General features: G+C 41.7%; 8 protein-coding genes and 1 long non-coding RNA gene across 12 annotated transcripts in view; 3 read left to right on the top strand and 6 right to left on the bottom strand.

Annotated features, from left to right (window-relative positions):
* Positions 1–39031: 39031 nt before the first annotated feature.
* On the top strand, positions 39032–40649 carry LOC120802627. Its single transcript, XR_005709249.1, has 3 exons — positions 39032–39781; positions 40175–40216; positions 40293–40649. It is a non-coding gene; the product is annotated as an uncharacterized LOC120802627 (long non-coding RNA).
* A 5430-nt stretch (positions 40650–46079) lies between these two features.
* On the top strand, positions 46080–164990 carry gria4b (glutamate receptor, ionotropic, AMPA 4b). Of its 3 annotated transcripts, none has more exons than XM_040150636.1 (16): positions 46080–46170; positions 51196–51354; positions 100165–100404; positions 111524–111708; positions 116438–116491; positions 118370–118528; positions 122072–122239; positions 123743–123847; positions 126033–126143; positions 134580–134786; positions 138435–138808; positions 151306–151504; positions 153294–153541; positions 156764–156878; positions 159756–159893; positions 164543–164990. In XM_040150636.1, the coding sequence occupies exons 1-16, from the start codon at positions 46080–46082 to the stop codon at positions 164705–164707; spliced, it is 2718 nt and encodes a 905-aa protein (XP_040006570.1). In that variant the 3' UTR covers positions 164708–164990. The 3 variants fall into 3 exon arrangements, with proteins under 3 accessions (XP_040006570.1, XP_040006572.1, XP_040006573.1); XM_040150638.1 differs by lacking the exon at positions 156764–156878 and adding an exon at positions 157563–157677; XM_040150639.1 differs by lacking the exons at positions 134580–134786; positions 138435–138808; positions 151306–151504; ... (2 more) ...; positions 159756–159893; positions 164543–164990 and adding an exon at positions 127238–127312.
* A 5909-nt stretch (positions 164991–170899) lies between these two features.
* On the bottom strand, positions 170900–186143 carry LOC120802438 (14-3-3 protein epsilon). The gene is made up of 6 exons (XM_040150265.1): positions 185871–186143; positions 181082–181281; positions 178574–178680; positions 176689–176895; positions 175344–175480; positions 170900–171867 (listed from the first exon to the last, which is right to left on the bottom strand). The coding sequence occupies exons 1-6, from the start codon at positions 185932–185934 to the stop codon at positions 171815–171817; spliced, it is 768 nt and encodes a 255-aa protein (XP_040006199.1). The 5' UTR covers positions 185935–186143; the 3' UTR covers positions 170900–171814.
* Positions 186144–190382: 4239 nt separating this feature from the next.
* Positions 190383–198316, bottom strand: LOC120803007 (adapter molecule crk-like). Its single transcript, XM_040151263.1, has 3 exons — positions 197760–198316; positions 194967–195571; positions 190383–192793 (listed from the first exon to the last, which is right to left on the bottom strand). Exons 1-3 carry the CDS (start codon positions 197977–197979, stop codon positions 192659–192661), a joined length of 960 nt encoding a protein of 319 aa, XP_040007197.1. The 5' UTR covers positions 197980–198316; the 3' UTR covers positions 190383–192658.
* Positions 198317–200242: 1926 nt separating this feature from the next.
* Positions 200243–210916, bottom strand: LOC120802848 (smoothelin-like protein 2). The gene is made up of 13 exons (XM_040151019.1): positions 210334–210916; positions 205723–205786; positions 205499–205648; positions 204626–204784; positions 204172–204345; positions 203026–203241; positions 202673–202822; positions 202453–202515; positions 202245–202302; positions 201971–202180; positions 201752–201866; positions 201051–201202; positions 200243–200884 (listed from the first exon to the last, which is right to left on the bottom strand). Exons 1-13 carry the CDS (start codon positions 210877–210879, stop codon positions 200758–200760), a joined length of 2184 nt encoding a protein of 727 aa, XP_040006953.1. The 5' UTR covers positions 210880–210916; the 3' UTR covers positions 200243–200757.
* Positions 210917–219956: 9040 nt separating this feature from the next.
* On the bottom strand, positions 219957–248072 carry LOC120803132 (TLC domain-containing protein 3A-like). Of its 2 annotated transcripts, none has more exons than XM_040151484.1 (5): positions 247748–248072; positions 237829–237915; positions 232671–232890; positions 227170–227265; positions 219957–223419 (listed from the first exon to the last, which is right to left on the bottom strand). In XM_040151484.1, exons 1-5 carry the CDS (start codon positions 247867–247869, stop codon positions 223114–223116), a joined length of 831 nt encoding a protein of 276 aa, XP_040007418.1. In that variant the 5' UTR covers positions 247870–248072; the 3' UTR covers positions 219957–223113. The 2 variants fall into 2 exon arrangements, with proteins under 2 accessions (XP_040007418.1, XP_040007419.1); XM_040151485.1 differs by lacking the exon at positions 247748–248072 and adding an exon at positions 242322–242364.
* Positions 248073–256867: 8795 nt separating this feature from the next.
* On the top strand, positions 256868–260889 carry LOC120802863 (integumentary mucin C.1-like). The gene is made up of 3 exons (XM_040151038.1): positions 256868–256982; positions 258523–258954; positions 259792–260889. The coding sequence occupies exons 1-3, from the start codon at positions 256937–256939 to the stop codon at positions 259833–259835; spliced, it is 522 nt and encodes a 173-aa protein (XP_040006972.1). The 5' UTR covers positions 256868–256936; the 3' UTR covers positions 259836–260889.
* A 4332-nt stretch (positions 260890–265221) lies between these two features.
* Positions 265222–275408, bottom strand: LOC120802995 (ubiquitin carboxyl-terminal hydrolase 2-like). Its single transcript, XM_040151234.1, has 12 exons — positions 274933–275408; positions 270116–270163; positions 269826–269949; positions 268308–268419; positions 268083–268193; positions 267816–267880; positions 267612–267715; positions 267355–267435; positions 267156–267234; positions 266047–266154; positions 265815–265935; positions 265222–265381 (listed from the first exon to the last, which is right to left on the bottom strand). The coding sequence occupies exons 1-12, from the start codon at positions 275083–275085 to the stop codon at positions 265276–265278; spliced, it is 1212 nt and encodes a 403-aa protein (XP_040007168.1). The 5' UTR covers positions 275086–275408; the 3' UTR covers positions 265222–265275.
* Positions 275409–285805: 10397 nt separating this feature from the next.
* Positions 285806–288358, bottom strand: part of tecta (tectorin alpha) — a 21361-nt gene continuing 18808 nt past the window's right edge. The window contains exon 23 of the mRNA XM_040150296.1: positions 285806–286239. Coding sequence (XP_040006230.1) covers positions 286136–286239 — 104 coding nt within the window. The 3' untranslated portion in view covers positions 285806–286135. The remainder of the gene's footprint in view (positions 286240–288358) is intronic.

Below are 288358 nucleotides of genomic sequence, written 5' to 3' on the forward strand. Positions count from 1 at the left end.
GGACACACTAACGCCGCACCCTCCCTGCTGGACTTTGCGCGCATCCGTGTTTTGTGGAGATAGTTTTGCTTTTGCTTGCTGCAGTGCGAAGGCTGACCGAGATCTGATGGATAATTTATGTTGTCGAGGTGAGCCTGTAATTTCCAGGGGAGCATCAGTCTCCGTGCCTGGCTGGCCACCATGAATGATTAATACGTAAACATTATTCATAACTTTCCGTCGTAAATTTGGCTGGTCGTTAAATTGGGCCCACCTCCACGCCGGCCGGGAGGGGAGGGCAAGGGGGTGAGTTTCAGGCTGAGGTGTGAAACGGCTAGAGAGTGTGTGCAGACTGGAGAAGCCCAACGGAGGAAGGGATATCACGTGATTCTCACTGTCCCCTGTTCGGTTCAGCCTCATCCCCTTTTGTCTTTGTGTTGTTTTTGGAGCAGCAGTCTAATGTGGTGGTTAAACATGCTGTTGACATTTTCAGTCCAGCAGTTTGAACTAATTAGGTGCTAATTAAGCCCGCGTCTGTGTCGTCCTCTGAGAGATGCTTCTCTGCGGTTTTTCCAGAAAGTTCCTCAGAAAGCGGCTGATCAGAGGTGAGAGGCTTTTTGACGGAAATAAGAGGAGATTGATTGTCCTGGGTAATGAGTGCAAGAAACACACTGTGTCTAGGGCCGAGAGTTTGATTAGGCAGCTATTCTGTACACACAGTGAAGGGAAAGTGTTTAATTGTAATACACTGGTAAGGATTTTAATTATTTCTCCTTTTTTTTTTTTTTAACATAAAAAACATAAACTACTTTCCTGCACTTACACAGCTGTTATTGGAGAAATAACTGCTGCGGGAAGATGATAATACTGACACTACATTCACACGTGGCGCTACGTCATTAGCCTGTTTCAAGGCTAAACAGGTTCAACCCAGCTGTGTTTTAAACCTGTCAACGTTCTGGTCAAGATGAAGATTTTGGACACATTATGTGTCATATCCTCCAATGTTCAAATTATTGGGATGTTTTAGAACATCTCTTTTACTATTTTCATGTCAACGTTTAACGCTTTGCCAGAAAAATACGCCGCTGTAAATCCAGCGCAGAGCTTATCTCTAGACTGAGAATTAAAATACCGGCCGCTTCGATTTTGTCACGTCAGTAATGGTCTTTTCACTGCGGGTCTGTAATGTTTCTCAAAAGCTGACATCATAATTCTATTAGGGAGAAGTTTTGCTTCAGCAAAAATGAAAAAGCCTGTGTTTTCACAATGCAGATCTGCTCATAAAAGATAAAGCGTCCTCCTCACCAGCAATGTTACGTCTTGAATTGAGCTTCGAGGCCTGTTCTACTATTCTGACGTTTCAAGCAATTTAATGCATGGGCGGATTATGAGACACCGGCCCGCTGGGCATAGATATGCAAAAGCCCCCCCCGAAACTTTCCTACATAGGAACTAACCCCCGAACTAAAAGAGATAGAAAAATGACTATAAATGAAGCGCCTGTGTGCAGTCATCTCTTTCTGGTCATTTTGTGTCTCCTTGTCACGGTTTTGCGCCTCTGTGGTCATTTTGTGGTCATTTCGCATCCCTCTGTGGTCATTTTTCTTTTTTTTGTCATTTTTCTACTCGTTCGATTGACTTTCCGACGAGAAGTGTCAACAGTCCCTTTAAACAAAGACTCCTCTGGGCAAATTCCCAGTAGGCCCGTTCAGTAACCCTTCCGTGATTTAATGCTCCGTTTTCTCAGTGAACATGTCGTTAATTTCTGAAAGCGGTCCGAGCCACTGACAAGATCACTGTGTCGGGGCACACACTTTGTTGGTTGCAGCAGTGACGGAGTTGAAGAGAGTTGTCATTAACAACTGGACAACAGAATATCCTGTGATATACCAAGATTTGGTTGCTGATATTGCCAATATAGCACACGGGATGATTATCATTTGTCAAACTATACAGTCTGTCCTTAAGAATCTTCCCTTTCTCATAAAATAACTCCGATGGACTCTAGTCTTAAAATCCTGATTTATCTTGTCCTGGTCTGAGGACAAGACTTGCCTCTACATCGCTGTGGTTTTGAACCTTACCTGAATTTGTTTTCACTATCGTCAAACAAGATTTATTATCCTCCCATCTAAAAATCATGCGCCGGCCACAGTCGGGGGAATTGAACCAGTGAGCTACTGGTGGTGAGGCCAAAGCTTCACCACCAACCTATATGACCCGCCCTACAGTAATGCTCAGGTGCTGGGTATTTCATTGCAGCGTTTCATTTGAAGTGTGGAATAATAAAACCTATTTCAATCTATACAGAATCCTATACAATCTGAAATGTGAACTATAACACTAAGTGTGTCAGAAAGCTTGATTGTCATCATCACTAGAAAGAATGCCTCAAGAGACCCACTTTTATGTGGAGTACTAGTGGGCGGGATCTCAGACTTCGTTGGCTAGTGGTCCTGTGAAGAAATGTAATCTAGTATATAGCAAAGAAGGATTTGTTTTGAATGTGTTTGTGCGACAGTGTCGAACGTTGAACTGACTGAACTGAAGCATTGTTGCCAACCAATTTAAGAGATGAATATGTTTGTTTGTTTTTTTTTTACCTTTTCAGGTGACTTCTCCAGAGTCCTGAGCCGATTGGCCAGTTTAAACTGGGAAGGCGGGCTCCCACACAAGATATATGAGCACCAAGGGGCCGGGCAGGGTTATAAGAAATTGACTCTTTTGAAGAGCAGCACCAAGGGTTCTGTTTCACCTGCCAAGGTTTTATATTTGAAGACTCACCAAATTTTTTTTCCCCCTCATTTGTTTTGGAGGGAAAATGTCTTGATGCCAGAGTTCATGTTTGTTTTTTTCCTCCCCATGCCTTCCCCATATTAGCTTTCACCACAACCTACAACAACCAGCTACGCAAATCAAAAGCGAAGCTGAACTTGTTCTGGACTAACAGGTAAAACTGATGGTTCATTATTATGACATGCTGTAGTTTCAGGCGCAGGTATCTGGCTGCAGTTTGTGTAATGTTATTGCCTACTGGGTATAAGCCATGTGTGATTAGGTTGCTGTGGTTTATTTGGTGCTGAGATGTAAGAAAATACTGCCATTGATGAGATATTACCTTTATTTATTTGTAAGGAAAGTTTCTATTTGTCTAAGAAAGCATATCCCTTTCTTACTAGAGGGAAGACTGACTAAAACTTAAAGCCAGGTCACATGGATTTCAAATTTTGCAATATGAGTTGAACTCTTTCGAATTGTGGTGTTTCAGATCTGGCTACAGAACAAATAAGGTCTCATTTTCAATGCAAACCTCAAGTTATTTCCTCCAGTTTTTATTTTGAATAAAGAGTGAGAATGGGACCAGGGCAGCTACAGTATTCGATCAGTATCACATGACCTTTTATAAACACTGTTTTAGACACATTTACAGTAAAAAAAAAATACTCCATGACCATAAATGCATATCTGTTAAATTAGGACTTTTACTATCCAATCCCTGCAGGTTCTAGTCCAGGACAGGTTAAAGTGCACTCACTTTCAAGGATAAGTTCCACTTTCTGTTTAAAGTAGTAAAACATTATGGTTCTAAACTGTGACTCCAGTTGATGATGATACAGGCTAACTGCCATAGCACACATAGTATAATCAAATCTTCCATGATAACCAGCCAAAACAATGTGTCCTGTTTTGCATGTTGGCAGTTGAGAGGATCCTAGTGGAATTTTTTTGACTTCGACACTCTACATCATATACATTGAGAACTGCCAACAAAACGAAGGCCCATGTTTTGGCCCCGCAGAGCCAGCCCACAGACTTTGCTTCACCGGTCTTGGACGATTCAACGGGCATTAAGACAGTTGTAAGGTCTCACAAATGCTTGAATGACAAAGTCCTTTCCATTACCAAGACATTGGCTTCGGGTGCCTGATTGGACAAACAAAAACTAACCCTTTTTTTTTAAAATTTGGTTTACTTTTTTTGAAGCTGTGAAAAACATGATGGATGTTCTGGAAAAAGTCAGTTATCTCTTAAGTTATCCATCGTGCTTTCTGAATTCGTTTGAGCCGAGAAGTACTCCATGCAGCCGCTGAAACATGCTTCACTTTATACAGCATATGCAGTGCCTAGTCATTCCAAACACCACAGCAACCACATAGTGGCCACATGGCAACACCATACAAACCACCTAGTAACACATCAGCAGACAGATGACATCTTTGTACCCCTGTCGCAACATGCCAGTCTAGTAGATGTAAGCAAAAACTTACTGTAGCAGTCATTGGGAATATGTTAGTGACTTGAGCTTCAGTTAGAAAGCACTAATGCTAATTTAACGAAGCGTGCAGCTGCCGCTGTCATCTCCACAGTCCCTAATGTAAACACATCAGCAGCTGTGTCTCTTGAGTTACGTGTCGGCTGCAAAAAAGGGACGGTGGGGGGCAGCTCTCGCAAACACACAAAGATTATTTGCAGGCAGTGTCTGAGATGATGATGGTTGGACGTTTTTCAACTCGCGTCTGCTGCTTGCAAAAGAATCATCCCGTGAGTTACACACCTCTTCACACACATCAGTCATCAAAAACAGTCTTATAGCTGCATTGGCTCCAAAGTTTGGTCATCAAAGGGACTTTAGTGGTTGCTCATTCAGCCTGTACAGGTAGTTCCTGTAGGCCCCAGCTCCAAGTTACACCAAATGGGATAAATGGTTTGCTAAATGGATGAACACGTATATTTTTGGGGGTTTTGGGAGTCACATATTCTGAATCAGAATGTTTCCCGTAGTTTGTTGTATTGGTAAGGCTCAATCAAGTCTTTCTTTACTGAGACTTGACTTCACAGGGCCACTCATGTTTACCAACCTGGCCGGGCTTTGACGCTAGCTACAGTGTCAAAAAGATTTAATGATGAGGTGACTCCAGCTTTCAGAGGTTGTTTTTAAAATTTACTTTATTTTAGATATACTTGGTAAATCATACCTGTTTATGCACCTGAAATGCATTTTTTTAATATTCTCTTATTGCATCCTAACTGGATAATATTTCCTCTTATTATTGTTTAGTGTGTGACAGATGTTATTATATTTGTATTTACTGTTGTAACATTTTTTATGTTAGATAACAGATGTTAAATAATAGAAAATTAAATGGAGGAGTCATTTTGATGTTCGGTCCTTTCAGTCTTTTTTTTTTTTTTCCAGGCTTTTGATTGATCATTCCCTGTGTGGAGAAGACTTCCCATTAGTGTGCATACCGACAGCAGACTTTAATTTAGGCAGACAGGGCAAATTTACAGGGTCTCAGTTCGAGTTTGTGGGACACGCTTCACTGTCACAGCCCTGCTCTGTGATTCAGGGCGTCGCGGCTGGTGTGTTCAGTAAAAGTCCTACCTGGATCAGTTTTGACTGCAGTACATATGGTGAACCCACCTGAGTGGATCCACCCCCCCCCCTCTGCCTGCATCCTTCAGCCACAAGGTGTTCCCCTGGCACCGATCTTGATTAACCATGATGCAATTATTTTTGAGAATGAGATCCTGAGGCTAGATTAGTGCATTTTACTATGGAGAGGTGGCAACAACGCAAAAATAGCTGCACCTTAGCTAAGGAAATGGATTGTTTGCGTGTCAGTATGTTGTGTGCTTATTTGCAGTGTATAAAATCACCCTCACTCACACACAAATATATGCGCAGACAGACACACACACACACACACACACACAAGCTTGGTTAAGGCTTTTTTCATTGGTTGATCATTATTGCAGGAGCGTGTGTTTCTCCTGGCTGTGAATCAATACAGGTTTAGGCACATGCAGCGCCTACATTGGATGGCCTATAAATAACCCAGTTTGAGGTTTAGCCCATGACTGGATGCGATGATGGATGGCTGACGGTATTTTTCGATAGTGGGAGCGATATAAACGCTTCAAAAGGCCAACTCTTCGGGATATTTTGGAAAGACTGGGCACTTTGACCAGAAGGTGCATTATTTTACATGCCTTAAGGAGCTGCCAAAGTGTCCCCCTTCTTCCCTTTTTCATTTGCTCTCCTTTAAAGTGAGCTGGCCCCGACTTCAGATCAGCTGCAGAGCCAACACATCATTACCTGGAGAAGCTTCTCTTCTCGGTGCGAAACTGAAAAAAAAAAGAAAAAGAGCCTCTGCTGCCATTCATTTGAAGTTTTCAAAGTTTCCCTAAACAACACTGATTGACTTTTCACTGACTTTGCGCTGGGCTTGTTATCAGGCTGGATGTGCTGACTCCAGCTCACATTCCTCTTGTAACAACTCAGCTCTCTCCACTTCTGCATTAGCACTTTAAAGCACATCTGTTGGCTGCCTGGGCAATTACTGCCATAGATACGATGATTTCACATGAAGATTTTCCCCAATCATAGGTGGAAAACGATGACGGAATTTTAAAATGAAGAAACTAATGATGGAAGATGTTTAGGATTGGGGGAAAAAAAAAAAAAAAAAAAAGAAGCTGCACGGGGAGAAAAAAACCCTCAAGATTGTAGGGAGGGAAGATATCAGCCAGTTTGAATCTTTTGTGCTCTTTTCCTCACTATGTACTTTGTTTGTGCTGACCCACATTTCCTGTTGGTTTGCCTCGGAGGACTTGGCTTTGTTTTCAGGGTTGCATCGCTCCGTCTGGCTATTTCAAACAAAAAAAGGCCTTTTTTTTTTTTAAACAAAGCCATATGCTGCACTGGAGTCCTATTTTTTCCCCATCATTCAGAAACATGTATTCAATTTTGACCGCGAGTCCTGAGATACCGTTATTGCCTCCGTATCGACTCTTTGATGAAATATACCACGCAAATAATCCAGATGACTGTGAAGTGTCAAAGATCTTAAGTGATGATTTTGGTTTATTGCAGCTTGCGTTTAATTTTTGTAGTTTTGAGCTAAATGTCTATCAGCAATAATCACACACTTATTGAGGCGGTTGCTGGGACTAGCTCTGACCCTGTTGTTTTGTTTCCCCCGTTCACTGTCATGTGTTCACCTCTGCTGTCCGGTTCGGCGCGCTGCCGGCTGACTGGTGGCGCTCGGTTTAAGTGGTTCTCCACCCTTGTCGGCTCATAATCACCGGCGTATCAGCGCAGTTTTGGAGTGCACCTCGGTATCACATTGATCGCTCTGCTCGCCGCACAGTCACTGGTGTAATCTCAACATTGTGAAAACTCACCCACTCTGAGCCTTGTTTTGTTGCAGATTTGCATGAATAACACAGGAAGCTGCAGAAAAAAAAACATCTTAGGAAGAATCTATTCAATGAAATTGGCTGAGGACATTTTGTGACCTTGGAACAGATAAACAGGAATTTTAAACCCAGCTCCTAAATTAGAAACTTTTCTCACATCCCAGAACACATTAATATTAATCTTACTCTGTTCACGAAGAAACCCATAAGCCGTAAGTTCAAGCCGTATTCTGGATCTGGATCATTTGCACCAAACAATTGCACAGAATTTTTGTTAACTGCATATGCTGATAGAGAAATTATACTTTTTAATTGGCAGTATTCATGCATTACAATGCTCATTATAATGAATTAAACTTAAAGGCAGAAAGTTTCTGTTCATAGTTTCCACTGCTGTTTTTTCACAAACTATTTTTCATTCTTGTTGAAATGTTTTTAATGTGTTTATCAACCTTTCAACTGCCGTAATATAATGATATATATATATATATATATATATATATATATATCATCTGTATCGGAAAATCATCAGCGCTACAGAGCTTTTTGGCCTTTTAAACAAACCTTTTAAACAAACTGGGGGAAAACCCAGATGAACTGATCAGGATTCTGATCTGGTGATGTGGTCAAGTGTATTAAATCACATCGAGATTTTATCCAGATATAAGACACTTGAAATGTTACGGTAAACGGGGCCAGTGTTGCTCTCTCTCGCTGCCGGATGCGTGAGCAGGCAATCATTTGCTAACACTTCAGCCGTACGAACTTTTTTTAAGGCAGCAATATGTCAGTGCTTTGTGTCTCTTACCTTGCCCCCCCCCCCGTGGCCAAAAACTGGGTAATGCAGCTTCGAGTTGGACCAAATTAAGTGACATAACTGTAAAAGTGAAGACAGCCTTTGTGACATGACACAACTTGTCATTTATTATAGGATAATTTGATAATGCTTTCAGTAGTTTTCTCCGAGAGTCGTTTGACTGATATCGATGGAACAACAATGTTACATAATAGCTTTTAAAAGGACTGGAAAAGGTCTGTTGAAAACTTGGTCTGCTTGTCAGCAGCAACGTAAATAAAAAGACCTCTGTGTACAAGCCCGTAACAGATCCGGGTGTCATTGAAAACTTGGCAGAAAGGCCGGCTTTGCATTGTAATTTCAAACAAGCCTCCTGGGTCTTCAGAGCACCGGAGGAGACAGCTGCCAATTCAGGCTGGCCTCGCGTCTCCGCTGTGATGGATGAGCCTGCCTCGTTCTCTCACCTTGCTCGTGTAATTGAGGCCTCAGTTGTTGTCACACCGCATGGTTGTGGTCATGAAGGAGAAAACCCCCGCCCGGCACTTTAAGGCAGCACCAGCGAAAAGAGAGATTTTGGCTGGATTGAGTTTTGAGCTGTTGTAATTGATTGGAATGAGTAGTAGTAGTCTCCTCACCCGTTTAGCGGAGCACATTTTGACTTATGGTGTCTTGTGGAAAAAACGTGTCCACTCAACATCTCCACGACGTGGTTCAAGTACGTTAGGTACGTTAAGTACGTTACGTTTGTACGTTAACTGCAGTTTACTTGAGTTATTGTCCCCGGAGGATGCATACTGACCTTGGTGATCCCCGGACTTTTGCTCTTGCGCATTTTTGGCCCCTAGTGAAATACTCAGAAGTAGAGAGTAAGTAAGTTCATTTATTGATCTACAGTACTTAAGTACTTCCACTTTATTTCCATTTTATGATCATTTACGCTACGTTATAGGGAGCAGATATTGTACTTTTTCCTGCGCCACATTTAATTGCTAATTTTACCTTCTTTGCAGATTCAGATGAATTCAAAGCATAAATCAGCAAACAAGTCAAAAAATTCCGATTTTTATCATGGTTTCAGCTGCCCAGCAGTATGTAAAGTATAGAATGATCTCCAGCTTTACCAGCTGAACCATTAGTGCTGCTTACACATTATTGCATCAATAATTCTAATCCGGTATTATTATACAGGTATGTATTGTTTTAAAATGGGTTATTCTGCGTAATGAGTAATTTTACTTTAAATACTTAGAGTATATTTTGATGTTTATACTTTTGTACTTGAGAAAAATGCACGACTTTTACTCGTAACAGAGTATTTCTACACTGTGGTATTACTACCTTTACTTAAGTAAAATATCTGTGCACCTCTTCCACTGCTGGAAATACCCTGACAGCTATTAGATCGATTTGCCATGAAAATTTCCATGGTGCCTGGAAGATGAATCCAAATAACTTTGGTGATTCCCCGGATTTTTCCTCCAGGGCCGTGAACATGTCAAAATATCTGTTGGTCCGTTACTTTGGCTTATGACCAGAAACCCGCAAAACGAATGACATTCCCATCAGGTTCAGCTGTACTTTTTTGTTTAGTGCTAATCAGCTAATGCTAGCGTTCCAACACGCTAAACTAAGATGGCGAACATGGTCAACTTTGCACCGGCTAAATGTTAACATGTTGGTATTTTTCAACATTTTAGCATGCTGATGTTAGCACTTAGCACAGAGCTGCTAGCATAGCTGAGGACTACACGGGCCGCCTGATGGCTCACATTTCACACTATGCACATGCAACCATGACTCAGAGCATATTTTTACGCTTCAGTATCTACTCTCTTCCGTTTCATGCTCACAGCTACTGGGATTGTGTCTTGGGCTTTGAGTGCTAACAAAATGTGGGGGACCTCCATTCAGTGGGGCCTGAATGCATCCTGTGCTGACAAAGATGGGGGCCTGAATCTGTCGCTGCTCTGCGAACGTGCTACTTTTGCAATGCAGGCTGGGTGGACACACTGTTGGTCCCGTCGAAAAGTGTTTTCATATGTAAAATCTTTTATTTCTTGAGTTTTACATGTGCACTTGTCCATAGAGAGATGTAATAAAAAAAAAAATTGAATTTCACTTTAATGGAGAAAGATTTATGCAGCTTGTTGAAAGTGCGCTCTAAGTGTAAATGGACCTCTCAACTGTTTGGAAGGTCAGTTGGAAAAAACTATATTTTTGTGTTATTTGTGTCCAAAGCAAGTAAGAAATACAAAAATTAGAATTTTTCCACTGCTCATTTCTGGGCAGGTCATTAAAGGGGATTAATTACACCACACAACAAGCAAGTGGAACATCTCAACCCTGACAAATGATCCATCCGCTCCCGGAGTCATATCTTCGCATGCGTCATCAGAAACAACATGTGCTGTGCAGCACTTATGGCCTTTCAAAGCTTAAAGTGGATCTTTAATGATAACGCCCCGGTCAAGACAGGTCAGCGAAATGTCTTTTGAACGCAACAGTGCAGTGCCAGCACGGATCATCCAAAAATTAATCAACGTTCTGTGAGTGGTGTCAGCCTGATTTCTGCCCGACTTTCATTTGCTCAGGCCAAAATATCTGTAAAGCTTTTGCCAAAGGGGCCAGATGATCTTCATAAATAGAGCTGACGGGTGACAATGTTAAGTCTTCTGTGTGCTGTTGGGTGTAGGGACTGCCAGAACACAATGAAACATTAAGAAAATTACGCCAGCTCTGAGTACTACAGTCAGAAATGCTGCCTTTTTGTATCCCTCCATCTGCCTGCAAGTGCATTCAACATGAGCTACAATATTCATGTTTGCTGCAGTATATGCCGTATTATTTTGATTCAAATGAAGTTTGAAGGCTCAAAGTATTTCCGCCTGGGTCGAACACATCTCGCCTGATAGCGGAATGCTTAATATTTAATATAACGCAGCCTGGCAATCTGTGAGCACAAAGTGTAATATATATGAGCAAACACGCAGCAGGGAACAGAGCAGATTCAGCAAAGCTGCTCTGCGAAGCGGAGGACGCTTGGCTGGGCAAGGAGCCGAGGACCACTTGACACCGAGACTCCATATCGGTCTCTCTGTTTCCCTTCCCTTCAGATCGGGTTGGCGTGGGTGAAGATGACCGGAGAGTGAGTGTGGATGAGATTAAGTGTTCGTGATAGACTGTGTGACAGTAGACCAATGAGAAACCGTTTATGCTTGAGCCCGTGTCAGCTTCTCCGTGTTAGCGGCCAGTCTTGTTGTTTTCTGTAGCCGCAAAAATCGGGTAATTTGTCCGGCAAATGGTTGCACAGTCACACAGGCAATTCAGGTGACGGATTTGGCCAATGAACCGTCAACTGGAGACTGTGTTTTATGGAAACCACTACCTTACATAATTTAAAAACCATGGAGCAAAATATCAACACTGGTTTTGCACCGAGGCTGGATGCTGGAAAAATTGCGAATGGGCAGATATTTCAATTCTGAACCTGTCAATTTTCCATGTTTACGTAGCAGCCATATTTGATTGACCAGAGAGGGGATTGCAGAATACTGAAAACATAGTGTTTGACAATTAAAATACACACCGGATTCATCCTTTTATATAATCAAAAGAACAAGTGGAACTTGCAGTTCAGTATCATTTAATAGTCACTCTTACTCTTGAGTTCTCTATCAATATAGCGGTAGTTTCTGAGCTTTGTGTCGCTGAAATGGACTTTTCACTGGTTTAATATGAATTTTTCATTCACACGGTTGTATTTGTTCTACGCATGATGAGGTCATGAATCGTTTTTTGCTTTCAAAGTGGGGTGTGTCCTAAAAACTTTGAGAACACGTGCGCTGCCATGACCACAACCTCTGTTACCTGCTTCTCTTGAATCTTGAAAGCCAACATCACTTGAGCTTCATTTTGTTTAAAAAAAAAAAAAAATTTTTAAAAAAAGTCAGTGTATTTCACGCTGTATGAGGCCATATATGAGGTCCGTAGTCAAGTTTCCACCCAACGGTAGTGCAAATTTCAACCAAATTTCCAGAAAAAGACTAAATTGATGCTCGTTTTCCATCCTACTACTATAAGGAAAACAGTAGCAGTTGCATGCATCGAGATAAACAGTTGGTGGTGCTTATTCTCCAGTTGCCATTAAACCACCGCACAAGAAGACAGCCCAACACGATGATGTAATAGAAAGAACATCGAAGATCAAGCAATGGTAAAGCAATGTAGAAAATGTGATGGAAATATGGTATTTATGGTTATTTCATGTATGAATTTGAGGAATTTTACAGTCTCAAGCTTGAGTGATGTTTAAGTCTCCTGGACGTCATGATTACTTGCTATTTCTGTTTTTTTTGTTCTCATCGATACACCTAATTTTCAACCGCAGACAAATATAAAAATCTTTTTGTAAAATTGCATTTTATTCCCGAATTTCCAGTGTTTTTTTTTTAAAGCTCTTTCTGATGAAGCGCATCAGAACTAGTAGCCCCACGAGTTTTCTCACTGGACTCAGAGGAGACAGTTAACAATAAAAAAAAAGGTCAAAGTCAAGGCAGCAGAAGCCGAGATATCCTGACTTTTAGTTCCTTGTCTGGGTCAGCCCTCCACAAACACTCAATCCTGGTGGAGTTTCCCTTTTTAATGTGGCTGTTAAACTGAACTGACTTGCCACCAAGTGGGACGACCTAACAACACACAGAATTCATAACAGGTGTTCGCTGACAGCAGGAATCTATGATGAGCGTCTCCAACTGTGACTCATGATTGACACGTTGACCGGTGCACGTTTTAAAAGATAAATACATACTCTGTAGCCAACAAGTCATGGTGAATCATTTTTTCTCACTCCCTTACAAGCACTGCTGTGCCCACTCTGATAATGGAGAGGACTGTCCAAACTGTCCGGAGTGGCCTCTGCAAAAAAGAAACTGAAGTCTTAGTTTAGGATGTGCGGAGTCACAAATTGAGCCTGTGTAGCACTTTATTATTATATGACACCGGAATATGCTGCCAAAGATAGATACATCCACACAGAGTTTGCATTCGTGATAATTAAACACATTATCATGGTGTACTGATGGACAATAACTGTTATTTTGGAGGGAAGCGATTCATACAGTAACTGCAGTTAATTTGCTTCGGTTGTAATGGTTGTATTTTTACTAAAACGATTAAATACACTGCATATAATTAATTGACTCCCCATAATAATCCCATTAATATGAGTGAAGTATTAAGTCATTGTCAAATCAGAGGTTTGTGTTTAAAACAAAAGGGGAAGAAAAAGAAAACATTTGTTTCCTGTCCAGACGTAATCAAATTAAGCCAAAGCAACAACAGCTGTGATTTGTTCACCACATTGTTCTATTCACAAGCAGCCATAAGCTGTTTTCTCCGTGGCAATTAAAATGCAATGCTTCAGGCGTTATTTGTCCAGTCAGTTGTTTTCACATAGCTGAAAATCACAAATATGCCTCAAAAGACTTTACAATCCATACAAGATTGATTAAGATAGTTAAGATAGAAGTTTTTAGACAAAATAAATAAATACAAAGATACCTCAGCATTCTCCCGGTGAACTACATATCTGGCTTTGAAGCAACATTTAGACCTTAACCTAGGAATTATACAATTTACAGAAAATAGAAATGAACAGTTAAGGGAAAAAATAAAATGACTTGTATTAATATTCACTGCAGTATATGTCAATCCTCATATTCCAGTCACTAGTGAGAGACGTGCGTGTTGATACTCCTGCATCTTTTCAGGCTTTTTGTATGAACGGGCCTTTAACTTCAGTTCAGCTGCCAAGCCGGCTAATTTAGCCTCGTTATTCAGTGTTGAAAACGCAGCGTAATCTGGCTTATATTTATACTTCCTGTCCAACACGTGATCGACTCTGGCATTGTTTACACCTCTTTGCGCTGACGCAAATCACATATGCCATTTGTGTGAAGAAAGCCAAAACCCCAGCTCAGCCTGTCTGTCTGGTTTTAACGAGTGGATCTAATTGTGTAAGTGTACACACAGACTAATGCATATTATCTTTGCTCTCCCAATGCGCACAAAGTCAAATTGCTTAAAGGTGGGTGCGGATTGGAGGACGCCCAAACGGCTCGAGCGGCTCAGAGACACACAGCCGTACGGAGACAAATGCGATAAATTCAGCCAGTTTGACATAGTGGGTAGGGAGGAAAAAGCGCGGGCCATATGCCACACTTCATAGGCTCTGTTCAGTAGCTGTTGTCGTGGAGGATCAAAGCATTCGCCATTGCGCTTCCTTCCAGTGAGATTTCAGTGCTGTGCAATTCTCAGCTCAGCTAAGGGATTAGGCCGGCCTGGAATTTAAAGGGGTGGGGGTGAATTTTAGCCTACAGGGGGTGGCATGTTTCTATTTATGGCATGAGCTGCATAAACTCGAGCTGGGTGTCTTGCAGGCATTCACTGGAGTCTTGGCCCTGTTTTTGAAAGAAACGCTGCGGCACAATTATGTATCAGGGAAAAACGAGCTCCGTGCAGGTATTTTACTTCCCCGGCATGTATTTGTTTCATTTACTCAGCATTGTGAAGGAAGAAAGAGATAATTTTCCAAGAAATCTGGTGTGGGCTTTTACATACCGAGCATTTTCTTTTCCTTGTCAGATTCCCCCAAACTATTTTTAGGTCTATGAGAGCGTATCTGGGATGCACTGATGTGTCTTCTCCATGCGTATCCATGCCTAATCCTCTATAATTAATGGGCACCGTGCTGTCTTTTCTGTCTTTGACTGTCATCTTGTGTGAAATGCAGGTGTCACTGAGATCATTGGGGCCTGGGGCTTGGTGTCCCATCCACCAATCATACCAGGGCTTAGCGCAGATCGACCAATTACCCACCAGCTGTGCATGCAGGGGGAGTGGAGGGGGGGGCAGCAAAAGAGGTTGTAGATGATGGAGAAACATGGAGAGACAGAAATCTGAACAGAGCAGTTCTGACAGGAATGGCATGTTGCCCATTTTCTATTAATAATCAAGTTGAGAGAATAACTGATGCTTGTTCTCCACTGGTTCCAGCTTTGCACTTGTCTATTGGCTCCAACACTGAGATAGCAAAAATTAAAAATAAAAAATTACAAATATTCACTTTTTCCTTTCAACTCTATTCATGCCAACGAGCCACTGAAGCAGGATATAAATTACACAAATTCAAAAACAAAAAGAACCCTCAGTAAAAATCTGTCCAAGTTCTAAAAAGTTTTAAGCTATTTCTCGCTCCTCTCAAACGCAAGGCCGGATTAGCGACTGGGCAAAGAAGGCAACTGGCCAGGTACCCCAGACCCTCACTCTCAAATCCTAACATTATGCGTATTAAAGTAACAAAATATCCTTCAGATCCACAGTTTAGGTGTTACTTTCTCTGAGCCTGGTGCAGAGGGAAGACCAGGTAGACCTGACAGGTAGAGCACTGGAACTGGAAGCAGCTGTGTGTGTGTGTGTTTGTGTGTGGTTCTTAAACATGCAAACTTAATTTATCCGTCCATGGTGATCTCAAATAACTGACCAAATCACACTGAGTGTATGGGAAGAATTTCTTTGAAACATGGTTTATTTACCAATTTAATCAACTTATCCCGCTAACAGCCAAGCCAGAGGCAAATCAAAAAAAATAGTTACAGCACATAGAGTACTCCCCCCTAAAAACACAATTTGTTGTTTTTATGTTTCTGTCTGTGTGTGGATTAAACAAACGAGATACAACATCTTAATTAGGGAGCTTTAGAAGTATTTTTAGCCATGCCTAGATGCATAGCTTTGGCGGTGTTGGGTTGTCAGTTGGTCCGCCACTTTGGTCCGGACTGAAATATCCCACTGGGTGGCACTGGATTTTGTACAGACACCCATGATTCCCAGAGGAGGAAGCCCACTGACATTGGTGACCCGATGATTTTACCTCTAATGCCACCTTGAGTTGGACATTTTCGGCTTTGAGTGACCTTTCTTGTCTTGGTCACCACTGGATGGATTGCCATAAAATGTAGTACAGACCTTCATGTTCCCCTCAGGGTGCATTTGATATAACTTTGGTGAACCCTGAACTTGTCATCCAGTGCCATCAGGTCACCATTTCTGTTTGTCCAATACTTTGGTTTATGATCAAACCGTGTGAGAATGTTGACTCCGCTCATTGGTCAGATGTGTCTAGGGTGGGAGCGATACAGGAAGAAGGTCCTGTGTTGTGGGCTAGTGCGTACTCGTATTTCTGTAAGAGGAACATTGCTATGCAATTTAAAATGGCGCAAAGGCAAAGTTGGCATTTGCTCGTAACCGTGGTAAGTATCTGGGCAATATACCAGCAGAAAACTATACCAGCAGGAAATGTCGTGAAATTACTGTACTGCTTTGCTCTTTGAAAAGAATATGGCTGCCTTGAGATGACTGAGCAGATCAAGGGAGCTAATATTGAGCATGGACGACGACATGCCAACCGTCGACACATTAAACCGAAGACGTGTTCGGTTTAGCGTGGTATGCTAACGGTCTTTTCCCGCCAGCCGTTTGAATCTACCTGTGGGGTAGTTGGCTACAGAATACTTCGTCATCAGCTTTTGAAATGTGCAGCACGCAGACAAAAGTGTCAAACTTGCGGATGACGCCCTGTAGCTGGGTTAGATTGAGAACAAGAGAACAAGAGAACAGAACTGCCCGACAGTTCTGGTCTCTGTACCGTAAGGGTTTTCTGTAACAGAAGTAAATTCTGCTATGTCAGACTTGCTTATGATTACAGAATAATAATCTATGTTCCCAGTTATCCCAGTTTATAATAACACAAAGTTATTGAATGAAAACTGACCATGAAAATCATTTCCTCCATTGATATATTCCTGTAATGATTTTATATAAGTCCTATTTAAAAATTAATGCACTTGCCTCTCCTCCACTCAATAGACAAGCACTTAATAAAACGCAAATTAATATTTAATTGTCTCATTGTGCATTATTAAAACCATAATGGGTCCAGTTAGGCATTTCCCATTGATTTGGCTAATTAACAGTGTTGATATAGACTTGGAGATATCTCTTTATTTGTTCACTTTATGCATGGAGTGCACCTCGGCAGCGCGTTTTTTGATATGACCGCACTGTAAAGGAACACAACGCTACTGCCAGAGTTTCTTTCCAGAGTTTTAAAAACTGGCATCTCGCGGGTTGGATTTTGGCTCAGCAGCCCATCCGCTGTTTTAAATCATCCTGAGCCTCGCAAGGCCAGTGCTGACAGAGAGAGACAGACGTTTGGGACTTTAAAAAAAGAACGATAAATAAAAATTAAATAAATTAAATACATTTACGTATATGTGCGTACACACACACACAAATATATATACATAAATACACACACATGTATGTGTGTGTATACTTGCCAACCGTCTACTTAGTATTTTTCCATTCTGGCGCAGTGGTTCGGACGTTTGACGGCTGTAGTAGCACCACTTGACTGCATTCTTTCCCTTCAGATGGCAGAAGGTGAACCGATAGCAACACACTGCTATGTACATTTGCAGTCAGTGCTTTTCACAAGGGTGCCGTTCTAACTATACGCTCGGCTTCGCGACATCTTTTGGCTTCGGGCATTACTGGGGCTGTAGACAACGGCTCAAACCGATACGACTCGGGACCACCGTGGTCCTCCACCACACTAATGTCTGCATCAGGGGATTGTGGATGGGTAAAGACCTCCACCTCCAAAGAGCCCTCTTTGGCATGGGAGCCTTGTGATTCTGTGTCGCTTTCCATTTTTCTCTGGCCTGGGGATGTCACTGAGCAGCTCCTGCCTCACGCATCCAGGCCCCCCACCCCTCCTCTCCTCTCACCCCTAACCCACTTTTTACCGTTTTTCAAGATTATTGAATGGCTGTAGTTAGGCTCAGAGCTGGGGGTGGCTACCGCTTAAAGAGCAGCAGTACAGATGAATAATAAACAGGCTGAAAGAGGAAAAAAAACAGAAAAACCGAGACAGACCAGCGACAGTGTTTCAGTCATTTAAAATAACAAAACGAAGCACTGATAATGTCCAATTCATTCCATGCCATTTTTGAATATTTTTAGATTTAAACCCATACTTATCCCTTCCGTGATGCAACACTAACTAAGCAGAATTACACTGACTATAAAGCAGTTAATTAGGCTAATTAATTTCAAATCCGACTGTGGTGTGAGGGTTAATCAGCTGGCATAAATAAAACAGCTCACGCAGTCCTGTCTGTCTACAGATGAAAAGTAGGCACGTTGCAGTCTGTCGTCTCTTTAGCAGATGTGTGCTGTAAACTGTAGGGTCGACCTGCTTAGGAAAAGCAGGTAGTGACACAAAGCAACAAAGTAACAAGGCTAAAGAGGAGTGAAATGATTAAAAATCAATTTTAAAGATTCTTTTTAAATGAAAGGGGAAAATGGGCAGGTCTAATAGAAATACACCTTCCTATAAGGAAAAGACATTTATGTTGTGTTTATGTTAAAGCTGCAATATTTAATATTAGCAGTGGATCAAATGATGTGAAATGTAGGCTGTGAGAGGTGTTGCTTGTAGTGAGGCCCCCACAGCTATTATCACAAACTCTGCAATTCCCCTCCACTGAACAGAAATCTTTCAGCCCATTGTTTTAGTTTTCTGGCCCAAAAATGTGCTGTTCGGTTCACTCTCACTGCTCTTATCAACAACAGCAGCAGGCGGCCTTTTTTTTTTTTTTTTCTTTCTCAGCAAAGCTCTGATAAACACACTGTACACTACCTGCCCCGGGGGCCAAATGGCAAACAGACAGAGCTAGCGACCAGCTGGCGAACACAGTGGTGTATATCAACAATTAATAGTTTCCTCATGAGCTGGAGGAGACCAAAACACAGCTTAAAAAGCTATCACGTGGGCCGACACATGATTTCCAATGAATGCAGCCGTTGCTCTGTGTCCGCTGAATGGGCGAATAAGCAGCTGTTTGCTAACAATTCACCAGAGCAACTTTGTGAGGTGATAATGTGTGTTTACAGGTTGCCCTACGTGTGACCTAAAAATCAATAAATGCTGGTTTAAAGACACAGCTTTACACAGAGGAATCGAATTTTGTAACTTAGCAAAAGTTATTTCCATCATTTTTACCAAATTATTCATAGTCCATTTCTGCCATATACATATTTTGATACTATCAATTAATGTGAGTACTTGAAAATTAGATTTTTCTGGTTTTACAACTCATGGCCCATGTGTTCTCAATATTATGTTTCATCAGTCTATTGTCATCATTTCATATCATTCAGTCAGTCAGATGAAAAAGACCTAAAGTAAACCCAGACTGAAGCCTCTTCCTTTTGTCTGAATTGAGGTTTACTGTGAACAAGAGGCTGCTAGTTTAGAAGTCAGAGAGAGGTGTTTGTTGAATGCTGTAATCTGCAGTGTCAGATTGATATATGGTTCTACTAAAAGTCTAGGTAGGTAGGAAAACTGATCAGTTCTGAAGGGCATCGTGAACCTATTGTCTCACTAAAAGAGTGAGTGGAGGGGTTTTCCATCTGCTGGAGTGGATAGTGTGTTGGGAAAAGGCCTACCCTTCAGTGGCCGTGCAATAATTTAGAAAATAACCATATATATCTGTCAAGCGTCTGCCCCTGAGCCAAAGAACACTACTGGAAATGAGAAAATGATGCACAGCCCTTTGGCCCATTGCCGCATTTTAGTTGTCGCAGGTTTTGTTTTGTTTCACACGCTTCATCCTCTAACAGAGCACTATCCCCAGTCGTCGGTCGTCCAAAAAGCATGCACGTGCTGAGCCGATCGGGACGGCCTGTAAAGGCCGTGCTTATGACCAAAGGGGTGAAGTGTCAGAACAGATTGGGATTGAAATTAGCCCCGCGTTAAAACAATGCAGGGGGCTGCGTTGTGGGTACGTGTTGTTGAAAGCACCGGTCAGACGATGACATCGGGTCCAGTTCGAGTAACAGATGAACGCTTTTAAAGGCTTATCAGATGCCAAAACACCGCAAGACACTTTGTAATAGTCACCGACAGGATTTTACAGAGAGGCAATTGCGTTATCTCGTGATGACCGCGAGCTGAAAAGCAGAGATGCGATGTTCACAATCACAAAGTGACCCATGTAAGTAACCTGTGGGCCCAAGCCCGGACTCGGGCCAGAGCCTACGAGAGACCCTACTAGGACTCCTGGGAACACAACCGCAACCGTGGACATTTTTTCAGCACTTTTCTTCCACTTGCATCCTGAGAAGTGCCATTAGTCATTATTAGTCAACAGCCAAACACAAATAGTCAAAAGTGCATTTGAATAATCAAATAAAGCAACATTATTTTCCCTCCGCATTTGGAAACCAATGCCTCTCTGCTTAGCAGTGTGCAGCTCAGCTCTGCGTAATAGGACTAACAACTCTGATAAACCTAAACTGGAAATGTAATGCAAAACAATTCATCATGCAATACAGCCAGCCTGTCGCACAGCGTAATCTATTAATCACAGCGGCGTTGCATTTGATTCTTTTAGTAAACCTATTTCTTTCCTTCTGAGAATAATGATACCTGCTTCTCTGTTTGTGTTGAACTGGCAGATATGCTTCGTGCTATTTGTGAAATAGATATATTCAAAGATGTACTGTCATGTATAGTAGCTGGTAGAAATATTTATGGTGTCAAAAAGTATAACAGCCATTTTTCAAAAGGACAGCTTGACCACGATTGGGGTTTTTGTTCATTTGCATCACTTTAGATGCAGGAGGAGGAAAAAACAAAATCTTACAGTATCATCCACTACAGGAGCCCAGCAATAAATTACAAAGATTATAATATTTCTGTTGAAGTTACTACAAAAGTGTTATTTCAAACAAATGCTTTAAGCCTTATTTTTGGTGTTAATGAACAGCATTGCATTATATTTATTTTTCCCATTGCGATAAATTGAGATATTGTCTTTCTTTCATCTTTCTTTCATCATTTCAGATTTTAAAGATTAAATTTTCAAATTTAATACATACATTATCATGAATTACTCCAAACGATGAAAGGGACCAAGATTTAAAAATTAAATGAGAAAACTAAAAGTAGCAAAATGAAATTAGTTTTGGTATTTGTCCATGAGGCTTTCAGCATCTTATTGTCAACCCACTCCTCAAAAATACCAAACCTATTCCAGCGAAGTCAGATTTCATTTATACAGCCCAATATCACAAATCTCAATTTTGCCTCAAGGCGATTAACAATCTACATGGCATTATGACATCCACGGTCCTTAGACCCTCAGACTGGACAAGCAAAAACCTTAAACAGGAAAAAAAATGGAGGAAACCTCAGGAAGAGCAACAGAGGGATCCCCCCTCTTCTAGGATGGACAGACAGACAAAAGATGTCGTGCGTACAGAATAGACATAGTACATAGTAGATTTACAGCATGGACAATCATGATGACAACAATATAGATTGTAAACATTAATGAAGAATATGATCTGGGAGGATATGGAGCAACTTCCAGGTGCTGCCAAGAGATAGGACCAACATGACCTCTCACGACCAGGTCAAAGAAACGCAGATGGAGAAAGAGACAAGGGGGGAGCCTGGAATCCTGGAGGACGAAGATCCAGATCCAAAGCATACGGAACGAGGCACCGACAGCCAGGAGAGGGAGGGAGGTCCTAGGATAGCCAGTGGCCCGGCAAAGAGAGCCTGAGTGAAAATAGGGGACAGGGAGAAGAAAATCAGGGGATAGATAGAGAGAGGGAGAGAGATAGGCACACAGCCTGGATGCTCATATGCTTGAGGGAATAAACAAACAGAGGGTTAGAGAGGTGCAGTGGTTATCACAAAGTTTACAGTAATCTCGTCGGCAGGATAACATGGACTATGCTGTACGTACCGGGTTTAATGGATTTATTGAGACGGAGACCGACCCACCGGCGGGAGAATGATAGCAGGTACCAGGCCTGAAGTAATCAAAGAATAAATCCCAGAAACTTCATGTTAAGGCATAAAAAATAAGTTTTATTGGTAGAAATGGAATATAATATTCATAATTATGTTTTAATTAGTGTAACAGGAGTCCTTCACATCTACATAAGAGGCAGGTCCTCTTCCACAGAGTCCGCCATGTTGCACCACCATGTTTCTACAGTAGCCCAGAACGGACAAACCAAACACTGGCTCTAGAGAGAGCCTTACGCGTTTTAATGTTACCGCCGTAGGTTCTCCTACACGCTTGGAAAAGGGGGGGAGGGTTGAGGGGAGGTGTATTCAGTTGGTTGCAATCTGCAACCTCACCGCTAGATGCCACTAAACCCTACACGCTGGTGCCTTAAGTTTGTATTTAAATGCCTCAATGGAGTCAGACGGTCTGATGTCAGCAGGGAGGTTGTCCCAGAGGAAGGGGGACATGACAGGGAAAGGTCCTGCAGCCCGCTGACTTCTTTTCAACTCTGGGGACAGACAGGAGCCCAGCAGCAAAGAGCACGGGATAAGTCATCAAAAGCACCTTAAAATCTGATCTGAGATGGACAGGGAGCCAATGGGGAGAAGCTCAAATTGGTGTAATGAGGTCAAATTTTCTGGATTTAGTTAAAATTCTGGGCACAGCATACTGAACCATTTGAAGACTTTTAGCGCGGGCACACGGCAAGCCAGAAAACATTACGAGAAATCAGTGTGGTTGAAACAAAGGTGTGAATTAGGGCCTCAGCATCTGCCGTAGACAGAATAGGCAGAATTTTAGATATGTTATGTGGGTGAAAAAAATGAGGTCTTGGTGGTGTCTTTAATGCGCTGATCAAAAGAGAGGGTAGGATCAAAGGTAACAGCGAGGTTCTTTGGGAAATCACACACGTGAGGGTTACTGTTGTTCGAACTGGTGTCTATGTGCTTCTAATTTAAATATTTGAGCTACAGATGAGTATCATTAGTGTAACAGTGGAAAAACCTACCTCAGGTGCTCAACGACTAACATCCTGCGGTCTGTCTAAACTATCTGTCATCCTGGGGCGTGTAAATATGCTGATTTCCCATTTCACAGCAGATACAATGTTTGATGCTTTTCTATTTTATTTTGGATTTAGAACACTACACAGTAGACATTAGCAGGTCAAAATTTCACTTCAGTACTTTGGTTTATGACCAAATACATGCAAAACAAATGACGTTCCTTCGTCCTCAGCTGTACTTTGTGTTTAGAGCTAATTAGCAAATGGCAGCATGCTAACGGATGAACTATAGGGAGTATTTAGATGATGACGGGACTCCATAAACTTCCCAATTTACCCCTGTAAACAACTAATTTATTGTTATAGATGTTCTGATGAAATAGAGTTTGAATCTGATTTTGAACAAACCTTAAAGTTACCCTACCTTGCAGAAGAAAAAACGATGGCCAATACTAAATTATTATTCAGACTGACTGTAGTAAATGTCAATCACAGATTACAGATGTCCTGGCTTAACTCTGACCTGCTGCCTTTGCCCCAGGTGTACACACTCATGGCTTTCCTGGTTTAGATAAGGTTTAGATAATCTGGCGAAGCTGCTGGCTCGTTTGCAACCCGTCTTGAGTGCTTGTGTTTTTTTTGCCCTGTAGTGTACAAAAGCTTGCAAAAGCGTGTAGTGCTACTCGCAATGACTTTGGTGAAGCACAATTTTCCAATAACAGATAGAAATCATGGCAAAACCTACAAAAACAACACCCAATTAACTGGGTTTGAATTAACTATTCCTTTTAAAGTGGAGGTTTTATTGGACAAACCAGATATATTTATCACGATTTATCACGACATATGGAAGCATACGCAAACACAAACCCTGATCTACACCTCTCATAGCCCTCGGTGCTCTGCCCTCAGCTCACATCATGGCTGTTACCGGTTTCTGTCCCCTTCAGGTTATCCATGTCCTCCTGAAGCACAAACGAGCCTCCGGTGATGTCGCTGCGTGATAGAGCTGAGAAACTAGAAAAAAAAAGCAGACGGAATAAGGGAGTGGGGGAGAGGCCTCTGATGAAAGCCCAGTGACAGCAGCTTTAATCACAAGAGCCAAGGCATTTGTTCTGTCAGCAGAAAAGAGCCTCACAGGGGAGGTATGTATTCAGAGAAGGCTGATATGAGCGTTTCTGTCTCTGTCGACAGGAGTGTGAATTCATGTGTGTATTAAGGTGAGAAACACCGCAACAAATGGCAGTCCACACACACACACACACACACACACCCACGTAGTACCTGGACATATATGAAGATTTGTCTCATCATTGTCTCGGTGGATGAACCCACACAGGGGGGAGTCCTGTCTCTCCTTTTCATCTCCCTCCCCATCCTCCCATCCTTCTCCTCCTATTTCTGGCGATTTTGGCACAATTGGCGGCAATCACTCACACCTGGTGGAAGAAACTGATGGATGCAGGTCGACCCCCATTGGCTCCCTGGCGCTCTCACACACAGAAAGAGGAAGAGGAGTGGAGCCTTGTGTTGTGTGGTCATATATCTCTGTTATATATCACTGTGGCTGGCTTTGATTCAGCTGTAAAGATCAAGTCTAAGGTTAGCGCCATAATTCTGTTTGATGATGTGTGGAGAATGCATTGGCTATAAATAATTATTTGGGCACAAGTAAGTTATGCAAGAATAGAAACAGGGTTTTGTCGATAGAAGATCTCCAGCCACGATGATAAAAGAGAGATTCTCTGCCTTCTGCTTTATTCATCGCTGCCATCAGCTAGTGAGGATATACTTTGACAAATATCACTGTTTATTCCGTTTGATGTGGGGGGTGGGGTAAATTTTCTAAGCAGATGCACTTAGACTGTCAATCGAAGCACTGTTTAATATCATTTGACATCATAAACAGGAAGACATGTCAGTGACAATGCTAGTCACAGACAGAATTGCAGGGGACTTGGCCTCCAACTTGGACTTTGTGAAAGTTGACAATCACATGCCAGTGTTTTTGAAAAGCCTCCAGTGGAAGGAAGTCAGAGGTAAGTGAGACCATTGCTGGTGTCGGTATTTGGGCCCACATTCATTTTTTAACAAACATTTTTTTCTGATATATATCTATTACATTTGGTTGAATTATGACCAAGATATATACTGAGTGGGACATTTTAAAGTTGAAAAATAAACCTGTCTGGGCTAATGGCAAAACTGCCTCGAATGACCTTGAACATACTCCATCTTCACCACCTTTTCCACCTTAAGAGAGGTGGAAATAATATTAGAAAATATTGCACAGTGGAACGCACTTGCCACGTCATTTAATGCTCAAACGATGCCCATAACACACACCAGACGCGTCGTGCAGAAAGAAGTAGCCATAGTACAATGACCGGGAGAGTCTAGTCTAGGGAGTGAATGTGATAAAATTGCTGTTTTCCTGGAGAGTTTACACACACTGAAGCTGAGAAATAGGACAGTAGTGTACACTGACAAGTTGACATGCCTCAATACACCACCACTGTGTGGACCACCAATGGGTGCAGGTGTTCTGGTTTGCCTTATGTGCTGCTGGTCAGCAGTGAGGTCGTACTCACTGCCAGGCCCTTAGTTGCTTTGAGCAAGGTGTTATGATGATGACCTGATAATGGCACTAGATGAAATTTCAGGGGACCTCCAAAGTAGTGTGTACAAGATTTCATAGCAATTCATCCAACAGTTGTCCAGACATTTTATTCAAAACCACAAGTGTCAACCTCTTGGTGGCACAGCAGTAAACTTTGTACATAATTAAGCGCCAATCCATCTGGTTATTGAGATATTTCACTCCAGAGGTGAAAGCTTTGACCTGTGGGTGGCGCTTGATGAAAAGTCAATGGATCACCAAAGTCATTAGGATTCATCCTCTTTGCACCATTAATATCTATACCAAACAGTATGGTAATCCATACAATAATGATGAGATATTGCAGTTTTGACCCAAGAAATAGAGTGACCTACTGGCAAACCTTGTTTGATGTCCCTAGACCCACGCTGCTTGCATGGCAGAAAACGCTCAAATTTATTGATGGGCACCGGCAACAAATTGGTTAACACGGAGCCATTTGTGTTGCACTTGTCAAATGTATGACTCCCGGACACGGGGAAACTTGGTAGCATACAAACAGATTAACTAATTTACACAAGTCACATTGTTTTTTATAGGTCAGGTTCTCTACAGCGCAAAATGACTCATGCTCTGAGTCACACACAGCCAAACAGCTGATAATAGTGGCTTTCATTCTTTCCAGCCTACCTCTGTCATTCGCAGAATATAGAAAGGAGATTACAGAGGAGTGCAAAAGGCAGGAGTTCATAGCTATGGATTATTCTCGCTAATGGTTAACACCCTCTGCAGTGGCTGCAACCAAGCACATTGCAGGGACTCAACATTTTATATTCATGAGGGGAGCAGAAGATGGAGAAGAAAGAATGAGGGAAAGAACGACAGGAAAAAAGAGAGCAAGGAGACTGAGATGGAAGGACTCACCACGCCCCCATTCATGCTTCAAAGAGCCTCCAGTTGCCATAGAAAGTAAAGCTGTCAGCCTTGGGTGGGGTGTGTGCGAATCAATGAACCAGCAGATCAGTGAAGAGCTGTCGAATCATATGTATGTTTAAGAAGTGGGAGGATGAATCTGAGGGAGACCTTGGGGCTTTGGTGACAGGGGGTTGCTGGGTTTCCAGTTGTGGCAATCAATATGTCCCTAAACAAAAGATCCATTCATGTTTTGGAAATGATGACTTAATTCAAAAGAATTTGTTCATGTCTTGAATTTAAATGTTGCTGTAACCTTGGATTGCTTCAGGTTATCTACACTTACCACATGTCGAGGCGAGAGGGACACATTTGAGCAGGGCTGGAATGATTAAATCCACTAACAAAAATTCTTGACTCAAATTCCCTGCATCAAAATTCTGTGTCATCGTGGAAATGTTTCAGATCAGGCGAGTTCCCATTATCACTGGGAACACGGGGAAAAGGAGAAATGGGAATAGTAAAAGCATAAGACAGGCGCTGAGAAGAAGAATCCCAAAAACCCAATGAAATCCAAGTTCTAAAAGGCACCTGTCGATTTGAAGTAGTATCCATCATTGGAATAAGAACAGGTGTTACAAATAACATGAAAGGGTCAATAATTATATAAGAAAGGACGCAACCGATGGGGGAGTGACCATTCTGCCAGGTTGCACCTTTCAAATGTCACTCAGCTTAGTTGTGGGATAGTGGAGCCTGTGAATAACTTTAAACTGAATTAATTTATATCTTCAATTTAATGTAATCCCCTGTGATCTAAACAGTCCCTCATACCAAATGTCATCTGCTGCTTCAGAATTTAACTCAGAAGCTCATGCATCTCTGAGATAACACGTTTTTATTCCAGAAACAGAAGTGGCAACAGAATAGGAAATTAAATGTCTAGAGTGAGGAGCCATAAACATTACACTGTTGGGCGATATCAAGGAGAAAAGTCGTATTTATTGGATTGAATGCAATATGAATGATGTATGTACTTCCCGCGTCCTCGTCTTCCTTTTAGTCTACTGCGTTTCCTTCTTTTTCATGTGTTACAGAATGTTATTACCCGGCCCGCTTATGTATTTCAACGTGGCCACCTCTGCTGTGCCACCACAGAGGGCTATGGCCCAAAAAACAAAAAAACGGAGGGTTGTCCCAAAAAGTAGTTGGACCTGGCTCAACTTTTGCCAAAACGGCCTCCTGATAGCACTTTGTAACACGAATGGGGTAAGTCTACTGTGATGCTTGTGTGAGCGTCACAACAGACGATAAAACGATTGTGATAACTTTCCAGATCTTTAAAATACGTCTTCATAGTATTAAAAACTGCTGTGCAGTGAGTTAGCATCTGAAAAGCATAAGACTCATATTACTCATACCCGCCCTCTTGGATTGCATTTTCATCGTCTCACCTGTACCCAGAACAATAAGCCCTCGCCAAATCAACCCTTTGTGTGTTTTTTGTCCTGCCTTTTCTTTCTAAATACCTGGTAGAAGCTAAATAACTGCCTCTCCTGGAAGGCCAACCTCAGATTTCGGAGGTTGTGTTGCCCTGGAGCCTTTAGTAGGGAAGTATGTGCAAGTTGGTTTGGGTATAGGCTGCAGCACTGTGCAAAACAAATGAATTTCACTGCAGCAAATGTCATGTGTGTGAGATCAGCAAGGAGGCCAACCTGGTTGAGAGCTAACTACAAGTGTGTGTGTGTGTGTGTGTGTGTGTGTGTGTGTGTGTGTGTGTGTGTGTGTGCCTGTGCGTATGTGTTATAGGAGGGTTAGCGGCAAGAAAAGGGTATTTATCATAAAACACCAGGACTGTTTCCTACTTACAACACAGAGTAATCCAGCCTGGAGCAGCCACCAAGATTCCAAATAACATAGAGCGGCGGACAGGCGTTCGCATACTGCTTCATCCTTTCACACACACACACACACACACACACACACACACACACACACACACACACACACGTATGTGCGTGTGCACTTGCACAAATTATACATGTATACACCATCCTGGGGGTATGAAAGGAGAGGGCTGTTGCAGTGGGCTCCACTTGGCCTGCACAGTAAGAGATGGCTAGTGGCTGTAGGAAACTGTCAGCCTGACACAAAAGAAAAATACAAATGTAGCTAATATAGCTGCGCTGTTCCTACTGCAGTGTAACTATAAAATATGTTCTCTTCAGTACACTAATTGATTCTCGGGTCGTGCTGTGTGTCCTGCAGGGGCAAACAGGTTTAGTCTTTTGAGTTCGTTGTGCCTGCGGGTACATTTGGAAGGCTCAGATCAATAAGAGAATTATTATTTACGGGCATTTTTTTTTTATTAGGTGTACTACATTACTCGCCTTCCTCCAGCAGGAGCCTCTGACCTCAGCCCATCTTCAATGACACTAGTAAGTATAAGCAAAAAGTTTTTATAGAAGTAGTGAGGGATGACACCTGAGGCGGTGCATGTTGAGTCGTTATTGCAGAGGAGAAGAACCACATGTTGCCAGACTGTTTGTCTCCACTGGCTCCTCTTTAAAATCATTTAATGTACACCACTTTGGCCATTCTGCTGCATCAACCAGGGCCACATTTTTAAAGATTAAAAACAGAAAGCTTATTCATCTTTTCTGAGTGCCTAATGATATATGGTGTCCCTTTGCAAAACACTGCTTGACAAGCACAGTGCACCAGCTGATGTGTTAAAGCTCGAACGCAGGACCTTGGAATTCCCAAATTAAACAAAAATGGCGTCGATAAGCTCTGTGCTGATCTGCTACCTGGCTAATAAGCTAGTCAAATTTTTTTGCCGGTGGGGTCTAAGCAAGGCCACGAGTCACCCTGTCTCTTGATCTGACTTGCTCCAGAGCAGAGATGAAATGATTCGCGTTTGCCAAGAGGTCTCGTATCAAGATCTACTTACTATCTTTTTCCAGAACTTTCAGCGACTGACAACTCAGCCCATTCAGTGTGCTCATGAAGCCTAGGAGATGCAGTCGGACGCTCCAGAATAGGCTAGCAAACTGACCTTGAGTTAAGATTGTTTTGTCAAACTGCTATTCCCAAGGTCAACAATGACCTCTCACACTAGCCAATGAATTGATCAGTCGATGGGCAAGAAATTAAATGGCAACTATTTTATTATTAACGGTTAATTGTTTACGTAATTTTTTTAAGCAGAAATGCGAACAATTTGCCAATTTCATCTTCACAAATGTCAGGATTTGATGCTTTTCTTGGTCATATATGAGAGTAACTTCGATATCTTTGAGTTTTGGACTGTTGGTAATAACAAAAAGAGGAATGCCAGTTATCGGGTGAAGCTGCTTCTCTGTGTAAAACCATGATAGTTGTGCTTCTTCGGGTTGAATTATCCTTTTAAAGATTCCCTAAAGGGCAGCTCGATTCATTTGTGTTTATTGCCAACTTATTCAATATGAATTATGGGAATTCCGAAATGGAAAAACCAAAGCACCCATACACAAAAAAGGCTTTTCCAGCTGTCTTGTTGAAACAAAGTTTGCTGGTTCAGCTCAGCTGTGGGGCTGTGAGCAACCGTGAACACGTGATTCAACAGGAATCTAGGAACACCAGGTTCCCAGCGTGTTTTTACAACCTGAAAGCTTCGATGAACTGTATTTCCATTAATATTTATTGAAGGTTGATCAGTTTTTTCAGGTACTCTCATGTTGTCCCTGAAGTGATCTACTATATCTGCTGTTGTGGGCACCGCGGGAGACTTTTCTCCCGGGAAGAATAACGGAATCAGTCGTTGAAAAAATGCACAAAACGCACAAAATGCACAAAACGACATATGGTATGTTTACGTTATAGCGACAAAGCCCTCCATCGGTTGTAGGATTTATGACAGGCCCAAAAGAGGAACAACGGGACAATATTATAGTGGAACTAAGTCTACGTAGGGAGAAGGTTGTGGTGAATGAATCGGTCAAGAAAACACTGGACTTTTACATGTGAGACTGCTTTTCGTTTCCAATTTTTTTTTAAAACCACGACCATGAAAGTCCCCGAACCATAACCATGTCTTTTATTATAACCATGACAACGAAGCTCCCCTAACCTTAACTAAGCACTTATTATGATCTTTACAAAACACTAACTAAGTCGCTTTTGTAACCGAACGTTAACCACAGCATTGTTACATCGTGAAATTGATTGATTTACTTTATTTTTATTCAATTATTTTATTTTGAAGGGCTTTGGAGGTCGTTCTGCTAACAGGGGCGTCATATCAGAAAACACCACTGTGTGCTGATCTGGAGTGCATGGCTCAACAATGGATTTTGTTGTTTGATTTGGAGGACTTGATTTGGAGACCAAGACACTGGCTGGGATTGACCGTCTGCTGGCTCTGACACGGAAGTAGACATTGCTATTCCCCTATGAAGCATCCTGTGAGTCAGGCCTTGCCTCAGTGAGCTTTTTCTCAGGGGTTGCTGCAGGGCCTCATATCCCCTCTGTCTTTTCTTGTCGCTTTCGATTTCCTTCATTTTCTTCACCATGCCCCCCCCCCCATCCGTCTTGCCTGCTCTGGTATTGTGGCTGCTTATTGTCTGGGACTCGCACAGTCAAATCACCCTCTGCCCTTAACTCTTTCCTTATTTTCCCCCCATTTACCGCCTGGCTGTGGAAATCAATAACAAGCCTTCTCAATACCTCGGCCATTTAATGTGACATTTGATCCAGTCGAAGCTTATTTATGTGGAGGAGATACAAATGAATTCCTTTCTCACTCCCTCTGTTCTGTTCTTTGTCCCCCTCTTTGCTCTGGAGGCAAAGCCGTCTCCAGTGGAAGTGTGCTTATGTAAGCCTCCTTGATACACCATGTAGTAATGCCCACAGGACCCCATTTACAGTGATTGGTGATGCTACTGAGTCATTGCCTGAGCTGTGCTCTAGATCCCCGTTCCAGGTTGCATGACTAATATCTTGCATGACTAGTCACATGCGCCCCGCTCCATATACAAAGTAAGGCAATTGGCAATTTAGATGGGGCCTCACGCAGTTATGGTGTCCCTGTTAGTTAAGATTAAGTCACCACCACTTTGTAATCTGGATGACTCAACTGGGGTTACGATGATGTCAGATTGTGTGTGGGTTTGCGATTCTTGTTAATACATACGGGACAGGGTGAATTACATTAGATAAAATAAAGCAGCCCTCGTCTGTACCTTTGCTTCTTTATCCCCTACATGACCTAGCAACATAACAATGATATATGAGCAAGATCTCTGAGACACAAATTATGTGGCTTCACCACAAATTGGATAATGTGGCATTGCATAAACTGGATTATATGAAATACATGAAATGCATTTTGTCCTGTTTTTTTTTTTTTTTTTTCCACAGGAAAACATTCAGGTTAGTGGAAGGTCGAGGCAGCTAAAGCCATTTGGTTAAGATGGAAAAAAACCAAAGCCCAAATTTATCGAGCATCTCAGACTAGGAAATTGGTCCTAACCTTCCAAAAAAAATCTTAGACTGACACATACTTGGTGCTACGTTTAGGCCCAGGACGAAAAGCATTTTATCACCTTTCTTAACATGTGAAATGACTTCTACCTGAGCCAATATTTAGAAGAGCTCCAGAGGTGCTCCTACCCGTTAGGAGTTGCTGTCAGGAGATGGCATTCAGACAGAAACAGTCCGTGACAGGAGAGATGTTTTTGGAACACTTGATGACCAAAAGACACTGCTTTTGACAAAAAATGAATCATTTCTGTGACAGACTTTGTGGGTGTGCGGAGGACACTTGCTGTCCCTGCAGAATCCAAGGTCCCCAAACTGTTAGACTTTAGTGCAATAGGGAAAAATGCAGCTATGTAATGGCGATCGTTCTGTCGCAACCAACAACTGTGGTAATTAAGTTCATAAATATAACTTCGATGGCTCATACAAAGCCTCAGAATGTGTATGACTCAAGGTTCTCAATGAGGGGAGACTAAACTTTTATTTAAACTCAATTATGCTTCCCCTGGATAATGGTGATAAAGGGTTATCTGCAAAAGTAACGGTCGATAACTCCTTTTCCCAGTCCAAAAATGCTGCCGCTTCGGATCTAGGTTTTTGTGTTTTTATGTATTTGTTTCAAATCTTAGCAGGGCTATAGTAGTTGACAGATATGCTCATATTCTTCAGTGTATTTCCTAATACAGGGTGACACAGGAACTGGACAGTGGAATATAAGACTGCATGATTCACAGAGAGGCCACAGAGGGGTTTGCAGTATCCTTGCTGCATGTGCAATATTGCAAAATATGCCAGTGTGGTATTGTTATAGACAGTGTGAAATAATGAGATTTGAAGGATTATTTCATACAGCTGAATCCAATTCCTGCTATTTTGAATTTCAAACTTTTTATGAAACCACTTGCCACTGTTTACTTAAAGTCTACTATGCAAATTGCTCATTTGTAAACATCATAATAAGATTTGAGCTGTTTCTTAATTTCTTCATATTTTTGCATATGTAACTGCTACTATTTTCGCATTCCCAAAAAGCCTATACACAATAAAGTAGAGCTATTTTCTGCATGTCAAATATTTCTGAAATCTAATATACTGCATTTTGCAACCTAAAAACAAATAAAAACACAAACAAACAAACAAAAAAACGAAAAAAACAAATGTGTCATTATAATATCTATTTTGTGGCAAAGAGCAATGTAAAATGGAAATGTCACACCCTCTCTTAGGAGTTTTTCTTCTCCTTATTCAACTGTAGTGAAGGTTAGTAGGAAGCTTCATAAATGACCTAAATCTACTCAGAGCTCGGACTATTTTTAGTCTCAGCTTCAGGTTCAGTGTGATTTGTGGGAGGAATTCTCAGATGTTTGATAAATATGGCTGCTACGTGCTGCCTGGAGATACTTGTATGACAATGAGAAACCTCGAAAACTCTAAATGAAATAAAATACGTCCAAATTTCAAAAGAAAAAAAAAAAAAAGCGTCAAATTTTGAAAATTTTCTAATTTGAATATAAACTCTGGAGCCATCTTACAGCACCTTAAGTCTTTTGTTGTTTTACAATTTTGAATCACACCCGAATAGTTTAACATAAAATGCCTCTCGAAATTCTTCAGAAAAACTAATCTCTATACACAAACAACAAATATATGTGGAACAAAACTCTCCAGGCTGACAGTAGAGATAAAAACATGTTTGGTGGCACTGGGTTTTTTGTCAGCCTAATGAGTCAATGCTAGAAAAATGACTTTATAGTCAGCCAGAACTGTAGTTTTTTTTTTTTTATCTCTCCCAAGACGCGAATCTTAACTAAATTTGGTTGAAGCAGTGGAAAATGCCCCAAAGTAGTGGAATAGATACATTTTTAATGAAGGTTCCTCCAGTGGAAATTGAATTTCACGCAGGGAGTAATCATTACTGTTGTTATACATATTCGGCGACAGAAGGTCACCTGCTGTCAGCTGCTGTCACCTGAAACTCTAAAAGCTTTCTTCTTTTACCAGAGGACCAGCTCCCTCATCAGGTTTTTTGCCATAAAAGCCCGAGTTTCTCCGAGTTTCCGAGCTTCTTCTTCCGTATTTGTCTTACTGACACAGTCTAAAATTCAGTGCCGTGTTTTCCACAGGTTGACAATTTATTTATGGCGGGGGCTGACGGTGGGGTTATGTGCTCGTGCGTAAGCGCTCCTCAGCTCTGCTTGAGGCTTGCGGCAGCGGCTAACGTAGCCTCACGCTGCAAGCCTCAAGCGGAGATCAGGAGCGGGCTGCCGAGGTTGTAGTTTGAACATAGTACAAACGTGGTCTTCGGACCCAAGTGACCCCATTTGACCTCACCTCATTACTGTTAAAAGATTTTGACTGGTCTTCTTTTCATCTGACTAATGAATCGGGCATTACATTGGGATGTATATCGATTAATTTAAAAATCTGAGTTTGAGGTTTGCCGTTGTCATACAGGTATCTGCAGGCGGCAGGAAGCAGATACAGCTGTGGAATTTTGTTTTCTAAATCTTTACGATGGCACTCATTTTCGTGAAAGACCACCAGTCTGACAGACTCTTATTTCAAGTCTTCTCTTTTACAATTCGCATGCACGGACATACATTTGAAAGGAAATAATAAATACAAAAGTACAAAAGAACTTGTTCTGCAATCCTGTTTGTGATTGCCGGTCAAATAAGTAAATGAGAAATGCTGCTACATGTTGTACAAGCCCGGGAGTGTGTTATTCAATTACAAGGCCATAATACGTGTCGCATTCTGATGAATTGATATCATAATGTGACTCAGCAGAATATGTGAGTCTTTGTAGGTAGGAGAGAACAGGAGTGCTCTTGTGATCTTCCAATAATGGATCATATTATTTGCTGGTCCCGCTAAGAAATATGACACCTCATACAAAGCAAAATGAAATATATTTTCCGTGAAAAGCTGTTCACACCTACTTACTTTGTACTTCTGTTATCGAGTACGTGAGGCGACGTGATTTCAGCCAGACTTATGCATACAAGAAAAAAAACATTGCAATTACTGACATACTGCCGCTGGTGTCGTTGCAGTGTGTCTGCTTGGACACCACTTACAACAGCCACTTTTACAAGCACGCGATGATTATGTATCTGTATGAATAGCGTTATTTTAAAAAAACATTATCAAGAAAAAAAACTCCAACAGCTAAATGTCCCTCTACAGGGGGTGTTGCACAGCATGACAGCACTAACTCAGAACTGTCTGTTTATGGTGAGGGGGGGGGAAGTCATGCGGACTTTGTTAGAAGAAGTAAGTCTCTTTGTTCTTGCATGTATTGCTCCTCCATTTCGAAGCAGACGTGGGCAGATGTACCGTACCTAGTTTTAAACATGGTGGCCTTTATCTCGTAATCCAAACCAATCTCCTAGAGAGTATGTTTGTTTGTTTGTTTTTTACAACTTATTTGCAACAGAAAATATGTTTAGTAGGAATTGTAATTACGTCTTCTTTTAACATAATGAAGATATGTTGGTAATTTGCCAAGTCACAAATATGTTGATGCTGAATGTATCAGTGCAATGTTCACAGACAGCGCATTTTTTTTTTTTTTGCCAAAATATGACATCTTGCAGTACAATATTCACTTGTACTGACTTCAGCAAAATTACACTTTTTAAAACCTTACTATTTCGAGGTAACAGATGGTGTTTATAACCGTATTATGCGTAGCCCTATTTTTTTTTGTAGACTTGCTCATGCATTAAAATCTTTGGGTTAATTTCAAAGGTGATTGTAGCGTGTAGATTTACCAGATGTTTGACACAAAAAAAAAAAAAAAAAAAACCCTGCCTGATTTCCTGTTTGGCTGCAGTTTCTCATGGTAGCCAGTTGATCCAGTCCATTAGCAGCTCCATTTGTCACAGAGACCTTCTTTGCGCTTGGGATCACCTGGGTTAGCGGACCTCATTCATGTCACACAAGATGGAGTTACCCGAGTAAAAACTGTTTATTCTGTTATACCAGCAGCGTGAGCGAAATGCATTGTTTGGTGATCAAATGACCTCGTCAAGAGGAGCCAGAAACTAGTAGACGTGAGACTGTAACAGTTCAGCTCCTCAAAATGAACTTTCAGATACTTTTTGAGGGTCTATTAACGTTTGCTCTTGATAAGAAATTAAGGTTAACATTTTGATTATATCCACTTGTCATGCTGCCGTCTCCTACTGAAGAGTAATGCTCTAGTACATGGTTAAACTGAGTGCTGTAATACAGACGTAAAGTGTCTGAGGTTCCGTACAGACTCATCATTGGCTTGGCAGACGGTTTTGTTGAAAGGACACTTCACAATGGCGAAGAGAGGTGGTTGAAAAGAGATTTTTTTTTTTTCCCCCTCTCAACAAACCTTTTTTTTTTTTTTTTTTGGCCATGTCTTTTTTTTTTAACTTTTACACTCTGCAGTCCTGGAAATTGTCAAAAGCATTTTTATACTTTTAAAACCAGCTTAGAAAAAGTGTGTGAAGAGAGCTGGAAATTGAATCGAAGTTCTGTTGAGCTGCTAAGTTTATACATATTGATTATTATCATTATCTTATTTTTATTACTTATAAACATACACATACACATACCTGAGGATGAACACACACGCACACAGCGAGGGACACTGTGTGCATGGGATTCCCTAACAGCGGTTGAACAACACTCTCCGTCACCCCTGATGTGAACAGGAAAAACCGACGGCAGGGTTCCCATCTGCTCAACTCCAGAGTTATGGCAGAGATCCATCACACACACACACACACACACACACACACACACACACACACACACACACACACACACACACACACACACACCTCATTCATAAAGTCAGTCAGACTTAGACCCTCATCCACTGGGAGCAGAGCGTGAGGGAGAGTAGCGGCAGTGTTAGCGAAGCTCCTCGGAAGTCTAGCTTTAACATACTGTGCCATTTAGAGCCATTAACCTCTGCATGCTCAGTGTTTGAACAGTTTCCTCACTGTTTAAATACACACCCTAAACAGGCGATGTGTAAGAAAATGGCCGACTGCTGAATTCACACTCCATACAAAGGACGAGGCAACATATTCCCAGAAAGTCGGGTTGTCCACCACCATCATAAGAAACAAGGAGGATGCACCCTTTGGTGGAGCTATGAACATTAGAAGACATTAGCTGGTATGCTTAAGAGATGAGGTACAGACAAAACACTATGCTCACTGGACTAAACCTTTTATTCCCAAATGGCTATAAGTATTATGAACCGTATAAATAAGTGCATCTTCAACAACCACATCTTTCCTGTGAGCAACATTGTAATGGGTCTTGGAAGAAAGAAACCTTACTGGATAACAGCTCTGAGATAACCCACTCAAAACATTTCGTAATGTGTGATGTTAGGGCTCTGGGTCTGTGATTTTTAAGATGAAATACATTTGGTGTCCCAGGAATGGGAACTGTACAAGATGTCCTTTCATGATACAGGTACTTTGCAAAGGGAGAGAGGCGAGGACAAAAAAAGGACCTTCCCTGGCCTGAGTTCTCCACTGACTTAAGGACCGAAGAAGGATTATCGGGAGCTTCGGAAAAAAGTCCTGCTCATCAAATCGAGCCTCGTTTGGTTGGTCAGTGCACTTTTGAGGGCCTGCCTTAGACCTACAATACCCGGTAATCGTCTTCAGACCTTCCTGAAGAGCTTTGGTATAGCAAGTTCGTTAAGGGCATTCTTTACTTCTCCTGTAACGCAATGCTTTTTATTAGAGAAAACCTTAATAGTCCTCAAGCACTGTGCTTAAGTACAACTTTGAGGTATTTGTACTTTACTTGAGGATTTCCATTTTCTTTCTACTCCACTATCTACATTTCACCGTTTTAGATACCGGTTACTTTGCGGTGTCAGATTAATAATGCGAGATATAATCAACCAATAAATCTTGGCAGATTATTCTAGATAAAGACGGGGCGTCATTGTTCGCCAGAGGGAAATTCACAACCTACACAGCAGTTCATAGAGTGATTAAAATTAGCCCCAGCTTTGCAAGCTGCAACATTAAATTGATATGTACATGAATGCATCAATGATTATAAATCGATACTACATAATATATTTTTCAGAAATGTGCCAATATACTGAGGACTTTGGGAACACTTTACACTTATTTAGTATTCATAAGCAGTATACGAACATTCATTAAACACACTATAATGTAGATGTAAGCGGATATAATGACATCTGCAGGTATTTTATTACCGTGCAGTATGTGCCAAAGATTGGAACTTCCTCCTGTGGAGACATTTTATAATCGTACAACTGTGGGGGGGGTAAAGAGTTAGAAAAATGCCCAACTATACAATAGAACCGAGGGTGGTGTCATTATGGAGTACATGGTTAAGATACCTGGTCATAATAATAATAATAATAATAATAATAATTTAATCACCGACTTAGCGCACCACCCGGCGATTACGCCATGTGACGCAAATCAAACACACCTGTGCTGCTGCGTCGGCAGGTGCATGCTGGGCGCGGCTAAAGGCTAAAGGTTAAAGGTTAAAGGTTAAAGGCTAAAGGCTAAAGGCTAAAATGCTAAAATGCTCAGGTGGACCCGTCTACCTGCGGTGAAGACTCGAGAGCTCGTTCTGCTCGGTGTTTTGAAAACTTTGAGGAACCAGCGAGACCGGAAGGGCTGAGTGGACTGGCTGTGTTGTTGTTGTTGTTGTTGTTGTTGTTGTTGTTGTTGTTTTTTATGTTTTGTTGTTGTGCTGAGAATGAAGGAGCAGAGAAGTTGAACCCAGAGCAGACCGCGGAGGGGCGAGGCTCGCGGAATAACGTTCGGACAGGTGAGTACGACAACAACTCCACGGCTTCCGTAACAGCCTGTGCAGAAGGACAACGTCGACAACCGCGGTGTTGCTTAGCAACGGAAGCGGTGTCTTCCTTAGTGACGCTTTATTCCGCCGTTAACGCTACAGGAAGTGACATGGCTGTTTGATTTCCGTAGCGCAGGCCAATACTGCGACATAAAGGCCGTGGTCACCCGCCGTGGTGCCATACTCTTCATTTATTGAGTTTTGTCCTCTTTTTTCCGGTTAAATTTTTTTTTTTTCGTCGTGTCCGTAGTCGCTAATCGGTTGAATGCGCAAAGGCTGCAAAGGCGGTAGTAACAGAAGTATGTGTAAGAACCGTTCTGCGTTCACGGGGATTATTTATTAACCCAGTGAGATGACGGTAACGGAACCATGTTAGTTTTAGTCACCCCCTTCCCTTTTATGTCCCCCTTTTTAGTCGACCCAAACCCTGGACATTTTAGTCTAGTTTTAGTCAACAGAAACCTTTGACCTTTTCAGTCATCAGGAGACTAGCTGACAAAAACGTGGCGAAGAGTTCGGTCTCGTTTTAGTCAAGGCCAAGAAAGAGCATTTTCAGTCCAACCTCGGGAAACTTGCTTTCAAGATAAGATTTCATCCGTCTGATTTTTAGGCTAAAAGAAAAAATTAAAATGTAAATAAGCCCCAAAATGACAGGTTGTGTGATGAAGGACGCGGCTTTGCAGAGAGGGCGCCTGGTCTGATGTTATTAGTTTAAGCCATACGTCCGGACGTGAAAGAGGATAAAACAGTGAAGGTCTGGACAGATGCAGCATCCTCAGCAAATCCGATGCACCAAACCGTTAAATGTGGGGGTCCGCAGTGCCGCTAACACTGCTTTGTGTGAGACTTAATATGGCCCGAGTTATTTAACATCTCTTGATGTGTCTCCCTGACAACCCTGAGGCATGAGAACGACCTTATTGTTGAAGGGAAGAAGAAAAAAAAAAAAAAATGAACTGAACTTAAAAGACTAACTGCCGGTGAGACTGATGCAGACGCCCGACATACATCACGCCGACGTGTCATCTCTATGATGTTGTCTCGTGCCGGAAAAAAACCCGCCCCACAATAAATTGGATAATGGAACGGGAGCCGTGTGATATTTAATGCTGGAAAGAGATTGCATTGATGTATTTTTAAAAACAACAGGGTGGTGGTTGCGGTGGCAGAGGGTTTATCACAGTGGTGCCTTTAATGGGTGTGAGGTAGACTGTACATACAGAAAAGTCATGTTTCCCTCTGCAGTGTGGTGCTGTTGCTCAAGCTGCACACCAAACTCTGAGTTCATATTAATACCCACCATTTTTACGTATATCGACCAGAGTTTTACATATATTGACGTTTTTAATGGGTGTCAATCATTTTTGGTGCAGCGTAAAAAAAATCCTGACGTGGGAACTGGATCCTTACTTGGGGTAGGTAATCATTTAGCAGATCATGATGTCGGCTCGTGCTTTTGATAAATTTCTTATATTTACACTGTTTAATCAGTGCAGGCCTTCAGAAGCTGCACGGGCAGCTGCGTCAGGACTCTGCACAAACCCAGATCTGGCAGCCAGAAACGGCAGACGGGGTGTTCGCTTTAACTCGAGCAAGTTTCAACGCTGAAAGGAGACTGTTTCAAGGACTTACGCCTTAGAAGCTTCCGTTTTATCACCACGAATATAACTTGTTCTTGATCACTACGTCCTCGGTTTCACAACCTGCGTCGCAGTGTTGGTACCTTTTTGTTCTTGCAAGCAAGTATAGACGGCTCTCACAATTGGATAAAATATACAACTTGAGCCTGACTGTCTAATTTGCACTTGAAAGACTTCTTGTTGTGAGGGAGCACGAGCAAATCCTTAGAAAAACACTTAATAAAATGTATTGTTGCCTAGAGGTATTCTCCATTCATTATCCACCTTTACATTGATGGAGGACCGGTCAGTTGGGATGTTTGAAGAATCCCGGGTGGCCATTATTTTATATTCGTTTTTGGATTTTGGTATCGCTGTGCATGAAGGAGAGTTGGCGCCTCTATGCCATCGCATAGTTGGTCTTGTAAGGTTTCCCACCTGTGGTGCTCACAAAGTTTTGGTCGCCTTTCTGAGTAAAATTCTCTGCCTTTCTGCACCAAAAAAAAAAAAAAAAAAAAAAAAGGTGGTTTATTTAACAGACAGACAAATAAACCTTCTTACACAGGAAAAAAAAAAAAAAGCAATGCAACATCTTGCCTGAAGCGGATTTGCAGAACCCGTCCCTTGTTAGGCTTTTAAATTCAGGTTGAAGCAGTTAAACTCATAAGTGGATGAAAAAGATTCGGGATAAAAACAACAGAGCAGATTAAACTGACTGTGTGCATGCGTATATCTACTGTCTATGTGCGAATGTGTTGTACATGGCCGCGTGCGCACCGACACGTACACGTAGGTGTGAAAGTGCGCATGCAGGAGTGTGAGCATGAATGTGCATAAGCGTATGTAAGTGAATCCCAAAAAAACGAGTATCCTTGAAAAATGATTTCCGTTATTTCCGTATTTTTCCGTCAGGGACCGTGCTTGGGGTCAACACAGTCCTACCGCCACAGTGACATTGTCAGGTTTGGCTCCATTGTGGACTTAGGGAGACCTCTACCCGAACCTCATCGAGAATATACTGTCAATACTGTACCGACCAACTGTAGCGAGACATCCTGCCCGGAGGTTCTGGATGGATAGACGAGCCGTTATTTGTTAAGAAATACTGTGGGTTATTAGCACATGCAGCAGGCGACTCCCCCTCATTTTTACATTTTCTATTTGCATACGGATAAATGAGATGGAGTCTGCTATGTGGTGAGCTTCAGGGGTGTGACTCCAGCTTGGCACTCGCCTCACAGACGTGAAGTTGTTATCTCGCTCTTTGAAAGAGTATTTCACATGATGTCAAATTTCCTTTAAACATGTTTTTGTGTCTCTGAATTTAGCAAATCAAAAGGTGCCACACGGAGTCCAGTCAGGTGTTGACTCGCTTTTTATTCTTTTTTTTTTTTCCCCCTGCCGTCCACAGTAACTCAGTTAATGGCATTCAGCACCGTGGACAGCTCCACGCCCATGAACACTGTTAAGTCCTGGGGCACGTTCAGTCTGAGAACGGTGTGCACCGTCGTGCTGTGTTTATAAGCCCTGTCATATATGAAAGGAAGCGCACGTGTGTAACACAACGGGGTGTTCAACGCACCGCCGTTTCCGTTCAGATGTCGTTTTGCTACGTTGTGTCTGTGCTTAACGTGCCCAAGTTGAGTTGTCGTTCAGGCACTCCAATAAAAAGCCAAACAGTTGCTTTTTTTTTTTTTGTTTGGGTAGAGCAACATAACTTTTCCTTTTTCTGAAGGAACAGTAATGCAAATCGCAGAGATTTACAGTATTTTGCCACATTTAATACACATCAGAAACCAAAAAATAGTAGCCAGTTGCTTCTTGATTGATATTTTCCTGTCATTATATCGATACTACGTGAAAAATGTCCAGTTTAATGGGTTTTGTGTTCAGGCTGCCTCACGACAATAAAAATTAGAAATGTGAAAAGCGCATGCACAGGTTTGATATCCACCGGAGATGAACTGACGGAGTTTTTCCACTACGCGTTACTGTACAACCTCAAACTGGGAGACAAACAACGTTGCACTTTTCGCTCATCGTCCTTAAGTGCTACCAGAGCAAATACTTTCAAATAGATGTACATATGATGCAAATTCCAAGGACTTGCGATTAGGATGCGCGCGATCTGCCCGACAGTCCATGGAGGACAATTGCTTTTTGCAGAACTGGTGCACAGTGAGAGACCATTTTCTGCTTCGTAGCAACAAAGCTTAGGGGAAAAGCAAAGCTTAGCTCTAACCACAATATTAAGAGTATTTTTTTTTTTTTTTTTTTTGCCCGTATGGAATATATGCTGCAGAATTACATTACTAATGACTTTATGATAAAGTATCGACAGACCGATGAGTGTATTCACTAGAATCACATCAGTTTCTTGAGATGTTACCGGCATTTTCTCACAGGGTGTAAATAAAATGAATTGTTATTGATCTCTGGGAGGAAATCAGACCTTTGCAGCCACAAATACAACAGGATACAGAAGAGAAGAAGAGCATGGAAGTTCACTAGGAAACAAGGGCTGGTAACTAATGATGATTTTACTATCAATTAATCTGCCGATTAATTTCTCAATTAATCGTTTTGCCTGTCAGTGTTACAGTGAAAAAGGCCTATTACGATTTTCCACAGCCTAAGGTGACGTCTTCATGTGTCTTCTTTAGACTGAACAACAGTCCAAAACCCAGACGTATTCAGTTTACTATGTTTGACAGTGGAAAACAGCAATTATTGCCATTTGAGAAGCTCAAACAGGCAAATGTTTTACTGTTTTGCTTCATCTGTGAATGGAACTGGCCCATTAATATGATTCAAGATAGGACAGGCGTATTACTCTTTGCTGTCACAGACTGAATTTTAAAATGTTTTTATCACTCTTCATGGATGAATGTGTGTTGATCCTCCTTCTGAACAGATGTTCCGTTTTTCGGGTTCCTAACACGCTGGAACGCTGACGCTTCGGTGAAGGTTACCCAGCCTTTTGTCACGTTGGCAAAACAAAAATCAGCTTCCTGCTCTTCCTCCAACGGTGTCTCACACATAATTAATCACTTTCAAGCGGGTCTAACTGAGGCTACCGCAAACCTCAAAATCAGCAAAACGTGAGCTTGTCTGCAGTTTCCCTATCTACCGCTGTTTACTTTTCACTGCATCACCCCAAGGACACCAGCCTACACTTCCCTAATGTCTCGTAACACTTCATTTCTCCTCGGAAGATGCAGACAAAACTTCTAATTTACTTTATTTTACATAAATTTCTGTAGACAAACTGAGGCAATCCTACTGACTAAAATGATCAATTTATTTATTTTTATTTTTTTTATTATCAGAGTAATAAAGCTTCAGTTCATTAAACCATCGCCTAAAAGGGAACATTGGTGCCGGTGGAGCTTTTTAACCGTCAACGGGGTCATTAGGAAGACCTCACAACACGCCGAAAACATACCCATTTCACACCACGTACTTTCAGCTTCATTCTCATTTTACTGTCTCACAGCACAAAAGTCAGAATGCTGAAATATTTCCAACATAATTTTTTTTTTTTTTTTTTTTGTGAAAGTCTCAATAACATAGCAAAACAAACTCAGAAAAAAGAGGCCCAAAAAGGCTTTTTTAAAATTTATTTCCAGAGTGTCATCATCATTTGTCCTCAATCTGTTTTGGGCTTAAGAAACACATTTCAAATACATACCAATATGTACCAATACACCAAAATTCAGTGCAGAACAAAGTACACCGTTAATACCAGAGAGCAGTCTGCTAGAGCAGGTCAGAATGAGGTAGTTGATAGTAAAACAAGAAAAGATTTCCATCTCATCTCAGACTGCAAGGGATGTGAGGAAAAAACAATTTTAGGTCTTCACGGTGGATTAAAGGCACGATCTGTGATTCAAAAACATTAGAATGCTAAATTATTATTTTCTGTGGTTTGTTCACATGGGCGGTGTTTGTAAACACAACAGGAAAACGTGTTCTTCAATGTATCTTAGACAATGTTTGGTAAATAACATCAGTTAGTTAGTTAGCTAAAATGATCCCGTTAATACGCATCCAGCTAACTCGGTTCCTTCCATAGTAGACTTTGCTATTTATTCATCTTGGATGACGCTATGTTGACGTTGGGGGGAGGAGGGTGTCTATTGCCACTTTAAAGCTGAGTAACCTCTTCAAACATGAAACCAGACAGAGTTACATGATCAATCTTTCTCATATAGTTCACATGTTATCTATGAAACCGAGCCAAATTTAACCAAGGTGAACATGCTGTTCCAGTTTTCATTTCGTTTCGGTTTTCAAATGCCACAGGTCAGAAACTCCTGATTGAGTATATCTCTTTTATTCGTGGTTCTCCATAGATGTTTGACACCCATCAACGTACAAGTCGGTCTGATTTTAAGATGGGGGGGGAAAAAAAAAAAAAAAAATGTGAACCTGTCCTTCAGGTCCCTCTGGGTTGGGGAATCACCTTGGGGTTTTCTCAGACCCAGCATCTAGTGGCCATTAGAGGAACTGCAGTTTGAGAGTAAGTCCTTGTGGGGCTGACGCCCGCTGAAGGCGCATTAAAGCCCGGTGTAGGTTTTACTAGAACCGTGGAGAACCATTTTTGCCGTTGGAAACATTGGTCAAACACTTTTCTTTTCTTTTTTTTTTTTTTTTACGCCGGTTGGCACTGAATCGGGGCTGTGCTGTTTATTTACTTACCGGGGCATCGGTTGGTTCCTTTGCTCTGCACTTGGAACCCAGAGACACAAGGAACCATTTCCACTACAGTGAAAATCACGAATGTGACCGAACAACCCAGTGTGAAGCCATTTGGTCCCGCAAAAAGAAAGTGGCGTCTGGAAAAATGGAATAAGCAGAGTTTACAAAAAAAAAAGAAAAAACCGCCCCATAGACGGGCTGCAGCTTGTTCGTCGTAATCCTATTAATTGGGGCAGTTTACGCGCTTTAAACGGCACCGTGCAGCACATTAAGGGCCGTTTAAAGAACCGTTTAAACATGAGGAGGACAGTGGGGTCGCGGGTTGAGAAACATTTATCCTCTTCTGCCAGAAGAGCTATCTTTAAGAATTTGTCACATGGTGGAGCGAAAAAAAAAAAAATGTTCTCTTCAGTCATCAGTGATCACATCACTGTGTTTTTGGTATCAGCGGTTCTGGAAGTTTTGGTGTGAAATGATCCGCGGGGACTTCTCCGCGGCTCGGCGCTGAGCGGACTGACTGACGCCCCTCCTGCCTGTCCCGGTCGGGTAAAAGGGCGCATGTGTGTTATTGCTGTGATGTGGAGTTGAGCCGCATCCAGACGCACACTGGCCGCCGCTGGCTAATGCCCCCCCCCCCCCCATCACACCACCACCACCACCACCACCACCACCCCTCTCTCCCCTCCCCACACACACCCTCCCACCTCATCTTGGTGGTTGGTGTGCGCAAAATCTCCAGCGCCGGACGGACGGACGCAGTTTGACGGCACAAACGAGCGGCACTGCGGGGGGATATCCAAGAAAAAGCCATCAGAGGCAGACATGGATATTTAACGGGCATTTACATTTTTTTTTTTTACCTCTTTGTTTTTTTTTTGTACCCTGTGATGTTGCTTTTGGCCCAGGGGTGTTAATGAAACCTGCTCGATGTCTCTCATCAGTTTGTAACCGAAACAAAATGAGGATTTCTTCTCGCGACTGGTTTCTGTTGATATTCTCTGGCTTTTGGGGACTGACAATGGGAGCTTTCCCGAGCAGCGTTCAGATCGGTAAGTGTGAGCCTCGCCGTTAATTCCAACCAGAGAAATGAATCATGTGGATGCGTGTGTGGACGTCCTGTCTGCTGCCTCTGTCCTGCCGTTTAACACCTCAGCACTACTCAAAGTCGAAATTGTTGATTTTCCTCCGCAGTCTTTTCTTTTACATTTCTTCTCTAAATTATCACATACGGACGGGATTCTTACCTCAGTTGATGCTGTGCATGTTTGACACACACACGCACACGCACACGCACACACACACACACGGACACACACACACGCACCTAATGCGCTTTGTGTCTGCAGGCTAGAGTGTGTATCCCAATGCACTCCGCCACTGCAGCAGATCAGAGCAGCAAAGTGTGTGTGTGTTCCCTATGCAGGCTGCCTGTGCATTGACTGCTGCTAACACTCTGGCAGACCCCGGTCCTGGCGCTGCAATAGACCTATAGGACCCATAGGCCTTACAGCATCACTGTTTCCTCTTCCCCAGCTTCACTTTTTATTTTTTTATTTTTTTATTTTTTTTAATCATCTCCATCTTTGCATTTAACAACTTAACAGTGTTTGTCATGGGAAGAAATAAAGGTGACTGATTCATGGTTCATTTCACCGCTGTAGCAGGCAGATTGACTTGCATGATTTAATGGCAGGGAATGAAAAGGGGGCAAACTGTGACCTCCAGTTGTTGATCACCACAGCCCTCCCTCCCAAAAAAAAAAAAAAAAAAAAAATCAATTATCAGAAAAGCAGTCATTCATGCTTTTTCATGTAAAAATCGCGTAAGCTCACTAATGAATTGTTTGTTTTTTTTAGCCCGAAGAAGGTGCTGAAACCCTTATTTCTGGAATGAGATTATTTGCTCAGACTGACTTTTTTGCGGGTTTACCCTCCAATGCACCCCCGCTTGTAGCGGAGTTGAGGCACATCAGAAGCGGTCAGGCGGATGAAAAATGACAAGCTGTTCAAATGATTCTCCTTGTCCTTTTTATATCAACGCGATACTCGAATCCCCGGGCCCCTCCAGGGAGGTCAGAGGTCAGGGTCTTTTGGAGAACAGCACCCCTGTAACTGAGGACGCTTGAGCTGGGTGGGAGTTTAAAGCTGCATCTGTGGAACTGCTGTGCCATCATGTTCCAGGCATTCAAGTGACATTTTGCTGCTGATTTAGGCTTAAAAAAAACAAACAAACAAACAAACAAAACATTTGGAGCGTTTTAGCTGATATGGTTTCTCTGCTGTGTCAAACACAGTGTCCACATACTTTTAATTATAAGTATAATCACTTCTTATCGTTTGGCTAACAGGATTGCTGCCAGTGATAGCAAACATTGTTGATGTACCTCTTGTGTCTTCATATTTCCCATCTCAATCCTGTAACCTGACCACTGAGGGTGAGAATCCACACTATGCCAGTGTGTCCTGACCCATCAGACTTCATTTAACACTTAACATCGTTTTTTGAGCAGCCACCTCAGCGCTCCATCAGCTTTTAGAGATGGTAAACATCTCTCCAGTCAAGTCTTGTGTACACATGCATGCAACACAGAAACAAGTGCACAAACAGTCATGGCAAACATGCTCTCCAACTGCCACAGATTAATTCTGACACATGGTGATATATGTGAGGATGGATCATGAGAATTATAGATCCTACTTTTCATTACCTCCGCCAAGGAGGTTATGTTTACACCCATGTCTGTCTGTCTGTTTGTTTGTTTGTTTGTTTGTCTGTTTGTTTATCTGTCAGCAGGATTACACAGAAACTACCAAAACGAAGGATGGGGGCAGCAATCTTTTATCTCTTTCCTTAACATTGCGAGATAGGACATTTTTAGGCATTTTCATCAAAGTGTGGCCTCGGCGGAAGTATGTGCTCTGCTGACTGCCATTCTAGTTCATCCTTTTTTCATTCATTTGCTGTACTGTCTTATTTCTATTGGCCGGGGTGTAGCTCCACATACACATCCACATACATGTCACAACGCACACTGCATGAGTTGGGGGGGGGGGGGGTCTAAAAAAAAAAAAAATCATAAAAATGTCCAAAAAGATTAGATTCTATACATTAGCAAAGCACACAGATTCAAATCCACCTTCAAAGTGAATCACGATTTTGAAAATTGACATTCCAGGCAACATTAAAAGGTTTTTCAGAGTTTTGTGAGGATTTATAGGTTCTCTCTGAAGGATCCTGAAGCTCATGTCACTTTTGAAGAAGATCCGAACATCATCTGAGTAGCCTGGCTGTGTGTGTGGATATAACTCTCTTAAGACTGACTCTTTGGAGGTTATTCACTGAGGTTAAACTGGTGTTTCCATATTCTCGGACTTACTGAGACCAGTTACATCACCACGTACCCAGCCCCATTTACACAACAGGAGTGTTGTTTTTGGCAAACCATATGGCATAATGCTGTCTTACATCACACAGCGGGGAAAGTCATAGCTGAATAAGTGGCAGTATATTCAGCTCAGATTTTATCCTCTGTTAATCAGCAGTGAAGATACATTTTCAAATCTGAAATGTGTAAAGGGCATTCCTACTGATTGGGAGCCAAGATGTACAAACTGTTCACACCACTTCCTGCGAGCGTTTGGTAACAAGTCTGAGTCAATGGGACATGAAACCATCACATTAAGAATTATATGAGAATCAGAACAGGTCCATTGCTTTATCTTTACTAGAGCCATGGATGGGATTTATATGACCAGACTTCGTAAAGGAGTAAAATATTCTGAAGTCTGACTTTTAAAGAGGTCAGTTGTAAAAGAACACACTGGCATTTTGCTTCAAATGACATTTAAACAGTCTCTTCCCAAGAACTATAGCCTTAAGTTAGATTTTGAAATGTGAAACAAACTGCTTCTAATTTAAAACACCAATGACATTTGCACAACCATGAACAGCTTAGTTAAGATCTTTGTATATGAACAAGGCTGTGATGCAAAAGAAAGAAAAAAGCGACCAAGAGCAAAGCCATATATGAAATGATTGATACTGGAGCTGGAACTGCTGTATTTCCAGTAGGATATCTGGTAAATATCATGTAACTTTTTTCTGCTTGCATTAATATGAAACAAAGACGATTTATATGTTAAACAGACTGTAACCTACATCGCCACAAAGCTTAGTGGTGCTTAAAGAGCCATGAGTTGCTATATTGTAGCATTAAGGCTGAATTGACAGCAATAGGATATTGACAAAGTGAATTACCAGACCAATATTGGCCTTTCATTACATTTTATATATTGTACAGTCAGTGGTGTCCACTTCTAATATGATAGAGGTTCCCCTCTGACTGTAGCTACTAAAGCAGACTGTGACACCATAATAAACTTTTGGTGACTGCTTTTAAAACCCCATATTGCAGTTGTCCTCACAAGAAAAACAGCATTAGTTGTTTGTTCAAAGGCCTAATGCGAACAATGTTTACCTGTCAATCACCTTGGTTTCTTTAAACCTTGACCACGATCCTTCCAAAACCTTAATCAAGTAACCTTGACACAAGATTGTTTGTTTGTTTTGTTTGTTTTACACCCAAACAGCGATCCTTCCCAAACCTTAACCACGTGGTTTTTAGGCATTCTTGCAACATGGGTATAGGGATTGCTTAGTCAGTTGGTCCTCCATGTTGGTTCAAACTGAAATATCTCAGCAGCTACTGGATGGATGGCAATTTGGGTACACACATTCATGGTAGCCAGAGGCTGAATTCTACTGACTCTGATCAACTGACCTTTCCCCTAGCACCATTTTCAGTTGGATGGTTTGCAATGACATTTCTTACAGATGTATATGTTCCCCTCGGGATGAACCTTAATAACTTTAGCGATTCCCTCTCTTTTCATTCTTCAGATCCATCATCAGGTCAAAATTTCTAACTGACATTCCCATCAGCCTCAGCTGTGTAAGTGCTAATGAGCAAACGTTAGCATGTTAGCATGGTAAGCGGAGAAGTTGAACGCGGTAAGCATTATGCCTACTGAACACCAGCAGTTTTAGTGTTGCCATTATGAGCATGTTAGCATGCTGACGTAAGCATTTAGCTCAAACCACCCTTGTGCCTAAGTACAGCCTCACTGAGCTGCTAGCATGGCTCTAGACTCTTTGTCTTGTTTTAACCCAAACCACAATCTTTCCACAATCTTAGCAAAGTAGTTTTTGTGCATAAACCTAAACATACCCAAACCATAGCCGCGGCAGATCAATAAAGTCATATGAATATTTATTGTAACCAGTGGGGACAGTCATCCGTGACCTTTGGAACAAATATCTGTGATAAAATATTATAAACTAAAGCTTGACCTTCTTGCTTTTGATTCGACTGTATGTCTCAGCCATTCCAGCGAATGAAACTTGCTCAGCTGTCATCACATGACCTAAGCACAGAACTTTGGCCATGTGACAACAAATGATCATACAGTAACGGGTACGCTCTATATCTGTAAACACCCATATGGGTCCTTTTGAACGGCAATGGAAAATAACTTCTTTTTTTTTCCCTGATTCAGTTCTACTTCTCTAATCAGGACCCTTGAGGAGGCTCCAGGTGGCCCTCAGCAGGGGAGGAACAGTTGCAATTGGCTGTGATTTGGACTTTGTAGTCCTCCCCCACAGATGATGTATAAGAATCACAATTGTGATGAGTTTCATTCTCTTGACTGCTGCCTTTAAGTATACAGTTAGGTTCGGTCGTTACTAACTCAACAACAAGCATTTCACCCACATGGGAAATGAAAATGGTGACTCCAATGTCAGCTTATGTGTATGTGTGTCTCCTAGAAAACCTTTTGAAAACCTCTCAATCTCTTATATTATATGAAGAGTGGACATTTGCAGATGGCGGTGAGATTGTTTCAGTGGGTTTCTGCCACTTGTTTCACGTCTGTGCGAGTCAGCAATAATTGAACTGTCTGTAGTGAGGTTAAACATGTGGATGAGGGCGCTTGGACTCTTCTCTGGTGCTTTTTTTTTGTTTCCCCCGCACATGTACCTCATCAGAGCTGTGTTTCTCCCCCCCCTCTGTTCAGGCGGTCTGTTCATCAGAAACACTGATCAGGAGTACACGGCCTTTCGTTTGGCAATCTTCCTGCACAACACCAGCCCGAACGCCTCGGAAGCCCCGTTCAACCTGGTGCCTCACGTGGACAACATCGAGACGGCCAACAGCTTCGCCGTCACCAACGCCTGTAAGTCGGTCACATGTTGTCTTTATGTTGTGTTCATGTACTTATTTGGGGGTTTTAATCACAGTAAAACCAGGAAAATTAGGTTTCCTGTACGACAGGTGTAAGAACGTGATTTAAGTATACAACTTGGGTCCTAAATTTGGCATCATTCCCATCAGTAATAGTATCAGTATACCCACAAAGTTAAAGGAATAGATGATTATTTTGTAGCAAGAAGCTGGAGATGGGATGTGGTTGCAGCAGGTAACTTCCTCTAAAACCATGAAGTGTCATTTTTACATTTCTGTTTGTTTATGGTTGAAACAATAAGATGTAGGTAGGTGTATTTTTGAACTTTGGAGAGAGCCAAGTCAGCTGTTTCCCCTTGCTTCCGCCCTTTATGCTAAGCTAGGCTAATCACATCCTGACTCCATCTCTGTACTTAACACAGAGGTATGGGAATGATGTCAATCCTCTCATTTTATTCCCAGGCGGAAAGCGAATAAGCGTTTTCTCCAAACTACCAAAGTGTTTCTTGAGTTGCTGTGATCTGGGATGTCCCACATCATTAAATTAAAGTCAGATGGGCCAAGAAATTCCAAGCAGCCAGACAGTCAGACGGGTTGTAAACTAGCACCCAGGTTAGTCAAACTTGTTTGAAAGGGAAAACAAAGGCTAAAATGATTGTTGTAAATATCCATCACCGTTCACAAAGTGGCTTCCTGGTTCAACTTTGACTTACTGTATTTATCGCAGCTCTATGCACACAGTTCTCCTGTGGGATTATTACCAACACTTCCGCTGTACTCACCAGTGGTTTAGATAATCTGATTGGACTGTTGACTTATTTGATCATCAGACTGCTTTGTGTATCTTGCCATGTTGGACTTGGATGTTGCTACTAGAAATTACATTTGTGAGTACAGTGTTATTGTAACCGATAGAAACGATGGCCCAATGTGTGACCCAAGTTGTAACAGGACTTATCCTTCAAAAGTTGCCTCTCCGGTTCTGTTATGATGAATAGCAATATCGGCATTATTATTAGTAAAACTCGGGTCAGGATTAGTACCGGTAGTAGTAGTAATGGTGTAAATACTAAAATTAGAGTGCTATAACGGCTGTCATCTCAAAAAAGACACATAAATAACACACATTTTGTGTGTTCCCGTCCTGTCACGGAAACAGCTTAGTGTCTGTGTGTGAAGCTGAATGAACGCACAGTACACGTATATGTGTATGGTGTGTCAGTACAGCCGTGTCTGTGAGTGTCTGCTGGTTCACATCTGATCTGAGCAAAGCCGCACACGCTGAGGGGGAAAGCAGCTGCACGCACACACATACATAAACACACACAAACAGCAGTCAACACACAATGCCATGGTTAGATCTGCTAATAGTAGTAGGCAGTGATTTTTAGTGATGGTCCCAGGGGATACATCCTCTCTCTTTCCTTCTTTCTCACTGTCTGACTGAATGACTGTGTGTGTGTGTGTGTGTGTGTGTGTGTGTGTGTGTGTGTGTGTGTGTGTGTGTGTGTGTGTGTGTGTGTGTGTGTGTGTGTGTGTGTGTGTGTAATTAAATTTTCTCATTCTGTAATCAGATGAGGAAAGTAAGTATTTTGAAAAGTCTTGAGATGTTTACTCTTACATTTTCATTTTGCCAATATTCCCATTTAAATTTACCCACGACCTCCAAATATCTCCAGGGGGGTTTCAAAGTAACATTTTGGCAAATTAACACCATTAAAAGCATGATGAATTAGATATTAGCAGTTATTATTTGCAGTGTACCCATGGATGTACAGACAGCTATCACTGGATTATTTTGATACTGAATGAAATTTAGAAACAAGTTCTGTTATTAGGAAGTATAAGAATTTTTTCTATGATTTCTTAGCAGATGTATGGACGTTATACACAATGGACACTGGAGATAATGGCACCTTTGGAAAGTATATTGCACAGCGAGTCTAAAAATATGTGTATATCGTAACTGTGTCTTCAGATTTAAGTTATGACTCTAAGAAAGAGTTTGACTTTTTAGGCATTTTTTCATTTCACCTCGCGAAGTGTCTTTTCCTCACGTTTCTCCTTCTGTGCTTCTGCCCACACACACACACACACACACACACACACACACACACACACACACACACACACACACGCACACACAGTTTGAAATCCTTAACAATGACAACACTGAATATAGAGTATATCTTCTGTCTGATTATACCTGTGCTTCATTCAAGCTGTATTACAGTTATTGAATGATATCTTGGGCAACTTTCTATGGCTACACCATTACACCAAAAAAAAAAAGGTTAGTTTTCTTTTGCAACATTATACAGAAAACCTTGAAACGTTGCTGATGTAAGCATTCAGCTCAAATGCTTTTATAACTAAAACTCGTGTATCTGCAAGGTTTTGCCTATTAATGACCTAGAAGATGAAATTACAGTAGATGAAGCTGTATTGATCTCTGTGGGGAAATGAGTTGTACCAGCGGCAGATAGAATAATGCAGGGAAAAATAGGAAAAATAGGATATGAGCACAAGAATAGAATATAAGCTGGGATATGTATCCTTATCATGGACTCATAAAGAGCATGAATATTATTATGGTCTTAGTTTAGAAATACTTAAATATACAGTTCATTTGATTATTTGGAGAAAACCTTTGCAGTACATAAGCATAATGATGCAGAGCGAAACTACTGCTAATTTCTTTAGTATTTTTTTATGAGCTACTTAAAAAATGCCAATAATTTGCACATAAGTAGCCACTCTGTTACAATAAGGGTTGTAGAACCTGGAATATTTTTGTTTCAATAATCCCTCCATATTTGCTTGTAATTTACTTGCAAGGGTACACCATCCTTGAGTCAGGCATTTTGTGTCACCCGGTCAATACAGACACTGAAATGAGGCGGTGAGACAGGAAATGGCTGTTGGAAGAGTTCTCGGTGACTGGTGCGATAAGAGGAGACTTGGGTGGGTGTAAACTGTATATTTCCAGGAAGAGAAGAAACTAGGTGATTTTTTTTTTTTTCGCGTTTAGTCTAATGGCTGCACAGTCACATGAAGTGAGTCTGCGGCCCATTGATTGGCCAAGCTAAATCAGAGCAGAATTACATGAGCCAATCAATGGCTCTGATAGCTGAGGGCCAGCGGGAAATCTGAGATTGAACCACATTGCTTGTTTTCGCCCCCCCTCCTCCCCGTTTTACATTTCCCTGTTTCTTTTTTCCTTTCTCCTTCTCGGCCCCCGTTTCGCCCCATTATCAAAGACCCTGAGATAATGGTTATGAATAGGCAGTGTTACTATGTGACGTTTAAGGGCGCAGTATACATTTGGGAAGGAGAGATGAGAGATGAAGCTAATTTGTAAAAAGAGATTAGGCCATTCAACGGTTCGGCGTGCTGCTGTCAGGAAGGCTGATGGGGATAATTGGTGGGAGGACGGGGACAAATGTTGTATGTTCCCTTTGTCATTGATAATCATTCTGTAGACCCAGACCCTCAGACAAATTCTACTGCATGTGTTTGATTAACAGTGTAGCTGTTAATTATTCACAGTGGGGCTACCGGTGTCACTGGGCTGTAAAGCTCCTAATAAAGAATTATCTCGTTGGTTATCTCACAACTTTCAAAGGTCCTCCCGTTAGTTCGCATATACACTGCAATATCATGTATCAGCATCAAGTTCACTGGGACACCTTGGTGTAATTACCATTAAGAAATGAGACAATGCTCGAGACATTTGTTAGTCTCTGTTTCTCAGCGGGCCGAGAATGTATTTGTGGTGCTCAGCTCTGCGGGGGAAACTGGGCTTCTGCCAACAAATGGACTTATGAAGATTAATCGTCATTCACAAAACAAATATACCAAGATTTATAAATTCATTAACACATTTCATTATAAGACAATAACTAGATCCCTGAATACTATGATTTACTCTTTACGTGTTAGATATTTTGCTCAGTTTTTCAAAAACCTTCCATTTTGTTAAACAAGCTAAGTTCAGAGCCACTATGTGCGAAACTGCCATGTGATCATAGCATCTTTCAAACGCAACACTGTCTATCACAGTGCCTTTTTTTTTTTGATACTAGCATAGGACTCGCCAATGTCACATTTTAAATTCTAGACACTGTGGCTTTAAAGAATATGGCTGATGATATTATATAGTCTTCTTATTATGAAAAAAAATCAAATGAAAAGACCAAAACCAACAATGCACTGGTTTTGCCCGTGTATCCAAAACCTGATACATCTAATTTCTCTGTGCCACAGAGCTCCATTATCTCCAGTTACTATTGAAAACACGTCAGTGAGCCACACTGGGTTACACTGGGTGACATGTTCCTCCGTTACCAAGAACATGGGCACTGTAGTAATTTATTTTGTGGCATGTGTATTAATCCACAGCTGTGTACTTTTTGCGTAACCCTGTTGACAAATAAAACAGACAGACATGGGTGAAAACATAACGTCCTTGGCAGAGATAATATCAGCATGTTTGCATCTCATCACTCTGTTTATTGACAAATTCTAACAACTCTTGGGAGGGAGGGAGCACGATTGGTCACTGTTCATCCATTTGTTCGTTCATTTAATTTGTGAGTCTGAAAACAATGTCTCAGACACTGATTATTAGATTTTGTGAAACTTTGGGGAAGTGCTGCATCTCGCTCCTGTGTTTTGGCGTTTTGAAGGAGGTCATCAGGTCAACACAGGGACACAGTTGTTACAGACCGGCTTGGAGGAACGTCACTCGTGGGGAGTGAAATATTTTCTGTTGCAAAGCGTCGCCTACAAATTATGCATCACAGACTGAAAACTGAAATCTGAAATTTGAAATCATCTTTTTTCCAAGCACGCTCAGAATGAGTCCTGCATGCGCGTTGGTTGCGGGTTTCAGTCTGTCTGTGCTTTTTTTGTAAAGCGGTATCAAGCAAGAAAATCCCTGTCTCTCACATGCGTGGAAGAGCCGGAAGTAAAATGACAAAGCAACAGACTGCCCGGTTTATTATGAAACACTGAGCCAGCGTGACGACGATTTCATGGATCTCCGGCTTGCTGTCGAGGTGCCATCGCTGGTGATGCGCTGAAGTTCAGCGTCGTCAGAGTGACAGTGTTAGAGCGTGCGAGTCCTTGAACTTCAATGGCTTCTCGTTCATTTGTCCTTTGGCTGTGAGGATATCTCCTCTGGGAATTCAGACTGAAAGTCGATGAGAACATCCAGGTGTTTCTGACGACAGCAGCTTGTGTACAAGGAGGGAGTCACAAACATCCCCTTTAAATGTCTCAGTCAAAAAAAAGACAACAGGCAGAAAATTGAGGCAGAGTAACTAGTGGCACTAGTGTAATACCTGAGAACTTGGGATATCCCATATAATTTTAGTACAATACAGCAGATACACTCGCTCAGGATGATCTACCTTTAACAAGACTCTGCAGGGTAGTGGAATGTAGTGGAATTCCACTGAAGTGGAATGAAAGTAGTAACAGTATATGTGAATGAAATTATTGAAAAGAGAAGTCTTCTTTCTTGATTACAGGTTGAGACTGCAGTGAAACTGCAGCTTAGCAACATTCAGTACGAGCTAACCTACAGGGCCAAAACCCATTGTTCAGCATACGTGCTAAAACACACACGAGGACATAACCTAAAAACCTTTATCACAGTGTGCTGACTACCAAATGTGTGGCTCTCACATTATGTACATTGTTTACATCAACGTGTGTGAAGTTGTGTAGTCTGGCAGTTTCGTGTAGGAGTTTGGCAAAATTTGTGAAGCTGAATGCAAAAAAAAAAAAAAACCAAAACACCTTCCTTTCTTGTAGAAACAGTTTTTCCACTTTGGAAGTTCCTTCTTGTCCTTCGGAAAACAAAATTTGTAGCTGGTTTTTTTTTCTTTGCTGAGCTTTCAATCATATATATCAGTTGTAGCTGGCTCTCCTCATGGACGGTCTTTGGTGTCAAATGTGGTCGAGATGTCTCCTGGATCTTTCTCATGCCTTCGATGTAAAGAGGAGTTTATTAAATTAAAGGAAAACTACAGTTTAAAACAACTTGGGTTTTATTTTCAGCGGTCTGGCCATCAGTTCTATTGGTAATGACGACTTTCAACACAACGCTTTGAGACACTCATAGAGGAGCAGGAGTATGTGGAGTTTTGATAAAACCCCCTTATTACTTACCTGGCTTGTTCATGTCAGTTGAGAAACCGACCAAGCACAACAGCAATATTTTATTTCGACAATAATAACGTATTACTCAGAAAGGTAATTGCTGAAATCATGGAATTTGGAGGCACTTCTAAAAATGCTTCCAACGGGGCAACAAACACCAGTGGTTAGGTAATCACATGGGATGTCGACAAGCTTCAAACGTATTTAGAAGAGGAAACAAAGGTGAATGGTCAAATTGACATCCTTCACGGTTTCCATACTGACCTCTTGGTTCATCTTTGACATACCATCTTTGACTTTCACAGACTTCCCGAGCACTGGGGGATAATTAGCAACATTTTGTTCAGCCTTTTGTGTTTTTGCCCGTTGCACCTATCTTAAGTGATGTCACCACATTCGGAGGTCTCAGCAATGACCTCTGTGAGAACAATGTTATCATCGTTGTATTTTGGAAAATCTGAATGCCAAGGCACACATATAATGCTAATTTTCCGAGGAGCATTTGAACCAATGACCTACAGTGAACATGTGGATGATTTTAGTGTCTGTTTGTTTTAAAATTACTCAGGACAAACTGAGACAATCTACCGAAAATCATTTGTATTCCTGTCATAAGTTTTGAAAGACAAGGTGGAGATGATCGGATGGAAGAGTTGAGTGAACTGAGACGGACAGGGGAGCTTTTTTTTTTGATGCAGCGAACAGCGTGATGATGAGGAAGTTGGAAATAGGATACTGAATAAATTAACACCTGAGCGATGGAGAAAGGGTTTTGGAGAGCTGCGTGTAATCAAGGTACACGGTTTGCAGGAAAATGAGTGTTGGTAGAGTAGTAAACTCCAACTTAAATGAAGATTCAGACAGACTGTAACCATAATAATGTGGAAAATAAAATGAAAACTAATCAATATGCCTCTGAGCAGCTGCAGACTTCTCAGCGGTGTGTTTGTGTTCTTCTGCGGTTCATTCATCCAGCTGATCTTTTTTTCGCTGTTTCACGGTAACCTCTTAACCACGCAGCGAGACAAAGGTTTTAAAAGGAGTGTGGGGGTGGAAGGGGTTAATTTGACCTCCTACAGGCTGCCCCTGCCTTCGCCTTCATTGAAACAGTGACATCTTAATCTGCATTGAGTCATTTATATTCAGCATGGCACTCTGACTCACTTCAGATCCAGATAGCATGTAGAGTCTGTGCTCCTATACGCACTCATGCTGCATAGGAGACTCTACACTTTCTCTGCTGCGGCCACACCAACACATGCCTTGCATGTGTGCATCTGTCCTTGAGTATCAAAAAGCTCTCCCATTTGTGTTGTATGCTCGGCTGTATGTGTGTCTGTGGAAACACACGCAAATAATCCGGCTGTGCAGCATGTTAGCCCTATTTAAGTCTATTATCTCCCCCTCCATGGGCTCTATTCAGAGGGGCTCTTTGCCCCGTGGTGCTGCCCTTTAAATGGCTGCCTGTGCCCCTCATTTGTCAGAGGATTCTTCTGAAGCGCGGATGAAAATATATACAGGCCTTTTAGCGATACATACTTGTGCTGTATGTGTGTGTAATGGCTGGTGTTAGGAGAAAAAGGATGGAGAGAAAAGGGGGGAGGGGGCTGCTAATGAGAGATTAATGTGGCGAAGCAGGGAGGAAGATGGAGGATGGAGGGGTGAGGAGATGCGGGGGGTAAAAGGATGAGGAGGGATGGGGGTTACAAGAAGGGACTCATTAGACTTGTAAAAGGTGAAATGCAGGCATGGTAATGTAAGTAACCCTGCTCTTGTATATCAGTCTGAGCTATTTTCATGTCTTATGGCTATTCTTCATTCAGCTGTATTAGCGTTTATATCCTGTCCCTCGAATGTGTGACAGTGCAATGTTAGTCATCGGTTGCTAAATTTAGTCAAAACATTCTGATGAAGAGTGCCGTCAGCGTCACTGTTTGTGTTGCGGGCAAAGTGCAAGGACATCCAGTGAAAGAGTTGAATTTGCAGTCATACGGCGCAGTCCTCTGCCCTTCGCGTCACAGGCTACCGGGGTTGTACCTGTGCACCTGTCAAAATAGCTTTTTCTACCAGTAAAAGTAAAGAAGTGCAACATTTCTTAAGGGAGTCAATCATCAGACTTCTTCCTTTATTCCAATAGGAAAAAAAAAAAATGTTAACATCACAGGGTGGACATGCAGGTGTATAGGTACATAATCTTAGATGTGTATCCATCCACACAAACCCAAAAAGTCCTTAACTGAAAAAAAGAAGCTTTTGGTTTTACGGCACAGAAATGATAACTTACGCGTACAACTAAATTTAGAGAATCTTGAATGTAATGTATGTGTTTTTGCGTGCGTGCCTGTGTTAGTGGAGGTTGCACAGGTTGAGGAAGACCTCTGAGGAGAAAACTTGCACTGAACAACAGTGTTAAAACTGAAAAACTGATCCTTCAGATGTGGCTTTATTCATGGAATTGATACTGATCGACAGAGCATCAGCCTCAGTTGTATATTGTAATGTTTTATGCACAGACGTAAGGACAGAAACAGCAGAGAGAACATGACCGGAGAGAAAGACGGAAATATCAGTGTTGTTTCCACTGAGACAAAGGTTTTCGAAATGTGACCATATATACAGACAAGGGTAAGACAGGGATTCAAAAATGTGTTTTGACTGTTATTTAGCCTCGGTTGTGAAGAAAATACTGGTCCAGATATCAGATATTTTACAGATATCAGATATCTGTAAAATAGGCTCAAAATAAACATTGCCAAACTCAGCCAGAGGATAGATATTTTTTCAGTCTGAATATTGAAATATCAAGGGGTTTTATACAAGAGTCTGTCGACTGAAGGAAAAACCTGAGAGCCAGGTGTTGTTGAATTCAGAAAGACTACTGTATAATAGTTTTCTATTTTCCAAACAAGAAACAGAAAAGTAATTTTTCCAGCACATGTTGAGGTCAGATTGCTAAACTGCATGTCAAACACTCCCCCTTTTATATTTGGAACAAGACATATGAATTGTTCTGCTGTTTGCCGATTGAAAAATAGCTGGAGTGTGTCAGCAGGCCACGCTGACACACTTCGTGGCCCCTGTCATTTGAAGGGAATTACTGGACATTTACAAGCCATCAGGGGTATGAAGCAGACTCACTACCTTCTCACTCAATTAGAAATCTATTCTTGGATATGAAGATGTTCTGATGGATACTCTCCAAACTAGGACAGGAAGTCATGCCAGTTACTTGGTGTTAATCATGTAGAGATTTCTTTTCAGATTTTAGCATCTTTGAGCTCCCTTTTGATTTTTAAATGCAGCACTTTACATCGCCACAGCGGGAAATAAAGCCCCAGTAAACTGTAGTGGGTAAACTTTTATCATAAGTAAACGGGTGCATAATTTGTCATAAAGTAAGATTTTTTTTTTGGTCATTTTCGGACAAATTGTCAGTGGGTAATATGAATTTATGTATTAATATATATTTGTATTATGATTTTAAAAAAAAGTTATATTAGGAAAGGAACCAGATTTTGTTCGTAGAACTGTGGAGAAGAGATACTGTATTTTGTTTCTATCTATTTTCAGTACTGTAGCTTCGTGTTTGGTGTCTTATGAGTCCATGTTGGCTGTACAATCTTGTGGTCACAACCTCACCTTTACCTGAGGAAGACTCGTCCATTTGTATTTAAAGTCCATGTAGAATGAAATTTATGGATGCCTGCTGGTGACTGCCTGGACAGTCTTGTGCACCTCAGGTAAAAGTAATCAAACACCAGGTTAAGCCAAAGTACACTGCTGTTTTTCAAGGTCAAAAAGTCCCACTTTCTGCCCATAGATAATGTAGTAATGCTTATTACATTCCAAAGTACAATGAGTTCGATTGCCCAACAGACTGAAGATATTGTTATTCTTAGCTTTACGAACAAGACTAAGGGTGTGAGGGTTGGTTATGCTGAAAAAAACAAAAAAAACAAACAATTTTGAACTAAGTGTTTGCCGACCTCGTTGGAAATCGAAAGTGTCTATAGCTGTTCCAAATGGCCACGCTTGAAGGTGAAGGGAAAAGCTGGTCGGCATAGAGAGGAGAGAGACGCAGCATTGTTTAAATACGGAGATAGCATCGTACATATACTAGGTTTCGACCTAGTATATGGCCGGATGGCCATTTATCTGTTTGTTAATCCTAATCCAATGTCGGAAAGGCGTTTGGGGAGGAAGTTTCTGAAGCAATTGGATCATGTCACAAGCAGTTCTGAGGAAACATACTGCTATCTTAGGTTTGTCATGACAGTGGACCTCCCGCCAGATTGTGAGGCACCTTGGGTGCATGATTGTATTGCTAGAGGAAAAGTTTTTACAATGGTAAGGGTTCGTTCTCCAGGGAGTAGGAATGAGCCGAGTAAAGCTAAAAGCAATCTGCCCTCACGATCCTTGGCACTAGTCAGTGTTGTTCAACTTTGATATAACACATATGATGCAGTTTGATTTATCACAGTTTTTTTTTTTTGAAGAATTAATCAACATGTCTGTTTGTACGAATGCATCCGAATCCAACCTGATCAGATTCCCTGTGCTGTGAAGTCAACTTTACACACTTACTTTTTCAAACAAAAACGGAAAAACATACATTAAAGGTACAGAATATCGGCACATAATGTGACTCAAAAGCTTCTGTGCAGAACTACAGCAATCCAAGTCGACCTTCAAACAACCGTATCAGTCATCTGCTAATATCAACATTGTTCATGCAACATTAACGCTAATGAAAGCCTAACGGATTGAAGTGAATTGCTTTGCGAGACAGAGATGCCCAGAATATTTTAAGAGACTGACGGAGACAGAGAGGGGAGTGGGAGGGAAATAACAGTCAGTCTGCTCTCAGATCACAGTGAATAAATCGTGCGAATTCACAGATGGGTTTTAACAGGAACACACTCTGGCCAGGGGAGTTGTTCTCACACGGTGGAGGATGCTGTTCATGCAGCTCACACACGTACTCGTGCGTACTGCAAGCATGAGCCGCTATCACATTTTTGAAATGACAGGAAGAGGCTGCAACACTGCAATCCTCAGATTTTTCAAGCTGCAAGATTCCTTTGGTATGTAGATCTAGTAGACAGGACATAAGGGATGAGGCTCATGTTTAACTGTAAAAACCCTCATGATAAAAGGACTGAGAGGAGGCTGAAATCAATAAAAATATATGTCGGCAGTCTCGCAATTATGTTATGGAATGGACATTTTGAACTCGTGTCTGCATTCTTATCTTTATCTTCTTCTGTGGAGGGAATTTTTACTTTTATAGTAACACTATAACTTTCAAAAGAAGCTCCTTTTATCCTCTTACAAATGACAAGTTGAATTCATGAGATATAGAAACCGCACAGGTCTGGTATGACCAGTGGCTCGCGACTGCCAATGTCAGCAGTCTTTAGATAGATATTGCTGTGTCATGTCGCACGTGAACATTTTGACGGTTTTAATCACAGAGGTAGTAAGTTCTCTTCTGCCTGTGGTCCCAGTGGGCTGGCTTTTCGTGGACTGGAGCGGACGCAGACTGTCCGCACAGGATCCACGTCGATGCCTCGCAGGCTCGGGCAGGTGCAGGAATTTACGTCACGCGGACCCACGCAGACCCTTGCGGGGCCACGGACGCAGAAAACACGAATTGGCTTTTATGTTCGTCAGGTGACGAGAAACACTCCAAATGAATGCTGATGTTGCTGAGTGTCCGCTGGATGTGTAAATGAACAACTCCCTGCTCACATATTCGCTATAAAAACTTTATAAGGGGATAAATATGCTGTAACACGTTGCGTTTTCATCTCGTTCCAAAAAAAATAATAATCAAATAATGTAGCCTGCAGAATAATGCAAATGCAAATAATGCAGAGGTCATTAAGGTTGGTTTTCTCAGTTTTTACCTACAGCAACATGGCATGTCAAAAACAGATTTTATTCAACTTTTTTTTTAACATCTATGAGTACTCCATGCACTTTCTCTCTCTATTAATTAATCATAGCAGATATGCGATGTTCTGGAAAGGAATAGTGAAGCTGTGTTGACTCAGCGCAAGTACAACAGTGTTTTTCACTCGTGTGTTAATAAGGTAATTCAGCATCATCAGCCTGATGTGAAGACAAATGAATGAGGTATCTGTTAGTTTAATGAGTAGGTGTGTCCAAACAATTAGCAGGTCTGCTTTAATGGCCACTGTATTCCCAGTGTGAACTGAGGCGCTTTATTGGAGAAACCCTTCGAGGACTTTGTTCATTAGCCACTCCGTTCATTAGTTAGAGGTCAAATGTTCAAACGCCCACTGAAGGGGCCCCAGGAGGAAATGGATGCTGACCGGACTTTCCCCCTGGCACACATGTATGACCTCTTCACCTTTCACCTCAAAGTTAAAGATGGAGAGGAGCCAGATGGTGTCCCTCAATCTGCAGCTGATTTTTTTTTTCTCCGTCATTTCCGTAGCTATAATTCCAAAAATTGGTTTTATGGATGCCAGGGTCTGACCAATAATCAAGTCTCATCAGGAATGGAAACATTGGTTAGACCTTCTTGAACACTGAAAACAAACCCAGGATCATAATAGGGCAATTAATTTTTGACGATACATGTGTTAAATTCAACTCAGGTCAAATTATAAATTTAAAATCAGTTTAGTTTTGTCATTTGGTTTTGTACAGTATGTCTTGCAGCTCTTTTGTATTTCCTTGTGTTTTCTGTATTTTCAGTGCTTTTCTTGGTGAATGTGTTACGTTAATTTTCCTGTGTTTTATTTATTTGCTGCTTTAAAAAAACAAAAAATTTCTAAATGTGGCACTGGGGATGATATTTTCTTCATTGCTTGTGTTTTTTCCTTCTTTTTCTTTTTGCGTCACCAAGTTTACATTATTTACGATATTCTAAAACAGTCAACTTTATTTAATCAGGTTGTCTCGATGAGATCAAGAGTTTCTTTTTCAGGAGAGGCATGAGAACAAGAAATATTTCATAGTAAGACAACCGCACAACCATCACACAAGAGCAAATACATATAACGCCAGACAGCCAACCATCAAGTGACAAAGTAGAATTGATTAAAAAAAAAAAAAAAAAAAGTCATGAGTCATAAAAGACATTAAATAGTAAAGAACAGATTAGATAGTAAAGTTTTAAATCTCCAAGGAGAATGAGGGGTCAGACTTTTACCATTGTCTTTTACCAAAGATAAAAGAGCAGCTTTAAATTTTCATCCTTTTTTTTAATTTTTAAAAGTTGTAGTAATTTTAACCCTTTTTAGGTTTTACCCATGACTTAAAGGGTCTGTTTTGAGTTTTCTTGAAACAGAGGTTATGTCAATTAATTATACGTTATGTCAATTTTTAAAACATTTTAATTTAACCACGTTTACACCCATTTTCGCTAGACGGATTCGTCTTCCCGCTTGCCTTAGTTAGCACAAGTTGATCGCCGCCAACTGTTGATCAGTGTAATAACGTGAAACGAATGTGTATCGCGTCGCCCACCTGCTCAAAAGGGACCCACACATGAAAACATTTCTCCACAGCGTTAATAGTGTACAAACACCCCACAGGGCCGCTTTAGCTAGAAGCTTTTTAACTCAGACCCGCGGTACTGCATCCGTGGTGTAACGCATTTTAACCAGCCGCGTTATATCAACCAGCAGTGGCTCTGTGACACAGTTGGACAGCTACGTCTCTACAGGCAGACATACACGACCCCACCTCAGCAATTACCACACCCACACACTGTCTCTCTCTCTCTCTCTCACACACACACACACACACACACACACACACACACACACCCACTGACTTTTCACCTCATGCTACTACTGCATCGTCTAATGATGAAACTATTATTAGACTGGATCATTACTAGTTATCAGTACTTTGCAAGCCATTCATCCTCTGTGCGCCAATGTGTGTGAGAGTGTGTATGTGTGTGTGTGTGTGTGTGTGTGTGTGTGTGTGTATATGTGTGCTTGTGTGTATATGTGTTCTTGTATGTGTGTGTGCTTGTGTGTGTGTGTGTTTGTGCTTGTGCGTGTGTGTGTGTGCATGTGTGTGTGCATGTGTGTGTGTGCGTGTGTGTGCGTGTGTGCTAGCTTGACAAAGCTGCAGTTGGATGGCCTCCACCCCTCTCCAGCAGGCTACCAGAGAAGAGCCCGTGATTGGAACATGATTGGCCAATTACTGCACTTTTATCACACCAGAGGCACCCTCTCATTGGTTGGTGGTGAGAGGGAGGGAGCGTATGAGCACTGAACTTATGAGAAGTTGGGCCTTTTTGCTGCTGTCTATGGTAGCTTAATAACGCCATACATAATCACTCTAATGATGGGCTTGATAACTTTAAATCCTCTCCATGTGTAACCTTCAAAACAAGTTGTTGGGAATTGGGAAGACAAAACTACTAATCAAACCACTTGTTTACCTCATCAGCTGCCAACCGTAAAAATTATGCGACAGACTTAGGCACGAGGCTTTAGTGCTTGAGGTTAATACCTCCATAGTTACCACCGGTATGTCAACCCTGTCTCCTGATTATTATTATTATCATTAATTAAAGTTTTCGTGGTTTAGGCGACTCAAAGCACTTTGTTAAGGGTAGGAAAAGATCCACTGCGTGTGAAACAGCCCGGGATGCTCATTCTACATATTTGTAGTAAATTTCAGCCATAGCTTGCAGCAGTTACTTTTTGTTTTTGAGTCTGGAAGGAGAACGTTTTCCTATGGGAGGGCTATGTAGGGCTATATATATCTAGATGAGAACTACCTCTTTGACACAGTCCCTGGAATATGGCTGATGTCAGAAGGATATACGCTTCGGCAATGTAAACTGATCGCAGAAACAAATATTTCTGACTTTTAGCAGAAGAGAAACTGTTACTGACGCGCACTTAAAGGTGCGATTTGAATAAAACATGGTTACATTAAGTTAGCAGTAGCGCTAGTATTAGCAGTGATCGAAGCTCCTAGTAGCTGCAAGCATTTCACTCTAAATAAAGCATTTTGTTCCAGCAGTAATGTCGCTTCTGGTTATAGATAACTGTAAAGATAAAATTTAAAAAAGCTTTACAGTACTGATTGGATTTTTAGCACGGCTCTATTTTGCATTCTTCTTTCTCTGCACACACAGATGCACATTCACACAGCCGACGGAAGGGCTTATTTTCTGAGACAGTTTGCAGTGGATTTGGAGAGCGAGCAGGGGAGCGGCTTGTTTATGCGATGCCCTTGACATTTCCCAGCTCCTCACTTCAGCTCCGTCAGAGAATCAAAACTCATATTATTGAACTGTGGTCCTGCAGCCCACCACTACATAACCCTCACCCCCTTCCCTGCCGCACCCTGGCAGTGATAATGAATTGTCCTTGAATCCAGACTGGGGATCTGAAACCCCCCTCCTCGCATCTCAGAGTAAATTCGCTGACTTGGCTGATCCTCTGGGACCAAACTCCATGATGATGCACATTAATGGCCCAGAGAGAAGAGACATTTCTATGTGACACTGGGGTGACTGGGACCGACGAGATGTTGGATTCTGTCGAGAAACAAAGAAGGAGATGGAGGTGAAAAGGGAGAGGGGATAGGGGGGAATTATGGAGGCGGAGAGAGAGAGGAGGGAGGGGAAGGAGTGGTTGGGAGAGAGGAAAAGCACGTTTGACAATGATTTGTCATATTATTGGTGATAAGACTGCAAATGCAAATAACTGCAGAAAGAAAGAAAGAGGATCTTTTAAAAGCAGAGTGAAGGTAAATACTCTCTATATCCAGGGTTAGTTAAAAACATGTACATTTAGATCTATTTCTGTTTAATATTGCAGGGAGCAGTTGTTTGGAAAATTCAGACTTTGTTGTCATCTGTAAGGAAGAACAAGGTGAGAAAAACTTTTGTTATGCAACATTGAGGTTTTAAATTTTCAAGAAGGTAGTGTCGAAAGATGCCACTGCAGTGTAAACAGCTGGATTTGGATTTTTCTTTTTTTCCTTTTTTCAGTGCTTGAACAGTAAATCAGCTCTCTGTGCTGGGTCTACCACTTTCAGACATCAGTGCAGGTATTAAATATGAAAAACACTTCACTTCTTTTGCTGTGTGCTAGTGGTAGGCTTTTTTTTTTTTTTTTTTTAACAACTATAACAACTTGAAGGGGGAAAATGGCAGAAATCGTTTCTCGCTGACAGTATATCAATTTAAAATTCAGCCAAGCTTAAAATCAACCAGTTTCAGACATTAGCCCAAAACATTTTCAAATCATCAGAGGAGGGGGCAAGGTGGAGTGACTCCAACAAAGCATTTTTCATCAAAGCTGTCCAGTATAAGCCAGCGCTCTGCCTAAAAACATTATAATTTTATGCACCTTATTAAGTTTCAGTGGAAAGACCAAAGAAAGATTTATAGTTAATATCCTGGTCATGTCCTGGTTGATTTCGCAAAAACCTGTGGTTACTGGTGGGAAATGGTTTTCACAGGTCTCAAAGTTCAATATTAAAACCCATGTGTATTGGGCACCGGCACAACAACATATATTGAGTGGCTATAACACAGAGCAACTCGTGTACACCAAAGCCAAACAAGCCATTGGTTCAGAGGATTCATGGTGCCATATTGTTTTAATAGACGAGACTCCTAGAAATTACATTTATATACACCATTACTAAATTGTTTTCCCAATTATGTTGTGATGACAAATGTAATTGCTGGCTGGATGATGTTCAAAGTGAAGTATTGCATTTATTAATGAGGAGGTGGTTGTGGTTGACGGTGGGCGCACAGAGTGCATGAATGTCAACCCAGAGACGGAGTCCCCTCCGTGGTTAGGTTTAGGCAACAAAAGCACTTCGGTTAAGGTTACAGAACGATCGTTGCTTTGGGTAAATGTAAATAATAATAAACAACCAAGTGCTGTGAGTGTCTAAACATAACCATAAAAAAGTGTAATAATGCTGTATTCGCTAAAAGAAGATATTGTACTAGAAGATGGGATATTTTGGCAGAAAACAATACATTGTCTGTGAACTTTTTACCAATATATTCACTTGCCAAACTTGCCAAATACGTAAATTAACAAGATTTTCTCATTATGTTAATAGAAAATGCAATCTGGTCACAATTACATTTCCCTCAAAACATATCAAAACAGAGTATTTAGGATGCAGGTTGGTAAGGAGTCAGTCAAAAATGTCGTCCGACATCAGCCCATATCGTCCACATTATGTAAAATGTGCCCATGCAAGGGCTTTTTTTCTTCTCTATCATTTCTGTTACATTCATTTTCCATAAATATCTTATGTCCTGTACAGGACATAGGAATGCAATTTGAGTCCCGCGCCGGAAAGGTGGTCTCTGCCAGTAACAATGAAAACTGCTATGATAAGCTAATATGAAACATATGATGAACTTTGATTGGCAAATTACATAGTGAGTTTTAAATGCAATGATCTAAAAGCTGTATTACGCCCTGTGAGAAAGAAAAACCTTTGGGACAAACCCAGGTAATTCTAAACCCGTTGAAATGTTTTGGGATGAAAAGCAAGGCTACGGCATAAAAATCCCGAACTGCATTAATTCCTTGGTTGCTCTCACGCTCTTGCTACATCCCTCTGTACGTCATCACTACATGTCTTTCCCTGAGCGCACACACGCACACACGCACACACACACACACACTCACCCATCATTCACACCACTCCATGCGTCCAGCCCTCCTCCCAGTGTTATTTCCTGTCTCCATGGGGAGCTGAGGGTGGGTTAATGAGGCAGACAGGCCAGATGATGCTCCTACTGGTGAAGAACATCCAAAGTTCCTTAAACCTGCATTATACAAGACCCATGTCTAACATGAGATACAAGCAGTTTGAAGTGTCTATGCGTGTCTGTGTCTTTTTCGGCTTAAAATACTTGTTTTGTAATTTGTGTGTGTCTGATCAACAACCTCCCTATATACATCTACGGACACTTAAAGTGAAGTTTGGTTATTACAACCTGGAAGCTATTGTCATATCATTACACTACTATAGGTTGTTAAAGCAAACAAAACAGCAATCACCTGAAACCCTGAGTCTTTGAGTTGAACTGATAGTCCCCCTTGAAATCCCTGTAGATTTCGTAGCGAACTTGATAGGTGTTGTAAAGCAATTAGCCACAACTGGAGTCACTCTTTTATGATATAGTGGTAGTCATTGAAAACTGCACAATGTGTGACTTGCCTGTTTTGCAATTTGGAAACCTACAGACATCTTCTCTTCTTTAACTTTGCTACTGCTTTGCTACGAGTCTAGCATGCGCTCAAGCTAGCCTGGAAGCGAGCCACCGTGCATGCATGTGGCATCTAACACATGTTCGCGTCATGTCGGACTCAGTAATTGTGAGATTCTGTCTCGTAAACAGTCCAGGTTTGTATACTGTCGGTGCACAGTACTTTTGACTCTCACTGAACCAACTCCGTAGTCATACAACTGTCTTGATTTGTCCAGTGAACGCTTGCAAGCTGTTAACACAGGAGTCTCTCCCACACCGTCCATTTCATATGACATGAATGCATTATAAGCCAACCGGCAAGTTGACCAGGGAGTGGATCTGCTATGCTATACAGTTTGCTGCAACAGCAACAGGAATTTCCAAGGCCATTACTCTGTTAATTTTTGGCCAGACTCAAAAACAAGTGTTTGAGATATTTTCTCTTAAGTACATATTTTTTTTTTTTTAGAAAGGTGAAAGAAGCTTACGCTCCTTGCCAAGATCAGAGCTGTTCTTGCTGCAGCCCTGCTGCTGTATGTTTTCCAAATCTCTACACTAGATGTTATTACATTGGCCATTACATGGCCAATGTAATGTACAATACTCATAACGAGCAATAATATGAGGAAAAGACCCAGGTTTTGCCTTTAGCCAGGTTATCCTCCATTTATGTCCTCTTGAAACACTGCTGAGATCTACACCATTCTATCATTTTCAGTCTTAACAAGACTAAGAGTCTAGAGCCCTTCTTAGCATGGAAACTTTCTCAAAATGAAAACTTTAACATGCTGATGCTTAGCTGGTATAATGTTTACCATGTTCCGCACCTCAATTCAGTGTGTCAGCACTAATCCAATGCTGCTAATGTGGCTAAAAAACAGTATTGGTCTTACTTAAGTTCCCCCTGGAATACTACCCTCCACATTCGTCGTAGGTAATAAATGGCTTGTGTGTGTGTGCCAGGGTGTTTTCATGTGTGATATGTCTAACCAGACTTAGACACGAAATGCAGTAAACCCTGATGATGTGCACCCTTGCTAGATGGTTTAGATAGATGTTGATGTGTGTTTGGGCGACTGATTGTACCGAAAGATAATAGGCACAAAAACACAGAGCGGGCGAGGGGGAGAGTGAGTGTAAGAAGGAAGTGTGCTCAGGGGATAGAGGAGATGGGTAGGAGAGATTTTCTGATGTGGTTTGACACTAGCCTAATATAACATTTAAACACATACACCTGCACACACACACACACACATACAGGGTTTCTCATTGACGTGGATGGGTAGCAATGGTGGAATAGAGTTGTGTTGTTACTGCACAAAACTATACAGCTCAATTTTGGACCAAATCCAGTCAGGTGTCCTACTCTCTTGCAGTTTTCTGTTTATTCAGAGACCTTAAGAAAAATGGAGAAACTTTAATGATCTCTGCAGGGAAATTGGTTGTTACAGCAGCAAAGCAAAAACAGGAGACAGTGTGTACGAATTCAAGTTTAAAAAGTCACAGACAATGAAAGAAAATGCTTTAAAACATGCTTTCCAAAATGTATTTACATTTACAGGGTTGCATAAATATGTTCAGAAAACTGTTCAAGTATTAAAATATTTTGCATTTTCAGACGTACTGAACCGTCAGTTTTGGATATGTTCATTATTACCGAGAGACCTCCCAAACCAATCCACTGGATTAGGACTGGACCCAATCCAGGCACTTCAAATTGATCTGTATCAGTAAATTCCCGATCCGCTTTCAGTCCTTTGTTTGGTGTCCTTGCCCCAGGTACACCAGCTGTAAGAAATGCAGTCAGTCAAAACAGGTTTACTACGCTGCAAGTATGTGAACAGCAGAGCCGAACGAATAAATAAACAGCAGCCAGCATTTTTAATTAATGATATCCACACTGACAGCAAGCTCACCCGCTGACGCTCACAACAAACTCTGTCTTGATTCCAGTGACAGTTTGCGGGTGCATCGCGACTCTGACGTGCTGCTGTTAGTTGAGAACTGCACCTGAACTTCAATAATTTGTTTATGCTGGAGACGAAAAAACGTTGCTCTGCCAAAACAGATCAACACCACCACTCCCCCTCGCCACGGATAATCCAAAACACTGCAGGACACGATACGGTATAGAAAACAACCATAGGAAAGCTTTTTGTAATCTTTCCAGTAAGAAATAAGAATAAGAACATGTTGTATTGTTCTTACTGGCCAAGTCACCATCTGTTTCATCCTCAGTCAGTGGTAAACCTCCAGGATGTTTTTCATCCTCCGTCCTACTGTGTCCTTTCATTTTGGATTCATTTTTTTCAAGCATTAGATATTACTTCAAACACACTTGACGGACGCTAGAGGAAAAAACCTCCATCGAGATTATCCTTGTGCTGTAGCTCTGCTGTGAAGGGAAGTCGGAAGGTTTTCCCCAAACTACACAAAGCTTTGATCTGGATTTGAGAATCCTTTTTGGAAACTCAAAATGGAGCCATTAATGTTAAGTAAAGCAGTTAAGAGGGGAACATCAAGTCAAAACAGTTTTAAGGTAATGCTTTGACTTAAATCTCAATCAAAGGAGGACACAAAAGGACCCAAAAAAAAAAATTTACATCAGTAATTCATATTTTAGATGGCTTTAAACGTCACAAATATTAATTAACATAACATAAAAAGCAGAAAGATCAAGTGGTGAACAAGTGATGAAGCTGTTAGTGTAAGGATCTCTTTTTAGCCATAACTAATGGTTTACTAGCTTATGCGAAATCCCTGTGTGGAACTCCAGGAGTGAAAAAGTGAAAAGAATGAATAACACACACACTCGCCCTGGATATCAGTATAAAATTTCATGGCAATGAATCCACTAGTTGTTGACCAAATTGGTGGACTGACAAATACACATCATATACAGGACATCAGTTTCAATGCAGTGTGAGCTTCTTCTGTTAGGCTGTGTGGCAAAAGGAGCAAAAGGGGTAGCAGGGGAAGAGAAGATCAATCCTGGGCCCAAATGGTGTTGATAACAATTGTTAACGGCCGTAATGAGGTCAGGGTCGCTGCTGTCTGGCTCAGATGGAGATTTATACAGAAATTAAGAGGTCCAGCTGTCTTCCACTTCACATACCAATAAAGACAGATCTACTTGAGTAGCTTGGGTCACGAAGGGTGACGGGAATGAGAGAGAATACCGGTGGTCTGATACGGGGGTGAGAAAAACATGGAGAGGTATTGACATTGCGGAGAAAAGTGACTTTTAGGACAGTTAAATGAGGTAAAATGAACCGTACTCACTGTCAGCACCCATTGGTTTTTGATTATTGGCCGTCTAGCAGCTTACTGCTTTTACATTGCCAACAATTTACATAATGTGTCACTTTTCTGACCAGCAGTGGGTGGTGGGAGATGCTTGATTGCATCAGGCAAATCACGCACTTTGGACTGCTTTGGTATTCCCTCTTACAGCAGCGTTTTGATGAGTTGACCAGAAGTGTGGACTGGAGTCATGAATCTGATGATTTTGTCAGAATCTCCAGTGACTTGAGAATTCACCTGCACCTTACCCTTTTGACTTGGAATAAGTTGATGGCCTCCACAAGCCCGAAGATGAAAAATAATGCTGTAAAAACTGTGGAGCTCTTGATATTCCTTAAAGCAGATGCACGTTGACTTATTTGAATGCATTCGGCAGTGCAGACCAGGAGCCAGACAACAGATGACACCTCTGCTGTGGTCAACATGCAAAACATTTGCCTCAGAAATAAGAAATGATTTTAATCATGTCACAGGAATAATATATGGAGGCACTGCTGATTATGGTGGTTTTAAATGTTATGAAATTAATTTGAAAGAAATTAATACAAATTTTAAAAAAGCATTAATTATTTCTTTAAAATTAATACAGTATACTCTGTTTAATTTAAATAATTTAAAATGGCATCAAATTTGGAGGAGGACACATAATGAGATGTTTAGGACTCAAAACACAAAATTTAAGACTTGGACCTAGCTTGGGACTTGCTGGTCTTGACTCGGGTCTTGACTCAGGCCTTCATAGCAAAGACTTGAGACTGAGTTGTAACTTACAAAACAGCGACTTTGTCCCACATCTGTAGTTAACTCCATATTAGCCTAGCAAGCGCTAATAACATAGCTTAAATAAAAACAGTCTAACTAACTGCTCACAGTGACAAGCGGCAGTAAATTTCATCACAACCCCCAATAAGAAAGTATTCTAACATTTTAATTCTGTTTGTAGAGCCTTACCAGCAGTGGTTCTTCCTCTTGAACCATTAAGGTGCTTGACATATGTCAAGACAGTCTGTTACATTTTTTTTTAACATTTTATGTGCAATTAGAAATGTTGGTGTAGAAGAAGCATGTTTGGTGTGGCAAGTTTGTTTTTCACGTCTTGCGTTCAGGTGGACTTTTTTTCCTTAGTACTGACTACGCAGACTTTAGCAGTAGCTGTTCAATTCTTAACAGGAACCACAGTTGTTTCCGTATTTACATCCACTTTCTACGCTTTCAGGCGTTGACTTGTCTCAGTGCTTTCGTGTATCGAGCAAAACCTTTTGTTAAAAGTTGAAAACTTTTCAAGTTGTGCAGACAAGTCTTCGCACCACCTCGAGCAGCTAGCCATATATTTTACTTTCGGACTCTAGGCGGGTCATGGTTGTTTGTCATGACAGCCCTGACAGTTTTGGAGAGGCATTAGCTACCCTTTTAGTTACTGGGCATTAGTTCAGGGTCATCAAGCCGCAGGTGGGCATAAGGCAATTTTTTGGAAGTGGATTATTGCTGTGAAAGTGAAGTACAGAATTCTTTCCCAAATGAAATGCCACAGTAGCGGTTTATGAGTCTCACCCCAATCATCTATTGTACGAATCTCTCTGTCTGGGCCAGCAGGGAGCCTTCTTGGAAGTGGAAAGCAATTAAACAGACAGGCTGAACCAATTCACTGCGCTGAGCTTTACTGAAGTGTAACAGTAGCAGAAGGAGGATAGAGACCAAAGCACCGGAGTTACCCACCACCATGTCATCCCTTCCCCACAGTGAGAAAGAGACTACATTTTTAGTGGCAGAACAAATATAGAGTGAAGAAAGGAATGGGGTGCCGGGAACAGACGCATTCACAGTAACCTGGGAGGAGAGACAGCTGGAGAAAAAGAGGGACAAAGGAAAGAAAACTCTGGGGATAACAGATGGTGTTTGAAGGTATATACAGTATCTGGTTTGGTACCGCGCCAAATATTCCCCTGAGGATAGAAGGTGACATTTTACCAAGTACACCTTCCACAGGTATAAAGTAAAGTATTCTGTAAGACTGGCCAATTGCCTGTAGTTATCCATACAGCTACCAACTTTATCTCAATGTACTGGGGTGGACCCGACAAGATCCTTGACACTGCTCAGTCTCTGCAGTACTGATGTGTATAGCTAAAACTGCCTCTGCAGCAGAACAGTGTGATCTATCTTCTTTGAAATGTCCTGAAAATAAATGTTCAAAATTTACTGTATTAATCATTTGAAACCCATTAATATTGTTGTGTGAGAGAAAGGACACTTCTCTGTCTAACCTGATTCAGCAGGGTACTGAGGTGTGCTGTGTACTGCTGAGTTAACAGATAATGGCACAGTGATCGTGGGATGTTTTTAGTTTCCGTGTTCATATCGCCAAAAGGCCAAATCGGTCAACGGGACAACTTCTGGAGACTTCGAGACTTAACTGTCACATCCTGAAAAACCCGTAGCGGTGACCTCATCCTGCATCAGTAGGCGCAAACTAAATCTCTGATATCCCATTGGTTGATACATTTCCATCAAACCACAATGCACAGATGTCATTTCAGTGTCAGATATTGCTTTCCCTTTTTGCCTTGCCACGAGGATCTTTGCGAGACGCCACGTTTGTGAGCTCTGATGTCCACGAACCCCTGTGCGAACGCCTGCGCTTAACCCAAAATTTTAACTATACACAAACTGCACATGAGGACACATACACCTGTTTACTACCCGATGTAGGATAGGCCAAAATGTCCGCCTGTCTGCTGTCTGCATCCGTTTTTGGATATCAGGCCCTGAAATCATTTACTCTATGGCCACATTACACGTTCTGTATGCGTCACCCAAAGCATTATGGTAACTCAGGTGCCAAAACTTGTCATCACAAATTGAGTGAGTGATAAAATCCCTGGACCGGCGACACTCTCCTTTATTTGTTCATCTACAAATATTTGCTGGATGTTAAAAGTCTCTGGACATTCTGCCAAAAAAAAAAAAAACCAAATTGCATTGAACTTTTAAAAAAAATAAAAATAAAAAAAAGAAGCCGTAGAGCTTGTATAGTGCCTGTACATTGCCAAATGGCTTTTCTGGATAAAGCATAGCATACTGAATTCCTAGCTAAGAAATATCCCAACTATGCCATAAACCTGTAAATGAAGGAAGAAAAATAAGACGATAAATTAATAAGACTAGGGATCTACGGGTTATTTTAAAGTAGGGTTTGTGGGGTGAATTCAGTCAGTGAGAAGTGTGTGTGTATAGCATCCCTTCTCAACACTTATTACCACTAAAAAGAAAAAAATATATATAACACTGCCTCAACACTGGCCAGCCTCTCATTTTCAAGGTGAGAGCTTATGCTTTGATAGTGCAGTGATTTGGACCGAGAAAACAATTCATGTTATGTCGTGAGGCATGTAAATGCAACACGGGGTCTGGTTTATTCATGCTCTGAGTTTTAATAATGCATGGTGTTTAACTTTACATTCACTGCATATTTCACAACAATAACAGTGAAAGTGAGAAGGAGTGGTGTGTGAGAGCGCTTGCGGCTTGACAGTCGTCAGTTTAAATGGCAGGAAGCGCCGGGAAAAAAGAGAAAGTCTTCTCTCTTTCAACAATTACTCTTAAAGACCTGGTAACAGGGCTGTTCCTGTGTGTCTCTTTGTGTTTGTGTGTGTGAAAGAGATTGTTTGTCCACGCTCCCCTGCGCATCCAGATGGTGTTTGCCAGCAACGCAGTTTTACGCTTCAACCTTCAATCCTTCATCACACACATCACATACTGTAAACTCTCCACACGCACGTACACACACCCCCTGTTGGTTCTTTCAGTGCTCCCCATTGGTGCAGCCCAACACAGAAGCATCGTGTTCAGGCATGACTCCCTCCTCATTAACCCTTCCATCTGGTTGCAAGTTGTGGCGTTGTTTAAATGGAGGCATGCTTTCTGAGCACCGTCACTCAATCACCACTCTCTCTCTCTCTCTCTCTCTCCTTCTCATTCCCAGTTCTCAATTGCTCTCATGTGATTTGTCATCTCAGTCTCTTCCCCTCCGTCTCTCTCTCTCTCTTTTTTTTAACCTCTCGGGTTTGTTCTTCTCAGAGGGTCATTCCGATAATTAAAGCTGATTGTTGATGTTTCATTCAAAATCAGACATGGTTCAGTCACTGTCTTCCATTTCTGAAATGACGCCGTCACAGTTATCAGCTATCACTGGCTTCGATTTAAAAAAAACAAAAACAAAAAAAACATTACCAGTTTTTTTCAGCTTTGTATGAGTAATTCTTTGCCACGCTAGCGACAGAGTCAGTTGGTCATCCCGCCACTTTGCTCTGGACTGAAATATCTCAACAAGTATGGATTCATTTTGGTACTGACAATCATGTCCCCCAAACACTAACTTGTAACTTTAGTGATCCTCTGACTTTTCATCTTGCGCTATCATCAAATCATAATTTAAATTTGTCCAATACTTTTGTTTATGACCTGCAAAACTAATGACATATCCATCAGCTGCACTTATTTGCCAATGTTACCCAGCTAACGCACTAAACTAATGATGAAAGGCATTTTAGCATTGTCATTGTGAGCATGTTAGCGTGCTGACATTAGCATTGAGCAAGAAAAGAACCAATGTTCCTCAGTACAGCTTTACAGAGGTGCTAGTGCAGCTCAAGCGCAGCACACATGGGTGTCAACTGATGCCCATAACGCACGCTTGCCGTATCATACAGACAAGTTATTAAGGTACAGTGGCCGATATGCGCTGAATCCGGGAGGGACTGTGATCATTTTTTCGCTCTTATGGACAGTTGACGTGCATCGACGGTGGAAAATAGGACAGTGGCGTATTCTGTTATCCTGACTTGCATCACTCCCCGATGATGCCATACGGGCTGTGACGTTTCCCGGGACGAAAGTGTTAGTCAGTCAGTGATTCCACCACTTTTGTCCCTGGTCCTAGGAGAATGAATCCAGATGACTTTGGCGACCCCCCGACCTTTCCTCTAGTGCCGCCATAACGTTGAAATTTTTTATGGTTCAAATGTCAGATGGAGCTGTTGGATGGATTATCACGAATTGTGGGACACACATTCATGTCACCCACAGGATGGATGACTTTACCGATCCCCTGACTTTTCATTTTGCATCATGAAGTCGCAGTTTCAAGTATTGCAATACTACTTTCTTACATTGTACAGTAACTGATGACAATCCCAGCAGCCTCAGCTGTTCTTCTTGGTGGTGGTGTTTATTCGTATCGTCAGCGTGTATATTCTCATTCAGACCCCTTATTCCATTTGTTTCAGCTGAAGAGGCTTTTTGTATTTTCTGCATTTTTCCTCCCACCTTTCTAATCGTGTCTGTGTTTAAGCTCTGTGTTTCTTCCATGCACACGCTCAGGCGTTTATTAATGTGGGAGTATACATGTGTGTGTTTGTGTGTGTGCGTGCGTGTGTGTGAGCCGTGCTGGTAAGCCTGAAGGTCATTGTTGGTTTTTGTCGTCTTTTTCATCCTCCCCATGACCTTCTGTGTTTCAGCACCCTAGGGTGAAAGCATTTCATTATTAAATTAATCACTTTTTGTGCGCGTTTGTTGACGTGGTGTTTCTGTAGCATTGTTGTTGTATGTGGACTTGTGATATAAACAGGTATTTCTCCTTTTTAGATGTATATTTTTTGTTTGTTTCTTATTTGATTTTTGTCATAATTCTTGTGCAGAAGGGAGGGTTTCCCCTCAGAGGAATCAAGTGAAGCTAAAACTCTCAATGCCAGTTTTCACAGTTTGTTTGGCATAAGCTGATACAAAAATAGCAAATGAGAGAGGATAGGATTGCATCATGTAGTACCAGCATGCATTTAACACTCAGCTAGCAGCAGTGTGAGTCTCCCTGGCTGTTATTGTTGTCATTGAGATGATGACCTTGTTACTGGAGTGTATTGGCTTTCCCGTTTTATTGCATTGTTTGTTATTAGCTGTAATGTAAATCCATAAGCACCCTCCACAGATTTATATACTTCCGTAATATATACAGAATTTACATAAAGCCGCTGCAGAATTTTCTCCTCTCTTTGTCGTTTTGATAAAAGGCAGTGGGGAGATTGGAGCCCCTCATTCCCCGGCAATCCAAGTTGACGCTTACTTAAAGTTGTAAATAACTGCCCCCTCTCATGCCTTTGCGGGGTAACTCTGCAAATATATCGTGCGCTTTTTGATATTTTCTGCTTGTCTGAGCTGCTTTCAGCGCCTTCTAAAAATAGGACAAATATCTCTACTGTGGTTAGTGCAAGGTAGCGGCAGGACAGAACATGTCAGCTGTGTGACAGCATTGGTGTGACTGGACCACATTCATACTAATGCAGATGAAACACTTTATTTTCTAATGCATCATGTTGTTTTTTGCATCTCTAGGGCAATGTTCAAAACTATCTTGATAATAACACTGTTACCAGTTTATAGAGAGCACATGTGCAATGTAATATAATCTAATACGACAGCCCTGGAAGAAATCTGATTTTTCAAAAGATTTTCATTTTCAGTTGTTGATGAAACTGTCAGTCAGGTTTCGCTTCATGTCCATGCTAATTTTTTGAGGCTGTACTTAGTGATGGTTTTGTCTTAAATGTTTTCTCTAATATTCTGATCCTGTCAGAGTTCCAGGGCTTTTGTGTTAATAATAAAGTGATATGTTTTTTGAAGTTGCGTTACTGATTACATTTTTTTTTTTTTTTTGGCCACTTGGTGCAGTGGAATACGTTGAAAAACATCTGAAATATTATCTCCTTACAAAGTTATTATGACTAACAGATTAGCAAACAGTTGCCCATTTTAACACCCACTTACACAGCAATATCATCATTCAATAGGATTGTTTCTGGCCACATAATGATTGCAAGTCCAATATTGACTGTGGTTTTCTCTCCACCAACTCCTTAGAAAAAGTACCTAGCGCTCAAGCTACAAAACCACAAGCTCCACTGCATTCACCAGCTAGTTGCTAACTTTGTCTGTCTACCTTTTGGTGCTGGGCAGGTAGTGTACACTGGGTTTGTCAAAGCTCTTTGGCCTACGACAGCTGCCTGCAGCAGCTGGAAACAAACAGCTGGTTTGGTTGAGAGCAGAATTTCAGGATGTCAAACCAAAACAATGATCTAAAAGAGGCTAAAAAGCCCCATGGAGCCGAGAAAATTGCAGAGTTGGTGATAATTCTCTCTTGGTGTGGCATGACGAGCGACACCTGTCACATTACACGTAGTTGTTTGATCCATTGTTAATTTATATTGATATAGATTAGTGCTGATTTAAAGTTAAAACCTTAATGTTGGCCACCACCATCAATTCATCAATTATAACAATACCCCAACAAAACAGGCTTGTACTGTAGATGGGAACAAGGTTCTCTAAAGGCTGTAAGATTCATTCAGAAAGTGCTAGACAGAGCCAACAACATACTGACAATATAACTATTCTTAGAGCTTTAGCAGTAGTGTGGCTAAAAATATAAAAGAGCACAACGCTAGAAAAAAAAAGGCTCATGCCCTGATGACTGTGAACGTGCTCTGCAAATTCCATAGTCATCTAACATTAGTTTATGAGATTTCAGTGTGCAGAGAGGAAATTTTATCCTGAAGGTGTGACAAGAGTAAAGGTCGTTAACTGTCTAAAACAGAGAGTTTTTCCCCTAGGGAGCAAGGATGTGCTCAGTAAATTTCATGGACATCCTGCACGTTAGTTTTGCAGATAAGGCTTCATGGAGCAATGTGTCGATCAAGGGTAGGTTTTGAACTGATGCAGACGAGGTTATTGTGGCATCCTCTGGGCACTGGCCATGAATATACATACCCCATTTCATGGCATTTCTGTAGCAGACCTTGAGATATCAGTTTCTTTATCAAAGTGTTGGATGGAAGGACAGAAAATAAAGATTGAACACTGGAAGGACCTTGGCCCTGCTGCTAGCAAGGTAAAAACCAATACATCAACAAAATCCTGCTCTTTCACGTTACCTTCTGAAACAAAGGCTTTTTGTAAATTCTTGTAAAAAGGAGCCACTTGGATTAACACGACTAATACCGTCATGAATGGAAGCAGAGAGTGTAACGTTAACAGAGAGCGAGGAGGAAGGTTCAATCCTGTAGGCAGAATGGGTGTGTAGCTGCAGTGTTGGAGGGAGGCAACGAATGCGTCTCGATTCTGGTTTGTTGTGGGTACTGAGATATCACTCTCTGTACCGCCCTCTCTCTATGCCCTGCACTCTTTTTGCCCGGAACCTTTTAATCCTCTTGTCCCTCCTTTTCCTGACTCATAGCTTTGATTTACCTCCCCTCATCCCACGTACAAACAAACATACACAGCATATTGCCATGAATATTAATCTTTTTGTTTACTGAAATCCTACTATTTTGCTCTTAAGACAGAGCTTGAGGAAGGCCCAATGTGTGTGTGTGTGTGTGTGTGTGTGTGTGTGTGTGTGTGTGTGTGTGTGTGCGCGCATGTGTCCCAGTGAGTTCCATGCATCTCTGAGTATCAGCGGATCTGACAGCATCAGCCGAAAAAGAACTGCTGTCCTCAGACCAAGGATCTCCCAGCTCTTAGTGTGTATATGCGTGCATGCATGTCGGTGTGTGCGTTTGTGTCTCTCTGTTTCTGCGCGTGTGAGTGTGGGCGGATAAGCTGTCTCAAAAATCAGTGAAGCAGAGTGTTTCTTCAACCAGTGTGCTTCCTCTTTCTGAATGCCCTTTCCCATGATGTCTCAGTGTGTTTGCGCACATGTGTGTCTGCTCATGTGTGCACTTCTATGACCTAAAACCGATCCTGTTAGCGATAATATTCCTCTGTGGGTAGCCAGGCAGGGCCCTACGGTGGAGCTCCGAGCTGGGACCCGGGGGTACACAGCAGACCAGCAACCACCTGACTGAGCGGGGCAGGGGGAGGCCTCGTAGTGCAGCTCTGCCCCCAGGCTCAGGCTGTGCTTTCTGACCATCCAGTGAGTCATAAATCATTAGCTAACATGCTAACAGAGCCCCATCCTCCACCACCAGATCTCACGATGACACAGAAGAGCCTATAATATGGCATATTTTACATTTTACGTATATTGAACTCACCAATTTCCACACACGCAACCTTAAAGTTAAAGTACCATGTTGTTTTCTTTATTAAAATGGCCACATTATTAGAGAATACTTATGTCTAAGTAGTATGAAAATATATATAAATAGTAAAAAATATATTATTTTCAGTCAGTAGTATTTGCAGTAGCATTAAATACAGATGGACTCATAGTCCCTGCTGCACCGATACGCATGCTCATACACTAACACGCTAACTGTATGTACAGGCAAATGCACACACCACCTGGTGCCAAATGTTGTGTCTGCCTGTGTCTGTGCTCTGTCCTTGTTTATGATAAGTGCTCTGTACTTCACTTCAGCTACTTTTCCTCGTTGCTCCCACTGTCAATACGTATTATGACATTAGGTGCTGATGCTGCATTCAAGGGGTTATGGTGGAGCATTGGCATTGGTGTAGTGAAAAGAAACGTGCTTGAGACACGAGTGGATGTGAGATCCTACAAGTACATGTCCAGTTTTAGACATGTTTTCTTATTGGTTTTGACATTCTGATATAGCTGTTACTTTTGGAATTTCTATTTTTCTTGAATAACATAAGAATTAAGCATTTAATAGGGTTTGCAAGGCTAGGGGGAAGAGGGATTATAACAAGACTAAGAATCTACAGCCATGCTAATGACTCTGTGGTACTCAGAGGCAAAGCTGTGTCATTTCTTCAAGATGCTGACATCAGAACGCTACCATGCTCATGTTTAGCAAGTAATGTTAACTGGCATCCTAGTTTACCGTGTAAGCATGCTAACACTTGCTAATTAGCACTAAACACATGGTTTCAAAATTTCAATTTTGACCTAATGATGGCGCTAGCTGAGAAATCAGGGGATCACCAAAGCTATTACAATTCATCCTAAAGGGAAAGTGGATGCCGACACCAAATTCCATGGCAATCTGTCCAATAGTTACGGGTTTCAGACTGACCCACAAAATGTCAACTTGCTGTTGGTGGTAGATGGATAGCCATGGTATGACTCCATCCTTTGGACATCTTGAAAGTTTGTATCAAATTTCATGGCAATCGATCCAATATTTGTCAATTAGTTAGCTTTGGGCTACAACATGAGGTTGTTTTTTTTTTTAAGCCTATATTTGTTTACATTTTGCCAAATCACCACCATTACATGTATGCCAAATTAGCTATTGGCAGTTCCTTGTTTACCCATGGATATAGAGATCACTGGATTACTCTGATACTGAAGAAAACGTGATGATTCTTAGGCAGCTTCTGGAGTTATGAGGACCATCATTTTTCTATGATTTCTACATAAATTTCATAACGTTCAATCATAATAGACATGGAGATAATCTTATTCTGGACTAAAAAAAATTTTGACTCAGATTTCGTCTCATGTCTCTCCTCCTGTGACCCCCTTCAACTCTGGGTTGACACTCAGATTTTCTAAAACCTCTGGAACATAATGAAATTTGCCATAATGAACTTTCGTCTTGGTGGTTTCTGTAACTTCTGACATTTCAAAGAACGTAGAGGTGATGCCATTATTTTTTAATACCAACTGCATAAAGTATGCCAGGGACGAAATTTAGCATTTTCTCTCAAAGACATATTTCTGTGTGCTAAACAGATCATTTCTTGAATTCATTCAGTTGATAAACAGTATTTTTTAAATATCCATTTAGTTTATTGTTTTAAATATCCTGTGTCAAATTTATTTTATAGCCGTATTGTATTTGAAAACATTCAGTAAAACATGATTTTCAACATTTATACTTGTTAATTAGATAATTGATTTATTAATTAAAATAATTATTAATTAGATAATAATGATAGAGACTAAATTATTCTAAAGCCTAATAAATGTCTATTTTGTTATTCATTAGATTTTGATAGATTTATCATTTAATTCTGAATTTGCAGAGGTGTGTATGAGACATAAACTACAACAGCTGTTGGATGACACTGGTGATGTCTGTATTGGACGACTGTATCGGCCAAATCACCTGTGGAGCAGAGAAATGTGTAGCAGCTGCCATTAATCAGGCTGTACAGATATGAAGCGGCAGCAGCGGTTATCGTCATGGGAACTATACCGCAGCTTATTGGTTTTTTTTCCCGCTGACGTGCTCACATGTGGGCATGAGTGTGTATGTGTGCGCCGGAGACTGTGGCATCCAGCTTCGCGTGAGGCCCGGACCCATTATGGCTGATTAAAGTATCATATTTAAAATCATGACAACACTGGGTCTACGCTTAGAGAGGCCTGTGAAGAAAGAGAAGGCGGGAGGGACATCTTCCATCGAGGGAGTGGGCTGTACATAAGAAACACCTGTTTTATTCTGTAGCCAGGACTCTATGGTGTTGGAGGTTGTGAGAAGGGGAGCGACAAACTAATGAAATATATAAGTCAAGACTGCACAGTCGGTCCCGAGGGAGTGGAGCGGTAGGAAGAAAGGAAAAAAAACTTCACCGCTCAGAAGCGATAAACAGTGACTTTGAGTGATGAATGAATGTACCAGAATCGTTCATGGGCAGACTGACGGGTTTTGGTATTGTGGAGTCGTGGAATCAGAAGGCCGTTAAATTGACAGCTCTCCAAAAAAATAAATGAACTTTCTTTCTCACCCATCTCGACTCAACCCTCATCAACAATTAACTTGGTGGGCACAATGTTATTACTGATACTGTGGGAATGACGGTCAAAACTACAAAATGAAGACCCAAGTTGTAATAAACCAGAATTATTATTTAATTTATAATCCTTAGATTTTCTGTGAAATCAAACCTTGTTTTTGCTTTAGCTGAAAGTTGTTGATATGTTTTCACTATTTAATACGATTTTTCCTTTGGGCTGAAGAATCCAAGTTGAGATATTAATTTGTTTGAAGACCCCGTGTGAGTTTCTCTGAGGGACATCAGCTCATGGCGCAGTACATAATAGTCTGTTTTTCACACTTTGTCAGTATTTGGCAGCGAACTGTCTATCAAACTCTCCTCTGCTGGAATGCGGTTTACTTAAAAAAAATAAATAAATAAAGACACAGACTGCATAGCTAATTTAAAAAGGACTGCAGAAATAAAAATTTCACACTCTCTCCCACACTCGGCATCTCCTCAGCGTTATCAATATTGGCACCCTGTCCAGAAAAAGGATTGTTCCTTTGGTTTCCTCTCTCACTGTGGTTCTTAAAGGAAACTATACATCATTTCAACTTGCATTTTTTTTTTTTTTTTTTCATCCTGGCTCTGTTGCTATAAGTCGTGATAACGTAGTACTTGGGCGAATCGGACCGGTTGTCAATAATGCTCAGATTAGTCAAACTTGTTTAGGAGGAAACAAAAAAAACGAAAATGAACAGTAAAATTATTACCCCAAACTGTCTCATTACGTAAGCAGATGTGGAACAGACGATAGAAAAAGGGGTACAGATATTGTTATTATAGAGAAATATGTAGAGTTCAGATGCTGACGGAGAATCCAGAGCGCTGCTAGGGCCGGCACAAGCAGGTTGGCGGCCCAAAACGGTGGCCAGAGCACCAGACCATTTTGCGTTCCACTGCTAACTTGGTGATCCTCTATTTTTTCATAATTTTTCCTCAGTTTTTTTTTTCTTTTCCTTGCCTATTTGGCTGTGTGTTGTGTCCCCGTTTCTGCAAGATGTTGGGGTTTGTTGTAGTCATCCCTCTCGTGAGTGCGATGACACAACTACCTGACCAGTCACGATCAACGGCACCGCCAGCAACACCAGAAAACACCTGGAGTTCGGATTTAGAATTGCCACCCGCGCAGTGCTTAAATTTAATCCTAGGAACTCATCCACAAAGCGGGCAGGGAACAGTGGAAACAAAACCCTAATCTGGGACAATGGCTATTTGCTAGGTTTCACTGCGGTTCCTACAGTTTAAAAAGCCCTCTTTTTCACAAAAGGCGTCTTGACATGTCACAGTAGGAAAAGCAAAGTTGTAAATAATAAAAGTAACGATGGCTGAATTCCATTTTGCTGCTTTGGTTTTAGAGTCCTGGTATTTTTTAATTCTGGCTCACTGTCATACTGTCATGGCTCACTTGAATCAAACAGCCATTGAATCAACAGGGCCTAACGTTATTAGTACTTACAGTACTTTTCCCCAATGACTAATTAAAATGTCCTCTCCGAAAAAGGCTCGTGGCCGCACATTATGTAATGGGGTGTCACTGAGTACCAATGCTCAACTGTCCGTTTCAGCTCACGCCTCTCAAGGAATTCATTCGACTCCACAGCTAGTCCTTCGCCAACGGTTTGTCTCCCCAAGAGCAAGAAAAAGTCTCAGCAGGAAGCCTGACCAGTTTGATTGGCTGTTATCTCCCAATAACTTTCCCTCTCTCTCTGTCTCTAACTCCCCCTCTCCCCCCCCTGGTTACCTCATGTTTTATGGATGCTAAGTGGTAAAGGATTTACGAGTTTAGTTCACTCGTCCCTTGGTGCTTGCACTTTAAATATTCACAGTTTGGAGCGTTTTGTGCCTCCTGGTAAACCCCCCCCCCCCTTTCCGTAAAAGTGTAGCTGGTCTGTAGGGGGCCATGGGCCAGTATCAGGCTGCTGTATGGCTGACTTACGGTCATAGCTGTGTTTTACGCATCTGTCATATGCTTTTTTCCCACGGGGGCAACAGCTTATGTAGCGGGAGTCCACTGACTGCAGCATGCACTTAATGTAATTGTGTAGCTCCAGTTATAAGTTTCTGATTGTGTGATTTTATGCTTCTCACCAATATTTACTAACATTTTGCCAATATCTCGTGCCAGTAGCATCTGATATGATGGATATGATGCAGTTTGTTTGATTGAATTTATTTACTGCAGGGTCGCAACGAGCCTTTCTGAATAGATTTTAACCATAAATATGCTTTGCTGTGTGTTTTTTCTTGCTGTTACTTTCCTTGAAGTTTTTTTAATCTGCATTTGAGAGGTTTGTCCTTCTTGGTAAGGACCAAAAAATACATTTTTTTTTGTGAAAGCATAATGAGAAGACTTGGATCTGGTGGATACCGTGGTTGTGACAACCTGGGTTTCGCCAGCCTCCCCTGTGTACACGCACACACGCATACAAACAAGGCTACCTCTAATTCTAATTCAACCTCAGGCTGTCAGATTTTATGACAGGGTGGGGGAATATGGGGGGGGCAGTGTGTTAATGATGTGCAGAGCAGAGCTTCATCTCCCCTCCCGCCCTGCACCACCACTCTTTAACCCAGGGCATGGTGGGAGACAAAGTCAAGCAGACAGAATACGGCCCTGCATAGTGCATGTATACGTTCATGTGTACGCGTGTCTGTGTGTGTGTGTGTGTGTGTGTGTGTGTGTGTGTGTGTGTGTGTGTGTGTGTGTGTGTGTGTGTGTGTGTGTGTGTGTGTGTGTATGTGCGTGTGTGAGTGTAGTGCCACTTGGTCTGTCAGTGGCACTCATGCATTATGTGTAAATGTGCTGCAATGATGTCCAGTGGGACACTTGCTCTCTCTCTCTCTCTCTCTCTCTCTCTCTCTCAGTCCCTTTGTGTGTGTGTGTGTGTGTGTGTGTGTGTGTGTGTGCGTGTACTTCTGTCTTTATGAGGACCGGTTTGAATGTTTGAATGGAGTGAGGACATTTTGTGAAAGTGAGGACATTTTGGCCGATCCTGACAACTTTAAAGGGCTGTTTCAGGGTTAAGACTTGGTTTTAGGATTCAGGTTAGAATTAGGTTTAGGTTAGTGTTAGGGTTAGGCATTTACAATGGGGTCCAAAAGTCTGAGACCACTTTCCAATTCAGTGGGAAAGTGGTCTCAGACTTTTGGACCCCAGTGTAGTTGCGATGGATGAGGCTAGGGTAGGGTGCATGCATAAAGTCAGTGAGTGTCCTCACAAAGACAGAAGTACAAGTACGTGTGTGTGTGTGATGCCAAAGGAAAAGTCGTATGCACAAATGCATACGTGTGTGCAACATGTACTTGAAGGCACGCAAGCACATGGCACGAACGCCTTATTTAATCTGACAACGCAAACACACACACACACATGCACACACACACACACACACACACACACACACACACACACACACACACACACACACACACACACACAGGAAATCAGGCAGCAGTGTGCTTTAAGGTGCCAGGTTTAACTGAATGGCAGCAGAAAGCAGGGAGACATGATGTGTATGTATCACACAGAGTGCTGTTGTATAGATTTGTCACTGTTGTGCTTTTTCAGATACTGTACATGTCCGTGTTTCTCTTTTACCTGGTGGTGTAACACAACCGTAACCCAGTGAATGAAAACTGCTCCAGTTACTGTTCCGTTTTTGTCTCCACAAAGGAAGTTCTGTTTTCTGTCCCATTAAGTCCTAAATAAGGATATTTGGGAGAAAGTTGTTCAATGGACCAAGAAATAAGAATACATTTTGTTGCAGATTCAGGATTTTTTTTCAAGGATTTCTTAAAACTGGAAAATACATTTGAATATTTTTTCATTTTTCTTATTAATCACTGTAACTGTTTGTATTTCGTAGAAGATTAGAGATGCAGATTAGAAACAACAAATTTAGTGGATTGTGGAGTATTTTTTAGTGCTTCCTTGTAAGGTCTCATACCAGCGATGGCCCATAGGCTGTAGGAAATCATGGTGGTGCAGTGTCTGTCACATTGGCCACAGCAAGGATGTGCACAGACAGAAAAATGCTGACATGCATGCTCATACTGAAAATGTAATATGCTGTTGCTTAACAGGTAATGTCTACCATAGTCGTCATCATAGTTCAGCTTAGTTAGTGTAGGAGTGTGTAATTTGTAGCTCTATTTTATGAGTAGAGCATTATAAATTCATGTAAAATACTAATTGGATTGAACAAGACTTTTATTTTGAAGGGTAGGCCTACACGTTAACGCATTGGTGTCACATTTCCCTATGTTTTGTAATGTGTCGCTAGCATACGGTATCTTCATGGGGCAAATATGTTTTTATATAGAATTTGTATACTTTCCTCTAAAAGGGTTAGGGTTAGAAGTATGGAAACTGTTTTATTTTGTACCGTGTATGTGTTGCACCTCTGGTAGTTGTACTCCCTATTTTTGTTTTGTACTTTTTCCTGGGACTTCTCCAAGGTTATGCAAGAGAGACCCTGCGAATAATTTGCTTCTCTGCAACCGAGGACAGCCCTGAACAGTTGTCCTCTATTAAGCAGAATTTGCTAATTAGCACCAAAACCAAGAAAAGGCTTATGGGGATGTCATTCGTTTACGCAGGTAGTTGGTCAAAAACCAATTTATTGGACAAATTGAAAATTACGAATCACCAGAATAATTTGTCCTCATCCTGTGGATAAATACTTTTTAAGCGTCAGTCTTACCACTGATTTATATCATCATGTATGGATGATCCTTTTGACAGCTGGATTTTCAGACTGAATTGCTGCTGATGTTGGTATGTTGTTATAGGAGTCATTTGAGAGATCTGTTTTCATTGCGTGGTAACACTGGAGCGCCACCAGTTTAAAGGCAGTAAAGGTGCAAGTTAGTTACTATAACTGCCGTAATTCAAATGTTATTATGAGGCAGTTTTGCTGTTGCAGATCAACTACCGTGATGTTGATTCTCCTCTTTGAACTATGTGTTTTCCAGTTGACAAAATGAGCACCTATTTAACTTTGTGATTTAACCTTTCAATAAATGAACGGTGAGCCTCAATAAAGCCACGATATTGTGTCTGACAGTGGCTGTGTCAGTGGAGGTGTTGAACTGAGAGAGGGAATTGAGTGATTGCTGGCTGCTGTGATCCTGCTCAAAATGGCTGCCTGCCCGGCGTGAGCGCTGTGTACGGTCCATTTAAAAAAAAAAAAAAAAAAAAGTAATGGTTTCTTTTCATCTGGACTACTCAGACAAGAGGCCTGTATTGATTTTTACTTCGGTGAAACTATTACGGACACAAAGGGGGCTTCACTTTGGCCCTTTCCATCCTTTTTCATAAAAGACCTCCACTCATCTCCCTTTCTTCCTTGTGAGTCGATGATGTCTTTCTACGATCGCAAACACTTAAAGAGCTGATGATTATAGGAAATACTATCAAAAACGGCTTGTAAATTCACTTACCTGTTCCAACACTCCATACTTATATTATTTAGTCAAAATCTAATTTCAAACGTTCATCTTTTGAAACTAATGTATTGTTAGGAGTACCCCTAAGCTTAAACAGTTGGTGTCAACATTATTTCAGTGCATTTTTGGAAGTGGGAAAACCCAAAGTATAACACTTCCCATGGATAGGACATATTAGCCTAAAGTTCAATTTTCATATATGACTCCCATCATAAGTGGGAGTCCCATTGTTCAGAACAGTCCATTGTGCAGCTGCAAACCAATATGAAGACAACATTTGAAATCAGGGAAACAGATGGTAAAAGTGACCGGTACAACACACATACTATCACTACAACTACAACGTTATATGCTCTTTTGTCTTCCAGTGAAAAGACCAAAAGTGAGAAGACCAAAACCAACAAAGAACTGATCCTACTAATAAGTGTTTCTGCAAAGTTTTTTTTACCCTGCGCCGTAGACCTCCATTTTGGCCAGAAATGTATAAAAACACAACGGTGAGCCACACGGTTTCACTGGGTGACATGTTCCTTAATTAACATGAACAAACACGATGTAGTTTATTTTGGCTCGATGCCACACACACCGTCCTGCTGCCGTAAATGAGTTCACATTCGAGGAGAAAACAGTTTGAACTCTTCAGTTTGACGCTGATCGCTGATTGCTTTCACTATGGGCAGGAATTTGATCATTTTCTTTTTACCATTCCTAAAACCATTTGATCACATATATTGACAACTGTCCGCACATTTTTATCCAAAGCACCTTTTTACTGCCATAAGTGTGTTGAGGTTTTCATGTGCGATGCTGTTTTCCTTAGTAGCAGCTTTAACCATAGCACTAGCAAGGTATTGCACTGTCTGTACTGTGTGTTATTTCAAAAGAAGGAAATGCTTCAAAATAAAGAAAAGAGGTGTGTGTGTGTGTGTGTGTGTGTATTGTATTGTTAGTCATTTACAAACAATAAATTTAGCACTCTGACGGATTTTGAAGAGTCACAGTAGGAGGAATCCAGGAAGCCACAGATAAAGCAGGCTAAATATACTTAGAACCGTTGTTCATCAGTCACTGCTCCACTTTCTCACTGTAACTGAAGTGATTTAAACAGGCGGGGACGCGTTGCTGACAAAGCGATTTTGAGATGCAAAGAATTTGCCATAACTCAAAATTCAGCGGACCGACTCCCCGGCAGCAGGCCTTGGATGTTTTTGCTCTAAAACAAGTGGTAAATAATGGAGGTTTGTTCTGTGCAGCTGAGATCGATATATTGACGGGGCAGAGGTCGGGGGCAGTCATCATCAAACTGCTCTGTGCTGTGGACGGGGCCTGATACCTGGGGGACCGAGGGAAAAGTGTGTCACTGGCACTAGACCGTATCCAACCATCCGCTGATTTACACAGAGCACTGATGACAAGGCAGTTTAGCCACCGAAAGTCCTGCTAGTTAATAGGAACAGATTAGGAAAATGTATCTTATCTTAGCGTAGTTTAGCATAGTTCAGGTCATAACTTGGCGGTTTAAGTTTCAGTTGATTCAGAGAGAAGATGCACTTCAGTCCAACTCACTCACATGAGGTTTTTTTTTTTTTTTCTCGCCAGAAGTGATGATGTGAGTTGATTTCAGACCGGTGTTATGTAAAATGACAGGAGGGCCTCTGTTGCATTGCTCTGTTAGTGTGTCACACGCAGAATGTCTGGCCCATTGATCAGAATGAGCTGCAGTGGGTGTGTGTGTGTGTGTGTGTGTGTGTGTGTGTGTGCTCTGACCTGTTTGTGCAGTGGAGTGTGAGGCCAACGGATGCTGTTTCAGGGTCACTGCTGGTGTGGGACTAAATGGACCAGTCCAGGAGGCCAGCCTGTCACTAGTGGCTGCCCACTCACTGTCATTACTACCACTGTCACATCACGACTAGGTCATACAGAGCAAACTCTGTTTGATGCGGCCTGACTCTGATGGATTGCTACTATTGGCCTGTGCTGTCTCTTTGCACTGGAGCAGTCCTGCTCTGGATTTTCTGTGAAGCTGTGTGTCTCAAAATACATGTGGGAAATGTCACATCTCAGACTGAGTACAAGTCACTTTGACATTTTTGTGAAATTTAATTCTTTTTTTTTTCTTTTCCAGGGCATAGAAATGGGTCGTCCTGTTTTTACCACTCAGGCCCAGAAGCTACTAACGTCAGTATTAGACGGCCAAATGGTACAACTAAATAGTTAATGAATTTAACACTGAGTTAAATATTTTTTTAAAAGTGGAGTATTTTTTGCCATTAGATCCAGTCAGAATTTAATTATGTATTTTACAATTTTCGCCTCAGTCTTTCCCACTTTCTTCGAATATCCAGGTTTACTTTTTATGTGTCTGATGATAGTAAGAGACAGACTGGAATTGCTGAATATCGATGGGAAGAACAACATGACGTCCTATGTCCTCAATGACTCGACTGCTCTTACTTTACTTCTTTGTATTTTGCGGACAAACCCTCCTCCATTCCAGTGAGGAGTTTAATTTAGACTCGGCATTGTAATACCTCTATCAATAAAATGAATGGGCACAGACATAGTCTTGTGAAGTCTGCATCTAATGGAGACTCTGAAAGTCATAAAGTCTGGAATTGATGGTCCTTTTCTCTCCAGACTTCCATCACACTGAAGTCTATCAGTCCAGACCCATGGATTCAGCCGATGACTTGGCGTATCTGTCACATCATTGGTGAATCATTGACTGAAAATAATTTGAGTCGTTTAACTTGGGAACAGAATAGTCAAAAAGCTTAAAACGCTTCACTCTCAGTAATATCATGACTGACCAAACGTGCACAATGTATGTGTTAAAGCTGTATTTCTTTTTTTGTTCACCCAGAGGCAGCAGAACAAGATGTAAACACATCACTGACATATGACCACATTGTAAAGTTTCAAAATGTGCTAGCAAACAGTTGCCTATTGATACGCCCGGCAAATACAAGGCAAAATTAGCTGTCATTTCTGCTGTCAAGGGCTGAGGGTAGAAACAAGGTTGATGAGAGCGCTGAGATTGCACCAAAACAGTAAAGTCGTGGGCCTTAAACCCAAAACAGTGAGCTGAAAGACACTAAAAGGCTCCCTAGAGTTAAGGACGAGCTACAGAGTTGGTCAAAATCCTCTGTTGGTCTGTTACAATGAGCGATTTCTCATTACATGTAGTCATTTGATCCCTTGTTGATACAAAAATATCGACTAGTGCAGCTTTTAAACACTGGATGAGGGATCCAAACATGGCAGCCTGTTCATTCCACTGACAGCTGCTCATCCAGCGCATACGCACTTAATGCCTTGTAGTGAGATAATTGAAGATCTTTTTCAACAGTTGACACTCAGGAAATTTCACTTGTGGATGTACAGACTTTTCTTTTGTACGAAATGTCTATGGCTAAATGTATTGGTGGGCCAGAGGTGGTCATGTGATCCACATTAGACTTTTGCGTATATACGCCTAAATGGCAGCACAGCAGTGTTTCTGCAGGGGTTTGTATCTGCCTCTCAGCTAATATCTGACATTCACCTGGCCTCAGCTGTCAAGTGACGTTTTTGTGCCTTCGCTCGGAGACGTTCATGTTGTGTGCTACATTAAATCGGAAGCTGACAGCGGGGTGTGTCCTGCGTGCATTCAAAGAATTCTTTCTACTTTCGGGTAAAAAGAGTCCACACAAGAAGGGCAGCGAGCGGCTGAATGGAAATCCTCATGAAGTGATCCTCATGTTTGTCATCAGGGAAAAATCCTGGACAAACCCACTGGTGAGCATGCATGGGGAAAGCTGTTAGTTCTTTATGGTTTAGATGCATTCTTTCGTGTTTGCTGAGGCAGTCTGTTTGAATGAAATGGATCACACTCATCATTTGCCATTTGGCAGGTCCCGTAACTCACTACTGCACTGTCCACTCTGCCAGAGCTTCTCTGGGCAGAACGGTCTCGCTGGCAGCTCCTGAGTGGGCGGAAATGTGGACCTTGAACCGGTTCCTGTGTTATGATCAGAGTTGGACTCAACACACAAAGTCAAGAACTTTATGGGATGTTCCAGCATCAGAGGTGCCACCCCAAAAGGCAGCCAATCGGACAGCTGCCTCAGGATTTAGAAACCTTATGCTCAGGTTTTTTGTGGGTAGAAGATTTTTCTTTTAATTTTCCCCTCTTCTTAAGGCTCTGAAACTTTGAAACTATAATTATGCAGTGCGCCTGACTGTGCATTGTATTGTATTGTGGACAAAGACACTTTCCAGGAATGCAGTTGTAATGAAACATGCACAGCATTCAAAGAGTCTCTGTTGCTGTCTGTGCCTTCCAAGGAAGAAGTCCAAACTGAAAAGAGGAAAGAAAAGAGCATAATATACACTAACAACACAAAAAGGGCTAAATAAAATTCTCAGAAAATCAATAAATAACCCAAATACATTCTTTCTGAAAATATTACAACAAAAATAGTCACGTATATCCCCATACCTGCAGTTTCAGACAAACATTGCATTCACAGTATCTGTCTTGCGTATATGCTTTCTGTGCCTGTTTAAAAACCCAAAATCGGTCACTAAATGCACGATGCTATTCAAAAATCTCAACATATCACTCTAGCTTTGCAAACCCTGTTACACACAAGCCTCTAAAAACTAGTTAAAATGAGCAGATTTATGCATGAAATTAAATAAAATGCAAACTGCAAGGCAGAAAACTATTGGCACATTCACTTAACACTTGTTTAAAGTAGCTTAACGTCACATATGGAGCAAAAACACGAACAGTAAACAGAACAGAGAAAATGCAAACCTGATAAAGTCCATAGGGAGAAGCTAGTTATATTTAAAATATATTTACTCCAATGAAATATACCAGCAACACTTAGGAAGTGTGAGAAAAAATAGCAAATATAACATCGGAAATGTTAAAGTATACCCTTCAGAAAGAAAAGTCTCTACACAATCCACATAAGGAACTTAGAGGAATTTCAACCTTTTTAATTTTGTTATAAATTGTTGTTGTTACTACTCTTGGCTATTGCCATCGGTCAGTTTTGTCCTGTCCTTTGTCCTAAAGCAGATTTGTAAATGTAACCATGAGTCTGCTTGAGATGAATTTCTACCAGTATTATGATAATCAGTCTCATTGCTGTTGGTTTATTTGGTTTAAGTTACTGGACTGGCTCCATTATCTCAGGGCACTTTTCATGTAGAGCGGGTCTAGACCGTACTCTTTACAGTTATATATATATACAGAGACCCGACATTCCCCCACGAGCAAGGACTTGGCAACAGTGCCGAGGAAAAACTCCCTTTTAAGGAGAAGAAGAACCTCAAGCAGAACCAGTCTCTGGGTGGGTGGCCGTCGGCCTCAGCCGATTGGGTGGAGAGAGGGCGAAAGAAAGAGGGAGAGAGGGGGAGCGTAAGAGAGAGAGCAGGAGGAAAGAGATAGCATAATGCAATTTCCACATAGAGATGTGTAGTAATAATAATAATCAGGCTAATAATAATAATGATAATTATAAGAGTAGCAGTGGGTGTTGAGCAGGATCAAGGGGGCAGCAGGTGGTTTTCAGTCACAGATCCAGACTCTTCAGTCCCGGATGCAGATATACCTGCAGAAAGAGGAGAGACGAGAGAGAGAGAGGGCAGATGCCGAGTTGGTAACATGCATTAATGGGATATGAATGCGTATGGATGGGGGAGGGAGGAGCTCGGTGCATCATGGGAAGTCCCCCGGTAGCCTAGGCCTAAAGCAGCATAACTAGAGGGTAGGTCAACACAGCTAGCTGAGCTAGCCCTAACTGTGAGCTTTATCAAAACAGGAAAGTTTAAAGTCTACTCTTAAATGCAGACCCTGTCTGCCTACTGGGCCCAAATTGGAAGATTGTCCCACAGTAGAGGAGCCTGATAACTGAAGGCTCTGTCCCCCATTTTACTTGTGGAGACTCTAGGAACCACAAGTAAGCCTGCGTTGTGGGAGCGCAGTGTCCTACTGGGTAACAGGGTACTATGAACTCTTTAGGATTTGATGGTGCCTGACCAGTAAGGGCCTGACCGTTGTTGGTGAGGAGGAGGATGTTAAATTCTACTCTGGATTTTACAGTGAGCTAATGCAGAGAAGCTAACACGGGAGAAATGTGATCTCCTTTCCTAGTTCCTGCCAGTATTCGTGCTGCAGCAAGATAGTAAGACATGGAATTGAAATACACTATTATTGATTGTAGCAGTATGAGTATTGTTTTTGTCGTTTTATCCGTTTCAGGCCTAAATATGCACGAGTTGAACCCACCATTGGTATAGGAACAGGCAGTAATTAGAGACAAACACAGCAGGGGGAGACAAAGTTTGAGGAAAACAGTCAGGTTTTAATCTCAGACCTGCAGGTTTCCTTACATGCATATTGATGTTTTGTTAATCAAACGAGTACTTCTGCATAATAATTTATCATGTACAGAGAGGGTGTGGGACAACATACAAGAATTCAGAAAAATGTGTGTGTGTGTGTGTGTGTGCGTTTGTGTGTGTGTGTGTGTGTGTGTGTGTGTGTGTGTGTGTGTGTGTCTGTGTCTGTGTGTGTGTGTATAATGTCATCCCATCCCTTGAGGGGACATCATTGAGCTGTGTGGATTTTCCAACCTCTGGACTCCTTCCTTGGTTGAGTGGACACTCTCTACCACGACTGTACCTCTCTTGAGAGCCTTCATCCCTCAATATGGATGCACAGGCACACACACACACACACACACACACACACGGTCATGTCTCCATGACTTCAGAGGACATGACACTGACTTACATTCATTTCCTGGAGACTTACTCTAACCACAATTGTAACTACTACTTTCCTTACCACAACCTTAAAATCTAATGGTTTAAATTACTGGGACTTGCTTTTTGTTCCCACAAGGAAGACGAGTCCCCATAGTGTGACTGTGTAAATAGATTTAGGTCCCCACAACATGAGTAATACCTGGATATCAGACACACACACATGCACAGCAGTTATTTGGGATTGTAATGCAGTGTTGCGGTAATTTTAAGTCCAATTAAAATGACAGTATATTTATGTTATATATAAATATAAATACATGAATATATTTTTTCTACTCCAACGTACAGATCGTCTCTGTAAATTACCTGTGCTCTCTTCTTGTGAAAAAAGAAACCGTACCCAAAACGGAGAGATTGATATTTTATCATTGTGGTTTTATCATGACAGCAGCCCCGGTCTGTGCAGTAATCCTGCTGTTTCAATGTATTTGCATAATCACCCTTCTATTATTAGCTGATGGAGACGCTGATGAACAACTACACAGACTTCAGACTTCAGACTGCACTGCTAATATCAGTTTGCAGGCTAGATAGCACATTGGCTGGTCACCTGTATTACACTGAAACATTCTTAAAAACATATCTGCAAGTTTCAGCATCCATAAGCTAAATGCTGTCGATTTTTTTTTTTCTTCAGTTGCAGTAGAAAATACTGTCTGTACTTGGCTTTTAAACTTACTTAGCAGCACAGGTCGGTCTAGATGTCCCTGCTGGCTCAGCTGTCGGTCAAACAGGTACACCACCCTGCCCACCCTGGGGGGCCTAGAGGCTAAAGGAGCATTTCTGATGTACCGTTAGGTACATAGGTATTTGGACAGTGAGACAATTGTCATGATTTCGCCTTTGCACACCACCACGATGGATCTAAAACAGAGCCAGATGTGATTGAAGTGTAGACTTTATATACAATTTATACAAAGATTTTTAAAATTTCCTTACAATATAATATTAACAAAAATTTGGAAATCACTTTGTGATTGATTTTTACAGCAAAAAAGTACAATTCTTTGGCTTCATCTTCATAGAATTGCACTGGACCCCAAACACTGAGAATGAATTAAGTCGTAGCATCATAACACAAGGAAAAGCAAACTTCAGCTGTGATATTACAACAAACCCCACTACAGTGCAGTCTTGACTTGCCATCTTTTTCCTTATACTGTAGGTTCCCAGCATATCCATGTACTTTAATTGTGTGCACAACAGAGGAAGCATGGCTTTCTGTCTCTCTGATTGTTGTCTTGTTTGCCTCTGTGAGGGAGGAGGCTGCAGGCAGTTCAGAAGAGACGCAGACTCTCTCTCTCTCTCTCCGTCTCCGTCTCTACAGCAGAGTACTGCACTCTGCGTGGAAACAATGGGTTTGTCAGTAAAGCAGCTGTCTTGTTTACTTCCGCACCCCCCATTTTCCTTTAACAACAGGAACATCTTGAGCTCTTCCTTCAGTTTTCTGCTCACCCTGATTCTCCCCATACCCGCAAACTGGCAGAGGATGCTCATTATCTTCCCTCTCTGTTGTTGTTGTTCTGTGTGTGTGTGTAAAAACTGGGCAATTATAGTACAGCTCTTGTAGACAGCCAAACCTTTCCATAATGAGGAGATCTCCTTAAGCAGGACCACGGAGCACAGCACAGCTTGTGTAGACTTTATGCAAATGAAAAGTTTCCATTTAATTCAAAGTATGACCAATAAAACACAATAGATGCCGGTTCAGTTTGTGCTGTTTTGATGTCATGAAGCAGCGCAGCATGAATGCAGTGTGTTTTCTTAACGGGGGGGATATGTCCTCTAGAATATATCTACACAACAGTGCGGGGAATGAATCAAAGCGCTGCTCAGAAATGTTGGTACATTTGCTGCTGTTTTAAATGGGAAAGAGAACAGCTTTTGAGATGAAAGCTTCAGAGGAAACCGATGTGTTTTTGGTTTGATCTGTTTACTGCATTCAGCGGTTCTCTTGAAAGGATTTAAAGTGGTAATCAGTGGGATAATGGTTTGTTACGTTGTCTCCAGTCACGGCGCTAAACACTCATTGCTGTGGTGATTTTTGCACCGCACTTCCCAGCGAACCATTGTCATTCAAAACAGGGAGCCTTCGTTTTTCTTCATCATCCGTTGAGGATGATGGCTATCACTGCTCATATTAACTACCCAGTTCCTCTTGTGTCTATCCGAAATGGAAACCTCGCCTCCCGTGTGCTGGCAATAGTTCCCTCGCAGTGTGCCAAGATTTATGTCATTTAAAAAATGTGTTTCTCTGGAGATGAACCCTCATTGTGTGTTGTTGTTTTGCTCCTGCACAATGAAATTATCAGGGGAGCAGTGTGCTTAATAAAAGATAAGTAAACCGACTCATAGCCTGACAGTGTCCTCGAATGTGTGGATGCTTGATTTCAGAATAATAGATCTTAAAGAAATTCTTTTTGTTCAAACAGAGGAGAGAAATAAAAAAAATGAAACTAACATATTTTATAAACATATTATGTTAAAGGATGCACTAACATATATACATATATATATTCTAGGTAAACAATGCATCAAATGACCATGTGTAATTTGAAAGGGGGTCACTCATAGTCATGAACAGGCTGAGACTTATCGCCCTCTCTGCAGTTCCCGTCAACTCTACTGAGCGTTTTAGCGTCCTTTGGCTCATTGTTTTGGTTTCCGGCCAACAAACTGGATCCGCTCTCGTTAAACTTATTTCCAGCTGCAGCAGGCGACTGTTTGCAGCAACAAAGCTCTGATATACCCTCCCCGCGATGTTGGGGACCAAACAGCAGGCAGACGAAGTGAGTGACTAGCTTGTGAACACAGTGGTGCATTTAAATAATTTGGGGGAAAGACATAGAAGCAGCAAAACCATCGACTGGTTTGGAATTAAGCACAGGAGGGAACCTGGAGTAAACTGATTACATAAATGACTATAGAGAAATAAAAGGAGCTTAATTTGCCCTCTTATATTCTATATAAATTCCTTTACGTGATTTTAAAATATTTCACAGGAATAAATGTATTTTTTTTCTCTCCTTCATACTACATCCCCACAAGCTCTGTCTTACGTATGAATTGATTTAATTGTTGTTTGTTCTTCCACAGTTTGCTCCCAGTACTCCCGTGGTGTCTTCGCCATCTTTGGCCTGTACGACAAGCGCTCGGTCCACACGTTGACATCCTTCTGCAGCGCCCTTCACATCTCCCTCATCACACCCAGCTTCCCCACCGAGGGCGAGAGCCAGTTCACCCTGCAGCTCCGGCCATCCATCCGTGGCGCACTCCTGTCCCTCCTGGACCACTACGACTGGAACAAGTTCGTCTTCCTGTACGACACTGACCGGGGTGAGTGAGGAGGATGCACTGCTTTTGTCTTTGTTTTTGAAGCTTATGTAAAAGTTGAGGATGTGTTCTGCATGGAAGCAGTGCCAGAATGCGAGTGTACCGCACTTCAATGTGTGTCTCGTATAAATGACAACCTTTAAAGGTACTGAAGGTACTCGTTATTAATCGAAGCGAGCTAATGAACTCTGTTCATGTCTCCCAAATAAAACATGCTCTCCATCAGTATGCAACTTCCTTACATGCTCTCCAGAATGACACATATAAGGTAGGCGTTTTGTGATCTGATGCCCCGACAGACAGGATGACATCTCCCGAGATCAGTAAAGGTAGTTTGTTTTAAAATTGCTACTGTGTTAAGGTTAGGGAACCTTCATTGTCAGGGTTACAATAATAACCGTCAGGTTAAGGTAAGGGAACGACCGTGGTCTTGGTTAAAAGAAGCCAACTTGACTTTTGGTAGGAAACAGGAAAGGAACTGTGATCTCCCGTGTTAAAGTCGGACATTTTGTTGACCCATCCGTCCACCCCGACCTCCTCCGTCTGTTGACTTTGTCGTTCCATTAATAATGTCACCCAACTTCCTCCCTTGCTCCCGACGGACAAAAGTCATAATTACTACGGCCATTAAAAGGCTTTGTCTCTTGCATGTAAACATACACTGATCAGCCTCAACATTAAAACCTGTTACAGAGTTAAATGTTGTGACTGATCGGCGTAGTAGTCCCAACGTCTCGGTCACATTCAGTACGACTTTGTCTTCATGCCCCCCTACATGGCAAACACAGAGGTGTGAATGGATGTTCTCCTAAAATAATGGTTTTCTGTCCACAACAAGTCTTGGTGCCAGCATGTAATCAGTCTCACAGATGGTGGATATTGTTGGACCTCTCTCTCCCTATCTGTCTCTTTCTCTGGCTGGAGCTGCCACCTGAGTACGAGGACCGTATTTCTCACTCTCGCTCTTTCTGTATGTCTTTCTCAGTTTCTCTTTCTGTTTTTTTTCTACCCCTTTTCCTTTTTTTTTTTTTTTTTTACTGTCATCCACCCGATCTTGTCCTCTCTCTCACCGCATACACACTCACAAAGTCAATACGCTTGTACTTATTCACCCACCCCTCGTGTCACATTTCCATTACAAGACAGAATGGATATGGGCTACTGCTTGGATCACATCTCCACATCTCACTTTCATACATTTTCCAGAAGGTAGTCAGGGGGTTTTTCATTCTTTCGCTCTGCTGCTGTGGGGGCTGCGGTGAATGTTTGAGCAGATTGGATGTGTAGGGGCTGCAGACGGAGCACTGTATCAGGATGGCCTCCCTTCAGAACAACTCATTCGTTGCCTCTTTTTCTCTTATCTCAAGTTGTACATGCTTGACTGGGTAAAAGGCCTCCTCTCCTCTCAAGAAAAAAACCTACTTGTATTTGATCAGGTGTTCCCCAAAAACACAACAAAGGTCCCTAGGTGTAAGATTGAGCTGCCCTACACATGGGCTGACAACGCACAACCTGACCGCCTCAATCTGGCATCACAAACTTATTCAAGATCATCATTAGTCTGTGACAGGAGTAAAGATAATCTTATGCTGTGGGATATTTCAAGACTTTAGTCCCTTTCCTCCTGGTTTGAAAGGGACTGTAATGATTCTTTGAAACACTAGACACTTTAGGCGCTTACTGGTAAGACAAATCAAAGCATGATTTAAACACAAAAACCCCAAACATCTAAAACAGCTCAGAAATAACAATCCAACCATGATTTGGTCCTGAAACTGGGGACCTTTGTCGATCATTCTAGATATACACTGATGAGCCAAATCATTATGTCCACTCCTGCCTAATATGCTGTTGGTCAACCGCGTACCACCAAAACAGCTTCGACATGCCGAGGCATGCACTCCGCAAGACCTCTGAAGTTGTCCTGTGATATCTGGCGCCAGGATGTTAGCAGCAGATCCTTTAAGTCCTGTAGGTTGCAAGGTGGAACCGCTGCAGGTCCCTCAACACCCTGTTGGCGGTTCATGGTTTGTCCCTCCTCGGAGCACTGTTGGTAGGGACCTGCCACTGCTGACCGGGAACACTCCACCAGCCACAATGTTTTCGGAGACGCTACCCAGGTGTCTGGCCGTGACGATCTCAGGTCTTTACACCTGCTCGTTCCTCCCGCATCCAACACCTTGACTGCAAGAGCCGAGAGTCAAGTTTACTGTCTGATATATCCCAGACGTTGACATGCGCCGTTGCTACAAAATAATCAGTTTTATTCCCTTCATCTGTGAGTGGTTATTATGTTTTGGATCATCAGTGTATGTATTTCACAATGCAAGTTCACAACATTTGGAAAACAGGAGCAAGAGAATTCAAACATTAAAAAACAAAACAAAACAGAGGCAGTGGTGTATTGGGATGTGACAAAATGCAAGCCTGTCAGAGTTGATAAATTTGTAGACGTACAAGCATATCTGTTCCATGCGATAGATGACTGACGGATGCCCGGAGATGCTTTGAAAGTGGTGTCAGCGTTTGTTGCCCTTTAGTTTGCAGCCCGCACTGTGCTCCTGTCTCTGAGAGCTTGGGCTGTCACTCTTTATGTGAAATTTGAAATCCTGGTGAAATGTGAAAACAGAAGAAAATTGAATCTGTAATGATGTGTTCGAATTTCAAAATTTTCAGTGCGTAAGCACAGCGGGCTTTGTTTTCTATTCCAGCAGGAGGAATGCCTTAAAATGTACTGTCTGCATGGACCATTGAGTAACAGGATATTGTTGTTCTCTTTGCTACAACAAAATAGAGAAAACTAGTGAGCCTTGCTGAAAAAGTAATCACAACACCAAACTATCCGAGAAGTGATGTGTGGAAGAATTTTGCATCTGACATCCTGGATTTCTCTTTTCCTCCGCATGCCTTGCCTTCATGAATAAAGATCAGGCTTTTGCCGTAGAACATAACTCCACCCCACAGCTATGTTAACTCACTCATGTGAGGCAGCGGACGCACCGTGTTTAAAAACAAACACGGTCAGATTGGATTTTACCAGGCGAAATGCAGACCGGACAGACAAATAGCACTGGGTAGGGCAGAGGCGGTCCTCAGGGTTGAAAACGTAATTGTTGTTACCCTCTGAAAGGTCCCTGCCTTCAGTGCAGCCATGCGGCACCCCTCCTCCTTATGTTATTTAACCCTGCGGTTATATAAATAAGGATATAAACAATCAATATTTCTGTGCAAACTGAACAATGTGTGCTCCTATCGTGACCAACTGTCTTACTAATAAAACTAGATTTCTAGTCTAATACCGTACATTTAGTTAGCTTGTGTTACCTTAAAAGAATTCAAGCTTTACATTAAAACGGTTGAATCCTCTGTTAAGTGAAAAGTAACAGTTAGATCCTTCGCTGCTCGTTCTTTTTGTCCATATTTCTCCTTAAATAATTGTCACAGACTGTTTATTTTAATTAATTTGTAAGTTTTTTTTTTCTACTTTGATATAATCTTCTAGGGGGCTATGATGCTTGTGTTCACATTGATTAGGACGGTCATGTATTTGCCGAATTGACTTGAGTTTGATTTTTTTTATTTATTCTTTTTTTTTGGGGGGTTTGAGCAGCAGCCCAACTGGGAGCTCTGTCCCGGGTGCTGAAATCAGGCAGCAGCTCATTTCAACCGGCTGATCGCTGGTGTTTTTGGCCTCTGCCATCCTGCTGAAGTTGCCGTCGTAGTAACAGAGGGAAACACTGGCTGTCAAGTGTAGGACATACTGAGTACAACCTAGCAGCTATGGGAAACATGACTGGCCATCCATGGGTACTGTTACCAGCTACTGTAGCAAGAAATGTAACACTGATGACCTGGAGTTAGATTGGTCAATGCCGCATGCATAAAAGAGTTTAGTTTTGATTGTAGATATCTGGTGTTGTTTGTTTTCTGTACTCTAAAGTTTAGAATTTAAACTAAGTCATTTTCTAGTGGAATAGAGTTTTTTTTTTTCATAATTCGTATTGTAATGAATATTTGCAGTAATTTATTGTTTTTTGATATCAGTAATCTGGTCAGTTTTTCTCATCCTCCTCCACATTTTTGTCTTTTTTTTCCCCTTCATTTGAGTCTTATTCATGTCTTATACAATTCTTTCCTTTAGTGCCCTTTGCTCATTCATTCCTCCTACCAGCTTTAGCTGATCAGTTGAAATCTGTTTTGCTGCTTGGCAAAGCATGAAAGCGAATCTCTGCACGAGCATTATTCAAAATCCTAAAAATCACGAGGCCTTCTTCCTGCAATGGACCAGAAAGGCAACGTATAAATGAAAAATCACTATCACTGTATGAGGTCAGGCACAACCCTCCAGACTTATTTTTTTTTTTTAAATATTTCTTGTGGGGGTTTTGTACTGCACACTCTATCCGGTAACAGGTAAGTAAATAGTGGTGTGTGTGTAGAAGCATACTAAGGCAATTTACTGAAGAGGTAGAATTGCATATTTTAAAACCTCAAATATTGCCATAAGGTCTTCTGTCTTTGTTAGAGTGTATGAATGTGTGTGTGTGTGTGCGTGTGTGTGTGTGTGTGTGTGTGTGTGTGTGTGTGTGTGTGTGTGTGTGTGTGTGTGTGTGTGTGTGTGTGTGTGTGTGTGTGTGTGTGTGTGTGTGTGCGAACGTGACAGCAGTGCTTTTCAGAAGGCTTTTGGGTGCAGGCTGCAGCACTTTAGCCTGAGGATTTTATTCACACACAGGACCAGGCATTCATTCAGTATTGACTATAATACAGAATCAGCCCGCGCATGGCTGAGCTCAGTCAATGAGCGCCAGTCTGATTCCCTGCATCAGAGCATCAGAGATACAAGGGGCTGGGTACTGTAGCTCAGCGTGTGTGCGTGCATGCCTCTGTGTGGTTATAGTGAATGCTGTTCCTATTAGCTTTCCTAGATTTCCCATGAATACATACCCACACTCGCACGGGAAAAAAATAAATAAAAGGTAACAGAATCAAATACCAGAAGAATCCAGGAAATGTTTTAAAAGAGAGAAATCAAAGGAGAGGAAGGAAGAGACAAAGAGAGGAGAATACCAAAAAAAATTTAAAAAAAAATCAAATAAATTACAAAATGAATCCAGGAAATGATTCAAGGAGGGAGGAAAGGAAAGAGGGGTGATTAAAATGGAGGAGAAGAGAGGAAACGAGAGGAGAGGAAAGGAGAGGGATGGAAAAGAAAGCAGGGAAGGAGGAGAGAGGAAAAAAGAGGAGAGGAGATTGAATGGAGAAGAGGAGAGGAAATGAGGAGATGAGAAAGAATGGGAGGAGAGGGAAGGAGAGGGGAGGAAATAAGAAGGGGGTAAAGGAGATGAAAGGAAAGGAAAGCAAACAGCAGGCAAAGAGAGCAGAAGAATAGAAGGAAGAGGTAATGAGAGGAGATGAAAGAAAAGAGGAAACTAGAGGAGAGAAAATGACAGGAGAGGAAAGGAAACAAAATGAGAAGAGATGAAGGGAGAGGAGAACGAGAAGAGGAAATGAGAAAAGGAGAAGAGATGATAAGAGAGAATAGGAGAGGAAACGAGAGCAGGAGACAAGGACAAGTAGAGGAGTGACGAAAGAAGTGGAAGAGTCAAGAGAAGAAATGAGAGGAGAGGAGATGAAATGAAAGGAATGAGAACTTGAAAAATGAGGAGCGAAGCCAAAGAGGGAGCGAACGTAAGAGTAGAGAGCAAGAAACAAGATAATCTCCCTTCAGCAGATGGACTGGTAGCAGAAGTGTGTACAGGCCGTGATGAATGACTCTTTTTAAAAGCATAGGCCTCTCTGTGTACTCTCTGGAGAGGAAGAGGTGAAAGGAAAGGACCGACTCAATGAGGAAGGAAAGGAGGGAGGGAGGCTCAGTTGACAGACACTGACAATGTGCATCACACTGGGGGGTAGAGACGGGACAACAGGGAGGGAAAGATGAAGAAGAAGCAGAAAGCTACAAGAATCCGCCCAGATGTGCACTCGCGCTCCTCTCCACATGCTGCAGCTGCTTCCATCTAGTGTCCAGCTCTGCTCCAATCAGCACAACGCGCCTTAGCGTCAGTCTGCACACAAGCCCGTGGCTGTGTCTTTGACGCTGATGCTTATTGTGGCTGGCTGCTTCTCCGCATTCAGCCCCGCGGCTACACATTTATCAGCTGGTAATCGGCTGGCCCCTCGCACGCTTTGCTTGCCTCGGCCGCCGCCGCTGCGGCTTTCTGTCCATATACTGTGTACACCAGGCAGCACAATAGGACATGATGGAATATCCACATCGCCGCTGCTACATACGGTACGAGCAAGCTTACTCCAGCTGCTGATTTGCATCTGCTGATTTTTCCTTTTGAAAATCTTTAGTAATGTACATGCGACAAAACAAGAATTAACTTCACAGCTCTCAGCAATTAATAAGAACATGGCGCCACCTTATGGGCATCGTTTCAAAAGCGGTTAGTGGCAAGCAACCAAAAATAAATTAAAATAAAATAAGATAAATTAAATATTATATCCATTTATGCATACACAAAGGCAGGTGAAACAAAATAGAGGCCTCCCGGGTCATACCAATCCTCCAGCCATGACAGAAGCAATGACTGGTCCAATATAAGTTACAAAGGGGTCTCAGATTTTTAGATAAACATAGTTTTTTTTAATTTAATAAGTATGTCAGATGATCAGGGGACATGTGTTCAAGTGTGACTCTGTCCCAGTCAGCTAAACCTGTTTCCTGATCTGTGATCCAGGTTAATAGGACACACTGTCTTGCACATTAAGATAACTATGTCTGGTATATAAAGTAATAGGGACAATGGATTCGACCCAACATCAACACCCAGGAATTCACGTCAGAATTTTCAAATTTTTTCGATAAGACTACAAACAGTGAGTTGGGCTATTTTACGTTTAGGACGTGATGCGGAGGAGTCTGCCCCGAACTTTCTGCACTGACTGACGGGATCTGTGTGTGTTTAGCTTTGTTCAGGGGGTTTTCAAAGTCTGACACAGTATCACAGAAACCAACTGGTTATTTCTCATCCTCAAAACCTTCTGTCTCGTAAAAGTGAAGCGCAATTGAAAATGTGAACATTAAAGCAAAAATCTAATCACTGTATTGCTTGCCCATGTTTTTCTACAGCGAGCTTTTAAACACTCCAAGTGTTATGATAGAATGGATAGTATTTTAATTGCACTTTTATTTATAGTACTGTATTGTAATACTAGGGCTAACTAGCCCTGATCTGCAATTGAAGAACAATGCTGCTCCTTTATTCTGATGTCTTCTATAAGGATCATCAACTGGTCTTTTACCATAATAAAATGGATGTAGCCATCACACACACATACTATATTAAAGACCCTTTTACCGGTTTCAACAATTCAGATGGAAATATTTTTTCTATGCAAGAACAGGTAGCTTGACAGGCCTAGCAACAGTAGCTACGGGGGACGGGGTTACATGATACAAAAATATATTGGTAACACACTTTTTGGCTTTTTGAAACGAATGACATTACACCCTTGAGACTTATCATGATAAACTATTACTCTGCAGCCCGGTTTCATACTGGGATAAAAATTAAAAAATATATATAGATAGTTCAAAGCAAAACCGATAGGATAAGAGAACGCCACTGTATTGGCAAGCTGTGGTTTCACACCTCAACTCACTAGCTGTGAGCCAAAAACAGCTACTCATTTTGAGCTGAAACAGCTTCAGTCAATACAGTCAATAGCTGCAAAGCAGCTGCAGCTACCACAGGGAGTCGTTCTTATCCCAGTCTGCGGCTCCTCGCCCCGCACAGTCTGTCCTTTTCATTATGTTTTATTTGTCGCGGACCGTGCGCATAAGCTTATTCTCAAGCAATAAGAAGAGACGCCACTGAATCAGATTTAGGTCCCGGCTGCTATCTGTCTGCAGTCCCTGGGCAGGTAGAGGCAAACACTGCAGAGTAAATGTTAAGGTAAGAAAATAAAGTGTGCTCACACCTGGAGAACCGAGGATGCTGAATGCCCTGAAAGGAGCCCTAGTTGTTCTTCTGTTTATGGTTTTCATCCCTGGAAAAGAAATCCTCACTTTTACTGACAAGTTGATCCAAAGGGACGTGACTATACTGACAATAAAAATATAATGATTTTTACCATCCAGAATATAAAATCAGTCATTCCAGAAGAGCTATGATGTCCAATGTAACTGGGGTCTTGGGTCTTGGGTCCTGGGTCCTTTTGGAGCAAGCTGTTTGTTCCACATCCGATTCCCATTCCTAGGAAATGCAGATTTCTTGGGGCATTTGATTTAGGTTGATGGAGGATAACACAAAGTTTTTTTCTTAATAAAATAAGCCAGGCACTCTTAGCTGGTTGATTTTTAATTGTGGTTCTGATATAAGTTAAAAGATCATATATCATGAACAGGGCTTAAGCTGAACATTACTTACCACAAATGTAAAATCACTTCCTGTTTGCAGATCAGTAAAAAGCTTTTGTGACCTAATGTAGTGGTTTTTCAATATATTAAGAGGTGTGACATGGCAGAAACATAATTTTATCTAATTGTCAAAGGCAATCGATTGTTATCCTTTAAAAAGAGAAAAAGTCCCGCTCTGACCCCAGTTTCTTGTGCAGTTAAAACCTCATCAAAGCACAAAGTAGCGTTTGCAACATGCAGCCTTGTTTGTCTTCTGCTAGAAATAGGAAAATTAATAATGATTGTAACCCATATGGGGAGGTCTGGCGTGTTCCTTTAGGAGTAACTGAAGGCATCCTGACATGATACAGTACATGCATCTGCGTGTGTGTGTGTGTGTGTGTGTGTGTGTGTGTGTCTGTGTGTGTGTGTGTGTGTGTGTGTGTGTTTGTGTGTGTTTTCCACTTGTGTGTCGCCTCACCCAGCGGTGCCTCCTGGCGCCGACATCCCTCTAATGGGGAGCAAGGGGCTGGGGAGGGGATAGAGGAGGTGGAGAGGGAGCCGGGTTGCCAGAACACAGGTTAATCCACTAATTGGGAGCAAAGGGAGACGGGTTGCCAGATTGTGATGGCCACCAGGAGGGCCCGTTTAAGGGGGACATATGTTCCTGCTGGAAAACAGCCGCCCTCGCAGCTCCCTAGTTTCCTCTCAGACACTCATCTTCTTTATACACAAACCTGACAGCGAGGCCCCCATCCAACTCACGGAGATCAGCCTGTTTCCCCAACTGGACCAAAAGCCAGGAGCCGGTTGGAAAAGTATAAAAGCCTTAGAGGAGTTTACTGAAGTGCAGTTCCTTTTCGATGGGAAAGAGTCTGTCTTGCCAGAGATGGTGTCTCAACTGAAGCCAGTTTGCTATTTAAACCAGCAATTACGAGCAATATGTTTTTGTCGCTTAACGCGGCCCGATGTGCCATATCTCAGCCAGAACAATATCAGCCTCCGTTTGACCAGTGAGCATATTCAGGAGCCGTTACATTGACACTAACTAAAAAGCATGGAAAAAAGCACTTCTGTTACAGTGATAATAGAAAGTGTTTAGATAGTTGGAATCTGGATCCAGATCTATATCAAAAAACACAATGATAACCATGAAGTCAAGTTTTATTTATATAGCCCAGTGTCACAAATCACAAACTTGCCTCAAGGGGCTTAACCATGGGATACATGCAACAGGTTACAAGTGTAGTAGCACATTTGACGATGATGAAAATGTTTTAAAATTTCACAATGTTACAGGTGCCCTGTTGATCTTTGACCACTAGAGCAATGGTGAGCTGGTTCCTGTTTTGTCTTTGTCTTACACTTGTTTCTCACCAGCACATGGAACCACAACTGTGCAGGTGGGGCAAACTATACGTTACTTCACTGGTTTCAACCAGTTCCACTGATTTATAGTTGGTGGTGGTACTGCACTAAGAAAACATGAGCAATGAGACAGCAAAGGGCAGGCAAGAAAACTCTAGGGTAATTTTAAAGAAAATTCATGACAAGAGAGAGAGATACAGAAAAAAATACTTTTCATTCCTTACCTAATTGTTGGCATGTGGCAAAACTCCACAAAACTTTATTACCTCTGCCAGGGAGGTTATGTCTTCGCCCGTGTCCGTTTGTTGGTTTGTTGGTTTGTTTCTTTGTCAGCATGATTACGCAAAAAGTACTGAATTGATTTAGACCGAACTTGCTGAAGGGACGGGGAGTGGGCCAGGGAAGAACCCATTACATTTCTTGGCAGATCCGGATCGTTTATTACTAATTTGAATTTCTTTCTCTGAAGTCTGGTGTATGTTTTTTGACATTGGCCTTGTCGCAGGTCTGCGCTTTCTCTGTGCCCTTCTAGTTGATATCTGTCATTTCGTTTTTGAGATATCTGGGAGACTAACAAACACAAAAATGGGACTAAATATGTAACAATCTTAACCACCCCTAATGATAGACCAAAACGCTGATATTGGACAATTCTTCAAAGCCCTGTCAAACGACAACATTTTGAATGGTCTATGCCAACAATATCATTCTAAAAATTCTCTCTTTCTACAATATGTGCAGATGAAAACTACCTTATGGTTAAGGTGAAGGAAAGATTATGTTCATGGCAAGTAAAATATAGTTAAGCTTTAGTTATGACTATTCAACTTGAACACTTATCACAGTTATGGATGCGAACTGCATGAAAGTCAGACACGCTAGACGCTCATCCGTCACTCCAACCTCCAGCTCCTCCACACCCTCTCTTTCTGCCTTGCTAAATAAAGAGCATAGTGATTCCTACATTGACTCTGATAAATTGTGTAAATTGTGAGATGTGGAACTGTCCAATATGGACACACTTCCTAGAAATACTTCACTGTTCTTAACAGACGTAATTATTGGAACTTTTTTGTCTTTCATTCATTTCATTTTCATTTTTCAGTGAAACTATCCACCACATTAATTTGTTTGTTTATGTTGACAAAGCAGATACTGCCAAAGACAAAACTAAGTATACAAAGATAATGAACATTGGTGGTGAGCTGATGTTTTCCTACAACAATGAACAGCATATGAATGGAACATTAGTATCCAATATGATCCAATAAATAGAATGACTACATTTATTCCATGTATTTTCTCCTTCAACCCTTGATGTGTCCTGTCCTGTGTGTCTGACTGCATCAGGATACGCCATCCTGCAGGCCATCATGGAGAAGGCAGGACAAAACAACTGGCAGGTCAGTGCCATCTGCGTCGAAAACTTCAATGATGCCAGTTACCGGCGCTTGTTGGAGGATCTGGACCGGAGGCAGGAGAAGAAGTTTGTAATCGACCTCGAGGCCGAGAGACTGCAGAACATGCTGGAACAGGTGATGCCACCGTGACATAAGCGTTTAGCTGTTTAAAAGAAGCATGGTCATCAGTAACTGTCTTTTTAAGATCTGATACACAAGAGTGTCGAAGCCTGCTGTTTATTTCAATCAAACCCCTGTTAAAGATAAATGTGTACATGCTGCTGAAGGACATCAGTTCCTACTCTTGTAACGCTGTTGATTTAATTTTCAAAAGATTCAAAAGTGCCGAAAGTAACTGCCAAAGTAAGAGGCCAAGAAGCAGCACGTACACTAAGTGTAGATACCCAAACGTGCTCGTCTTATTGTTGACATGCGACATGAAATGAATGTACAATATTTTAACAACAAGAAGTTGAAGATTTCAGCTTAAACAGGATTTAGCATTTCAATGAGGAGCAACCTGTAGCGTGAACATAGCAACAACATACATGTAGAAGCTCCAAAAGTTGCACCGCAGTGATTGTCACCTCCTAAACACAGCTAGTGACGGCTCAGCGGACTCATTTCATTCTGAAGACTTCTCTCTAGAAAATAACTTATTAAATTCCCATTGCACAAGAGAACGTGAGATGTCTAAAACAACTTACACAGTGCTTTGTATACTGCAGCTCCATGTAGAAACACTGTGGCAAAGTAGATTTGTGTTGGCTGATCTGGTTTTTGCCTTCAGTGGTCTGTTAGCATGCCAAGTAAGCAAAGCCATAAACAGCCTGCTAATATGTGTTCGCTGTCAAACGTGTGGAGTGCTGATGGTAAAGGAGTTAAATGGTCCATTCAGTACGATTGAGACAATTAAGCAATGAAGTGAAAACTGTAAATCTTTAGTATGGCAGCCGGATATTTAAGGAATACAATGGATTATTATAACTTGTGTCTGACTCTCGCCATTGGTTCTATGAGCTCTAATAGCATTGTACTCACCAAAGTCAAAGCTGAGATCAACCAGCATGGCAACATTATTAAAATTTGTCCAGTGGAGCCACAACAGCTGTTATTAATGAGCTGTTCTCATTTAAATACCTGTTTAATACAAGTAGGGTTTTATTTTTGTAGTTTGGCCCATTATTCCTGTTGGTTATGATGACATTGTGATCACCAAGTTAATTACTGAAATTAGGACATGGAGCAACATCACAAGAAAGAAGTCCAACGAGGCAAGAAACAAAAGCAGTCAGACAGGATGTAAACAAATATAACATCTTCTGGTAGTTTAAAAATCCATAATACAAAGAGTAATAGCTGAGTTTATTGCCCATTCATCAGTTTTACAGATGTGTCTTTTCTAATGGCAGTCCATGAGGGAAAATACTCCTCTCAGCCACAGGAAACTTTTTTTTTGTTGCCAACAAGGCTGATCTCTCACACCCTATGAGGAACTCTTAATTCGTCAGTGCAGTTTACCGACAAACTTCTTGGTTGTTATGTACACGCAGTTTTCCCGTTCAGTGAGGGCTTATTACCAACATTTTGGGTTTGCTCACTTTCGTTGTTAACGTCCAAATTACGTGGTTTTTAAATGATCAGGCTAAACCTTTGACGTGTTTACACCTGTCCGATTTTCTTGTCTGCTCCTGTTTATGGCAATATGTTGCCATATTTCCAAGAACTCAGTAATTAAATTATTGGGTACAATGTGAATAAAAACCAAAACAATGGTAAAAGACTCAAGTTGTCATAAAGCAGAATTATCGATTAACAATGTTTTTCAATTGTTTCCATGAAAAATAATGTGATGCAGAAGCGTCTATTTGATAGGTGATGATGGGGAGAATATTTGTTCTTTATATATGAGAACGAGAAAGATGAATTTAATGAGGCATTTTTCCGTGTACCTTAAAACCTAAAATTTTCTATATAATTACCATAGGATCAGCAAAATCACCTACATTACTGAATTTATTTCCCGTTCCCTGAAATGCAGGGTCTCAAAAAACTAAATTCCAAAAAAGAATAGAAGTTAATACTTCTCTCACTTACTTAGTGTTTGTTAGACTCTGTTTTTTTTTTGAGTGTTTGTGCTAATTAGAAAGTTTTGAACTTGAAAACAGTCTGTTCTGATCTCTGGTGGTGTTAGTTGGCATAAGCACACTCAGAATATGTTGTGCGTCTTCCTCCTCCTCCTCATCCTGCTCCTCTTCATCCCTCCATCTTTCCCTGGGGCCACTGGTGTCTCTGTAATTGTTCAATTATTCAGGAAATCTCCACTCTGACATCTGTCATAGTTCTAACAATTTACTTTGCAGATGTGTGAGTCTCTTTGCACCACGGAGCAGCTGACGTCCCGCTCCATCCTTGCTTGACGCCAGTACACAGAACATCTCACAAGTAGACGTGATGGGCTCTGTCATATCTAGAGCTTGGGAGATTATGCTCTGTTTTTGTGCAGTGATGGTCAGAGTTACAAAAGGATAAACATCCATTTTATCCTGTCTTCATTCCAACTGTCACACTGGCCATATAATTATTCTGATGCAGGACAAGGATTTGAATACATAATTGGGCTTCATTAGCTGCTTATCAACACCATGATCAGAACGTATCAAGGCTTATAAGCCACCAGATGTTACTTTGAATGTCGGAGCACGAAAACACTGAATGCAAACCTGTTTCATTTGCAGACGGGAAAGTAATTTGCCGACAGCTAATTTGCAAGCTGTACAAACTGCGCCATAGCTGCAAAGTTAACAAAGGATTGAAGACCTACAGGCCTAAAGTTAAAAATAAAATAAAAAAGTCTAAGAGAGATCAAAGTTAACGCCACCAAAAGTTGCTGTGAATCCCGTCTCAAACATGCATTACATAAATGTATCAGCAATTTAACATGTCACTCTCATGCCTGAATAAGCTCTAGAGTCACTTTTACTTTAAAGTCACGGTGGCGGTCTGACTAGATTGCCACTAGTAACATTTCCAGCATTTTACAAGGCTGAATCTAATGTCATCACATCAATGTAAAGGCTGCAGCAGCACAGGGTAAAATATGCATATCTTATTCTTCCCTCCAAAGGGCGCTGTAATGACCGTATCACTTAAATATCATCTCTTAGGCACAAAAACATAAAACGAGGGTATTAATACATGAAACACTGTGAAAGAGCCAATTTTAAGTTGCTGAGGAGATTGTTGTCACGTCGGAATGGTCTATTAAAGGGTTTTTTCCCCCTCAAACTGCAGGGTAAAGGAGGTAGAAGAAAGCAACGTCAGACTGGAAAAAAACCCTGGCACAACCACAATAATCATCAGGCCGGCACTCCCTCCTTTAATTTTCAATTTTCATCCATGCCAGCTGCGTGGAATTAAATGAGAGTCGGTCAATGATTGTGCACTGTTGGATATTATAAAACAAGCTGCAGAATCTCTGTCTTTATTAGGTGAGGCACTGTGAGAAGCAAGGTCCGAGTGACCCCCCCGCTCTCACGCCAGGCATTAATTTAGGCTTCAGTGGCAAAAGATGTAAAATCCATCAGTGACGCAGCCTGTGAGAGAATAGAAAATACTCTTTTTCCTGTTTTTCATTAAATCTCTCAACCGTCCTTGTTCTCCAGCAACTGTTGGTGACAATTGGGGCTCTTTCTGTAAAGGTCCTGCCATGTCTGAATAAAACCCTTATGGAACATTTGGGCACCCACGGTGTGTCCGATTTACGAACAGCCATCACTTTAACATGCAGATGAAAACAGCACTGTTACATATTCGTTCCATCTCTGAAATGTGCTCAAGTAGTTGAGTTCTGTAGACTTTAAGAAACGCAAAAGTGTAGTATATGGTCAGTAAACTACACACACGATGCTCATGTTTGTCAAACCAGCCGACCTGTATTTGCTTTGTGACAGTAGAACAGTCAAAAAAAAAGAAAGTGAAAATGTCCTCCTTTGAGGCATCTTCACACCTGTTATTTTTTTTCTCTCTTTCGAACATGCTCGTATAATTTGTGTTTTGTTTTTTCAGTTTTAAGTTCAAGACACTATACCCAGCACCAGAATCAAAGATATAGCATCCTTACTAGTCCACACACATCACTGTGAATAGGTTTGATTAGAGCTCCTTTCCAGTGACGGAGCGCTGCCTCTGAGAACTGTTGGGTAAACCAACTCTTTAATATGAGCTGATCGGCGTACTTCCTATCTCTCAGTAGTGTGGCTTGGGAGCTGAAGCGCCCCTAAAGTTCCATGCTGTGATTCAGATTGATATAATGGATCTATATTTATATTTTAATCTCGGATATTGCAGCTGTGAGCGTTCGCTAACTGCGGAGTTTCGCACAGTGATGCTCAGGTCTCCACAGCAGCCCGACCTGTTGGGGAGTTGATATTGGTCCAGGCTTTTCTGAGAGATTCAAAGCATTATTTTTTTTTTTTTTTTAAAGATTAACTCATGCCCTTATTAACTGGATGTCCAGTGGGATTTCTCAGCAGATGTCAGCTTTCAAAATCAGTTTTTATCACCATTATGCAGCTCTGTGGTTGTACGCGTGTGTGTGTGTGTGTGCGCGCGTGTTGTATAAGAGTGTCGAGAAGCATTGTCATGTCTCTGAAAGCGCGAAGTGTTTACTTCCTCAGTGAGACACTGACACGACTGCCTGTTCATTTGTTTAGACGTCCGATCTTCTACGGATTAAACCCGACGGTCCCACTGTGTCAAGACACACACTCTCGCCTGCCATATGCATTATTTAAAGTAATTAACATGTGCCATGCTGTAATCCAGTCAGATTAATGTTGAGCTGTGCTCCTCCTCCTCACAGATCGTCAGCGTCGGGAAACATGTCAAAGGCTACCATTACATCATGGCCAACCTGGTGAGGGGAAATGAGACTTCTTTACATGGTGTCCTTGTGTGTTTGTTTTGTCTGCTTCTTTCTTTCGTCTCATCGTATCTGTTTCACCACATCTCTCCTTACTCCCGTCTCCTTGTAATTTCAGTCCAGTTGTTCAAACAAATTTGTGTCATTGATCTGTAGACTGTGTCCCAGTGTCTTTGAAGGGCTGGCTATGGGAGCAGACTACACTTATTAGAGGGATTTACTGATACTGGACCAAAGTGGTGAGCTGGCCAACCGACCAACACTGGCCTCCCTATATGGAAGCAAGGAAAGGCTGTAATGATTTGAATTGTATAAGCGACTGAATACCTTGCTGGGAAATGTAATCACTACAGAAGGCAGAATACTAAAGTTCAAATTTAAATACCACTGAATTTATAGCATTGCAACATTTCACCTTTAAAATCATTCATCTGAAATAATACAGTGTGAATTCCTCCCCTTTGAAATTTCCAGAAGGTAATTTCAAATCATGCGATTTAAAAATCCTGATATTCATTCTTCTGGCTCATAACTTCAGACGGATAATTCAAGTGTGCAAGTTTCCAGAGGCTCGCTGGAACGTCTCTTTCTTAGAATAATGACTCACAGCATTTCACGCCAAAACTGTGTTCTGCTCATTGTTACTTCACTTGGATGTTCGAGCTTCGCCGTGCAGAATGATGCATGGGCAGAGTCTGACACCAGGCGACTGTTTTCACATTCGTCTGTAGAAGAGGCACCGCTTCTCCGTGCTCATCTTAGAGCGTGTAACAAGCATGATCTTGGGACATCACAACTAGTTTGGAAACCAGTCATGGTCCAGTATGTAACTTACCTGTGTGCGATGTGAAAACGTGAAATCTCCAGGTATCAGTCGGTGTAATTTTAACCATTTTTAACCACGTAATTTAACATTTTTGTGGACAAATTACATTAGACACAAATTATTATCCCGAGTATTTGTATATTTCCTCAAACATGTGTGGAGGTGATCTTTAAGTATTTCAGCGGTGGTTGAATTTTACAGTTACAGGTAGTTTCAGTTGCAGGTATATGACCTTAGAGCCACACCACTAGGCTAAAAGCAAAACAACATCATGTTTTTCTTGGTCTTAATTTGTAGTAAACTTGATATCTTTTGGTTTTCAGTTTGAAAAAAAATTTTGGGCTCTGGGAAATTGTGATGGACATATTTCACTATTTTGTGATGTTTTAGAGACTAATTGATTAAATGAGAAAATAAAGGGAAGATTAAACCGTAATGAAAATAATTAGTTAGTTATTAGTTAGTTAGTTGCGGCACTAAATAATAATAATTCCCAGATAATGAGAGAGAAATGAAATTTCGCTTTGCATATCAACCTTTAATCTCTTTTATTTATTCTTTCACTTCCATCTGCAATATGAGTTAAACCAGCAGAACCTGCACAGTATCCTTAGGAACCTGTTTGGAAAAATACTGGTGTTACACAATCAGGAACTTGAGTTTTCATCCATGGAAACTACTGAGGACCCATCTCATAGTGCATTTTATCCCATCCTGGCCCAGTGCCCTCGCAAACTTGACATGAGGATGGTGAACGTTTCACGGCCTCAGTCCACAAGTCCAGAGGGTGAACATTTGGATTTAGTCCATTTTACCAAAGGGCGCTGGATTTCCTCCTAGTGGTAGCATGACGAGGATCAGGACTAACTGACGTTCAGACTCATTCTTTATGTGCTCTTATTCATTTCATATTTACAGTAAATAAATCAAAGCTGCACTGCACTTGTTAGAAGACTACTTCATTTTACGTCCTGTCACTTGCTTGTTTCTTTCTGCCACCTCTGGACTCAGACCATGACCAGTGTTTGCCCTTGTTGTCCCTGAAGGGCTTTAAGGACATCAACCTGGAGCGCTTCATGCACGGTGGAGCCAACGTGACAGGCTTCCAGCTGGTGGACTTCAGCAACCCCATGGTCATCAAACTGATGCAGCGCTGGAACAAGCTCGATCAAAGGGAGTATCCTGGCTCCGACGCCCCGCCCAAGGTACGTCTTGTCAAAATCAGATGAAACCAGATCAGATCAACAGTGCAGCACAGCATCTATCTTTTTGTGACAGGCATTTAAGCTGTGTGAAGGGGACCCTTCATGAAATTGGTGGTGGATTCAGGGAAGCTGCCAAGCTGTGTTGTCACAAAATCAAATCCACAACACATCATAAGGCAGCACAGATTCTACACAGGATCATTTGAATTCAGGCAGGTTTCAGGCAGCTTACAAATGTCTGCTATTCGATTTTTAGACTGCAGTGAAATGAACTGAATCCACCAGCTACCTGTGGCATGTGTTTGAAAAATAGCAAGCACTCATGTAAATTTCATGCTATTTGTAAGTAACAGGCTAAAACATGCAAATCCATGGTCCTCTAATCATCCCCTTGGGGTGACTGAGTGATTGTAATGGAAGAAAATATAAGTAAGGACAGTGCCAGATAAGATGAAGAGTGTACGAATATAGAGCAGCACACTGAGACAGAGATACATGAAAAAATCTGCTTGATGCAAAGACAAACAAATCGCCGCTATGATACAAGGTATTCATGTGCATGTGCATAAAAGGAACAGGCGTAATCATCAGCAATCTGCTCCACTTCCTCCACCACTGTCATATGCAGCAATGTGACAGACTGACCCACTTTGGATTCTTTTCAGCCACACAGATTGCAAATGGCACTGGGGCAAGAAGGCATCACGCCATGGTGGTCAGCAAAACCTCCTGCCCTACAGCAAATCTGTGTGTCCAACAAAGATTTCTATTTTAAAATCCAGATGCAGTGGAGTGGAAACGGTGTGAGTCAAGCAGAGTGTGTGTGTGTGTGTGTGTGTGTGTGTGTGTGTGTGTGTGTGTGTGTGTGTGTGTGTTTAGTGTGTGTGTCTGATGGATTGAGGTGGTTCAGATCAAAGTTTACAACACAGCGCAATATCACATGACATTATATCTGTGTGTGTGTGTGTGTGTGTGTCCACTCCGTTTCTTGATAAATTGCTCTCTCTACTGGAAATCTACTCAGACTAAATTACTCTGCCCCCCACTAAGTTTGTCACAGTCGGCCCTTCTCTCTACTATTGTATTAACATGGCCGGTGAGTTGGGTCTTCTTCTGGCATGTTTACTAACTTGGCAAAGACAAATGCGATGCCGCGCATTTAGCAGATCCAGGAATCAGCAGGTAGTGAACTAACAAGAGATTCGTGTAGTATGTGGGACAGCAAGCTTTGACAATAAAGGGAGAGTCCTGGAGATATTATTACCTGGTACTAACATGTAATCTGTATCTGGATATGATGTCTGGGTAATAACATCTCATCTGCTCTTTGCAGTTACACTTGGTATTAATAAGCGTTCTTGGTATTAATAAGACTTCTACACAAATGTCAAAGGTTTCCCAAGTCAGTGGAAGTTACTTGGGGTACTGTCGAAGGCCACGACGATGTGCAAGGTGAGGGTCACATGGCAGATGAAGACGGCTGAAGGCATCCGTGGGTTTACTTTTCAGTAGCCTTGCAGGCTATGTTAAAGTTTCTTATGCTCAAAGAAGGTAATCAAGTCAGAGTAGAAGCTCATTAGCACGACTGCTAGGTCAACTTCCCCCCACAATCACGTGACCCTGATCTTGCACTTTGTAGTGGCCCCTCAAGAGTCCTCCAAAGCCACGCTGCTGTTTTGACTCCACTTACTTTTCCTTTGCCAAGGAAAGCGTCATCTTGTAGCTTTTTGATGAACCCGCGTGAATGTGTTTTTTTCCTTATAAGATACAGATCACATGAATATACCAGACTGTTTTTTAGACATGATTGAAAGTGATACTCACCAACTCCGTTGTAGAAACCATTTAAACACTGACTTCGGCAATAACAACATTGATTAGTGCAGGGAGCGTTAGGCCCTATAAACTTTCTAAAAGCCTTCTGTTCAACAGAGATCATCTCAAACACTTGTCTTTGAGTCCAACCAAAAGTAAGCACCAGAACTGTACTACAGTCAGACTAGTGCATTTACCGCTGCCTCGGTGCCAGGGTTTCCTTCGTGCTAACACTGGCAAAAGTAGAAGCAGCAGCACGCAGGTCAGACTACCTTTAAATCATCAGCGTGTCATTACTAGTTGGACTGGGATCAGCTTTACGACAGTGGTTACGTTTCCCAGCCAGTAAAGGGTGTCCCACTTCCGTTTTAACCTCCAAAAACAGCATGGGGACTGTTTTATCTTAGCCCGGTTACAGACTTCTAATCTAATTTGATCTTGTGCTGTGCTCATCAACAGGTTGTTTTCCTGGTTGGGGAAACAATCGACCAATCGTAGCTTTGTGGGCAGGAGTAAGAATGGGGATGTCAATTTGCTACGTAGCTACCTAGCTATCTAGCCCTATTTATGAAAAATAGCGACAGAAACGTCGCAAAAACAATGGAAACAAGTGCGAATGAGATTGTAGAACCTGTACAGGTTGTTGTAAGTCGTCGTACAGAACAAATAACAGGTGTTAAATTGGCGTATTTCTTCAATATGCTGATTCAAGAAACAGAAACTGGCTGATGTCTGACTCGCATCATGAGATCCATGGAGAGAATTAATCCAACACCGTCCCTTCTTCACGTCCCGGGCAGCTTTGAGCTGTTAGCAGTGAAGAATGTCCTGGCTGTTAGTTAATTTATCCCGCAACCTTGATTGTTTGTGTGTGTTACTTGGGCAGCTTGTCAAAGAGTAACCGGGGGATAGAGTGCAGCAGTCACTGTAGAGAGCCATAATGTCACAGTGAGCAGCGGGCTAATGAATAGGATTCACCCCCGGCCGGAGGCAAAGTTAATGAACTCCTGCTAGCTGGGATAATTAATGCAAGACTGCTACCCGGCTGGACAAAACACTAGCCTTTTTTCTGTCTTTTTCCGCTTTTTTTTTTTTTTTTTTTTTAGTCATTCACTCAATTAGTTTTCTGCTGTGCCAGAGGTGAGTTTTAAGGAAATGTTTTGCTCATGAGGGAAAGTGTTTTTTGTTGTTGTTTTTTTTTAGATGCAAATAATCAGAGGCAACACGGAGTCTTCGGGTCAAAGACAGATTAAGGGAAATTGGGAGGCTTACACCGTTGGGAAAATATGCTCCTTGCCCTCTCCTCCTTTCCATTCCCTGCAAATAATGAGCAGATTTAAACTGCTGCGTCTCTGCAACAGCTGGGCCGTTACGGCATACTGCTTGGCCCTGCAGAAATTTAGCATGCTCTCAGAGGCAGCCTTACGCAGGTTGTTCTTAAAGAGATCTGACCAGCAAATATTGCAGAACATTTTGCCTGTCCGGCTAAATCAGCATTTAATTGGCCTCATACCTTTTTTCTGGTGTGTGTTCGCAAGTGCTGTATCCCTACTGGGTTTTTATTCCCTTTTAATAAATCTAATAGGCCAGACTTGAACCATAATTCCTACTGCAGTGTTTTTATGTGAAGTTAAGTTGTTTTTTTTGGCTGAGGGACCATGTACATAACCCAACTATGCTCACGTACAGTAACATCTGTATCTCCGTTCACCTCCTCTCGTCTCTCAGTACACCTCAGCGTTGACGTACGACGGGGTGATGGTGATGGCCGAGGCGTTCAGGAACCTGCGCAGGCAGAAGGTTGATATTTCCAGACGGGGGAACGCCGGCGACTGTCTCGCCAACCCCGCCGCCCCGTGGAACCAGGGCATCGACATGGAGCGCACTCTCAAACAGGTGAGGGAGAGGAGGAACAGAAAGGGGGGGTTAAGGAGAAGTGCAGGGTGTTAGCAAACTGGCTACAGACTGTGGAAGGATAAGACATCACACACTGATGAAATCTAATCTCATCCTCTGATTTTAGAAACAAAAACTTCAAAAACTAGCAAAAACTGTTGTTGCTCGACTCCAAAAACCCAAAATAAACATGAAGGGGAACCACTTCACTTCATACACGTCAACAAGAAATAGTTAAAGCACAGAGCTCCCCATTAAACCACAATTTTAGGTTTCTGTTTGAGAACAGCTAGAGTAATTAATGAGGTTCAGAGGTGCTGTTAGGAGTATTTTTGAACCTTGGACCGAGCCAGGCTGGGAGTTTGCCCCGCTCCCAGTCTTTATGCTAAAATATGTCCTGACTCCGTCTCTGTGCTTAATGCATGGACATGAGACAGACAATGATCTTCTTACCGCAAGCTATATTTGTAGTTGACACAAGGGGTGGATAGTGGTTGTAGTTCAGCTTCGGATTTCTCCCAATGATAGCACCACCACAACTCCAGACGGACGTGTATCAAACATAATCAGGCCGTATCGTGCTGTAATTACACTCTCCTCAATAACCGTGCTTACATTCTTTTGTAATTGTTTCTCTGATTAAGCAAAATTGGGATGGTTCACCGTGTTTCATTACTGAATATGGGGCTATTCTGTGCAGCTGTTTACCTCCTTTCGTTCGCTAATAGAGGGGGGGCGGGTCACGGTTAGCAGAAGCTTTGCAGTAGCGATGTCTTTGTTGGGTGTTTGTGATTGAAATTGAAATTGGATTTTTTCAAATGACTTCATGTTGTATCCAGTCACAGTCCCCCCCCCCCCCCCCCCGCATTGGTATCTCTGCAGCCATCGTAGCCCCGACATGTAGTTGCATTTTGGAGGAGGTGTGTGAAACTGCTCACGTAGCCTCTGTAAGTACGGCATAACGCCTCAGCGCAGTAGCAGTAATGAAGCTGCACTCTCTGGAAGAGGGTACATTTCCCACTATTCTTTTAATGCCCTCGAAACAGTTGTTTCAAGTTTGTTTCAGCCATGTGATGCTTGGGAAGAAAAAGGTCGGTCGGCTTGGCTAAATGAACTTCTCCTTACTGTTATGCCACAGTAAACTCTATCTGCTGCGTGTAGTTTCAGTGAAATTGGAGGGAGCAAAACTATTAAGTTTTTCAAAACTAGTATTTCATCTCCCAAGAACATTAATATCCCAGACTTTAAAGATCAGACTTACTACATAAATTGTCACAGTGATGGTGAGATTCTGTATCATTCTCATTTTTTCTTGCATTGATCTTATTTTCCTCCTGTCAAAAGCCGTTTTCATGGTCTTTGACCAGTGACCTAAATGGACCGTCATAAACTGCAGTTTTTTCCTCAGCCTTTCTGTGCGGTAAACTAATACTGTTGCTGTTATTAGCGGTGCCATTTCATGTCTTCGTGCATGCGCACTTCTTTGTTCTCCTCTGTGTGCAGGTCCGGCTGCAGGGATTAACAGGTAATGTCCAGTTTGACCACTATGGCCGCAGGGTCAACTACACTATGGACGTGTTTGAACTGAAGAATAATGGACCCAGACGGGTAAAACATCACACCACTCTTCTTTCATTTTCGTTGCGGATAAATATTTGTCCAAGTAAAGCCAGTAATACTGTGTGATTTAGTTCACACAATATATGTCCTCCATGTGGTCAGCGACATGTGCATACTGCTGTCATGCGAAGTATCTGGGGGCTGGGACAGTACAATACGTAGTGTGGCATTTTCTATTATCACAAGTAGCCCTCTGCCATCTCCGCTTCTGGTGTGACAGGACGGATGTCTGAAGATGAAATTCAGGGAAAATGGGGAAAAGTAGAGAGAGAGAGAGCACTTGTTAGAGTGATGGCAGAAGGATGAAATGAAATGGAGAGCAATCAAGGTAAAGGAGGAAGAGGAGGGAGGGGGGGTTGAGGAAGCAGAGAGGAGTTCCCATCAATCATAAGCTGCTTTGGCCCGTCTTCCCTGCTCACGCTGAGGGTTCTGTCAGGCGTGTGTGCGTGTGCTTGGGTCACAGCCTCTCTCCTACATTTTCCACGTCCCTCAATCATCGTGATGCCCCGGCACACGGGAGATATCAGCCAATCGCAGCTCCTCGTTTCCCTCTCGCCTGCCACCGGCAGCGGCCAACCAGCAGCCGGCTGTCCCGCCGAGCGGCTCCACTCTCGCTGACTTTATAGCTGCTTATGGTTTTCGTCAAAGCCCCTGTGTATTATAAGATCAATAGATCAGCGTGACATAAAAATGGTTTGCAGATCCACATTGGCTTTTTATTAAAAGCCATAAATAAGCGGAGCGGTGACGTGTACCTCCTCTCAACATTCTTTTCTCAGATGTTGTTCATATTGTGACCACAACATATCACGTCTGTCAGTTCCAGTCAGTCAGTTTGACCCTGGGGGAAGACAACAGTAATGTGAGCTGAACATGAAATAGCTTTAGACAAAAAGAGGCAGCACAACATCGATCTTAAAACTGCCGTCTTGCACGAGGGCAGTTCAGCCGAGGGTGGGCAATATTTAATGATACCACTTACTGTCTTGAAGTGGAATCACAGCGGGATGTGATGATGCTGGTATTTGTAAAAGGGATAAAAATTTATTGACTAAACTGTTGAAAACAGGGAATTCGTTTTTAAAAATAAAAAAAATCATTGATGGAAATAGCTGACACAATGACCTTCAAACTAACTAGCTAGCTTTAACCAGAGCTTTCGACCGCATTTGACAAGCTTCATCAGTGGACAGAGTTTGCGCTCTGTTTACTGAGCCATCTTCATGACAACTGAGCAGATTCCATCTGCTGGTGAAGACCATGAGATGTGGTTCAATTCTCAGAAAATAAAAATCATTGAAGTGACCTTGAGTCAAGATCATTTTTTTTTAGATGAGAACATTTCTGTTTAAAAACTGAGATTTTCAGAGTAAAGGTGTGCTATTTAAAAAAAAAAAAAAAAAAAAAAAGGTTGTTTGATATATGACAATTAAGTTAGGAGCCAATGTTAGGAGATAGCATTGATCAAGCCTAATCCTAAAACTTGAACTGATCAATGAAGTGCTTATTGGTGGAACCAACAACCTCAGATTAACAACTGTCCTCATTTTGACATTTAAACTAACTATTTTTCTACTCTGGAGTATTTGATTACTTGCAAAATATCGACTCTTCTGCCACAGTATTATCACATATTTTCTCTTAACATTACAGTGTTGGTCCCTGTTGCAACGTATTCTTACAATATTTTTTCCACAAAACACTACACCTTTAGCATAGAAGTTCATTCTGGACCTTTGTTGTCTCATCTTCTTTGGTGCTCTCAACTGCATTTCACAGTTTTCATCAGTGAATGGAGCTTGCTCACATGTCAACAGGGGACCAAAGTGTTGAGCGGAGTCAGTACGTGAGAGATGACGACACCAGTTCTTGACATTTACTGCTGTTGGACCATGTCACTTATGACAATAGCTGTCTGCTGTAGGATCACGACGGCAGGGATACTCAGATACAGCAAGAAACTAGGCTTTCTTCCATGTTGTTTTGGCAATTACATCCAATTATGTCAGGCAGAGACCTCCGTCGTGCTGTTCTGGTGTCGGAGATTGGATCAGCAAAAGTAGTTCACCAAGGAAGCGGAACAAGTTGTGCATGTTATACAGTAAATTAGTGCATACACATGAAAACACATGCCCACAGTGGGATAGACGCTCATATCTTCTTTTCCCTGCAGATCGGCTACTGGAATGATGCAGATAAACTGGTGCTGATCCAGGACTCTCCGCTGCTTCCAAATGACACTTCTGGCATGGAGAACCGCACTGTTGTAGTTACTACCATCATGGTAAGAGACCAGCATGTGCTCGCCCGCACACGCACACGCACACACACACACAAAAACACACAAACACACAGTCATGCATGTGCTCATATTCTTAGAAATTTGCAATGCCAGGAGACTTTATTATCTCGTGCTGCTGCAAACTACATTGAACATAATAGCTGAGGGATATGCAGAGTCAGGAACCTGAGGTTCAGTGGCTACACGTCTTACGTCACACCTCTAACATCAAACCCTGCATTCAAATCTCCGACCCTTGCCAGTCTGACATAAAAGCATGGTGGTCAGCTGCATACTGCACCACCTTTTCCTTGTTAAGTGCTTCAGTATTTTCTGAGGCTCTTCACAAGTGTTACTACACTACTCTGTATTTCCACTGTAACATTGTTAACAACTCTTTGTCATGAACCTTGTGTTCTTGGCTAACTTTTCTTGTTTGATGCTGTATTTTAACATTGATGTAGGCCAGTGCAGATATGCTGTATGTGTGCAATCTATGATAAAATTTAAAATATTGTCAATTTTGAAAATCATCTTTAGTAGTAAAGTTTCCAACGGTGGACTGATGACATTTGCAAGAATGCGTATTTCAATGAAATGCCCAGGATTTAGCTTTTACTACCCTTGAAGGCCCTTATGTTGTGTGCTATGACTGACCAAAGCTCAGTGATCACAAGCTGTGGAACAACAGTGCAACATTTTTATTACTCCAATAGAAACACCAATAAAATATAATACAACTCCAGAAGTAACTACCGTCACTTAGATTTTCTTTTATTGTACCAATAAACGTCTCAAAAAGCAGACAAAACAGCTCCACAACCAGCTGCCATTACTGAGGCTTTTGCTCCTATTGCAGAGATGAAAGAGTTCGTAAAAGAGTTCCATACAGCTACAAAATCAATCAAAGCATTTTACACGTGATAGAAATGAATGGCCTTTGCATGGCATGTGAATCTCTAGCTGTAACAGTGACTCTGACATGGCTGACTTGAACAAAACAGCCAGATGTTGACCGTACATGTAGCAGCTGAGTGTAGGACAGAAGGAGGTGGGAATGGAGATTCACAGCTCAGAACAATCCTCCCTCTTTTCAGCCCCTGATGAGGAACCCCATTTTAAGAAACTGAGCCCCAGTTGGAAGCAAGCAGGATATGAAAGCCCTTAATGGCAGAGTGATGGACACAACAACCGCCAATATGAAGCCCTAAAGACACTGGGCGAGAGGACAGACACGGCAACTATGTTAATGGACAACCTGTTCAGAAATCTGAACAAGAAAAGGAGCCACTCAGAGCCATAATGGAACCCCTCGAGAGGAAAATGAAATGAAAATCGAGGTCTTTTTTGAGGACAGTGCTTGTGGATGGACACCCATTGAGGCTAAAATGGGTCCCCAACTCCTAACAGCACAGTGTCTGTTTACTAGCATAAACAAGCTCCCGCTACACCTGCTTTTTGTGTGCTGGATTCATACATTGTCATGCCCCGTGTGTTTGTGTGGCCAATCACAGCTTGAATTCCATCCTGGTTTGAATTTGTGATTTTTGCAAAGATCTATGGACCCCGGGCCAAAAAAAAAAAGTGAGGCGTTAAAAGAATGTGAATGTGTCTAACTGAATTACTGTTTGCTCTAAATCTGTCACTTTCTCCGACTACCTGCTCTACCGTACAGTACATTACACACTCGGAGGGCTTCCTGTAAGCCATAAAACAGCTTAGAAAGACTAATGCTCTCATAATCATCCCAGTTCATATCCATCATGCTTTTATGCAGCATGATATTACAGTTACATTGTGACGTCCGCCTTTCACTCCCACTTTTAATGTCTGTTCGCCGTGGTCATGAGAGTAAAGTTTGTTTAGCATAAACTTAATGGAGTGTCCCAGTGTTATATGACATCCAGGCTGGCTCTGTGTCTTAAGAACCCGTTAGGAGCAGGTATAAAGAAGCGGTTCAGCATTTTGGGAAATTCACTTGTTCATCATCAAACGTAAGCTAGTTGCCTCCTGGTTTCAGTCTCTGAGAGAGCTAGGCTAATTGTATCCTGATTGCAGATTTAAAGGCTTCTCCGCCGCAGAAAGGTACTAAACCATATCATGGGTCTTCTCTTAACTTCAACTTCAGAGAAGTTTGTGAGGCTTTTGCAGTAGAACAACAGCAAATGAAGAAGTGGCGATGATATTTTTATCAATTTTCTTTGGTGTTTAAGTGGACAGGAGATCTAAGCTTAAGCACAGCTGGGACCAGGACAATCGGTATGGTTACCCACAAGAGCCTTAAACCACCTCATCATTTTATTGGGGTGCCTCAGTGTGTGAATTGGGATTGTTTTTTGTTTTTTATCCCAAAAATCCTCTTTCTTCTTTTTAATTCTGAACCAGGCTGGCACAGTTGAATTTGAGACTCGAACTCGAGATCTGAGTCTATGTTTTTGTTATTTCCTCTCCGAAGTTATATGCTTGCTTTGGAAAGGCTTTCTCGCAAATAAAAAAATAACTCCTCTGACAACGGCAATAGACTAACACGGAATATGGAATGGCGGCCCACCGGCACAACACATGTATAACTTGTACTAGCCGATAAGCCATGACCAATGTGAAACACTATTGCATCTCAAAATAATGAATTCTCTCTCGCTCTCTGTCTGTCTTCCGGCTTCCCAGTGGGCACTGAGTATCTACTTGCAACACATGACAGATGATTGGCAGAGTCAGAAAGAAAAACGGAGAGAGAGAGAAATTTCTCATAAAATTACATTTGAAAATAATCCAACCTTGGCCTGAAGCTTCATGCAAAAAAATAGCACAATCCTGACACATCACACATCACACATCACACAACCCGGTGTCAGGACCTGTCCGGTCAGGTTGCAGTACTCCATGACACATCTGCTTGACCAATTACAGCAGCAATACCAGCAACGCCTGAAAGTTCCTGGAGCTTGCATTTAGCATCACCTCCCGAGTGGTGCTGAAATTTAGTCCCAGGAACTCGTCCCTAAACTGGGCAGAGAACAGGTGAAAAAAAAAGCAGAACCTGTGACAGCAGATGCACGTTTTGTTTAGAAAAAAGTAGAACTTTTCCTTAGATATAAAAAACGCAAAAAAAAGTGTCATGAGTCTTTGACCCATTTTGGTGTGCCAGGCTGGAACGGGCTCATTACTGCATCCTCCTGTAGCCATTGGGTTAGTAGTTGTCAGTGGCTTCTGCTGCTTGTTAGCAATCTGAAAATGTTGCATGGGTAGCCGATGCTACTGGCTTTTATTTTGAACACTGCGGTTAGCTAGATAATGATGTTTTTCAATGGAGCCAAGGACAACTGGCTGTGTTTCACAACCCAAAATTTGGTAGCACGTCCGTTTCATCAGGCCATTGACATTACTTTGGTCCTTGTGAATTAATAGATCTGCACCCACGTCATGATCTTCTCTTGTCTGTTGGATTTGTATATAGCCGTCTCAGACCGTTAACAGGTTACAGATCTCTATGATGTCTCCAGCTATAGCTGCCTGGAAGTTGATGCATCAGCAGAACAAGCACAGAGTTTGACTGTCGTCGTATTGGCAGGACAAGGCTAAAAGCTTTGATCAAGTGTGTCTTGGCTTTAAACTCCTCCATTGCATTTCAAACCTGGCACACTATCAATCTGCCAGAAGGGAAGAAGTAAGGACAAGGTCCTGCTGTAATTATGTTTGTGTTTAGCCTTTTGTCCAAGGAATTATGAACCGTTTCGTTCTTGAGTAGCACGTGTGAGTTTCCAACGGTCAAAGTGCGACAGCCGTCTCAGAGACTTATAGCAGGTGAACTTCAGGTGTAACACTCGACCGTGTAACCTCATCTATACTGGAGTGTGTTCTCTCGTCCATCTATATGACTGTCACGTTGACTTGCCTGTCACATTTACTTGGAACCATCGTTCGAGTAAACCTAACAAAAATAAGTAAGAGAGGTTTAGGGCAGGAATATGAAAATTTTCTTGCATGTGGCCCAAGTAAAGTTTGAGGGAACCTGAATGTTTAAAAAACGAAATGGTAAAAATTACATTAAAAATGAAACAGACAAAACGTAGCACACAAAAAAAAAAAAAAGAAATGATATGTGTGATTTATGCAGCAGTAGGGTTGTTTTTTTCACACATAGAATTTAAATTTTGAATCTTATATTCTTGAATTTTCAGTCGTGCTTGATTTTTGTTGCTGCCAGTAGCAAACAGTGCCTGCTCGAGTTTGTATATGAAGTTGAGGCTCAGCTAGAACAATACAGGCTTTCTCCGGAACACCACGGTGATCTAAAACCCCTTGACAAGGCCATGATGCCCCACTGCAGCAGCCAGTCGAGTGTACTTCATGTGAATAAGTGGACATTTTGCAAATTCTTTTTTTTTTTCTATTTGTGCTTTCAGTGTTCTCCCCCCTTTTCCAATGTCATACAACCACATTAAGTCAAAGTCAAATAAAAATGTGATTAGAGCCTCAAGTGGCTACTGATGAATGAGACCCAGAGATGAGTCATTTACTGAGAAGCATTAATATGTGTGGGCTTCGTAAAATGTTTCCTGCTAAAGTTATTGTTGCAGTATGGGCCATCGTTTTGATGCTTATTTCTGCTCATATTCAAACAGAATGTGCAACAGATTGTTTAAGTTTCACAATGCACAAAACACTCACACGCGAAACCAAACAGGCAGATTTTACACGGCACATTCATACACGTACCCTCATTTGTGTACATATGGATTTGTGACATCAAGTGGGCCCTGTAGTGTGTGTGTTTGTGTATGTGTTTGTGTGCTTTTTAATGGCATGTTTAATTAGTCTCATTAGGCAGTGAGTGAGGCAGTGTGGTTGCGATTATCGACCAGCCTGTCAGCCGTGCTGGCCTTTGCTGCGAAGACCTCTGAAGCACTGCTCTCTTCTCGTGCCAGAAACAATGACTGAGTCCTTTATCTCTGCCACTTGTCCTACTCCTCTGGCTGCCACACACACAGAATTTATATGTGAATTTTTCCGTGATTGTAGCTTCTTTCAAATTATGCCAGAGCATCTTTTGTGATACTACCACTGAATTTCAAACCTTACACATAGTGTTGCCAAATTAGGTAATGCTTTATTTTACGGATGTGTAATTTCTGAATAATTTCCCAAATAATGTCCCAGGAAGTTTCCTCAGAAGAAATCTGTGATTTGTAATTAATCATAGGGAAAAACAGGAATTTCCTTGAAGGAAAAGTTCCATGTATTATTGGAAACTTTATTCTCCACGTGTTGAAGTCTATGTTCACTTAGGGACACTTGTTTGCACCCGTAGCCTTTGCACTAAGCGCAAAAGGCTAAATGTGTCTACGTCAGGCCAGCAAATTACTGGAGTTATTTCACAGAAAGTGATTTCACAGAAAGTGAAATGACACTCTGTATTTTCCCCACAATTGGCACCAAATGATGTAGTTCATTCTAGGAAAACATCTTTCAAATTATTCTGATGGCCCCAGTTTTTGTTTGTAGAAAAATTAGACAATTTAAGGAAAAACTACGCTAGTCTGTTTGCAGCTTTTAAGTCCATTATTCTGTCCCCAAGTACGAGCAAGCGTTTCTGTCCGCCACAGTTTTTTTTTTTGGATACTACTAGAAGTTTTTGAACCCTACAAAAAGGGGCTTTAAGAGGAATATCAGTAATGTGTACCTTTATTTTAAACGTGCCCAATTTCTGAATAATTTCCTAGGAAGTGTCCTGGAAAGAACTATGTAATTCTGTAGTAATTATAGGGGGAAAACTTGGATTTCCTTGAACGAAAAGCATACACTATGTTGTTGCCCGTCCACCACTGACTAAAAGACTCTGTGCAGCTAATCAGGCTAGGAATGAATTGGAATTAATGAATTGGAGTGGACCGACACTATCTGTATTTTCCCAAGGATTACAAAGTTATTTCCAGGAAACTCCTTGGAAATGATTAGAATGATGGAGTCTCTGTAGTTAATGGCAAAATGTTAATCTTTGTGTGACAATTTTGTAACAAACTAATCAAATGATTTCAACTCACTTATTATTAATGCATGAATGCATTGTGTATATTCTGTTAAAATTATAATTTTACTCACAATTTTTTTTGTGAAAGTTGTGAAACATACAGTTCAGATTACAGATGTCTCATTTTGACATGAAACTGCTAAGTTGTGCAATGATTTTGTTGTACAGTAACATTTTGTGGTGCTGCGGGCTCAGCGGAGCATTTGCATTCCCTCCCCGCTGAGGAGTCTTTGGTTTACCTTGCTTTGGCCTGGGGCAATGTCAAGCGAACGCGTCTCGAGAATAAATTGCTCCCGTTCTCAATATGCAATAGGCTGCCTTCCACGACAAAAATAATTGGTTTGGAAACGCGAGCACAGAAAGCAGTCGAGGTTTACATTTAGATCCCTTTCTGACCAAACAGCGAACCTAATGATCTCTAACCTACCACTGGTAACGGTGCAGACTGATGTAGCCGCCCCTGATTACTTCAAGTGTTCAAGTTGAGTCAGGCTTGTTTTAGGTATTATGTCATTCAGTCTGACTGGAGCTCGTTTTTCTCACTTCCCTTTAGCGTTATGTCTGCCTCGGTTTCTGCTTAGTCATACCCTCCTTCCCTCTCTTCGAGTCTCTCTGTACCGTGCACGTACAGAGAGACCAACTGTTCTTCCTCCCAAAACTCCAGTCTGTGCTGTGTATATACTGCACAAGGCTGTCTTTATGCTTACACATGCATCCCTTTCTTTTGTACAGCACTGAAATATCTTTAGGGGAAGAAATTGCGTCAGCGGGTGGCATCAAGCGAGTTTAAAGAACTTAAATTTAAAGCTGCTCCAAGCAGTTTTTTTTGACCTGGATAGACCCAGGTGTCAGTTAAAAATAGGGACATTTTAGAAAAGTTTGAATTGCTTAATAGAGTTGGAAGGATTTATTTCAGTGACCAGTGTTCCAGGGGTAAATGTCTTGTTCGTTTTCTACAGAAAATATTAGGTGACAGAACAGTTGGAGCACTTCCACGGCTTGGTTGGATGAAAAAATCTCCCAGTTTAATCGTCAATACACATGACGACCAACTATGTTTTAAAATATCCGGTTCTTTGATTATAGAGTCAGAGATACAACCCTGCGTACATGAGAACTTAAGTGGCAAAACTAACTGGGACTCCCAAGGTGCATCTCTGTAAGAAACATCCAATCACAGAGCTTGAAATTCTGCTACGTACGCTGCCGAAGATTGTGCTGTTCAGAGAACTGATAACACAGTCTGCAGCTTGAATGGATTAACTTTTGGATGAATTCCGCAGCTAAGGCTCTGCATTTTGTTTTAAACTGCAACGACAAAGCGTTTTGAATTAGCTTTTTCCTCTAATTCATGCCTCTGACTGGCTTCGTATTCGCAATGGCAGCCGAGGCTCCCGTGTATCGCAGTATTGTAGTATTTAGAGCCATCCGCTACGACGAAGTGTCAGGAAAAATACGATTTCTCAGAAACAAAGCTGAAAGAATTATTATTAGTCATTACATAAACCTATAGTATTGAAACTCCTGTTGTTCACTGTTGAGGATCGTTGAATTTATGAAGAATGTTGAATTTAAAACAAAAAATTTAAACAGAAATTTATAGTGGGGAGATGGTAATTCAGGAACCATTTTGAAACTCTGTTCTCAAATGTCAGTAAATAGTCATTCTAATTAAGGCTGAGGAACGCTGATCATGTGGCCTTGGACTAATGTGGAAGATGATTGTATCTTTAATTTGGGTAACCGGATGTGGCTTTTTTTAATTTAATTTTTTTTTAAGTGTTTTGGAGTTTTTCGGTGTTTGATGCAACTTTAAAACGTTATTATTTTTTATTGCTCTAAGATAAATAAAGTGTTTTCCATGTGCATAACTGAAGAAAACCTGCTTCATGAACTGAAACTGAACGTACCCTGTGGAGTTTTCTTTTAAACAGACACAGTTACCCAAAGGCAGCGTGTGTATCTTTGAGGCCTAATAAAAATGTCAAATGCATTTCCTGCCCTATAAAAAATTTAAAGGGTACATTGTTTACATCCATCTTTGCTAGCTAGCAGTCTTCTTCTGCCACATTTTTCTATGTTTCCGGGGACGTTACTGCCGCCAAATGTTGATCAATTAAACAGCATGAAATCATCAGCAAGAATGTAGATTGCCTCACCTGCATGCTCGCATACGAGATACAAACAAAGCAGGGGCCTGCTCATCAAAACATTGCTCCATAGCATTCGTGGTTGTCAAAAACTTCCCAGAGTACCTTTAAACCTCAACCCTGGTTGGTATTAACGAGCTACAGTTCCTCTTTGTCATTTTCTTGTCTTTTGCTGTGTTGATGAGTTATTGTGCGAGCCCACGTCCGTGTGTCTGTCCGTCTGATGGTTTGGTTCACTGGTTATGGTCCCTTGTGTAGGAGGGTCCCTATGTGATGCTTAAGAAGAACTGGGAGATGTACGAGGGCAACGACCAGTACGAGGGATACTGCGTGGACCTGGCCTCAGAGATCGCCAAACACATCGGCATCAAGTACAAAATCTCCATCGTCCCCGACGGAAAGTACGGCGCCAGGGACCCAGAGACGAAGATCTGGAACGGCATGGTTGGGGAGCTGGTGTACGGGGTAAGAACTTTGGTGTTCACTCTTTGGATGACAGGAATGGGCTCTTTTCCCAGCTGTGTTGGAAAGAAATTAGCTTTTCATCTGAGCTGACTCATCACAGTCAAACTTAAATTTTATGCCATCAGCAAGATTCATGATGGTATTTAGAGACAATACTGTCTCTTCTTCTAATCTGTTAGTACTGACAATAAATTCATACAGAAGCCGGGCCTATGACAGAAAAACTGGTTAACAGCTTTCTTAAAGCTGAAAATGGCGAGAAATTAGTCATCAGAGTCAAATTCGTTCATTCACACTGTAAGTAGAGAGTCCATAAAGGCAAAATATATCAAATAGAACAATCTGTTCATAATTTCTTATCCTTATGACCAGATGAATATCACAACGGAGTCAAAAACTTAGACTTTACATATTTTTGCTTGTTAAAATATAATTATCTAAATCTCATAAATTACTGAAAATTCTCAAATAAAAGCCAGTATTTATTTAAATTATGGCCGACTCTTGAATAATAGCAGTGGCCAGTACCAACACATTTAGGCTTGATTAAAAATAAAAAAAATAAAAAAACATTGAGGGAGGGAAACGTTCCTTTACTCTAGTAGCTCAATTAAAGCATAATGTACATTTCCACAGCACTAATTCCATCAGTACAACAACAGAGTCATGTCACGCTCACCACTCTGCGCTTTATTAGCCACGCTAGCAACGTGGCTCTAGGGATGGCAGCCTGGAAAATGTGAACAACTATTGAGCGGATTGCCATGAAATTTACGCCCTGTGCGTTTGTGATTTTGAATCTCTGTAGCTCAGCAGGTGGCGCCGGGCTTCGACGCCAGGTCCAATTCACAGGGAACAGCTGTTCATCTCTCCTACAGCTTTTGAGTCTGCATGTAGGAACGGCCCATTACTGTTGTTTGATCGCTGTTAAACTACCATGAAGTGGGAATGGGCCCTTTGAGCCACTGTAAGGCTATTAACGTGAAATATCTGCGCAGTAAGTGTTGAGTGTTTTCACAGCAGCTTAGCCACAATTGAAAAAAATGTAAGCAATTGGAAATAATCAGTGAATAAGAGAGAGGAAAAACTCACGTGACTATGACATGACTCTTATTGTTCTGCTGTACATGTACATTATTATGTTCTTTATTCTGAATTTTAAAATATGATGAAATGTAAGGCCTGGTTCTCTGTGTGGTTAAGATAAATAACCTGCCCTTGGGCACTGTTTGATCAATAATAAGTTCAAAAGATTCTGCAGATAATAAATAAATCACTCAATGTGTCTTGTAATGTGCACAATGTTGCTTTTACAGAAGGTTTTGCTGGACAAGGAGTCTCTGTACAAACAGTATTTCTTGATCTGCAGAGTTCGGCCTAATCTCTGTCGGAAGCACTGCTGTGTTGTGTGGTTTTTTGTGTAGATAATTAAACCCGTATGAAATGAAATTGATTGTAAACAGGTTAGCAGTCTCTGGTGCTATTAATGCTAGCGGGATGAGGGGAATTAGTGTAGCATTAGAGCAGAGCTTTTGGAGGGGTTAGAGAGGAGAAGTGGGGGTGTGGAGCTTGTTAAAGAATCTCTGAGGTGAGGGTTTGATTTGGGGTGAGGTGTCTTTCTGCTGCTGACCTTGCCGTGGGATCGAGAAGGATGCAAGAATGTGGTATGGGATGATGTTGGGATTTCAGGGCCTAAAAGGCATCAAAGTGAAGAAAGAGGGCATATTTGTGAATAGAAAGATATAGAAAACCATTAAAAGTGAAGGTTTTTGTCACATTAAATTGAAATTGGGTTCAGTTTCAGTTCAGGTTTAATTAATAATCCAAAAATGTTCTCCAATAATGATCATTTTAATATTTACACAAGCAGCGACAGCAACTTCTTTAAAACGTACAGTGTTTTAGACAAAAAAGAGACCAGCCTAGTCCTTTTTTTCCCGATGAGCTAAGCGGCATTTTCACAGAGTGGCATTTTTCTCACCTGCGCCTCTTTGGTACTGCAGTGACACACTGCGAGGTCGACTGCAGCGAGGAGAGGCACAGTTCGGCACGTGCCAGGACTCATCAAGCAGTAAAGTGCACTTTTGGTTGTAAAGGCTGACCAGGTTGGTCGAACGCACAGGAACAAAAAGTGCAGCTGTACTCTGCTGTTTTCACCTCTTTAAAAAAACACTGGGAAACTGGAATGGGAGACCTGGCAAAATTACTTATAAATTCCTTAACTGGAAAACTTAAGTGTTGATGTTGTGCTGTGTCCAAGTACATGTGTCGTCGCAGTTTTTGGCACTTTAACCCTATCAATTCAAGGCCAGAAATGCTGTTTTTGTATTACTTCCATTTACCGGCGTCTCAAGGTCTCCTATTAGCTTTAAATGTGCAGGTATTGCACACTTTCTTTTTCAGAATAACCAGGTCTGTTTTGAAAGTGAGGAAACATCTGACTAGCCGAAGTCAAGATTTATGGTGGATTCAATAAATGCTGAATCTTCCACATTATTACTTGAGGTTTACTTCAGGCTTAACTGTAAGAGTGTAAAGGATTAAGAATAAAAGCAAAAACAACATTCGGGGTAAAGATCCATGGTAGGAGCAGAAGAGGGAGGATGAACAATGGCAGAGTCAGTGGAAGATCCTCACAAGTATAGTAATACCAAAATGTGTGTGAGTTTGTGTGTTCGAAAATATATGCTGTGCACTAGTGTGTAAAGTCAGAAGTGCACTATGGAGTGTGTGGTTGGGGGCATATGGGATGTTGGTAGCTTTTTCTACGTGGGAATGTCTGAGGACATGGAAGCTGTCAGCACTTTCCCGTCTAAGACTTTGCTTAGAGACCATTCATTTCCTCCCGGCTCTCCCTGAAAAACCCTGCGCTACCACAAAAGCCCTGCCTCCTTTTAACCTGCCATGTATTTTAGCAAACATTAAATGCCCCGAGGCTGTCATCTTAGTGCATTTTGCTGAGGATGAAAGAACTTAAATCTCTTTCATTTTCTTTTTCCTCGTCCCTGTTTTCCCCTTTCCTACCTCCTTAAGTGTCAGATGGTTGTAATGAAACTTTAAATTCTTGCTGATATTAAGCCCTTTGCTCCCAAGCCAGGCAGACAAGGTCACACAAGTGTTGCTAAGTCACTAACTTTAATCTGGTTTGTGGATTTTCAGCACGCCAGCATGCATTTTTCCACAGCTACAGACCTCAGAGGTGGCTGTATCCCATTGCCTTCCTGTGCTGTAAGCATATTTCTCTGACACATTATTTTATCCTCCCTGCTGATTCTCCCAGAGTTTCAGCTAAGCTTCTCAGCATTAGAGAGGGTTTCAGAATTTCTTTTTCAATTTCTTTCTTTCTCTCTCTGTCTTAACTTGATCACTCTGAGATTTGTTCAGTCAAGGGAGAAATTCAGATACAATGACAAGCTGAAGAAGAAGAAATGGGGTAATTGTTGTTTCTGTCTTCTGATGGCTGGCTAGCTGTTGGCCTTCGGGATGTCATATCTGTGACTAAGTGATGTTTGATTGTTGCATGGCAGAGCTCAGATAGATGATCTATCATTTGCATTTGTTTATCTGTCATCTTTTGGATTTAGAGTTGTTCTCAGAGAGGCTCATTCAGATGACTAATCAAATTCCTCTTCATCCAAATCCCCACAGAAAGCGGAAATCGCTGTGGCCCCTTTGACTATCACGTTGGTCCGGGAGGAGGTGATCGATTTCTCCAAGCCCTTCATGTCGCTGGGCATTTCCATCATGATCAAGAAACCCCAGAAATCCAAACCAGGGGTGTTCTCCTTCCTGGACCCGTTGGCCTATGAGATCTGGATGTGCATCGTGTTTGCCTATATCGGCGTGAGCGTGGTGCTCTTCCTGGTCAGCCGCTTCAGCCCGTACGAATGGCACACCGAGGAGCCCGAAGAGGGCACTGACGGTCCGCCAAGTGACCAGCCCCCCAATGAGTTTGGTATCTTCAACTCCCTCTGGTTCTCCCTGGGCGCCTTCATGCAGCAGGGCTGTGATATCTCCCCCAGGTAAGCCAGACTTTCATTCAACTGTTACTCACTATTTACTCACTGATACTTCCTTAGCTCTTTTTTTCCTCAGGCTGGGTACACATAACATGACCACTAGGCCAGCTGTAATCACAATGTGTCATGAAATCCGATTGGATTGTGTCTGTGTACGTCTAGACTATCATACAGATGACATCGAGTACTTAAATCTCTCGCCTGCTAATAAAGTTTAGACAATCATCATTACGTCAGACTTGTTTTATTGACAGAAAACGGAAACTGGACAAGCAGCAGCCTGTGCCAGTGACGAGGGGGAAAAAAAGCATTAATATGTACTGGTGTTGTTAATCATGTTAAATTGTAACTGGTACCAAAACCCAGTAGTCTCTAGTTTTCAAATTCAGCTAATTATAAGGTACAACACGATATGGAAAAAAGTCCTCAACTGACAGGTATAATGAGTGTGATTTTTAATATTTTCCCCAGTCCTAACAGTAGTGTAGTGTACCCTTAGCTTGAGTCATAACTGCCCTTCACATTAAAGCTAGAGTTTCCATCCTCCAATTCTTGCCCATTGTGACTTTTCATATTGACTCTATTGTCAATATGGATTGTCTATGATATATTTCCCCTATAACCACTTAATAGTCTAGTCTCTGGAATAACTATTACTTTTTTGACTTTATACAGTATATAACTTTAATGATGTGAAAACCTCATAACTTAGTAACTGTCAAACGTTAACTTAAGTGTAGAAATGACTTAAGATTTTGAATTATGTCGTTTTGTGTTGGTTTTATGTGACCTTAAAGACGAAAATAAAAATGCTCTGTGTTGAAAGCATTAGTCAACCATTTGGGGAATATGCTTATTTCTGCACTTTCTGAAAGTGAGATGAGAAGATCAATATAAACCTCATGACTGTGCATTAAGTATGGAGCTATAATCATACACTGTTAGCAAAGCTAAGCGAAGATTGAAAGTACTGTGAAACAGCTAGCCTGGGTCTGTCCCAAGTTAAAAAAACATGCCAACCAGAACCTCTATAGATCACTAATCAACACAGTTGATCTCATTTGTTTAATCTGAACACTGTCAAAAACGTAAAAGGTTTGTCACTAGGTCCTAATTGAACAGCAGTTTGTCTGTCCACCAAGTTCTACAGGAAACTGCACACAGTCAATCTGCCTCAAGTTCCCGGATGTAACACCCCTAAAACCAGTTTCTGTCTGTTACGGATTAGACAAGACTGAGAGTCTACAGCCGTGCGTGTGGCTCTGTGAGCCTGTACAGTGGTGCTTTGAGCTGAATGCTAATGTCAACACGCTAACACGCTCCATGCGACAAAGCAAAAAATGCTCATCTTTAGCAGGTATAACGTTTAGCATGTTCACCATCCAAAAAAATAAGTTCTGCATGTTAGAATGCTAACATTTGCTAATTAGCACTAAACACAAAGTAGAGCGGGGGATGGTGGGAATGTCATTAGTTTTGTAGATATTTTGTCATAAACCAAGGTACTGGACAACAGTTATCACAGTTCACCCTGAGGGAGATGCAAATGTCTGAACCAAATCTCAAATCTCAAACTGCAAAATGTCAACCTTACGGTGGTACTGGAGGAAAAGGTAGGGGGTAACCAAGGTCATTAGGATTCATCGTCTGGGAACCATGAATTTCTGTACAAAATTTCATGGTAATCCATCGAAATACTTTCGAGATATTTCCGTCTGGACCAAAGTGGTGGACTGATGCCCTTGAAAAAACAAAACAAAACAAGATCTTTGTTTGTTTGTGGGCTTTAGAGGTATTGTTGGGTGTTTTTTTTTAACTCTGGCCAGTCTGACTATTCCCCTTTGTTTCCGGTCTTTAGGCTAAGCTAAGCTAAGCTAAACTTCCCATCTTCAGCTCTATAATTAACGCGCAGACGTTAGAATGATATCAGTCTTTCCATCTCAAAAGAGGGTGAATAAGCATATTTCCAACAAGCTGAACTATTCCTTTAAACTACAACTAACAAAACTAAAAACTGTTTTCTTAGTGTCTGAAATGTTAACACTCTGGCAATATAAGGTTTTCATCTGCCACTGATGATACAGTGTACCTCATATTACCAATTGCAGCCTATTTGTCTTATTTAAGTAAGTTACTGCACGTTCTGCTGCACTGGTCATTTGCATGGGGACCATTATATAAGGGCATTAAGTAACAGGTACAGGGACTGTTTTGTGTTGTCAGCCTACTGTCTCATGGGTTGCACTACAGTGTCTGCTGCTATGTGTATATGTGGTGTGTTTGTGTAAGAGGGAGAGAGAGAGTGTGTTTCTGCTAGTATTGATTTTTTTTTTTTTTTTTTTTTGTCTCTCTCTCTCTCTTCCCAAGCCATCTTGTTATTCACACTCTGACTCGCATACACTGTGTTGTCTGCTTGTAAGGCAATTGGGTTTTCTCGGTGTCTGTCAACTTCAGCAGTTTTGGCTTTGCACTTGTACGCCTCGTGTCTGTGTATTTGAGCTCCAGTTACATTAGCAACCATGGCTTTGTGAATCCGCTGTCTGCTCCAGAGTATATAAAAACCTGTGTGATTCATTAAGAACACAGTGTCAAGGTGTTGTCTTTCAACGTGTCTGTGACTTCTCTTCCCTTTTTCCAAATTACGAGACCCTAACCAAGTATCCCTTGGGCTTCCGACCAGCAGACGGGTGCCCTGTAAGCTTGGCGTACTTTGGTGGAAGGGGGGAGAATTGGGGCTTGCACAGTTTGTTGTGTGGCTATGTTCCTTTACAGCCTTTAACAGCTGGTCGTCTGTCTTTTTGCAACCAAAGATCAGGCTACCTGTTCATCATCACACAGTGACATTCTCTCCGCTGACATCTACTGTTATGGTGAAACCTATGGACTGGTAAAGCCTGTAATTCTTAATGGCGTCTCATTGTCTGTGAAGTCTCTTTTAGCTGTTTGAATGGCTTTGTCAAGCTTTAGGTTCCAGCAGATTGATTGTTTGGGTTTATTTTAAGATACTGCTAAGATGGCTCCTATAGTTATTTTAAGTCTTTCACATAATGCTTCTCTTATCTGCTTTAAGCCCTTATGGATCTTATAATGTAATAGAGTTGGTAAGATTTTAGACGATGAAAGGAGGACCAAACCAGCCTGTATCTTTCAGCCTCCCCCACACCAGAGGAGAACAGAGAAAGACACAAGATGGAGGATCCCGAGGTACATTAGAGCGTCTTCGAAATTATAGCCCGGGCTCACGTAAGCAACCTATAGAGGAGACTATAGTGGCCCTTTGACTGGGATTAAGCTCACTCATTTAAGGTGCACATTTATTTTGTTCACATGTGTGCAGACCACCCCACACCCACCACCATAACCATCTCTGCCTGTGTACTACAGATAAGGACTTTAGAGCCGCACAACAACGTCGGCATCAGAATGAAAAGTCTACATTTCAACCCTCTCTGTCTCTGGCTGAGGTTCCCACTGCATTCCACCTGTCACTGCTAATCCCATGGGCCTCTCCCAATCCATCAGCACAGAGCTCCGGAGCTCAGGAGTGCTTCCACTCCAGTTTAGCCTGACAGGGCAACATGCAAATCCCTTCACACACGGGAGATTAGACAGCATGGAGGGAGTGACAAGGGCAGAGGTGAATGGGACGAATTTGGCGCAAGAGCCGCAGTACTTGCTCATGGGTTGGAGTTGGGAGAGGCTGGAAACTGGAAACTCTTTTTGCATACAACAACGTCTCCGAAACTTTTGATATTCTACAAGTTCATCCACCACAAATGGATTACATAAGAACTCCATGAGCTGTAAAAATAATTTCCAGCGTTTTTCACTTGAAACGGTTTAGGAGAGCCTTATAGGATCAAGTTTAGGTAAGGTTAGGTTTAGGTTTCATTCAGAAGATGGTTTGTTTTGGTGGCTTCGGTCACATCTGTGGTGACTGGCGGTCCCATCGTTTAAGTTTTCATTAAGGGTATCCCAGAGCTCCATTCAAAATAACACAAGTAGTATGGGAGATACTGGGCCTCATGGAAAAAAATTTCATATTCTTATCCTAAAAATCTTTTTTTTCTGTGAGTTTTCAAATCAGACTCACCAAACCATCTTAACTGCAAAAACTTTTGATCAATTGCTTATTTGTACCTGATTAATGCCACCTGTTCACAAGGAGGTTTATGTTCGTAAGGTTTGATCATTAGCATAATCAGCACCACCAAATTGCCCTATAAGGCTGCTTGTTAATATCCTTTTGTGGGCAAGTGTCCTAACAAAATTATCAGCCAAGAGTAGAGTAAAAAACAGGCACATTTGTGCAGCTAACACAAGCGAGGTTAAACCATAAACAGGAGGGCTTTGAGCATTTTATTGAAAGATAATCCAGATGTAGAACAAGAATAGCCAGAGGCTTGTAATTTTAGGAAAGAAAAAAAAAAAAAAACGCCTCTACAGCAACTTAGCCATCAGCTAATAAAGTTATGGTGGTAGAAAACGAATATTCACGGGGCAAAACACACCTACAGACATGGATTATCTGATAAATCAAACATCAGCAAAGATAGCTGGATTCCTTACTAAATAAACCCTTACAGTCTGGTTTTTCACAAAGTTCCTGAAAACTTACACTGCATTTGAGGCAACGTTAGCCTGATTAGTAACTGAGATTGCGTTTCATAGTGTTTATGTTAGCCAATTTCTCTTGGAGGGTGGTTATTCTTTTTTTTTTGCCCTAACTAATTAGTAGCAAGTGATGCGAAGAGCAGGTAGCTTAATGCTTTTCACAAGGATAGATAAATTGTGTTGGATTAAGAGCCCGTTCTTGATGCCGCCAGTGCTGAATGGTTGATTTTTTTCCTCAAATGAGCGGAAGAGCTGTTAATTTGCAGAACACCAGACCAATTTCAAATCATTACAGATGAGACTTAAACTTGCAATAGCTGATTTTTTTTCCCCCTTTTATATTGATATGGCCAACTTATTAGCAAACATTAGCGTAATTTACACATCCAGCAGTTACAGAGTATCTTCATCATTAATTTCAAGTCATGTTTGGACTGTTGAATTTAAGTCCAATATTCACTCACTTGTAGCTCCGTTTTTGGTCTCTACCATCTACTCAGGGAAATATCAGGTTCTTTAGCTAGGTTTTAGAGCTTTTTAGCTGAAAAACGACACCCAGAGAGCGGTGAGAGTGAACCAGAACTGTAGAGTTGCGGACTGGACTGTAAAGCAATGAGCTGTGGCTCAATTTAAAGCTCGGTAAGGCCAAGGAGTGCTGCAGATTCAGGTGATAATTCTCTGTTGGTTCATCACTACAAGCGTCCTCTTTCACATTGTCATTTGACACATTTTTACGTTAAAAATATTGGTTATAGCCTCTTTAATACTATGTGAGAACAAGACAATCCATAAGCCATTGCTAGTGGCTAGTGGGCTAAAGTAAAATTACGTATGTGTCCGTCCCACTTCCTGATCTCCCTAAATTTACTTTCCACTATATTAGTTCAATGTACTATTTCTACTTATGTCTCCTCCATGTGAGCCTGTCCTCTTAGAGAAATGTAATTCTGACACTTTTCATGTAAACCTCTTTTTTCTTTTTTACTGACTTCATGACACAGCTCCGACAGGAAAGGCAGAGGTTGAAATAGCACAGAACGTCCTCCTCTCCTTCTCTCTCTCTCTTTCGTAATAAGGGTTAATACCCCCTTTTGCTCCCTCAAGGCAGCCCATAATAATTAATTCAGTGATTAATATCCCGGTCTCCAATGGTAATGTCTCCGTGGAAACAGGAGAAGAGGGGAGCTTAAATGAAACGGTGACATGATAGTCTTTTTAATTGACTACAAATCCCAGATGAATAGAACTTAAGTTATTCGGTTATTTTCTCCTGTGACTGCAGGATGTCACATCACAGGTCAGAAAACATCAATATGAATATAACAAAAACAGTCTGCCATTCCATGCGGGTGTAATTGATCATGGCTGTACAAGGTGTTTTCAGTCACTTCCGTCTCGTTGAGTCAGATGGATTATCTTTGTCTCTTCCGCTGAGTCATAGTTGCCACATCTCTGGCGAGCTAATGAGAATGCCGTGATTGGTTTGATTAGTCCTGATTAGCTCAGAGCGTGTGCATACTGATGGCAAATTTCCTGATGGCTGGAGATTAGGCCTAACTTTTAATTTCAGTTGTGAATTTAGGCCGACAAAAGCTGCGTTTGAAAAAGGAGAAATGACTTTCAAGTGGTCTATCTGCAAGATTCACATTATTCTATTAATTCAATGCCAATTAGCTTTGTTATCCAGCTGACACACTGCTGTTCTGCCGCATCGCTTATTGCATATGTCAGCAGCGTTTGTCCTTCCTCACACTCGGGTTGATTTGTCGCACTATTCTTGCAAATTATGGGGACTGCTAGAGGCTCTGACTGCGTCTATGTACGGTAGTGGTGTATCCCTTCAAAGTCGAGTGCCAAGCTAATGTTTCCTGCTTTGATATTGTGGTAGCAAGCGCCGACGACGTACCTTTCATCAAAAACATCTCCAGTTGCCACTGATACATTTATTTGTGTAGCCTTTATGAAAACATTTCAGAGCAGTGGTTTAAACTGTCCTGCTTGCGATCTCTTAATACTTAGAGTGCCTGTACAGGTTTTGGTGAGCAGTTTAACTAAAGACTGATTTTTTCCTCAAAGATGGTTTCGTTTTTAGAGGCCGGAAGGGCCAGTGTTTCACAGGAAGAAAAAAAAAAAAAAACTAAAGAAAAGTCTCGCAAATAAACATAATTTTTCTGTAGCAGAATTTAATTTTTCTCATTTCCTATTCTGTCAGCCGTTTATAAAACCCTTACATTCATCTCTTGACCCATTGTGATGGTCCCAACACCAGATTTCTGTTCGTTTTGAACTGCTGAAAGTTTAGTTCGTGAAAAATTTTCGCATTACATAAGATAAACAATAGCACACAGTCCTTGTGTCGTGACTCCTAATGGCCATATGGACTGTGCAACTCATTATGTGCTGCAAATAAAAAAAATTATGTTCAGCCATGATGTGTTTTTTGGCTTTCCATCTGCACATCTGTTGAGTTTCTCTGATTGCTCAGCTCTGTAGGAAATTAGTGGACTGGATAAATTAAAAGTGACAAATTGAACGTGTGGAAAATTTTAATGCAAAACTACATATCCACTTTTTGATAGGACCAAAAAGCAACTCTCAAATAGTGGTCTCGGACTTTTATTTATTTCAACTACAGAAGGAACAAGGTCTTTTATTCGAAACAACCTTATTTTAGAGACATACCTTTATTCCTATTTCCCCTTTTTTAAGCACATTTGCCTCTCGTCACATGTTTTGATCACTGCTGAGCCAATGAAAATTAATCTTAACATTTCGTGCACAGATATTTCACATTAAAAGCTCTCCAGCGGCTCAAGGAATACAATCCCCCATTTTCTGGTAGGCTTTTAATTTGAAAGATCGGCGAGGATTGTTGTTTTACTGTCAGTAGCTTAACAGCGATTGAAAGAAACAAAAGAAGCAATGTGGAAAGAAAACAGTATTTCTGTCAAAAAGAGCAGCAGAGTAGTGGGTATGGTGTGAATATGTGGTTGTCCTGATGCAATAAGTCCTTTGTAACTGAACACTACACTGAAGTTACCATGTGAGCTAGCCACCCCAGCCATTGATTTTTTTCCTTTCCTTTAATAGCGACCATTCCTTTTCTGCTTTTATGTGAGAATTTTCAGTCAAACGTGGATTTTAAATCTCGTATCAGGGCTGCATCTGATGTGAGGAGGGAGGCTGAGGACAGGACATGGAAACAGAGGTAGAGAAAGGGATCTGGAGTGACAGTTTGTCTGCTATGAATGAGTCAAATAGTGTGGTTGCCCCAGGTATCAACCTGGGGACAGACTAGCACCTCCTCATTTATTTAGGCTCTGCTCAAGGTCAGAGCTGTCCACCCCCTCTCACTTCATCACCTCCTCCGCTTCACGTTGCTGCACTTTCTTCTTCTGCCACCATTTCTTTTCTCTCTGTCCCACAAACATTCCTCAAATCCTGTGGAGAACCAAGACACACATCGCCTCTGACAGCAGAGCTTTTTATTTCGTTTTTTTCTTTTCACATCAAAGGAAATGAAAGAGGGAAGCGGGGAATGTGAGCTGTGCGCTCCAAAGTTTGTTACCTCTCAAATCACAGTGCGTCAGATGGTTTGCCGACCGGTCAATGATACTAACGTGAAACCTATTATTTTTAATCCCGAGATGAAATTTGCTCTGCTTTCATCTTGCTTTTTGTCCTTGAAATTTCATTTTAGCTCCCGAAGCTTACTTTTCCTTGAAATGCCCTTTTTCTGGCTTCAGATTTAGAAAATAAACATTATTCCACACTGTGGGACAGTATCTCATACATACAGTACATGAACTGTAATATTCCATTTGCTCCTCGTTCCAACAGTTCTTTGAAGCTTGAGCATATGACGTATACACTGTCTAAAATTTTCAGACTGGGTGGAAATACTCGAGATGTCTTGTGCATCATTTTCACACATTTCCCCATAATTCAGCCCGTCCTGTTTGGTGTATTTGTAAACTCTAAGATTTGGACTAAGAAATAAAGTTCAGTGGGATAAATCGACACATGGCTAAATAATATGAGTTGTTGGTTGGGCTATGTGGAAAAGGTCACTGATTTTTGAGCTAAATTAATAGATTAAAGTGATAAACTACACATTGAGATTTCAGTACGGCTGACACTCCTGATGTAAAGGAAGTTTCCAGTTCTCGGTTCTTTTCAGTTCTTTTAAATGTGGAGCTTAATTGCGTTAATTGCTGCAGATCGGAAATGCCACCCAGCCAACATGCACACCAAACCAGCCATATTACATCTCTACTGTCCCATTTTATAAATACAAATTCATTTAACCAGTAGGGGATGGTGCTGACTAATTGCTGTATAATTGCTGAAATTATTCTTTGTTTCTTTTCTTCCACGTTTAGTATTCTTTATACCCCGAGGCTTGCTGGACTGCTGCGAAGAATCCCTTTCCCCAACACTGGAGCCAATTTCTGTTTTGTTTCCACTTTATTTCCTCTAATACTTTCCCTGTCTTGTTTTTCTTGTTTCCTCTACTTTTGGGAAAACTAAGCTCATACATCATTACAGTCAAGTTCTCCCCAACGTTTTTTTTACAACTAACATGCAGTGAAACATTTTTTGATTTATTTTTTTTTATAGCAGAGTTTTATATTGTGCAACACTTTGATAAGTACATACAGCATATTACTAAAAATGTAAATTAATCAACAGTCTTCATAACGATCAGAGCCAAAAACATTTACCGACCTTACCCTCTCCTTGACTAACAACCTGTGCTTCTATTTAGTTGCCGTATACTTGAACGCTACTGGATATACATACTGTATACTGCCTCATATGAAGTCAGTGCATGATACTGCAAAGTGTGGTAAAAAGGATGCACCATTAGCAACCAAAGAGAGATGGTAACTGTCTGTTTCTCCAGACCCTTCGGTGCCTGCTGGTTTCGGGTTCAGTGTGCGGCAGTGTGTAATTGAAAATTTGTTTGATAATACTGCATGGACCACTAAAGTACAAAATAAGCCAAAATGATTGGGGCCTCAAAGGATAATTCTCTATTTCTTATTGTCAACAAATTCTTTTAAACAAACAATGAACTGGTCTTGATATCAAGTATTGTTTGTGTATCCAAAGCCTGATAGGGCGTCTTCCTCTGTGCCGAAGAGCTCTATTTTCTCCAAAAACGATTAAAGATACATCAATGAGCCTCGTGCGCACTGTAGTTTATTTAGAGTCAATTCCGCATACACCGTCCTGTTGCTGTAAATAGTCACTAGAGCACTGTATTATTACATAACTCTGAGGCCCCATCTTGGGAGGGGCCCTGGATTAAAAGACTTCAAGATCTCAGTTTATAATGGACTTACACGGTGCCAGTTCCTAAATAAATCTGCGCTTAATCAAACTACGACAAACTTATTACTAGTCACGAACTAATACTAACACAAGGTGCAGACAGTGGGAGGTCAGTAGGTGCCTACAACTAATTTTTACCCGGGGGCCCTCTAGTGAGTTAATAAAGCCACTGGTTTTGGATTGTGAATATGTCAGAAAATTGAAAAACATTTTTAAATTTTTTTACAGGAGATTCTGTATATTTTTCTTCCTGGCCCTGCCATGAATTTTAACAAAACACAAGTACCATAAGCATCCAGTGTTGACGGAAAGAAACCTGACATATGAGATGTGCAGTTCATGGGGCCCAGAACCTTTTGAAATGAAACCGGAGATTTAATAAAAGAAGAAAACAAACAAAATAAACAAAAAGACAATAACTCTACAAAAACTGTTCAGTAGAAAACAATACAAGATATACCATAAAGATTTCCTGCAGACCAAGACGTGCAGGCTGAAGCTTCAGTTTATTGAATCTACCCTTCAAAAAGAGTCATCAGACAAAAATTTGACCCGTAAATTAATAAAATACTCTCAATTAATATTCTAAAATAAATCTTAAAAAGGTTACATCACACATTTGATGACGATGATCCATATTTACTATATAGAAGTCTAACGATCGACCCCGTGGTGAGTCTGCCCTTTACTGTTGTAATATATGTTGTGTAGAATCCATTTGCATTGTGTCTTACCATCATCAATTCAAGGTTAATAGAGAAAGAAAAACACACTGGAAGTACTAGTGCAGCCTAAAAATTACACAAACTCCCGGTGCTTAGCCCCCCCCCCCCTGTTTACTGCAGGCCCATCAAGACACAGCAGTGTGTCACAGTGGATCAAAGTCAGTGGTATCAGCCAGGAAACACACAGCTCACAGGGTTGGAAGGATGGCAAAGAGACACTCCTCGTCTCAACCCATTATTCCACTCCCACAATCCACTGCTGCTCACATAGAAAAAAGAATGAGAGAGAAAAGATGGAGACGGTCTGATAGAGAGATTGGGGGGATTTCGGCAGGTAGGAAAAGGAAATAAGCCGGGCAAGAAAAGAAAGAAGATAGGAGCCATCCATGCATCTTATCATGCACACCCTCCACCCTTTTAGTCATTATTTTATAGTTAAATTCTCTGTGCTCAAAAGCCACAAAAATACTCTCGATCGCCTCAAGGAAAGGGAAAATAGAGTGTAGGGAGAGAAAGAGAGGGAAATCATTTGTATTCAAATCCAGAGCTAATACGTCAAGTAAGTCTATTTCATGGGCAAAAGCTTGTGGTGTGTGTGTGGAGGAGACGTGCTGCTGCAGCCCTTTTCTACTGGAAGTTGTCTCAGCCGCCACAGACGCTTTCATCAGCACAGACCGAGAAAACAGAGGTTTCCTCAGCGATTCTTTGGTTGGACTGACGGTTCTGCCTACGAAATTGCGTTGGAACAACCCTGTGAAGCAGCCTAAACGTCTCCTCAAAATGTTCTGTTGGGGTGTTGGTAATCGAGGTTCTTTCCGGTGTTTGAGCTTTGGGCCATGGCATCGGGCTGCATCATATCGTTTACTGTATTTGGAGTCAGTTGAGAAAAAAGGATGCTGCCACCATTTTTTGTAAACCGTGTACATGCATGCACGTTACAGGACACTGAGAACAAAGCACTCCCTGTGTATTGGGAACAATGGAATATGACCGGATTGCAATAAGACACAGTGGAAACACCAGCCAGGAAAACACTGACTGTTGCAGATGCCTCTCTCCTCCCCTCCTCATCTCCCCATCTCTCTCTCTCTCTCTCCGTCTGACAAGGAGGCCTGAGGGTTTTGTATCCTCTGCTGTTTGATTTGCACCGAGGGGAGATCTTGTTTGTTCTCCTCAATGCAGCATTTATGGTTTAAGATTCTCCTCACGACCTTCCGCTGCTCCCGAGCAGCGAGCTATCTGTCTCCCCCGAGCGAACAAACAAGAAAAGAACAGTGCCCTCACTTCTCCGGCTGGGGGACCGGCAGCTCTTTTCATCCCACCAATAAAGAAAAAAAGGGGGGTCGGGAAGAAGGGACAGGGGTGGCGTACCTTTTCCTTAGCATAGCTGGTCAACATAAGCATGTGGGATTTTTTTTTTATGAGGCAATCCGCACTAATGAAGGGTAAATACAGCTCTGGTAGGTTTGAGTGTTGTCAGAGCTCCACCTTGTGGTGGCAAAGCAGCATTTTTTGGTTTCCACAGTGGTGGCTAGTCTCTCCATGCTTTACTCAGTCATATTCTATTATAACTGTCTGCTATCTCACTGTATTTTCCAACACTGACTGACTGTTTTCTTCTTTTTTTTTTTATCTCACACTCCTCTCCTCTTTTTCCTAATTTTACCTCTTACCCAACCCCAATGATCATCATCCTCTACCTTTTTGGCACTTTCCTTCCTTTACTTGTCCGTCCCCTACATTCCTGTCGGCCTTCTCTTCCCTCCAAACTGTCCCCCGCCGTCCCTCCTCTCCCTTCCACCTCCCTCCTTTCTCTCTCCCAAGATCCTTATCGGGACGAATCGTAGGAGGAGTGTGGTGGTTCTTTACTCTCATCATCATCTCGTCCTACACGGCGAACCTGGCTGCCTTCCTCACTGTAGAGAGGATGGTTTCCCCGATCGAGAGCGCAGAGGATCTGGCCAAGCAGACTGACATTGCCTACGGCACTTTGGACTCTGGCTCGACCAAAGAGTTCTTCAGGGTGAGTTTTTGTTAATGAGTTTAATGGTCTACTCTCAGACAGGTAGAGGCACCCATGCAGTACTTGCATTGTTTAAGCACAAGAGAAAATGTTTCTTTGCGGGAACATGAGGAAGCTTACCAGGTCTCCAAGGCAACCCTGTGTCCTAGAAATTATAATTATGTTGTCCTTTTACAACTGGCAGATACATTCATTAAAAACATTTCTTTCTTTGGATTAAAAAAAACATAATGAATGCGGCAGTATTTTTCTCCATAAACATATTTTGCTGTTGCATATTAATAGTACATAAACATAGTTTCTAGGGATTGTGCAAAGCCCACGGTGTGCATGGTGATGAAGTTATATTGAACTTCTCCTGAATATGTGTCGCAGGTAAAGATATACTCTACCCAAAACCTTTTTAGTATCAAACACTCTCCGCCTGCTAGGCCTATGCGCCCTGATCCAAAGACCGTCGGCGAGCTCCACTCTGTTACTGAGACTGGACTGGAGTGTTCGGCAGTTTCAACAACACCGACAGAGTGGGACGTCTTCTCTCTAGCTGATCATGTCACATCGGTTTCGGTTCTGGTATTCTTCCAGTTAAACTTTCAGTATTTTGGATCAAGCAGCAAAAAAAAGGTGTGTCAGTTTAAGTAGCCTAGACCTGTTGTTTCAATAAACCAAATGCTTATTTAATCAACCTTGCATATAATCTGCTGCTTTGTAAACACGAGTACCGGATCAGACTCGGCATTACCAGATATCTCTGCTAATCCATCTCCCTTTCTGACTGTGTCAGTCATCTGCGGCCATGCATATCATGTGTTGCATGTAGACATGCAATACCCAGCCAAAGGAGGGAAGCAGAGACATAGCATACCCATGTATTACATTAGCCGTGGGTCATAATGGTCAGTAATGGTTGAAATAAAGCAAAAATATAGCTTGGAGTCTTGGGTCCCAAATTTGGCAGTGGCGGTTGGGTTCCGGTCTCAGTTTTAGGTCAGTGCAGAACTCTACGCCCTGCAGGGTTGAACGATAGCCGTAAATTGTGCCCTTTATGAAGAACAGCAACTGTGGGCAGCTTGGATTCGTGTCAGTTACAGTATGTTCCAACAGAAAAACATCTCAAAGTTTCAAACCCCTCCAGCTGTATTTTACACAGCTCCATCCTTCATCTGTATACACAATATATATGTATACACAAATACTCATACAATAAGTTCTCTAGAATACAGTAGAAAACACTACTTCTTCCAAAGCTTCTCAGACGCCAACATCAAGGCACAGAAGCAGTGGTCACATTTTTCTGTTTGGAGAACACCGAACCTGCAAATGGAAAAAGGGGACGTGGATCCGCCTGCAGGAATGGCTTGAGAAGTTTCTATGAATATTTTTTCCCACCACGAAGACTTCTCACCATTTGAATCCAATGTAACCAGCCAACAGGGAATTCAAACTGACAAGCCTCCGTGCTTCTCTATGAAGCTACAAATTATTGGCAGCCACATTTCAAGCCTGTAGGGGGTGAGTGTTTCTTACTCAAAAGGTTTTTGGGTAGAGCATTTGGGTCTGTTCACCCTAATTGCAATTACATTGTCCAGTTTTCACCAGAACGTCTTTCTACACTCCTTGTCTCCTGCTGTTTAATGTACATCCTCTAATACGGGGGGGGATAAACGGGATGCCAACTTGTGAACTAACGCTTCATGTTCTTGTCTCTGGTGTTGTATGCGGAAGTGCTTTTCCCATCTCTCACACCTCATCTACCTTTGAACCTCCAACCCCCTTCAAAACCCCACAGCGGTCAAAGATCGCCGTCTACGAGAAGATGTGGGGATACATGAAGTCAGCCGAGCCCACGGTCTTCACCAAGACCACGGCTGAGGGTGTGGCGCGGGTCCGCAAGTCCAAAGGGAAATACGCCTTCCTCTTGGAGTCCACAATGAATGAGTACACAGAGCAGCGGAAGCCCTGCGACACAATGAAAGTGGGAGGCAACTTGGACTCCAAAGGCTACGGAGTAGCCACACCCAAGGGTTCACAGTTAAGGTGGGTGGAATAGTGTAACAATATGTTCTACGTGTTGTTATGGTATTCCACCTCCCCTGGTGTGCCGCCTTTTCTATCTCTATCTGTCTCCACTTACTGCTTGATGTGGGTGGGCGGGGCGTTTTACTTGTTTGTTATAGGGCAGAAGTAGTGGCTTTTTGACATCCGTTTTTGTTGCTTGCATGTGGGGGTCATTGTGATGATGCAGGGGTGGTTTTTATGTGATTTGTTTTTTCTTTACAGCTCTCCACACCAGGTAAATCTTTGTGCTTGTGCTTGCTGTTTGAGCAAAGATGTTGGAATGGCATGCTTGAGGTCTCTGGTAAACTTAATTCCTCTGGAAATGTGTTATTTAGAAAAAAGCCATTTAAGATAATCTGCATTTTTTACATACAAATTGAATTAGTTTGGGATATTCATTTAATGCTACTTCAACTTTCCTTCACAGTTTCACAGTTGACCGGTTCTTTCTTTTCAACTAAGTGACTGAAATAGTGTTTTGGGAGCCATTTGAATGCTTAGCCCTGGGTAACTCTGCCAGACTGTGTCACTGCCTCCCGCACATAGTGGAATTTACAGACCTGCCGGAGAATACAGTGTCATTACCGTGGGGAGTTGCGTTTTCAATCCGCACACTCATCGATCAGAGCCCGCTGGCAAGGTCTCACTGAAGGGAATAGATGAATTTACTAAAGGCAAAGATTCACACGTGTATTTGTTTCTGCAAACCAGTAGATAACAGCTCTATGATTGCTTAACTTTCATTTATTCCTGTAGAGGTATGAGAACGTTATTACACAATACATAGCAACCACGCTGTATAAATAGATAATACGAGAACATTTCTATCCCTGATCACATCTAATTAGAGAGTGCATTGGAAACAATAGCCAAACATTAAGGTTTTTTTTTTTTTTATCCTTTGTGATTAGGTACAAGGAAAGTAATTTGTTCCAAGATCAGCCAGCTCCTCACAACCAGTAAATCAAACCCTATTAGTTTTTTTTCTGTAAACTCATCTGCCCGTGCCTAAGCCTGAAGTCTCGCAGAGCAGCTACTGGTTTGTTTTACAGTCAAGCTGGTGCCAGTTTTCAGCCACTGCTTTGACCGGGAAGAGTCCCTGACAGATCCTGGTAGTCCCTTCCTCCAGGCCTCCATCTTGCTGTTGTGGGGATTATCATCTTCTGTCAGTCACTTGCCCGGATATCAGCGAGGAAACACACCAGCAACATCAGGAGCAGGCAACATTGTTGGTCAGGGCTGTTATTTCACATGGCTCCGAAAACATCATCAGCTTAAACTGAAATATCAGCTGTGTTGCTTTGTGTTTCTGATCCATCTCCATTAGTGACAGTTTTTTTTTTTTTTTCTTTTTTTTTTCATAATGATACAAATAAATTAAAAGGATCAAAATGCACGCTGAGGCAAATCTCTCTCTCACCCTCTCTCCACTATCGTCAGACATCACTACAGCAGCCTTCAAAAGAACCCATGAAATTATGATGCACACTTATTTTAAACAGCTTTTCACAGACATTTTATGCAAGTCAATCATGATTTTCCAGAACAGCTTAATGCTCAGAAATCCTGTGAGCTTTGAATTGGCTGACATACATTCACTATATACATGTGTAAAACAGGTCATTTGGAAGCATCTGTTTTTTAAAAGCGCTGGCTGATGTCGATATTTTGGGACTGACGGTGCTGATTGCCAAAATTTTGTGCCAGTATGTAATGTTTTAAACTGGAGACTTAATTAAGTATTGTTACCCATATTTCTTTTAATCCTTGATGGGTAGAAAAATACTTTGTTACGGTTTAATATCTACCGTTTTCGTCCACGTGTGGAATTTAATCACACTGAAGACGTATCGTCTTCCTATAACCAGTCATTTCCAACCTTTTTGGCTTGTGACTGTTGAAAGCGAAGCAATGTTTATTTGAATATTAGTCGAGGGTTGCATCTGTCTATGCGTTTCCAGCAGTTCAACCAAATACTGAGGTTCTCTAGTCTGGGTGATTGATTTGAATAGTTCTTTTAGGCCTATAGATGTAAAATTATACAGTATTTCACAACGTTTTTATCGTAACACATTAAAATATTGGCGCAGGATCACAAAATGTGTAAAATTTTACTTTTGACCAGAAGGTAGCGCTAGAGGTAAATGAAGGTGAGAACGAAAATCAGTAGGATTCATTGTCTTGAAACCACGAAAGTCTTTTCTAAATGTTGTCTAGATCCACAAGGTTGATATTTAACTGGTTAATTGAAAACTTTGACCTGCTGGTGGTGCTACATTTCAAATCAAACGGTCACCTAAGTCTTTAGGAATCGTCCCCTGAGGTCCGTTCATTTCAGCCCATGGCAATCCATTTAAAATGTGCTGACATTACCTTTTTATAAAGAGCCCCTCCTAGAAAAAAATCGGAAAAATGAACATAATTTGTGTTTCTTCTTCTTCTTTCCTGTCTTGGGTCCTCACTCCCAAGGTGGGAACCACTGCTTTAAACGTATAGTTTAGACTGATCTAAGCCCCGCTGCCCTTAATTACCCCATCCCATCAAGCCATCCCTGCACAACACAGCCATTTAATTTACAGTAATAACGGTGGCAGATTTACCTCTCAAAACTTTTGAAACAGTGGAGCCTTAACCGTGGATTTTCTCGGTTAAACTAACGACTGTTGCTAGCAGAATTTATCAGCGCTGGCTAGCTTGCCCGTAGCCCGTTAGCTAATGCTAACAACTGAAACCACACTCCGTCTCCAGCTAGGTTTTTAATCTTGCAAGCTGATTCCTTTTTAAAATTTGAATCCTGGAAAAGGGTTTTAAATATTCACATGCCTAAATACACACAAAAGAATCAATTGTGCATCATTTCCTTCATTTTAGATGTGGAAAACACTAACTGACATCAGATCTTAATAAAAAAAACAAGTATTGATCCTCAATATCAGGTAAACACTAGTGTAAACTTATTATATATAACTTATAAGATATTAATATTGTATACAATTACAGCACATTAACGAAGAGAGATTTGTGTTCAGTGTGTATTTGGGTCCTGGGATGGGATGTAACCGTTTAGAGCATTAACGCACTTTTCCACCCTTGTCCCTCTCTTACTGCTATTCCTCCCCTCCCTCCCCCCTTCTCTTCCTTCCCTCCCAAATTGGACAGCATACTCACGCCTCTCACCAAATATGTTTTATCGTTTTCAAGAAGTGCAGTTAACCTGGCAGTGTTAAAACTCAATGAGCAAGGCCTGTTGGACAAATTGAAAAACAAGTGGTGGTACGACAAAGGAGAGTGTGGCAGCGGAGGCGGTGGCGAGAAGGTTAGCCGCTATGTCGCTATGCCCATGTGACCGTGATGCGGGTAAAAGAGAAATGTGTTTTGCTGGTAACAGGGGCATCTGCCGGGTCGATGCTCTTGATGGGAACGCAGCTGGCTCGAAGACGGCGTTTTTAATCCTGAGAGGAGAGCGAGTACTGTCAAAGCAAAAATATTTGCTGTACTGCTTACATAGCCACAGTAGTGACTTAAAAGTGGTCTCAAAGTTTGGACTTTAGCATCATTGGTGCTTCAAATAAATAAAGAATATGTTAGCATTGCCATCTTGGATGTTTAACCGTACTGAGCATAAAGTACATTTTCTGAGCCAATAGTTTTGGGTTGACAGTACTAGCCTTCATTCTTGTTATAATAAAGGTCCCGGCAGTATGTGCCCGTTCCAGAAAAGTGATGCAGCCGGGGCCCCGTGCATATATGTCTGTTAGCTCTGCCCTTTCCCCCTTAACATCTCCCAATAAACCCAACCCTGCAAAACAACTATCTTTAACAACGAGCAAAGAGACATGTAGCATGAGTGGGGCCCCTTCCCGGCTTCGTCACTTTGTGAAGAGTACTGAGCTGCTCTTGTTGGGCTTCTTCTGATTGAATAACATAAAATAACATGTCCTATGATGTTATTTATGTTATTTTCCCCACCCCACCCTTCCCCGCCCCCCTTGATTTGAAGAACGCCTGTAAACCTTGCCGTATTGAAACTGAGTGAAGCAGGAGTCTTAGACAAACTGAAAAACAAATGGTGGTACGATAAAGGGGAATGTGGACCCAAGGACTCGGGAAGTAAGGTCAGTCTCCACCAGCCCGGGAGCCTCCCCTCCTCTCTTTGTCTCTATGCACACTTTTGTAACGCTGGCAGTACTGTTCTGTTATTACAGCAGGCTGGCTGATATGAAGCACAGACATAATACTCTGAGAAAGAGCGAGAGCGAGTGACAGACATGCAGGTAGAGACTTAAGGTGTAGCCTGAGGGATACAGCATGACAGAAACAAGGCATGGTGCAGCGCTTACAGTTTTACAGCAGCTAAGCTATGTGTTGCAAGTGCAGATGAAGGCTCACACTCACACTGGTTGTCACCCTAAGAGGGGCCCAGGGCATGTTCATACGTTACTGTACGTCACATTAGATGTCAGCTGTACTGTATGCCTCAGCTGTAGAAGCACACTGAAGACTGATCCATGTTGTTGATGCATTGGAGCATGGAGAGAGCTGCCACATTTTAAACAAAGCAGCATGTACCGTCCACATCAGTCATGTCCTCTTAATCAAATCCTTAAGCACAGGACACACGCCTTCACCTGTAAATGAGGCTAAGCATGACAGATGGTTGTTTGTGTGCCGAGGTAATAATTTGAGTACCCGTTAATGATGTAGGTGATCTATCGGAGGGAGATAAATGGCAGGGAGGAGCAAGAGTCAGAGCTCAGAGAGGTCATCTGCATACATTTAAATAAAAGGGGGTAAAAAGGTGAAGGGCCAGTTCATTCAAAATACAAAAACCATGTGTCTTCAATTATCTCTAGTTGCATCTGGCCATGCAGACAGTTTTAATAACCTTCAGATATCAACAGCAGCATCTCTTTTTAGGAACTGTGTTGCTGCTGCTTTGGATAATCCATAATCCAGAATTTGTTGTCAGCAGTTTTTGTAGGGACTATCTCTATGGCAGGAAGTGGTTTAAGATCTTTTACAGTGCACGATTTTGGGTGGTCTGAGACGAGACGTTAACGGTCATGAGAGAAATGCGGTAAAATCAACAATCCAAACTGTGGTCCTAGATCGTGATGTGAGACATATCCGCGGCTGATTTGGACCTCTGGCGCCTAATGACAGCCTGTGGCAAAAATTGTGACAGTGGAGGAAATTTAGGAACAATGTCTCACAGTGTAACTGCTGCCACAACCCATGTCGACCAATCATCGAGTCACAAAATGACATCAAATAACAAAGAATACACTGGCCGGCGCACCGTTTCATAAGCACCCTTTTTGAAAACAGTTTAGGAGAATAAACAAAACACGCAAAAATGAAGGAGTGGCAAAAGAAAAAATGAAAAAGACACTTGTTGGACTCGTGTCACCACTATGGCCAAAGCTGGATTATAGTTTTGCTGTATTTTCGTAATTTTTTCTACTGACATTGTAACACCACGATTCACCACGCATTTACTGACCAGTCTGATGTGTGTCAAATTGATAATGTACAGTCTGACACAGATTGCAACCAAGAGTTTATTAAACCATCTCGCACAGTGTGACGTGAAATAAACTTAAACGATAGTTCTTGTGCCATTATATGAAAGCACAGTGTGCTTTGTGGATTATTCAGAGTAAGTGGGACATTGTCTCTGGCTGGACCACAAGTGAAATTCCAATTAATTCCATTGTAATTGGTTGGAGGAAAAAATCTCAAAGGTGATTATTGCAAAATCTGGGCAAAAACCAAAGCTTTTTGAATGTCTAGCAGCACTGGGCTAAAGTGAGAAAAGAAAGCTTTTTTGTAATTTGTTTAAACTGACCCTTTAATGCAGAGAGGTAACTCATTTCTCTATGATGCTTTCCAAAATGTTCTAGGCAGGATTAGAAGATAGCAGGAGATAATTATACAAGCATGGCCACATACAGCTGTGCACCAGTAGACTGAGAGGTTAGAGGTAGAGTAATGAATAGCGAAGTGCTGTGTGAGTGTGATCAGTTGTGTGCGTATCTGTGTGTGTGCATGCATGATGTGAAGTTGATGTGAAATTTTCCATATTACCCTGTATTATTTGTGTATAAATGCTGAGTGACTGTATGCAATTACTGCTGCCTCCGCTAAAACTAGCACTGACTTTTGCTTTTGTGCCTCTCCCTGCTGGCTACAGGACAAGTCGTCCCAGGCCCTCAGCCTGAGCAATGTGGCGGGGGTCTTCTACATCCTCGTCGGGGGCCTGGGCCTGGCCATGCTGGTGGCCCTCATCGAATTCTGCTACAAGTCGCGCAACGAGGCCAAGAGAATGAAGGTGGAGGCCCAGTCCCGATCCCAGTCCCAACACCAACACCCCCATTACCGCCATCCCCACCAACACTGCTACCCCTGCCAGACAGGCAGCCCCCGCCATAGCCCCAAAACTAGCCAGAGCCAAAGCCAGAGTCCGAGGCCCAGCCCCAGCATCCTCAATTTAGCTGAGTTTAGTGAGGTTTTCAGTGGTTATGGCAGCGATGGGGAAGCTGATAAGATGTAGTTGGGGTTTTCGTAAAGAGTCCACCCAAGCCTTTGCCCCCCCCTCACTAACTCCCTGCACAGAGACTGTAAGTGAAACCTATCATATCCCCATGCTAGCTTTGCCGTGCTGAGTAACTGTCATGACCAGTGGCAAAATGCTTCCTACTTCTCTGTCTTCTCTGCTCACTATGTGATTATGTGACGTCCCGGTCTACGTTCGATTTTTTTCTCAATGTGACAGGAAGCAATGAGTCATCCTCCGACATGACGTCACCTCAACTGCTTCGCAGCGTGTGTGGCTGCAGACGTTGGCCCTCATTTATCAAGCGAGCATACCGTGTGACCCATTTCCTTGCCAAAATCAAAAATGTATTACTCATTCTGAACTCATAATACTCATGTCTAGTGTTCAGATAAATTAAATAATGTTGGAAATGTGTAATAAACGCCACGATCGATCACCCTTACCTAAATTTGCTATTTGATTAGAAGTTGTAATGTTTTTGATTTATTGAGTATAAAATGTGAGAATGAAAATGCAAATTTATACGGATTAAGAAAGATATGGTAGTTTCATTGGCATAGAAATCATAAGAACAGTTTTTGAACACATTTCTCATCTTAATAACGCATTTTGCCCAGTGGACTTCATTAGAAGCCAATATGCTTCTCTAGATTTGAAAAAAAAATGTGTTATCGTTAAGCTGCGGTCCTTTTCCACTTGTTGCTTTTCCACTTGTTTCCATTGTATTATGTGTATTAACAGGTAGGAAAGGCATGTTAAATGAGGACCAACGTCTTATTGTACACACACGTCTGCTCTTGTGAGGACATTTCATCAAGCTGCAGAACATTCGTCCATCTAATGTCTACTCTAACCCTCTGAAGCTCAACTACCTTGTTTTCGCATAGCGAATCATCAAAAGTTCTTTGTAACCTTGTGAGGTCCTAAACACACACACACACACATATAAACACTTAAACCTGACTAGTACATACTGTAGCTCAGGGGCATTACTGTCTCAAGTCTGTCAGTTACAATAGAGCATCAATGTACAACCACAGAACAAATTTAATGAGAAACCATCCCCGAGCACACAGGAAGGCCTATATAATAAAGCCATAGTTAAATACTATAGATTGTATGGCTAAAGTAAATGAAAGTGATATGCCCCTTGAGTTGAAGAGATATTACTAGACTTTCAGATATCTTTTTCTCACTTGGTGTATATCTGTCCAACGTGGTTATGTGTCCCCCATCAGCACCTCAGCACAAACTCTTCATTAGCTTGACTGTTGCTTAGTCAGCTTCCCTGTCTCACTGCCTGCAGCTATCACTCACTCTGTAATAATTCTGTTGCTAATGGATTTACATGTAGTATGGGGCTGGCTTGATACTGTAGTGAATGGCTATGAAAGGTGTTTTCCGACTCTGCGGTTGCTACACTGCTGTATATATTTTAAATGGGACCTATTATGCTCATTTCTAGCTCTATATTTTTATTTTGGAAGTCCACTAGAGTAGCTGTGCATGATTCAGAATTTTAAAACATCCTTATTTTTCTCAGACTGCCTGTTATGCAGCCCCTCTCTTAACCCTGTGACCGAAGCAGGCAATATTAGCTCAGGTCTCCTCGAGAGACCTCCTTAAAAGTCCTTTCCTCTGAGCCTGCCGAAGGTCAGCGCTTCTGAGCACCGCCTCATCCTCTTACCGGCTTGGAGGTTCTGAAATCAAACTGTAAAACTAAGTAACAAATAAATAAAATTAAGTAACAGAACGTGATTGATTTGAAATGGCAACTTCTCAAATCCAGCTGTATATGTTCAAGTCTGAATTTGATCTGGAATATGAGAATGGACAGCATGAACATCCGCAGCGACAAAGATTATAGCAGGGTATCTCTGTTCTGTAAATATCACGCCCATTACCTGCTTATTGCGTGACATCACGGTGGATATTGTTTTCAAATTATATTCCGTATATAAGCATTTTTTTATATATGCCCTCGTTAATAGTTGTGCGTGTAAGAAATGCACTAAAATGCCAACTGACGTAGAAAATATCAAAAATACAAAAGCTAACGTTGCTAGTGAAATTTTATTTTGCTGTCGCTAAAACGACTGAAAAGTAAACCTGCACCATCGGTTATTTGTATTCTGGAGTCCATTAAATGACTATAATACTACTTAAGATGACTGTTTTAGGAGAATGAGCTGTGAGAATGAGCTTGGAGAAGATGACCAAATAAAGAAATCTGTGATGAGCTGACATCACCTCATAGAGAAAGTAGATTAAAAACCATTGGAAACCTAGTGTTTAGAGCAGTCTGATGCCTGAGCTTTTGTCTCACAGGGATTACTTTTGCATATTTTTATTTCATTATTTGAAAGTTTGGCCACGTTTTATTTGGGCATCCGACAATGTAACATTATATATATGACAGAAAATAAAGAAAAGCATAATAGATCCCCTTTAAATGTACCATTTTACTTTATTTTGAGACTTTTCTACCTTTTGATTTTACATGAAGCAGATTGGAGCTTTAGTTCTACTTAAGTTTCTTGAAGATAAAAGTAATGTGTCCAATGAACACGTTGGCTACAAACCTGAATGGTAAGGACACGATGGTGGTCAAAATATAAACTTTTGACATTACATTTGAAAGTTTATCTTAGTTTAACTAATACAACCACATAGTACAGGCAGATTTCATTTTTTTAATTAGTAGTTTAAGTGCCGGCCTCAGAAATTTCTTCTCTTGGGTTCGTACCGTTTGCCGTTGGCACTACTGTTTATGATAATGTTGTACTAACTAAAATAAATGCTGAGATCTGCAGATAAAATAGCAACATTAAGCCCCACCCATGGTAATGAACCAAGACTGTGCTTGGCAAGTTGACTGTTTCGCCACGGGCAATTGCGTCTCCATCTCGAAAAAGTAAAAGGCTCTTTTGCACCTTCTCATGAAAGCTAACGACAGAGCTTTGTATTTAGTTTTGGCAGGTCTAAGCTGCCGTCTGCTGGACAACACTGAAATACAGTACACCTCGTCACTTTGTTTTCTGTGTTGTGAACTAGTTTTAATGTGGGTTGGGAATTTCATTGGGTCCCAAAGAAAAAACATTCAGTCAGTTATCGAAGACAAAAACCTAAAAAATTGTCCTTTCAACTAACGTTTTCATTAGATACCACACACTAAATGCACACTAACACACTAAAAAAACGTCCAGTGGGGCAAAAAACGTGTGCAGTCAGCCATTCAGACATGTTTTAAACAAGCCAACAGTTTAGCCGATTTAGCCAACTGTTAGCCATCTACACACCACTTTAATTGGAGGCTAAATCAAAGGTGGCCGCACATTAGATGTCGCCAGTAATCTAGGTGACATTTGAATCACTTCACAGATTAGGATGGTTTAGTTTGGTTCCCGTTCAAAGACTCATACAATCACATCACCTTTCAGATATGCTTGAGTACATACATCAGTAATTGAAGGCGTCGCTGTGATGGCCGTGACGCTCAGTGCCGATTCTTCGGTTCAGTAGTACGCTCACTATGTTACTGCTTCAACCTGTTTTGTTCAGTTCGGTACAAAACACGAAAAAACTCAGCCTATACAAGAACTGTTTATTAAGGTTATTTTTATTCGTTAGTTAGTAGCTCAGCAGTCAGCTGTTTGCAACACAGTTATCACATCGTGACTGTTAATGTTGCTTTTTCTTTTAGTAATAATTTTTCAGTGAGGGCAGCTCCACTGCTGAAAGCACTGCTAAAGATGATGATTCATTATAGTCATTTCAGTCTGAAGAGTCAGTGTTAACGATTTGTTTGTAAATGTACTGAACAACTGCGTCTCACAGTTTGCATTTTTTTTCTCTTCCAAATGAGTTAGACCAGCCCCACTCGTTTTTTTGAAACCTGTCTGATTGCTCGTCTTTTTACACCATCCGACTTCTCATTAGCAATGTCGGCGTGTTCCCTGATCTCAGCAATTTGTTTTACATGAGTGCTATGTTATCATAACTGAGAAATTATGGTCAGAGCTTTAAATAGTTGCAGCAACAGTAACATTATAAGGAAAGTACTAAAATGATTGTCCGTTGGGCAGTGCTTGGGTTCTAGGGTCCCAAAAACTCGCTGTTGTTCTGGAATGTTTGTTAGCATTTTAAAAGTTTGGTAATTCTAGATCAAAACATCGACCCTGTATGGAGGAAATTAATGGGATTTCTTTCAATCCCTTTGAAAATGATTGCTTTGTCTCTTTCAGAAAAAGGTACTGCCTTATTAATTCCTAAATAGGAATCTTTTTAAGGTATCTTGATTGAGGATAATGTCTAAACACGTTTGGCATGAGCACATCCTAAAACTCCAATCTGCAAACGTACAACTTTTCTAACTTTCACCTGTTTCAAACACAAACCTATCTTTTCATTTTTCCCCTCAGCTGACATTTACTGAAGCCATGAGGAACAAGGCCCGTCTGTCCATCACAGGCAGCGTTGGGGAGAACGGACGGGTGCTGACGCCCGACTGTCCCAAGGCCGTTCACACCGGGCCTCCCCTCCGCCAGAGCTCCGGCCTCGCCCTGGTCTCCTCTGAGCTCCCGTGAAAACCAAAAACCTCTCAAGTGCCTTATTCCAATAACAACAGAAAAAAATCGTTATTCAAACCGCCCACGCAACAACCAGTAACTAACCACAAAGAAACAGGATTCACAAACACAACCGGTCACCTCCAGTGGGCGAGACGGGACCGACAGAGGAGCAAACAACACATCCCACTGCTACAGGTTAAGACTTGTTGTGGCTCAATGATTTCTTTCTGAAGTCTGTGGAAACCAGATGCAGAAGAATCTAGATGTTTCTTTTTTTTCTTTCTTTTTTTTTTTTTACTTTCTGTTTTTGGATCAGAGGGTCATGGGAATCCACTGGAGCCACTCAACCTTTACAGCTCCAGTGACGGAATAGGAACAGCGGGGAGGAAAATGAAAAATATCATGATATATGATAAAGATGAAGAAAACTGTAAACTTCAAACTCAAAACTGGGTTGTTTTTTTTTGTTTTGGGGGGGGGGGGGGGGGGGTGCTGTGAATTGGCAAAAACTGAACCACAATCAAGATTGTTTTCAAACTGAACAGTATTTGCTACACAGACATGAACAGCATTCAAGACAAGACAACAATCTCACTAGATATCAACAAGTGGCACTGGGGGGGTTGTAGCCCAGTGCTGTGAAGGTATGACAAAAAATATTTGTATTCATAATAACAAAAATGAAATCTATTGATATTGAATATATGAGCAAACATAGACAACTTTGAAGATAAGTAAATATGTATATTCCATGAGAAACGAAATGAAAAATCTAGCTGTACATAGGGACGACTGTGTAACATGCCTGCTTTTTAAACAGATGTACATAGCAGATACTGTAGTGGACAGACAGACAGTTGTTTTTTTGTAAATCATCTTCAAAGATTTTATTCATCGCAATAATGACAACGATGATGCCACTTGAGGGAGTAGACGTGTGGACGGCGGTGTTAAAATTTGTTACATGTTGAATACTTAACCGTATTATATAGGAACATTCAAACTCTAAATGTGAAGAGGTTTCAATGGCCCGAACACGCTGATACCTGTTAACATACGAATTAATAAGTATATTCAACAATGAATGTTAAATAGCTCCACCCCCGTTCCTTAAACCACAACCCTCACTGTGCAGACGTAGACCCAGAGAGTTGCTCACGAGTAGAGCTTTACAAAGTCGAGTTTCTGCGGTCAGAGTATAACTATTTTTTTTCATTCTTTGATCTATTTTTTGTACTGAGAAATTCAAAAGAAACTGTCTTGTCTCCCGGTTTTAAATGTCGACAGTCAAGTACTACCCGGGTAGATCACTTAGACCATTGTGTGTGCGGAGGCATCGATGTCCAAACGACGGCGGGAAATTGAATAATGCCATTTCTCACCATGTGTTACCGGGAGAGTCCACAATATTTCCGGTGGGACGCCAAACCTGAGCTGATGAAGTCGCTGTTCGTATGCCGAACAATGAGTAGGGCCCTTCCTTGTTGAAACACTGTGGATCCTCCGGGGAGGCTGGACACGCTGTAGCGGAAATGTCTTTGCTCCTGTCTCACTGACTGACGTGTCCTCCTCCTCTTCGGAAAACGGAAGGACAACCTGCGAGTGGATACAGGACGCCACATCTTCAGCCAGCGCCAGTCCCGGAGGGTGCTGGTAAATCATTAATTCCCGGTTCTCATCCAGGTCATTCCCTTACAAATGTTGTTGCTGGTCAGGGAAGTTTGCGGCAGAGAAAAAACCAGCTGAAATATTTCAGGTCATGCTTTTGTTTGTCCTGCCATCCGTCTTTAGAGCTGAAGTGTAATATGGTGTCTTATTTTGGTTCAAATGTACAACTTTATTTTGATCTTTTTTAAGTAAAAACGAATTTCAAATTGCAATGTGCAGTGTCATCCTTTGACACAGATCCTATCTGAGAAGTATGTTGTATGTAAAACATGTCAGTAACTGGTCATGAAACTTTGTATGGTATTACTGGTCCTCAGAGGATGACTTTAGATTTGGGTGCCCCTTGACCAAAACTGAACTACCAGCCTTGGTAACTTCCCCAGGTCCCCAGACCCCTAGACCCCTAGTGCCCACCAACAGCCTCACGTTCGCTGTGTTACAGTTGTGTGCAGGAATTTGATCAACTGTAACTTTCTTTGGACATATGGGAATAGAAGTATTCCAGCACCCCCTATAAAACCACGAACCGTAGTCTTTACAGTTTGATTTGTGTACAGTTCGAAACAGCCAAGACATAACATGTTAATTAGTGTGGTTTAGAGGTGCTGGTGGGCAGGTATTCTTTTTTCTTTTCACCACAGGTGGGGGCCATGCTAGCCGTTTCCCTGTTTGCTACGCTAAAATAACTTGTTCCTGACTGTAGCCTCATATTTAATGGACAAATACTAGAGTGGTAATGATCATCACAATTAACTCGGCAAGAGAGTGAGTGTGTTTTTCCCAATATGTTGAACTATTCCTTTAAGGTGGTGCTACTTAAAAAAATTTTTTTTTTTTTTTTTTTTTTTATAACGGATGGCATCAGGTGGAGGGTCCATGTGGAAATGTAGCCTTAAGACCTTCATTATTTCGGGTAAAATTGTGCGTAAATGACATATTTGCAGCTAAATTAGTGTTTAATCAAATGACCACACAGCAAACCTGAGGCCAGGGAGTTTTCAAGCATAAAAATGTACATCGCACACAGATGGGGGGAACAGAGGGGTTAATAGGGGCCCAACAGTGTTTTTTTTTTTTTTTTTTTTGCAGCTTAATCTGGCCATTCCCTTGACCTTAATTCCAGCACCACCACCAAAATTTCTACGAAATACCAAACTCAAAAGGGCAGATACCATGACATGTATTGAGCATGTTCATTCTTAACAAAAGGATAAAGCATCATCGTCTGCCTCATAACCTACTAGGCATATTAGCTGGATGACCTGCGGCCTTGTTTCATTAAAGTAAAGGTATGTATGTTAGGTAAACCGCGACCGGTATGATCCACAAGTGGAAACTACAGGAGCGGATTTTCCTTCATTTCCCAAGATTCTCTTGAGTTGGGTGCTCTAAAGACATCATCAGCAGGTGACCTGACTGAGGGCAGAGGAATAGGACAACAAGCATGGCTCCTGCCGAGGTACGATGAGTTTACTTCTCGTTTTTATTTTCATGATTAAAAACCATTAAAAGTTTGTCTGTGACGTGCCTCAAACGTAGGCAAAGTTCGAGAGGATTCAGTAGTCAGGGAACTGACTCGGTAATGCCAGTTACACAACAATTTCTAGCTAAAGCTTGCTAACATTGGCTAGCGTTAGCTACGATAAGCTACTGGTCATACCAGACCACGACAGGCTGTGGCAACAAAACTCCTGAGTCTCTTCAATTGGTCAAGGGTGCGTTTTACTGATGACAAATTCAACTTTTCCTTCGTAAGAGGCATAATGTTAATTCTTCTTTAAAAACTCACGTAATTTTGCTTTAAGGGACTGGTTTAGATTATTTTCGAGTCTTATCTTAAACCAGTACTCACATGGCCATACGTCCATTTAATATATCCCTGGATAGGGTTTACCTGCTGAGCTGCAGTGCAGGGATGGTAACACAAGGAGGGAATTTCAAATTAAAAGGACAACAACTTTGGAAGATGGCAACTTGATTGGAGTAACTCAGACTGCTGAAGCCTAACGTTAATTTTGGCTGATTTTTAGAATGCGTTTTTTTGCATAGAATGAAGATCGTCATCGTCTTATCTCCTGTCATTTATACTGATGGCAGGGACTAAAAACTGTTTCAGTGTATATATAGGCACCTGACTACTGTTTTAAGATAAGACTTTAAAAATGTGAACGTGTCCTTTAATAGGCACATCGGTGACCCGCAGTGATAAGATGCCCAGCAATGTCATCGGCACACAGCGCAGTACCAGTACGCGATGCTTGATACCAACGCTTCAGTGCTGCAGCTTTAATTTGCGATTTTGAACTGACATGACAGTAATTTAATATATAAATGTTGCCCGTTAAACAGTTGTGTTGTAAGATTTTGGTAAATACGTAAATTAAACAAAGAATTTAGCATTAAGAGGCACAACAAGTTTTTCCTCCGTTATACGAAGGTGAAACGTGTACATCAATACCAAAATCCAAGAATTCTGCCTGATCTACTTCCTGAATGGAGAAGAGAAAAAAAGAAAATATTAGTTATAAGAAGGAAGTCAAAGTATTCAATAAAAAGGAAGACACTGGAAAAAAAACAGATAATCTTATGTTAAACTGCAGTGTATTGACATTTCGTCCGGGATAACCACAATGATAACAACCTCCTATTCGTATTTCACCTTCATGCTTGGGGTCAAACCACTGGGTGCACGCAAAGTACATGCATCTCCACAGACCAAGGCTCATAGTTACAGCATAAACCCACTCAGGAGTAAAATCTCATCAGTGCATCAAAATTCTGCACATAATGTAGTTTTGCTGCAAGAGCACAGAATCCAATTAGAGGTGACCAGGACAGAGGTAGGGGAAAAACACACTTTTAAACTCCTTTCCCTGGGCATCTCAGGGTTGACAAATCTGTAGCTTGCAAAAAAAAAAAAAACAACTCACTTTTATTGGGGTAAAAAAATCTTAAACTGTAACTGTTTTGAGCCTGTTTTGGTTTTATTTTTCGTATGCTGCTGCTCATTGTTTTATTGCGTCATTCAGTTCTGTTCTTAAATTTTTCTAGTAGTATTCTATTGGTTAATCTGTTTTATTTTCTGTTAAACTCTTTTCTAACATTGTTTGAAAATTCTATATCATTTATTATAATATGAATGTCATATTCACGTTGTTTTGTACAGCTACATTTGTGACAGCTTTCAGGTAAAACTTGGGCTTGTTGTGTCTGGTCAAATAACCCAACGGTTAATGGTAAGATTTAAAAAAAAAATAACACTGGTCAAAACAATCCCCTTCAAAATTCAAAATTTCAATCAGTGACCAAGTGACATGTAAGATTAAAAACAGATTATAACATTTGGCAGCCATACTTAAAGTTTGGGTGAATAACCCAACAATAATACAAAAACCAACACCTAACACTGGTCAAAACAACCCTTCGATTGACTGGTTTGCTAGCGATTGTTACTGGATTAAAAGTTAAGTAAAACCATTTGATCGGCTCGTGCTGAATCCATCTTGTCATGAAATCGACGGCTGTCACGTTTCACTTTGCGTGGAGACTGACGCAGACACAAGTTGTACTGGGTACAGTTAACCCCGCATTGTTTCGGTGCTATACTGACCCGGGTACATTTTGAACCCACTGATTTTCTTTTTCCCCCCATGTGAAATTCTTCCTAATGCACACGCACAAACTCTATATACTATTATTCTATATACTGTCTGTTAGTTATAAACAGTGCAATAACTATTCATTTGGCTATGAAATACAAGAATTCTAGAGTCTGAAAGAGCAGCGAGTAATTAGAAAACAAAAAAGTCAAAGGAAGCAAATTTTAAATAAATAAATCTTGTGATCATGTCAAAACTTTTTAAGAAAATGTTTCATTTGTAACTCAACGCGTGTTCTCTGTCGAGGATGACATTAAGTAGACAAAAATGTAGCTATTTACATGTAAAAAGTGAAACTTCCATAAACAGTGGTGGAGATTAACAAAGAACATTTACTCAAGTACTATTTCAGGTACTTTCACTTTACTCGTATTTCCATTTTATGCTACTTCAGCTCTAGCGCACTATGATTCAAAAAAAAAATATTGTACTTCTTACTCCACTAATTGAGCATTTTTACATTGTTGTACTTCAGTATTCAAACTTAAAATCACAGGATAAATGCAGAATCACTGCCTTCAATCTCAAGTTGGAATCCTTCTTCTGCTAGCATCCAGCACTGCCCTCTAGCGATCGAAAATCAGATTTAAAAAAAAAATTTTCAAAACAAACCACTTAGAGCACGATGAAACGGAAAAACATCTCACGCATGTTTACTTTAACATTTTTCAATTTGAAGTTTAATGTTAATTCCATGCTGTGTTTCAGTAAGAATACAGATGGTACTTGTGGCTCCGGTGAGAATATCCAGTAGTACAAATCAGATTCACGTTACACATACTGAACAGAAAGAAGAGAGGAGATGAGGGGAAAGAGACAGAGTTGAAACGAGGAAACCTGGAAGAGTCGGGGGAGTAAAGATACAGCAGGCCTCTATTTCCCAAATGGTTTTTTTTTTTTTTTTTTTTTTTAATATATAGTGCCAATGCAAAACTGCATTACATTACAATCAAGAGTGTTGAGCATTCCCCTCCCACACACACACACAACCACACACACACACACACACACACAAACAAACATTTTGTCTGCTAAAAAGCCATTACCTAACTATCTGCCATTAGCAAAAGCGCTACAGCCTCGCAGCACAATACTTGGTTGGAGAGTGGACAAGAATAGAGGTCAGAGTGATGCTTGGAGAAGGGGGAACATTCTGCTGTTTGTCATTAAAAAAAAAAATCTATTGATGTGTTGACGGCGCAGGTTTGGTAACCACAAAGTAAACAGGGCACTTAGTTCTTCCTAAAAGCTTCAACGCATCCCTTTTAAACCTTCCATCACAACTTTTGCCTCAATTTGCAAACTGAAATGTTTCAAAACTGACTGACTGACAGAGAAGCGTGGACAACGTATCGTTCATTAACACACATACACAGGAAAAAAGTTGAACAGCAAAGTATTGTCTTTAAATAAACTCTTGCATGTGTGTGTTACAAATACAGGCGAGCGTACTTGGCAACAGATGATACAGCAAAATAAAAACAGTAAAAGAGGACATGGACCTTAAAGGGTACAGACTTGCAAAAGGAGTCATCCCAAAAAAAAAAAAAAAAAAAAAAAAGTAAAACCCCTGGGGAGTGGTAATGAAGACCCGAGCAGGCCCTGAGGGGATTGGGAGATGACATGCATATGAGGAGAAAAGGTGAGACAGATGGGTAGAAATGGAAGTAAAGGTAGAGAGAGGGTGTGGGCTGCCGTATAGACCCAGCTGAGGACTGTGGCGGGGGACAGGAGCTAGCGCTGGGAAGAGAGAAGGAAGGAAGGAGGAGGAGGAGGGCGTGTCTTGTGTTCAGTCTCACTGGGCCTCATCCTCCGCATCTTGCAGTGCTTCTTTGTTCTGTTCTTCACCTGAGATAAAAAGACAGAAACACAGGACAGTCATGGAGGTTGCTTTAATCTCTCAATGCTTGACAAGGCTTTCGAGAGCAGCTAAATGTAGCCGTTACAAAGAACCGATCGGCAACGGAAACCTCGACGCTGCAGCGTGCGAGCTTCCACAAGGTTCGATCAGGAAAGAGCATCGTTCCCGATTTCCAGACCACAATATCCTGACTTCTATTTCCCTAAATATGGGCCAAGCTCCAGAAAAACAATACACCTCCCATAATGCAACTTGATAACATCTCTTTGTTAGGCCTCCCTTGCCTGTTAAACATTCACGTTTGTCAAATTCCAGGCCCCCAGTTGGTATGAAAGGGTTTGTGTTAGAGATTTGTGGTCTCCAATGTCCACGTCGGCTACACTACCCTTCATGTGTAAAACTTCCCTTTAAAGTTGGGGCCCAACCTGTCCATTACAAACATGAATAAAATCTTGCAAAGCTACTTTAAGGTTTGACTTTACTTTGACACACTTTTTTGTTTTTTTAGTTGGATTTTTTTTTAAACGGCCGATGGACAGTATCCAATGTCCAATAAATGCTGCCATTCGATGGACTTCATCTGAGAGCACATTTTTTAATGTGCGGCCCCTTTGCAGGTCGCAGTTAAAAATATAGACACACGAATGACATACAACACTAAAACCAGACGGCACCAAGTCATGTACAAAATTACATCTCTATAAAAAGCTCTGTATAAGTGTGTTGCCAAAATAAAGATGGTGAGTATTATATTGTAAAGTAAGATTTCAGCTGTAGCAATCTGACTAAAACTTGAAGTTTTCCATTTTTAGTGAGAGTTTCTTCAACTGAAGCCCAAACCCACTCAACTTTAATCCTAATTTTTTCCTAAGAAAATGGTGTCTGATTTCTCCTTGTGGTAGCAGAACCAATTTTCACATTAGTTGTGGTGCTGCAACTAATGATCATTTTCATTACTGATTAATCTACCGATTGGTTTCTTGATGAATCGACTGTTTGGTCTATAAAATTTAAAAAAAAAATGTGTGTGTGTGAGGGGGGGACAAAAACCAACAATTTTTCACATCACAGTTTCCCTTAGCTCAACAGGAAATTTTTACATTTCTTCTCCTGTCTGATCAACAGTCTAATATCCAAAGAGATTGTTTAATTTCATTTTAGATAAAGAAAAGCACGAGGAGCTGGAACTAGAGATTGTTTGGTGTCTTTGCTTGAAAAATTACTCAAACAACCGATTGTCAAAATATTTGGTGATTCATTTTCTGTTGATCGACTAATCGTTTCAGCTCTAATTATTTAATTGGTGCTTGAGAGAGTGTGATCATTTCACAAAGGTTTGTAAAACTATGCACACGGACCATTTCATACAACACACTGACCGCAAACTTGTTTTCACCACGTAGTTTGGTAAACTACACCTTCATGCAAAGTAACGGCTACTCAAGAAAACAAAGGGGCGAGGAGGAAAACGTAGACTGTGGCACCTTTGTGTCAGGTGTTCCAGATTTTGCTTCCTGTCACCACAAAACAGTGAAATACACAAATATCCTGTATATCAACTGGAAAATAGTGCAGTGTCAGCTTTTCTATATGGTATACAGTTTTAGTATAGTACAGAATTGACAAAGGGCTGAAGGCCATGTTGAATTAAGACTGTACCCACAGGAAGGTGCTGACAGGGTTTCTATTTCAAACATTAAGAAGATAATATGATCAAAATTTGCACTGTCATCTGATGATTTCAAAGAGTCAATGTGAAATTTAAGTGAGTTGCTTCTCTTTAGAAATGATTAGGATCTGCCAGTCACGCTGAAAATAATCTCAGTATACTGCAATATTTACCACTGACTGTGTCAACATGCAGGCCCGTGACCAAGAGTTAATTCACAGCGTCCTCTAAACGAGCCTATGTCAGATTGACTAAGGGGGTAAAATGCCTCGTGAACCTGTATAACTGGTTGCTTGGAAAGGTTACCATAGAGACAGCACAGCCATCCGTGTAATGCAGAATTAAGAGGCACAAATAACAAAGGCTCAAGAATCCATCACGATTAAAATAGAAACTGCAACAGTGCTCATTAGCACCACAGCAAACTGGGATGTGAGAAAACCACAGGAGACAGAGCAGCAGCCTCACATGCTGTTGCTGCTGTTTGTCCGTTATGTCACACTTCAGCAGGCTGGGTTCCAAACTCTGCCTCACCCAGGCATGATCTGCTGCAATGCCTCGGTGGGCCGCGTTCAACGACGCTGACGTGCACAGTGAAGGAGCAGGCTGTCCGCAAGTTACATCAATTTGAAGGCTGGAATCGCTTCTACAATTCAATCTTCTTTCCCACCACAGAGGACAAGTTAACCCGTTCACTTTTTTCTGTTGACAGTTACCAATTGGAGGTAAATCGTTTGACTCTGGTACCTTTTTTATTAGGAGCCAAAGTTAAACCTGAACTTGAGAAAACCTTATGTAAATCATACTGACAGTTGTAATATCAAATAAACTAAAGCCAAAGATCCGGTTTTGGAGGATCAATGTTGTGTGGGCCAATCCATCCATGCAGACAGGGATTGTAATTGTTTAACAAAATGACGCAGAATTGTACTTCTATATTTTCGATTTCTTTTAAAGAGGGATTTGAAAGTGTTCCCCATCCCTACCCGGCTCTCTGCTGGACAGTATTTTGTAATCGGCTGCCCCAGTCAGCAGTAAACAACCTTGCATGATTTAAACTTTTACTGACTTGCGGACACCCTGGAGAATACAGAGCACTTGAGTTCCACACGTGTAGACAAAAGTGGAAAAGGAAACAATAAAATTCAACACAGTGTTGCTCCGTAATGCTTCAGAGGCTGGGCTTTGTGCTGTGAGGAAGTTAGTCGGGGATGTGAGACAGGAGTGATCGCTTGAGGCGGAAAAAAGCCGGAGACAGGTGGAATGACTTACAAAATACACTTCTAGAATGGAGGAAGAGGGAAGGAAGAGGGGTTGTCCTTAAGAATCTAAAGGGGAACGAGGCAGAGAAGAGAAGTTAGAGCAGTGTGTGAGCACTGAGCCTGAGAAAGAAAAGAGGGAGGGGTGCTTCTGATTTTAGAGGAACCAATGTGCTGAGAGGAAATGTTAGAGAAAAGGATAGAGGGTTATTCTGTCTTCTAGATGCTGTTTGAAAGTATTGGCCTAAGCACTTAAAAAAATATTTCCTAAACCTCTTTAGCAAACCTGAAGACAATGTTTCATTACTCATAGACTTATCTCAGAAGATGCAAACGAGCAATCGGGGGGACATGTAGGAACAAATCAGCTTTAAAATATGAGAAAATCTGTCAAGAGACACGTAATGATGCTGACAGTAGGGAGCCAATCATCAGTCAGAAATAAACAGGTTGACATCAGTGATAATCCCAGTAGATGCTGTGTATTTAAGCAGCTATAATTAATGTCCCGAGAAGAAAGGAATGGCGCTCTCACCGTCTCCCTGCACGTCTGAGGTCCATAGTGTCAAGTTGTCACGTAGCAACTGCATGATAAGTGTTGAGTCCTTATAGCTTTCCTCGCTCAGCGTATCCAGTTCTGCGATGGCATTGTCAAACGCTTCCTTCGCCAGCCTATCAGCAGAGAGGATGCGAGACAGCAAGGTCATAGATGCAGGTGGATATATATATTTTATAACCAAAAAAAAAAATAGTCTAACATGTAAAGTTGGCGTATCTGTCCTATCTGTTCTACAGTAAGTTTGACCGTGGACAGTCTGTGTTTGATTCTATTAACATCTGCAGCAGTGCAGAGGCAGTGAGGTTGTGTGTCCAGATGGAAATTAATCTGTTCCCCGTGAGATCTGGTTTCAGGTTGTCAGGTTCCTGGGAATCATTTATCTACAACAGTGTCTGACAGCTGGAATACACACTCCAAGTTTCTTTTCACATGGGATATAAACCACGGCGGAAAGGAGAAGATGTTAAAACGTGGACAGAATTTACCAAAGTGGACAAAAAGGCCTGGGACTTATTCTGATACACCTAAAGGTGCAGTTATGGATGTTTGGCCCGCTAGGGGGCAGTAAAACATCAAAAGAAGACATTTCTGTTCACCTGATGAATCCAATATTCATCCTTCTTAAAAAGGTGCTATATGTACGTTTTTGCTATCGCTACATAGCAAGCGTTAACAGCAATGTTGCGAGGTCAGCATCAACCTTCATTCCTTTACTCACCAAGAGCTGTCTCCAGCGGTGGAAAGCTGCACCAACGTTAACTCTTGTTTTGCTTCCATTTATCTCACTTCTTTTCTTCTACTGAAGATAGCATGCTAACCAGCTAGCCCCAGCCCGTCCCGTCTCCTAATGCTAGTTTGCGATAATGAGTCACTCTCTGCCCTCAGTTCAGCCTGAGAGGATGGCAACGATGGCTGAAGCTCTTGGCAAGCGATCATTATCATCACCACCACCCGCTCCCGGCAAGAAGCTAGTTCGTCGGCAGAGAAAACCTACATATAGCACCTTTAAAGCTCTAGTTCGGTCTCCACCAGCTCCTGAGAAAAAAAGTGTCTTGGTTATTCGCTTTCTAGATTCTTGACTATGTTAGTCTACCACTTGGTGACTTTTATCTTTCTGATTTAGTAGGTATAATAAGTGTCTGGAATTGGTTTTTTTTTTTAATGCCCGAACTTATTATGCCCTTTCAAGGGAAAAAACCCACTCTTCACATTTCCCTCAAAGTGGGCAATTCAACGTTGTGAATTAAACAATAAGGAATGAAGCTTAAGAAAAATCACATCTTTTAAATTTGAACAGCCGACATCAAATATTTACACTTACCTGCAAGCACGGTCTGGCGAGTTGAGGATTTCATAATAGAAAACAGAAAAGTTAAGGGCCAGTCCCAGGCGAATGGGGTGCGTTGGAGGGAGTTCGATCATAGCGATGTCGCTAGCAGCTTTGTACGCTACCAAACTGTTCTCTGCTGCCTCCTTCCTGTCGTTGCCGGTGGCAAACTCTGCCAGGTACCTGTGGTAATCTCCCTTCCTGAACAGAGAAAGCAGCATAGTCAGACTGATACCTACTTACACACATTTGCATCACAAAACACATATCATAACAACAGTTAGACTCCAGAGTACTGTTTGGTAAAATCACATCTGACAAATATGCAAATGCGTGAACCAACCGGCAGTAGGGAATTAAATGTTCTGCACTGTACAGTTTGGGACAAATACATGAACAGTGACTATAAAACATAACTCATGACACTGAAAAAAAGGCTTTTAATATTAAAACTGTTGAAAAACAGTCTCTGAGCAAAGTAGTGCAAATATTATTTCCAATTGATATACACCTAAGTTTTACATCATTCACTAATACTCCAATGTTTGCAGAACTTCTTGTTGCATCATGTTTCATTAAAATATTGACTCAATGTGGGAATAATTATGGTCTGTAATTTACCAGATACATAATAAATTACTGTGGCCTTCTCTGCATTATTTTCTCTCCTGCTGGTGTTTTAACTTTAAAAAGAAAAATATACATAATTGTTCACAATGATAAGCAGCCATTACTAAGAACGTTTCCACAGCTAAGCTGCAGCCGAAATGGAATTTGAGGAACCTAAATAATACAGGCTGGAGAGATTTTTATAAACTGTCATTTTCGACAAAAGCATTGCCAAGCAGAACTGGAGAGTGCATTTCACTTAAAGAGGAGTATATCACGCTAACATCCTCTTAAGATATATCAGCATCTCTGGCCTTGATAATACTGAGCCAAGTGAATAAAGAACCCTGCTGAGGTTGGTGGATGTGCAGTCAAAAGAAGCAGTTTCTGGACAACTTTTACAGTAAAAACAAAGTCTAAACAATCAGCCAACATTTCACTACTGCAGTCTGGTTTACAACTGAATTCAAGGTTAAACTTCATGTGATCAGAAAGATTCTGTTAACAAACAGCCAAATGAGATGCAGTGCAGAAAACGGTGGGTAAAATATTCCCCTCTGATGATGTTTCATCTATTCGAATGTCGGTACAGAGTGTAATCATCTATTTATTTAAGAGAGGTGCTGTTTCATGCACAGACATGATATCTTTTGTGGCTCCAAGCTGTGTGCTAGAGATTAATTTTCCAGGAGGACAACGAGCCTCTAAATACATATAAGCTCTGCCAGGTTTATTTGAAGGCGAGGAAGAGCAAGGATTGGTGGCTTGCATGGTTTTCTCTCCTCAGCCACAGACCTCAACTTCACTGAACCTTTTATGAAACATTTTTTTTTAAATGGGACAAGGCTGCTCTAAATTGGATGGAATATTGAGGGTTCTCGAATTCTGCTAAAACCTTGAGCAATTAATATCAGAATGAGAACTGTGAATAATAAAGAACAAGAAAAATATTTGGCTTTTGGGAAAAATATTTCTGTAAACATCAAACATGACTCACGAAAGTGCAGATCATCTCCACCTAGCAACTGTGTTTTTTAGTTCATGTTCAAGAGTCAGGTTGCTCGGGAAAGAACAACACTTACTTACTTACTTAGGGATCGACTTAGGAACCACTGCAGTGCAGATTTAACAGGATTTGCTGAAATAGACGCTTATAATAGTGATTCATCAACAGGAAACTTGTCACCTTTGCATCTCAGCTTTGAAGTGTGTGAACAGCATGAATGCATTCCGTGTGACAAAAACACACACACATTTATTAGATACGTACATTTTGTAGTAGAAAACCTTAGATTCTCCCGTGGTTGCAGCTAAGATGAGGTGCTTGTCCAGTACATCCAGAATGTCGTTGCAGATTGATTTCAGCTCTTTCTCAACCTGCAGACCAAGACACACACAAATACCGCTGTCAATAATCTGTGTGGCCACATAAACTATTACAGATTCTGGATTAAAATCCTCCTTGAATATTAAAAAGGGAAATTCTGTTACAAGTCAAGCTGAGTCAATACGATTCCACTCAGCTGAGGTTCAGTCGAGTTGAGTCTGGGCTGGCAGTAACTTATTTAATAAGGAAACATAAATTCTAAATGCCATCACACCAGCATCAGCTAAAAAGAGGGCAGAGATACACAGAACAGCTTTTGGGGCATTTCCCATGGAAGCATTTGTCACTGAAAAGCCGACTGGGTATACTGCCTTGCCGCAGTTTCAGGGTCAGTGTCAGCCATCTAAGCCTGACATTTTCAACATCACTATACGGCAACACGTCCTTGTAAATAATACAGCTCTTATTTTGGATATTGCTTTTACCCAGTGGAAGTGTTGTGGCGCGTGAGAATTGGAACTTGCATTGGTTGGTAACTCAAACACTTGTTACCTTTGTTTTCACTTCCAAATAAGTGTTTCAGAAATGTACACCTGCACGGCAGTTTTGATGATTGCTGGCCAAAAAAGAACAAACAAATCTTTTATTGATAATTTTCAGTTCAATACAAATTGAATTTACACAGGCATGTGCTGTCTCCAGGAAACAGCCGCATGCAGCACTCCAAAGTCCAACTTGACAAAACCTCTCGCCTTCTCCCTCCTATCAGGCTTTTATGTTACCGGACTAAGTGTCAGCCAGATAAATAGAAGCATTACAAACTAACTTGTATATTGTGTGAAAAAGTTTCGCTTTCTTAAGCAGTGCAGGTGGTGACATGTATGTATTTCCCCCTCGGGGCTTACTGTAGCTGTATGCGCTCACTGCTGAGACCGCTCAGTACTACAAACCCGTACAAACCCATTTTCCTCGACTCGACAGATGCTCATACCAGCTCTCATACACACCGGCTGCCCTCGACACTTCCCGCACATACCGAAAGAATGATGAACAGACTGGGAACTCCGGGGCTCGCCGGATTCATTCATGCACCAGAGTCAGACAGTAGACTCGGTGCTTGTTAGCCTGTTAGCTTGTTAGCCTTTGGATATGACTCCTGATTCCTGCTGCCTTTGGACCTTGGAGACACTCGCTGCTGCAGTTCGGTTAAGTTACACAACTTTTACTGCCTGTTAGTGTTAATAATGGTTTTTCATTTTGATTTAAACACTTTTATCCTCTCCTGGTTATTTTTTATTTCTGCTACTGTCATGATAAAACATACATACAAATTGGTAGAAGTTTTGTTTATTTACTGTAAACGCACGCACATAGCATCAACACAATTATCTCAGTACGCTAAGAAAAAAGAATTCTTGATTTTTTAAGTTGTCAGCTTGACATTTCGACGGGATGACAAGGTATTATGTTATACTCCGCCTCAATACGAGAATTTCGTGTTAGTGTGCCCTGCACTCTGTGGCCTGAAAGATTGACTACACCCAATACTCAGAATACTCAATAAATTTAGAGAGCCAAACCTGCTATACAACGAGGGAAAACAACACTCGAACATCCCAACAATAATTTCAATACAGCTCCTTCTGCCACACGGTATTACAATGGGATTTCGGCTTGTCACAATGAATTCCCAGTTTTGACACTCTGGCTTATTAGTATTTTATATCATGTTGCCAGAAGTGAAGCTGCAACTGAAGAAAAAAAATGTTACAAATAGAAGTAGAGCCTGAGGTTGCTACACTTTGTCATCACGATTGTGCTGCCTGGACCAAGTCTGTCTCAGTCAAAGACAGTCACCAGCCCTCATGAATTTATCCAGTTGGCCAAGGACAGAGTTCTGGCATTTAATGCTTTCAGTCCTATATTGAAAACACCTTGAAATAAAGAACCTAACATATGTGAGCAGAAATTCTCAGCAATAGTGCCAATGTGTTGTCTAATTAAAGTGATATAAAGTACCCCCCCCCTCGCTGCACGATTGGAGGGTAGCTGTGCTTTACTGCACTCAGTAGTGCTGCCTGTGACAGAAGTTTCTGTGCAGCAGAAATGAAAAAAAAATAAAGGTGATTTAAAGTTGATTCATGGTCGCTGCCTGCCTCGTTATTTCACTCAGAAAAGTGCTGCTGGGCTGTGAAATCTCACCATTTCCTCTGAAAGTGGAGCAGTCAGAGGTCCTGTCCTGCCACATAAGGTAAAGCATCTCTGGCATCTTTTGTATGGATATGGAAATTATCCAACAGTGCACCGACTACACTTATCTCCATGAAATAACAAGGCAGGTAGGAACTTCAAATCATTCAACTGGGTCCAGGATTATGTCTAATACCGGGATCACACCATTTATAACTGGTGAACATAAACAGCATATTTGGGCTTATAAGAGCGTCTGACCGTTTTTCTGTATTCTCGGATCATCTTTAGTTTGTCTTCTCCGCCTTTGTTTTCTTCTTTCTGTTCAAGGCTGCTGATTATCCGCCAAGAGGCTCTTCTGGCTCCGATCACGTTCTTATACGCTACCGACAGCAGGTTCCTCTCCTCCACCGTCAGCTCCACGTCCATACTGGCCACTTTCTTCATCGACTCAACCATTTCTGAGACACACAGGGAAAACAATGACATCAGGAATGGGCTTCTCAAGAAGCTGCAGCAACCTGAACACTGTGTGTGTGAACAAACCGTGTTGATTTGCATAGCATCGGGTTATAACGGTTTACGGAACAGAATATGGAGGAAAGTACATCTTTTACCATTGTCATTCTGAATGCCCCCCCCCATTTTAAACATACTTAAATTCAGTAGCTCTTCTGTTACCAGAAAACACAAGACTGACTGAGAAGTGTCCTCTCACAGCCTTTTACTACATTTTATTTGGTCTTGACAATTAGTGGTATTGTCAGGTCAGGGTAGTTTAATGGCAGCAATCAAGTCCTTGCAATTAGATTCTAATAAAAAATACACGCATGTCCGATATTATCTGCTTTTAGCTTATCACAGATCCAGAGTAACAGAGATACCGTTTCTGGGAAGAAACGTTGCCTTTGAATTTTCATACAAAGTCATTTTGCAATGCTCTAAACACCACAAACAAAATTCCATTTATCTGGAGGCATAAATCTCAAACCTGGCAAATGAAACCAAAACTATCTGCATGGCTCAATACCACTAGAGGTTAGTGTGAAACTATGATTTTTGTAATCTGGGTGAATATTTAAAACTCTGCCTGACGGTATTAAAATGCGATTTCGGCTCATATTTGAAACTCTCTTCAATAACAATTATTAACAATGTGGGGGGAGGCACGTACACATATTTTCCTAATTGAAAATGAGCACATCCTTCCATTAAAAATGTTTAAACCACAGTGCAGAGCCTTGAAAGGTTTCTGTCATCCTCAGTATTTTATTAATGGAGTGCCTGGGACACTGCCCGAGTATATACCCTTCCAATGCAGAATCACCACCTATGGAAACCTATAGAGGCATGCTGAACCAGGACAATGAACCAGAGGGCTGCGCAAGATCAAATTTGATGTGTCCTTTTAGTACCTTTATATTTCACATCTTCAAGGTGATTCGATGTGACATGGTGTGAAAAATGAATATAGATTCCAGGGATGAATCGGCAATGAAAACAATTTGACACTCTGCTCTGAAACTGCCACTAATCAGCACAACATGCCGTTTCCACGGGGAGTTACATAAAACAGACAAAATATGGAGTCTCTTTCCCCAATCCCTTGGTACAGCTCAAGGAGGCCTTGCAAGAACATAAAACACCTAAATAAATGTAACTGGTTCTGCAATTCTCAGCAATATATTCTCAGGTTAGACTAACTTGAGAATATAGGAAACAATATATTATACTGTTATTTTGAATATGAAAATTGAACGATACATTCTGTGGGATGATATGCTTTCTGACATATGTGGTATGCCAATGAAAGAAAAAAAAATCCATCTTTAACGGTGATGAAAGCAAAAGCGTGGCTAAAGCTGCAGACAGGTCACACCTCCCAAGCTAAACGTGCTAGCCTGGAGGTAAGAGCAGCGTGCCATTCATTTGGCTTTTAACTTCACAGACAGGGTGTTATCTGTTGAAGCCAATAGCAGGGTTCTATGCAGCATGCTGGCGAAACCTGATACCTGATGGTTTCAAGCCAGGAAGAGCACTATTCTGCTTTGATCACTTTGCCCTCCAGCCTGGCCTGCACTCCAATAAACTCAATGACCTCTCTGTGCTTTCTGAACATTTTTATCAGTGTTTCAAGCTCCACAGATCCAATGAACTGATCGCCATCATTTCAAAGATTAAATTAGCCCCCTCTGATGCATACACAACCCTTGACGCATCCTCTATAGGGAGTGTATAAGGAGGGGCATAACATGCAACAATGGTCTCCAGCCAGACTTGAACCTCATCCAAGACCACAGGACACCTGAATGCCCACTTGCACCCCTTTTTTCCTCGATTTTTGTGGGTATTCTTTGGAGAGAGGCGCATAAGCTGAGTGGTAAGGCTCGCGTGCTTTGTCTACATATGAAGCTGTATCGGCTGGTACTGCGACATCATTGCTTATTGCAAATGCCTATAAAACCAGCGGGATGGCACTGTATCTACTGACAATTAAGTTGCTTAGCAGAGAGGCTACAATCAACACTGGCAGCTGCAGCACAGCTAAAAGACAATGCAGCCAAGTCCAGTAGACAGTAGCGGTAAGAATTATATAGTAACTCAACAGCACAATAAGACGATACTGCAAGCTCATGTAAAGAATTCAGAAAATGCAACTCCGCGGCCTTTCCTCAGTGGGAAAAGGTTATTTTATGCATTCTTTATCAGACAAATGAAGCTGTAAGAACTCCGAGTTTGGGATGGACAGGTTAGCACACTGCTGACTATTCACACAACTTGTTTTAAACTGTCAGCACCTCTTTATATCAGGGGAGAAGCTGCGGCACAAATGGGAAGTGGTCACTGTGGATAAGAGACTATGCCAGACTGACTGTCCAGACTGAGTAGAGCCCTCTCTAAAACTAACAAAAGTTGTATTTTTCAGATTTTTTTTAATATCTGTATGTGCACTGTTGGGCTGGGAGGAAATGGCATTTTGGTCCCATACAAGTACCGAAGAATAACTAGTCAAATGAATCTGGTGGGCTACCTACCCACACTACCAGGCAACTTACTGGCCGTTCAGAGTGGAAATGATTACTCAACCAAGTGAGGGTGATTAACAGACACTTATCATCAAAATCTATCAATCATTTCAGTAAGAATATAAAACAATTGCTGATTAGTTTCAAAACGAGCTTAATACTTTGGTGTTCTTGGCTGCTAATTAGTCTTAGTATAAAATCTCAGGAACCTTAAAACTTGGGTTCTAGTGACTTATGATGGATATTTATCATTATGTTTTACATTTAACAAAACAATCAGACTAAATGAAAAGCTGAGAAAGAGAGAGAGAGAGAGATCACTTATATTGAGACTTGGCTTCAGAATTTTTTTTTTGGCATCGTTGTTGCTGGCTTCCCACTTCGACTATTATCACATCTGCAGTGCGTTTTCCTATCAAAGATATTGTCTGTCGGTACTCCACCAGTACCCCACTTGCGTACACATTCGATGTGTGTTTTGGGCATAAACTGACGCAACACGATGCCTGGTCCAGACTCTTGCTGCGTCATTTTTATTCAAAGAGGGATTTTGCATCCGTTTGATATGATTCAAATAGAGCTCTCATCAGAAAAATTAAATCAGCCATTATTTTGGTAATCGATTAATTGTTTAAGTCACTTTTCAAGCACAAATTACCATCACCTTGGACTCTCAGAAACTGGGCTTTATATTTTTTTTCCCCAGTGTTTTCTGACATTTTTTTTTACAGTAAACAAGTAATTGAGAAAATAATCGTGAGCAGTAGCCCTACATTCAAACAAAAACTCACACCAGGGGTTATAATGCAGCTTGCATGCATGTACTCAGTTGTCACAATATCTGGTTGCTTTTTAATGGCAAAGTGTCCGATGGCAATCTTCTAATTCACAGGCACAAAATGGCAGTATGTCTTTGCTGATCCATATAAGAGATAATTCAACTAACAAACTATGGGGACAAATACTACGTACATGCAAAAATGCTAATAGGGCCACGGCAACACGCAGGATTTGTATCGACCGCATTGACAATAACACTTCGAGTCAACTGACAAAGCGCTGCAGGCGGAGAAAACGTTGGCCCAAGCTGAGGTTCTGGTCGCGATTGCTGTTCGGCCACTAACCACATAGTGGCAATAATACTCACGACCCCGCCTTTGCCTGTACACCATTGGTGCGGCACCTGTCAATCAATTAACCGTGCGAGTCGCATGGCGATCGGCTCTGGGGCGGCAGGAATGTAAAGTTCGGCGAACTTCTTCGCGACGGATCGTTTAAAACGCGAATGCTGCCATGTCCACCTTTGCTGAATTCAAGTGGCAGACGAAGACACGCGACGAGGTGTTAAAACTCTAATGTCACTTTACTATACTCGGCACGCGGCCAACACCGTATGAAGAACTTTAAATCGGTTTAAAGGTTTTTCCCACTGGCTGCGACTAGTTGTCCGGGCTGGCACGGTCCTCTCTTTACCAAAACACACGATGTTAGCATCAAGCGTGGCGTGGTTTTCGCGTAAATTATCGCTGGTTGTCGGGGCAGACCGATCGCGGCTTTGTCAGTCGTTTGGAGCCGATTCAGAGGCGGCGCGGGTCACGTTTGACGGGTTTGTGGATGTTTGCTCCACCGCTGTATTTTTGAATGGAGTTTTTGGCGTGACGCGTGTCGGGGCTGAAGAAAGGCTAGCCAGCTAGTTAGCAGTTTAGATAGCCTGCTAACTAACGCTAGCCGGGGACTAGCTTAGCTGACCACGTAACGTGAATGGTAACCAGACACCAAAGCACGTTTTATTTTCCAATGAAGCAAACCGCTCTTTCCATCTGAGCCTAACTCAGCTAATTTAAACGTCTAATAATGGTTCATTCGTCTGGAGGAATCTCCGCCATTTTGTCTCTTCTCACCCAACAAATCCATGTGAACTGGTTTACCTGCGTCTCCAAGCCCCCTGCGCAGGGAGACTAAGGGTGGGGGGGGAGAGAGGGGCCAGACGTTCTGCACTGACCGTTATCTGTGAAGAGCCTTACCGTCGTATCTCTCCGCTTGCTCGGCGAGTTTTGCCTGGTATACTAAGTTCTCTCTGTCTGCCATGGTGCTCGGGTGTCGGGGCTGCTCGTAGCGTCCCGGCGGAAAGGGCAGATTGTCGGCTGCTCGGCGATTCCTGGTGGTGGATCAGCAACGGCACCGTCGCTCCGCTGAATCGAAGACCCACCGGTGGCACTGGCGTAAAGATGGCGTCGCTACTCCATCCGGGAAACCCACGCAGCAGCCTGCACATCTACGCCTACTCCCTCATGCCAAAATCCCGAAATAAACCACTCTCCGAGATGACCCACTCAATTCAAACACCGCCAAATCCAGCGTCAAGAGACTGCTCAGTGAATGCAACATGTCAATGATTCAGTTCTTTTTATTCAACTGGAGAAGCTCTTACATTCGGCAGACACATAAAGCACGAATAAGCATTTGTCTTTTAAAGTAAAAGTTTAACGTATTGTTGGCTCATAGTCACCCATCACTCTTGTATTGATAAACTGTATCTAGACAAAAAAACAACCCACCCATCACTATGCAAAAATGAATTTGATCATTTAATCCAACCTCTGTGAGCAAGTCATTTTATGTGATAAATTAATTGCTAATCGTTCATGCCCGACTTTTAATTTCCTCTTTCTTACTTTTAGTTGAACCCAAAATACTTTGATGGCAATTTAATTTCTTTTCTAAATATTGTAGTTTGATTTCATTTTAGCCTCCATATTTCCCACTTTTGAGTAGATATAATTAAAATGCACATTACAGGTTTTATCTCTAGCAAGAACCTTCTAGTTTTTCCTTACTAACCTATCTCCTAACAAATAAAAGCCTAACTACTAATCACCATGGTGCAATGCAGTGTAGTAACTGCTCATAGTAATGTACAGTATATAATGTAATAAGACTCAGAAGAGTTCAACTACAAGTTAGACCCTGGGAAATCCCTTCATTTAACCCTATTGCAGAGCACAAATTAAATGCTTATCCAATCTCCTCCTTACTGTCTATTTGTAATTGTCATGGTTTACTAGATCATGAGACCACAAACTGTTCTGGGAGTCCCATCAACCAAAATGGCGTCAGTTGAATATAAGCGAACTGAGAATCTTGACTCGAAAAAGCTGTGGTCACGCAATAACGTCACATGTAAGAGTAGAGCGAAAAGCTGGATCAGCACATTGCAAACGTAGCCCCAATTCAGCATTAACAGCTAATATTTAATGTATAAAGATGAAATAACTTCACACCTATGGAAACAGTCACGTAAAACCCAAACTGACAATTTGGTATATTTTTATTGACTAGGTATATTAACACATTACATGCTACAGAAATAAAAAGGTAAATTTTAACTTCAAATAATATATTTTCATAACACTTTGACATATTGTACAATCTCTTTTTTTAAAAAAAATCCTGTTTTTGCTTCTTCCGGTCCTCTTCGAAGTCAGGGTGAAATGGCACAAAAGCAAAATTATTTAATCATATCAACAAGAAGAAGAACAAAAAAACAAGAACAATTAAAAATTATTTGGCATGTCGAGACTTGTGTGTGTTTTTTTATTGAGCTGATATTGAGGAAATAAGGTGCATATTGTAGAATAATTTGTGGAATCTTCAAAAAACAAAAAAACATTTCGTAAGTATTCATTGGTCTTGAATTGCTATGGGACCGCTGGGTTACAATTATGTCTTGACTATGAAATGAGAACATTTGCTCTCAAAGGCAACAATTAGTGGGAGTTCAGTGCCATGCATCTGAATGCAACACCCAATTAACACTTTGCATAAAGGCATCACAACAAATTTAAACAAATTACGTGGTACCACTACAGAATGGACAGACCCGTCTATGAAACACAATCACTTCTTTCCATTCAAAGAAATAATGTGGGAAATGTGGCAGAAGCAACAACCACCATTTAAACATCACCTTTTGGATATCCAATTTATGTTGAATGCAAAAAATATAACCGCACTTGACAACTGACATATTTTGCATTTTCGATTTAGATTTTTTTTTAAGTTTGTGATTACAAATTATACAACAGATTATTTAAAATTCCTAAAACTTTTTTTTTTTTTTTTTTACACATTAAAGCCCCTCAATGATGCTGTGTTTTGGGATATATCCGTCACCAGATTTAATTTATTGAATTTCTTTAAAAAAATACTTCCCCCAGATCACTTACACACCACATTTGCAGCAGCACACTTCATAGCAATTTGTCTGTTGTCACCAACAGTCATTTAGTGTTAACCGGTCACCTATAAACCCATGTAAACTCTATACTGGCACCCTGTGCTAGTAGTGAATAACTGTGGCTGACTTCTATCAGCATGATAATCACTAATTCTGATTCATTCTAATATTTTTGCGGAGCTCACATATTTTACCTTAACAAAGAAACATGCAATATGGGCCTTTGAACTATAGCATGTGTTTATTAATATATATATGGAGCTGTATATGACCCACAGGTGTGGCTCAAAGATCTCAATAAACATATTACAGGTTTTTTTTTTTTAAAAGAAAAAAAAGGCATTAATGTAGCGTACAAAAAATAATTTCCTTAAATTTGAACCTCAATAACAAAACAAATTAAAGGAAAATTTCACAATTTATAAAAACATCGTAAACTCAAGACTACATTTTAGGACATCTGGGGTCAGATGCATAAAGATTCTGTGTAGACTAACCTTCTATGTTCATTCTATGACATCTGTTCTATACATCTCAGTTATTGTGAAATTGCATGCAGGTGCATCAAACTGACTTCTAGTCCCGCAGTTAACCGTTAACCGGACATAGACGCACCCTTAATCAGCTGTTTGCAAATCAACACCTCCATCTGCCCTACAAACCTAAAGACGTGACACTGAAAAGAAAAGAAAAGAAAAAGAAAATAAAACACTGAATATCAGTTGAATTGGCAAAGTTCTCCAGCAACATGAAGCTGGGAGTCTGTGCCTTTGAAAGCATCTATAATATAGGTGCAGTAGGTATTTAGGCTTATGCTTATTTTTTGATTTTCTGCTTCGCCATATACCCCTCATATACCACTCAGAATACCATGCATACGCTATTTTGACGTATGTGTGAGATGTGCACCTCCTCACCATACGTTCTTCAGAATAAATATGTGTGAGAAATTATATATGAATAATTTTTGTGTGTAAGCATCGTTTATACATCTGACCCCAGGACTGATGAACTTGTGATTGGGAAAGCACAAACACAAAAGCTATTTATGTGAGTGCTCTGGAAACCTTTTGGCTCTGTGTTATTCATTTACCATATCAAAAACAAAATGGACTGACTGACCCCTCAGGCTTCAGCCCAGTTCCTATTAAAACTCCTCATCTTTTCCAATCCATGAGACATGAGGTAGAGAGGATGTAACTCAGCAGATCCTCCCCAGTGACTGACAAAAAACAACTTCTACATGTAGCCGGGGTTTGTCACTCACCATGTTCCTATTGTAGTTAAGCACTGCCAGCATAGAAGAAACATCGACAGCATTTATGTATCATGGGAAAGATGATACACGAGTTTCTGACTTGGAAAGTATAAGGTACAACCCAATTTTAGTCTCCTTGAACGTGTGAATAATAAGACTATGACCACAGGGTGCATTTTTCTCTCAAAAACAGTCTTATTGTCACTGGTAACAGAGTTTCATGTGTGTCGCTGCCATTTACCACATTTTAAAACCATTTGAAAGCCGTCTTAAAAGTGTTCACTAGCTTACACAGACTAACACAGGAGATAAAGACAACCCTGTTTTTGAGAAAAAAGGTCTGACAGCACATTCTAACACAGGATGTTGGAGAATGACATTTAGCTCAGAAATTGACCATTTTATGGTTTGTTTTCATACGGACTTAATGCTCTGTGGGCCTACGTGTTTAAAAAAAAGCTTCATGTGTAGTTGTGGCATGTGTTTTCAATGTGGAAAAGCTGATGAGAAACAACAAACCTACAGCAGGTGTCACTCACAGCATATTAGTGGCACAAGAAATGACAAAGTGACATAATGTCTGCTTTACCAGTTATACATAAAAATGCAAAAGCACTAGTGTTTAGGGTGGATTTTTGTCTTAAAAACATTTGCTACTGATAATGCCATAAAAAACCCTGCTGGAAGACAAAAATAAAATCCCTCAACCTTTCCCATCTTCTAAAAACAGCCTCAGGGAATCCTTCCGTCCTCCGCGACAGGGTGCTTATTTTGTTCTTTCACACTGCTGCATTTGAAGTCATCCGTGTTGGCGCTGAATAGTGTTTTAAAAGAGGAACATAAAATAACAGACGTACAGTCTCTGGTAACAAAAAGTAAAAGAAAATCAAATGTAAGGAAGGAAAAAAGATGTTTACAGTATTTAGCATGTAAGGTGTGTGTGTCTGTGTATGTGTATATATATATGTATGTATGTATGTATGTATGTATGTGTGTGTGTGTGTGTGTGTGTATGTATATATTCTCACACACACACACACACACACGTGTGTATGTGTGTATATATATATACATACATATACACACACACATGTGTATGTATGTGTGTATATATATAGTCAATTCTATCATAATATTTTCCACTTTTAGTACAAAAAAAGAGGACTTGGTTTGTGGTGTGGGTAGTATGTAATAAGTTGGTGAAGTCGTGTTTGCAAGGAGGACCGTCCTTCTCCACAAGACGGAGTCATCAAAAAAAAGTCTTTGCTCGTTTCACTCTGAGGTTCACAGTCTAGCACTACAAAAACTCCCCGATTCATGATTCTGTGAGAGAAGCTGAGTGTGTGCAAGCGATTTTTTTTTTTTTTTTCCCTTCTGTGTATGAATGAAATGTGGTGGGTGGGGATACACAGATATGGCAGGAAGGGAAGAGTAGGTTGACTCTGCTGTGTATGTGCCGTGGAGACTTCAATACTGGGCTGGAGGTGTGTAAACTAGGGTTCGACTGATATCGGTTACTGGTGCCTATTACTGCCCATTGTGGACTGAAACTGTCTGAAAGTCGCATTTTGCTAATATTCAAACTCCTTAATTTGACAATTTTAATTCCCTTTCCTCCGAATGTCTGCCATAGGATTTTTACACCATTCAAAACTAAATAATTATTTTGCTATCAGCAGCTTCTATTTAGATGCAGCGTGAAATCACTGAGTCCACTGCATGTTGATCAAGAAAAAACTCCAACTCCGATGTCTAACTGGTCTAAAGGTCACTTTTACGCCTTTAGTTTGGATCATCTGTTCCAGACCAAAGGAAAAAAAAAAAATATATATATATATATATACTATTGCCCTGTAGTTCTTAATCCTCCTATTTCTTGTTCACGAGTTATTATAAATAAGCAAAAAGCTGTAAACATGACGCGATATGGACTGACAGGTAGCTCATTGATTGGACAGTTTTGGTGCTTGGCAGCCTGCATCATCAGTGCTACAACCATTCATGCAGCACTTCACTGGGCCTTGTGTGTTTAATCTTATTTAGTGACACAAAGAGCGCACAATGAAATGGAAAACGGTTATAGGAATTATTAGTCAAGACTGCGACTGGACCTTGTGTGTAATAAATAATGCCAATAGTTAGAAACAAGACAAAAAAAGGAGTGCCTTGTGCTGTAACGTAGTTACTGTGTAGTCGCTACGTGTCACTCACTTTTAAATGAAGCACAACTAACATACATGGGAGTAGGACACAGGCACAGAACACCTCTGACTTAACATTTTCACTTTGTAATGTATCACGGAAGATCCCTGCACTCACTAGCTGACTTGCATACATCCTACCATGGTTACCAGATTATCTTGAGTAATTATACAGATCACTTATACGGATCGTCTTTAACAGTTCCCAGTCAGCAGATGGATCTAATAAGTGTTTAGCTTTTCAATTCATGAAATCGAGCTCGATTATAACAAAATCTTGCTTTTGGTCTGGCTTGCATTCGCACCACAAACAAACCGCACCAGAGTTCGTTCGGAAGCGAACTGCAAACCCCACTTTCCAGATGGTCTCGGCCCAGTTGTTTTGTCTGCACCACAGTTTGATTGACAGCTTTTACACCAGCCAAAAACCAACCAAACTGAATGAAGTAGTTCATTGGAACCAAACACCAAGCAGGTTAGCTGTGAAGGCACCCTGAAACGATGTCTTGCTTCTATGCCTGATAAACAAACATTATACAAAAAGTAAAGAAACCACTTTGAAGTTATTGGAAGCTGATGACTTGTTATTTTCTCTTTTGGCTTAGCCTGGTAACTGTTTACCCGTTTCTAGTCATAGAGCTAAGGTAGGCTAAACACACCTCTCCGTGTACTGGGCGTACAGAGATGAAACTGGTAACTGATTTTCCCATGTGATTCTAGGTAAGACAATAAATACTAAACCAATGAGTGTTGCTATCTACTTGTTGGAAATGTTTCATTGCAGGTTCTGGAGAGTTTTTATGTGGCTGTAGTCAAGGAGGAAGCCAACACCGGTAGTGGGTAATGCTGACTAAAAAAAAAAAAAAGAAAGAAGCTAATATAGGCAACCCGATATCAGTCTGACCTTAGTGTAAACTCTTAGTATGGCCAACGTCCATCAAAATGACATTAGGCAAGATCACACACACGTCTTGTGTTGGCAGGGTCAGGAGCACTTTTCGGTTTAGCTCGTAGGTTCATATACTGTGTGCTTGTATTCATCTTTTTTCTTTCTGAGCATGACAAAATGGCCAAAAGAGAAGGGATGTGCGCAGGTGATGGGAGTGCATGTGTTTCTCAGCTCTCGTCGTCAGGATGGTGTTGTTCCAACAGTCGAACGTGGGTGAAGGGAAAGTGGCCTCGTTTGCCCTTGCACTCGCCCTCCCACTGGCCGTTCACGTTGATCTTGGTCACTTTTACCATGTCTCCCACCTGTCAAATGACAAAAAATGGATGAATGCAGGGATATAAGTCGCGCTAACGCACCGGCAGAATCAGTCCGTGCAAGTCAAAACTATCAATACAAGCCTAATGTCCGATTCAGATTCTAGCAAGCCCCTAGAAAGAACAGTATTGACGTAGAATTGACTGACCCGACTTGATATTTACAACTGCAGAACAGCAAAACCACAAACCAATATCTGAGTTAAGCTGACATACAAGAACAGTATAGCACAGGTTGTCCGATTACTTATTTTCCTTTAGAACTGATCAGTAATACAGTGTCATTGGGAGGCCTTTAATGTACATTCATGTTTTATAAAATGTGAGAACATCCACATTCTTAATCCCACCAACAAAGCTGTGATTGGTCAATTGTTTTCTCAGACCAGGAGAAACATCTGCCAGTACAGGGCAAAACAGCACAACTATTTGAATTGCCGAACAAATCTGAGATAAAGGGGGTTAATTCAGGAGTCTGGAGGAGGCTACAGCAGCTTTAGCCCAGACATTATCTTATATTTTACATTTTACTTGCCTCATTTTGTTTGTTAGTCAAGACTTACATGCAGTGCCTACTTTACATGAGTTGGTCGTCTGTCTGATGTATTGGTGTGATTGTGAATTTTTGTGTTAGCGAATAAAAACAGGTGAGGTACATACAGAAAAAGTTAATTACAGCAAGCAGATGAAACTCAGAGCCTGGTGTAATTCCAGGTTATAAACTGTGCTGCAGACAATACACTTCAGAAAAAAAGGTTTGATTTAAAAAAAAAAAAAAAAAAAAAAAGTTCCAAGTTGTAAATTACTGTTTAATTGCTAGCCCTCATCTACAGCAAGAACAGCAGAGTACAGCACTATGAATCTTAACTACACAGTCTATACTTGGACAGACTACAAAAATATAACATGATCCACTTTAACAAAAGCAAAGGTTCACAAACTAAGTGCAATGTCATTGAGTCGGTTCCATCTCACACAGCAGCACGCAAACACACCGTCTTCCACTCGTTTTCAATCAAACAATATGGTCGCCTCTGCGTTTCTTGAGAAGACTCAGGACTCAGAATAAACGGGGATGCAGAGAGAGCACCCTGAGCCTCAACAACTGACAGTAGTGGAATCTAAAAAGCTCTGGCTCTGTTGAAAGTTGGTACCAAACCAGCACTTGTCAAAAGGTAGATTGTGACTCCAAAAGTCATCAAGGTAACACAAGCTACTATTATTTATTCCTTCCTAATCTACTCAGCAGTTCTCTCTGAGTTTAATCTAGCCCCACTGTTCGCATCACTTGATGGAATCAAGTTGGGGAATATGAGAGAAATCTACTGTCACCCATCAAAACCACCACCAATATGACCTAATATTCCCACAGGGTCCTGTATAATGGCTAATCACTAACCAGCTAGTATTAGAGTTGAAACGATTATATAATTATTAAATAAGCTAATCAAAAGAAAATCAATTAAAAATTATTTTAATGATTGATTAATTGTTTCAGTCATTTTTTGCTAAAAAAATTCCTCTGGTTGCAGCTTCTCCAATGTGGGGATTTACTCTTCTATATTACTGTAAATTGATTGGTCGGACAACGCACATTACCTTGGACTCTAGGAAACTGATAGACATTTTTCACTATTAGACATTTCATTGGCTACATAAATAATTAATCAAAAAATGATGTGATGTAGAGACACTGTGAGTTCCTTTAACTGGACACAGAACAAACAAAATTTTGTCAAGCGGTCTCTCACTAACCTCCAACACTGTAATTTATTTGCCAATCTGAACAAACACTGTTTATTTATCTGCCCCAAGAAAACAACTAAAACCAATGTGACTTGTTTCACCAGTAGTAATGAATTTAACATTCACATGAATCCAGTGTGCCACAATGTGTACATAAAGAAGGGCCATTGTAAAGGATCTGTGCCTGTCTCTCTCTATAAAGCCATCCCACTGTGAGTGTCTTCATGTGCGCTGTCAGCTTGCATTTGTAAAGATACTTTGTGTGTATGCTCACATGCATGAGTAAGCCATTAACAATCAGGACAATCTAGGCCGCCTCAGCTGAGACCCAAAAAAGAAAACTGAGAGGCAAAAGAGGTTAACAGTGAATAGAGGGACAGCCTTGGAGAAAATGCATGGTGGGTGGAATCGCTACCTCCAGAGCAAGCGCCGTCTTGTCATAGGCATTGGGCACCCTCTTCTGAATGGCTCTGGCATACACAGGCCCGTTCTGTAGGTTGGGAAGCTGAGTGTTGACTACGGGCTGTGCGTACTGGCCTGGGTCCCCCAGAGGGTTGGCCGGTGTGGCCCCTGTTCCATCTGTGCTGCCCGCTACCCCTCCAATTTGCCCCGACTGTCCAGTCCCCACAACAGGGGGACCCAGCCCGGCAGCAGTGGGCGAGGCAGGCCGGTACTTCTCCACGTAGGGCACGGGGATCATTCCAGCTCGGCCCTCCTGGTTTGCAGCGTTCCACCACTGCTCCTCTGGCTTCTCCAGCACACGCAGAATGTCACCCTTTCGGAAGGGGAGGTCCTCCTCATCGTTGCCAGGGAAGTCAAACAGCGCCCGGACAAACTCAGCCTCCTCTGGCTGCTGTGGGACACCCACAGAGGAGGAGCTGATGAAACCTGTGTGCTTGGCCTTACTTATGGGCTCTATAAGTGTAGTGGTGTCCAAGTAGTGGATCTTATAAAACTCCAGCAGGGCCGGCAGTGCCTCAAATTCCTGATCCCCAATCCGAAACCGAGGAGGAGCCAAACCTGGCAGAGGAAAGGTGATTTTGTGAGTTTGTTGAAGGTAAAACATAACAGAAAAAATACAAATAAACAAAATAGTAACATCCACAAAGAGATCAAGAAGGTCCACAATTACTGGCAGCACTGACTAGTTCGCCCTGACTTTGTATTCACACTGCAAGCCAGAGGATTAACCGTTCTCTTAAAGTTCAATCATATCCTATTCTGAGAACTCACTTTTTGTGCAGGCGATATGGGCAAAGGCCCACTTGACAACTTTTTCATTTGAAGACATCTCACGCAAATATACATCATACACACGTCATACATTCACAAACGTGGATGTCTCTGAATAATTTTGATATCCCTTATCCCATGTGACGGCAACAGGTGGGGCACAAATATTCTCACAGCAAAGGGTGATGATGAGGTTCCTAACTACCTTGCCCGCGTCCAGAATACAGCCCCAAACAGGGACAGTGTACTTTTAGTTTTTCGGAATATATCTTACAGAAAGTCAAGTGAGAAACAATGTATACATACAATATCCAGGATGTCTGGTTTGGGGTAATTCAGTTATTTAAATGTATGACAAATCAATCTAATTCATCACATTAATGCAAATATCCTGTAAATCCAATAATGTCACAAAGCAGTCCTGTTCACTGATTTGCAGTATTGTCCAGAATGGCCTAGAGATATTAAAGAGATAGGTACCTCACTGGACACAAAACAAAATCTCTACAGGTTGAGAAATCTATACCACAGTATCACCCGATCCTATCAAAATGTACAACAAAATGCACTGCCATTAGTCCATTTTGTTTTGAGCGGCATTTCACACTTTTATAGTGTAAAGACTGGACTTTTTTAGCCATCGTGTTCCTGTAATGAGTCAGATTTGATTTGTGTCCATTTGAGTGGCTGTCCTTATTGAAGTAGAGAAAAGCTGTTATACTCTTGGCCTCGGCAAAAAGGGACTTAATTGTCACTGGCATGCACACGTCTCTGCTTGGTTTGGCTAAAATTTGGTCCCAGATTTTATTCCTAAAAAAAAAAAGGATCTTACTTTGTTACTGTTCCCACAGATAGTTTACTTACTTACCTATTTTATGTAACTTATTGTTACATAAATCCTTTTTCATACTACCACAATGTTATTGCCATCACTGTCCACAGTTGCTTGTTTACAATAGGGAGAAAAAAAATAAAAATTACCCAATGCTTAGGAAGCCCAGAAATGACAGGAATTGCTCAACAGCCATAAGGAGCTACAAGCCCAGCAGCAGACCTGTGAGCAGGGCTATGTATGTGCAACGGGGCAGGATCACAGACATTCCAGAGACGCCAATCTGACCAGTCATCCTCCAGTTGTGACAGCCCAGCCAGCCCAGTTCCATTCAATCCCTGCAGCTGTAGCAGCAGCAGCAGCAGCAGCAGCAGCAGCAGGAGGAGCCCAGCCCACCTCACTACCAGTGGTCGCTGAGCTACCGTCCTGCTGCCTAAACTTGGACAAAACACCGCCTCAACCCTCAGTCGGGAAAAATAAAGTAATGGTCTCGAGTATGGTGGTTGAATAAAATAAGTCTTATTGGTTGTTGATAGCTATGTAGCCAAACGGTAAAGTTTAACCAAACTCCATTTAAAAAGTACTCCACTTAACTCTGCCTAGCTAGTACACACTTTGTACAACATAACCCATGACCTTTACATTGTCAGGCTCAACTGATATATCCGATACAAGATGTTTAGTCTCTTAAGCAACCCACAAATAATTTAAGTGAAGAGTGTAATTTCCGACTTCTGTTTTGCTCACAGTAGCTAGGCAGTTAGCAACGCCATCCAAAATAAACCGCGGTGGATAGTAGCGAGCAGTACAAAGCACATGCTAAAGTTTTCATTTTTGTTCAAGTTAGAATAGATTATTATGTTATATATATTCTGACTTTGAGAGTACGATCCGGTGACACAGAAAATGCTTTAACTATGCGATAATGGCTATGCATATTTGTAGATTTACTAAGATCAATTTAAATTGGCCGTTTCGTAAAGGGAGTTTGGCGTGGCTTGGCGAGCGAGTGGGACGTAACGGCGCTAAATCCTAGTATTCCTGACTTAAAATTAAAATACCGAATGTAACTTTAGTGTGAGATGGACATGTATGGCAAGTTCAGTGAAGCAGCAAGCTATGTGACAAATAATTCAACGTTACCTGAGCCAGATTGCCGGTTGTTACTGATGCTGTTGATTATATAATGGGACACTTTGGAGTTCTCTGAGACGGACAGCACGTAGTCACCGGGGCTGGTTATTGAGTCCCTCACCAGGAAAACGCCATGTCTCTGTCCCTGCAAGAGAGAAACCGCTTCCTGGCGACTTAGCCTTCCCCAGTACCAGCTAGCACGGTCTTCGGCATCAAAATTACCGGCCATGGCTGTGAAATCCTGTCCGAGGCTTGAGGCCTTTCCCCTTCGCCTCTCCCTATCCGCAACTCATACAAAAACTTTGGTTGACTAACGCCGCCGCTGAGAAAAAACAAAAAAACCCGCTATAATACCAAGACTTTACCAACTTCCACTAAAAAAATGTAAAGGCGTTTGAGTTGACTGGGTTAACGTTGCACCACAAACCCCAAATTCCCTACCGCTTCAACGTTAAAATTACAACAAATATTCAAAACTAATGTGCAACAAGAAACTCCGGGACTGAAATGGCGGATCTAGGGAAATGTTGACCTCATCTACCGGAAGGGATGCCTGGTCAATGGGAAGCGCTGCGTTCACGCTCCTTAAAAAACACTGAAAGATACGAGAGTAAGTCTCTCGTATTTCTTTTTCAAAATGACAACACTTTGCACCGCTGCCTCCATTGTCTACGGAGCACGCCTTTCATCCTCCCGTTTACCGACTGCGAACACCTGAACCCAAAAGAATTGCTCAGAACAGCGCGATAGCTTAAAGCAGCCGAGTGCTCACAGTGTGTTCTAACTAGGTTGAGGCCGTAAACGCACCACAATTAAACTTTTCTGCAGATTTCGGTTCAGCTTTTTCAGTTCAGAAACATGCATTTTTTTTCCGGCGGGGGTATAAACACGGAGATTTTTGTTTTGTTTTTCTTTTCTTTACAATAAACAACGTCAAAACACAAAGCAAACATACAATAAATTGTGATCTCAAAAATGAATTTGGAGATAGCCAGCCCCTCAGTTTGGTGTAAGACAGTGTTTACAACTGATGTGAGTGTTAACAGTAACCACTATGTAGTAATACACACGTGAGAAAGAAATAATTAAAAAATGGTATTTTTGGTCAATGGTCTTTTGCACTAAATAGATTCTGCCAGCAGATGGCAATGTACACTCGTTATGCATCGTGAAGCTCCATTTGATGAATCTGTTCCTGACACTGTTTATAGGAGAAACTTAATTTTTTTTTCTTCTTCTTCTTTTTTTTTTTCCAGAAAGTTTCATCCACCGTTGGGACCAAAACCTACACAAATAAGAATTTCCATCATGGGTTTCCCAGCCGAGCGTGTAATTAATGTGGACCCCCTGGACAGTGATGTGAACTTGGCTGACAGGTAATGGGGGTTGATGGTGGATGACAAGCTGGCCTTGTTTCCCATGCCACACTCTTTTGCCTTCATATTTAAAAACACGTGATTGGAATCATATCCCTGCAGAAGCATGTCCACTAGGGCTGCAGCTAACAATCATTTATGTTATCGATTAATCTGCTGATTATTGCCTCAGTTAATAGATTAACTGTTTAGTCTGTAAAATGTCAGAAATTTGTGGGGGAAAAAAAATACACATTCAAGTTTGCTCAGGGTCCAAGGTCACGTCGTCAGATGTCTTGTTTTATCTGATCAACAGTCAAAAAAAACCCCAAATTTTCAACCGAATAGATTATGAAATGGAGAAAAGCCGGAAATCCTCATATTTGAGAGACTGAAAACAACATTTTTGGCACAACTTCTTGAAAAATGACAAATAATGAATCAGTTATGAAAATATTTCCCGGTTCTTTTTTTTTGCTCGATCGACTAATCGATAATTGATGCAGCTCTAATGTCAATATCTCTAATTTTTGCTCACGTGGAACGCTCACACACGAAGGGAGAAATCTCCAGCAGATTCAGATATCAGCGTCAACATGGGTGTCTGGGGAGGAACGCCACAGACGTTGCGCACGCAGCGTCGTTGTCGACCCCGGGGAGAGTAGTTTGACGGTGAAAATCATGAACTGAAGGTGCACCTCGGAGATTTTTCAGCGCCTTCAACCGCACCGCACGGTCCTCCTCAGCAGATGGGAGTCGGCTCAGATGTCGTCTCGTGACCGATGTAGGGCACTCCGCTGATGTGGTGACAACTAGGAGCTCCGTGTTTTCTTGTCCCTATCACTAAATCTTGTCGGCGTGTAAACATTTGTGGTGTAAGAATACAAGCAGTCCCTGTCAGTGTCGTGCCCAGCGCTGTCCCCGGCAGCAGCCAACCCTAATAAATTTCATATCCGTCTGACTGGCTGACCTGAATTTGGCTCCTGGAGGTTGTAACCTGGTGCCAGAGGAAAAGATGACTCTCCCCTCACACACATTGTTGTTAGTATTACACTTGCACTCCACATCCTGAACATATTTGTCTGACACAATGATAAAAAAACAAAAAACAAACAGATATTAGAAAATAGCTTTATTGCGCCATATTACAAGATTCAACGGGCAAGATTTGAATTTATTGTAACTGGAGCATCTCTACACTGGTTCCTGACCCTGCGATTTGTAACATCGCTCATGTTCCCAAATAACGATGGATCAACAGCAGCCGTAGCAAACTACTATCATCTCTTAAATTTGTTTCCTTTTATTACAGCTTTGTTATCGATTTGATGATTATACAGCAACATTAGAGTCACACACATCACAATACATGTCATAAGGCACTGCATTTTAAGAATCTGTAGTCCACTATCAATGCTACAGGAAATGGGGGAAACTGGTGAGCACACACATACAGTATACAACTGATCAAATGTGACTTGGCAGTGAAAAATATCCGTCAAACACTAGTGTCATTGTTCAAGTGATGTGCACAGCAGCGGTTTTCCTGTTAGTCTGCTCGTCGGAGGCTGGTTTTGGGCTCCACATCAACTCGGCCCCTCATTCAAAGTGGTTAAAAACATCTAGATTTTGTGATCTACTCTGATACAGAGTTATTCAAACTTCTTCAGGTGGCTGTAGAGGGACTGGACGTATGTGAACACGCACATGGGGTCTGGCTTGTCCCCCATCTCCATCATGTCCTCCACCTCGATCAGACGCAGACAGTCAGCCTGCTCCCTGAAACATAAAAGTACGATATGGCAATATCTCTCTTCCACCAGTCGACTGAACTGTGGTACCCTTTGGAAATATTCATCACTTCAGTGTAATCAGAGCACACACACACACACACACACACACACTCCCTCACTGCCTCACCCACACTCATTCTAGACCTGCTTACTCTGCAGTGGTGAAAGCCAGCGCTAAGTTGTGTTTGCGGTTCGCAGGGTCCAGCGTGTTGAACTCGAACTCCAGGGGGAAGAAAGAGTGAACCAGAGCACAGAAGGCCATCCCATCACTCCAACTGGATGAGAAGTTCTGGATGTCGATGTTCTGAGAAAAGCATGATAAGGGCATCACCTTTAGCACAAGCGTAACAACAACATGGTACCACTTTCATGCTTTTTCTTCTCATTCATTTAGTCAGTCGACTCCCAAGTGCAGGCGAATGATCACAGTACTTCCTGTTACACAGCGTAGCAGCCCGCCGAGTGATGAGCTGTAGCAAATGAAGTCAGATGGAAAGCTGCATAAGATGTCAACGGGTGACTTCTGATGGGTTTTTTTTGTGCAGCCAGTACGGACTTGACGGGACGGGGAAGTGCTCCCACAAAAAAAAAAACTGAAAAAAAAAATGTGAACGTCTACAAGTCCGTAACGAGCGGGTAACTCCAACTGCTGAAGAAGATCATTTGGTATGCGAGGTGAGACTGGTTTTCTCAACTTTTAGGAATTATTCTGAAAGAACACATCTTTAAGAAAAAAGGGCTCCAAAGAAAATGGGTTGGTGAGTATACATTACAATATAACTGATTCAAGAACATTTTAATTATAAGGTGAGATATGGCAGAATATAGAGGAATATCTATCCCATTGTCACACCTGGTAGCCGATGGTTTTTGAGCGGCACCACTCCAAGAGAATCTGTTTTATACCACTGGCACTGGACACTCCAAAACTCTGAGAGCGCTTCAGTTTCGGCTTGGAGTCCTTTGGCCTGTTCAGGAGAAACACAACTCACTGTACCACACAAATGTCATTCATATCTGGGACGGAAGATATGGATCCAGAGGAAATGGAAAATATTTCAGCTACACGTACTTGGTAGGCTCCGAGTTCATCCGTTCAAAGAGAGCCCGTTTGGCCTGAGCCCCATTGGAGCGTGGAAGTGTTTGTGATTTCACTACATCCTGCTTAAACTCGACCCCGCCTGGCTTGTTCGCTTTCCTGTGGAGAAACAGCGGACAACGGATACAAAATACGTTTGGACAGAAGTTGCCAGTTGGCGGCAAAGTGACAGAAAAACGGCATCAGTCAGACCATAGTAAACAGACAGTTAATTTAATGTTTTAAAACAGGATTCGTGGTCACTTACTTGTCCAAGTTAGGTGAGAAACCAGATTTTATAATTGATTTGGAGGGAAGTAATTTTTCTGCATTTAGAGAGAAACAAACAAAAATAAAATATACATCCACATTCACAAATCACAAAAAAACTAAAGCCTCTACTTGCAGATTTGGAAAGTTTAATGCCTTTTCGAACTGTTATAAACGGGTCTACTGGAGGTTTTACTATATTTTACCAGCAGACTGAGGAAAGCTCACACTTCTCTTCAGACTGGGACTGGTTGTCTTGAGAACTGGTACTGAATTGATGAGATGAGACAAAAAAACAGGCATCAAAGTGGAGAAAAATAAAGAAAAAAAACATATAAAATATATACAAATTTATAAAGAAACCGAAAACTACCCATGACCTTTACTTTAGAGTCATATCATTGCACCGCTGGTATTTAAACTCACCCCGTTTAAAGGGATATTCCCCAGGTTTCACCGTAGGTTCCTTTGAGGCTGAAAGACTTGGAGACTGAGCTGGTGTAGCTGATGATGAAGACTCCGTGTTGGGTTTGGTCAGGGCGGAGAGAGGCAAGTGTGGCTTGGGTTCACTGACGTCTAACGGAAAGAGAAATAAAGCATGTGAATCTCCATTTCCCAGCACTTCTACTCAGTGGAAAAAACTTACTGTGCACACAGGAAAAAAGTATTTAGAACTTTGATGTTCATTTTCCATATTTCAAGACAACTAACCAGAAAAACGAGCACAAATAACATCTCAAAACAAAACAATATCGCCAATATTGTAGCCATGTACTAACCACGTCTAAATGGATATTCGCCTCGCTTTATCGTGGGGGATTCTGGTATTGAAGGATTCAGCGCAGAAGCAGAACTCTGATCAGATTTAGATGGAGCAGAAGTCTCAGAGCTGCTTTTGGTTACAGCCGTGAGGGGAAAATGGGGCAAAGCCTGAGATCCAGAGCCAGACTGCTCCTGGGATACCTGGGATCTCGGCTCACTTGCTCCGGCTGTACCTGCACAAGTGGAGATAAAATACAATAATAACTGGGAAAAATCGGGATCTAAATGGAGTGAAAAGAAAATCATAAAAGGATGTGATGTTAATGTCATGTTTTGTTTTTCTTTTGTTTATTTAAAAGGTGTAAACCTGAGACCTGAAAGGGTTTGAAGCGGAAGTGTATGTACTGAAAGCAGTTGAACTGTCACCTGAGGAGGAAGCTCTGAACAAAAGGGGTAAAAAGAAAAACCTAAAATGAAAAACTAGAAAAGGCTAAAATAATTTTAAAATGGTTGGCTGCCCTCTGAGCCAAAGCTAGCTCAGGTGATAAGGAATTCCTGGTGGTTCCTTGGTTGTTCCTGTTGTTTGATAGTGTTTGATAGTGGTTGCTGCTGGGCGGTAGGCGCTTCTGATTGGTTGTTCCCATGATGTTGCTTAGTAACTGCTTGAATTTTTAGGATAGTTGCTAGGGCATCACTAGTTGCCTACTAGCAGGGTTGCTATGGTTGAGCGGTTAAAGGGTGTTACTAGTTGGTTGATAAGTGGTCCCTGGAGTGGCTAGGTGGTTGCTAGGGTGATAAGCAATCGTTGCTCATGTGTTATATTAATAAGGCTTGTAATTACGGTATGCTGTGATATTTATGGTGTGGTAATTGAGACTGTTGCCTGCCTCAGAAAAACACACACACACACACACACACACACACACACACACACACACACACACACACACACACACACACACACACACACACACACACACCACTGAAAGAAACATCTCCACTCTCTATTATGTACTAATGCCAGACAGTTACATGGTCCAGTTATATATGAACAAAACAAACAGGTTTTCAGTGGAGTTCCAGGGATCAAATCCAATGAGCGAATCTCAATAGTCTGTAGTGTTGGTACACAGTATCATAAAGGAAAGGGCCCACTAACTGACCTCTTATAAAAGGATATTCCCCTGCTTCCCCAGTCGGAGCCTCTGTTGTAGAATGGCCGGCTGCTTTAGGCACTGATGCTAGAGACTGAGCAGATTTGGTGGCGAGCAGACCCTCAGGATTGGTTTTGGTTGTCATGGCAGTGACGGGAAGATGGGGCTGGGGCTCATCGGCGTCTGAAAAAAGGAGAATCGGAATAAAGAATGGAGACAACATGGAACGGTAGGTTAATAGCACTCAGACATTGAGAATATCGTCCAATAATGTCTGATTATTCATCTCCATGGAGAGTCCCCACCTTGGATGACACATAACAGAAAACAGCTGCATTCGGGGGCAATTGAAATTTTGAGAACGGAATTTGGTTACACAGGCAAAGCAGACTCTGTGCTTCAGTGGTGTCAAATAAATGGAGAGACACATTGATTACACAGGAGAAATACATTTTTCACTCACCACATTTAGCAGAAGAGTCCACTGATTTTACCGGGGTTTCTTTGGCTGCTTTGGCCACTGAGGCAGGAGACTGAGGAACAGATGGAGCTTCGGCGCTGGCTTTCGTCATTGCAGTGAGGGGAAGATGGGGTTTGGTCAGAGGACCCGATTCTTCCTGGTCTGAAAGAGAAGAGTTGGATTGAGTTCTTCACGCACTTGTTCATCAAATGATCAGTAACAGCGATGGAAGCAGAGATCACCGTTCAACAATCATTATTTTTAACATATTAGTGTTCATTTAACAGGACATATACAAATTAGAGGTTACTTATTTTAAAGTTGTGTTTTTGATATTGTATGATATGGGCAGACCACTACTAACTACTAACCTAAATCATGATGTCCATGGCTGATGGTGGACAACATGACTTATACCCTCAGGTTTATTCAGCAACAAACTTATAGTAGAGCTGATTAACACTGGCCTTTCAGGGTTGATTTTGAATTGCCCTTTTTGTGAATATTATACAATATTGTACACAGTTTTATTCAGACTTTTACATCCTACCAGACATATCATTCTAAAGAAAAGATTGAATACTTGATATTTTATTGATCAGATTTCGTGATACACAAGTATCTTTTACCTAGTTTACCTATTATGTTTTTGTAAAGTTGTCTGTAGTTGTGTGTATACAGGTTTTTTTATGTGTCAAATTCATATGTTGTATCTTTTTCTGATATATTTTTTTTTGTCATTTTGTCTTTGTAAAGCACTTTGCACCCTGGTTTTGTGCCACATAAATAAACGAAGAATCCACCCGACAAATACGTTTTTATGAAAACATTCGGCGTAGCGTCGAGTACACTGTATGTGAACAGCAATGAACTGACCAGGCATTTTGGGGGTTTCCACTGTAGACTGAAGAGAATTAGCTATGGCAGAAGGCTCCGGGCTTGGTTTTGTGATGGCGGTGTGAGGCTGGTGGGACTGGGCAACGTCCCGGGCGGTTTGGGCTGCATCAGAGTCCACTGAAGAGCTTTCTGTGAAAACACGGCCAAAGGTGAGATCATCTTGTCATGTCACCTGAATGAAACTTTTCAGGTGGTCTGCCTACCTTGCTTGCCATTCTCTTTTGCAGCTGTGGCAACATTTTTCTCTTCTTTTGCATCAGTGCCCTGCTTTGTAAAGACAAGAGGTTCAAAATACGCAATACTATTATTTATGTCGAACCATAACTTGGTGTCTTAGTTTGAAAAGGAATAGTCAAACACTATAAAACTGAATGAAGAAATGTGTAAGGAACCACGTTTCTTTTGCTAGCCTTCAGCCCAGGAAGGTAAATACAGCTGAGTGTGTCCGTGTCTATTTGTACATTTGCCTTAGCAATATCGCTCACTGGGGTTTTCCGTCTCCAACAATGATCTGTTCACAACAAACAAAGACGGTTCTTTTGTCTTTCAGACTGTTGCCTGCTGTGGAGCTAAAAATAAATTAAAAATTTTTATCATCCATGGTAAATCTGTGTGTGTGCGTGTGTGTGTGTGTGTGTGTGTGTGTGTGTTAACTTCTCTGCATGTGTGATCCTCAGCTGTTGACAGCTGAAAGCTTCTCCTTTAATGACAGCTGTGGCCAACAAACCCATGTTCCCACTGAGAGGCTATTTTGGATTTTTCAATCAACCCCTTTGCAAGAGTTTCCGCTCAACTCTTCTTACATCCCAGTATAGCCCCAAATGGATGCTTTGGAAATCATTGGATTTAGCCTGTGCCGTTAAAACAGTGCCTAAGTATATCAGTCTGAAGCTTTGGCCTGTATTTGCCCCCCTCTCCCAGCCCCTCATCTTTTTTGCTTTCCAGAGACATGCAGTGGTCTGGCAGCCTCACAATAAAGCCATTGCAGCCAGTCCGTCAACGCGTCATCAGGAGGGAGATTAGCACCGCAGTGATCTGTGGGCTCCACAGGAGCTGCTGTGGGATATCACAGGCTGACCCTGTTAATCCTTTCAACCTCTGGCTGGGTTTACCTCCATGTCACTTTAGCTCCTTAGAAACATGCAAACACACTTTGGTTGGATACTGACAAACACACAAACAAAGGGCATGTAAGTCACTTCAGAAGTGACAAAAAGACATTTGGCAAAATGTTTTTTCTTTTTATTTATCACCAATGAGAAATTATCCTGACTGTTAAAGTCCCAATGATAAAAAACAAATAAACAAACAAAAAAAACCCAATAGATTTTCACCCTTTTTGCAAATTTTAAAGATTTTACCTTTTATTTTTCAGGTTTGAAAATCCCACTAAATTAACTTCATGGCCAGCGAGTAGATGCATGCATAGCCCAACCACATACTTTAAAAAACACCCGTCAATCAAGCAAAGATGCTTGGTGCCTCTCTTTAGAGCTGCACTAATCAATACTTTTATATTAACAATACATCAAGTGGCCTTGTGTAAGGAAAAAGGGGTGGCTTGAGGCAACAAACCCACAGAGAACACAACACTGCAATTTCCCTCAGCTATAGAGAGCATTTGAGTATCTTTTACCATCTCTCAGCTCTGTGCGTTTTTCTTGTGAGGCCAAAACTTTACCGTTAAGTCGAGTCTCGCAGCTCTCACATGCCTAATTTCGAGCTGTTTACAACGAAAAAGCTCAGAAGCCACTGAACGCTCCCCCGTCCAGCACCAAATGGCAGAGAGACAGAGTTAGCGACTAGCTGGTGAATGTAGTGGAGCATTTAACAGATGAAGAACCACATATTTCCCTCAGGATTTGGACAAGACCAAGGGAGAACTAAAAGGAGAGCGTATTTTGGACTTTGATTCTTCAGGTGGACACAGAAACACAACTCCAAATAAATGCTGACGCTGCTTTATATCTGCTATATCCGTAAATAGTTAACAGGTAACTCTTTGCTAACACATCCGCATCATCGACTTTAAATGGTTAGATTGATTAGGACTTCAGCTATTGAACTAGATTTCCTGGATCTAGTATCTAATGGACATTAGTGATACTACATCTTAACAAAAATGGCACAGGGTTCAGCTTGGCGGAAACATGATACAAGAAAACTGTTCAAATTGGAATAAGGGTGCACAGTTTTTGGACAATCTTTTGTCAAACACATTAATGGTGTTGCACTCAATTGCACATACTAAAAAATGACTCAAGTAGTTGTGTGTACAAAAAAGAGTGGGGAAAAGATTTAGCCTTCTTTTTCACTTGCTGCTTGATGTGTTTTTTTTCTTGTCTGATTGTTTGTTTCGGAAAGTTACAAAAATCCTTCCAGGCCTGCTATTGCTAACTGTAAAGAAAAGCATGAACTCAACAGATTTAAAAAAATAAATACTGAGGTAGTATAATGTAAATTTGAAAATGATGGAGCGTGGTATCAACTGATGGTGAATCAGGGGGCTATCTTAGTGCAGTGGGGGTCGAACTGTTGTAGCTCAGAGTGGGGGGGCCGACGGTTGGGAAAAGACCAGGTGATTTCAGTGGAGAGGAATGCTGGCGGGGTGTGTGTTTCGACAGGACAGCTGGTTGTCCCTCACAGGGTGTGGGGTGGGGGGGGGGGGTATTATTGACAGGGGTGTAGACACAATTCAACTTTCCATTAAGAGATTTGAGAGTTGGATTGACTGGGAAGCAAGATTTCTGAGTGATTAAGGGACAGAGATTTGTTTACGTACCCGTCTTCAGTGTTTGCGTATAAGTTACATCATAAAAAGGCAAAACAAGTCGCGTACTGCAGGCACTGTAACAAGAATGCAGAGTAGTATACTGGCACTGTTTGTCAGGCAGTCTGCTGCATTCCTGGCTGTGACTCTAGAGTTAAGTTCCAAAGTTTGAAGACTTGATTTACTGAGCAGATATTGATTATGAATCGATAACTTAGACTTGCAGTCCTCGGATCGGTCCCCGTCTCCATTCACGTGCGCAAACAGCGTGTTTTTAAGGTGAGGGAGAAGGCTGGGGCCGGTGTAGAGCGTGCAGGAGCTCCGAAGTGCTGCAGCTCAGTCCCAAATCACAGACCCAAAAATACATGTGCCCTTTGGAGGACCTGCTGTTATAAGTGCGGGTCATGAGATGAAGAGGGCTGCGGTGGGGGGTAGGGAAGGGCATTAAGTGTGTGAATACATGTGTTTGTGGTGGGGTAGTTTTTAAAATCATTAATGTTAGGATATATAATGGTAATGGTATAATTTTCAAGGTTAATAATGCCAGATGTTCTCTCCAATTGAAAACAATTCCATGATAATATCTGATAATACTAATGGCAGGTGATGCAGAGCCTATAAGGCAGTGCTTATACCGCTGATCCCCATATAAATGTGTGATGTCAGAGGTTAAATATAAATTAGACAAAGATACTTCGGAGCTCAGATTCCAGTTGGGGCCCTCGCCACAAATTCAAATCCTGATTCTCATCTACTTTCTCACACAGAGGTTTTTATAGATCGGGTAGGCTTAGTTCATAAGCATGTCTGATCTTTTCAAGGGTTACTTTTCACATGCACAGAAAATAGCAGCTTTCCTTGCACTTTAGGGACATATACCTATACAGTCGTGCCGCTTAGGTCGAAGAATGCACCACCGCGTTCCAATGAACAGGGTGGCTTCTGCATGGATGATGCAGGGATCCGTTGTGACATTTGGAAGGATCATACGGTGCATTCACACATTGTTTGAACACCTGACCGGGACACAAAGTGAGTGCAAAGTGCGAGTTTGCCAGGCTAAAGGCAACGTGCCCAGGAAAGGAAGACCTATAGAGTCAGGTGTGCCGGTTATGAGCCACAAACGCTTACATGTAAAAAAGTGCACCCCTAAAAACATAAAGACGTAGTAGCTTAGGTTTCTTGGTATGGTAGTGTACTCTAGAAGGGGTAACAGGCTATGTTCAAAAAGACGTTAGCACAGTGTAAAAAAAAAAAGTGGTCAGGCAAAAAAACAAAATTGAAAACAAAGCAATTCGGCATCATAGGGCAATGCCCTGCGCTAGCCATGGAAGTGTAAAGTACATTCCTGGTAAATTAAATTGTGATGTGAATAATATTTATCCCACAAATGTTGTGATGGAGGATAAAATGATTGTCACTGTGAGAGCTTTACAGGGTTTTGAAATCTCTCTCCTCACAGTACTATAAACCACAGTGCAGCGTGTTGGCGTCTGATAAGCCTTCAAACTTGTTCAGTGTCTGTGTCTGGTCACAAACAGCACAGGTACACCGTGCTGTTTGCAGTCTCTATGAGGATCCATTCAGAAACGACCCAATCAATAAATAGCAAACAGTTACCATTTTATTATTAGTAGTAGTAGTTACCATTTTTGTGCCTCTTTGAGTAAAGTGGTGCATCATACTGATTTGTTACTATGAGCAGCACTAATGCATGATCACCCAGCCATTATCTACATTTTTGTATCCTCTCAATCAAGGTAGAGCATCACCCAACCCAAGTGGCAGCCTGGTAGGTGGCAGTTAAAGGTGAGCTGAGACCAGGTGCATATAAGCTGATGATTCTATGTTTGCCAGCTTTACCACACCATGTACATCTTGTTCACCCATCCATACATTCATTTTAGTAGTGATATTATAGACATGCATATCCAGTAATGTTGATCATGTTGGTCTACCTCTGGTTCTGCAATCCAGAGGCAGGTTCTAACATTCTTTATTCCGTAGACTTTATCATCCGTAGAAAAACACTAAGAATACTCACATTAATGTCAACATGTCTCTTTGCTCTCCATGGGGGACGGGTCTTGCTAGGAGCAGCAGCAGCAGCAGCAGCAGCAGCAGCAGAAGCATGGCTTGATCCTCCACCTGACCCAGATGGTTCAGAGTATGTAGATATGGACTGACTTGACAGGCTGCCCTCTGATCTTCCAGAGTTAAGAAAACCCCTCTTGTCTTCCTGGGTCTTGGACTGTATCTGTGCATGTCCGTTCTCGATACTTTCCTCCCCGTGCCATCCCTTCACTTCAGCAGGACTCTTCTCGACCTTTACACCAGCAAAACCCTCCACCAGGTGGCTGAGGGCCTCCAGCTTTGCCCTGAGCTGCAGGTTCTCCTCCTGCAGCCTGGTCACCGCCTCAGTCAAGGGTCCGTTGGAAACGCACAGCTCCTCCATCCTCTGCTCTATGCGCTGCTTGAAAGCACTTACGTCCACGTGTACCTCCCTTACGGCAGCTTGCATGGTGGCCTCTAACTGAACAAGAGCCTCACTTACCATTGCCTCCTGAACACCCTCTGTAGTTGTATCCATGGCTTTTTTCGCGACCCTCACCACCTTTAAGTTTCAAGTCAAATGAGTAACGGCGTGGTCGGTGTGGAGCACAGAAACCAAACCTTTCTACTTTTCTTGGCCTTTCACCTCTTCAGTTTGTTCTCTGGTTCACGTCCCTAAAATAATATGTTCAGGTTTTTGACCGAATAATTATGTACTCTACTCGCTCCTAAAAATGTTTCAAAGATGTCTGTGGTGGTCCACGCCAGTTTTCCAGTAAGATTGACGATGCAAATGGTTTTTAAATGATGACTGGGGTCGTAAGATTCCTTGGCAGCAACACACTGAAGTCCCATCAAGCTCCATGGAGGACTTCTCTCAACGTGCGTATTCTCTTACTCTCTCCTCTCATCTGGTCAAAGCAAGAGCGGTTGTTATTTATAAGCCATGACAAACCCATGCAGAGTGTCATCTTGGGAAAAGAGATTACGTACTGCACGGGCAGATCAGGTTCTCAGTGCATGCAGGAGCTGAGGAATGTTCAAACTAACCTTTCGAAGGGATCTAGTTTAATTGGCAGACGTCCTGGTTGGTAGTGCATCCGCGATGCGTTTCCTAGAAGTTTAACCCTGCTGCTCCTGCTCAGTGTGTTGTCTAAGCTATCTGTGTCTCCTGTGCTTTGGGAGTAACAGGTTCGCCTCTGTATTCTGGGACAGAAAGGGGGCGTGAAAAGATCGAATGGGGAGGAGGAGCCAGGATTATTCAGATATTTTTGTCTCTCATGCTGCTGATATTCAGAACTTAAGTAAGAGAAAGACAAAATCAGTAATACAGAATAGCCTGAGCAACAGGAGCGGTTTCTTACTTTAAAAGGTGCACCAGGAAAGGCAGTATTTAAACTGACCCCAGTTTAAAAAAGAAACTGTTTTTTCTAGATTAAAGACATGTAAAAGGCTGTGTTTTTAAATACTGCAATTTGAAGATTTTGGATTTTACAATTTGAAGACTTTTTTTGAGGACCTACACACAACCAGCGTATGGGGAAAATTATATAATTAAGTTTGTACCAAGTTAACTATGACATGTCTTCATTTTTTTGTGTCTTGTCCATTTTCATGTTTTCTTAAGTTGCAGAGCCTTGGGTTCGCCACTGTGCATTTCACCAAAATGCGTGAAAATAGGTGTTTTGCCACTGAACAGCGACTAACTTCGCCGATGTGGTCAATGGAAAAATGTATTGGAATCATGTATCAAATTGCATTTATGAGCACTATATAAACATTAAATAACTAGTTTACAACTATAATGTAGTTCTAAGCATTGAGTTAATTAATGTGCGGTATTTGTCAATAATTATAACCTCTCCCCATGAATTATACTGTTTTACTATATTGTGATTCATCACCAGCCTCCGCTTATTTGTGCCCACTGGAGGAGTTACAGTTGTTGAAAAATACATTAATAAACAATTAATAAATAATAATAGATCTGCTTACAACTGCATTGTGTGTTACAAGTTAAAGTCATGTTTTCTAAGTTACTATTTAGGCAAAATTTTACATGTAAAGAAATATTCTGCTCTTAAACATGATAGAAGAGCATGGTCTGGTTTATTCTATCCAAAGATGTTTGCATAATGATTCATTTTACACTTGCGTCATTAGTGGGGTTTTTTAGCGCGTGGCAGATAAACATGTCAAACGGTTCCGCTGTCCCTCCGTTAAAGTGTGTATGACAACAGCAGAAATAGAGAGGCGGAATGACTGTCTACACCGCTGTCCATGTCTGTGTGTAGCGGATCGCCTTCCCTCTAGCAGCTTAGCCTCGGATGTCAGCTTGAGCCAGCAGTGCCTCTGGGTGACCATGTCTTCACATTACAACCGAACGAAGACCTATGGGCACCGTGACCAGACACAGACACTGAACAAATGTAAAACACGTGAGAGGAAAAGAAGAGAAATTTTTTATTTAGAGCAGAGATAAATGGTGACAGTGGCCTCAGGCTTATTTTTCTATGGGGGTAATTCCTTCATGATGGCCATCTGGATTTTATCCTCTCTCATCTTGATCTGTCTCTAAAAATACTGTAGCTTTTGACATCTTGTAACACCACATATAATGTATACTGTCTTACCAGTCCAGGTGATTGCTTCCACACTGAATGAGAGGGTGAATACACTGTAAATACGCCATCAGAATTTAAAATCTAGATTTGCCCATGCCGTGACACTTTTCTGAAGAGCATGTATTCAGTGATAGTCTCTCATCACTGCATAAATAAGAACTAGAAAATGCACTCAGTAGAGCTCAGACCTCTGCCAAGGCCGATGTTAACACCATACACCAGATTTCAGATGAAAAAAAATTCAAATTCATAGTAAATGTTCCGGATCAGGCCCAAACTTTACTGGGTTCTTCCCTGGCCCATGCCCACTCCCTCCACCACGTTCAGTGCAAATCGGTTCGGTACTTTTTGGGTAATCCTGCTGACAAAAAAAAAAACAAACCAACCAACAAACATGGGTCATCACACTACCTCCTTGGTGGAGGTAATAAGGGGTCTGCATGATCTTGCATCTGAGGTTATAATTATCAGTATTTTGGTCAAAAAAACAAAACAAAACAAAACAAAAAAAACCACCTAACTAGACCTCATTAAAAATCAGGTGTTGGCCAGTCTGAAGAACAGTTAACTAATCAGAACTTTGAAGGAGGGATCCAAAATGCAGATGTGATCTTCCTTCATGGGTAGCTAGCTGCCTAATTAGTCATGAAAATAGCTTCAGAAATATAGGAGAGATAAAGACATGATGAGAAAGACACAACTACACAGGTTGTTGTCAGTCGACCTACGCAAACAACTCTTGAATTGGCATATGTTTTCAATTGGTATGAAAAACGTAAAAGAGGTAGTTTGGGAAATACGCTCATTCGCTTTCTTGCCAAGAGCTGGACGTGAAAATCGATACCACTCCTATGTCTGTCAGTTGAATAAGATGTCGGAGACTGGAAACACAAGGAAACGGCTAGGCTGGCTCTGTCCAAAGGATACCAAACCCACCTACCAGCATCTCGTGTTTTGTTTAATCTGTACAAAAACTGAAGGCATGCAGACATAACAAGAAAAGGAAAATAAAACAGACTTGTTCAAAACAGTCTATCAAATCAAATTTATTGAATTTTAAAGGGGTGCTCTGAATTCACAAGTTGCAGCTACAGTACATTACTCCTCTTACATCAATAGTTTTAAGTTATTTCAAAAAACAGTCCAGTCTCTTTTCAGATAGGAAAGTTCCTCTAAAAAGGTCACGCTACAAAAAAAGGACAGATGCATCAAATCTGATATATATGTATGAAAAATTAGAATGCTATCAAAAATAATGTGGGGCAGGAAGTGTTAAAGGTTGTGCAGGTGCTGCATTTACGTCTGTTACACACCCATAGCAAAAAGGTGACTGATACGAACAGCAGGTCAAGACTGGACTCCAAATCTCCAAAACATACACATCCACCAAACTGACAGATGAAAGGTCTAAAACAACGGAATATCCATGTAGAGAACCAACATTGCGGGATTTGCTCAATAATTTGAAAATATAGATTAAATGCTACAAAATGCGAAACACTACAAAAATATCAATACAAAGACTTTCATTTCAACGGAATTTAAGGACATGTTTTATTTTCATTTCTAGCAGTAAATGCATAGCAATGTGTTTCAAATAGTTTCAACCAGTTAAAGTATGAGCAGTATTATTTTTAAAGCAAACATTGAGACTTTTGTTGGTCAATGCTGTGAACAATAAAATGGCTGAAAGTGTAATTTTCCTTAAGGACATGATGATGATGATGATGATAATAATAATAAACACAATACAGCCACAACCTGTAAACACTGCCTGCCAACTTAGCTCTTTCATACTGAGATTTGTGGGTATCACAAATAGATTTTTTCACAAGGCACTGGAGACCAAATTTGGTTCACTGTCCACAGATCAAAATCAGTCCCAGCAACACAGTTTCTGCAGCGCTTAAGTCATTTTTGTGCATTTCATCAGTCTAATGTCACATTCACATCATATCAGAAGAAACCTAACGACAGAATATCGTTGCTACATGTTTAAAATCAACATAACGCAGAAATTTTCTCAATTTGTTCCCATGATTACGCCATTATCATGCTAATATCATGTAGTCTGATCCCAGCACAAGAAACTCTCCAACCAGCAGCTCACATTTAGATCCAACATGACATGAACATGGCATTAAACCACAATATTTTTAACCTTTCTATGTTTAAAACCCATATCAAACCCACTCCAGCCCAAATCCTGCACTGCCCAGAAAGAACGGACCAACCCTGCATGGATATGTGACAATACAAAGCAGCAAAATTACACGAAAAGTGTCGTGGTGGCAGGAGAGACGCCACACGCTGTTATTATTACCATTCACATCTTAACAATCCACAGTAACTCCACACATGATAGAAATATGCATTAGCGCCCCACTGTTTAGCATACTGGTTTGTTATTTTTGGATGTAAAAGTGACGAGGGAATTAACATGCGCCTTTGTCAAAAGGCGCCTTTAAATGATGGGAAAAATAGACACCAAAATTAGCCACTGCTGTTTCCCTGGTTACTGATAATTGTGCTTTTTACAGCACCTCTTAAAGATATATACCATTTACCCCTCAGATAAGATGGGGCCAAGTCTCATGTATTTTTAGACAAGAACGAAAATAAAAATTGTGATAAAAGTAATGTTTTGCACTGAAAGGGAGTTTCACATTTCCACAGTGCAGCATTATTGGCTACAACGCCAAACCACATAAAGCCGTGCCCCATTTATAGTTTTCTTCTGTTCCTAAATGTTTCTTCTCATAGAAAGTTTCTTCTGTCTGAATTCCTGCCAAGGTGTTAGCATCCAACAACGTCTCCCATCCGTCTTACACACAGGAGGGCTGTCAAAACCTAAATGGGAGCTGAGCTTGATGGAAGCTGACAAATTAAACTTTGTTTCATCCAATCTTTGCACAGATTTTTCCGGCAGATGCCCATTAAGCTTAGAATATGAACAGAAAACCAGAGGAACGTGTTCAAGCTTTTTAAAACACTGATTAAAAGGAACCCTGTGTGGGAAAACTTAGCGAGCAACACAAGCTAGCCCGAGTGATTTTAATGACCCTAATGTAATGTAAGCCTATGCTTAAGTGTTAGCATGGTTAGCAACTCTCACTCAACATAGTGTGCTGGCCTTGAGTCAACCACCACTCAGCATATATAAAGTGTTAGCTCGGTGCTGGCTATCAATCGAAAGATAAAATATTAGCTTGTAGGCTATATCCACTTAATAGTGCTACATGCTTAAGTCTTAGCATGGCGTGAACCCTCACTCAAAATAATGTTAGCAAGAAGCCGACTACTGCTCAACATAGTGTAGGCTTATGCTAAATGGCGTTAGCATGGTGCAACAGAGCCAGTGTCGCACACGGGTTAATTGTGGTGTCTATGTTCTCATTCAGCAGGTGTCACACCGTTAAATTATATCCTTTCATACAAAGCAAAAGGAATAGGAATCATATCTTTTTCATATCCGAACACCTGATTAGTCTGTATTGGCTCCACTACATCCTCAGAGAAAACATCCATCACAAGCCCACCGTGCCGGTCACTCTGTGGGATCCAAAGAAAGAGGATAAGACCGGAGGGTAGTTGTGTTTTTAAGTGAGAAGTGGGTCACTTCGCGATTAAGACAAATCACCTACGTCATGTCTAAACTACTGGAAAATCAAATGGATCTCTCTTCCTGTCACTACAGTTACTATGACTAACTAAAGTGCCTGACAGTCTTTGGTTTACCAACCCTTAGGAGTTGAAGTATCACAAGCCATGTCAGAAAGCATAAATTAGAGGAAAAACCTATGAGGAAAAACAAATGCTTTAAAAACATATATAGGAAAGAATCATCATATGATTCTAGATGTGATCATCTTCAGAGTCCGTCTCACAGTTCATCATCTTACAATAAAACCTACACACGTCAACAACTTTATCAAACTTCATCAAACCCTGAGCAAAGAGGACTTTCTATATTAAGAATCTATTGACTGTCAAGTAATGCCTGTTAAGATATGTGCACTCATTCTTTCTGAGGGATTCTCTGGTTTAAGATCAGACGCTGTTTACGCGCAACGTGATTTTATGTGGCCGTGATCCAGACTCCTGGCAACTGAAGTGATGTGGCTTTGTCATCGCGTGGCTATGGAACTTACACCAACTACACACTGTAGTCGGGTCAACCGAGCAAAGTTTCGGCTTATGTCAGGTCAGATTAATTCATCGGGTATAGTTTTCGGTTGTTTTTTTTGTTTTTAAGTTAAAAATCAGGTGTTGGCCAGTCAATATAATCGGTCGATTTGAGAATTAAGTTGCAAGTATAGAAATTCCTTTTGAATTTTGGACACAGTGCTCTTACAAATATATAAGTTTGTTTGAAAAGAAAGAATAAACTTCTTAAATAAAATAATTTTGATCATTAAATATAGGAAAATATTACAGAAAAATAGTGGAATGTTCTATCTTCTATATTTATTCCGTGATCTCAAAGCTAAGCCTAGAGACTGCTTTTTAAATCTTAATGGTCCAGCTCACTGAACTTCAGAGATTTAATCTCCTGACAGATCGCACTCTATGACAGACATCTGCATAACTGTCGGCCACATTTGACAGTTTTTTTCTTAACTGTGAAATGGACCTGTCAAAATAACTGTCCCGGGCAGAATTGAGTTTAAACTGACCCCTCGGAAAGCCTAAAAATCTATTCTAGGAGGAGTCAAGGGGGGACATTTTCTGCAAAGCTCAAACTGCCACAAAAGACTCCTACAGCTAAAAAAAGTTTTGTGCCATGATGGTATAAATGCTGTTTCAGGGCTTTTCCACCCATGATAAAACAAGAAGGAAAGCCCGATGGAAACACTGTTGTACCAAACTATTTTAGGTAGTAAAATCGTGAAATTTAAATAATCCTGAATATCAGCCATGAGTCTATTAACTATCACACCAGTCAAAACCTACCCCAAGGCCTGAAAACAAAGTCATATGTCAGTTTTTACAGTGTATTCAGTGGAGGGTGAGGTCATGGTGGCTGAAAACTGAGATATATATGTATATATATATCTGCAGGCGGCAGACTAAATGAGAGACGTGCACAGTTTTAATAGGAAATGCCCACATAGCCCTAGGAATCCCAGCTGGCCCTGCCTGCGAACCGCTGAGTGGACACGCAGATAATCCTGACGACAGATGGCGGCAGAGAGGAGGGAGGGCTCACTCTACTCCGCTTACGCTCTCAGCAACTTGCCGTGACTGCAGAGGAGGGCCGAGGAGTATGGATGAAAGGAAAGAGGATGCAGGCTAGAAGGGGGGAAGCAGGTGGTAAGATGCCGATAGGTGGCACGATTAAAAGGAAGGAAGTGCATCTTTTAATCTTTAAATAAAAAATTAAAAAAACGGTTGACTTACATGACAACAGGGAAAGTGGAGACTTTTGACAAGCTGTTAGATACATTATAAACTTAAGTGTAAGAATAAAAATTGATCAACACAGCATTTTCTGAATGTATAAACTAATGCTGAATGTATAATGTATAAACTAATGAATGTACAAACTAACGCTATTTTGAAAACACGACGTTTTTCTTGGTGGCTGTTTTTGCCCTATGGTTTTATTTATACCAATACATATCTGGAGACAAGTGGATGTAAGAGGCTGAGGACAGTAAGAAACAGAGTGGGGGAGCTCAGCTGAGGGCAGAACAAAGAGCCTGGGATGTTTCCAATAACAGTGGCCTTGTCAACAAGGGACAAAAGAGGCCGGCACTCTCCAGGGCTCCAGCCAAACCAGACAAACAAGCTCATCATTCAGCAGCTCGTCTCTCCCTGCGCTCTCATCCTCAAGCTGTTGGTCAGCAAACAGACAGTCAGTCTACCAACAAGGAGACTCGTCACCTTTTCCATCTAATGCGGTTCCCACCAGACGTGGATGCAAATGTGTCTGCCATAGAGGGGTGCAGAAACTAACAACAAGAACCCCACACAGGGCCAATAAAACTACAGGACCCATGGTGCAACAGCATGCAGCATGTAGGCTATATGCTACATGCTACATCAAGACTGCTGGTCCTGTCAGCAGTCTTGATGCTTGAAAGCTGAAACATTTGACCTCTTTAAGGGGAAAATTTTCCTTTGAAACTCAAAAGAGCCCTCAAGTTACAGGGCTGTCACTTTTTATCAGAAACACAAGCTGTGTAGCTTTGAAAATGGGAAAAAAAAAAAAAAAAAACGGTAAATATTTAATCTGTAATGATCTGTCAGAATCTGAAATTCACAGAATAAAAAGTAAGGTCAACAGGCCATCATCAGGGGTGCTCCTAAAACTGTCACTTTGACCTCATCAGCAGTTTTTGTCCTGGTTGAAGCAAAACTAAGTAACTTAGGAAAGAAGAAACAACACAAGCTTCCTCATACAAATGAAGAGCTGAATTCATAAGCAATAAAAACCGCATCCTCGCTCAATTCAACACGCTCTCAGTATTTGCTTCTACAGCCTTACTTGGTCTGGTATGACCAGTAGTTTATGGCGTCACCTGTTAGCTGCTAACTTTATGACCTTTCTCTACTACTACTACTGTGACACTGTTTTAGCATTCACAGTGAGCCCACAATTGTTTTGTTTTTTAAACTCAGACTGGCCGCTGTTCAGCAAAAGTTACATTGGGTCGTTTTAACGCCACGTCAGTTCTAGGGTGACGTGTAGGACTGGTCTTGGAGGGTTGCGCTAAAACTGATTCAAAACGATTTTAAATGTTAGCTGCGCCCAATCCTAATTTTTTGAAAAAGTGACAGCCCTACCAAAGTCAGCATCCAAACAGCAAAACTACTTCCGATTTGTCAACTGAGCTGAAGTTGTAAAGGTGTCGGCGTAAACTACAAAAACTGATAATCATCATCAATATATACTTCTCATTTTTCAGTATGACATGAACTTGAATTAATAAAAGCACAGGTGAGGTAAATTTGAAAGACAGGCAAAAAAAAAAAAAAAGCGGTAAATATTTAATCTGTAATGATCTGTCAGAATCTGAAATTCACAGAATAAAAAGTAAGGTCAACAGGCCATCATCAGGGGTGCTCCTAAAACTGTCACTTTGACCTCATCAGCAGTTTTTGTCCTGGTTGAAGCAAAACTAAGTAACTTAGGAAAGAAGAAACAACACAAGCTTCCTCATACAAATGAAGAGCTGAATTCATAAGCAATAAAAACCGCATCCTCGCTCAATTCAACACGGTCTCAGTATTTGCTTCTACAGCCTTACTTGGTCTGGTATGACCAGTAGTTTATGGCGTCACCTGTTAGCTGCTAACTTTATGACCTCTCTCTACTACTACTACTACTGTGACACTGTTTTAGCATTCACAGTGAGCCCACAATTGTTTTGTTTTTTAAACTCAGACTGGCCGCTGTTCAGCAAAAGTTACATTGGGTCGTTTTAACGCCACGTCAGTTCTAGGGTGACGTGTAGGACTGGTCTTGGAGGGTTGCGCTAAAACGGATTCAAAACGATTTTAAATGTTAGCTGCGCCCAATCTTAATTTTTTGAAAAAGTGACAGCCCTACCAAAGTCAGCATCCAAACAGCAAAACTACTTCCGATTTGTCAACTGAGCTGAAGTTGTAAAGGTGTCGGCGTAAACTACAAAAACTGATAATCATCATCAATATATACTTCTCATTTTTCAGTATGACATGAACTTGAATTAATAAAAGCACAGGTGAGGTAAATTTGAAAGACAGGCAAAAAAAAAAAAAATTGTTCCATGCAATGCAACATTTGTGGTGTGGAGTCCCGGTATAAATCTATAGTGAAAATAAAGGGAGGGTCAAAAAAAATTTAAAAAGAACATACAGTAACATACTGAGGCGTGAATCAATTTGATATGGCTTGACATTAGTGTTGTATAGATGCATTGCAGCCTCGTTTGCATAGATGGCATTGGCTGGACATAAAAAACATGGCCATTAAGGCATTCTTACTCAGTTGGTTCAGTATAAAGCTTGAATGACCGAGAATATTATCCAAGGAGTTAAATTAACTCCTAGGGTCTTGATTGTGTAAGAAACAAACCCTGCAGAATTCTTTTGAAAATAATATCTTCTATTTATTACATAATTTGAAGAAATAATATTCTCAAGATGAAAAGATCAAAAGTGAATTCCTTTATGATGAATGTCTTTATGCAACTGTGAATCCAACAAAAAAATAGCTTTGCATGATAAAAAATGATCCTCTCGGGTCTAGTTACGATATCTAGATATAGGTTTAAGTTCTAAAAGTATTTTTTGTGATGGCATTAAATCATGATGGAAATATCTAAAAAACGTTGAGTATATACAGCCCTGTGTGAAGTGCTAAATGCAACACCTGATACACGAGTGCATATAAATCTCTGGACAGTTAATCGATGTCGCCTTGTTCCAGATCAGTTTCAGAAACAATCACTCCTGATAACCTCGATTTTTTTTGTGGCTAACCGCTCAGAAATTTCAGTCCCCCATGTGTTAAATCAAATTGCCCTCGGGCCACTGCTCGCCTTATTGCTCTGGCCTTGGCCCCCGACCTCATCCCACATTTGACATTGCCATGTCCCCATCCGCCCCCGCCGTGGTCCGACAGGCAGATCTGACTGACTTTTCATGGGAGAAAACAAATCTTCAATAGCCGTGACATTTGACTGGAAGTGACCGTCCCAGGCTGCCCTACGTTGACTCTGGCTGTCAGCATAGCAGCGTTCCTATGGCAGCTGCAATGCTCCCGTGTCATCTAGACAAAGACTGCGGATTCAAAAAAAGAATCTCTCAGTATCAAGACTCTTCTGCTCAGCAGAACTGGGTAAAAACCCTCATATACACACACGATACAGTATAACGCAGCAGAGATTCAAAAGCTGAACTTCACCAATCCTTGTACTCGGTTGTAGGTTGGTATAAATACACGATATTTGGTAACAGAGGGCCATATCTTATCCTATCGACGAGTTATGTGGTGCCTGGTCTGTATTTCTCTCAAGTTGTTTCCTTTGAGGTCTTGAGGGAGACAGCTCAGTGGCCAGCATGGATGTGTTTTACGCCAAGAACTTCTTGAAAAACGACTTAATTTTATGAAAATGAGGAATGGGTCCCTCACCAAAGACAATCTCTTGTTGGTGCCACCATTCTCCAGCTGCGACACCGGAGGACACTGCCAAAACTGAATTCCTGAAAAAAGTTAAACCTTGAATGGACACGGGCGCAGCATTAATTCATAGGGATACACTACACATACAGAGCTAGCTCCCCTGCTGAAGGGAAGGGGATGGCTACTGGACATAAAGGAACCAGGACCATAAATCTGTGCTGGATGTTACAGTGAGGAATGTGGGATTGTTGCTGCAGCTTTGCACACTGATGCCACGGTGGCATGCTGTATGGGTAACTACAAACAAAATGAACAGGGCGGAAAAGTCAGCACTTAACATTACATCACATTAACGGGTATTAACAAATGTAGCTGTTTTTAGCTCTCAAATGTGGATGAGTTGACATGTACTACTCACATTTTTTTTCCTGCTAAAACTGCCTGAATTTGCACCCAGCAATATTCCTAATCCTTCTTGTCAGTCCGATTAGTGAATGGATGGGAGAAGAAATGCAACTATGAGACACATTACAGAAAAACCATAAAAATAAATACAACCTGTTGTAACAGCCACACACTTACACACACACTGTAACAGACCTTCCAAATCAGCAGAGGCTGTAAACACAGTAGGATTAAGAGATAAGATAATGTCTAGAATCTCCTCTTCGGTTTCTGGTGCTTTTACTCCACGTTTTATTCTCAGTGAAGCAAGCATGACCTTTCTTCAGTGTTGAAAATGTAGACAGATGCAGGGTAGCAAGATCCAGGCTAGAGTCAAATCCAAAAACACCAAAATCATCAAACTTCAGTAGTAGAATTAGATCGGTGGAGAGGTCCACATAGGCAGCAGATTTGTAACAGAGGAATTAAAGTGTGCGGAAAATGCCCAGGAGTTGTGGGACAGAGCAGGCAGTCCTGGTGAACTACAGTACAATGGTAGGGTTTGAAATGTGTTAAGTCACTAGTGCCTTTGCAGAAGTAGTTGTGTTAGTAGCTGAGTGCGCGGCTTGAGCGAGCAATCGTGAACTGGACATCAATCATCCTTAGAATTGTCAGTGACATCGGCCGCAGGAGACGAGTCGGGCCTACGGCTACGCTTGTACAGACGGTAGCCCTTTCGGCAAAGCAGGACGAACCAGTACACCTGCGGTGCCAGGATGCATGAGTTACCCAGGTTGGCGGACAGCGGCAGGTAGAAGGGCACGCTGTAGAGCGGGATGCTGTAGTGGCGGCCGTACGTCCAGTACATGTAGGGGAAGAGGGCGATGCGGCACATAAAGAAGGTGAACAGTACCATACCGCCATTGGCCTTGTGTAGCCAGCAGTCTTGGAGGCCGAGCTGGTAGAGGAGAAAAAAAAATAAGAGGGAGGGACGGAGAGAGGATGGATGAAGAAAACTTTTTAAAGTAGCAATAGATGACACAATGAAATACAATTTTCCAAGTTCTAATCCTGTTTCCTAGTGTTAAATGTTCCGTCATCGCTTGGTTTTTGTTACATATATGTATAAAAAAAAAAAAAAAAAATCCCCCCCAAAAAAATCCAAATATTCCTCTCTTTTCGCTTTCGGGGAATTAAAATTTTTTCTATTTCTAATCCTGGCCTGATGCGTATACATAAATGTATCCAATCTAGCTAATGCTGCCCATCCTATAAAACCGTTTTTGGTTTTTTCACGGGTCAGAGTTGTGTGTGTTTGGATCTTAGTCAGCAAAAACTCTTTTACAAGAAGAGCGTGGCGGTGCTCTAATATATTAATTCCTCTATCATCCTCCCTCTAAAACAGGGGTGAGGAGGTGTGGGTGGAGGCCGAAATTCCACTACAGCTCCAGATCACTCCATATTTACTAAACTACCCCCCATAAAATCTGATGGATTTGATTTCAAATCCATTTTATAATTATACAAAATAGATCACATTACAGCAGAAAAAGATGCCCTAACTGCAGTTTCACTGTGATTTTTATCTATAAAAGTAGCTTTCATTTATCATAAAATCCACACCAGTGGTTTCCAAAGAAGAGACTGCCAAGGGTCCTTGGGATAGCTTCAAGAGCTCCCAAGTAGTGATTCAGTTTGTAACAGTTGTTATTTAAAATGTGCTTGTTAAAAAACTGCAAGTCAGAGATTAGGGTTGGACTCCGGGTATTCCACACCTTAGCTCTCCCTGCTGACATCCCACCAGGAGTCTCTTACAAGAGTGCTAATTGCCTGCCTCTTGGGATGCTACTGTCAGTTGGACAGGCTGTTGGTCACTTGGTCCGTGGTGAAATAATATCGGCCCATGGAAACCTGGTACAGACACTGATGTTCCCCGGAGGATCACCCGACTTTTCATCTGCCACCACCAACAGGTCAAAATATCCACCTAACTCTAACTCTTCATATACCTGACAAGACAACTTTAGCCAACTCTGACATGCAAATATACACCTTTGACCAATGACCAAAGGAGTCTCGACAGATTCGTTTCACTGTGTCACTTCCTGGGGTGACTGGGCTTTTTTGTTTACTGTACACACTAAACCCTACATGCTAACATTTGCATGCTAACATGCTAAAACCTGCTAACATGATAAAAGTTAAGTATATGTTAGTCAGCTAAACCTGATTCAAGGTACAGCCTCGTGATATCATTTAAAAATCACATTTTAATATTTTCCTATTGTTTTCTTTTATTTTTTTTTTAATGAATTGTAAAATTGTAATGAAAAGTAAATTGTGAAATTTCTGGGGTTTGAATGTTGTTTGTACCTCTTCGCCATTCATTACAACAGACCATCTTCTTATCTCTGACGCGAAAGACTGGGAGGACCCCTTTCTACACAACAGAAATCAATAGGAATCAAAACTGCTGTTGGGGGCAGTGAAAATGTCGGACAGAGTTTCTGTTAGTGCTGATCGAGTCCAGAGGAGGGCAGTGTTTTTAAAGACAGAGGAGAGGAATGAGGCTTTGCTTTGCTCTTTTTTCCTCTGCCGACACCAGATGTCAGCAAAGACCTTGAAGCCCACGGTCTGCTGATTTCACTGGGATACACGGTAAGGCTCTTCTATTCTTAGATTACTGCTTTTTTAAGACACATTGCCTTTGACTATACAACACATATGAGCTTGTCTTAAGTGTAAGATGTAATGCCCACTGTAATGAAGGCATTAAATCTAGTGGATGGGTTAAGAGCCAGGGAGAGGGAACACTGCTTCTTAGCTGAATGCTACTGACTAATGTTTGCTCTTGTTTCTTTTTTTTTTTTTATTTCTTTTTTTTTTCTCCTGGGGTGAGCCATGCACCTTAATTATTGATGGTACAGTGACAAGCAAGCTCTCAAATGAAAGGGCGATACTCAGGTTTTTGATCATGAAAGGCACCGCTTTTATCACCTGAGCACAAACTGTAAAACAACAAGGATGAATGATTTTTTTTGGTGCCGGGGGCAAGAGTTATAACCCTGATCGAAGATGGCTTAAGTTATACATACATTCAAAACTGAGGCCTTTATTTATACCATGAACGGTATTAATTATCCCCATAAGTGGTTCAACCCATTTAATTGAAAAATTTTTAGTAGAAGTAGTAGAGTGGTAGATTAATTAATCAAGGGAAGCACTTGCTTTGCATATGGCACTCATGTAATCACAGAGCCATTTTGCATATATACCCTATTTGATGTGTTTTTGACCGCGGTATATTTTGCGCAGGTTATTCTACTTATAGCACATTATTAGAGGTGTTTGTTTTTTTCCGGTGAAAGTTTCCATTTTCATGGCAACAACATATACAGTAGGCCCACTCCGGTACACGTTTTTCTGCATTGCTTGAATAACAGCGCTGCCAGCATGCACGGAGAGCAAGTGAACACTTTTAAGCGTTCCCCAACTGTACTAAACTGTGGACACCTTGTGATTCAAAAACACTGTGCTGTCACAGCACGGGTTCAGTCTGACGCTTTCTTGCAACGGATGTCGCATAGGAGTAAGAGTTAGCATGGAGCACAGGAACCAGGGACACGTGAATGGCACGTGGCAGATTTAACGCTCAAAATTCTTAGTAATTCCTTTGTTTCAGAAAGAAGTAGACAAAAGCAGCTTCTCATTTCTGGCCTGCGACTGTTATTTTTGTCGACTGAAATGACAACTGCAACAAATTTAAATAGCTGTAGCTAGCTAGCTAATCGAGCCAATGTTAACTCCATGATTTGGTTGAAAATGGCCTTGAGTGTGATGGCTACATGGATGGTATTGTGCTGAAAGACCGAGGCTGTAGCTAACAGGACATATTTCTGAACATTAAACATTACAGTGTATCCCTTTGCAAAGTCTTTTAGAATGAGGACTAACCAATGTGTTTGGAGAATCTAATGCTATCAAGGATAACAAGTTTGGCTGGGGTTGCTGTGTGATGTAAATTTCCCCAAATGCAGCAGAATAGAGCTAGCCTACTAGGCCTTTGCACGGTGGGGAAATACCATTCAGTAAATGTGCTAGCCATGAAAAGGGTATTTTTTAGTGGAACCCTTTATCCCACAAACCAATGTAGCTAATGATAGCGTATGCTCATTGGGCTTGGTGGTAAAGTTCGGTGACTACTGTAGGTAGCAAGCTAGTAAGCCAAACATGCTTAAGTTTCCAGCTTACATTAGGGCAGACCAGTACACACAGTGAAATCTATTCCTTACGCTTTGGCTCTTGCGTTTTTGATTTTGATTTTTGGCTATGGAAAGACGATTTCTTCTAAAGTCTTTATACAGCTCTTTAAGTATCACTCTTATTACAGCCCCATGCACACTGCTTCGTCATGCGGAAACATTCAAAGCTCAACAGGTCCGCTGTGCCTGGTTATGGTCGCTAGGCTATGATAGGAAAATCACTGCTCGTTTAGTAAATTATTACACAACTTGTTTTTGTGGTACCTGACCCATCCGACAAGGTTTCATGGTATTTCTACTGTCATTATAATCTCATATTGTTTACTCTACACATTCTCAAAACCTTTAGCTTGGAATATTTTAAATAAAGAGGCACTGAATTAGAGACCGATGCATGACTTTGCAGTTTGAGTCTGGTGAAGGCACACGCGTATTTGCTGTCTCACCTGGATGAGTATCTTCCCCAGTGAGACAAAGGGAGTGCTGAGCTCTGTTAGGAACAAGCAGCCAATGAAGAAGTCCCCCTGGTCCTTTCTGAAGAACTGAAGAACAGACAAACAGAGCGCACACAGGGTGAGCAAACAAACATAAGCATGGAAACAAACACAGCTGACATTCAAGGACAACTTCTGGAACAGTCTGGACCTGGAACAGTAAATGAGGCTTCGAAAGACATGGAAAAACATCAGGTTTTAAACACGTGCTTCTAAACGTTAATTCTGATTAAGCCAACTCATTATATACATTTTTATCTTTAAATTTGAGCAAAATACTAAATATTTTATTCCATACATCAAACACTTCAGGGGGAAAAAAAACCTGTGAAACGGTCCTTCGTCCACCATGTCTTACTCAAACTCTCCACTGAAACCCAGACATCAGGCTGCTATATGCTTCACATGGCTGTTAGTCCTTTGTGTAGCCAATTTGAGATAGTTTTATTAAAAAAAAAAAAAAAAAAAAAGCATAACCTGAATTAAAGCTTTCCTTCAATAGCTCTGTGTAGTATCTTCTATAGTGTCCTATAAATGTTTTATTTTATGTTTTTTTTTTTGCTCTTGCATTCTGTGTTAGTGTGGGTTTCTTTAATCAAAACTGCAAAAACAACTTCTGATCGATGTACAGGTTTGGTAAAAAAAAAAAAAAAAAAGCAGCACAGAAAAAACATGGGTCGTGTAAGCCAAGGGTGGTGGATGGGCACAAAAATTGTTTGACTTCTCCCGCCAGCAGTGTACAGCTGTGAAAGCCAGGCTGAAACTGCTCCTCCTCCCAAAATGACATGATCTAGTCTCAAAGAGACCAAAACTAAAGGTGCTTTTTGGGCTGTTCTGAGCAAATTTATCACCAGGAGGTTTCCCTCAAACTGTCAGTGTAAACACCAGTGATAAGCTTGGGAAATTTAAACGACAACACAGTTTGTGGTTTGAGGTCTAATGTTTCACTTGAACACATGATGGACAACTAACAAATAGTATGCTAGGTTAAAGATTAATATATTCATCAATGTTACATTTATTTCTAAGTCCTGGTTACTCACAATGGATGGATGGATGGATGGATGGATATAGATTAGATAGAGTGCTTTATCCAAAATTTAATCCAAAAGGAACTTTGCAGATTTTTTTTTCTTTTTTATCCAGTCTGCTAACAAGAACAAACGGTAGTGTTTATGCTGGAATAACGCCCTTTACAGTCTGCAGTGGCTTTGTTACTGGTCCAATTCAAGTGATATATTTATGATGATAACGACAAAAATACAGTGACCTGGTAGACCTGATGTGGTCATGTGATATATACCAACTTTATGAGTTGAGGAGGACTCTCTGAACAAAACAAACACGTGATTCGGATATTGAAGGCTACGAAGAATACCTCAGTTTTGTCCTCACAATTTGGGGGAAAAGAATGCTGCATTAGGGAGAGCCTTTGTTCGGGTCTGTTACGATTATGTGGTCCAGACATACAGAGTTGGGAGTATCAAGATCCACGACGGCGATCTTGCTGCATCAACACCAATCCTTGCTGTTCGGCTCAGACCATCCTTGTCTAACATTAAAACAGAGCTCCATGCTAGAGACTCTTTGTAAGTATGCATTTTTAAATGAATACCCTCAAGATTCAACCGACGTTTGGTAATCCCTCTAGCAAGGATGAAAGTGCCAATATGTACTGTACTCTACTTTAGCGGTTGTGGACAGCAACCACCTGTCCACATGCAGTGATGCACTTAACATGTTTCAATCGTAAATTAGATTTAGATGGATTAAATTTAAGACTGGCACCCAGAGACTGTTGAGTAAAATGCTTTAGCTGATATTTTTAAGATAATCTCTATGTTTTTTGTACAGGGACACAACCACAGAGGCAGATATCTTGCTGTATCCCAACTTCAAGATGGCAAAAAAAGGCAGGGAGAGGCTGGCTAGGGCAGAGGAGAGAGTGATGTCCTGTACATAAGTAATGAATGAAGCTTTCAAATATTGACTTGTGGCACAGGGCTGTCTGGTTAGAGAGGCCATCCTAGAATAGGTGAGTCAGCCTAGATGGATAAAGAGACTCAGACAAAAGGCAAGCACTGTCTGGTAGCCTAGCTTGCTCTGTGCGGATGATGAATAAAGCATGACCGGCTCCAGACGTGGCCTTCCCATCTGCCCACGACAGAATGACTGAGACCACAGAGGGGAACCTTACACCACGCCTAACAAACTACCTGGCTACTTCACCCCACTCCCACCTGCCACAGTTTGTGTGAGTGTGTGTGTGTGTGTGTGTGTGTGTGTGTGTGTGTGTGTGTGTGTGTGTGTGTGTGTTACCTTTATAGTAATGTATGTGTATATCTGTTTGAGATGCTGTACAAGACATAATTTAAACTTTACCCTGCCCATATTTTCATCTCAAACAGATATCAATCATCAACATACAATACTAAAAAACTCTTGCCTCTGTCTGCCTCCGCAGTTTTCAACCTGAATCCCATAACTGCAATGTGAGACATATCTGATATATATATCTGATATAAAGAGTAAAAAATTGACCTGAGTTGTGAGCCACAACACACTATTCTCATGCAAACCTCAGTTTTCCTGCAGCCACTGAGAACGATAGGTGTATTTGTGGTTGCTTGTGTCTGATGTCTATCATCTGTTGAAGTATTTATTTGAATTTTCTACAACAAAAAGTAGCACGTGTACAAATTAGATTAATTTAACAGAAAAGAATCATGGTTGGCCACCAGCTAAAAGGTTGAAATTAAACTTCACACCAATGTCATGTATCACTACACACTGTCCATCTGTAAACACCCAGCAATCTTGGGTAGATGTTGATGCAACACCTTGCACCATCAATAAAAACCTGTATATAGAGCTAGAATATAATGAGCAGGTGGTGAGAGCAGACTAATTACAATAGTCCAGACATGCTTCTCGCCAGCCACATCCCACTTCTCCCCCAGCTCCCCTTGGTGTATCCTGAAGTATTCCCAGTTCAGATGCGACATGTCATCCCTCAGGTGTTCTAGGTCTGCCCTTGAGTCATCCCACTGGCTGTACTTGCCCACAATACCTTGCACAAGGCGGCCACCAAAAGGGATCCTGATGTAATACCCGATCTGACGGATTCAATCGGTGGATCCCTTCTTGTGACCATAATTTAGGGTTGGGTAGACAGGTTAACTAACTAGTTTATCAATAGCTTAATCCTCAGACTCATTTGCCAACTTACTGTATGATTATCATTAACCTACCTTTTTATGCTGACACAATAGGCCTTCTTTACAGCAGAAAATGTGACTTTTAATAACAGGAAAAGTACAAGTGGAAGTTATATTGTTACCAATGGCTCACTTTAGGTATCCCAGTGAGTCCGGTAAGTGGATGAGCATGCACAATACCCGGACCATTAAATTGGCATATCTAAATGGAATTTGGATATCAATTAATGTTATTAATTACAGCTGTTTTCCCACAATGACATGCCCAAGGAACTACAGTGAACAAAGCCAACTGTTAACAGTAATCAAATAATCGACATCATCTACTCCTAAAGGTTCAGTCTTTACCTCCCCCTGCACATCACTGTCCTTTACCAGTTTGCTGGATAAGTCTGGACCAGCTCATGCATTACCCAGGCAAGTCAGAGTGGCATGAAGCTGATGAGTGAGGGAACAGGAGGAGAAACAGAGGGAGGGGTGGTGAGCTTAGAGAAAAGACAGGATGACTGCAGCTGGAGCTGAATAATGCAGGGTAATGTTATCTCATATTGCCGCTGACTGCCACTACAAACAAAGGGCCGGGTTTCCACTGCACCTGGCCTGCTAACCTGGGATACTACTTGCAAAGAAGAGTGGCTATTTTACATGTTTCTGTAAACTTCACAGGATATAAATACTATAATGAACGGGTTGAAGGCGGTCTGAAACAAGCTCATGAATAACCTGATGATGATAAAAATACTCATATATATTCTAGAGAAAACCGAAGGTTCCGAGTAAATTTCTGTACAGGACATCAAAGAAAGTAATTAATCAGACCATGGAGCCCTTGTACAAACTTCCTCACATGCTTTTACAGGAATTCCCTTTGCTGTTTGAAATGTGTGACAGTGAAATCTGGTTTAAGAGTTCAGTAGGCCTCCAATTTGCCAGTCATTCCTGCACTAAAAGTTTTCATAGTCCACAGTACCTCTGTCTTCTTTTGTTACGTGCTTCCTCCTTTGCCCTCACTTAACAACTAACTGCTTATTCATCCTTTCAAATCATTTTTTCTGAGCTTTAATGCTTCCATGTACATTGAGAGCTTCTTGACATTCCACTAACACTTGTATCTCCGCAGAAAAGAACCTGCACCTTTCATTCTCTCTTCCTGTACATTCTTTTTGCACAAGTCCCTTTACAACACTTACAATACAAGGATGTAAAAGAAAACAAAGAATAATTTGTTGCTATTTGTTCAAAGACAGAAATCAAAATTACTAGCTTACCATTCTCTTTCCTTTCCTGCTATTTACTCCTTCGAGGCCTGAACACTTGTTAGTCCTCTGAACTGCCAGTGTTGGACTGTATCATTTCCTCCCATGGACCACACAGTAAATCAGCGAAGTAGTCATTTTTATTGCTTAAAAATGATCACTTTGAGTTTGACCAAGAGTTCAGTTTTCGAGTGCTAGGATTCAGTCGAAAAATGTGCAATAGCTCATCAGTGTCATCCAACTCTTATATGACCAAGCACCGTCCTTGTGGTACAAAGTCAATGATGATTCAGTATAGTCAGTTCAGTTTGATTATTGAATATTTTGTGTTAAAGATTTGTTTGTACATGTACTGGACACCTCTAATTAGTAACATCTATAACCCAATAGCATCTTCAAACCATGTGTACTCAGTCTTGTTGAGATCATTTGGTTGTGTATAGCAATCCTAAATTATTGTATACATAACACTGCAGTGAGATGACAGATGTTTTGGGGACCGGTGGATTAATATAGTAATGCACTTCATTTTATGTATATTTGACATTACTGCAAACCATTTTCCAAAGCATAACAGTCATATAATTTAGATATAGTGCATTTCCCTACATTCCAGGCAACCTCCAGATATCTAAACCTATTTCAATATAGGCTGAAACCTGACTTGCAGAGACATGAAAATGACTTGATAGGTAAACCCATAACAGATAAAATAACCCCTTAAATAAATTATATTCACAAAAATGGTAAACTGGTGACACTGTCAAACACTTGAACAACCCCCTGAGATCCATGACAGTTGTGGTAAACAGCCAGAAATCCCAAATTGTTGACGAAGATTGTGATATGTGATGCTAATCATTTTAGCTCCAGTACTGCATGAGAGGGATTCCTGCCACCAGCTGATTCAGCAAGCTAGTGATCCATCATTACCAGTACTGCCTACATTTATTTAGTTCTCATCTTCATTGTCACTCACCAGTGTGACAGGCAGCAGGATGGTGAGCAGGGCGATGTGATGCAGCACCAGCAGGAACTCTCTGCGGACGAAGGAGTTCGCGGTCCTCAATGAATGCTGCTTGTAGTCCTCGTGCCCTTTGACGCGGAAGCGATAGTAGTGACTGAGGTACATGGCGAAGATGTCGTATGTCATGTAGGGCACACCGTACCAGATGACAAAGTAGGTGGCCAGCCAGTGCCTGGAGAAGAAAAAACAAAATATATGTAAATACTCTACATCTGTACATTTATGTATTTTATGCAAGGTAAGCAGGATATATGGGTAAAGCATGCAAGATGGCTCTGAACTACACATTTATTTAGAATGGTCTGGACCCAGTTGGATCTTCATCAGGTGAAAATGCTTAAAAAGATAATCCTAATGCAAAACAAATGCTGATTACACGAACATAACATCGATATAGCAAAACCAGAGATGATGATGTAAATATATATTCCACTAGCCATGAAAGAAGACTAAGGGTCTACAGCCGTGCTAGTGCCTCTGTGAGGAATGCCAGTATGCTAACATGCTTGCACTGGCCATGTTAACGTGCTGATGTTTCACTGGTAAAATATTTACTTTGAACCACCTCAGTTAAGCTTGCTATCATGCTAACATTTGATAATTAGCACTAGACAGAGGGCAGCAGTGGCTATTAGGGATGTCATTAGTTTTGCGTAAATTTGGTCATAAATTCCAAAGTGTTGGACAAATTTCAAATCTGACCTGATGAAGGCATTAGAGAAACAGTCAAACCAAAGTTATTACAAATTCATCCGAAGGGAACATGAATATCTGTACCAGATTTCATTCAATAAATCCCAAAGTTGCTAAGACATTTCACTAAATATCACAAATGCCACCCTCGTGGTGGCGCAAAAGGAAACGTCAGGGGATCATGGGATCAGGGACTATGAATGTCTGTACATAATTTCATGAAAATCCATCAAATAGTTGTTGAGATATTTCAGTCTGGACCAAAATGGTGAACTGACCAACTGACTGACCCACCAACATACACTGCAACCCAATCCAACAATCCAACCATCCTACTCACCCTGGGTGGCAAAACATACAAATGTACAATGAAAACTCAAGCAACAGTACATCAATACCAAAGTGGGAGTTCAGGGACAAAACAACGCTGGATTCATCAAAAATATCTCAAACATATCAAATGTACCCAAAAGATTTGTGAGTTACGTGAACAGAGAAGCTGTATTCACTCCTTGGACAAATGTCGCCTGGTTGCAGAGTTTTTCAGAGTACCAAGACGTCTGGAGTTCTGCCTAAGTTACATGGGCATCAAGCACGTTAGATCCCCAAGAAAAGGAGGGAACATTAATCCCTTTTTCTCCAAAGGGAGAGTCTTTACATCTCTACACGATTTTGACACCAAGGTCTGATTCCAGAGTATGAAGTAAAACATTTCTTAAGAACTTAGATTTTGATAAAGCTTTTTGTTGACAGATGTGCAGCGTCTCGAGGATTAACATACATGTAGTCCTGGTTGAAATTATTTGCAGCCCTGAGTTTTAAGTACAGAAATTAGAGCATCTTCAGAAATAAATGCAAATTAACAAGTTTGTTTATTATCAAAACATTTTACTAAAATGCCTTTTCATCAATGCTGTTTCCCAATATCCTTGCCACTACATGTCACGAGCATAGTTAAGATCCTTCTAAGCAGACTAAATATACCATCTCACATCAAATGATGAGGTACGGTTAAGGTTTAAACATTACCATTACATTTACAATTACTTTTTACAAGTAGGCTATCCGGTAGATGGTAAACCGAATGACCTTTAGTTTCAGCAGAAGTAAACACATACAGACACTCGTTTAACCTATATGTCTTCTCTCTCTCACACAAGCATGCAAGCCCATAAGGCAAAGGCAAGCTTATGTAAGTACAGTATAATAAACAGCTTGGATGGCCGCAGCACACTAATGAGCACCGATTACCGTGATGGTTAATTATGTGGACAGAATGGAGTGAAGCTGCAGGGCAGAGCTGTGCTACTGACCTCTCACCTCTCACTGGATTCTTAAGGTCAGTGGATGGAGATTAAGATCAGTAAGGTACAACAAACAGCTCAGGGAGGAATAAAGGGTACATGACTCAGTTCTGTAGTGTATGTACTTGCTGTATTGAGGGCAATGGAAAATACAGATGGACTGTTTTTGGAAGTATACAAAGAGATACACTCCTTCCTGTACAAATTACACATAACAATCCACATCCTACACTTCCTCTGTGTTCTTTGGAGCACCTTCCAACTGATCAGACTACTGTTTTGGGATAAGATCATGGTACATTTAAGTCCCAAGGAGCCATTGAGCAACGCAGGAGTGATATACAAACTACCGGTTCATTTTTGCTAGATAGTTTTGCATTAGTGTATTGCATTTTATTGTATAGGATACAGCATGTGTAGTTTTGTTTGTCTGTTTCTTGCTATCAAGCAGTACTGTAGAGCATTACTGTGTGCGTATGGCAGAGATATTTATGCAAAATTTATGGATACTTCTGCTTTATTAAACTTTAGCCTTGGTTTATTTGTAGCTTTGGACATCGTGTCCATTGGTTACAATGACATTGTACTCACCGAAGTAATTTCTGAGAACTAGGTACACAGTGACATCACTAAATCAAAGTAAATGGGGCAAGAATTATGAGCGGTGAAACGATCAGACAGATTGTGAGTAAGACAACAGTTTAGCCAGATTATGAAAACCACTTTGTTTGGAGGTAAAACCAAACCTGATTGCCCAGGTTTTCATTGATATATCAGTATCAGCCTATTTATTGTCTGGTAAGAAAAAGAAATTGCAGTATAGACATGCTAACATCCTGCTCAGTACATATCTTGGTCACACTTTTAAAAAAAATTAATGTAAGAACTCCTTTAAACAATGTTTATGTTAAAACATGACTATGAGCCGATATATGGCCTATCACATTTTACTTAACTCTCAAATACCGATATCGGTAACAGCTTAAAATGAAAATGAAAACAAAAAAAAAAAAAAAAACAGTTGGGCTCTGATTCATCCAAAATGAAATCCATTATTGCACAGGAAAACTGAGCATTCGCATCTACAGAAGGTACGGTGGGTCAGCTTTGTATCAGGGAGTCAGTCTGTAAACTGTGCTGTTTTTTAAAATCTGTCTGCTCTTGTGTCTTGCCCCATCTCATTTCTTTGTTTTGATGTTGCTGCATTCCCAGATCTCACTAATTACCTTGGTGGTTACAATGTTCATATAACTGATTGGAATAACGGCCAAAACTAGGCAAAAAAGGCAAGTTATACCAACTTTTTGTGACACCGGGTAATGGTCACTTCAGCTGTTCAGTGATGAAAACACAGACATCGTAATCAACCTTCAACACCTTCGACACATTGCATGCTAAAGTGTCAGGATGGAGCCTACACTTTCAGCTATATAAAACTCCACTACTGTTTCCTCAGTATTAGAGGTTTTTCTACTGCAAAAACCTTTGGAGAGTTACTGCATCTGAGGCAATGAAAGCTAAAAGAAGTGACAGATTGTGATGGAGTATTAGAGTATTCATGGTCGGACTCTGGAGCATGTGTCTGATAAGCTCCAGGCCGTGTGCACGTCACAGGACAGCAGAACTGAGCAGTGTTGTGGAGGATTTAAGCCCTGTGGGTGAAGGGGAGCGGCAGCGGAGATTAGCAGCCTGAAACTGGGCCTGCCCAGGTCTGGCTGCTGACTCAGTGGGATTAACACGCTAGCATTAGCTTAGCGTCACACTTTCCTAAACTGCATAGGGAGGCTAATGCTATGCTAACATTAACTTGCTGCCAGGTGGCTGATCTGGAGGGCCAGCAGGGCTTGGATCAAAGAAGCTAATTGAATCAGGGAAGTGGGTGGGCTGCCCTCAAAAACATACAGGGGAAAAAAAAAAGTGGAAATAAAGGAAAATGTGAACTGCATATGACACAACAGGAACCACTGTGTTGCACCTTCTCAGTGGAAATCACTGCAGTCTGGGTTAAACGTCCGACATATCTTGGACATAAAGCAGCATACACATATCTGAAGACACCCACACTTGCCACCTTGATGGCATTACATTTTAAAGCTTACTTCCTAGGAAACAACTGTACCGGCAAACCTTCCAGTACAAATACAGCAGGATGGTGAAACTGGTTTTTCTTCCAGGATATTGGGGGCAGCCTAAACCCTGGAACATCCTAGTGTAAGTACACAAATAACCCTTGTTTCCCCTCCTTAATGCAGCCATTATACTGTAGAGACAAAATGGCTAGAAACACTGTTGCAAATACAGAAGGAAACCAGTGCATGTATCATCTTTTTTTTTTTTAATCTTTTTTTATTCCATTTCCCACCAGAAAGTGCAGTGGCATATACAGTAATAAACTTATGTAATGTGGGTGGGCGGAAACATGTGTACTTCGCCATCTCCAAGTGGTTCTCTAAGAGAAAAAAGCCAGCAGATAACTTGTTAAAAGAAATGTATCATGTTTTGTGAATGACGCGCTTAACTGCAATGAAGCAAGGTGAGAAGATGCAGCACAAAGCTAACCATTCACACACTCGCCTGTTCACAGGCTTAGGGCTGAGCACATCATTTTCACACATAGATTGGGTTATTTTCACACTATTTTGGTGCACAGGAAAAGTAGTTCTTTTTCAGGGTGATGTGCTTCCATGCATTAATTTTAAATTAAAGTCCCAGGAGCTTGTGAATGCTAAAGAATAGAGAACCAGCTTTTTTTTTTTTAAAGTACTTTTACATAGTGTAGTGGAGTAGAAAACAATAATGAAAACAACAACCGTGTCACCTGGCTGTATCTGCGAGGCATCAGAGGATATACAGCATGCATTAAGTTCAACCTTTCTCAACCTCACCATGGCAACGAATTACATCCTGTCATGGCTCCAGCGTCTGAATCCATTTGTCAAAATGGGGCGCAAGCCTTTGATCTATCTTATGCATCCCACCATAAACCTGACAAATTTTTATCATGGCCCTCCTGGGCACTGATGAAGCTAAGAGAGTTAAATGATTGAGTGGGATATCAGTTACCACTACTGACCACAGTTTCACGAAGGGGGACTGATGACAAGCAGTCTTACCTGTCATTAATGACGTTGCCCCGGCACGACGACACAATGATGACTCCAGCTGTGGTTGCCATGACGGCATGGATGGAGGACACCAGTCTGAAAAAGAGACACACACATAAAAAGATTGAGAGAGAGGAAAAGGTCGTGTAAAGGGACTGGGCCGGTACTTTCGTGAACATCCGTTAATCACACTCTGGACGGCTACAGTGCGATACAAAATTAGAGTATTTATGTTGTATGTTTTTAACCATGCTAGCAGTGTGGCTTGAGGGATAACAATGCCTGTCAGTCCACCACCTTTAGTCGTTCTGTTGTTTGTTCTGTAACATACTGTAGGTCTACACAGGCCTACCCTTTCAAGCACAATGTTTAACACCAGTGTTACGCAAGACTCCACTTGTTCCCATTGCTTTTATAGTGAACCCCATCTGATCTTCCTGACACAAATATGATCGACCTCCAGGTACAGAATGCTGGATATTTCCTTAGTTTTCTGTCTAGCAATGTTGGGTATATAATTGAGCATTAATAATGCCATAAACTATAAATTATGATTATGACTCTTATTGGAGATTATTGTGTCATGGGATGCTGAAACCTCCCAATTAAACCCAGATTGATCAAACTTTCTTTAGGGTTAACAACATTTAAAACGGGGTGACATTTGGTGGTAGGGTAACTCTGGGATACAACAACACCTACTAACTAACTGATATCTGATATCTGATATTAGATGAAAGGCAGACTGGCCCACTGGTCTAACCCAAGAAATTATATTTGAAATGTAGGCCTATTGATTGGCAGCTCTATGAGAAGGGTACAACATGATGAATCTAGGTCAAGTTTTAAAAAGTGTCCCTTCAGGTGAGCTAATCAAGCAGTCAGATCTACCAGTTCAGTGTACTATCATGGGATTAGCAGTGCTTGACCTCAACTTTCCTCGTCTATAAACAGATCTGTGACATAGGAGAACTTGGTACGTCTCTATTTGAGGTGTCACTGTGTAAGGTGACATAAGGCATAGATGACATTCACAGGCCTCATATCGTTTTTAAGAGTATACTCAAAAGCTATGAACTTATGAGATCTGGTCAAAAGTAACTTTACATTAAGCACTACAATTTGAATGTTGAAAAAAACCTTACTGGCTGTGATGGTCAGTGGCGGTATTAAAACTTGATGAATGTTCACTCTACAGACAGATGCTGATTTAACAGTTCAACAGAGGTTTTTTTTTTTTTTTCTCCATTATAAACAGGATACTGGATTATGTCACCAATTGGTTGAAACTATGAATGGCTGCTTTTTCTCAGACAAGCTCTCTCCTTGGCTGCTCTACAACTTGGCAGCAATGACAGTAAGCTGCTTTGAAATCAGAAAACATGTAATATATTCCCCCAGCACTCACTGCAGCCATAATACACAGTTGCCCCTTAAACACACCACTGTTGGTATGATTTAAAACTAAATGTTTCAATTTTTCTGATTTACATCACCACCTACAGCAATGACTGGAGGCAAACACAGGTTACCTTGTGAAATTGCATCTGGTGGGATAATTACTCAAGAAAGAAAACTAATTTCCAATTTACACATTTTCTTGGATTTGCAGGTCTGGTGTGGGATTAGCACCGTACTAGGACAGTACTGCACAAATTTGGTTTGAGGATTAATAATTTATTTTACCACTATAAATGAATTCTATCTGTATAAATAACCTATGTTTTATTATTTAGCACTGTACTCTTGGAACTACACTCTTCCACATCGAACATGGAAGGAATCATGGGGACGGAACGTCTAGATTGAGTCAAAAGGCCAAATGTCAGAAATATAATCATGTAAAGTATTTATTTACTAATATTCTGCCTGGCTAGTAAGGTGATGTCAGTCAGCTGGTCTGTTCATCCAGCTTGATGATATCCCCAAAACTATGAAACTTGGGTTAGACATTCGTGGTCCTCAGAGGATGATTCCTAATAAATTTGGGGACCCCTGACTTCTCAGCTACGGTCATCATTAGGTTGGGATATGCCTTTGACCAACACTATTTAAAAAACAAATGACTGAATTGCTTTGGATTGTCCCCAGAGATTTAAACCTAATGCTTTTCATGACCTCTTTCCTCCAAGGTCATATTGGCTAAATTTATGGGACGCTTTGTGCTCCCTAGAGGAGGAATCCTTTCTATTTTTCGGTCTCCACAAACTTTCCTTTAGTTGCTCAAACTCCACACGATATCTTATAACGTAATAGATTTAAATTAAATTCACTCAGCACATTCATGCCCGCAAATGGATAAAACCATAAAATTTACGTAACATTCTTCTGCAACCAACATAACTACAAAGTTTACATTTCTTGTTTCACTACCGTAAGGATCTGAATAAAGCAACACTGTCAGTATGCTGTTTGTCAATCCAATAATTTTTGGCTGGACAGCAACAGCAAGGTCAGCCCTACAAACACAAATTTCCATGACTGACTGAATGACTGACTGAGTGATAAAGTTACACCATTGGTAAGCTGAATGCTGCGTGACTTAGTGCTGAAGTTACACCGTTGGTCCTTGCCGTTTCAAAAAGAACTGGCGCAAACAGTTTTCTATTACATCATCAGCGGGATGTTTACAGGCAGTGTTGTCAACTTACCGCCGTTGTCGCTATATTTACAGACTTTTCACACCCTTTCAGCAACTTTCCTTCACAGAAACACCTAGCGACAAATGTAGTGACTTTTTGGACGAACCTTAGCTACTTTCCGTAGAGGAGAGTCGCCAAGTATTGCCTCGCAAGCATTAGATCATGCTCTCCCTCTGTGGACACACCTCGCTGTGTGTCTCATGCAACTGAATGCACAGCAGCTGACAACAGATGTGAATGAGCCTCTAACTTTCTCTCTGAGTGATAATTTTACAAGTAAATATAGCGAAAAATCACAGCACAGCTGTTGTCTTTAACTTTTGTGTGTGGTGATTTTGTCAGACGACGTCGTGGTTATAAAATCAGGTTTTTTAGGAGAGCAGCAGCTTGGAAATGGCTTGGAAGTGACTGCTAGTTAACATGTGGTCTTAATAGGCTGCGTTTCAGTCACTATTTCATACTAGTTCTATTGTCTGGCAACAGAAACACAAAAACATGTAAATGAGAACAGCTTTATTGGGAATTTGGCTATATTAAAATGCTGTATATGTGAGCACAGAGTGTGGGAGAGAAACAAACAGGGCGGTCCAGCCACATACTAGGTTTTCACCTCGTCTTGTTCATTGTGGGGTGAAGTGCAAGCTAGAGGTCGCCGTGGATCCAAAATTTTAGACCTATTCCAAAACAGACGAATATGACGTGCATAAATTAACTTTCAAAAACAGAGACCGGATCAGAAAGCGACCCGAGGACTCAATTCCAAATAGACCCATGGATAATTACACCTGATCCAAATTGCAGTCGACCCAAACAGACCCATATAGAGCTAGAGAACACCAAAACTGGCAGCCACAGCATGATACTTAAGTCAAAAAGACATTTTTTTCCTGCACTGAACAGTTTACAATCTTTTTTCTGCCCCCGAAATAAAATTTTCACTGTTTGATGATAACGCACTATGTGATTGAGGCTGTGATTGGGGAGTCCCCAAGTATCCACTCAGGTATTAAGACATAATGTTACAAAGAACCTAGCAAATACAACTAGATGCTACAGAGGTCTGAGTAAAGTGAATATCATTTGGACCCAGTCTGATTCAGGTCCTGGGTCAAGTCTCAGTTACTAGAAATCAAAAGGACCAGTGAATCCCTCTAGGGCAAGCAAAGCTTTAGACTTTAAGTCCTGCTATAAATAATGACTAGTTTTACAAGGCCAATAAAGACTGCTTTCTTTCTCTTTGTAACTAATTATAGTGTGCTGCAAATGGCAATCTTGAGAAACAAAGCGTGTATTTGTGTTGTTTCTTCCTTTAACCTGGGGTCACCTCACACCAATATCCATGGGAATGCAGCCATGACACCAGCATCGGCAAGGCAACAAAGGCCACATGACCAGCGACTAGAAAACCTCAGGCCTAAGCTGGAAAATGCTAACTGGCCTCTCTCTCTCCTTCCCCTACAAACTCTAACCCTGCCCCAAACACACACACATACATAAATACACACACACAGACACACACACACACACACACACACACACACACACAGACACACACAGACACACACAGACACACACACACACACACATTTTACCCCCACGCTTCACTGCCTGCTAGGGCTGTATGGTCGCATACTCTGTCACAAGACCCAGATTTTACACAGCCCATTCATTGTGTGTCCGCCAATAACCCCCTCTCTCTCTGCTGGTGAAAGGTTGAGGTTGACGGGGTGAGGAGCGTGCAGAGGGGAAAAAGGGAAGAATGCCTTGCTGCCTTGTTCGGCAATGTTGACTTTTCTATCCTGCTGTGTCAGGCCAGTGAACAACCTCAGCTTCCCTTTCACTACAACCAAGTCTTCCTACCGACTGTTTCGTTAAACACGGACCGCTTGCTCTTTCATGTTCTGTCACACACAGTGTCTGACAGTCAGGAGTGGTGGTTTTTGGGTCCTCCAGTAAATTGGGCTACGTAATCTGTAGTTCCACCGGCGCTGCAGCAGAGTGAAAGAAAAAGTGACAGCGGAGGAAAAAAAGGCAAACAGGGTAAAGTGCATTTCATGGTAAGAAAGAACTCTCTCTCCCTATCACAACCCTTCAAATGGATCCATTGTTCCTTAACCAGTTTGGTAGGAGCTAATAAACAGTTAATCAACTAGACTGGCACTCAGTAAAGGACATACTGTACCTCTGCCAAGGCGAATAAGGCCCTGCCTCGCAATGTTAAGGAAAGCGATAAAATAATTCCTGGATATGCCCCTTTAACCAGAGTCGCACCAAAATGTAATGCGTTCTTCCTTGTCCAATGCCCCATCCCTCCACCACGTTTGGTGCAAATCGGTTCAGTACTTTTTGCGTAATCCTGACAAATTAATAAATCAACAAACAAACAAACCAAACAACAGACATGGGTGAAAATATAAACTCCTTGATGGAGGTAATTGGACAATCAACAGAAAGTGATCTTAATAATTTGCTTATCAATTCACTGTTTAAATACCAACTGGCTCCCGCTTCCCAAATGTGACAACTTTCTAAATTTTGCTTTATTTCTTTATATAGGCTCTGGGAAACTGCGATCTGTATTTCTCACAATTTCCTGTCATTTTACAGACTAAACAATGAATCAAAATTCAATAGACTAACGAATAACTAGTTGAAGCCCAGTAGGTGAGTAAAGTATTGTCTCCAGTAAGTGGTCATCATAAGGCAAAAAACCGACAATATGAAGAAAATGATCAATTCTGTTAAATCTAGGGCAGCTATTTTCATTATCAGTTCATATGCTGGTTATTTTCTTCATCTCCTTCATTTTCGTCCATCTTCAAATGTCTTGTTTTGTCTGACCAACAGTCCAAAACCCAAAGATATTTAGTTCACTATCATGTATGACAAACGAAAAGCATAACATTTTCACATCTGAGAAACTGGAACGAGCAAAGGTTTTTGGATTTTTAAATCTAGAAATTACTCAGATTATTCGGTTATCAAAACTACCCAAATAATCGCTGCAGCTCTAGTTAAATCTATTAAAAGGTCTTTCCTTCCTGCTGTCCTCATATATCTTACAGCACTACAATGTCATGTAACTTAATTGCCCTATGATAAATATTAACTTTGAGAAAAGTAAGAGGTGTTGACTCAACTCTGTAGTAATTTTTATGGCTAGATGTGGTGGTGTTAAATTGGACTGCACCATATTGTCCGGTGTACCTAATGTCCATCTGTCCGTCCCATTTTATGTATGGGGAGGGCAAAACGTTACGTACAGATCATGTATATTTGTACGAGTTAACAGTTATTTTACTGTGAAGTAATAAAGATTTATATCAATTTAAAGTGCTTGTTTAAGGCTCACTGTATGAATAAAATATGGATTGGAGGCCACACGCTCAGAAAGGCATTTAGAAAAGGCACATAGTAAATGTGGCCATGAGCCTCTTAAGCTAAGAGTGTGCCGGTGATGTTGAGCATTATAATCCCTTCTGAAGTCAAGTGTTGTTTTTTAAAGTAGGCTAAGGTTGCACCTGGTACTATACGAGATCCTTTTAGTTGATGTTGTATTGGCGTTAACCAGTGATCAACATCACATGTCAAACGAGTAACGTGGCCAGCACTTGACCTCTTTTTCTTAGTTCAGTCATGATGGCTATCAATGCCGATACACATCATCCACTTCTCCCCTTTTCCAAACAAACTGGACACATACAGTATCAGGAAGTTCACCCTGTGTGACAGACCCAGTTGATATGAAGGGCTGTCTTTTTGCGAAAAAAAAACCAAAAAAAAAACCCGGGGCCCCAACAACAGTGCGTCATTTGCAAAGACCCGATCACCTGTGTGTATTAACAAACAGCGATACAGAGTGGCAAAGCACGCTAACTGCCAACCCTAGGTACGCTAACATGCTAACACAAAGTTAACGGCAAAGTGCACTTGAGTCTGACAAAGTACAGCTTGGGATGAGGAAAGTCTGAGACGTCCTCTAACAACACTAGATGATGAGAGCTGAAACGAAGAGTCAAATAATCCATTGGTCAAAAATTAATCTGCATCTATTTTGACATTCGATTAATAATTTAAGTAAACCTTTCAAGCGCAAATGCCAACTGTTACCTAGTCCCTTCTCAATTTAGAGAACTATGCTAATTTTCATTATTTTATTTGATATCAATATAGGACTGACAAACTTAAAAAAGTACCAGGCAGATTAACTGACAATGCAAATAATACCTAGTAGCAGTCCTACAGATGATAAACCCTGGCATCATGGTCTTTCTTATGGCGCCATCCTAACTCAAACATTTTAATTTTTTTTTGCCCCGTAAGTGGTTAGAAAAGCAAAGTTGTCTCCCTATTTTCACCCCTTCAACAAGTTTGTTTTGACCATTACAGTCTCACGGTTCACCTCATTTTTTTATTGATGTAAATAAACAGTCACAAATAAGGGAAAAGGCTCTTTGCTGCGTCTCAACAGCAGTTTGTGTGTGGATTCTCTCTCTGTGTATGTCCATCTATATCTGTGTTGTTTAAAAATTGTAATACCGATGAAAAACCACAGCTTCAATTCCCCCGACGCAGCCCACCATGATGCTGCATATCAGCAAAACCTTCATGGCTGATAAACTCCAAGCTGAAACTATAGGAGCCTTTGAACAAAAAGAAAGGATGCACCTCATCACAGTAAATCCAATATGATGAGAACTCATTGTTTTTTGGTTTTTTGTTTAAAAAGTGGGAAGCAGATGAGAAGAGAAAATGGAGGCTGATCAACATCAGTGACTTTAGTCTCAATGTGCAGGGCAGTTACACATCTCGGTGGACTGGGAGTTGAATGGAACGACAACATCTTAATGACAAAGTAATGTGTGGCGTGTATCCTGTTTAATCAGTAATATATGACAAACATGACTTTTCTTTATCATTACCGATGCAAACTAAGCCACGAAAATTAAAGGGGTATTTCTCCCAGTTTTACACTTGCAGCAGTTTACTCAGTGAAAAAAAAAACAGTGGTCCTGGCGGGATCTTTCCAAGTTTGAACAGCGTGTTCGGAAAAAAAAACACGAATCAAATTTTATAGGTGAATTCACCCGGAGCACCCCGCCCGTGCGAGCTGAAAAACGTTTCTGCACTTATCCCGGAGCTTTATGAATCTGTTTCAGAGCCGAACGGAGAGAAGAGGAAAGGGAGAGAGACTGGATGGAAACAGCAGGAATTCCAGATCTTTCTGTTGAGCCCTGAGATCAGTCGGAGGCTGACGTGAACACAAATGCACAGGCGCTTAATTTTTCAGCAAATAAACAAACCAGAGGAGTGGAGTTAAAACACGGACAGTTACCATGCAAAGAGGGTTTAATAATTCCCACATTGCATTGTGGGAATTGTACGACCCATTTTTTAAATTTATTTATTTTTTTTTTTTAAGAGCATGACCCATTCTAGGGGACTAAAAGTTAGGCCATCTCTGCCTCTGCCGATTCTCTGTGACCATTCTTTATTTGTTCTGTCTCTCATCAATCATTATGGACGTGTAACACTAAATTTGTCTGTGATGTGCATTCCCCCATGTCACTCAGAAAAAACAAATAAGGCAGGCTTCTGCTTCTGAGCTAAGCGGTAGGGACGGGTGCCGCGGTAAAACAGGGTGACTGGATGGACAACCCATGGACAACCACATTAGCCCAACTTATTACTTCAAACACCGGCGTGTATCGTTATCAAATGTCATTACGTTATTACATTTACACTCACTCGCTTCAAGTCACCAACTGACATGCATTGCCTGTTGTGGGTTATCCCTTTCGTTCAGCTGGAAGGCGGAGGGTCATCACGGGGGAAACTGATCATCATCATCGGCCAAAAAGGGTTTTCATGTATTAATATTGATATAGTATTCATTAGGTCACAAACACACCTAATTAACAAGCGGGTATAACAAGCAAGGCAGTAGAGGCCAGATGGAAAATATATATATATATATATTAGCTGATAATCTGCATGAGAAGATAAAACTACACACACAGTGACTTCACACCTTGGCTGAAACTGTCCCCACCAAAATCAGAGACACCAGCGCGACCCCGAGCTCGGGATCTGTGCGGCAGAGGCAGAGCGGATAGGGTAGATACCAGGGGGGCTGGTCTAGCGGCGGAGGGCAAGCGGTACGGCGTCCCCCGAGGCGGAGACGCTTTGTGAGGACAACATTTTCCATCACACGAGCGTTGGTAAGTGGGTAGGAGCGTTGTTCGGGAGCCGGGTTCGGTGTTTTTCAGCGCACAGCTAACTCAGCAGTCGGCTCCGGCCGGAGCTCAGGGGAGGATTAGCAAGAGTGACAGCGTACAAATGAGCATTGAACTGAGCTGTGCACATGTGAGATAGTCACACTGACACACACACACACACACACACACTATATTATTTATCACCACTGTCCAGCTCAATATCCTTGACATATAAAGTTACTGAAGAAGCCGCATGCGAATTGAGTTTTACTTCGTTTTTTCGTTCATACGGATTCGCTGCGTTTCGCTCACCGACTCATAATGAGCCGTGGCTCAAGTCCAAGTTTGTTCACCTCTAACAAAAAAATGTCACTTCCTATGCGGAGCATGCGAAGGGTCGTCGTCGTCGTCGTTGTCCCCAGGCCGGCCGCCCCCCCCGACCCCCACCCCCCCCCGGTGGATGCGAGGTTTTAATGCTGCCAGACTGAGTCTCACACTTTACAGCACGGGAGTCCTGCAAACGTGCACGAACTTTCTAGTCCTCGCAGATGCCATACGTGTCCCTCCGAAGACGAAATCGGTTTCTCACGCGTAAAGAAAAACAGGTCTGTCAGGGCTCAGTGTGGTGGCTGCTGTGGGTTTTATTTTATTTTATTTTATTTTATTTATTTTTTTTAGTCTTCTGTGGTATCGCCGTTGAAGTCCCATATTCTTACAGGGACCCATAGCGGTGATATTTGCAAATCATCCCCGTAAAGATTCTTTGTGGGGCATCTGTGTCTGTTTTTTGACAAATAAAATAAGTCGGTGAGCACTCCCCAAAAAAAAATTAAATCAATAAATAAAACGAAAATCGAATGTGATAAAATATCAAGTAGAGGAAAAATAGAAATACCGGCAATTCAATATACATTTAAAAAAAAAAACAACAAGAGCACACTAAGAAGCTAACTGAATGAGCGGCAATGTTACGAGTATGTACTAGCTCAAATGCTACAGATTAGCTCAATATGCGGGGTTATTTTGTCCGGTTAATGTTGAATGAAGCGATGAATGAAGCCGGTTTACCTCTCGCTGACCAGCACCACGTCGGCATCGCTCCAGTGCCTGAACACACACGGCAGGATCCTCCTGAAGGCGAAGAACAGACCGGGGAAAACTACGGCGCCGCAAGCTAAAACTTGCAACATCCTGCCTTAATTTTTTTCTTTTTTTTTTTTTTTTTTCCTCTAAAAGCTGCCCGGAGATCTGGACTCTCTCTCCACCGGGCCCCCCCCCCTGAGCGCGCCTCGCTAGCGTCTACACGCGGCGGTGAGGCATTTTCATGCGGCCGGAGTTCGGTGCCTCTCGCCGGGAACGGTCCACCATCCGAGCACACTCACGCACACACACGCTCTGCCGGGGCTCGGCAGCAGCAGCTGCGGCAGCACCACTGTCGACCCGCAGTCGGGGGGGGGGGGGGTAACACACGGAACTTCCTTTGGCGACTGCCACAATAAAGGTCCCTGACCCGGCGCCGCGGCGAATGCGGCAGAGCAGGGAAGATAACACGGATTCAATGCTTTTATTTTGAGGGGGCAAAAACTTTACTCAGATCAATTACCCCGGTGATTGACAATTTAAAAACGAATTGTTTGTTGCTTTATTTTACGGTGAACCGACTTCTGAATATAAACATTAATAGTCAATTAATTAACCAATAATCAGTTTTACAGTAATAGGTTTTTTTTTCGATAGTGTCGCTGACAATGGAGGAAAGTAACTAAGTACATTTACTCAAGTACTGTCATAACTTTAAATACTTTACCTGAGTATTTCCATTTTATGACACTTCGTACTTCTACTCCACTTCATTTAAAAAGGGAAATATTGTACCTTTTACTCAACTACATTTATCTAACAGCCATAGTTACTATACTTTAAAAAAAAAAATTGTTTTTCAAAAAATGATTTGTTAAAGTATGATGCTTTAATAGATGAAACCCTAACCATACTGTATAAATAAGTAGAGCTGAATCGATCAGTTGAATGACAGAAAATTAATTGGTTATTATGATAATCCTTTAAGTCAGTTTTCATATAAAAATGCCAAAAATTCGATGGTTCCAGCTTTTCAAACGAGATATTTTGCCGATTTTCCTTCCTTTAGATAATTTTGAGGTTCGGACTGGTGGTTGGAAAAAAACAACTATAAAACAATCAAATCATTGATTAATCAAGGTAATAATTAGAAGATTTATCCATAATTTAAAAAAAAATAGTGATTAGTTGAAGGCCTGTGTAAAATTTAAAAAATTTCCTCAGCTCAACCAGTAAGACTAAAATGCACCTTACACACTAAAGCATAAGTAATAATAATCTAATGGTATAAACTTTTACCTGCAATGGAGTATTTTTTCAGGGTGTAGTACTTTTACTTGAGTAAAACATCTGTGTACTTCTTCCAACACTGCTTTCCAACAGTAGTGGAAGAAAAGTAGCAATACCAAGTCCTGCATTCAAAACATAACCTGCAGTAATTTGGTTTGTTTTTTTGGCCATTTCGGGTCAGTGCAACAAGCTGCAAACACAATACTGACATACTATCATCCTATCAATAAAGTGTTAGCAAACAGTTGCCTGTCCAGTAGACATGGAGAAAACATTATCATTTACTTTGAGCCATGTTCCGGACCAGTATCCGTGCTCCCTTTAGCTCTGTTTTCGGTCTTCACTTACTCCTAAAGGTAAATGTGGCTCTTTAGCTGCTGAATGCTTCACTATGTTCACCACTTAACAGCTCACTTTCTCTGCCTTCCTTTTGCTGGCGTGAAGGTAGCGTACAGTGGGTTTATCAGAGCTTTCTGCTGAAAACAGCTGCTCTCTGCAGCTGGAAATGAGGTTGACTAGATTAAAGTTTTAGGCCGTAAAACCAAAACAACGAGCTAAGATTGACTAAAAAGCTCTGTAAAGCTGAGGGGAACTGCACAGTTTGTGATAATTCTCTGTGAATCCATCATTACAAGTGGCTCCTTACACATAACGCTCAGTCATTTCATCCACGGTTGATGTACAACATATTGATCATTGCAGCTCGATGCTGCTGGATCAGGGCAGTGAGATTGAACCTAAACAGTAAAGTTTGAGCCATAAAATCAAAACAATGAGGTGAAAGATGTTCAAAGGCTTTATAGAGCTGAGGGGAGCTGCAGAGCTGGGTGATAATTCTATGTATTCAAGCAAACTACAAGTACCTCAAAATTGTACTTAAGTACAGTATTTGATTAAATGTACTTAGTTACTTTCCACCACCGCTTTCTACAGTGACACAATCTGCATGAAAACAGAATGCCGAGTAGGACAACTCTCCAACAATGTGGGGAAAGACTGTTCAAAACTCATAATAAAAAGCTTTGAGCATAGATTTCATTACATTTCATGAGGAATGTAGCCTTACAATGTGTTCTAATAAAAAAATGAATCGTTTATGGTGAATGTCGTGTCATGGACAATCCCAAGTCTAGTAATGTCATTGCTGAAGTCATATTGCTTTCATGTTTAACAGCAATTTAAAGAGCTACGGTACGTATGTTAATATGTTTCTGTAAACATGTGCTCTGTCTTCTAATTACTAAACATGTTGACAGACTCGTGTGTAAATCTCCCCAAAACATGGTTTATATGCATTTATACCTAAAACACCCCTGGTTTAGATTTGAGTGTACATGTGATCCAAGTCAGGAAAGACGAACAAGACAACTGATCAAAATAAGTTAAATAGAGATTTTACAACAAGACAGTTTAGTGACCAATAATCCTTCCTTTTTCAGTAAATCACCAATTACAACATTTCCTGGTGCAATAATAAATTATACGTAACAATAATAATAATAATGAGGGAGAATGTGGATTTAAAAATTAAAAATGTTGAAGTGTAGACGATTACATTGACCCTGAATGTTAAAATGTGCAACGCTGCTTCTGAAAAATGATCTTGAATAATCTTGCCCACCTTCCATAACAAAATACAAAGAAATATGAATCGTGATGGCAGTTACTATGTTAAAAAAAAAAAAAAAAAACCCCCTCCTCTCACAGTCAAAACATGACTTGGTGCCACAACACGTCTCACAATAAATATGCAGGTCATCGTTTGTCAAGATTTCCGAGTTGCTAAATGTTCAAATTGACTGTACAACTGTAAGCACAATTAAGACTGAAATGAGCTTTAAAGACCTCAAAGCTTCGTTTTGATGGACCCCTTTATAGGTGCAATAATCTTCTTTCGCTACTTGGGGACAGAAGAACTCAAAAACGAGCTGCCAGACACAGCGAACAATTACCTACTTACAGCGAGCAGACACACAGCAGCATTGTCATCCATTTGTCAAGTTGTTGTTTCAAGGCTTCAACTAACTTTCAGTACTGATTAATCTGACAATTATTTTCACTGGTAACCAATTAACTGATGTTGTCTCTTGTGTATGAAATGTCAGAAAAATGGCCATCACAATTTCCTAAAGCCCCAGGGGACATTGTCAAATAGCTTGTTTTATCTGACCAACATTCAAAAAAACAAAGATATTCAGTTTATCCATCCATCCATCCGTCCATTTTCTGCTGCTTATCCAAAGTCGGGTCACGGTGTTAAGCAAGGTAGTCCAGACGTCCCTTCCCCAACAACGATGTCCAGCTCCTCCTGGGGGATCCCGGGGCGTTCCCGGGCCAGGTGAGATATATAATCTCTCCAGCGTGTTCTGGGTCTACCCCGGGGTCTCCTACCGGTTGTATGTAATGGGAAAACCTCCAATGGAAGGCGCCGGGGAGGCATCCTAATTAGATGCCCGAACCACCTCAACTGGCTCTGTTCGATGCGGAGGAGCACCGGCTCTACTCTGAGCTCCCCGCAGATGTCAGAGCTCCTCACCCTGCGGAAGAAACTAATTTCAGCAGCTCGATCTCATTCTTTTAGTCACAACCCAAAGCTAATGACTATAGGTGAGGGTCGGAGCTGCTAAATCGAAAGCTTTGCCTTTCCAGCTCAGCCACCTTTATATCTGGGTCGGAGCACCCACCCTGTGGGGCTCACCACCTCCATGGGTAGGTATCGGGTTGGGGCGCACTGTGAGCCGGGCGCCAGGCTGAGTATTTCATTCACTGTTGAAAAAAAAAAAAAAAAATGCTAATTTTCATGATTTAGTAACTGGAACCAGGGCGTGTTTGGCATCCTTGCTTGACAAATAACTTAACTGGCTATCAAAATTGCTGCTCAAATGACTGATTAATTGACTAATCGTTTGTTAGTAAAAAAAAAAAAACACCGGCACATTTAGGTATGAGTTTGTAGAATAAGGGAAGATCCCATATCTTTGATGGCCAGTATTGATCCACCATATGCAACAATGACTGTGAAGTATGCTACGAGTGCTATTTTTAAGTCTTTTGAGGAGGGTCTTCATATACTTCAAGGCATAACACAAGCCTTTCAAGTCGCTGACATTAATGACAAGGCACTAGTCACGGTGGATTTGAACACATACACATGTTTCTTGTTACTGGAACTCTATTGTCATATTCTTAACCCATACAAAGTACATTTACCGAGAGTGAAACATTAAATTGTAAAGTGGAAACAAACTAAAAGTATCCCCAGCGACTAAATTGTGCAATCATATTATTTTTTTTTTTTAAAAACAAAACTACTTTACATAGTAATAATAGTAATAGTCACTGAAAAAGTTTCACAACAGAGTTTGAAGCTCCCGAATTCTCCATGACTCAGAGATAACAGTCAATACTGTAGAAGGCCCATTGCTTCTGTTGCTCCAGATAAGCCGTAATTAACGGGACCAGTGCCAGCATCCACATATCTGTGGCATTTACTATGTGTATATTCATTGTTTTATTGCCACTATGACCATCACAGAGGTGCGATTAGTTTGATTTTTCTTTTTAAATGTAAAACCAGTGGATGATGCGTGAATCCAGGGCCGTCACAGAGACCGCCACATTCTTATGAAGTTTTTCAAGGTGTCGTAAAAGTTTTGGCTGGTTAAAATTGTAAAGGTATGACCTTAGTTCACCAGAGACGTAGGTAACTTTTTGGTTCTCGCAGTGGCCACCTCAGCTGCCAGTCCTTTGCGACTGGAATAAGAAACACAATCCTTTACGTACTGTATAGTGCAGTGGTAGGTAGTCGCGTATCTGTTTGCACGCTAATAGCTGAGAAGGAAAATCCAGAGGCCAAAGATCATTTCGAAAATTTTAAAAAACATTTAAAAAGTAAAGAATCGTGGAACCATTTGGGATGACTGCAAAGTTTCAATTACCTGAGTGAGTCAGAGTTCAATTTCTTGTTGCCTAATTGGCATCACTACTTTTATAGGTTTTGAAGGTGTGGCAACAACAATTCTCTCTCAATCCTGTCTTATCTCAGAATGTGAGGTGTTATCTTCACCTATTCACACTGATATTAAAATACATTAAAATACATATTGGAATACACAAGACCACGACTACACAAGACCACGAATGGGGACTTATTTATAGCTAATTGTCTATAAGTGACTGAATAATTAGACATTAATAATGAAGACATAGCAAAGAGGTCAGAATCAAACAAATGAATAAAGTTGATTTTTGAATAACAAAGTGAAAAGGTCACTTAGTTTGGCAACAGTGAACTGAAGTATACGGATCAGGGTGACCAGAGGACGGCGAAACACTAGGGGGAATAATGAACTTCAGAGCACTACTCCAATATCAGCTCTTATCGGGGACAGCAGAAGGAACAGCTCTGAACCTCTTTCAGTTGGACCTGGAGTTCCGGCGCTGACTTCGCTCGTGGGTCTCCCACTGAGGTGGCGCTCCCTGGGTTGCGGCGATTTGCCAAGCAAGAGGGTCGCTAGGTCGCAGTGGGATTCCCGCGGCAAACAGAGCGTTAAATTCTGCATTTCGTAACTCGAGAGTTGAGTTACCAGTGACCGGTTTTCTTAAAAAAAAAAATTTGCTTAGTGATAGTAACTGGATTAGGGAATAGTTGGACGGCTAATTTGTGCTGATTGAGACATGTGCTCAACCAAAGAGGAATGTCAGTGTCACGTCACTTCAGGAATTCATCTACAATTTACAGCATGACAAGATGGTGGCAGCCTCTTATCTCAAAGGCCACCCAGGGTCTAGAGGAGAGAGAGAATATAGGGGTGGTTGTGTGTGTGTGTGTGTGTGTGTGTGTGTGTGTGTGTGTGTGTGTGTGTGTGTGTGTGTGTGTGTGTGTGTGTGTGTGTGTGTGTGTGTGTGTGTTTAAGACAGAGAGAAAAAGGGAGAGAGAGAGAGAGACTGCAGATCATTATATGTTTAAATAGTGATCATTTCCTGTTTAGAATGAAGTCTTTGTTCCATGGACACTTAGTTTCGTTTCTCCCTTTCCTTGAGGTTAACAGCCAGGATGACTCCAAAACTTCATAAAGTGAGTTCACTTCCTGCTGTCACTTTTGCCATCGTGCCATTTTTGGGTCGGGGAAGGGTGGTCCCCTTGTCCTGCCAGTACTGATTCAGACACTTTTACTGGGGGAAATGAAAGGCCGTTTGGCAGATCCTGAGAGTTTCTAAAGATAGTTTATCAAACGCGCCGTTATCTCTTAGTGGAATTCAGAAAAGGGAAGGTGTCCTCACTACATGTCATACACACTCCCTGTAGCACAAAGTCAGTATGATGTGTACTAGTCGGGCTTTGAGCTAACCGTAGCAATAAAACCCCTTATCCAAGTGAACATTTACCCCTATATCAACCGAGAAATTCTCGGAAATTTCACCGCCGAAATGAGGATATTGTTCAAATAATAATTGCCTAAGTAACAGCACTTACACCACACTATAAAAATACTCCATTAGAAGTAAATGTCTTGCAGTCAATTTTTTACTATCTACTAGCATAACACACCGTCCGCGGTTCAGTTGCATTGTGGATAATCAAGGCAAATTATCGATAATTATTTAAGGATCTATTAATATGTAAGTGGTACTGTAATGTTGCAGTTGGTTGTGGTCGGGCCAGTTTTACTACTTCATATACCGTTGGGTGGTTTAATCTATAGTAATGCATCATATTTTATAAACTGACCCCACGCTTTGTGTGTAATATCTACGCCCAACATCAACTCTCACCATCTCCCACTAAACGTAATCCAGGCAACAATTACGTTTCCCTTCAAAAAATATCTGTCAAAAAAAATTGGTGGCATATAAAGGGGTTGACATCGACACTGATGTACAGAGATTTTCCGGTTTAGTTTTTCTCGGCCTCACTGCTCCGCTTGACACAGCTGATGGCGGCATTTTGACTCCGAGGGCTCAGGCTATTTGTAACAGGTTTTTCTTCCCGTGTGAGACACATTTCCACCAGTAGCTTTAAAATCCGCCGAAACTACATGTTCCTCAGGGGTTCCCCAAAGGGTCGCTCCTTGGATGTTTGCTTGCTTCCGATCCGCAGCCCTATCAGCAGAGATAGCACCGCTTATCATTTACAGTTTGAGGACACACAGATGACACACACATTTCCTTGTCCTCAGGTTGTCTCAGTCCTACAAACCGGCTCGTAAACTCCAACGACCTGAATTTTATTACTAGGACACTGTTTTATCATTTGAAAAATACATTTAAGAAGATTTTTATTCAAAGTGATTCTGAAAAAGTTGTTGGTGCGCAGTATTTATCACAAACAGGTTAGACCACCGCATCCCTCTTTCTGCTCGGTGGTTTGCTGGAGAAAACAATCACAAAGCTTCAGCCCAGGTCAAACACACTGTATTACCCCAGTGCTTAAATAACATCGGTGGCTCCCAATGCAAAAAAAAGAAACAGTAAAAAAAATTGTACCAATAGTGTGTAAAGCATAATGGTTTCGCTTCTAAGTGCATTTCTGACCTGCTCACCAACTATAATACAATCCAATCATGGCAGATCATCATGCAGTGGTTTTTAAAACTGAACTGAAGAAGATCCAGATCTGGTGACCGAGGTTTTTGTTTTTACTTTGTCGGGTGAATATAAACACAGTTGTTTCAGGCAAATGACAGATGCTGTCGTTCTTCCCGCAGGGACAGTCTGAGTTTTGATGTTTGCGTGTCCTACATCACCTTATGGAATATCTGGCATGTTCAGGAGTGGCAGCCACCAAGATCGATTTCGTGTTAAAGACATGCTGTTGAATCCTTCATACGACACAAATTTACTACTGCTTTGTCCCCGCCACACTTTCAGCTCCACTTATTTTTATGCACAAAAAAGAGAGACGAAATGTACCAACCAATGTCTATCGAATACGCAGCAGTAGGTGAGCCATAAAAAAACATATATAGCCTTGTGGTAAGCATTGATAAACTTATTAAATCAATACACGCATTGTCCTCCTGGCTGAACGGCGGTAAGGTATCACAGCTAACACACACACACACACACATTCGGATGGGAGGGCTAGAGATGATATGGTGGTATAATAAAGGGGTCATAAAAGAAGGCGTCGGAGCATATCCTCTGGTCTTTCAGGAAAAGAAAGTCATTATTCACAGCCTCTGAGGTGAGTGACACAGCTTTCCGCATATGGTTTTTCTTAGATCAGTATACAAGAAAAATCTGTAGTTCTACATAAAAATTTGCATGCAGCACAGATAAATCATTACCTGAAAATTTGTACCAGTTTCAACAGTTTTGGTTCATTTGTACCAGTTTTTTATTAATTCTGTATGTTAAAAATCGTATGTTAAAAAAGTATATATATAAATCAGTTATGAAAAGTAATATGGTGGTAAATAGCAAGGACAAAATAATCATTAATATGACCAAAATTTGCGTCTATTTTCAAAACACCATTAATTTTTCTCTAAAAAGATTATTCCCACATATCATTTCTGTTAATTTGATACTACATACTCCGATGTGTACTGTATCTTCCACATAAATGATTAAAAAAAAAAAAAGGGGTTGTACACTCTATTCATCAAGTAAAAAGCTGGACAAAGGGACTTTACCTGGTACTAAGTTTCTTTATTCAGACACGACATCGTAGAAGCGAGTGAGTTGACGTGGTATGCAAGCTAAGAATACATTTCCGGGTTGTGACTGATGAACATTAGATAAGGTTGAGTGTGTACTTGCGCTGAAATGAATTCTGTCTGTCTGTATGTTTGTGCTTTTGTGTTTCAGCACAGCTCACGATTCAGAGAGCAGCTTTCAGACACTGATTTATTCCCCATTTTTGTGCCACGAAACTCTGGGACAATGCAATTCAATCTTTCAGTACTGACTCTTTGCCTTCTCGGCGCAGGTAAAAAATAATATTCATATTTACTGTACATACTTAAATAAAAAAAATCTGGGTACTGCTTTCCAATAAGATTCCCTTAACAAATGATTTATAATTAGCCATTAGTTATAATGTAACTAATGGCCTAGGCAAAGGATTAATAAATCCTTTACTAAAGCCTTATAGATCAGTTTCAATTAAGAACAGAGTTGTTGCCAGGTTGTTAAAATTCCTACTGGCTTTCTGTTTTCTGTCTGGTAAGGATACAGCTATAAATTTGAGCAATCCATTAATAAATGGATTATGTTAATTGGTTTCTCAATATTTTCACAACACAGGTATAAAATGTTAATAAGTCATTAATAAGGGATGTTTATCATCAGATCTGCATTTGTAAATATTAAAAAGTGGAATGGATTTTGGTCTGGATTTGTAGAGGCTAAGTGGTCAAACAGTCAAACCAGCCATGGACATTTTTAAACCCAAACGTTTTTCTTGCTTACGACTGATTTACAAAGCATTACCAAAGCATTTATTGAGCTTTTTTTTTCTTTTTTTTTAAAAGCCATTATTACAACAAATTGCCCTTTTATAAATGGTGTGATTAGAGGAAGTCGTGCCAGATTCTTTTTTACAGTGGGATTCCATAACAAAGGGGGCGTCTAAGATTGGAAATCACACCAGTGGGTTTAGAAAACAAAAAACTGGTCATTTAAGGAAGCACACGGGTTTATCAGCAGAGGGTTCATAGTGACAACATCTTTTGAGGTTTTGGAGTAATGTTGCCCTCAAGTATCATAAAAAAAACGCACGACGCCCTGAAGTGAAAATATGTTTTATTCCATAAACTGAGAGGAAGAAATGGAATTCCTATGTTATATCAATGAAAAGTTGAAACCTTGCCCTTAACTTTTTATTGGCTTAAGCACTACCAAACCCTAATCCCAACCTTACCCATAATTATTTTACTTAGCTACTCAGCTAACAGTTATACTCAGCTAACCTTTTCAACCTCTCATTTAATTTGGCAGCAGAAGATTGATGTAAGGTCATAGTTTCAGTCATAAATGTTGATAGTGTTTATTTTAAGGGTTAGTCATAGTCATCGTCAAAATGTTTCAATGGAGCTGTTGGGTCAAAGATTAGGTTTATTAGCTTTGACACTGTGCCCATTATTAATATAGTTGTAATATAGAACATGTAGTTCTTACACGTACATTTGGGACCATCTTTTCTCTTCAGTAAATTGCTGTTGGATTATGATCAACTAAAAGACTTGTGTCAGCACTTGGTCCAAAATTTTAGCAAACATTTTGACATTTCATTGATGTTCATAAAATGGTGTGAAGCAGCTCTGAACCTCAATGGAAAGAGTTTACAAAATAAAACTTGAGATGAAGTCAGCCCTTGTGTATAGCTGCTACCTGCATTTGTAGAATGTCCTGTAGATCTCAGTATTTTAAAAGTTTAAAGCAAATTTTTAACGTGTTATAATATGTGGAAATCTTTAATGATTCTTCTTCAACCCTTTTCTGTCTTTTTGCTTTTACTGACACACTAGTTTTATGTGGAGTTGGGAGCACACCTTATCAAAATGCTCATTCACACATGACCTCCAAAGCTCCTCCAGCTACTCAGTCCAGCCCCACCACAGCTCGTCCAGTTAATCCAACCACCAATCCCAACATTGCCACAACTGCCACAACTGGTCCATCGACCACTGCCAAGACTTCCACAACTTTTCCACCCACCGCTGCCACAACTGGTCCATCCACCACTGCCAACACTGCCACAACTGATTCACCCGCCACTGCCACAACTGCCACAACTGCCACAACTGGTCCATCCACCACTGTAGCACCCAGCAACGCTACTACAGAAACCTCTTCAGCCACAGCCACCGAGGCTGTTGCTGTAGGTTCATCGGAAACGCTTTCACCTGGCGCTATAGCTGGTATTACCATCGGCTCTGTCGCTGGGGTGGCTGCAGTTGGTGAGTACAATACACTAGCACAGCCACTTAATTTCTGCTTCCTCAATAACATATCATCCTGTTGTCCATTAACAAGAATACACTAAAGATTTGAAACTGGACAACATCGGGACAAGAAATCTTTTTCATGGCACTGCTGCCCCCTTGTTGATCCCGCGCAACCTGAATCAATGCAAATCTCACTAATCAAATCAACCGATCAAGAGATAGGTTGATACCAGTAACTGGGGTTGTAGCCTGAGTAGTGGGAGAGCAAGAGTGTACAAGAAGATCTCTTAATGTTTCAAAGCTATGGAGGCACATTCTCACCAGGACAAGAAAAAAAAAAAAAACCGATGGAAAGTTAAAAATGGTAAAAATAAAATACGCAGAATCATGATGTTTTAAAGTCAAAATGATGAAATCAGACTCGAGTCAAACTTACAAGCACAAAAAAGATTATTTAGGGACAGTTGGATTATGCAGTACTAAATCAAAAATTTGACTTTCCAAGTCAAAGTCATAAGATGCTAAATCATAATTTTGACATAGTCAGTCAAAATTTTGACTTCCTACTGTCAAATGTTTACATATTTATTCATAATTATAACTTAGTAAAGCTCATCATTTTTTGGCTACCACAGAAATTGGACATAGTACGTCAAACACTCAGACTTGGTATCTGATCATTTTGACCACGTAAGTCAAATGTTTGGTTCAGTATTTCTTAATTTTGACATAGAAACAGCGCTTTTATTTCTCTGTCAAAAGTAAAGGACTTAGCAGTCCATACTGTAACTGCTTCAAACTCCTGTTGAAGACGATGAACACTGAAAAGCATCTATCGTTTTTTTTCAGGTGGCGGTATCTTTGGCGCGCTGAAGTACACCGGGAGGCTCTGAGACCAGTTCTTTGCCAAACAATGATCTAAATGGTTATGGACTGCAAGCCACAACATGTACCATCTTATGGTCAAACAGATTAATTTCTGACCCTGGTTAACTGGATCATGAAAGGATCCTATTGTCTGAGAGGCCCATTAAAACAATATATATGCCTATATCCTTGACTAGGATAGAAAGGGCCAAGAGGAAGACAAAATTAAATGTGACCACTTAGCTGTTTTGATTGACTGGCTTTAGGTTAGGAAATAATCCTTAGTTAATCAAAAAACTTTTATTACTTTTATTTTGAAACGAATCGAAACTCCTTGTCTGATGGATTAAAAGCAAATTCCAGGTTTTATTTTTTGAAAAAAAAAAATAATAATTATCTGAATGTTTTTCACATGTGATATGTTTGGTCTTTTGGATTTCTATACAGTGGATTCTATTTAACAACAATAAGCCAGATTTTTTATATTTTTTTTTAAATTAAAAAAAACATATTTTTAACTGCTGGTCATATTGTTTGGAGCATATTGTTTATTTTTCTCTGAAATCTTTGATATATTTCAAAGAAAAATAATTTAGTTACTGTGTGCCAGTAGATAAAAATACATAAGCTGCACTTTCTTAGCCTTCTTAAAAAAATATATATTTTTTAGGGTATACAAGCTGAGTAATTTGATAGCTGAATGATGGTGAAGTTGTTTTCTTATTATTAACTGGGCTTCTGAACCCAAATTCTGTATTTCTATGGAGACAAAGCCTTGAAACCAACCTATACATTTAATAAATAACTGTTTTCCCCCTTTCTATTAATTGACTTCTGTGAAATGCTATTACATCTTTGTAAAATAACAATAGCTCAAGATCTCTGAGTAACGCCCAGGCGTTGATTATATAAGTACTTCCGGGCTAACCTGAGTTCTTTGCTCATTTTATGAGTGCAATGAGGTAACAGTATAATGTGTGTGTGCATAAGTCAAAACAAGGAAACAAGGTTATGTTATAAAGAAACTTTCCATGTAATTTTACACAACCTGACGTCGGCTCTGTGCTTCGATTCCCCCGCCGTTCCCCTGAACTGAGTCACATCACCAGCACAGAGGCTGTGGTTCATTCATCACGTAACAAATTGATTAGTGGAGCTTAAAGTAATTCTGAACTAGCATTAGAGTGAGAAAAACATTTAGTAGCCACCTCTAATAGTGGATGGTGAGTTAATCTTCAACATGCCGTGTGGCTTTTTTAGGGGGAAGTTGAAATAAGAGTTTGTTACAGACTGGGGTGTAATATAGTCTGTGGCAGCTGATATAAACCATGGGCAGGGTATTTTTTTTAAAGTGTGAAATAAGTGAAATACAACTTGCAATAGAGAATCCATTTGTCAGACATTTTGGGCGTAACATTTGTAAAAAAAAAAAAAAAGATTAATAAAGCGGTAAAGTTTTTGGTGATCAGAGGAAACTCACTGACAGAGTTATAGTATTTCCTGGTAAATAAACCATTGCTACTCTAAAGTTGGTACTGGTGATTGTTCTGTGACATGAAGATAAATAACATGTGACAAAAAACATACTATTGTTATTACATAACATCCGATCTCGGTGCCATTTTTCTTCAAGCGAGGTGACGACTGGGCCAAACTCTCGTGGTGTCCGGGCTGCACATTAAAGTGGACTTTGGTCCGCAGGAGGCCATCACGGTTTTTATGGTATGGTCATCTGCCATGGAAGTGTCAACACTGGCATTGCTTGGCAAGACCATTGAAAACAGCGCTGTTCCCATGCAGGCGAATTACTGTTAAATCCCTGAGCTGTGTGATCAGCCCATATGGTGCGCATGGGGGGCCAGAGGGAGTGTGTTCGTGTGTGTGTGTGTGTGTGTGTGTGTGTGTGTGTGCGCACACGTTGGGGGAGGGGAGTGTCCTGCCTGTGTGTATTTGCAAAGATGAAAATGAAATGTTTTTATTGAATTAGTCATATAATTCCAAATTATAGTGCAGGTTCTTTAAGGAACCCTACTCATTTTTGAAGGGTAACGTTTTCTCATAAGAGTTTATGAGTGAGCGTGTTTGTATTTGTCCTTGTGCACAGCTTGTGTCCACACAACCAAGATAAGAAATGATCAATTCTCCTTGTATACGCTGGTGTTTATACAAATTTCTCTCTTTTCTTGCCTCCCCAAGTAATCAGTCACAAGAGAGTACGGTGGCAAGAAAAAGTGTGTGAACCCTTTGGAGTTAAATTGTTTTCTGCATTAACTGGTCATAAAACGTGATCTGATCTTCTAAATTGTTGAGATACTGTTGAGATATTGTTGTGGGCCAACGGACCAACATTGCCATCCTTGGCGGCGCGGCTAAAAATAATGTTTTGAATTTTTTTTCCCCTAAGGTTTGTTTAGGGAACGCTATGTGACCGAGTCACGGAGTGGCATACGGAGTGCTGGGGTCACAGTGGGGCTGGGGGTAAACCCGAAAAAGGCTTGGTCATCATCCAGCTAACTTCGAGTAAGCCTGGGCATTAGCAAGGTTGAGCTGAAGGCTTTGCTCCGACGACAGCTCCAACGAAATTTTAAACCTGGCGCACCTGCAGACAGTTCCACAGTCAATCAATGGATCAATCAAACTGCAAACCCCATATACTCACAACTCTTGTATGCCAGGCTAACATGGCTTTGACTGTGTGTATCTAAACTATCCCAGTGTTGCGGGAGAGGCCCAGATAGTGTTACAGCTGCAACAAAGCTCGGCCTCTACCCCGATAACTGTATCAATTCTCCTCGCGAATTGGCCTCATCACAAACAGATCATCTCTCTCAGCCCCAGACACCTTATCACATAAACACACACACACACAGACACACACAACAGTGCTCATTAGTTTTCCCTCAGACGCTAACAAGCTCAGTGGCTCAAGGATAAGAGTTAACTCAGAGAGAAGAAAGAGGAAACATGGCGGAGGTGACCACGGTAAACCTTTGGTTCCAGTTTGGAGTCATGTAGTGGCGGAATTACCTGTACGCAATACTTGCAATATCTATCTCTCTATCCGTCTCTCTATCCGTCTCTCTATCTGTCTCTCTATCTATCCATCTGTCTGTCTGTCTGTCTGTCTGTCTCTCTATCTTTCTCTCTATCTATCTATCTATCTGTCTATCTTTCTATCTGTCCGTCTATCTATCTGTCTGTCTCTCTGCCTGTCTATCTGTCTCTCTGTCTATCTCTATCTGTCTGTCTGTCTATCTATCTGTCAATCTATCTGTCTATCTTTCTATCTGTCCGTCTATCTATCTGTCTGTCTCTCTGCCTGTCTATCTGTCTCTCTGTCTATCTCTATCTGTCTGTCTGTCTATCTATCTGTCAATCTATCTGTCTATCTGTCTCTCTGTCTGTCAGTCTATCTGTCTGTCTGTCAGTCTCTCTATCTGTCTGTCAGTCTATCTGTCTGTCTATCTATGTGTCTGTCTCTCTGTCTGTCTGTCTGTCAGTCTCTCTATCTGTCTGTCAGTCTCTCTGTCTGTCTGTCTATGTGTCTGTCTCTCTGTCTGTCTGTCTGTCTGTCTGTCTGTCTGTCTGTCTCTCTGTCTCTCTATCTGTCTGTCAGTCTCTCTGTCTGTCTATCTATGTGTCTGTCTCTGTCTGTCTGTCTGTCTGTCTGTCTGTCTGTCTGTCTGTCTGTCTATCTATCTATCTGTCTGTCTGTCTGTCTGTCTGTCAGTCTCTCTGTCTGTCTGTCTGTCTGTCTGTCTGTCTGTCTGTCTGTCTCTATCTGTCTGTCAGTCTATCTGTCTGTCTGTCTGTCTGTCTCTCTCTGTCTGTCTGTCTGTCTGTCTCTCTGTCTGTCTGTCTGTCTGTCTCTCTGTCTGTCTGTCTGTCTGTCTGTCTGTCTGTCTGTCTGTCTGTCTGTCTGTCTGTCTCTCTGTCTGATATCTTATGACTTGCTACATTCCTGGTTAAGCCTCACACACTCTGCAGCTTAAAGCTGCACTAATCGATATGTTAAACATTGATGCGGGATGAAATGACGGTGTGATATGTGCGAGGTATCAGTAGTAATGATGGACTCACAGAGAATTATCCCCCCTTCTGGAGTTCCCCTCAGCCTGACAGAGCTTTCCAGTATATCGTTTCATTGTTCCGATTTTATGGTCCCGGATCTTTAATATAGCCGACTTTGTTTCCAGCTGCAGAGATCGGCTTTTTCTAAAGTTAGGGACTGGCTGTTGAAAGTAGCCTGACATTTGACAAATGAACAGCCGGATATTTATTTTTTATATACTGCCTGACTTAGTTTGGCAACGACCTATAGCCTGTGTCCAATCTATTAAATGTGGGCCCCGATATCTGTTTGAAAGTGTAGAAACAAATTGTCAATTGATTAGCTGAATGTTGAGCGATGGATAGAACATAAAGTTTTTATCGTTGCCGTTACGCTCGTGAACCCTTCCCCGGCTTCCGTGTGGCCGGCTGGATAAATAAGAGCAAAATAAAAATCAACGCATCACGCCGTGCGAGGTGACGCCGAATTTCAATAATTTTGAGACTCTGAACTGGCTCGGGTGTAAAGTAAGCAACTTTATTTGTGGAAGAAGTATTACTGATGCATATTTACACAGCTGCTTTGGTATGTCTGGCTTATCCACAGTACAGTTACATTCACTGTGCTGCCCATAAATACTATACAAAAATAAAATGTACTTTGACATCAAACATCCCCTCTCCGTTAGCGGATTTCCACTGTTCTAAGAGGAGAACCACATCCCCTCTGTTAAGTGACACGAGTATGCACTTTAAATTACTGTCATCACATTAAATAGAATAAATTATATCTCGCAGTCTCTGTAATGTCCTCACGCAATAATGTCCTTAAGGCTGATAGTCCATGTTCAAAGTGCAAAAAAAAAAAGAATAAAAATCCACTCAATTGACAAGAAAAGGAATAAATTCAGGTCCACGAACAGTTGTTGTAAGATCCTTCTTTTTTTTTTTTGGAATGAAAACAAACTAGAAAAACCTCGTTTTCTGAGTCCACTGCTGCATGTGCACGCCGAAGAAAGTGTTGTGCTCCGAACAGACATTTTAGGTTTTAACTGACAGCTGTGCATGGAGCTGAATTTTTTTTTTGACAATGAAAGCAGCATTTTCCCGGTGTCATTTCAGCTCCTCCCGACACATGAGCTGCCGCTCATCTTGTGTTGCTTCCGTGCAAACACCCTTCACATCCACCCTTTTTTTATTTCTCTCAAGAAAAAAAAAACAACCATTGAGATGAAGGTTAAAGGGTGTTTTGTTTTTTTTCTTTTTTCTCAGCATGTGTTTGTGCTCCATATACACAGTCTGTAAAGGCAGGACTTCCTCCACTAGGTGGAGCTCTCTCCTAACAGGCAGTGTCTGACTCCATTTTTTTTTTTTTTTTTTTTTGGTGTGGTGCAGCTTGTCACTCCTCCACAGCGTCTAAAGCCGACACGTCTGATATTTGCTGTGCGGGGAAGCGGTGAGCTCGTAGAAGAGGACGTAGGCGTTGCTGCTGCGAACCTGGCTGGAAGACATTGGGCTCACCCTGCAAGGAACACACGATACGCACCGTAGTTATGACACTGAAAGCCCCAGAGCATCGTTTCTCAGAGAACAAATGCTTGAATTAAGGCTTTTTAAAAAAAAGTATTAACATATTTCTTTCGTTAAATATGTCCACAAACCTCCTGAATTAAATATGGCCGCAAAACTATCCTTACAACATTTTGTCAAAACCACACAGATCCCACTACCAAGCACAGGCTCACACAGGCAATGTACACACGCATGCTTTGCACTAAATCTGCACATTTCATTTGGCATCAAGCAGAAACACCTTTACAAAGCTAGAATGGGGTCATTTCTGTGACAGCGGGTGAATAGGGGACACTTGAATTAGACTACACAGCTTTCCGCTAATCTGATAAGATGAAAAAGTGAGGTGATATGACGAGGCGTGAGCAGACGTGAGCTGATACCTGGAGTCGTTGTAGCTGTACCACTCCCCCAGTGCTGGGTTCCTGCAGTAAGCCGTGTAATGGCCTCCCACAGCATTTCCGGAGTGGTTGGATACTGCGTACAGGTTATACACGGCGCGCTCTGCGGGGGGAAGGGGGGAGAGACAACACTGTCACCCAACGCCAGCGCAGGCAGTACCCATCAAATCCAGCCCACCTCGGAAAAGTAGGTCTGTCTCGGGCAGACACTTACCGCTGCTCTCGGAGGCAAACTCCCGCAGGTCCAGCTCTCTGAGGGGAAAGTTGACGTAAGTGGAGAGTTTGTTCGCTCGGACGTTAGAGTCTGAGAAGCGCTTCAGGTCTGAGAGGAACACTGAGTCAAGGAACAGAACCCGATTTAAAATAACTTATAACTGCACTTATTGTACTTTAAGGGCAATTCTAAGGCGCTCGGCCTTCACAGCAGTATTTCAAATGTACCTCTGCTCCACTACATTTCAAATATAGTAAATTCATAAAATAATAGTTTAAATACTTCGTATTTAACTCCACTTTCCTCCACAGCGTCTGTTTGGCTAGTTCTGTAACAGGTGAACTTTAACAGCTCATGAAATATGGTGCACCGACAAGTTCGGCGTTTCACAGACTAGTCAGACTTAGCGCCACTTGGACCACCTTAAACATTAAGAAACTCGGTGCTCTGAGGCCCCATGGGAGTTCTACTTTTCATAATTAGTACTTTCACTTTTCATAAACTGCACTGCTTGATTTTGTTTTGGCCACTTGGAGGCAGTGTCCGGTCTTATTTTAGCTCTGTTGTTGGTCTCCGCCAACTCCTTTAGCTGATACGCGCTCCACTATCTTCACTAGCCAGTTGCTAACCAGTCTGTCGGCTCTTTGGCGCTGAGCAGCCAGTGTACGGTGGGGTCTTTCAGACCCTTTTTTTTTTTTTTTTTTTTTTTGGGCTGAAAACAGCTGCGTGCGGCTGCTTGAATCAAGGGTTGTGAAAGCAGACGTTACCGCGCCGGGAAAACAAAACCACGAGCTAAAAGAGGCTGAAAAGCCTGAAGAGATCTGCAAGGTTTGCTGATAATTTTCTGTGGGTTCATCATATGAGCGACACTTTTGACATTAAACATAGTCATGTGATCCATTGTTAATGGAAAGAACACAGACTAGTGCAGCTTTAAGTTTTGACTATAATGCTTCTGTGCTATTACTCAAGTAAAATATCGAAATGTAGCGTATATTTATTTAATATATATTTATTTAATATGTTATCAGGAAGACTGCTCTCATTCAAATGCATCTGCATTTTGTAAGTGTTAAGCAAATGGTGCAAAGATGTGAGGACAAGGATACGAAGCACGAGGATCTGAGGGAACTTCTGGATGCTGAATCTTTTCGTGCATTTCCTCCTGGCTTTGCACCTGTTGCATGTCTGAGAGAGGGGAGACAAACACGGGGAGGCAGTGAGATGCTGCTGCCGCCGCCGTATAATCCACGTGTCATCTTTACAGAGGAATCTGGAGTGGGTGGTGTGTTGTGTGGGGCCTCTTACCGGTCTCTCGTCCCCATCCAGCACATCCTCTTTGGTGAAGAGTCTCAAACAGTCTTTGAGAGTCACTTCGCCGGAGCTCTTCTGCGGAGACACAGAGCGTGTCCGGTCAATAAAAAGTAAACTATAAGACTTTATAGCCCAGTCAATACTATCTTACAAAATACTGTTGGTTAGCCAATATGTGAAAAACCTGTGAAAACAGTGTGTGTGTGTGTGTGTGTGTGTGTGTGTGTGTGTGCGTGTGCCTGTGCGCTTACCTGCGCAACCGGCACTGATAGGTCCCAGAATGGCTCAAACACAGTGGAGCGGAAGCTGCAGACGGTGCAGGTCAGGGAGCTTCTCAGCTGTCCAACGAAGATATCTAAAGGCAGAAACAAAAGCCGGAGGGTCAGATTTATTATGTGTATAAATTCAAGAACGCATCCAGGTAATCGTGCAGCCGTGGCTCAAAAATTAATTACCCACTACTTTGCTGTCCTCTCTCTCCAAGTACATGTTCCACATCCGCTGGCCTTTTTCATCATCCCTGTGAAGGAAAGTCGTTTCACATATTTGGGGAGTGACATAAAAGTTCAGAAATGGCCGAGTGACTGCGAAACCAGAAGTACCGCAGCCCGATCGGGCATGCAGCAGAAATGTGAACGGCCGTGAAAGGTGTCAGTGACATGGGCAGTTATGAGTGACTTATTGGGAGCGGAGGGGCAGAGGTGGCCTGCATGCAGACTTACGAGAGGTGGTCAAAGTCTTCGACCGACACTTTAGGGCGGACTGTCACTCGGTTCACTTCACTGTGGAGACCATCCAGTAACGAACGCAGAAATTCCTGGGCGTCCTGCTGACTGTAGGGAGAAAGATTTCAATGGGCCCCTTTACTCATCTCACTGAATTCTTTTTGAACTGCATGAAGTGACTTTCAGTGAAAAGGCTGACGGGCAGGACGAGGGAAGACTTACTTGCAACCCACAAATTTGGGAGCGTATCTCTGGATCTGGTTCCTGAAATCAGACGGACTGATGACCTCGTTGTTCACAGACGACCACAGGCTTTGAGTCAGCTTAGCAAACTCTGAGACAGGAGGCGAAACGGAAAGGGGGCATAATCGTGAAAAAAGACGTTCCTTTGGTTCACACGTGTGCAATCTGTGAGCGACGCCATCCTTCGCAGAATAACACAATACCACAAAATTCAATATGTGTGCTATTTTAAAGGGAACTCCGTAACTCTAAACCTGTTGTTGATAAAACGGTGATACCGATTGGATCTCCTCTAAACTAAATGTACTGCATTTTGCCACAAATTCACTGATACTGCATTTTGAAAGCAATCGGCTTTCCTAAACTTCCCGGCATGCCTGAGTTAGGTTGCGGATTTCTAACCTTGTGTAAGAAACTTCTGTATATCAAGCTATGTCGCAAACCCGAGGGAGATTTGTATCTATTTGTAAGAAGATAAATATTGTATTTTAAACCCGATGTGCATGAAGACAAGAAAAGTGCGTGGACTCCACCAGGGTTGATTTCTATGTAAGAAAACCCATAATGAAAATCTCAGCCTAACCTCACCGTCACGTGTTATTCTTGGCCACGGCAAGTCATTCTTGACTCTGGGATTAACACGTGTGACGAAATACTCTCAGCCCAGAGTCCACTCACTAACACCTGTATCTCCCGGTCCTCACCGGGGAGTGGAACTGGGACCGGTGTCCTCGTGTGCCGCTGATGGCGGTGTGCTGACGTTTTCCGGGCGTTGCAGCGGAGTCGCGTGGCTCGGTGAACGGAACTGAACCAGTATCCATGCGAAAAGTGAGACGCTGTTGAAAGCTGTTCAGCAGCTACTAAGTCGACCTTGAGCTGAGTTTCTTTTGTCACATAAATTAATCGAAAAACGAAACCACATCTGAACAAAGAACTAGGCGAGGCAACTTTTTTTGTACTAATTACAGAGACATTTTACAAAGTTGTGGTCCAAAAAAAAATTGGGGCTTTTTGAAGTAAACAATGGGAAAGCAAGTGTTTTTATTAAAACATGCTCACATTGGAGTGAGTGACCTCTGAGAATTTGCTGTGCAAACACCACCGCTAAAAAGCCCCGCAGGGGTGAAATTCCTTTTCGCTTTATGCAAGCGCATATTTCCCTTTGCTCAAAATCACGACTGGAGTATTATGTGATCCGACCGCGGTTAGGTGGGTTTAGTTAGGTATCTGACCCGAGCGCAGCTTGACCATTTAGATTCGGTTCACCCCCCCCCCCTCAGTGAAAGTGAGCCTTTTAGTGATCGGTGTATAAAGTTGTCTAAAGATCCTTAGCAGTGAGTTAGTGCAGCATAGCAATATATGTATTTAGTTTAAGACTAGAGAGTAATAAAGTGCCCATAAGCTAAAAATCCGTGACCTAGTGCCGAGCCATAAAGTGACTCGAGTTCCCCGTGATGCTGATAACATGCGGTTTAATGGCTCAGAGTCTCGTCCTACCTTCCATGAGGGCAGTGCTAGTCGTACAGTTGCTGTTGAGGTCTGTGCGATGGATGTTTCTCAGGCAGTAATCTCTCAGCTCCGGCGTGTTACTCAGACATTGTAGGATGGAGTTCATGAAACACTGCAAATTACAAAACAGCAAAATAAACAAATTAATGAATAAATAAATAGATAAACCCACAAGAATTCATTAAATGAAGATCGAGACTCAGTTGGTGGTGTCACCAGCTCAAAGTGCAGCGTGATGTAAAGTATATTAGGCCCCAAAGTGAAGTAGGAGCACTTACCGTGTTGCCCAGGTTCCTCAGCCCCACCAGGCCTTGAGGGCTCTTGTTCTGTGCAAAGAAAAAGAGAAGAGGTTCTCGTTTACCCACGTACACGTTGGGGAAAGGTATAACACAGCGTGGGAAACACTCGACAGGCAGCCAGACAGAGAAGCACAGACGTGTAATTAATTTGTTCAGTAATCAAAATTCTGCAGGCTTTCGGACAGTATGCGAGGAGACGCCAAACCCTCAAGCTCCATGTGCAGATGCTCCCTTTTCGTTGACTTTAAACTGACAAACACAACGTTCGAGCCATTTTTTTTTTACCACTGCATCGACCACAGTCCCGAAAAATCCAGCGAAAAAACTACTACGAAAAGATTTTCACATGGGCACAAATGGGTTGCTGGTAAAACTTGGGGACCCCAGATGGGACTGAATCACATGAAAATCTCAATTGGCTCCGTATGGGCTCTGTATGTGCCAATGTGGGTCATTAGTGGGGCCAATTGTGTTTTTGACTGTTGTTTGCTTGATTGTTGTTTGTTCGTTTTAGACCCGAGTCTAGGTCCCCCCCCCTCCTTTTGTTCCAATCACAATGTTCTGGCTGATGATCAAGGCCCAGAGGGGCTAGAAGTGGGGTCCTCGTGTGTAAAACTGGGCCCTAAAGGGGATATGTTTAATTACCATAAGGCTGACAGTCCTCCGAACTATTGCCTTTTGTGTTACCTCAATGATCTTAACATGTCAGATGAATGTGGTAAGATGTGTTGATGCTCAAAGTGTCCATGTAAATTAAAGTACACAGGGCTTCAGATAGTTATTCTTAATGACGCCAATCGCATGATAGCAACCCCATTCACATTCCCTCAAGTGTCGATAAGCCACGGAGGGACTTGGCACCATTCGCTCAAAGCGAACCATATAATGGCCACGTTGCCGACGGCTTGGCAGCGCACCGCGCTGTGGAGAGCAGCTACTGTTCCCCCACGTGCTCCGATGAAAGGCCAGTGTGTCCTGACCCCTCTCTCTGCACCGACGAGCCCGACCACTCGCGCCACGGTGACGTCACGCGAGCGTGCCATGCGGACCGGAGGAAAAAAAAGGTGGTGTCGAGTTGTTTTTTTTTTTTTGTTTTACTTGTGTGTGTGCGTTTCACATCATTGCAGGATTCGAGGATTAGCTTGTTGACTTGTCCGGTGCCACTGGTAGCGAAGTGTTAATCGCCCGTCGGGCTGAGACTGACGCAGCGTTCTGAAAGCCACTGCACAACTACTGATTGTGTCACTTTTAAAACTTTGACCGCTGGTGTGTGTCCCACCAAGAAACTCCAGAGCGATCACGAGCGGCCGGCATTCCCCCCCATATCTCGTTCTTGCCGGGCTGGAAACGCTCCGACACACAACGTTTGGACCGCGGTGGCACAAATAAGCCCGATGACAATGGAGCAGTGTGTATCAGGCCCCTGCGGGCTGGGCGATCGGGCCCCCAGTTGCCCGTATCCTTTGTGACAGCCGCTCCCAGTCAGCGATGATCTGTGGTGACTTTGCAGATCAAGAGGTCAGGACATCCAGGTCAAATCGAACTAAACTTGGTGAAATGTGTACAGCAGCTGGGACTGCTTCACACTGAAATATAGTCACTCGCATGCTGTTGTAGCCAAGACGGTCCAGGATCTTTTCACTTTAAAGCCAAATTTGGTCGGGTTTTTAACGTAGACCTCCAGATGTCTTTTGACCCGCGGACCACCGGGTCATTGCTCACTGAGCTGCCAACTGCCTATTATCAAAAACTTAGCTGGACAAATCGAGTTCGTAAATTAGGGCGAATCAAATCAGCCATACAGACGGTATAGTGCTCAAATAAAATTCTTTGCTTCTATTTAAAAGTAGCGATCTAGCAGACTAGAGTTCTTGGTATCCGACCCAAACCCACCAAAAAAAAAAAAAAAAAGCATCAAGTTTCAGGTCAGGTTTGGGCAGTTTTGTCGCCTGAAGCCTGCAGCTCAGTCATGCGTAGGATCGATCATTTTCACATCCGATTCTGTAAGAAAACAGATTGTATATATAAATAAATAGCTATAAAATATAGCTTCAGATCTGGGCTGTATCAGTCGAGTTAAGGTCGGGACTTACGGGCCGGGTGTGGGTCTGTGTTTTAGGCTCATGCCGAACTCTAGCAGGGGCCGAGTGGAGCCAATCGAAAATATCGATAAAATGAGTATTTAAAAAACAACAGTCACACACTTTTAATCTTCCTACTGCTAATAGAACACTCATTTAAATGTGTTTGATTTGCAGCAAGAACTGTCCCGTGATCAGCGCCCGGTCAGTCCGGTTATCTGTTCCAGAGACATTTTATTGCAGTGGGGAGTCCATCTAAATGCCACCGGCCTAGATACGGTTCTCCCTGAACACGTAGTGACGATAACTGCGTTGGTCACATGAGCAGGCTGGACGCGCGCTCTCTGTGCCACCCAGACGCGCGCTCCGTGCGCAGCCACAGCCTCGGAGCGTTAACAGGTGACACATTGACCCGTGACCTGCAGCTCAACCACCCCCCCCCCGAACGAGGAAACACGGTAACCTGGGGCAACAGGTCGCGCGTCTGCGACCTCTGCTGACGGCCGGAGGGCGTGGGTGTAGGCGCAGCCGCACATGCGCAAACCGAGCGTCGGCACCAGCCGCTCGTGAGTCGCCTGAAGGTGACGGGAGTTTATTCTTAACGGGACACCGAGTTTTCACTGTCGGTTTTGGTCAATTTGCTGTTGCTAGGGAACGAAACACACGTACCTCCCAAAAAAAAAAAAAAAAAAAAAAAAAAAAAGGTGCGGGTTCCGATTTTATTGTCCCGTTAAGTCGTCCAAGTGGAACTGTGGCGATATAAGCTACTAGCAGCCTGCTTGGCTGGACTTATTCCCCGCCCCCCCCCCCTCTCTCTGCCTCCGCCCCGGCGGCGTTTCAAGGTGACCATATGGTGCGCGTCCCGGTCTCTGCCGCGCTGCTCCCAGTGAATGCGGGCACACTCGGCGGGCGGCGGCCTGTCGTTTAAAAGGACCCGTCCAAAAAAAAAAAAAAAAACCCTGAGGGCACCATGCGTTTGTGTTGTGAACAAGACGCGCTCTCCGGCGCCGGCATTGGCGGGACTTCTGAGAGAGGGAGGCCGCTGGGGAACGCGATGTACCCGACCGGCTTTGGCGTGCCTGGTCGAACACGTGACCGGAGAAGAAGCATTCCCGCGAAGCTCGCGGTGCCAGCCGCGCCGCTCCCTTGGAAACAGTATAAGCATAAATCTCTGCGACGTGACAGGCCGGGAAAGGTGCAAAACACCATAAACAAGTAGAGGTACCTTTATTTTTTCTCCTGAAGCTGCGCTAAAAAGGAGAAAATAATAGTAATAAATAAAAATATCTCCTTCATTAGGAAAATAAAGTCTTTAAAATGCGTCAGGAATGAGGTCACGGAGTTATGGATTTCCACGGTTGTCTTCCGGTTGACCGGAGCGATAAAATGCCAAATTCCCCGGTTCCTTTATCTCGAAGGCGAAGGTGTGTGCAAGATTTTCTGGTCGCCTAAGAGCTTAAAAAAAAAAAAAAAACAACCACATCACAAGCAACTACTCGACCGGACCGAGAAACAGTTTGCGCCGGTAGAGGCCGCGTGGACCCCAGTGTGAACGCAGCCGTGCGAGCCGCGGGAGGGCGCGGGCCGTCCGGGGGACACCGGTCAACATCACCTGGAGAGTCAGGACAGGACGAGGAGGACAGGCAGGCGAACGCCTTCACGCTGGCGTAAACACCTCCAAACCACCGTGGACACGTATGTGCAGCGCCCCGCGTGCGTGCGTGTGTGTGTGTGTCTGTGTGTGTGTGTGTGTGTGTGATAACAAAATGTGCTGTACAGATGATAAGTCTGGACACATTCCTTATCAGCAGAGCTCCTTCCTATTACGCAACAAATGTCACCCCCCCCATTGTGCTCCAGCCTGTTTGTGTGTGTGTGTGTGTGTGTGTGTGTGTGCACTTACAGCCCAGTCCTCCTCCTAAAGGTCAGATCTGGATCTCCAGATCTGACCTTTCGTTGGCTTTCCACGTCATGACAAAGTTGACTAAGACGACGAGATTTTACAATTTCTCCCTTTTCTCTTTCTTTTCTTTTTCTTTTGTTTTTCTTTTCATTTCTTCTTTCTTATGTTTTTTAAAGAGGCTGCACACAGTGACACTTTGGTGCAGACATACACACGAATTCAACTAGTCCCCCCCCCCTCAAGCCGTGGGTGACCCCCAAACCGGCCCTGCTGCGTTTCGTGCGGTCTGTTTCTCTTTCGTTGGCACATCCATGGATCCGGATCACTGTTTTTTTTACGGCGACCTGATACTTGCAAAGAAATATCTCGATGCCTTATGAGTGACCGAAAACGCTCAAATCAACGCCGAGCAAGCCTCCAGTGCAAAAATCCATCAGTCGTGTGTCCTTGTTTCTATATATTAAAAAATAAAAACAGGCGAAAAAACCTTCCCCCGGATTTATTGTATATTTAGAGTCAAATATATTTTGTTTCCTGTTTTTATTTAATCAAATCCGGTTAAAAAGACCAAACTTTCTGTCCATACCTCTCAGCAGGTCAGTGGAGCTAAATAAGTTGATTTATCGGGCTGCGGCGCCCCTAGGGACCCCCCAGGGGCGCCGCCCCCCCCGCCTTTGTCCAAGCCGGTCCATGAGAACTTTTAAAAAGTCTCCGAGCAGCAGTTTTCTCATTTATTAGAGAGAGACAGAGACCGGGAGGAGGAGGAGGAGGAGGTGAGGCAGAGGCAGAGCCGCGGCGCCGGGTGGACTCACCTTGGCCTGGTTGATGATCAGACCCATGAACGTGGACACCAGCACGGACCGGGACAGCGAAGGGCTCTTGCGGCGCAGGTCGTGTTTGTCCAAGGGGAAAGCGGCCGGGTCCCCCGGCACCGTCACCGTGTAGGAGTGCCGCAGAGACGGCATGGTGGCGCCGCTGAGCGTCGGCTCAGTGGCTCCCCCCCCCCTCTCCCTGGTCGCGTTGAAGTCCCTCGCGGACGGGGCTCCCTGCCGAGCCGAGCTCTCAGTGGCCGAGTGAGGGTGAATCGACGACGGGTGGAGGACGCTCGACGTCCTGCTGTGGCTGCGGTGTTGCGCGGGGTCGCTGCTGTTCGCTGCTGTTCGCTGCTGTTCGCTGTCCGGCACCTCGCGCGGCTCAACCTCGCCGTGTTGCACAGTGACGCGGGGCCGGCGCGCGCCGGGAGTTTTCCCCCTGCCGCGTGCCGCTCGCGTTCCCGCCCACAGAGAGGAGACCCGTGCTGCCTCTAGGTGCCGTGGGAAATACCAGAACCGTCGCAGCTCCGCCTCCTGGTGCGTTGACAGCGACGGAAAAGCCGTTAATTAAAAAAACCAAAGAGCCGTGGCGGAGGGAGAAGCTCAGATTCACGACTTAAATAAAGGCATAAATACAAAAATGTAAATAAATCAGCAATTAAATAAAAGTACTCCATTACAAGTTAAAGCCCTGCATTCAAATTGTACTTACGCAAAGGTGCAGTGGTATTATCAGCAGCATGTACCTGTAACTAAAGTATCAGTAAAGGTCTAGTTCAGCAGCGAATTGTCCCCGAGATTCATTATTCTTATTATAATACAGGACATTGTTCGATTACCAGTGATGCATCGGTTTGTAAGGTGTATTTCGCCGTTGTAGCTGCTCGAGGTGGAGCTGGTTTTAACTACTTTTTATACAGTTACGTCGTTTAGTCCAGTGGTCCCAAACCCAAGGGGCTGGGCCCCCTCCGAAGGGGTGAGGAGAAAAATCTGAGGGATCGTGAGACGACTAATGGGCGAGGAAAGAAGAAAATCAAATTTTCTGATACGAAAATCTGTTTGTTTTTTTTGGAAGGAAATATTGGATAATTTTAGCTCTTCGGGCCTCAAACATGAAAACATCTGAGAAGTTTAGACGGGAAATGTCAAACACAACAACGGGCCCCAGGCAGGCACTGTAAGGGGCCACGAGCCCAATGGTTAGGAACCACTGGTTTAATCTTTAACAAGTTTCATAAGGGTTTTAAATATGTAAAACCTGCATCTGTAAAGCAATTAGTAACTTATATATGTGAAATAAATGTGGTGGGCTTGGTTGGATTACTCGGATGGCTGCACTTGTTTTGTTTTGTTTTTTTTGGCTAAACTGCGGGGACAAAGCAAATGCATCGGACTTACCGGCCAATTGATCGCAATTCAGGTCTCTTAGAATATACAGAGATCCGAATTATAGGCCTTGTGCAGACTGAGATAAACAATACTAGAAAGCCACCGACGCTAGCTGAGGAGATGAAGTTTTTCTTGGGCACAGAAGTTGTCGTTTATACGCTTGATAAGGCGTTGTACTCAGCCGGCACTCGGTGGTCACATGTCAGGTCAGCCGGTGGTGAGAAGTCATGAAGTGCGTTCACCCAGTGGCTGCACTGAGGCGCAGCTTTGAACTCACCGTGCTTCACTTCAGGGTTTCAGTGTTGTTGCTCTTTAAACCTCTGCTCCAGCACCTTCAAGGGGGGGGAATACTATACTCTCTGCTGCGCTGCATTTATTCGAAAGCCCAGTTACTCGTTACCTGGCAGATTCGGATAATTAATGCAAAATGTAAAAAGCAAATTAATGCAGATTTTTTTTATTTTTTATTAAGGACTAAGATTGCCAGAAGTATATTAAATTGTTTAAATTAACCAGACCTTTACCTGCTGGAACATTAAAGCGGTGCTTATACATTAGTACATAAATAATAATAATCTGATAAAATATTTTACTTTGAGTACTTTTACACTTGGTACTCTAAGTATATTTTGATGCCCATCTTCCAGCACCGATATATAGTTGCCTGATTGGCAAAAAAAAAAAAAAAAAAAAAAGGGCAATAGCTCCAGAAATTTGCTGGACTGAACAGACAGTGAAGAAACTCGCTTCATGTTCGTTTTTCCACAGGGGGGCCACTCCACGGCTGCAGATGGACTGTTACAGGACCCGTTATGTTTTGTTTCCCTTCTCGTAAGCAAAAGTGTTTGGTTTCGGTTTTTTTCTCTTGAGATCGGTCTGTCCATCCAGCTGGGTCTCTAGTTGTCTCCAGTGGAAGAGTTTAGAGCGTTTTTTGTTTTTGTTTTTTTAAAGCGGTATTCCTCACAATTGAGCGGGTACATCGTGTAGAGTGATGAACTTGACAGTTACACAGAAAGAAAGACAACTACAGACCTTATCTCTGTTCTGTGGTTTAGTATCAAGGAGGCAATTTAGGGCCTGGGTTTACTCACTACTTCAGTCAGCATATCAGTGTTGATAATGCAGAGACGGCATAGGAAGCACTTTGGCTGAGGGACCACATGAGCATAATCATTGCTGTGTCTGAGGATAGAAAAAGCCCTGAAATGAGGAGAAATGAATGTATCACAGTTCACAGTTGGTTTTTTTTGTTTTTGTACAGTAAGCCAACCTTTGTGGTTTGTGCTACTATAGCAGAAGAAATTTTTCACCTGTAGTTATTTTTCCTCCGTTGTTTTCTGATATCGAGACCTGTGTCGCTAAAAAAGGTAGAAAAAAACTATCAAGTAAAGAGAATCGGAAATTAAAAAGCTCTCCTCAGCTTTATTCCACCGTCCAAAACTTTAGTGCCTTGCAGAGAGTCTTGCTGACCTTTACTTAGATCTTTGGACTGTGGTTTCTGACTTGATACAGAAACAGCTCTGAGTCTGATAAGAAGCTTGATAGCTGCCTTGTAAAAACCTTTACAGGTCCTCCCAAGCTCCGCATTCAGTTTCATCGTCTGGCTGTAACTCAGAGAGTAACTCAAACCAGTGAGCAAAGTCTGGTGCTCTCAGAGACACGTAACACACCGCGCTTGGCCGATCGGGTTTTGAACCTATGCTTAGCGTCGTGTGTTGGGAGAGGTGAAATATAAACACACAGTGTGTCACTTACTTGAACAAAACCAGAGGCCCTAGAACCCGTTGGATGGAGGGAACGGCATAGTGATGAACCTCAGCCGTAAATCAGCAGGGTTTATTCCCCTGGGAGCATGAATGCACACACGTTTCTTGTGTACAAGGGGAAATTTCGGCTTGATTATGGTGCTAAGAGGAAGGTCAGGTGGTGAGAAGCAATATTTGGATCTATCCCTTCCGGAGGCCGCGAGTATTAACGGCAAATTTCACAGCAATTTGACCAGCGACTAAGTGAAAACGTGCAAATTCCTTTCACGCCTACCACACCACGGAAACAATTAATGTGCAAACAGTACGTCAGTGAGGGAACACCTCAAGCAGTACTTGTATCCAAGCAAACCCAACAGGAACAGTGAGTGAGGGAGTCCCTTTCTACAAACCTCCCAGTTAACCACCAACATGCACAGAAGAAGAATGTGACCCTGGAACCTTGGCACATTCTGCTCACGGCTGGTTCTCACTGCAGATTAAACGAGAATGGCTTTTTAATGAGGCCAAATTCCAGGGTTATCATGCCAGGAAGAAACCTTTTAAAGAGCAACCTGTGATTGCACTGAGGAAGGCTGAAGGCATAACCTGTAAGATATTGGACTTTCTTTAACCCTGCTGACATTTTAGCCATTGGTCTGCTAGCGTGGCTAAATACGTTAAAAGAAATACAAAAAAACAACAAAAACAAAACACAGTGGCAGGCAGCCATGCAGACTGCCACTCCCCGCTGAGAACGAAGGGGAAAGCAAAAGCAGCAAAAATAAAGACTTACGTCGTAAGAATAGTTTGAAAAATGCTCCAATTATACACACGCACAGTACCAATTCAGCTCATGTGGCTTTAACCTGGGCAGATTTGAATAAAATTTAGTTAACAAACTCACTCTTCCCAGAGACTGAACCCCTTTACAATTTTTGATGAACCCATTTGATTTTTAAATGACCTTCACGGCCTTTTGTTTCTCAAACCGCTCCGACGGCAAACCTGATTTAATCTTTATTAGCTGATGTCCATAACATTCGCCCGCATGTACTTCAGAAATTTATAGACTTAATGAGAGAGATAGGATCAAGGTAACAGCCATGAACTGTGCGGCCCCTGATATCCACTGTTGTCATAATCACCTCTGTGCGCCGGGTTATGCAACAAGGCAAGAGCGCGTGCGGGCAATAAAAATTAATGATCTCACAGAGAAACCGGTTTGGGGTTTCTACTGCTTCGGGTGTGAGAGAAAGTCCCTGCGAACGCCCCCTCTCCCAAATAACTACATTAATTGCGACTTCAAACACGCTCCGCCCATGGCAACCAAGCCGGCCCCTTCATGCAAACGCACGCAAACCTGCACAGTGCATCCACTCGGCCCCCATCCGGCCCCCCTAGGCGAGGCCCACGTCCTGTACGCCGCACCTCGAATAGTACTCGCCTCCGGGGACCCCTCTCTTTGTCGTTGCCTGAACTTCACAGCGAGTCACTCACTAAAGCTGACTTCGTAAAGAGCAGTGAGTCAGGCACGGTCAAATGCCAGCAACATGACGGAGCCTGTGACGTACGCACAGAAAAACCGGCTGACGAAAGTAATACATTCCATGATAATGCTGCCTTTTTGCAGTTCTGTTGTGAAATCATGCTTTGGTACATATTCGATTAGGCCAGTCGGCGACTACAAAAGACGGCCTGAATACAAAGTCTCTGCAGGTAACATTTATACTAATATTGTGCTACCTGGGGAATAGATTTTGGAGAGGAGCACAATACACTCTTCCGTCTTTCCCCACTCCTTTTTACATTAGCAATAGATTTGCTTGCAAACCTATTTACGGATGGTCTCTTGGTGTGAGTCTTGTGAAGGAACCGATTGGTTAATCTCGCCGTCAATCAACATATCGACAGACCTGGTCGTTATAAGCGAAAGTGAGCCACCACGCTTGCTTGTGGCCGCTCTTTGTGTCTTACTGGGACGACCCGATCGGGGTGTGGGCATCGAACCGGCGGACACGCCAGTAGGTAGACCGGGACGCCGAGATGGAATGGGTTCCGTCAAAAAACCTCGCGGAGCTCACTGAATAGTTGCATGTGTTATTTAATGGTTATGGCGCTGTTGCGAAATTGTCTCACATCCCAGTAGTTGACCCCTGACCCCTGTGAAGCCTGAAAGGCTAGTGACATGGTTTGATTTGAGTAAAACCTGAGCAAGAGCTACTTCGGGTAAATCTCGGTTGGTTCACTGGTTTTTTTTGGTTACGAGGCTGCGGTAAGGTAGTGGCCGCAGTAGGTTTTCCCCAGAACCTTCACCGATGTCACTCTGAGGTTGGATCACTGCTTTGTAATGACCTGTCAAATCTGAAATCTTCGGTGCGACTATTCACCTCAAATCCGTCTTCATTTCCGAAGAGTCCCGATCGTTCTGAAAAAGAAAAAACGTGCAATACATACATATTAGAAGCTAATGAGAGGCTCTGAGAGGCTGATAAATGGAAATAGCGCAAAAACACGAATATGGAAAAATACTGCCGGTTTAAATCAAGTTGTGTGATTGTCTCAAGTAATAACTTCATTGTGCAGAAACAACAGCAGCAGGGGAAAAAAAAAAAATTGCAGTGCAACAAATGTTAATGATTTGTACTTGGTGACACTGACCAGCTGATTTGAAAGACTCTGATACGCACACATGAACATGCACACACTCTCATAAACACACACCTACTAAACTTAAGTGAAGTGTGTGCATATCTCTGTAACCACAGATATGCAACTGGCCAAACATTCACCACAAAGGGAGGCAAATGAGATCAGCGGGCAGCCGCGCGCTCGAAAAGTGCTTTGGGCACCAACGTGCCAACAGGATACATTTGAAAGGCTTTAAAAGAACCAGCGGCCTCGACTGCCCATATGACCGCATGGGCCGAGATGTTTTTTTCACCGCATTTGCCAATTATGTGCCCCAGCTTGCGGGTGTGTCGGCTGCTTTTGTAAAGGAACAATGCCGCATTAAGAAAGTTGCTGAATCCAACTTGGCTTGAGAAGACATTCAAATATTTAGCATTCATTGTACTGCGAGGTCTTATCTGTAAGAGGGTTTACTTTCAGTGTTTGCTAGGTCAACCTGCCCACTTCGGGCACTTTATATTGTGCGTGTTTAGACAGAAGTGGAACTAAAGCACTAAAACCTGAGGAAAACGGAAGACGTTTTCACAGTGTATCGCCGTTGAAGATGAGCCTTTCTGATTGGATGCAGGTGTAATAACAGCTTTTGGAGGGCCCCTAAACTGATTCCTATCTGTGTGGATTACAGTAATGCTAGCGGCATGTGTGAGAACATTGTTGCCTCCAACAAAAAAATTGTAATCCCCTCGCAGTGAGCGGCTGCAGCTGCATCCTCTCCCCTTTTTACATGCATTCGCCTTAAAGGACCAGTGTGTCGGATTTTGGGGGGGGGGGGGTCAGAAATGGAATATCATGTTGATAATTATGTTTTCATTCGTGCATAATCACCCGAAACCAAGAATTTGTGTGTTTTTCATAAGCTTAGAATGAGCCCTTCATATCTACATAGGGAGCGGGTCCTCTTCCACGGAAATCCGCCATGTTGCAGAAGTCCAGAACGACCAACGGCCGAAATCCGGACGGGAGAAGCTCTGAGTCGATCAAAACGTTAAAGTCTTCACCGGAGTGGCCCCCCCAGTTACCCTGCGCCTGCAGCATTACAGAACTACCGGCAGGAGCGAGAGATCTGAGGACATTTTCTTCCCCTGGATTTTGCCTCTCACGCTGCCCTCTCTTTTTGGTGATGTTTGTTGAGGCCGAGTTGCAGGAAGACCTGCAAATACTGCTCAGGGCTGAAAAAGTAGTTCCTCCTCGACATTTTTATTTCAAAACAAATCATGCGGCTGTTTTTATTTAGAGATAATCTCTGAAATAGATGCTAGAACTGATAATCTGTCAAATACAGTATAATGCAGTAAAAGACATAATTTAACATATATTGAATCATAGATTCAATTTGTTATTTGGGATGAGATATAAATTATATAATTTGTTGTTGTTGCTGAAGAACCTCTGACTTCATTGTAGCCCCCCAGCATCTGAAACCAAACCTATGCCCTTGATTTGTCTTGTGCTAAAACAGTGTGAAGTGGGTAAAAAGCCGGTGGAAGCCCTTCAGGTTTTGTCGGTCGTTCCTCAAATTCACGGTTATTAATTCAATTGTTATTTCTAATTTGTTTGTAGTTCTAGTTGGTTTCCCTTTAAATTTTTGATGCTTAAATCTTAGGAAAAGAAACTGAACCTTTTAATTCTGTGCAAATAACTTCGGTTTTGTTTTCTTGTCAGTAGGACTCACATCACTGTCTTCTCCTGGACTTACCCCGTTGCTATTGAAATTAGGTTTGTATTCAGCATCAAAACCGTTTACACAGTTTTCCCAATTTTTTTTTCTCCACTGAAAACCTCAGAGGCCTCCGACCAGCCTTTAGTTAGCTCACTGCACGGCTCTGCACCCACACACATAGTGAGGACTGAAGAATTGTGTAGGAAGCGTAACATCTACGCAACAAACAAAGGCATTTATTACATAGTACCTATCGTTAATTTTGCAACTGTCAAATGCCGATGATAGCTCATGGACAACAACGTTGCACACAAAGGCCCCGAGGGCGCGGCACACCTCGTAGAAAACTTTCTAAAGAATTTACTCAAATCAGTTTTGCAACTTTCAGATAAACAGACGCAATCACAAGGTGTGGACCGAAGGAGAAAAGATCTTATCATTGGAGCTGCGTTGCTAGGAGACAGCTGGAGCGATGCATTTTTCATTCCTGTAAGATACTTCAGCTCCTCAACAAAAAAAAAGGTGCTCAGTGTTGGTGTACTGTAATATAACGGAACATCACAGTCTTTCTGATTATTCGTGGCAAGAAAGGACGTTTCCTGTGGGAAGAAGACTGCAAACGGCAGCGGGCGTGGTGGATTTAGAGCCCCGCCTCGTAGCCCCCGCATGGGAGCCGCACGCGGTGCATCCAATAAACTTGACTCACACTGACTTTTGAGAAGTTCTTCATTTATTCATGGTATGGCGATGCTGCTCTCACAGGATAAAACGTCTTTTGGTCAAACACACACAAAAAAAAAGGACACTGATTATTAAAGACGGTCAAGACATACACCACCGAACTGACAGGGACTGTACATTTGTACACGGAGGGCAGCAAAACAGGCCTAATGACTAACTAAACCAAAACTGAGAATTTTCGACCGACTTCAGTGCTGAACACTGAAGGTTTGCATAAGATATGTGGTTACACATTGACATTTCTAACACGTAAGGTGCCGCGGGCAAAGCGACTGACCGGGGACTGTACTTAGAGAATCCGACACCTGCTCCGTTGACGGTATTACAGCATTAGGTCCTCACGTGTTCTTCCTGCAAGGCCAACCGGTGCTCGGGATCAGCCAGAGCCAACAGTCGGCGTGTGTGGGAGTAGCGTCAGAGGACACAAGCGATGACATGAGAAAACTGTATCTGATTAAGATGGAAATGAAATGTTTTGATGCATATCTTACGGCCACAACAAGCCCTGGGCGCTGAACCTGTGACCCTGAAATCTGAGTTTAAAGTAAAAGCGTATTCATTTCACAGGGCGCCCCCCTCACACGTGTGAATACTCCCTTCGCCTGTAAACTCCACTTTGACATCCAAGATAAATGCAGACCATCCATTAACTATGCGTCTGCCATCTGTCTGCATTATGAAATATCCTGTCACAGAGCTTTACGTGATCCATGGCCTCTTTCCAGCCACAAGCCGATGTAGATTTTGTTGGTTTAAAATGGTGAACACTGTAACTCCAGTCCTGGTTGAAATGATTGGCCTGAATTTTGAGTACAGGACTAAGTTAAATCCATCAAAAGGTTGCTAATAATCGTGTCAAGCGTACATCTGGTACCTGTATTTTTTTTGTGTTGTTGTTCAGTAACTTTGGACGTTTTGTTAAATGTTTCTGATTATACCAAAGTGGTTAATTTGCATTTATTTCTGAGGATAATTCTGTACTTTAGGTTCAGGGTGGCCAATGATTTCCACCAGGACCGTGCAGTGGTTGGTCTTTAGGTCAAAGAGGAAGCAAACAGATCAGCCCTCGCTCTGGCTAAAGGTAGCCAGTAGAGCTACTGTCCAACAGAGAGCCAGGGAGGTTTATGTTCACACACTGGAATCCCAGACACTATCAGAGCAGAACGTTTAGAGGAGATGGGCACCTGGTAATAATCTATCTGCGTAAGGATAAACAGGTTAAATCAGGTGTAAATGCACACTGAGTGCAGTGCAGTTGGAACGCTATCACACCGACAGGACCATATCTGGATCTGGTCTGGGTTGCATTGTGATTGGATCTCAGCCAGATGTAAAGGGCATCTGTACGTCTGGCCAAATTCTTTAGAGTACGTACTGGACATGGCAAGTATGTGTAAAGGTCAACCGACTATGCCTCCCCCTGCTCTCTCAAGCTACCTGCCCACTTCATTTTTCTCTTGCTCCCAATGAAAATGAAGCAAAAAAAAAAAAAAAAAATCGTAATTTCCTGAGGCTCAGTGTGACATCTTCAAATTTCTTATTTTGTCTAACAGACCAAAATTTCAAAGATTATTCAGTTTACTATCACATCAGATTAAAAACTAAAGCAGAAAATCTGAAAAATGCCTGGAGAATTATCGGTGTAGTTCTCGATGAATTGTCTGTCAATCAACTAAATAGATCAAATGAGTAATCAGCTCTAGCTGCTTCGGTAATATGATAACAGAGGTAAACCGTCAGGAAGTCTGCAGAAGGTCCACTTGAGGCCTCATGTGAGACTTGACGAATGTTGTCCGCTTGGACAGCCCTGGACATCTCTTGGAGCGTGAAGAGGTCCAGACATCTGGACTCAGAAGAGGTTGCCTACCTGTTTGCCCTCGGATGTCCGAAGGCATCCGTGGGCTTTCACAAGGCGGCCGTCGCTGTCACGTGACAATCCCCCCTTGTGCGTGACAGCGGCTCCTCCACCGTATTCCGCGAGGCCGCCCTTCCACCTGACACACATTCTGTTTGTTCGCATATTTGTCGCCCCGCCTAACTAATATTTGCATACTGAGAGCCACTCACAATGCCGGCGCGATCAAGATAAAGAGAAACGCTTGTTAATTCCAGGTTGTGAACGCGCAGACCCGGGGGTCAGGCATCATCATCCAGACAATCGCCACCCTGTCTCCTTGCAGCTACGTTCATCATTGCTGCTACTCTGTATTAGTGATTTGCATTCAGCGGCAATGTTCAGGTCTGACGCAGAAAGCAAAGCGTTTCCTCCCCAGTGTGGAGGTTGGAAAGTGGGACAGGCATCAAAGGGTTTGTCTTCCACACCAGTGTTCTGGGTTCACGTCCCCAATTTTTCTTACATAATAACTGACTTTCTTGTTAGTTGACCATCCTCTTTCCCCAAACATAACCATGTGGTTTTAGTTGCTTTACATTAAATATACATTAAACCCTCTGCGTTTTTTAAAACGTGTAGAAAATTTTTTCTCTGGCTTCCTCAAGTGGGATCATTAAAAAAAAAAAAGACACTTTTGTATGCATCAATGCACTCATTTTCTCTACAAACAATCCAAACCATCAGAATATTCTGAAAGATGTTCTAATCACACAAATTCTAAATTCTACACATAGTGGCTCTAAGCGACTGACAGTATGCGGGGAAATGCGTGTAGTCTTGTACGTAAATGACGGAGGGAGAGGAGACGGGGAACACCACGATGTAAAGTGGAGGGGAAAAACTGCGAGTTTCGGCAGGACTGGTCGCCCCCCATGTCTAGAAAGCTGACCTAACCCTCAGCTGCACCGATGTTATATCTGGATTCGAAGATTCGTGAATGTACGGTGTACTCTGTCTAGATTTTTCTCACAAGGCACGCGGCCGATCTACTTGGCTAATCAATGCCGATACTTGGTGCACGGTCGAGTCTCGTTATGCGTCTGATCTGCTTCATTTGCTGCCGCCCTTCGCTCCCGGGGTCTGCTAGGAGAAGAGGGGAGGGTGAACACGAGCCAGGAGCAGGGTGGCGACAGCGCTGACAATCGGCAGAGGAGCCACAGGCGTAACGTCGCAGCTCGAGCTCACAGCTGGGAAAAGAAGACAACGTGAACTGTAGAGGATGCGCCTTTGCTCATTTTTCTTCAAAATTCAATAAATATACATTTATATTTGCTTTGGGTTGAATTTATGTTACAATCAGTTTATTTTGTTCAAATTTCTTTCTCTGTGTATTTTTGCTGATGTATAATATATATGTGTGTGTGTGTGTGTTCTAAATCTGTAATACACTCATTTGATTTTTTTTGTTTTATTTTTTGATGTGTCTAAAATTTAAGGAAAGCACAAACCGAAGAAATACCGGATACATTTATGACGGAATCACATTTGGATAGAAAACACAGGACATGATAATAATAGTAATTCATGAATACCCACAGTTTTCCCTTTGCAATGAGACGTACACATGTGAAAACAAATCATAAAAGTTTGGCAGAGATTAAAAACAGAGATAATGTAATGCTCAATTATGTTTAATGCATTTTTGTCTGTATATATTCATTTGTGAATGTCTTTTGTGCATTTATCTGTTCTGTATATTTACATCAGTGTTTATTTTTCAGTCTATTTTTTCTGCAGCCCTTAGTTTTGAATTCACATGGTTTTAAGCCTGTATTTGTTTTTTGCGGCTTTGATAAAAGGCAGAATAATCAACGCCAGGCTTGGCATGGGCGGGCGGGTTATGCCGCTAGGCCTCCTGAAGAGATCGCTCACTGGAGCATTTTCATTGTCCTAAACCTACGGTTTAATACTATGATTGGTTTTTATTCTATTTATTCCCTTTTTAAATTGAACTACCGTTTGATAACTGCGGGTGTCCACACCTTTGCCGCCTGAAGCAGCTTTTGACCCTTATCTAATCTGCTCTGGGAACTCGGTGCCCCGCATGTTGACTTGCAGGTGACAATGCCGGCTGATCCATCACTTATGGCGGCCCTCCTGAATAGACCAGTCTGTTTGTTAAATGCCTTTATGCCACTTTCCAAGGGATTCACGCGGTAAGTTGGAAAAATAAGGATATTTACATTCATATGCATGACAATGACAACGTGCAAAGAGGGTTTCTACCGCCACTATCGAGCATCGTCCCAACTCACTCATTGTAAACCAGTAGCCGGTAGTGTGGTCACACGGTTCCCTGTGCAGAATATGGTTCTCAGGGTTTAATTTTAAACTGGGCTCTGGCAGCGTCAGTGGCTCATTCAGACCTGATTAAAGACTCGCCATAATGCAACCAAACCCAAACCGGGCGGCACTTTAGGTGGCAAACGGCCAGCGCATGAGGCCCTGTACACAATGGCAATGGAAAAGTGCTGAGATAAATGGGACAGACAACAAAGGCTATTTAGTTCATTTGTTTATCGTATCTCTATCAAAGTAGTGTTACGTTAGCTATCCAGCTAGCGTGCAGTCACGCAGGTGGAGGAGCTCTGAATGCCTTCCCTCCATGCATCAAATATCCGGCTTGTGTTACTTTTTATCCAGCAAACGTGGGGGAACGTCGTGCAGCCTGCTCCTGTGGAGTCTCAAGAACAGAGGGGTGTTTCATAGAGGGGCTGAGACGAAGAGGAACAAGTAAAGAAAACGGCGATGTTCACGGGCACAGTGGGGTACAAATCAAACGTATGTGAAGAATGATATATTACAGCAGTTTCTTGCAGCTGTCTGCTTGTTATCGTGCCGCCTTGGGGGTTTCAAGGCCACTAGGATCGTGAATTTGAACTCGGTATTATAAGCGCTAAGATGCAACATGACGGTACCCGACTTCGAAGTAGCCGAGGGCTCGTGCCACGTAAGGTATCGGATTGTTCCACTTGGTTTGTACAGTTAGCATATTAGCCTGCCAATGGCGGCAATACTGCAAGAATGCCCTTCCGGTTGCCTGTCTTTCAATAAAATTGTATGTCCTTTTGGGTGGCTGCAAATGGTGAAAAGGGGTCGAAATTATGCACAAGTTTTATTCAAAGTACTCAATTTATCGCCTAAAGCAGAAACTTAACTCGATTTTAGAAGTACATACAGTATGTTTACTGAGTACTGGATACTGGGTACTGTGCAGAACTGTGGTGACGACCTTGTGCGTTCAGTGTGGCTAGTCAAGTGTCACACGGGTTTAAACTGGTGAAGATAAACCGGAAAACTAGCCTG

Source organism: Xiphias gladius, chromosome 17 (genome assembly GCF_016859285.1).
Source record: "Xiphias gladius isolate SHS-SW01 ecotype Sanya breed wild chromosome 17, ASM1685928v1, whole genome shotgun sequence".
Classification (NCBI taxonomy): Eukaryota; Metazoa; Chordata; class Actinopteri; order Istiophoriformes; family Xiphiidae; genus Xiphias; species Xiphias gladius.

Coding starts and splice junctions, on each gene's coding strand:
- LOC120802848 (XM_040151019.1), bottom strand. CDS start 210,879: ATGGATACAACTACAGAGGGTGTTCAGGAGGCAATGGTAAGTGAGGCT. Junction 205,649..205,722: donor AAAAGAGAATGGCAAGCAAG/GTAGGCAGACCA, acceptor GTGTTTTCACAG/AAAGCTCTTCAGTGGACTCT. Junction 201,867..201,970: donor ATGAACTCGGAGCCTACCAA/GTACGTGTAGCT, acceptor TCTCCTGAACAG/GCCAAAGGACTCCAAGCCGA.
- LOC120802863 (XM_040151038.1), top strand. CDS start 256,937: ATGCAATTCAATCTTTCAGTACTGACTCTTTGCCTTCTCGGCGCAG. Junction 256,983..258,522: donor TCTTTGCCTTCTCGGCGCAG/GTAAAAAATAAT, acceptor CTGACACACTAG/TTTTATGTGGAGTTGGGAGC. Junction 258,955..259,791: donor CGCTGGGGTGGCTGCAGTTG/GTGAGTACAATA, acceptor GTTTTTTTTCAG/GTGGCGGTATCTTTGGCGCG.
- LOC120803132 (XM_040151484.1), bottom strand. CDS start 247,869: ATGTTGCAAGTTTTAGCTTGCGGCGCCGTAGTTTTCCCCGGTCTGTTC. Junction 232,891..237,828: donor GGCAACGTCATTAATGACAG/GTAAGACTGCTT, acceptor TTTCTTCTCCAG/GCACTGGCTGGCCACCTACT. Junction 223,420..227,169: donor TGGGGAAGATACTCATCCAG/GTGAGACAGCAA, acceptor CTCCTCTACCAG/CTCGGCCTCCAAGACTGCTG.
- LOC120802995 (XM_040151234.1), bottom strand. CDS start 275,085: ATGCCGTCTCTGCGGCACTCCTACACGGTGACGGTGCCGGGGGACCCG. Junction 267,235..267,354: donor TGGATGGGGACGAGAGACCG/GTAAGAGGCCCC, acceptor CCCCTCTCTCAG/ACATGCAACAGGTGCAAAGC. Junction 266,155..267,155: donor CCCTCAGATCCTCGTGCTTC/GTATCCTTGTCC, acceptor TGTTCCTCTCAG/ACCTGAAGCGCTTCTCAGAC.
- gria4b (XM_040150636.1), top strand. CDS start 46,080: ATGAGGATTTCTTCTCGCGACTGGTTTCTGTTGATATTCTCTGGCTTT. Junction 46,171..51,195: donor CCCGAGCAGCGTTCAGATCG/GTAAGTGTGAGC, acceptor CCCTCTGTTCAG/GCGGTCTGTTCATCAGAAAC. Junction 151,505..153,293: donor CGACCAAAGAGTTCTTCAGG/GTGAGTTTTTGT, acceptor AAAACCCCACAG/CGGTCAAAGATCGCCGTCTA.
- LOC120802438 (XM_040150265.1), bottom strand. CDS start 185,934: ATGGCAGACAGAGAGAACTTAGTATACCAGGCAAAACTCGCCGAGCAA. Junction 178,681..181,081: donor TCCGAGAATACAGAAAAACG/GTCAGACGCTCT, acceptor CTTGGTCTGCAG/GTTGAGAAAGAGCTGAAATC. Junction 176,896..178,573: donor AAGGTTTTCTACTACAAAAT/GTACGTATCTAA, acceptor TTCTCTGTTCAG/GAAGGGAGATTACCACAGGT.
- LOC120803007 (XM_040151263.1), bottom strand. CDS start 197,979: ATGGCCGGTAATTTTGATGCCGAAGACCGTGCTAGCTGGTACTGGGGA. Junction 195,572..197,759: donor CAACCGGCAATCTGGCTCAG/GTAACGTTGAAT, acceptor TTCCTCTGCCAG/GTTTGGCTCCTCCTCGGTTT. Junction 192,794..194,966: donor AGACGGCGCTTGCTCTGGAG/GTAGCGATTCCA, acceptor GTCATTTGACAG/GTGGGAGACATGGTAAAAGT.